The sequence below is a fragment of the Aythya ferina genome (genome assembly GCF_964211825.1).
Source record: "Aythya ferina genome assembly, chromosome: 3".
Lineage (NCBI taxonomy): Eukaryota > Metazoa > Chordata > Aves > Anseriformes > Anatidae > Aythya > Aythya ferina.
Window position 1 is genome coordinate 4,658,999 of NC_140298.1, and position 285,323 is coordinate 4,944,321.

A 285,323-nucleotide genomic window follows, 5' to 3' on the forward strand; every position below is an offset into this window, starting at 1 on the left:
ATCAAAAAAGAACCAACTAAGATGTAAAGTTGAGTCTAACAAATATCTTGAAGGGGCATTAGATAGGGAAACACTGAATTAAGGTTAGAGGTAGTAAAGAATTTACTGACTTCTTAGAAAAGGGGGGACTGAGAGAGGGGAATTAAAGAGAATCTTAGTAGGTAGGGTGTTGATTAATGAACACCTAGATTGTTGTACTGAACTAGTAGATGTTGCTTAATGTCTTTGCTAACTACTGCGCAAATTAACTGAAACAAGAAGTCTTGGGGCCCCTCGCAAAGGATGGTTCCTGACAAAAACGTTCCTGTCTCAAGAACCATCTGAGGCCAACCCTGTGGTTTGGAGAAGAGCCAAGGAGCAGCTGAGTCTGCACAAAGGCAGGGGGTGATGAAAGAGTCATCAACCTTCATCCCCACGATCCCCAGCGACCACCACCAAGAGACACTGCTCAAACACAGATGGGAGGAGCTTATGGAAATGACTTCTGGCAACTAATTTTAATATGAAGCGGGGATAGGTCATGCGTATGTATAGGTGCATTTGGGAAGCTTCATACACACGTAACTCTCTACTGCATATAACCAAGGTGAGTTGCCGTGTTGGGACGTGCATGACTTTGGTGGGACTGCCCCCCGTGCTGCCCAGCGCTCAGTAAGTATACCTACTGTACGATCTCACTGACTGTGGAGTCCATTTTCCACACCTCTGAGGGAGCCCCTTTGAGTGTGTGGGCCCAGGCTGGCAGCAGGGGACAGGCTGGGCTCTGAAGGCATAGGGTGCTGCCTCAGGCACCCCTGGCTGGCCCCTATCCTGCCCTAAGACCTCTGGGGGATGAAGGGAGTTTCCCACGTATCTGCGCGTCCGGCTCTCTGCGGCATCTCTGTGCCCCACAGCCTGCTTCAGGCACAGCTGCCTGGCACAGAGGAGAGAGAAGGCTTTAACCGAGCAAGGAGCACTCTTCTGCTGTATGTGGGGAATGGATGGGGTGATTTTAGGGCACAGACTGGGTTCGCAGGTGTAATGTAGGCTCAGCAGCTGTGGTTGTGCATCTCACTGTCACCAAAAGGAGTGCAGGAATGAACTTAGCACATTTCGTGTTTAAAAAACAGCCTGGTATGAGTTCTGTTGTACAAACAAATGCGCTGTATTACAACTTGTGTTCAGTGAAAGTACTTGGTATCTGCGTACCTGTTTCAAAGCCTTATCTGGAGAGATAGTAGTTCTAGAGCTTTTACAAAAAGGACTGATTTCTGAGGGGAGGATAACATTACAAAGTATTTATCCCAGGAACAAGCATTGCAGTTCTTACCACCTAGTCTAAGGTAAAGCTTTTCTTTTGCTGATAGTCCTGGGACACCAATGTACTGTCAGTGAAACTGTTTGTAGAAGATGTGCATTCAGTTTGTAGGGCACCAAATTCTCTTGGTAGAATCTAAAGGAAACTTCCTACATAGCACTCTGAGGTATTGTTCACCAGAGCTATGGCCAGTTGGAAGGCAGGGAAAGTTTACGCTTAAGTTCATTTGCACCGTTTTTTTAAAGTGATCTGTACTTTCCTCTGTGTGTTCAGCTTGAGACTTCACAAGGAAATCTATCCTCTTAGAAATGCTGACTTTTGCCCACAAAAAGTCTTCTAAAGTCATCCTCATTTTTTTTTTTCCTGAACTGAAAAAACTAATTTTGTAGTTGTCTTGAGAAACTGTGCTGGTACCTTTTGCTTTTCGCTTTTTTTTTTTTTTTTTTCTTTTTTTTTTTTTTTTTTTCTGTGCTTATTTTTTCTCCAAAGTGGAACCACAGTAGAGATTTGGGAGTACTAGGTTTTTTTGGGAAAGGTGTATGTTGTTTTTAGCAGTTTTGGAGACTAACTACCCCAGAGTATTAAATGGGGTATATAGGTGTTAATTTTTGCTTAGTGTTTTGATTAGTGTTGTTTGCTAATAATAAATTAGCTTAATGAAAATAAGCCCTTTGATTCCTCACTGAGTTATTAAAATAGGAGTTACAATATTGAATTGGAAAATGAAGAGACACAGAAGGGTGTGTGCCCCTTTGTCAACATGTGTGTGTTCTGTATCAATTATGGGTTCAAGTGGTCTGCCCTAATAGTCTGAGCTCCTAGCATGTGAAATATAAGCCTCTCAGTTACTGTTTGTTTTTGTCTACAGGCTCTAAGAAGCTTGTGGTTGAACCTTCTAGGATAAGTTCTCCATGGCTTTATAACAAACAAACAAAAAAAACAAAACAACAACAAGAAAAAACACTAGCAGAACATAAAAGAGTATAGAAAGAAATACTGGGCCATAGAATGCTGAGGATAATAACAGAGAGAGAAGGTGGCTTCCTGTGGGACCACTTGTCCACAAAATGTCTGTCTTGTAGAGTAATTCATGCAGACATAAAATGAAGAATTCAATAACATTAAATTCATTACTTCAAGTTGTATAAATCTTTAATTTTTTCCTACTTTATTATTCTAAAACTCTTGTCCTTGGCAGAAACATTCCAATATTTGTTGAAGTTAATGGATAATTACAGCACTAGCTTCATAAGCCTTTTTTTTTTCTGATTTTTTTTTGTATGTGAATGCTGAAGTGTTATCAGAAAACACTGGTGATTTAAAAAAAAAATCCCTACAATTTACTTAACTTTCCTTGCATTATAGATGACAGCATATATAATGTTTTGAGCGCTTGCTGCCAGAACCTTAACGTTTGCCTTTAAATAAAGCTTCATGCTTCTTTAAAAATCAATTAACTTCTACAAAGGAGTTTAAGGAGCTAGTAGGTTTATGTGGGAGCTAACCTTTTCAACTAAGGGTCCATTAATAGGTTTATATATATTCATGCTGGGAGCTTATTCTGTTATGTTAAATGAACTAAGCTACTAGCTCTGCAATGCCATGTGAGATTATGAAATTGCGAAGTATGTGGAATAGTTCAGAACTGAATTTAAGAATTATACCTTCTCAGTAGGTTATTTGTTCCCCAGTGCACTAGTTTCTTTAGCTGAAGTAGCTTTTGAGATCACAGTCCAAAAAAGGAAGGCATTTCACGTGATGAACACTCAATATTGAGCAATGATGTATTATGTTTCCAATTTGAACAGGCACTTCCTTGCTGGTAGAGAATCACCAAAGAGAAAGCTTGGCAAAACCAAGTCATTAAAACAATGCTTAGCCTAGCAACACCAAGCTCATCTTAGTACCGGAAAACCACCTTCAGTATAGTTGCCTTCCCTAATAGTAATAATGTAAGGCAGAGGGCAGGATCATGCAGAAATCTCAAATGAAGTAAATAAAGATCACTGCTAAATTACTGGTAGTTTGAAGTATGTATCTTAGCAGAAAGGAGCTTGACAATTACGGACTGTGCTGTTCCTGATAAATTACAGAAAGGAAGTGTATGCTGCTTTTTCTGAAGTCTTCTCGTTAGCTTTCCACCTATACTGATTGTATGCGTTCAGCTATTAAAGTGGTGGGCTGTGTGCGAGAACTGTTTTTCCTATCACTTTAACCCATTCCTTCTGTGAGATGTAGCACTAAGGTTGTTCCTGTAGTAATTCCCAGAAGATTTCTAGCAGTAAGAAAACCATCATTACAGCTACTTATATTCTATTCCTAACTATGATTCTCAACAGCCCTACGGGTTCCAAAAGTGCTGTGGGGGTTCTTATTCCTTGGTCTTCATTTTGTGGGTTTGTGTTGTGCTTTTATATATAATTCTGGGAAGGCCAGGTAAACAACACTGATATCCGAATGTGTTTTTCAGGCAGAAGCTGAGGAGATGCAAGACCATATGTTCCCAAATTAGGTCCTGTGTGATGTATTACTGAAGAAATCGCCCTGCCTCCAGGATAGTCACAGGTCAGGTGGAGGGGCAGGAGGAGGTGTGACTGAAAGTTGAGTATTAACTTAGCTTGCCTTAATTCAAGAAGGTGTTCATGGAAGCTTTGTTACCCACAGATAGATGTTGTTTCTGTAGTCAAATTCATAAATTCTGAATTACTCTGCCCTTCATAAATGGAAACTGTAACTCTGAGGCTTTCTTACAAATAATAGTTGTTATCTTAAAGCAATCACAGCAGAGAGCTCCATTTTTACTGCATATGATTAATAAATCGTATCTTTTTATGAGGGGAGGGAAATTTTTGAAGAGCTTAAGAATGTGAATAGTTGGAATATGAACACTCACATTTTTAATCGCAGATAAAAGTAACTGCATCCTGTGACATCTGTCATGATGTTAGCAAGTAGTGCTTTATATCGCCTTGTTTACCTTAGTGTCATGGGTTGACTTGTCTAGTAATTAACAAATCTGTAGTTTTGGCAGCGTGATTTATGAATAAAGATAGCATTGCTACTGGTTGGATTGAATTTGTAAGTAATTCAAAACCAGAATGAATAGATGTAGCAAGTTGCTGATGGGTTAAAAACAGGGTTGTAATTCTAGCACTTAGAATAAACAGTGTGTCTATGTATGTTTTGATGTTCTAGCTAGCCTTGGTGTTCAAAACAAACTGATGTAAGAGCCCAGAAAGTCAGATATTAACTCATTTGGCTTGTGCAGAAGGTTTCCTTTTCTGTTTTCTTTTGTTTGTATTTTTATGCAGGAGAAGAGTTCAAATCCTTGAGATTAGTTTGTTAAACTGACTGTTCGCTATTTCTATTTAAATTAGTTATTTCAGATGGAAGGTTAAACGCAGATTTTCACGCTTGCATCTGTAACATCCCAGAATGAAATGTGTTCTTTAAAAATCCTAACAGTAAACCAGGCCTTACTCTGGCAAGTTAGTAAACTGTATCTTGTGCTTGAGCAGGGGGGTAGTTCCTAGCTATCCTGTAGTAGGAAGCAGTGATCACTGGCTCTTCTTATTTCAGATAACTCTTAAATTCTTTGGTGGAAAAGGCCCTCGTATCTTTATGCAGGCTGTGGCTGTTACAAACAAGCTGTAGTATGAGAAGACAGAGTACTCGTCTCCTTTCTTCTGTAAGAAGCTTGGTAAAGGATGGTTCAGAAACAGAGTGCAGTCATACAAAAAGCAGCTCTTTTAACAGGATAAATGGATCTCAACTTCTTTCTAATACAATAACGACCACTGGTATGTGTAAGCTTATGCCCGGTGTTTTGTTGCCGCTGTTCCCTGCCTGTTGTCTTCTTTGTTATATGTTCAGTCTGGAATTTAGGCCTTGCTGAAATGAATAGGAAAACTTGGTTGGGTTTCAGGTCAGCAATGTGCCCTGGTAGTGATAAAAGCTAACTGTACAGGGCTGTATCAACAGGAGTGTAGCCAGTAGATGAAGTGAAGTGATTATTCCTTTCAGCTTGGCACTCACTAGGCTGCATCTGGAGCACAATGCCTGGTTTTTGGTCCTTCAGTACAAGAAACATGTTGAAAGCTCCATGGGAGCTCTTCAGAGGCCAGGCAATAAGAAGGGGGAGAGGCTGAGGGAGCTGGGCTGCTTCTTTCTGGAAAAGAGATGGCTGAGGGGACACCCAGGCAGCCCCCCAGTGCCCAGAATAATTTTACAGGAAAGGGCAAGCCAAGTTCTTTGAGATGCATGGCTGGAGAACAAGAGGCAACAAGCATAAATGCAAGTGGGAGGTTCCTACTGGAGACAAGGGGACTACTCTGCACTGTAAAAATAAGCATAACAAAGCTGCGAGCTGCTTGGTCTGAATTCAGCATTTGTTGTGGCTCGAGCAGGAGGTTGGATTCGTGAGCAGAGATGTCCTAAGGTCCCTTCCAGTTTGAGTGATTTGAGAGAACTTTAAGTTCCCCATTGGTGTATATAACTTTCACTGATGTTGTATGTGAAAACGTTGCTTATTTCTGGTCTTCGAACATAGTTTAACTCCTGATATGGTCGGATGATTTTCTTCAATCGACATCACTAATTTTGATTTTAATAAATGCTGTCAGAAATCTTTTGTGGCCTCTGAAAGAAATAGATGTTGAAATGATTAGTTATCTTGTACCCCACTAGCACATATTATATGATGGAACTGCGTTGGAGGAGTGTTTACAGGTTTAATATATTTATCTTTCCCAAAGTATCAAATCTCTGCTACTTGATCTTAAACCTGGGTGCTGTGAGTTGATTTTTCAGGTGTTTGTGAATGTCTGCCAGTACCACTGATACTAACCCCTGGGCAGAGGAAGAAATGCATAATACAGTGAGAGTGAAGTTGGGAAGTGGGAGTATTTAGTTTTAGTTTTCCTTTGCCAAAGGAAAACTGAAGTGAATGTAAATTAGTCCTGTGTAATACCTTACACCCACGTCTGTAGAGACGTGAAGGATCTGCTTTCCTACCTTTTATGAGGAGTTCTTAACTTCCCATGAAAACCAGCAGCAAACATGGTGTAGGTTGGAATGGTGTAGGCAGAATTCAGTGAATAGTTTAGTCTATTTGTTCTTCATCAGGGCCCCACAATTTGTGGCAGCAAGAATATTTTGAACGTTTTCCTAATCCCTGCACACGCTGTTCATAGGTGAAGGGATGGGCCACTGCTCTGATTTTGTCACGAAATAAAGATGATGTGGATTAGCAAGAAGTGCTTACTAGTTTTCACCTACAAGCTGGAAAGCTGTGTAGCATTCTTCCTTCCTGTTATCTCAAATGCAAGTGTTTTTGTTTGTTTGTTTTAGTTTCAGGTTTTTTAACTTCTGATAGTATTGGGGTTTCGGAACACTCTTCCCATAAATTTTCTCTATCAGTTTAGTAGTTTGTCATTAGCACTTTTAGAGTTTTAGCAGAAGAGCTTCTCAAACAATGCTTACTTTTGGTCTCTCGAGGTTTGTCAAGAGCAGGACTACTTTCTAATGTAGTGTACTAGCATTAGGTGGCGTGTACCTCAGAAAGGTGATGTTCTAAAAGCAGATAATGTCATGCAAGTAGGAGAAAAACCATCACCCTGTAAAGAGATCATGACACTAACTCGATGAAGGATTAATAAGCAGAGCAGGGAGGGGAGAAAGAGACAGCTAAGGGAAGTAAGGGAAAGGAAAAGAGAAAGCAGGTGTTGTGTAATGGTGAAGTGAAGGGAATGAGGCATTCAGAGGAAATTGCCAGCTATAAATTTCCAAGGATGTCTGGGGAATGCACAACAAGCAATCTGTTAATGTCACCAGTGTCACTGTAAACAGCTTCAGCCTCTACCTCATTCTTCAGTAAAGGTCCTTTCCCAAACCTATTCAGGGGCTGGGATTTCTGCTGAGTTCTTGCTTGACCTCGCAATGTCTTTTGTGAAGACTTTCTTCTGAAAGCAGGGAAAGATGTTGGGTGGCCTCGTAGTTCACACTTTCTCATGCAGCTGTCATCTTAGTTCTATGATTTTCTGATGTAACGGGACCAGAAAATATGATGGGCTAATTATTGAATGTAGGGAACTTGGTCTGGCCTTACAAGCTTACTTTATCATTCTAGAAATGGCAGAACTAATCCCCACCTAAGCATTCCTCTTCTCATTGAGCATCTGCTGTTGTTTTTAATTGTTTTGTGGTGTTTTTGGTTTTTTTTTTTTTTTTTTTTTTTCTTACTGGGAGAGATTCTAATGTACGTAACTTACTCTTCAATTACTTTTGGCTCTTTACCTTCCCAGTCCAAATTTGGCCAAACTGATTTTGCACTTTAATTTATTCTTGTGTGGAAGAAAACAACTCATCTGCCTTGAACATCCTGACGTGCAGAAAACGGACTCCACAACCGGTAAGATTGTACAGCTGGGCAGCACGGGGGGCAGTCCCACCAAAGTCATGCGCACCCCAACGCAGCAACTCACCTGGGTTATATGCAGTGAAGAGTTACGTGTGCATGAAGTTTCCCAATGCGCCTATACATATGCATGACCTATCCCCACTTCATATTAAAATTAGTTTCAAGAAGTCATTTCCATAAGCTGCATTTGCCCAGTTTCTCCTGGTGGTGGTTGCCAGGGGTCGTGGGGGTGAAGGCTGATAACTCTCCTCCATCACCACTGGTTGACTTCCTGCCTTTGTGCAGACTCAGCTGCTCCTTGGCTCTTGTCCAAACCACAGGGTCGGACTCAGCCAGTTCTTGAGACAGGTTCCCCGTTTTTGTCAGGAACTATCCTTTGTGAGAGGCCCCAAGACTTGTTTCAGTTAATTTGCTCAGTAGTAAGCAAAGACATTAAGCAACATCTATTTTTAATACAACAATCTAGGTATTCGTTAATCAGCATCCTATCTACTAAGATTCTCTTAACTCCCTCTCTCGATCCCAGATCAATGATTTTAGAGGAGTTGTAAAAAGAATATTAACAGTGTTTACAGATGATCTTAAGTTAGAAGGTTTTATAAGCTGTAATAAGAAATAACATAATCCAAAAATCTTGGAAACAGGGAATTGAACGTAACTGAGTAGAGAGGAAAAATACAAACTGATATGTCCTTGGAAAAAAGTGAGAAGTTCAATACAAGGGAAAACTTGGAAGACAGTAATAGCTAAGGGAGGAAATGGGGAGCAGATTAGATGTCTTTGTTCAGTGACTGGGTGAAGAAAAGCACAATATAACTATGGCATATCTGTGGGGATTGTTTTGAACGGTAGCAGGGGAGTGGCCTTCTAAATATAATTTTCATGAGACCACTCATGGAATGTTGTAGGTAGGCTTGAGTATATCATTATCAGTATGTTGCAAACAGATGGACACAATTTCAGAAAATATATGTTAATTACTTCTTTCTTAGGAAGAAGAGAACAGAGGAATGAAATCAGTAAAGTGGCTGAGAGAAAAACAGGTGGGAACATACCAATAAATTTCCTAAGATAAACACTATTGATGAAGGTTTTAAGATAAGCACGTAATTTAAATAACTGTAACTAAAGGTTATTAGTCATTGAATTTTTTTCACAGTACTCATGAAAAATAGGTTTTGAGATAGAGCCAAATAACACTGGGATGTATATTACAAGGGAGAAATTCTGCCTCTACAATCTTTTCAAGCTGTAATGTTTGCGGTGTTTTTGCTGATAGTGGAATTCCTTTTCGAGCTACATCTGGCTTGCCAAGTTCACGTGAAAAGCATTGATGCCCAGAGGTAGGAAGACAAAAGGAAAGAACAAGAAACTTGTCCCCCTCAACAACCTGGCTATCCTTCTGTTAGGACACTTTCCTAGTTTTTACGTTGAACAGCCTGTGAAATTAAAATGTGTCCCAAGTGATGAACACAGGACTTAAATTCCAAAATATGTATCTTTAGCTTGTTCATTGTGGAAATCTGTCAACTAATTACATATCTTGGTGGACAAGAGGGGGTAAGAAAGGAGTAGAAACTAGGTCACTTCTTAGTGTTTTCTTGGAGATACGATATTTAAAAAAAAAATAGGAAACTACTTCCCTAAACTAGAAAGCTCTAAGTCGGTACTGAAGAAAACTATAATATTCTTCCCAAATTTTTTGAAGACAAAGGTGCAGCTTCCTGAATCTGTCAGCTGTAAATGATAAATGTGTGATTAATGTGTAAGTGATTCTGATCCAATTCATTTAAATGTTTTATTTTTTTCAGATTTTCATATGGAACTCTGATTTAGAGACTTTCTTGTGTGCTTTACTGTATTTTCACTGATCTCTCTTTTTCAGACTATAATAAATTAATATTTAGCCTTTGGCAATCTATGTTTTTAAAACACTTTCTTCATTCATACCTGTGACTAAACTTAATCTTTGATCCTGCTCCTCTGTGGCTTCCCTTTTCTCCTCTAAAGGGAAAAGTAAGACTAAAATCAGGAGTATTCCTGTCCATAGAAAACTTTTTCCCTTGTGAGAATCCTCTGGACAGGTTTAGTGGAAGAAAACATCCCTGCAAGCTCTAAGTGTCTATGAACAATTAAGCTATTTATTATGTAGGCAGGATAGAACCAGAAACTAGTCATCCCAGAATTAAAAGGAAAGAGTAAAATCATCCAACCTCAAAGCAAAAGGGAGCATTGTGGGTCTGAGACTTGACAATTTCCTGATCTACTTGAGTAGTAAGTAGAGGGTTTCAGTGGTAGACGAGACTCCTCTACTGTCTGTGGCAATATCTAAACACTACATAGATATCTACAAGAAAGCAAAGATGCAAACTTCCAGAAACTTTGGAAAACAAAAGCTTGTCATTGGCTTTGGATTATCTGTGGGCAAGACAAGTTCAAGTTCATTCAAAGAACGAATTAGCAAGAAGCAGACGCTGTGTGAACCTTGTGCTGTGCGTGGTTAACAATGCTGTAACAAGACACAATCCTTCTGTGACACAGGTTACCATGCTTCTAAGGGTGATGTCAATGGCACCTGCAATGTCAGAAGTTTATTTCCCTGCTCCCTGTAAGAAGACATTGTGTCAAAGTAACTGCAATCACTTCTCAATGCGATGTGTGTGAAGAAGGTGCTAGGAGGTACTGACAGTGAACTTGTACGTGGTTATGGCAGTCCTCTTAAGTTCATCTTGCCTTATGGTAGTGCGGGAAAGATGGCTGGGAATTACATTTCAATAATTCGGGAAATGCATGTCTTAAGATATGTCTGCACAGAGAAAATTGGTAATTAGAAGCATGTGTTCCCCTGTAAGTGTTCCAGTGAGCTGTCTGGATCGGGATGAAAGCCTAGATTAACACAGTGTGACTGTTGTACAGATGCAAACCTGGTGTGCCTTTAACCATTTCAACTAGGCTTGTAATGAGGTTAAAAACTTGTGAACTCATAGGATCTTTAGTTTGATTCTTTTTTACTTATAAAGTGAAATACGTACTAGCAGTAGTGTGATTTTTAACTAGGTGTCACCTAACAGCAGTTAGCCGTAAACCTAGAGCTCTGATGTTCCACATCTTAGATTGAAAAGGATTTGGGATTCTGAATCTTAGTTTCAAGTTGCATGTCAGAATACAACTTAAATAAATAAGTAAAGGTTTGTAGGACAGTGTGCGTGAAGTACATATACCCTTTTTGCCTGTAACTTTTTTCCATTTTTGCTTTGTTTAAAATTGTTAACCTGAAGATTAGAGGAAATAGGGAGGTAGAAAATCATTTCTCATAGTTATTCAGCCAAATAAGTTTGTGGTTGTAGCAGAATAATAAAGAACTTTACTGTTTTTTTTTTTGTTTGTTTGTTTGTTTTTTTTTAAGTGGGTTTTATGAGTTTGATAAAATACTCCATAAAGTCTATGGTTATAAAACAGAGATGCTACCTCCTCTTACAGCAGATGTGCATCCCAATTTAACAATTTCGCTCATGAAAATAACTAGCTTGTAATGTTAACATTTTTTAAATATGTTAGATCCTTAAGCCTAAATGGGAGAAGGGCATCCTGCCCATGATGTTCAAAAGGTCACTCAAGTATGATCAATAATCTATTAGCAGGAATCTGTTCTATTTAACATTTAACACTAACAAGTTTTTTTATCCTTTCCAACTGTGAAATAATACAGAGAAGTAGTCCAGAAGGTTGAATTGTGGAGGAGGTCAACATAGAACCAGAAATAGTCTATAATAAAGATATTTAGCAGAAAACGCACCTTAAGCAACCTTTTATTACAAAAATTTAAAATGTCATGTTAGCCTGCCTGTCTCTCCTGTCTAGTTCAGAGGCACAGCGATGAGCACTCCTTCATTAAACAGCTTAGCATCATGGCCCTGTATACAAAATCAATTTTTTTTTTACAAATATTTATCACACCTGATTTAACGGAGTGGTATGAAATACACACTGCCCATAGGACTAGAGAATGATTCCTAATCATTCACTACTCATTCATGGGAGAATTCCCAAGCATAAGTATTTTTTCCATTCTAACTGAGAGTGACTAGGATAACATAAAGCTCTAACAAGTCTCTATCAGCTAGCTTAAGTGGTATCTACAAGTTTTTAGTGTTTGGGGTGATCATTTCAGCATCTTTTGGAATAGTTGTTCAAGGCCAAACCCTATTTTTACTCTTTTACTTGCTTCCTTTTGCATGGGAAGAAGTATAGGAAAAGGAAAGCTCCTTATATATATATTGGTGGTTGGCATGCTCTAAAATATAGCTTTAGCTTTTCTAGACTGAGAAATCAACTTTGAAAGCAAACCAACAATAGAGGAATTTATGATTATTTTTTTTCAAAAGCCACACATTGTCCTATCTTATTCAGAGCAGGATTTTTCTAACAACCAAATTCTATGAGAGTCTGTTTTTCAAAGTTATGTAATAAAAATAATTGTCAAAACTATTATGATAGTCTAGACTACACACAAAAAAGAGAACTCAAGGGAAATCATGGAGATTTTCCCATGGAAATAGAGAATGAAAAGACCAAAATGTTTCATCTATTGTAAATAAGTATTATCTACAACCTTTCAGAATAGTTTAGTTGCTTCTTGAAAGAAAATGGGTAGTGTAAATTGTTCTGGAAGAAACCATGCTATTGTTAGCCCTGCTCTGGTGGGTTAGTGATAAGAGCTTGGGAAAGCTCTGTGATTTCCTAAGTAGACTATTAGCAAAGCTTCCCTCCTCTGTAAGACACATGCCAGTCATATCAAATAGTTAGTCTGTCAGAAAAAAAAAACAAACTAAAACATCTAGTTTAGCTGGAATAAATGGTGGTTTCTCACTTGGAAAATTTTGTTCTGTTCAGAATTTCAGAAAAACAAAGATCTCTTGGGCTGAGACATGGTATGCCTGTACTGGGGGGTCAGGCAATAGCCTTACAAAAGGGGTGAGAGGAAGGCTTTCCTTAATCTTCCCAGCCTGACACTACGTTTTCCTCCGTTGATAGCATGTGGAAAATAGTTCATGTAAAAGGGAAAGGTGGTGGAATCAGGTGAGAGATTTCTGCATTACAGCAGTAATATGAGCAAAAGACCATTGCAGATGCAAACTGGGTCTCAAGGGCAATAGGATTTTGTCCGTATGTGCTAGTATTTGGGTCACAAGCTCTGAAAGTGGAGAACACAACCCATGGAGTTTGGGAATGGAAGCTGTGAAATGTTACGGTAGCAGGGTCATCCCTTGTGACTTCTGGTAATTAGATAAATTTTGCTGATTAACGAGGCCATGGTTTCATGTACGCTTTAAGCTAGCACTGAAAACTAACCTGACAAAGTGATTTGTTTTAACCTGGATATGCATCGCTGTGGCTGTAATATCACTTTTGCTGGGAGGGACAGGTATGTAGCTAGGAGTAGGTGGGAAGGGGAATGACGGAACAGTGTTTCAGCACCATTGCATGTTGGTAATGATTTAAACAGTATATAAAAGTAGCTTGAGAATACAAAAAAAAAATAAAAATAAAGGGGGGGCGGGAGTGACAATGAAATGTGTCTTCTTGGAGTGGGAAAAAAGCTTCCCAACTCTTTCCTAACTTTCCCAGACCACTATTTGCATCTTCTGCTGTACCTGCCTTTTTGGGTTAGGTGAGGATGCTTCCAGGCTGATAGCCATCTGATCAGGTAGTGATGCTTGCTCTCATCCTGAACTACTGGCATGTCTGAAATGTAATGCAAAATAAGTCCCCTTAAAAGTACACAACTAAAAAATTAACACAAAGTATTTTTAAACACAGAGGGAGGCTTTCAATGAAAGATAAAGTTCAGAAGTCAAAATTCAAACTCTTTGACTTCAAGGGAAGTTGTATGGTTTTTGTACAGTGTAGTCTGATACGTTTTAGTTTGGGCAACAGTTAACTGAAACTCTTTAAGTGAAAATGGTTAGCAACCTGGATTAATGGCATAAAGATTAAACTAGAAAAAAAAAAAAAAAAAAAAAAAAGAGTAAACACTGCTTTTTCCATGTAAGTTATGTAATTGATGCAAATAAGACCACTCTTTGCGTAGTCCACAAGAGGTTACTTGGAGAGCTGTGATATCACTGTGGAAAATCAGTAGGAAGTAGTACCAGTGGCAGGAGTGGTAAACATATCTCAAGGGAATTGTTTCCAGAAAAAGTAAGGTAAGGGTTCCAGAAAATCTGCTTTCTAGTAGCTGGATGGGGCAGGGTTGGTGGCAGTGGCAGATTCTGGGAGCAGCCCAGTGCTCCTCAGAAATATGATTGTGTCAGAAACGATGCAAATGTAAGGTGATAAGGCAGGCTGGAGGTCAACTCCCAAAGTCCACTGAAGACAAGCACAGCAAGGGCATGGCTGAGCACAGACCTGCCTACACAGCTTGGAAAAAGGATTGGAGGTTTCCACCAGCGATTAAACGTGCCAGTGGACTGTGTGTGTGGGTGAGGTCTCAGATGAGGCTGCTCAGGCTAATTAGAGTGCAAATAGATCTTAATCTTTCTAGGTACATTTTATTAGAGAAATCCCTTTTTGTATAGAGGAAAAAAAATACTTTCCTCTTGGATTAAGCTTTAGCCACTTTCATTTTCATCCCAGCAGAACTCCCTGTTACCAAAAGATCAAACAGTGCCAAATGCTGTTCTCGTTAAGAACACCTGAACAGCATATTCTTTGTATAAAGTTTATCCCTGCTTTTAATTGAGGTTAATTGTAGCTTTGCAGTAGCTACCCACAAGAGGGAAAAAAGTTTCCATGTCTGAGCTATAATTTGTATTTATAATTTTTATTATGATTGAAGGTATCACCAGTTTTAGTTCAAGGCACAAGTACACACACACACCAGCCAAAAACAAGTATTATTCCTCAAGTTTACTAAATAGGCCAAAAAATAATGTAGAAGTCTCACAACATCGATCCAGAGGGAGAGTTGAGGAGTCTGCGGACTTTGCCTTGCTCTTGTTTGCAGAAGAAATATTTTTGACCTGAAACGGAAGTCAAACGTTAGCTACAAAATGCTGTCACAACATGAAACTGAATGCTTTCTAGGGCTGCCAAATTAGCATATGTCAGAAGATGATAAGGCTCCAAAGAAGCAGGTTTTATTCTGTTTCTTCCTTTTTTTTGTTTGAGATGCAGATGGGGGAAAACATCTGGAGATTGTAGCCAACATTTGTCAATTGAGTTATTTAATTTTGTATTTGTTCTTTGTTTCCAGACAGATTTTCTGTAGTGAATGTTGCTAAAACACTTAAGTATGACATTTTTTCTCCTTCTTTGACAAGAGAAAAACCCTCTTCTCCTTCTTTGACAAGAGAAAAAGTTAAATGATTCTTTGAAGAGTAGTCCCTAATCCAGGGAAGTTAACTTCAGCCACTGTAAAAGCTGTCTTCTCTTGCTTCAGAAGATAAAACTGAGGAGCTTGGAAAGTCTTGGGAACTTGCTGCTAACCAATCTGCAAACCCCATATGCCTCCTATTTCTGTCACAGTGTTGGGACAAGGAACCTCTAAAGTCTTCTCAAGGAACCATACCTATCATCACGTTAACTAGCTTTGTTTTTAAGTATTTGCTTTGTAACGCAGTTCATATTTCCTTTGTTAATATAAATGCTCTTACTGAAGTTTTGGGAGTACGTTGGTTGTGTTCTACTAAAAGAAAGCTTTCCACCAAACGTTAATGTGTAGAATTCTTGTAGTCTGGAGTGGCCTTTTCAGCCGGGGTTATAAGGAAATAGCCAGTAACAAGGTTATTTTACTGTTCAGCTGGGATAAATCAGTCTGCTGCAGCATCTTGTATCTAAAACATGTGACTCTAATTGTCATTATTCTTTTTGTCAGCCAGCAGTTTGTGGTTTCCATCTCAGCAATACTCATTGTCAAAGAGCAATTTCACTTGTTGATCCTCCTTCTGTCTCCTGCTGAGGTAGCCGTTTTGGCCTGTTTCTGATCCAGCATTTTCCTTCTTCTCTAGAGACTGCAGGATTTGAACTTTGAACAAAGCTTTTTTCCTGCTTCCCCGTGTCCTTTAAAAATAAAGACAAGACCTCTTTGCTAGCTTATGGAGGTTTACCTTAAAGCCTACTTTTAGGCTCCTACAGAGAATAATTAGCTTCTTTCATGTCTGGCTGCATGTTCACAACTCTTCTGTTGCATTGGATCTAGGAAGCAAGTAGTGCAAAATTGGATTTATTCACCAGAAAACAAATGATCAAAACCAAAACTCTCCTTTGGGTCTACCCGTTGAACTGACTCATGGCATGATTTACTGAGAGGTAGGAGGGACAAGCACTACCTCGGGCTCTGCTAGCCTGAAGTTGTACTAGATTAGAGGGAAAAACAAGACACTCATACTATTAGCATTATAGTTTAGGAGTTCTTGGCTCAGTGCAAAAAAATACTCTTGCTTGTATATTCCAGCCAATTACTCATCTGCTTCTTTCTTTTTCTTAATTATTTGATAAATTACTTGCTATTAAAGTAATTAAACCATGAATCTTCACATTATTTATAATTTTTCTCATGTTAAGTTGTAATTTGCCCAACAGATATGAGGATAATTTACCCTATGATTGCACAGCGTTTAATGTACTCCTGCAGCAAATAACTGCTCTAAGCGGTGTGCCCTGTAAAGTGACATGATGTCACAATATTTCTTTGAAAATATAAAATTAAGTATTATTAAGTCCTATAATTATGTAGCTATAGGTTATCTTTGCAGCTTAAAAAATGGAGTCTGGTTCTTCTTGCTCTAGTATTCCAAGAATTTTATCAAAATTGTATGGGAATGAGCTTTGTGTTCTACAGAATGGGAAAGATGCATTTCCCCTGCCCTGTATTTCAATGTGAATCACTTCCTTGGTTCTTTTTTCTTTCCAAGAACTAAAGTTTTCCAACACATGTTTATAAAAGTGAAGCAAACAACAGCTATGTTTCAGGAGCTGTGTTCTTTTTGAAACACAAACACTCTGCTTTACCGTGTTTTTCTCGTTTAGAAAGATCCACTGCAGAGCCTGATAGCCCAAGACTGTCATGAATGATTTATGTGGAAGTATGCTTGCAAGTATGCCTGCATATGAACTGATTCAGTTCCAAATATTTAGGTATTTTTGGCATTTTAAACTTTCTGATTGTCTTATACAGTGGAAGAAAAGTCTGTTTCTCTTGGCTCTGAAATGGTGTGGATTGCAAAGTTGCTATTGTATGACTGGCTAGAAGTTCACTTAGAATTTTTGCTTTAGGCATATATTTGGAGCTCTTGATTTTTACCTGTCAAACTCTTATTTTTTTTTTTTAAGGTTCAATTATTGTCTGTTTCTTTTAAACCTTTTCCTAGCTCTAAAATAAATAGCTAGTTTTTCCCCCAGTTGTCAGTTACACCTGATCTGTGTTGCTTCTACCCTATCCTGCTGAAGTTTTTTGTTTTCTAAGGCACAAGACATTTTGTCAACTGAGGTAGGTTTTTCCCGGAGTTTGTCATTATAGGAAATCCGTTAGTCACTTTTCAGTCAGTTACCCAGGGAAGTTAAGTTTCACCAGCTGATGTATCTTTTGCACAGCTATCACATAGTCTGTTCGTGTTAGATATTTTTTTTTCAGTGTTGTATAAGCTCTTCATATTTAAGAGTATTATCAGTTGTTATGAATATGCAACAAACTTAAAACGCAAATGTACTTGCTAACTATTTTTATTGCATGGTTATTTACTTGGCATCTGCATAGTAGAATACTTGTATTATTTTAAGTGTTTTTTTAGGACTAGCTGCTAATTCATGTAAGTGCGTCTTGTCATTTAAAGGTTATAGTTTCTTAGTGTCCCTATACATCCCTGTTTATTCTAAAAACAGCGAATCCTGTTTTGAAGGTAATAGGTGATTCTTTGACATTACAATAAATATTGTGATGAATATAGTGAAATAAATGGTTTGTGCCATCTACTGGTCTGAATAGGATCTGCATTTCAGTTCAGACTGGATTGTTGCTGAAGCATACAGCGTGAAAAAGTAGGAAACTCACCATAAATAGTGTAGTTGTCTCTTCTGTGTTAAGTGCAACAAACGTTAAAGATGAGCTAACTGAAAGTGCAGGCGCTAACCCTTCTCACACCCCTGATCTCTCAGCCTAGAACTTTATCCTAATTTTGATAGAGCCTGGAAGCATTTGCAGGTAGGGCAGTCCTTTTTCAAGAGAAATTTAACTGTCTGAATTGGTGGCATAGAGTCCTGTGAATATCAACATGTTCTGTCTAAACATGTTAGATGGACTTGTACTTTCTATAATAATTCATAATTACACTATATCCCATTGTCACCTTTACTTATAAAACAGTATTAAAAAATAAATAAAATGCTTCCTTATGGATTTTCCCTGTATTTCAATGTTAAGCCTGGAGTAATAAAGCAGCCAGTATGGGGTCAACTTCAGTATAGCAGTTACGTAAGACCTTTTAGCTGAACCATCTTTGTATCCTGCAGCCTAATAATAGGCTATTGTGTTTTCTGTGATTTCTATAAAGCTCAGATTCCATGTTCAATTCTTAATCAATTCAGTATTAATGTTATCACTCATATATTTGACACATTTTGTATACATTCAGATTATCCTGCAATGAGCTTTTTCTCTTACTGTTGCTTGTTACTTAGTTATCTAAGGGCATAAACAGTGGATCCACAAATGCTACAGTGTCCCTCTAGTTATGGATGTTCTTTAAAAAAGGAGTAAAACCAAGAAAATATTAATGAAAAACACTTATGCGTTCTGAGGAGATTGTATACTTCCGTATTGTGTTCAGGGGTCCAAATGCTTCACTTGGTTACATAATCAAGAACTCATTTTCAGCTGAAATGTAGCCTGTGGGATGGACAACTGGCCTAGAAACAAGGAGGCTTTGGGTCTGCTTCTAATAAATCATTCCTCCTCACATTGCTTCAGTTTTCTCTGTCTGTAAGATACCTATTGGCCTCCTATGAAATCCTGAGATCTGTTAATGAAAACTACTGTATAAAGAGCTAATATATTTTAAATTGGTTTTGATGCATATTGTAACTGGTTATCTAAGTCTATGAAATATAAATTTTAGGGAGGTTCAGTATATTCAAATCCTTTAAGTTTTGGTTAATTTGGAATTATCTAAATGTGTAGGTATATATGTATTAAATTGTATGTTTGTGCAAGTTTCCTGATGCAACCACAGGTATAAAAATTGAATTACAATTTAATGAACTAATATACTGTATTAAACGTTAAATATTTAAGAAAAAGTAGTATTAATTCCAGAAAGATAGAATTTTATATAAGCACAAAAAATGCATTAAATGTGATGATACGAAGATATTATTAAAACTTGCAGCTTTTCAGATTGTCTTTCTTGTATTTGCAGGTAGATGCCTCAAATAGTTGCCTTTTCTTCTTCATGACTGATTACTATACCTGGGAAAATAAATTGTAGTAAGTGCACAGTTAACATGAATATCCATGGGGGGGGGAAAAGGTTAATTATTGCACTGATCGTAAGAGCTATAACACAGCAATAGCTCATACAGATGGAATACATAGTGGTCCATCAGTCTTGTTTGAAGCCAGTTGAATTCCAACGTTCTGTTCCTGCATGGAAATTTTTAAATTTTATTTATATATTCTTCCTTCAAACTGCAGGAATTCACTGGGGGGTGGTGGGGTCACTACTACAGCTGGAGGAAAATAGATGAAATTGCGTCATTCAGCCTGAGAGAGAGAAGGGAAGCTCTGCAGCTGCTTTCCCCTCATGGTCTTATTCCAGTTGCAAGCACTTGTATTTTCACATGCATGTTCACTGGAGGGTCCCGAACACGGGAAAGAGAATGGGATTGAATAAGTAGGACAGGCTGATGAGGTGCAGGGCATGGCCAGACAAGCACACCAACCAGCAGACTATGTACATGCAACCAGCACTCTTTAATCCTCCTGCCCCTCAATTTTCCCATGCTTCTTCCTCTCCAAATCACCTAGCCCCCTCTCTTTTACTTCCTACAGTTCCTCCCATAAACATCCCATAATAAATCCCGTGTTCCCCTGCATTCCACAATGCCTCCCGCATCCCTAGGCAGTAACCCTCCTGAGTCTGGAAGGTGATCTGTAGAGCTGGGGTGTGATGGGTTTCACACCTAGGCCACTAGTGCTGATGGCTCTGCTGGGACAGCCCTGGGAGGGGCCTGAACCAGGTGGTTTTCAGCTGTAACTCCTGTTCACTGCCTGCCCTTGTGTACCTGAGCCTCCCTGGATATGTGGAGATAGGCCTTTGAGGGGCTGATGGCTGTGTGATGGGCCTGGGAGTAGCCCAACAAGACATTGGTTGGATTGGTCCTGTTTTTCTGTGCTTCTTTGGGTGTGCTTCTACCACCTAAAATCTCCTTTTAGGAGATTGCTGTGATAACTGAATATAGCTGATTTATTTCCTATAATGATTATCTGGTCTTTCTCTAGGTAGTACAAATAAATATCAGTTAGATGGGCTCTCACATCTCATTCTTCCAGCATCTAAACTGGAAAAAGTTTCTAATTCCTACCTTCCTCCTTACTGTTGCTTTTAATGACTTTAATAATATTACTTTATTTTATGTGTAAGATATTATGAATTTGGTTTCGATTCACTACAATGGGAAGTATTAAGACACGTTTTGGGCAGGAACCTAATTCTATACAACTTTGTACTAGTGGAATAAAAAAAAGTTAGTCTGTGCAATGTTTGAAACTGCTTCTTAGTTTTGAAGCTAACTCTTATATTTACTCTACTAAGTGTGATTTGTCCGTCATCTCCTGAAATTCAGGAGAAAACTACAAACTTCCAAATTCTGGATCATCTATACAAATATTTTCTTATAGACACTACTGCATCACAGGTATTGAAAAATAGTGTGTTTTTAACAATAGATCTATAACAGTGTTGCTGGCTTGAGTTCCAAATGGTGCGCAATGCAATCCAGTTCTCTAGACTTACAAATACATTCACGCTACACTTGCATGTGTTCACTGGAAGAAAAGAGCCTTAACGGCGACCAGTATTTACCACCCACCTAGTTTACAATTAATTCATTTCAAATATGGAATGCTTTTTCACTAATCAATGATTCTTCTTAAATTAGAAGTGCATTTTCTCTGCATTTGTCTGGTTGTCATTGTTGTAATTGGTGAGACGCCCACACAGCTTACATGTGCTGTGTGTATATATTTGTAAGGTTCTCTAATGTGGTGTAGACCAGGTTTCCTTTTCAGGGAGACGCCTTTGTTCCTCACTTAATGGTTGTGTCAATGCAAAGCACAGCCCTCTTGCATATGCCCCCCAGCCTAGGTGCATTGGTGGCTTTTCTAGTATTAGAGAAGTTGTTAAATCATCCTTTAGGAATTCCAGGCATGAAGACAGTTTATCTTTTGCTGGGTATGTTTCTCTGATCCATCCGCCTGGGTGGGCATATCTTTGAAGCTTTGACTGATTTTTTACTTTGAGTTCTCTAATTTCTACACCCTTTCCCACATCCCACCCACACAAAGAAAAAAATATATATATAATTTTGAGAGAACAAAGTGTTTCTCACAAGGAATGAAACGGAGCCGCAGTGTAGCCTGCTGACTATGCCACTGCTAGCTTCTTTTCAGTAGTGCCTGGAGTCCTTCCAGTCCAGGGGCACTGCCTGAACGCTAAATAGTTGCACAGGTAGGCTGTTTCTAGTAGGTCCATCTATTTTTATGTCTTTGTGTGTTTTTTTTTTCTTTGTTTTTTAATGTTTACTTTTGTAAACTTCTGTTTGCAGCCCTCGTTTTTTGATGGTATCTTCTATTTTGCTGTTTCACTGGCATTTTTATTTTTTAAGCAAAATGTTAAAAGCGATACCTGTTTCTAGACAGGCTGCCATTGTGGCAGGTTCCCATCAATTCCAAGAGCAGGTTCCCAAGGACCATCACTGCTGTAAATACATCTGCAGAAAAATTCATGACATATAGCAGTCTTTCTCCTTGCTGAGACAAGAAAAGGTGCACCAACCAATTCCTGACCTAGGTTTGTCAGCACGCAGCTTAGTTTATTTCGTACTGGGGGGACAGCATGAAGGAGACTAGCATGATGGAGACCAGCAGAAAGCTATGAAGAGCTGAGTACAATGGATCTTAATACCTTCTATCATTCAGTCATGAGGTTAAGACAAGTTAAGTAACCTTTGGAAGAAGATAGGAGAGTATTAGTGATAATCTAAGAATCACAGAAATTAATATAAACGAGGAAAAACATGCTAAAGGCATGGAATCAGCTGTGAGTACTAGAGGCAAGCCTTCCTGTCCCACCAAAGTGAAATTTCATTAAGTATTTTTTGTCTTCTTCCATGTTGACTGTACAGCCCCACTTTTAGTATCAGTGCAGAAAGGTGATCCCAAGCTCCTCCATGAGCCTTGAATGGCTTCTGCTGCTGCTCATACAGCCAAGTCTTCCATGTACCTGATGTGGCATCCCCCTTCCCCTCCCAGGACAGCAGGGAGCAGGCAGCTGGCTTTTAAAGCCCAGCAAAGTTTGAGTCAGGCTTCACTCTGCTCCTGTGATTTATAGTCTTGAGCTGGAAGCTAAAGAAGCCTAGCACAGGGTCCGACACTTTGAGAGAGGCTCGTTACGGTAACAAGGTGAGAGAAAGCGGTAGAGGATGACAGAAGTGTCCAAAGCAGCCATCTGTTTCTCTTGCACTGGACTTGAGAGCCAAGCACGGGGCAGGGCATGGATGCTGGAGGCAGCTGTGTGGTTCCTGTAGCTCTGCCCCTCTTCGGCTACTCCTCAGTGGTGGGGCTGGCAGCATGGGCTCAGGCTCCTGGCCTGGGGGGCTGACAGGAGGTGATGGGAGCTGGGTTTTCCACGTAAGAGCAGGTTTGGTGGTAGGTCGGACAGAAGAGAGAAATATGTGCATCCTTCGTTACAAATCTGTCACCAAAAATTTGTGCGTGGCAGTTACTTAAATCCTCACAGCTGCCGCTGCTTCTCTTTTTATTTATTTATTTTTATTTTTTTCAGACGTTTTTACTTCTTGCAGTAGAGGGCTCTGCATTTAGGGCCATAATTCACAAAATCGGCACAGGTCCACGTGTGCTGATTAGGTAAGGGATTTGACTGAAAAGAGCCGTGTTCAGCGTGCTTTGTGGTCATGACAAAACAGCTGGCAGAGAGCCTGATTCTCCTTGCTTTATGATACCTGCAAGGCAAACTCCACTGGAAACAAAATCAGCCTCATCTCTTTGTAGCAGGGACAGCGTAGCATATCGCCTCGCTTCCGGATTGCATCTGCCGTTTGAATTCTTTCCCTTACTTTTTGTCTCCCCGACTCTCCTCCTCCTCGTCCCCCCAGCTTTAACCTTGCCCAGGGAGCGCGGAGGGCTGCTGGAATGCACATAAACACGGCACAAAGGCAGGGGCCGTGCTGCCGAAAGGTCAGGCCAGCCTGGCGGCACACAATGAGGTGCAGTGGAAATTTACAGCCTGTAGCTGGGTTGAGGAGCACTTCTCCTGCAAGAAATGCCCCGCTCATTCAGAAATGTGATACTTGCTGGAGAGATTCGGTGTAGAAAAGCCTGTGAGTCCTAGCTGTTGCTCTGGAAAGTGTTGTTGCAAAGGCCCTGCTCAATATTGAGGAGAGTTTGGGGTCATCTGTGACACACTTATGATAAGGGAAATGTGTTTTAATCACTCTAATCTAAACTTGCTCCGTACAGTGTCAGATTCTGCAATGCTGTTTTACCAGGACTTGTTCCATGTAAATTACCATGGTCTTAAGCATGACAGCTCTGCAGAAAAATGATAGCAAGTGTGACTCAGAGAAAAACGATCTGCAGCAATTGGAAGGGGCTTCACTCGGAATTGAGTTCAGGAGCTGTTGTCTGTTACCGTGTTGTATCAGAGCGTGCACACAGTTACGCAATGATATCTGCTTGAAGCTAGTCAGGTTTCAGAGGGATGTGGAGCAGTAACCAGTGGTAAATGCTGAAGTGATTTTTTCATTCATTACAAGCAGTAAATGCTAAAGTGATTTTTTCATTCATTCCCAAGAAAGAGCTGTCTATCAAATAAATTAATTTGCTAAGCATAATATGGAATTTATTTGTCTTTCCCCTTCCACTAGCTGCTTTTAGTAGGGACGCTCTCTAAGCTTTGGCATTTATTTTTACATGGCATTCTCGTTACTATCAAAAGATCTGGGTGAAGGGTCATGACAACAGTCCAGCTATTTAGCACAGTTTTTCTGTAAACAGACCAGTGAATTGTTTGGCCAGCATGAGGTAATAATTCCCCACTGCATTTTGAACGAGTGTGCTACACATACAAACAGGTTTCATTAACTAGTGTGAACCTCCAAGATGGAAAGGAAGTATAGGAGGAACAACCTCGTGATGTTCATGTTACAATTACAGCTGGAGCTGGGGGGTCATGCAGCATCTTTTGGGTCTGGCTTTTTGGAAAGGATAAATTTCTCCTTCTCATAAAGTGAACGTTGTTGCTCATGTTTCAACAGTGCTTGAAGACTGAGCTCTCATTCTGGCAGGTGCTGCCTAGAGTGAAGTGCCCGCGATGGAGATACTATGAAAGTAAATGCCATCATTTTCCTTGCAACAAAAAGCCTGTAGTTTGAATTTACAAGGCATGGTGTCCTTATTGTTCCCATTTCCAGGAGGTGAGGAATGAAAGGTCAGATATATCAAATGACTTAATCAGCATCATGAGGGATTCTGGTAGGATCAGGCTCTGGCCTTTTTTCTTTTCAACTGCAAGACCCTCCCGTTCCCTGACAGTCTTCCTTAGCTGGGGTTAGTCACCCACAGCCATGTCCCATGGCTTGGGGACAAAACTGCTGCGTGGTGTAGGCATCTCGCACTGCGTATATATGTACCGAACTCACCTCTAGCTCAAGTTCCACACAAAATTAACCTGGGAGATAATTTCCATTCCTGATAGCATAGGATGAGCATTACCTTTTTGTTTTTATTCATTACCTTTTTATTCTTTACTCAGTAGTAAAGAAGATTTACGTTTTTTCTATCCTTTCTTTTCGTGTAATCTAGCTCCCTTAGAAACACTTCCAAACTGTTCATGACATGCAGCCTTTATCACAGTCAATACCACAGCCATTCCAGTATGTTAAATTCCTTACTGCTAAATATGACTTCCTCTTTGCATACCTTGTAATGATCAATACAATTCTTTATTAAATATAAAAGATTAAGTGACCCCCCTAATCAGTTCTGCCAGCTACGAATCTGTCAGTTTATAAAGGCAGTGGAAAGATGAAGTGGTCGGGATCTTAGGGATCTTTGGAACCTCGTGAGACCTGAACCAGGAGTAATCTATTCTGTGGTGTAGCTGAAGGTGGTTTGTTTCTTCTCCTTAGGTACACCCAGTGTTACAGACATACTTTATGGTGTGGTTGAATACGTGCATCTGTGTGTAGAAAGTCTTTTATCAGAAAAGATAAGAGATGGAACAATTCAAAGTTTCAGTGAGGCCATATCAGTTCAGGCTAATTTAAAATAAAGGGCAACCAGTGTGGTTATAAGTATGTGGAAACAGTATCGCTAACTGGTGACTGAATCCTGGTGTTCTGATCCAGTGCAGACAATACAAAATAGCAGCAGTGTAGATCATCACCATAGATGTAAATTACTGTACTGGTCAGAACACACTGGTAGCAGACTTTAAAATTAAACCGTGTAAGATCTGGGAATGTACTCCACAAATGTCTTGCAAACTACTAGGAGATAGTATTTATCACCTTGCTAATGTTTTGTACACCACTGCTTTGTGTGAGGTGGTGTTAACACTGAGTCTAGGTAGATACCACTTGAGTTGTGAATGACAACCTTTTGTAATAACTGCAGCATTTCAAACATTACTTCCATGCTTTTATACAATGCTTCTAATCCACAGTTTACACAAAGACAGCTTTTTAGGCAGGCTAATTCAGGCTGATTGAAACGTGCACCCACTTTTCTGTGGTAAAGGGAGTGAGAGAGCTTCTAGACTGATGATCTAGCTGGGTCATCAGCCCAGCTCCAAACCTCTACACTAATCATAGTGTGTTACCCATGAGATTCTTAGCTTTAGGCCTTCATTATGATCTGTTTCATAAAATACTGTAGTGATAAGGTCCGTAGGTGACCAAATGGAAGACAAGACTGGAAAGTAGCTCGCATACTTTGTTTCTGACCATTTAGACAGACTGACAGTTTTTCTTCAGCCCTGTTCCCATATCAATGAAACAGATAAAATTAGTATTTTGAACTGAATCTCTACTCCTAAACTGGATTTGGCTTCGGTAAGTTTCTTGTCAGTCTTTCCAGTGAAGACTGAAATAAATAAGACATCTGATGCTTGGTTGTGAAGTCTCGGTACATGCAGGGAAGTATGCTTTCTGAGAAACCCCTGGGGCGAAAATATTCCAGGCACAAACAGAACCACAGAATCACAGAATTTCTAGGTTGGAAGAGACCTCAAGATCATCGAGTCCAACCTCGACCTAACACTAACAGTCCCCACTAAACCGTATCCCTGAGCTCTACATCTAAACGTCTTTTAAAGACCTCCAGGGATGGTGACTCCACCACTTCCCTGGGCAGCCTGTTCCAATGCCTCACAACCCTTTCAGTGAAGAAGTTCTTCCTAACATCCAACCTAAACCTCCCCTGGCGCAACTTAAGCCCATTCCCCCTCGTCCTGTCACCAGGCACGTGGGAGAACAGACCAACCCCCACCTCGCTACAGCCTCCTTTGAGGTACCTATAAAGAGCAATAAGGTCGCCCCTGAGCCTCCTCTTCTCCAGGCTGAACAAGCCCAGCTCCCTCAGCTGCTCCTCGTAGGACTTGGCATATAACCCCTCAAAGTTTCCTTGCTGTATGGGGAACCTGATCAAACAGAGCAGCCAGTTACGTCACGTGGAAGGATCATTTTTTATTCAGCAACCAGATGGCTAAAATGCAAAGAGAAGAAAATCTCTTCCCTTTCTATCCTTCTCTTTTGTGGGCCTCAGATACAAATTACCATTCAGTTTGAAAGCCTGGTTCTCAGTTCAGGCAACACTTTGTAACATCATCACAAAATTTTCTGTAGTATTGGCTGACTGCAGAAAGACATGTCAGCCTTGCAGAGTGTGACACTCTAAAGGTGATACTGCAACATGCTCCTTAGATGAATTCATGGCTCTATTAAGACAGGTAACCAGGAGGATGCCTGGCTATTTAGAATTACCTCGAGCAAATTCTGAAGGTGTTTGAAGGCAGTCGGTTTCCATTTCTTGAGGGTTTTGTTCAAGCTTTAAGGCAGAGTAAAAAATAAATAGCATGCAAATGGACATTACCTTTCCAGTTCTGAACAGCCCCTTTGCATGCTGCTAGAGATGATTTATGTGACCTCTGTCACAACTGTGTTTCAACGGAGTTTGTTCCCAGTATTAGCCCAGGCTGCTTTCAGAGTAACTTGGATACTATCTGTGTACAGGAGGTTGTTTAGTGTGAGCCTGGCAGAGCGGTAGCGACATGCAGGGGATGGTTTGTTTAGCTTGCCTTGAGATTGCAGAAGGTCGCCTCTAGCAGTAACGTTCCCTATTGCAGTTCACAACACGATGTTTTGACTACGCATTTAACTTAAAATCCATTCCTGGCCAATGAGTGGACACAGGAAAAGAACAACATATGAGTACTGATTAGGAGGACTATGTGACCTACTTAGGAGAGGTGGCAGTGATCTAACACCAGTTCTCAGCTGGAGACTGTAAAAATTGTTTTGAATTTGTCTGCATATTCAACCACTGCTCTGCGAAGAAATCTTGCTTAGGTTTGTAGATTTGTCTCAGTAAAAATAACTGCATGCATGTGCATGGAAGACTTCAAGTCTTTTAAATTCCTTATCCCCTCCAAAAAAAAAAAAACACCTTTCACTACTCTTTACTGTATCAGGAGTTGTTAATGTTATGTTTAAATTTCTGAGTACAAAATGAATACCGTACCTCCAGTTGTTTTAAAACACACTAACTCCTTTTTGTTCGTATATGTGTACTTGGAGTCAGGAAGTTTGAAGACCAATGCAGATTGCTTCCTGTGTCCTAACATTTTGGGTTTAGCTTCTTACCTACCATATGCTTCTGTAGTTCTTTGGGGAATTCTTCACAGTCGTCACAGCAATGTAAAAGACCCTGAGGTTCAAAGATGTTTCGTAGTGTTTGTACTTCCTGTAGAAATACAGAATATTAATGTGCTGTGCTGCTAGCATACTGGTGTTACATGCTGTTTCCTGGTCTTACTCTGATGTCTCAGTGTCTTCTGTGATGTTCTAAATGCCCCCAAGCTTAGCAGAGCAGTGACTGCAGGGCAGCGAAGGGAAAAGAGCAAGATAGTCAAATTCTACAGTGATAAACCAACTACAAAAGCTTTATGGAAGAGAGAGTATCTAAAAGTAGCTTGATTAAATCTACATCGAACTAAGGCTGGGTCTGTGAAATAGCGAGCCTGGGTTTCCTTTAGGTTAGTGTCTCCTTTTTATCTACCAGTGCCAGTTGAAGCTTTTCTTTTAATTGTATTTATGATACCCACACGTCATGGAATTTGATGGTATAATGTGACATCTTCTACTAGACTCTAAAATAGTTGAATCCAAGTACTAGCACACAAGGCTCATATGTGATTTTTCGTTTGTTTTGTTAGAGACACCATAAACTAAATTCTCCTTCAAATTCTGAAGGACACCAAACAGCAATCTGTGGGCTTTCACTGCCCCTGTCTGTCATTCTGGGCTCTCAAGTGTTTTTAGGCACTAACATGATATCATTTGAGAAAGTGGTTTAATAATCAGGGGTCCTAGTCCCTGCATTTTGAGAGTGCTCTGATCCACCCATGCCATTTTCTTTTGAGATTACTCATGCTTTTGGCAGGGCTTAGCTTGCCTTTCTCCTGAGCTGGCCATAATGCAGGTGCAAGTTAACATTGTCAAGTATTAACTTGGTCTTGTTTTTTCTGTGAAAAGCCAAAGAAAGCCCTAATCTGACTTCACATCTGTGTCTTTATCTAGAACATTTTTCAGCATGAGTTGCAGATTAAAGGCACAAGTTATGAATTGTGGTGTCTTTATACCCTCATTGACAATGTATCCCATCAGTCTCAAGAAAAAACTGTTCTCACACTGGGGAATTCAGCTGTTGAAGATACATTCACGTGTAGTGAGATCCAAGTAAAATTAAATCCGAAGTGGCAATAGCCCAGGATGAAACTTGATGCTAATTGTACATAAATAGTAGAAGGGCTGTCATATGACAGTCTATAATCAATAAAACATGCCTGTTGTGACTAATGTGCTTGTCAGATGTCTTCACTGGGACAGAGTGTTGGCACTGTTGTTTACCTTGCTGTCTCCAGTTCTGCTGGGGATTTAAGCTTTGCTATGTATTTATTCCTCATGTAGAGTTTATTTCTTTTTTCTTTTTTTTTCCACCAAAACAAAGAACTGGACAGAGCAAATGAATGAAACGCTGTTATGCAGATGCTACATGCTGTATCTGTAGTTTTTGATACAATTATATGCAGAAGTGTAGTCTTTGAACAAAATTCATATTTTTCCATAAAAGGAAATTTAGGATCACTTGTTTCATAATAATTTGTGGTCATTGGAACACTTTGAAAAACTGAGGTCAGCCTTAGTGGATGGAATTCATGCTTTTTTCTTTGAACAATGTTACATGTCCAGAATTGTTCCAAGGGACAAATGTTTAGTAGACTTTTTTCAGTGAAGAATGGTTTGTTGCTTTCTGTGCTCACATCACAAATACTATCTTATGTGTTTATTTTGATTTTTTGTATATCCTAACTTCTAACTGCGGCTTGTAGTGCTAATGTTACAGTTATTTCTGCTACTGAATAGGTCGTTATTTTATTAAACAAACAAAAGAACCCCCATTCCTCTCCCCCCCCCCAAAAAAAAAAAAAAAAATCCCAAATCTACATAATCTACATTAAGATTGGGATGGGAAGGGTGGGGATTTGTGCTGACTCCAGAGAAAATGGTAAAACAAGGGTTAAAAGGAAAGATATGTTAATGGTTACAGAATTTCATGTGTGATTTCATTTAAACGAACAGAAGTAACTAACCCAAAGATGAAGTGCTAAAAAGACGGGGAACAGAGCTGGAGCATAAAATGTTCTGATAAATATACTTGGTGTTTGTGGGTATATAAGTGGGGGAGTATGAGTAAATAAAGCCAGTGTAGTCAGATTTTTTTAATAAATACCATATTCCCTTTCATAAGATCTCATACAGAATTTTGTTACACAAGTTACCTACAACCAAAATCTGAATTTCCAAATGTAAATTAAACAGTTAAACTGGTACATTATTGAAGAGGATTCAGCTCCAACTTGAATCCTTCTTTTGGTGATTTCAAAACTTCATTGCAGTTCATTACAACTTTTGTTATCAAATTCCCAGCATGGAAGAGGTCTCTTCAGTTGTCTGTTGCTATTTATTCACTGACTCGTTTTGTACACAATGTTGTTTGTTGCTTACAGGTAGTCAGGAAAGCACTTGCTTAATAGCCTGTACAAAATCAGCCAGTCACCTTGCTCTGGTATCCTCTAACTTGTTAACCAAAGATGCGTGACTTGCCTCACAGTCTTGGGGTAACTAATGTAGGAGCTAGCACAATGTTCTCTCAGAATCTACTGTATTTTTACTTCTTTTTCCCTGTTCTTGTTTTCCTCTATTTCCTGAGTGCCAGGTGAGGCTCTTTTGAAGCACAGTTCCTGAAACCTCTCATAGCTGCAGTGGTCCTTAAGCACTTCCTTGAAGGGCACAAATAAGGCTTGAAGAGTACTCTGATTTGGGCCAGGCAAGAATATACCTGTAACTGGAGAATTATATCTGTGAATTATCCAGGTAAATGTCTGGTTATCGAATAAAAGCTTCTGTTATCATTTATACCAGCATTTATAATTTTCCACCTGAGTTTTTTTTTTTTTTTTAAGACTATATTTACACTACCTTTTATTGGATCCAGCTTCCACTTGAAATCATGAAGAGCCAAAAGCAAGAAAATCTCTTAGATGTGGGTAATGCTGCATTCCCTTTCCTGGTGGAGCATCTCAAATGTCAAAACCCCACTTCAGGCTTCATTCATGACTGCTTTTTCTTGCAAACAACGAATCCCTGAGCTGTATTTCCTCATTTCCCTTCTCTTAATAGTCCATTTTCTTTTCTCACCTTCTCATGTTACTGTCCTGTCATTCTTGCTTGCGATATTTATATAGTTCTCAGCTGTAAATGGATTTCTTCTGGACCTTGAATGGTCTGGGAATTGCATTACACTTCAAGGTGACTTTCCCTCTAGTTACAGCTGTGATCTATCTGCTGGCAGACGGTGAAATCCAAGCTCTAGCCTGTTATTGTCATCTCATGCATTTCTTTCCCTTCAATAAGGAAAAGAATATCCTTGAAATAAATTGTTATTCTTGGCGTAAAATTGCCTGATGGCTTCTGATGAAGTCACCATTGTGATCCACCTGCTCCATCCAAACGGATGAAGGAAGCATCAGCATTTTACCGTGGAACTGGTGATGCTCAGCTTTTAAAAAACTTCAGCTGGGCTTGTCATGGATCTCACCTGGGCTCCTGCAATCAAAAGTCATAATAGAATTCTAAAAGTGGAACACAAGTTAAATTAAACATAATTTGCCTTTAAAACTTCCCTTTCCATAAGACAATCCAATCAGAACGAGACAATGTTTTGTTACCCACATAAGAGAGATCTATGCCGGGTTCTTGCCTCATGATATTTTGACTCATTTTTGTGTGGTGTTCGTACATAAATGTGAATGCAGCTTGATGTGGTTGTTTGGACAGCTATTTGGTCTTCTCTTTCAGCATTACTAATACTTCACTAGCAAGAAATCTCCTTATAAAGGCTCAGAGGTTCTATTTATTTTGGATAAACATGTAACATTTCACATAGTCTCCCAAAGTGCAGATTTTTTTTTTTTCTTTAACCGTCATGAGTTGTGAAGGAGTTATGATAAGGCTCTCCAGGTCAGTCTCGATTCATTGCATAAACTTACCTGGGGCAAACAGAGTTTTGGGAATCTGACTGGTACATTGCGGATATTAATGGAAAGAAAAGTAGGTGTGAAGATGCTCCTTTTGATGCTCTGAAATGATCTGTTAGTATTGGCACCGGGTTAGGAATGGGAAGTGGACGGGAATACAGAGTCCTGAGGATCTCTCCTGGGTTCAAAAAACATTTAGAGAAGTACCTTTTCTGCATCAGTAAGGAGGAAGAGTAGCATCATACTGCTGGGCATGAGCCGCAGATGCACACATGGCTGGAGCTATAGTAGCATGAATGCTCTCGGAGCATGCAAGATGCGTGGCCTTCGTTTTACCTCTTGCAGCACGCTACCTTTCACCGCATATGTTCTCTTGGGTAAAGCAGACCTCGTTTCCTTTCTTGCTTATTCCCTGGAAAACTGGAGCACATGCTCCACTAGGTAATTTCAAAGTAGGTTAGGGGGTTTGCTTGGTACTTAGACACTAAAATAATGCTGAGACCTAGGAGGTAAAGAAGTGGGTTTTGAGGCCATTGTGTGATTCTATGTATTTCTTGTGAAATGGATGTGCCTAGTATGATCAGCCACTCAGGTCTTCTTGCTTGAGTAAGATACCTGGTATAAGCTGGGGATCTGTAGACCACTGAGAAAACAGGTGAGATCTGAGAAAACTACTGTGATCTGCAGTAGCGCTGTGGTGCTTATGCCACGCAGCTTTAAATGTTGTTGCTCGTTCCTGTTGTCCTGTAGTTCATCTATTTCGCCATTTCTCTGTTGCTTTACTCAGACTGCGGCATACTTCTGACACAATTGACTGCATCTCAGCCAGGATAAGAAATAAGTATTTTCAGATGTTACCAACTAACCCATTCATTCATACAAATGCTGCAGATCGTGGTTCATATTCATACAAACCCTAAGTCACAGTCCTTCACAAATCCCTCTGCTGGTAATAGGGACAATTCTGCTAGCTATTACCCTGTCAACTCTTTTGCAAGCTGTGGGGGAACAAGTGCAGACATTTTTTTGGACTTGGAAATGGGCTGTTGTGAAGAGAACTAAACATCTACAGGAGCGATAATGGTACCAGGAAAGAAGGTGCAGTTGGGGTAGGGACATAACTGCAGAGTTTTCACTTATGTCAGAGGCCACATCAGTCTCTTGAAAATGTCTGCTTTTTGTAGGTTTAATTTATTGGTTTTGAGCCTTCTCTGGCAACTGGATTATTATAGAAGTAGGAAAGGTGCCATTATTTTTGTCAAAACAGATGCTGTCTGTTGCTAGCTCTTTGTTTATAGTCAAGCCTATGGTGAAAGAACAAGTGACTGTGTGTGCACGTCAACTCTAAATCCTATCTTAGTTCTTTTCAAATAGCAGGCAAAAGGAAACAAGAGAATGAAGTTAGTGGAGGGGGAAAAAAAATGACAGCATTAGGTGTCGGTTGTACATTTATGCAACTACATTGGCTGCTTAGTGGTTTACCTTTTCTTTGATTTTGAATGGTGGACTGCAAACCTGAAGAGAAGTTCACTTTTGCATTGAGAGCTGGAGCACAGAGCACATGTTTGCGTAGTTTACAGTTCATGTTATGAAATATGTTTATAGGTTCATTCCAGGGCTTTTCACTAGTAGTAGATTTTGCATGGCTGGAGGGTTTTTTTGAGGTAGCAGAAATGTCACTTCTGAGCTGACTGAAAGCACACAGTACTGAATGTTTTTTTCCCAGACAGCCGGGGACAAATCAAAACAAAAGCATAAGTAGTCACAGCCAGTGTTTTATACTCGTGATCATTATATAAAGGGCATTGCTCTGGAGAGTATACTGAGACACAGTGCATTGTTCTCATATCAGCACCTTTTACTGTGACCAGAATTGGATTTGTATTTTTTTTAAAGATTTCCCATTCTTAACAAATTCTCGTTAAAGTAATTTCTTCACACAGGAAGTTGCACTGGTGTCGCAGAGGCTGCACACAGAAGTAAGGACATTTGTTTGACCAGTCACTCAGAGCTTGGGGCCTCATGTCACGAGGTATCAAGTTCCTCACTGAGGAGCTCAGCATCCTTCTTTCTTCACCAAGGCAATGACCTTGCGGGACTGGAGGCTGGAGAAGGATTGCTCTGCTTCATGAAAAGCAAGCTCTCTTGCCTGGGTCCTGCTTAATGCTCCCGCGGAGCTGCTGTGGCACCTGAGAAGCCTGCAGAGCAGTTTGCACAGCTGCAGAGGTCCCAGAGGGGAGCTGAGGCCTGGCCTGAGCAGCCTGTGTGCGTGTTGCAAGGCAGGGCCATGCTCTCTACAGGTGGCATGCTCACCCGTGCAGCCTTGCAAGGAGGCTCCTTCCCCTGTCCTTCTTTTCTGGCTGACATATTTGCAGGAAAGCAACTGTTTTGTGATAAATACTAATGAGCTTTTATGTAATGTCTTTGCATAAGAGTATATTGCTTAGCATATGAAACAATACTGCAATTTAAAATTGGGGGCGTGTATTGAAGTCGTATGTGGTAACTGTGGGATCTTGGAATGGCTCGTCATGCCCAAAGAGCACAGAGGGACATGCCTGTGCTGTATTTCTGAGCCTAAATCTTTAAATGCCCGTTGTATGTAACTTTGCAGAGTGTGCATCACTAAGAAAACTCTTTTCTCTCCCATTTTACCTTGTAGAAGTCCCATTAGAAGTGTTGGTGGCACTCAGTGGTCATATTTTGACATGTATTTAGGCACAGAAAATCGAAGAAAGATACCTCTGACAGTTTTCAGAAGTGCTTAACATTATTTAGAACATGATGTTTTCCCACATCCAAGCCTTCTCTTTGCTATGCCACATAAAACAACCCCTGCTGAGAGAAAGAGCAGATGGAGATTGAAGTGCTCTGTACCAGTGACTCGTGTTTGTGTAGATGGTTAGCTGAATTGCATAAAGTTGATAAAACTTGTTCTCTGTTTCAGCTCTGCAGTTTACAGTTTTCTTCCACCGGTCTCTACAATCATGAGAAGGAAGTGTGCAAAGTTTTTGAGTACTACTCTCTAGTTCTACTTGTTTCAGCAGGAATGACAAGAAAACTGCTATTTAGATTCTGAAGGGGCTCTCAACTTCATTTAAACTGCCATACAGGAGTACTCCCCGCGTTTACTTAGTTGCACTTTGAGTGTCAAAATATATATTATCTGCAGAAAAAACTGAATTTGTCAGTGATAAATATGAACCTGAGGTCTTGCACTGTTATGGTTAGAATTAAGGGGGGTAAATTAATTCAATGTACGGAAGGATGAAGGATATCTGAAAATGAGCCAATGTGAATGTGGGCTTCTAGGAAGGAAATCGCCTCATGAGGGGGAACTTTGGGGAACGATTGAAAACAGATTGGACAGAGCTGAGGCTTGTTGGGTTTTGGAAGGAGCTAGATTAGCTGAACTGCCTTAGATAGGCATCTAAGCAAATGTGCAGTATTTAATTATTAGTCTGGGTGGAGACATGGGGACTCCAAGTGCATAATAATGCAAGTACAGCTTTGGATCACACAGAAGCTTTATTAACTATGATCACAGCAAGAGAACATTTGGACAGCATCCCCGCCTCTGCTCCTCTCTTCTCTGCCAAGTGGTTGCAGAGCCCCAACCTATCTACTGTTTCAAGAAAACAAAAGAAAGAGGTGAGGAAAAACAAAGATTTCAGCTTCTAAAAACAAAGATCAAAGGCTTATTCTGTAAGTGTTCTGTTTGGTACAAACAAACAAACAAAAACCCTGAGTTAGCTGTTAATTGAATTTATCTTGTTCCTTCCCCATGGCTTGCAGCCAGAGTAGGAGACAGGAATTGCTGTATTGAGAGATCCTTTTATATCCTTTTATATATTAAGAGAGTCCTTTTATATCAACAGTACTTAAAAGGACACGTCTGTACAAAACTATCGATAACTTGTAATTCATTTTCAGCTTTCCAACTATTTTCTAAGTCAAAACTAGAATAAATTGGGCAGAACTGAAAACACCCCAGTTTGAAAGATGAGGCCTTTCACGAGCTGAGAACTGCCTGTAAACGGCCTGCTTAGCGCTCCCATTAATTTGGGGTTGTGATTTCACGCTCACTGGTTGTGCTACTGATTCATGTGCTGTGGTGCAGTAACCTGGACCGTCCCTTGGACTGATTCCCCGGGAGGAAAACCAGCAGAAAAACGTCACAAGCCAGAACTTTGAAGAATTCCAAGCAGCAGCTTTAAGCGATCGCTCAGCAATTAGCCCACTGGTGATGTTTTGTTACCCGTAAAACATCCTCAGCAACTATTTGCTCAAACACAAAGGTAGGCTCCGGTTCTGCAAGCTGTTTCTCGTCAATAAACCCTTGCAGGATGGAGGCCTCTTGCAACAGATGTTTGTACAGACTGACAGTCTGTCCATCTGAAATAATTTAAAGGATCTGGGCTTTAAGGCTTAATTGTATTAGTATGGTATAGTAAATCTTTTGTGCAAGGCTGTCACCTTCAGTGGACTGCTGGGGTGCAACTCGATCTGAATGACTACAAAGGCTTAAGGTAACAGCTGCTGTAAAATTGGGCGATGTCTCAGGGAGCGGTGTTTTCAATCTGCTAACCTGACTTGTAAATGAACGCTTCTCCTAAAACTCACACTGAGCAAGTAGCTAAAGATTCCCCTGGAATTCCCAGGGAAGCTCCTTACGTTTCCTACGTGATTCAGAGGTATGAATTCCACTGAGAGTCACCTCTGAGCTTTCAGAAATCTTCTCTTAAATGTTTGTACTATTTCAGAGTGATTTTTAGTGAGTCTATGAGAGCCTCACTAAAGAACTGCTAGTCTTGATTCTTGGCTAAACACTCTCTGTAATAAAGATAAACACAAGCAGCAGCTCAGAGATAGCTGGTAACAGTTCCTCTTCATTGCATTGCAGTGTAAATCTAACTTCCTTGGTGTCAATGCAGTGAAACTTCGACATTATTCTGGTGATGACTTTCAGCTGAAACGCCAGTTGTTTCTAAAATTGTAGGCACTAAATAAAGTAACCTTATCCTAATCTGATCCTGTCGGCTTTTCTATACCACATTCTGTGGTTATTGCTGGGGAGCAGTAGAGATAAGCATCTCCCTAAGTTATGTTTTCTTCCTGCTTGAAAACTCTACGTCGAATATTGTGCTTTTTATTTTAATGTTAAAAAAGAGTAACCTACCTAGTTGTTGGAACTTCAGATGGTCAGCAAACAAACATTTTGCTGTTGACTGAACAGCAACTGCTGTTGCTGTGCCTTTGCAGAGCAGCAGCCGTGTTAATGATGGCTCAGCACATCTTGCAAACTAACACTTAACTTTCACCTTCTTTGCTGGGAGGAGAAATGCCAGTAATTGCGGTTTGTTGAACCTGCGTGGAAAATTACATTCGGTGCAGCCATTTGGAAAAGATGCGTTTCCCCTGCAAAACAGAACAGATTAAGCAGTTGTAAGTATCCTGGAGGAAAGTATTGCTCTGGAATGATCCGTCTCAGCTCAGAAGAAAGGGTTCAGTTCAAACTCTTTTCCAAGGTTTCACTTGCATGTATTTTTTATTTTTTTCCTTTTCCCCAGGTGTCATTGCAATAACACTTTTTTTTTTTTTTCTTTGAGCTCTTTGCTGAGATTTGTTAGAAATGCACAAATCCATCAATTTCAGTTTTGCCATGGCATTGCTCACATCTACAGCTATCTGGAATTTGGGTTTGCAGAAATTGGTGCAAACTACTGCTAGGTAAACTTGCGGGGTTAAATCTCTGAGCTTGGATTTGAGTCCTGGACTTAAAAGAATCGTGGCCCTCCATGCCTGTCTTTGGAATAAATCTGCATTTTCCAGCTTTCTCAAAAGCCAAGGATATCTAGGATCATTTGGATAAGAGGTGTGAAAGTCACAAATTAGTCATACACTGAAAATGTCACGCAGCAATCATTTAAGAGATTCAGTGTACAGCACTTTGAATATTTACTTTTAGTGGGTCTGAACTTTTAGCAAAAATATTTTTCCTTTTATACTAATTTACGTATTTAAAATAGCAAGAAAAATGAAAACCCTGGTAAGAGACTAACACAATACATGCAACATCCTGTTAAAATAACAATTTCAGCAGTGAGTCCAGTGTTAGACACAAATAGAGACATCTTGTTTTGTAGGAAGTATATTTTTCCAAATAATCCTATGTTATCCTTCCAGTCCCTAAACCGGGCCTATGGGAAAGCTGGGGAGGGGCTCTTTGTCAGGGAGCGTAGTGATACGACAAGGAGTAATGGCATTAAATGAAAAGAAGGTAAATTTGGATTAGATACAAGGAAGGCATTCTTTATTCAGAGGGTGGTGAGGCATGGGAGCAGGCTGCCCAGAGAAGCTGTGGCTGCCCCATCTCTGGGGATGTTCAGGGCCAGGCTGGATGGGGTTTTGGTAACCTGGGCTGCTGGGAGGGGGCTCTGCCCATGGCAGGGGGGTGGAATTAGATGGGCTTTGAGGTCCCTTCCAACCCAAACGGTTCTGTGATTCTCTGTTTCTATCTGGAGTGCATTAATTCTGTTTCAGATGTACTGCATCATTACCTGATGTTCATAGGCTTTGAAATTAAATTTAAAAAACAAACCAATCCCCCCTGTAACTCACTATTTTTTTTTGTTGGTCTCATGAAGGCATGTGCCAGTGAGCTACAGACGTGATCATATTCTCTAGGAAGAGAAAAAAGCAGAAAGAAATGGTCAATTAGTTGTTGTAGATCTGTAAGTGTTCTGCCCAGGTAAAGAAGTGAGGATTAAACCTCAGGAGTAGCCAACGTGCCTTCAATAGTTACGTGAAAAGGTCACATCGAAGTGGCTCATGCATAACCAGTATCAGTTCTCCTGGCTTAACGTTCCCTGTCAGCCACAAAGAGGGGGCACACGTGCTGGAAGGAGGTAATTGCTACAGATCAGAACCTCACGTGAAATCAAAAAGCCATAAAAATGCTTTATTGCTGCTTGGCACGAGTTCTGATAATACAAAGTTCTTTTTTTATTATTATTGTATAAGGCAGGCATCTTCTGCAGACTAAACAAAAGTCCTACAAGACAATAGCTCCAGCCTGTGAGCATGGCGCGTTTAACTGCTGTGCACAGCCAGAGCTGGCAGGTGAAAAGTAAAGACAGGATTGCTTGTCCAAATAGGAAGACTTAGATTTCTTCTACTTCTTTCCTGTTTAGTGTAATCTTTTTGTATTTTAGCTGCAGTAGGACGGCTGATATTTTGCCACATGTTAGAGCTGTCTAGCCATTCTTATTTTATGTCTACTAACACATTTTTTTTTCTCTTGCTTTCCCATTGGTAGGAATAAAAAAAAAGACAATTCCCTGGCAGGATCCCAGTGTGCACAAGACTGATCATCAGGCAAGTTTGAAAAAATAATACTCTTGAAATGTCTCACATGAAACTTACACAAGTAGCAACATTTTTTGACTTGCTATGTGTAGAGACAACCCTATGATGACACTGTTGAGACAGATGTGTGCACTTGGGCAGAGATCCATAATTTTTTTTGGATTTCTGGCTTGAAATAACAAACAGGTTATCTCTAGGGAGGAATACAGGGCACTTTCTTACATTTGTGTTTTTCCTATTGCCAGTCATCAAGAACTATGCAGTATATTTAGATCAACTGCCACTGTTTTGCAGAGTTACTAATTTTTCAGTGCTCTGCACATTTTATGCCCTATTTTGAGATCCTGTTATTCCTGTTTGAAGTCAATAGGTGCTCTTAGTGCACAAAAAATGCAGTCTTGAATGTTATGCAACTAAATTAAGCTTCCACCTGCCCAGTCCTCCTGGAAACAGCAACACTTGGTGATAGGAAGAGGCCTCGTTATTAAGAGGTAGTTAATTTTACTTTGATGCTTTTCAGTGCATTTGCTCATATATTATGATCATGCAAATGACTAAGTCACTTAAAAAAAAATAAAATACTAACAGTTTTGATACGATATTGTAGCTCATAATTGATAAAATAGTAAAAGAAAAGTTATTTATCAAGGCGATGTTTCCTTTGTGAAATTTTAGGACTATGCACAGAAAGTTTTTATATACAGAGCAAATGTCAACATGCAAGCATAGGTATACACATAAGATATTACTTTCTATATTGGTGCACTAAGGGCAAATTCTGCTGGCTGATGTAGTGCAGGAACTCAGAATGCTCTTGGGTTCTGTTTGCAAAAACTCAAGCACAATATTGTTGACTTTTGTCTTTGCTTTAGACTAAGAAAAAAGAAAATCTGCATTGTAATGTTGTTGTTGGGTTATGCTAGTGCAATCAAATACATTTGAAAGCGTATTCCTTGTTATCTGCCTGAGTATTTACCATGTGCTGTGCATAAACAGATATTTTAAGTCAGTGTGGCCTCGTTCTAAAATAATTCAGGTTGACAGATGCTGTCATGCTTTCAATGTGGACAAAGATCATTGAGATTTTGAAGCTTTAGGTTACCAAATACTGAAACAACTACTAGTTTTTTTTTAAGTGAATTTTAAAAATACACCAACCTGGTTTTGCAATCATATATTTCAGTGCAAGATTTTCTCCCAACCAAACAGTTCAAATACAAGACCAATAAGAAAAATCTCTCAAAAAGAATTATAAAAGAAAATCATTGTTCCTAGAAATGTAAATGTCAACTGCACTCAATTCTTCCACTTGAATTTCTGCCAAACTCATTCAAATGTTTGGCATTTCCTTTCTCTCTTCTGTATGTTTTCTGATTTGGTCAATTGTGGAGTTTCCTGTTTTGTTTTTGTTTGGCTGAAGCAACTAAATCAACCCACAATCAAGGTCATTGTAGAAAACCAAACTTTCAGTAAAATTTGAACACTTTGAACATGACCTCCCCATGTCTGTTCTCTGTTCTCTGACCTACTATTTGTCCTTGTGGTGTTTTAGTCTTTTCCAAAGTCTGCATTTTCCCCTCATCCTCGTGTCTTGTTTCTTCTCCTTTCCCATCAGCTCCTGTGGTGGTCTTTTTTTTTCTTCTTCTTTTTTTCTTTTCTTCTGATTTTGCTTTTTACCCGTTTTTCTTCTTTAAAAAGGCTTTTCCTCTTTAAAGAGGGTTTTCCCCGCTGCTTTTCTCCTTTCAGCTGATTTTTCCTGCTTTGTCTCATTCCATCTCTATTCCCTTTTGCCACCCTCTGCCCCTGCACGCCCCTGGCTGTGGCCAGAAGTGCAGGGTGGTCAGGTCTCCAAGTGCCTGTAGCTGGGCATGCCTGGGGAGGGCTTTTGCAAGGACTCCGACACTGCCCCTGTACTTCTCCCTCTGACTGCATTTCCTGGGTGTAAGGAGGAGTCCTGAAGTGTCCCAGGGACAACCTGCTCTGGTGAGGTGAAGGGGGAAAAGCTGTGAGGAATAAGGGGGCAATAACTGATGGGGAGGGAGGCTTCCATGTTACTGAATGCATTCCCCTTTCCTACAACAACAGCAGCCTCAGCTCTTTATCTTTTCTTGGGGGCTGCAGGGTGGGTTATCAGTGGGGTCCCAGCCCCGTTTCCTGCCTGCAATGCAGCCATCCTTGCCCTGCCAGTGGCTGCAAAACCCCATGGCTGACAGCAACTGGGGCATCTTGTCCACACAGAGAGAGCCCTGTTTCTGCTTGCAGGGAGCAATGCCTGTTCCAGTGCAGGATGTATATATTTTTTTAAAGCTAACCTTATCTGAGTAGATTTGTCTTGGCAAAAGACAGACCCGGTTCCTCCAATGTGCTTCTGATCCTTGGTAAGTAACCATTCAGAGAAATTCTAGTAAAAACATGTGATTTTCATTCTCCAGCTATCATTGATGTGACTGTAACAGGAATTGCTGGGTGAGAAAAATAGAAATTAGTTTAGAATTGCTTCAGTTTTTGCAGTTTGCATCTTCACAGATTGATTTTAGATTAAAAAAACAGTTTTTTATAGCCAGTGAGTTTTCCTGACGTTTTTCCATAACTATTGGCTTTGTTGCCATCTCTGCCATTTCACCAAACCACAATTTACCAAGTCTGTAGTGAGGCAGTTGTGTTTATTCTAGGAGTTTACGCAGATCTTTGCTCCCTTCATACTACTCTGGAGGAATAACAGGACAAATCGACCCGTCACATAGTGCCACTGCATAAGCGTAGAGACCCCTGGATGTGAGGATGCTGTGAGTTCAGACTGTAGCTGCGCTGCACAAATCCTTATGTGAATTTAATTTTGAATATAGGACAGATGAGACAAAATTTTCACTTGAAACTTGAAGAAAATATATTTTTTTTCTATTTAATACTGAAATTTAAAACCCATTTGGTTGTCCACCTGTCAGCTGAGACTTGTTTCAAGGGTGAGAAATATAGCTCCATCTTAAAAGTAGCTGCTTATTAAACAGTAAGTCTCTTCCTTAATAAGGCTGTAGAGTATCTGAATAGATGTATGAGGGAAGGAATAAAATAATTTAAATAGGTACAGCTCATAAGAAGAAAAGCTGGTAATCGCAAACCACCTCTTCTGGGATTGTATTAAAAAAGAATGAAGAACCTAGGAGGGGAGGCAGGGACTGTAAAAAAAAATCACAACTTTAAGCAATGTTGTGCAAATTTGGAAGAGGAAAGATGCAGCAAATTACTCAGGAAAAGACAGGACATTTAAAATGTGGAAGACCTGCCCTTTAGTTGCTAGTTTGGATCAAATAGTTTGTCCTGGCTAGAGGAAGCACACCTCTGGCCTGGTGCTTCATTTTGCTCCATCCAATAAACGTTACTTACCCAGTTACTGAGATCCATGACCTTGAGAGAGCTCAGAAACAGAGCAAAGAAACAGGCAGGATTCATAATCAGCCTGTCTTCCATTTCAATTCCTTGAACTCCCACTGAGCAGTTCCCATAGCGGTATTATGTACAGCTGTTTGCTCCTGGATGTTGGCATTCCCGGGTCTATATGATCCAGTTTTTGCCTGTGAAGTCTGCACAGAGACAAGAAGTATTTTTTTCCATGCACTGATACAGGTTCACACCTCTGCTTAAGCAAAAGTTAGTCTTGTTTGCCTTTATGTTGTTGCTTCTGATTGCTATGAGATTGGGCAGACCTGGCCGTCTGTGCCAGTGCGACGGTCAGTGGGAAAACCTCAGCACACTGACGAGTGTCTTCAGTACTATAATTTGGGACACTTCCAAAAGCAAAAGGAAAAAAATAAAAAGTACCAATCTGTTTTGTTTCCTGCCTTCCTCCGGCTTGGGATGTGCACAAGTAATACTGAGAAAAAAATATATATATTTTTTATTTTTATCACCTTAGCCCTCCTGGGTTCAGTTGTTGCTCTTAGCAAAATCAGTACCAAAACGTGCCTGAGAGTAAAGGATGTGACCGATTTCTTTTTCAGAAAGCCTGTTTGAAAATGCTCCGCTTTCCTCACTCTTGTGTGTAGTGATGCTGTGTATCTGCTGAAAAGCTCTGGTGGTTTTTGTTGTTTTGTTTTGTATTTTCAGTACTGTTTGGCTGGCAGCCGCTTTCCCTGGCTGTGCTAGGAAGACTGATACACTTGCATGGATAAGTGGTCTTTCACTGGTTTTACATTATCTTACAGATGCAGATGGGAAATTAAAAAAAAAAAAAAAGCTGATGATGTTTATGGTTACTTGCCTGTTTAGCTCATAACCGAAAGTTTAGTAATAATGCTAATAAATCCAGTCTCCACGCAAAGGGCTAGATTTATTGTCCATACTCTTCTGGGTGCTCATACTTTCCTGTAACTGCTGCTGGCACCAAGCTCTCCACACAGCTCCTCCACATACCTTGTGCTGCCCTGGGAAGGCTGTGATAACCTTTAGCCACCATCAGCCACCAGGAGCGAGATTTATTGGAAAAGCTGAGAAAAGGCTGGGAGTCTGGGGCCTGGCCTCTATTTGCTTTCTCTATGAAGTTAATTTGGATGCTTCTTGTAGATTTATTTGAGACTGGTGATCTCGCTGCACAACATTTCCACGGGTGATCTCTCCATACAGTGGAAAGATTACTGGCCTTTGAGCAAATATGCAAACACACAGTGAAGAGGAAGCGGTCACAGGGTCTGCTTGTTTGGGTGGATCAGTCACTGCTGCTGTAGAGAGGATTGCCAATATAACTACCTGTGTGCATCACCCCTTTTATAAACAGATTTTAAAATTGCCTTCCATTATGTGCTCTGAAATCCGCTGCTTTTCCCCATTACTGCAATAAAAATTGCTTATGGTAAGTGCTGAAAAGTGTATCATTAGTTCTGTTCCTCCTCCATGGGAATTATTTGGCTTTTACTCTTATCAGTGGGATATAAGAACACTGTATTAGAATAATAATGGCCTATTTATTCATCTCTAAAATGTAGTCCTCCTTTCTGTTTGGTTTATTTAGAGAGGTTATTTAGAAAATAAGCAGAGGTTCTAAGGAGAAAATATTTGGTAGCAATATAGTTTAAATGGGTGTTTGTCTACCATGGGTAAAGCAACAGTTGGGAGGGGAAAAGCCTTGTAATGTTTTGGGGTCATTACTAACTGTTTGTCAGGCTTTACTCAGAGAAGGATCTGAATTTGGTGGAAATGAGACCAATGACAGTGTCCTGATTTTCGTATGCTTGCAGTAATTCTGTATCATCTGGGTGAGGTGTTTATAACATTCTCGACTTTTTGCCTCTAGAGCTGTTGAGGAGCATTTACATCAGTTGCTTTCTTTGGAGCTACAAGGTACGCCTGCTCTGAGGGCACGTGCAAGTTCCGAGTCCATCGGCTTCACAACAAGGATGTGACCAGCACAGCTGTGTGCGCTGTCTTCTGCCTGACACACCTCCCTTTTCTCACACAGATGTGCTGCTGGCTGCTGGCACAGTGTCCCAAGGAAGTGTTTCCTTGATACACTGTGACATTTATTCCAGAAAGCTGGGTGGAGATGTGGGAACGCAGGCCTTGAGATGTCCGTCTTTGGAGATTTGTTTTTCTCATAAGGATCAGCTGGCTTTGCACTCTGTCATTTATATATTTTTTAAAAACTTGGCAAGGATAATGTGAACATTGATGCTTGTTGTAGCTTGCAATATATATCTTGTCACGAGCAGACTTGCAGCAGAATAGATAATGGTGTTGGTCTGGACCCTGGACCCTGCCTAGCAAGGAAATTTCCTCCCTGCTCACCCACTTTGGCTCCCGGTTTCTGCCTCGTAGCTTGGTGCCTTTGAATCTGGCAGTAGGTGCACTGTGTTGAAGTGCCACGAATAACAGATGTTGCTCTGGCTTAGGCTGTGTGAATGTTGGCATTTTGTTTCTGAATAGCATAATAAATAAGGTGTTTGCTGCTTAACTGAGTGCTTGGATAGATAGGCTGGGGGGGGTGTGTGCAGGCACAGGGACAGCCCCTGCAGCAGCACGTGGCAGCAGATCAGACCTCTCTTTGCCATTATTGTGGGTGGGGGTCCCCACAGCAGACTGAAACCTGGGGCGTTCACCTGGCACCAACATCCCACAGAAGCCACAGCCCACGTTGAGATTCTCACAGGACTGATCCAAAGCCTCGGGATCCTGTCCTGTGGCCTCAACATGTTTTGCACCAGGTTGCTACTGAGAGCAGGTTTGGGGAATCTGCCGTCTGCACTGTTCTCCCTCCCCAAACAGCAGAGGCAATTTGACAGCACACCCTTTGGTTTTGTCTGGCGATATCCCTTGCACAAACTTCCTTTGTCCGTGGTGCTTGGCAGGCAGTATGATTTATCCTAGTTTAATGTGAGGTATTAAGCCTTTTGTGCAAATCTGACTGCGCCCTTTTGGACAGGACCGCTGTTTTGTAAGAAGAAAGGTGACAAAGTAGAGATCATCGTATATGTTGCTGCCCGTCCTGCTGTGTTCTAACCAAACGCCATCTGCTGAAAGGCCGGATCCCTTTGGAGGGACATCATTCTCCAGTTGTCAACTGAAGCACTTTCTGAAAAAAGTGTTTTGTTTTACAGCGGAGAGTTGCATTTGGATGGTCTTTAAAGAATTTGAAATGGTTGGACTAAAGCTGTGCAGTAAGCACGTTAGAATAGGGGAGTAAAACACTATTTCTGAAAATCCAGCAATAAGGCTGCCAATTAGCTTTGTGGACATACATAGGTGCTTTACATCCAGAATTTCAGGGGGTTCCCCTCATTTTGAGCACCTAAATTTGCATGGCTAATCTCTTTTTCATACATGCCACTTCTGATTAAGTGTCCAGAGCAAGTAACAGCAATAGATGGTGGAAAACAAGCAAAAGAGACAAAAAAGCTGGATTAAAAAATGCACACACACCCCAAAACAAACAAGCAACAACAAAAAGAACAAGCTGCTTTTGCAAGCGTTGGCACTAATTGCTTGGAAATAGTAGAAGGATATTGTGTTGGATTGATAGAGGCATCAATTATTTGTAAACAACCGTAAGCAGTTGGTGCTGAGGAATCAGAGTATTTGTCTTTTTCTGCTATTTTTAAACACAGCAGAGGCATCTCTGTCTAGCCAGAGAAATAATGCAAAACTTCCACTAGATGTACTAGAGGGGGAAAATATCATAGGAACCCCTGAGTACTGCTTGGATGCTAAAGGTTAGCAGGTTATTTCGATACCGTGTATTAAATTCATCTTATGTATTTGTTATGGGGGTGGAAGTAACAGCGGGGGGGGCTCCTGAAACTGGCCTCTGGGAGGTTCTTGGGCTCAGCTCTGCCTGTTGGCTGTCCTACAGCTCCAGAAATGCTACTTGTCCAAGCTTTTTGTTTTGCCACAAAACGATCAATCAGGTTCAGTGCCCAAGTGAGCTGCGAAGCAGGCTGGGAACTTCAGGAGAAGGGTTTTGCTGGCCAGAGATTACCTGCAGGTTACAGTGGGTCTGTTTTTATCGGAAGGCTGCAAACCCCCTCTGCGCTCCCGTGCCTCCAAACGGACCCCCAGCCTCAGCGGGGACATCTGTGAGCGTGAGGGCCGGGTAGAAGTGGAGTCCTTGGGAACAAGATGTCACTTACCATTATCACAGCTGGGGTCAGCAAAGTCAAATAAGGAAATGAAAGAGAGAGAAACGCCTGATACTTCAGGCATGCTGGCTGCTAACACTAAGCAGAGCAGCTCTGCAAAAGTGTTCGGGAATTGGCCTTGCTGGATTTCAGACCAGACACTGAAAACGTGAGTGTTTAGTGCCTGAAGTAGGATGTTTTTGGAGAAAGATGAAACCCCTGTGCCTGCTGAGGACACTAAATAAGCGTTTTGCTATGATGACTGTAACCGGGCTAAGTTTGAATGCATGCCTGCTGGCTCCAAACTTCTGGGCTAGCTGTTGGCTGCGTGTACTCCTATTTTACCTTCTGCAGTCCAGAAATGACAACTTTGGATTTTTGCCTTTGTGCCACCATTAGTAAACAAAGACATCCAAAACGCCTCATATCCTGGATAGTAGTTCAACAGAGCATTTAAGCAAAAGGAATTAAAAAATCTTTTGAGTTTGTATCATTAAAATAATAAATCAACAGTCTAAAACCATTTTTGTTCATTTTGTTTAGCTTGAAAGATGAAACAAAGAACTTCCTAGTACTTACAGTTCAGGGAAAAAGGTCTAGGAAGACAGATTACATTCTAGAAAACTGTGGAAATAATTACATAACTAGGTTGTTTGTAAAAATTGTTTACAAACAGGCGGTTCCAAAGCTTGCTTCTAAATTGGTAGCTTGCAGCATTATTATACGTGATAGTAAAATAAATGGAGCTGAGTTGGATTTAGATTTGGTGCTTTTTAATAGATGAGATGCCTGTTGCTAAAATGTTGAAGCAGGAAGGTTTTTTGAGGTCTTGAAAAATAAAGCTGCAAGGGAGAAGTTATAAGGAAAATCTGTTAGCAGCTTATACTTGCTGTGCCACTGACACTTGGAAAAAAAATATTTATTTGTGTCTGATGTTTTTATAGCAATTATTTTCTGAAGTACTATTCTGTTCTCTGAAAAGGAGGATGTCAGGTGAGCAGTACGGCCAGCACGAAGGGAACTGGAGGGTGGCAGAAGGACTTGGTTACATCTCGCTGCAGCAGAGACAGCGGTGAGGCTTGGGGACTTAGCAGTCAGGAGAGCATCAGCTGGAGGAGGGGAGGTTTACGTTGGCTTGTTGAGCTGAGGCTTTGCAGCGCTGGACATAACACATTGCAGGGGTATCTGATCAAAGAGAGCTGATGTGCCAGAAATCCTGTCGGGACTGACCCAGATAGGGTTCCCAGTTTGTGCAGCTGCCGCTCGTGGAGCTCGCATACCCGTCAAGCGGGTGGCACTTGGATATGAAATAGGTCTTTGTGTTAAGGAGGAGGTTGTATCCCCAGCTTGTGTCAAAAGCTCGTGGCTGTCTCTGTGCAGAAGAAACCTGTTCCCCAATGCTTCCGCTGCTGAACAAGAAAATCAAACAGATGTGTAAAACTCACTGTAAAACAGATAAATCTTTATACTGATTGATTCAAAATGGGTTTGGCAGGATCAACCAGCTACTACGTTAATGGGTGGAATTCAAGAATATGAATCAGTCTTGTATTGGAAAAGGGAAGCTGCTGTCCAAATAAAACTCTCGTGAAAGAAAGAAAAAAAAAAAAAAAAAAAGAGATTAAGCAATAACAAACTTCTCATCCAGAAAAGTTATTCCATGAGATTTTTAGGTTATAAACACCAACAGCTAATTTCTGGGACCCTCACACAATCAAAGGGTGTGTGTGCATGTAAGGCTACGTGTCTGATCCCAACTCCAAATTTATAGCAAATGAAATTGAGATGCATCTTCTGTGAGCGTATTTCCATTACTGAACCTCTGCTGTTCTTAAATTCTCTGCCTCCAACAGGGAATTCTGTGAGAGCAAGACGTGGGTGACAGTGGGAAGTGTGGAGAAATGTGTAAGTAAAAGAAGAGCAGGGGCAGTTTCCAGGCCCCCTTCAGAAAGTTTAATCTTGTCGGGTATACTTTGACCTTTTGAAACAAAAACATTTTCTAGTACTCATAGGGTGAAAGGGATTTTGGTTGCCATATCATGAAAGCACTGGGGTGATGTTACAAACTTTGGATGCCATTGAAAATTGGTGATAGTTTCCCTTTGGTAAATCCATCAGGGGAAATAGCCCCTCGTGCACTATGTCGTACTGAGTGGCTTGTGGCTTTGCTCCTAGCAAGCTCTCTCTCTTCAGGCAGGGACTAAAACAGTAGTTTTGGCCTCGCAGCACTTGCCTCAGCGAAGCAATTAAGGCCCTGACTCCTAGATCTGGAAGAAATCAAGATCCTGAATACTGCCTTGAGGCTGGGCCAACTTGTCTGCGATGCAAATCGAGGTTGCTCATCTGACAGGAGAGTGGTGGATTTGGGAGTGAAAATACTGGCTGGCTTACTAAAATGGCTGAACATCCCTCAGAAATGACACTTACAGCTACTAGTTTGGCCAAACTTATTTACAGTAGGCTGTTTGCTATAGAAGCACCATGAAAAATCTCTCTAAGCACTTTGCAAGTAAATTTTATCTTTGTTGTACCATCAGAAAATGCTGTGTAAGAGAATACTTGCACCTGCTGTATCTCCCATAATTATCCTGAACTCAGCACTGGATTTTGTGTGCCTATTTTTAAAAACCAACTTGCTAAATAGATGTAGAGAATGTTCCCTTTGGAAGAGCGAGTGAACAGCAGTGCAGCGTTAGGGAGGCACTGTGAACTTGGCCTGCCTTATATCAGCTGAGTGAAATGATGAAGATAAGAGAACAGAATAAATGAGTATTTTTTATGTGCAGATACTGGCTTGCAAATCTGGCAATGCCAGAGAAAAAAAAAAAAACAAACACTTTCATGTATTACAAGGCACCTGAGGGATAGTTGGAAACTTTTTTATAAGGAATATAGCTTGTCTGGCCTTTATGACAGAATAGTTAACCGAGGGAAAATAGCATTGGCTTGCAAGCATTGGAAAATGAATGTCTTTGCAAAAATAGACAGCAAAACACCAGTATTCTGCATCTTGATTGCCAGGTTTGGGATGTGTTTAACGAAGCTGGCAGCCGTGTGTGAAAAAAGAGCCAAGTGGTTGGTTACAGCTTTGGAGAAGGCAGAGAAAACAGAGAGAAGGAAGATACACAGAGCTGCCGTTTGAATGCACTGTGCTTAGGCTGAGTTTGCAAACCTTTGGGCCACGTCCTGCACTTTGTTGGGGTTATGCTCAGCAGAGTTACGCTCCGAGAGTAACGGGAGGGCTGTGAGAAGTTCCCTGGCCGTTCCTTGCCTGCTTCGTTAGTCCGACAGCCAGCTGGGGATTGCATCAGTCCATGGTTCAATTTAGTACAGGTTTTGTACGGCCGGCAGTGAGAGCAGCTGCTGGCTGCCAAAGTAGGAAGCCGTCAGTAGTAGTGAGGGCTGTGCTGGCTACCTGCAGGAAGATGCTTCACGTTGCAGGCAAATGCCCGCTGCAAACCCCTCCGACAGCTGCTTTGCAGTAGCTGTACGGTTCAACACAAAACCTGCAAGCTGTCTGGGCAACAGGATGAGTGTGTTTGGGCAATGAGGCGGGGCAAAAAGCTAACTTAGTGCTTTTAAAAATACATTTCCAGTACGGGAGGGCTTATCTACACTCAAACTTGTATGGTTTAATTAAATCAACTGTTTAAATCCGTTAATATCTGAGTGCATTTGGTTTGTGCTGCTTTGTAAGTTTAGCATTTCCCTGTAAACTACAGAGCTTATTGAACTTAACTGGAGAATTTGCCATATGTACTTGGTTTAAGAGTCCAAATTGTGAAGCAAGCAACCAGAGATTCATGTTCTTCTTTGCAGTATGTGTAAGTCTTCCGTTTTGGGAAGATGTATTGTGCAGACAGTTCATCTGGGATTGTTCACGACTGTGTGTAGAGAGAGGTTCAGTCTGAAACTGTGCAAGTGGTGGGAAGGCTTATTCTCTGTCTCGCTCGTTGATTTTTTATTTATTTATTTTTTTTAAGCACACTTGGCCTTTGAGAACCAGGCAAAGACATTAGGCTGAAATTCCCAGGAAGAAGGAATTGCTTATGGATGTTTGACTTTATGTAGTTTGTGCACTTATAAGGCAAAGCAATCTACATGTCAGCAATTTCTCCTCCAACATGAGACCGGCTGCAACACTGCAGATATCTGCTGCTGGGTGGCAAAATGTTGATGATAGCGGAACAGGACACACACACGTATAAAAAAAATCTAATTATATTTATTAAGCAAAAATTAAGGACCAGCTCCATAAACTGAACTTTTTTAAAAGTGAGTGAAGCAATAACAAATCTGAATATATTATGCAAAACTCCTCCAAAAGGATATTAACTTAAAAACAAACAACAACAAAATTAACAGGAAAGAAATGTAGATTAATGCTAAGATTTAGGAGTGTGAGTCCCTGGAAGAGAAATGTTTAGACAGAACAAGAAACTTTTAGCTGCAATGAGTACTATTGCTTCCTTAAGAACAAATAAAGTGAAAAAGAATTTAAGACAGCCCTCATTGTTCATAGATCTTCACAAAGGAGGCATTTGTATGTGTAATGCACGTTTTGGCTGTTTGTCCTAACACATTCAGGTACCCAGTGTTAATTAGCAAAGGTAGGTGGTATTTGGTACTTCAGAGTGGCAGCTGCACCGCAGGATATGCTGCACCCAACACTTGTGCAGCAGGGGAGGTGAAGTGTCCAAGCAGGAGTAGTAGAAAATGACAGCATCTAGGTACACAAGTGACAAGAGCAGAGACATTTTACACAGGTGTCAGTGTGCAGATGAAGAACATATCTTCCACTTACCTAGATGAATGAGCCAATTTGGCTGAAGTCTATTATTTGCCTTTGCTTGTTATGTTTAATGAGCATTTCAGGAGGGAAATAGGAAAGTAGCTGTGACAAATCTCTCTTTTTTTTCCCAAAATGATCTAGGGCAAGTTCCAGACCTGGGTTAGTCTGCCACCACCACCAAAACAAGTATCCCTCTTCTTGTGGTTAAAGAAAATCATGAACAAAGCTACGTCACCGGAGGTGTGAGCATGAAGTGAAGAAGGCGCCTTTCACTGCTTGCACAAGGGGCTCCACGGTTCTCTTCCACACAAGGTAACTCTGTACCCAGGCAGTGTCGGTACACGCAGGACTTGGAGCAGACCTCGGCCTAGATCCTGGAATGCAGAAAACAGCTGTTTTGCCTATAAATAAACCAAGAGGCTCTTCTCATATGAGGCTTTTTTTTTTTTTTTTTTTTTTTTTTTAACAGATATGCGGTAGAAATGAAGTGTCTCTTTAACTGCTGGTGTTTGAAGTCGGAGTATGTGGTAGTAGCAGGATTGACATTCTAATCGGTGAAAGTCACACTGCGATCAGGTTTCAGCCTTATCGCCTTGGTATCGTGTTTCAGTGAAGCCACTTGTACTGCAAGAGTTAAAGCTGTCAGCCTTTCTGTTTCCAATCTCCAGAGTGTCAGAGTTTATATTGTGGGCAGAGGACAGAACTCCACTGGATTTAGTCAAAAACATCTCCATGCACCAGTGATTGTTTTGTTTGTTTGTTTAAATCACGTACTAAATTATGCAAAATATTTTAAGCATTTGACAAAGATTTTTACTTGGGAGATGTGGAATCAAGCCTGCTTGATCTCCTGTACTCCTTTTTTTTTTTTTTTTTTTTTCCTTTTTTTTTTTTTTTTTCCCAGCAGCAGTAAGAATGACACTGGCCTTGGCAGTGGGCTGAGACCCCGGTGACAGCTTCTCAAAGTGGCCTCCAGCTGGCTCAGCTGCTTCTGGTCAGCCCTGGGCCACTCTCACATACTGGCCCTAGGTAACTGTGGCAGAGGTGGTGACAATTAAGTGATGGGAACGTGTTACACACTGGGCCACTGCGGCACTAAATGGGGAAAACTTGTTGGGTATCTGACCAGCCCCCAAAAGTTCTAATACCTGTTTAATGGGCACTAATTGAGTATTTTTATTAGTCCCCAAGTAAAGGGGTTCCACTTGCCACTGTGCTCAATTCCAGTCACCCATTACGTAGCAGCCCACATTTGGCTGTAGCCACGCTAGTGGAAAACTAGCAGTTTTTCCTCATGATAGAACAGAAGCTTTCAGTTGCAAGGATGATTTTCCTTTACAAAGTCTAGCTTTGTACCAGCCCTGCTGAACCTGAGCAAGCTGGGACAAGAGCAGAAACAGACTTACTGTCAGTGTTCGATCTGCCCGGGATGAGAACAGCCCAAGCCTCCCTTTCCCCAGCAGCGCGGAGCAGTTTCCACAGCGCTGGGCTTGCAGCGACTGCTGTTGGAGAAAGATGGGCAGCAGCCAGATCCCAGCAGAAGGATCTTCCTTAAACGCTTCTGGTTGCTTTTTAAGGGGCTGGCTAGGGGCCACCGTTTGAGTTTGTCATCTCTGATTGCTTGGGCTGGAGGGAGGGCAGAAGCTTTTAACCCTGATAGTTTCTGACTGTCCCTTTTCCTGAGCGGCAGCTGGAGCAATTGGAGATTAAGGAGAGAGCAGCTTCTTTTAAAGGAACCTGTTACCCAGTTTTGGAGGTGAACCATAGCTCCTTTCTTGAACGGAGCTCTGTTACCTGTTTAGTATTTCTCTCTCTGCCACCAGCCTGAAGTGTCAATGCCCCATCTTCTGAACAGGACTGCCAGTCCCAAAAATAAAAGGGAAAACCAGTGAATTATGTTCAGCAGGCCTTGGCATCCTTGTATTTGCTTTGTGGTTTATGAGATTTGGCATTCGCTTGGAGAAAATTTTGGGACTGCAATCCAGCTCTTCCTTCTCAGGAAGAAAGAAAAGGAAGAAAGAAAAAATCTGAAGCCCAAATTGGTAGCCTCTCCCAGTTAGGTAACTGGAGAAGCTGGGAACTTGAGTCCCCAGCTGATGGCTTTTTTTTTTTTTTTTTTTTTTTTTTCCTCCTTCTCTCTCTAAATTAAAACCAAACAAAACTATCCAAAACCCAGTAATGTAACCTTAGTGGCTGTTCAGCTAACAAAGCTTGGCAGTGACAGTCATGCAGCAGGCGCTGTAGGAAGCAGCCCCTCCTGTTGCCTCTGTGGCTGGAGCCAGCAGGCAAGTCCGAGTCCCATGCCATACAGGCAGCCTTAGCTAGGTTTTAGGTTTGAATTTTAATACCTTGAAAAGGTTTCTTGCAGCTTTTTTCTCGGTTTAGTCAATCAAGTAGTTTTCAGAAAGCATATTACATGCTAGCAGCCCTATTTTTAGGGGTATGATTTCTATTTGTTAATGAAATATTTAGTCCATTATTTCTCTAACAAAAGAGCACGCACACACCCCCACTCTCTGATATGCTCTCTCTGTCAGAAACCTGAACAAAAGTACTCTTCTAATTGCAGCTCTTCTGCATTGGCTAAAAGGGTTGTTCAAATAGTAATCTCCTTCCAAGAGGGAGAGAACAAAATGGGCCAAATTTCTCACAGCCCATTTTGCCTTGGGGGGGGAACTGCTCAGTGTCCTACAGCTGGGTCCAGCCAGACCTCTCTCTGGGACAAGTTCCCTGAGCAGACCCTCTGCTGAGGCCAGCAGCTGCTGCCTTTCTTGTTTGTTATTGAGAGGATATTAAATGTTCTCCTGCTGGTCCCTGAGCAGAATGTATGCGTAGCCAAACAGTAACTGAGGATGGTAGCTGAGGGGGTGAAAGGATGCTCTATTAATAAGGGTAATAGGCATCTGCAGGCCTCTGGGGAAACTTGCCAAAACCTTTTTCTAGTAACCGCAGGGATTATCTGGAAATCAATAATAAGGGCGGTAACCAGGGGAAGGAAAAATACATCTTCAAGGGACGTCAAATTCTGTAAGTGCTCTATGAGAGCAATCACGGTGGGATTTAGTGTAATTGTAAAGCAAATCAGATTGAGGAAAATTGTTTTCCAAGGGACCCTTTGCTGGCAACAAGGACCATATGTTCCTTCTTATCTCTACAGAAATATCCTACTTTTTAGTGTATTAACCTATGTGAGTAGTTGTCACAGTCTTGATTTTTAGCATCAACACATTTCTTATGAAATGTGAATTTTCTTATGAAAAAGAACAAGTGACTCTAAATGAGTACACTATATCGATCTTTGTGGTTTTAACTGTATTTCACCTATACTAGTCTGTAGTGTGTTTCGTTTCATTAATCTGTGGCATACAGGAACATTGGGATAAATTTCCTGAAGTCAGTGGAACTCTATCCTTTAATGCCAGAAGTGATTTTGGCTCATCATCTGTTGCTCCGTGTTCTTCCTAGCAGATGGTCTGTAGTAATGATGTAATTTCTGCTCATGACACTTCAAAACGCTAGGTTGGTTTGTTTGTTTAACACTTTATCCTTCCAGAAAAGCGTTAATTGCTATTAATACTGAAATCTTATTTTGTCTGCGGTGCTGTTCAAATTGGGAATATCAGCTGTTGAACAGAGTTGTTTAACTGTGTAATTTAACACTGTCTGTGAAAAAGAAATCAACACTTCTGAAGTACTGCTCAGATCCTATTTCATTTCTAGGGGCAGGATTTTTACCGACTTTTTGTTGTGTCTAGGAACACTGGCCTTGAGGCTCCCATGTGCTTAGATACAAAGCATAAAAAATATAGAAAATCTTTCTACATCCCAATAGCTAGTGACCTAAAAGGCATATAGGTGGCCTTGTAAATGTCTGCTTCCATAGAGCCAGTGGGAGCGTTGGCCCCATAGATGCTTTGTAAAAAGAAGCTGGACTTGTTGTTTTGAGAGTGTGGTAGGTGTCTGCATACTGTTAAAAATCTGCCAGTTAATCTCACTTGTAAGGGACAGAGAGTACTGGTAAGCTTTTTCTTTTGTTTTACTCATGACCTTGTTCTTAAACCGTTGTGTGATATAGGGCAACTCAAGATCAGGTCTAAAAAAAATAAGCAATTGGAAGTTTGAATACAAGCTGCCATCTTCTAGCTCTGGAGACTTCCCAGACTCGTGCCATTAGCACTCGCTCCTTCCTTTTTCCTCCCTATCTAAGTAGATCTAATCAAAGACAAATGTCTGGTTAGCAGAGAACTGGTCTGTTACACATCCATCTTGCATTTTATCTCATTTTTCCTTTTTTTTTACCCTTTGTATCTTTGTTTTAAAAAAAGTATATATTTTTAAACCGTATGTCTTTAGGGCTAGGTTAACAAATCCATAATTGTCTGAACCATGTTTCCATTCACTTCTTAAATACAGACGTGTTATTTGCAGCTCTTATTGCATGATACTATCCACAAATTATTTTCAGTGTTTACTCCTGGATTTGTCAATTCAAAGGGCAGTTCTTCCTAGAAATTTGGGATGGAGAATGCTTAGTACTTCTCATTTAAAACCATTAGGATCTTTACATTTTGCTCCTCCGTGGGAAGTGGTGAATACTTTGCGGGTATTCTTAGTCTCCTGAAACAGTCTGGCCTTTGTCCCCTTGCCACCATTTTTAATGTAGAAGGTCATGTGTGATTTCAAGGTCATGTCTTAATTTTGAAACTTGTTTATCTTATCTTTATTTTCATTGTTTATCTTTGATCTCTACCTTTCCTTATTATGCCCTGGTTTCCATTCTAATTTCCCTGAGTTGGCTTATTAAAAGCATGGTGAACTTGTTTCTATCTTCTTGTTAGTGTGCTTTGAAAGATCTAATTCAACTTTATTATTGAAAAGTCTTTTATTATTGCACTTCATTATCACTTTAAAAAGTAAGTGGTAAGTGTATCTTTTTGTCTCCTGAATACCTAATATTTATTGTTTTCAACATGGCAATTTGTTCAGTTAGGTCTGGAGTCTTTCCTATACTTTTATTCTCTTCCTGATGATACAAGCTTGAGATGGTTAGAAGCTTACATTCAAGGAAATTCCAAGCCTGCTACTTCTGATTGGAGAAATTCTGTCTTGTAAACATTAGGTGCTTTATTTCCTTCTTGACTGTAGAACTGTAAGTGATGTATCCTGCATTTTGTCTGTTCAGACTCCTGTAACTTCACGTTTAAACACCAACACTGCACATGGGTCTTTGAAGCCAGACAACTGGACAGAAATTTACTAATGCAGTTTTACAAGCATAGAAGTGTACCTAGAAGAGTTTGGTATAAGATGCTACTGGTCTAAAGAACTTTTTTTTTTTTTTAAATATATATCTTAAAAGAAGCCTTAAAAATGCGTATTTGTCTACTGAGAACCATACTACAATAAGGAGACCTCCAGATATGTTTTGAATATGAATTTTGGCATTTACCTAATATCAGAAATTTTAATAAAATGCTAAGGAGTTGGTTAAGAGGTACTGTTCCTAATCCCTTTTATTTATTTATTTATTTATTTTTATACTGGAATTAGTTATACTGCAGAGTGTATTTATATGTTTTTTCCTTTCTGAATTAGAAGAAATGAAACGGTGTTTGGAATAATAGATAAGTCTTTATAAAAATACATTATGCTTTGCCTGTAAGGCTTATTTGTAATAAGAATGTAGCCATTTCTGCCTTAATTGCTTACATCAAAAACTCTTGGGAACCATTTTTATACTAATGCACTTCCCACCATGGCTTCAGGCGTAGTGGTCATGAGGTACTTCTGCTATGTAAATACAATTAATCATGATAATTTTGTCATACGCAAACCTTTCCCATGCAGCAATGATAATTTGGGTTAAGATTCCAGAAACATCAGTTCATTTGGCACCTTTTCTGGATACGAGGGAACAGGAGCCCACTCCTGCTCAGGGAGCTGGCAGGAGCAGTGCCACAGAAATACAAGACCTTTTGAGCTATCTTATTTAAGGAGGCAGAACTTGGATGACGAACCGCTGAAGGCTGTGCAAAACACTTGCTTTCCTCTGCAGAAGTGCTCCCTTCCTTGTGCTACCTAGTACTATTCCTACGGTACTTAATAGAAAAGTAAGATATTTTCTCCACTTCAAGATTTTCAGCTCAAAAACAGTTTCCTTGTGTGCTAACCCTAACATTTCTGTTCTGAGCATTACTGCTGTCATTTTTTTTTTTTTTAATTTTCTTTATAAATGTGGGTGACCCTATAAGACAAACCATTGGAAGGGATGTGAAAAGAGTGTAATTGACATGTAATTTTATTCTGCATTCCTGAAGCAATGTTGAACAGTCTTTGTCAGAATCAAAACTTATTTTATTTTTTTATTTTTTCAGCTCTTCAAGAAACTGCTTGTTGCCGCTTCTTTCAAGTATGAAGTTATGTCTGTAAAGTGAGATGGATCAGAACATCAAACTTTGAAGACATCCCCAGTGCAATATAGTGTTTAGCAGGTATAATACAGATTATTTTTTCATATTCCTGGCAATGTTTTTTGCAGTAGATTGTGAAAACCCACATACATGTGGTAGTAGGTGAACTCACCTGGAAAAGCCACTTAACTTCTATAGAATCTTTTTTTTTTTTAATTTTCTTGCAGAGGAGTAGGTTTAAATGAAGACTTCTCCCAACCTTCTCTGACTCTTACTGTTTTTATGTCTAATATCACAGAGAAGTGAATTGGGTATGCATTTCTTGTGCTTATAAATATATAGGTAGTATGCAAGCATATGATGTAATTTCCTTCTGGGTCTGCAAAACAAAAGCTTTAGAGCCTCTGCAGTTGATAGAAAGCTGATGGAGCTTTCACATGATGCCATGTATTTCCTTGTATTATGTGTGGACAGCTGCAAAGATGGCAAAAATCAAAGCCATTCTTAGCCTGTTCCATGGGAAGTTACAAGTAGAACCAATGTTCACTCCCAGGGGTAATAATTACTCAGAAATCCTCTACTCTAGAGGAGTCTGATATTTATGATACCTCTACTATCTCTGTGTTGACATAAAAATGGATAGAACCACCAGCAAGGTATAACAGTGTGCTGGTAGGACTCATAGCATCCTTCTTTTTTTTTTTTCTATAGCTTTGCCACATAGGTTTGCCATTTAAAGCTTTGGAGAGGAGAGAAAGGTTATTATAATCACAGTGTAGAACTGGTCATATTGTGCTGTCCTTCCCCTGAATGTTACCAGAAACGCAGCGAGACTGAGGATGGAAACTGGAAGTAACATCAGGTATTCCTGTTAGTTAAAATCCTTCAATGATGATTCACCATGTGTTGCAAAGCACTGATGCAACACTATTGTATTACTCTTTTGATTCTGATAACCCCATAACAGCATGCATGGAAATAATAGTAGTCCAGTGTTTATTTAGGTTAAATGCATCATGGTTCTGTGGCAGATGTGAAGCTTTCTGGACAAAACTTGCTGTCTAATGTGTAATACTTTTATAGTGTCACTTGGTCTTTATAGCGTGACCAGTCCTAGAGAGGTTGCTTTCTTGAGTCTGTTTTAATTTGTAATGAAAGTTAATTACAAAGGAAGTATTTCACTGACTTCACCAATAGCAAGTCACCTCTGCAGAAAGTATACATTAAGGGAACATGAGATGTGAATTGGATTTTATTATTATTACTCCAATGAAAATCTTTATTGATCTTCTGCTATTTGTTTTAACTGAAGCAAACTATGCGCTTTCTGATCATAAGAATTCCGGAAAACAAAAACAAAAACAAACAAACAAACTTGAAAATCCAAATGCAAGAAAGGTAAAACCAGAATTTTCGCTATTAGACTAATTGTAATCAAACTGTGGTTGGCAAATACTCTGTCGTTCTGAATAATAACAAGCAGAGATGGGCACTGATGTTCTTCTTGCGCTACATTTGAGGAATGTAATTCTGTTCATTTCAAATGCTATTGCTGACTTCCGCTGGTACAAGCTGAGATTCATACATGTAGAAGCTTTATAAGACTAAGGTAAGGTGAGGATGTTAGTCATCAGAAACAATGCTGTATAAAAATTCAACTTCTTAATTTTGTTTGTGCTATATTTTTTATTTTGCTTCTGTGGGCCTTTTTCAACTGTTGTAAAAATCCTACTGTTTCCCTCATAATCTCTTCAAAAATAAGAGTTGTTTCTCCTTTTTGCTTTTATACCAGTCATGTGTTGATGTAGAAAGGCGCTGATTTTTCTGGAAACGTGAAAAATTGGTGAGAGAAGAGAAGGGAGAATGAAGGAGGGAGGCCTGTACTTTGAACTCTGTTTTCTCTTTCTCTTTTCTCTTACAAACCAGTTTCAGGAGACCTTTGGCCCCATTCTCTAATGTTTTGGGCATTAGATAGGCATTTGCGCTTATGTGGCTGTAAGTAATGTCCAAAACATTTGGGTTACCTAGAGGGGAGTTCACCCCTCTTGTGGGCTTTTTTTTTTTTTTCTTCACCCCCCCCCCCCCCCCCCCCCCCCCCCAGTTGAACTATAGCGTAGTATCTCAGGAATTGAGAAAGGATGCTTACACTGCTACAATTACAATGCAGAGATCATGTCAAGGGCATGATGAAATGAGTACAGTTGCACCCGCACCCATTCCTGGGAAGCACAGTTCTTCTTGGCTGAACAGATATTAGCGGAAGGTAAGGAAGGTTGGAGAGAAGTTTTCAAACACATGTAGGTGATTGCAGACTACAAGCCTTCTACTTGCCCCTGTTACCCTGTCTACTTTTGTTCCGGATCAAACCACAGATTTGGTGTATAGATTTGTGAACACCATGCAGTTTCCATTTCTGTTTCCCTATCTGTAAAAGGAAAAATATTGTTATTGTGTACACGCTTCTTTAGAGGAACAGCTTTACTACCTAGGCGAATACCTGTATAAGTCACTGCTTATAAGTTTTAATTTTTTTCGTTGCATCAAACTGGAGCTACAAAGGTAGTTAAACACATTCAGCTATTATTTAACTCTGCAGCTTTGTTTCTTTAGATATACCACAATTGATTTGAATGATTCATTTCTGAGAAAGCAATACAATTACAAATGGGTCCCACGGCTGCAGACTTCCTTTCCTCCTATTCACTTCTGCCTCAGTCCCCTCACAGGAGCTGCAAATAAAACTGTAAAGACCATGTGTCAATCTTAGATGTTTCCAGAAATATACAGGGGCAGAAATTCCACCTGCCTTGAATGGGGAAGCCACAGGAGAAAATATCAGGACTCGCCCAATCCATTGCTGCAGTGGATAGAGGTAAAGTAGTGACCGATCACTCTCTGTTTCTCAGGTCTCACTCGAGCAGTTTGAATGTGCCTTTCAATTGTACTAGCAAGAATAAATTGAAAACCAAATCCAATTAGAGTTGCCCACTTCAAAGATCCCCTTCTAAAGACCTGCACCTGAAATGCTCCAGGATTCAGACTGTCCCAAGTGCAAAAAGGAAAGGAGGATCCAGAACAAGTATGACACATTAATTTTGCAGTCCACAAGAGACGGGGAGGCCTTGGAGAAAAGGATAGTGGAACTGGAAGCTGAAATGAAAGACCACAAAGAACATAAGCTACCTCTTGGACGAGAGAATGGAGAGGTCTGCTTTCTTAAGGTGAGTCTTCTGCCTTTCAGCTGTAGGGGATTGTGCCTTTTCTTTTTAATTTCCTTCGTTCTTTGTCAGTGTACATTGAAATGTATTTCATGACAGTGAATTCTACACAGAAATGGCTGTACTCTGCTGCTTAAGGAGTAGTTCACCCCTTCTATATAGAAACATTCCTTCTATATGGAATCATATCTGGCTGTGGTCTATGACAGCTGCAGCTTTTCTAATTGTTTTTGAGACAAAGTGAAGAGAAAGGAACCTGTGGTATTGATATATAGGGATAATATCTGCTGGGTATTATTGTTTTTTAATGGGTGCTCATAGAATTAAACAGCTGTTTGTCAGTGTTTTCACTTCTTGATGGACCTTAGTGATAAGAAAAGACTCATTGTTTGTTGTTTGTGTTTGGTCTGCTGGGCAAACTGGTTACCTGGAGTAATACCACCAAGTTTTTCGTATGTTCTATGAGAAAACCATCTTAAGAAAATATGTTTCAAGGAATATGTGAAGTGCAAAGTAGATGTTCCTTCAAGGAACGATTGTGGGCTTTTACACTGTTAGGAAAATATTTTATCCATTAAGCCAAGCCAGTCTTGCTGCCTGTCTAGGGCCTGCCTTGTTTTGAACTTCTCAGGAAAGGAGAAGAATAAATAGATAAGGTAAAGGTCAAGCAGTTTTGTTTTGCACTGCTTTCCTCTGTTTTCACCTTCTCGTCCCTGAGCCTTCTGTGAGAGGTGGGACCTGCTTATTCTTTGCTGTCACATCTATCAGCAGATTGCCACCTGCTGGATACCCTCCACAGCATCTTTGCTCCATCATGCTTGGAGGCTTTACCAGTATTTCCATTAGCAGGTGCAGTGTACTGGGAGAGGTGAAAATGCTCAGTGCAACAATCAGTTTGTGTGTGTTTCAAGGGTTTTACTTTGAACTAGCTCCCACTGGTGGCCGGGATGCATCTTTCAATTGATTTGATCCTAAAGAAATCCAATTTGCATGTTTCAAGACTGCTTGGTGATGTGAAGCACAGCACAGGACACGGGGACAGGAAGATTTGTAAGATACTTCTCCACACCCAAACTGAGATGCTGATGTAGAAGTACCATTTAATTATTTTTTTTTCATGTTTTTAAAAGTTTTTCTGCCTCTTTCATATGCTTCAAAAACTTGCAGGTCAATTTAGTTCTCCTGAAGGATGGCTGGTGGCCGTTGTTCAGTGGGTGGCCTGCAGGTGTTCAGCAGGCTGGCGTCACAGCCTGTGCTGCCAGCGCTTTCCAGGCCTGTCTTGTGAAGGCTCCACGAGCTCTGAGGGCAGCCTTCCAGCCCAGGGAGGCTGCTAACCCAGCCTGTGAAGCACGATGCAAACAGTTTAGCGTGTGCATGCTTTGTGCCTTCTTGCCTCACTGCCTGTCTCGGGCAGAAGCTGGATTTCTGGGAGATGATTAATATCACTCTCTTTCTCCCCCTCCAGATGCCCTAGTTAGTACTGCTGCATTTCCTGCAACATCTTTCTGCCCAGTAATCTCATTCAGTACTGGGCATGTAGATGAGTATTTTTGTACTTCATGAATGGAGAAGCTAGAAAGCCACTGTCCTACAATCCAGCAGTGGGTCAGAAAGAAGTCTGAATGTATATATATTTTTTTTCTGCGTAGTAGACTCTGTGAATAGTCCCTCCACTCATTCCTTTAGGCTTTGTGTGCCAGGCCCTATTACTATACAGGAAATTCAGAACACTTACACATCTCTTCTTTTCCACATAGCTATTAGATGCATTCTTGAGAAGGAAAGAACAATAGAAAAGGAGAACGTTTAAAATCCTAAAACACCCTTAATGTCTGGCAGTTAGACAATATTAATTATACATGTACCTGTGTATTTAGAAACTCAATAAAAGTCTCTTTTGTTTCTAAATGAGCCAGAACAGCTTGTTTTGTAAAAGCCATTTTCTATCTATAGACAGGTATCAGTTCCCTTATTGATGGGACCGATTGCTTCCTGTGCTAATGCATCTACTATCCTGCACCTCCTCGTAAGGTGGCTCTGACATAACTCAGGCACCTCTTTGGTACAGCGGATTAAGAAAACTGTTTTGTTCACAGTGCTGTCAGTGTAGAGCAACTGCACGTGGGCACTTTGAAACAAAGTTGGTTTCATCACCCTAAGAGTCCCCTGATACCGGTTCATTTCAATAGCACACCGCTCTGTTCTGTTTTTTTTTTGTGGGCCAAATATGTTGCGAGAATGAAGGCAGTCTGTCTTGGATGTTCACCGGTGTTATTTTTGCCTCCAACCACAAATTTCATTTGTTCAGAAGCTGATGAGCTTTGTGTCTTTGCGGTGACCCACACACGAGGATGAAGGCAACGCCCTTCTCGTCTACGAAGCATTTGCCAGAACTGATAATGCCTCTAAACAGCCAGCAGGAATTCAAGTGCAGATCAACTCCAGTCTTCATGTTGCTGCTGTTCCTGAAGAGAATGGTTTGATTGATTGGGCTGTCAGTCTTGTTTTTTTCTTTTTTAGATACAGACTTACAATTTTATATTTTAAAGGAATCTTGAGGTTTGAAGATACTCTTAAGGCTTCGCAGCAGGAAGATGCAGCATCGTAGTGTTAAGATACAGGAAATGAGTATACCTCATGGTCAGAGTATTCCCCTACAGCCCTGGGGAATAGGGAAGTTGGGAAGGAATCCTAATGGAGAGACAGCAAGACTTTGTACAGAAGGACAGTCTCCAGTGGCCTGCAGTTGAGAGATGTAGAGAACCGTGGACACGACTGTCCTGCGTATCGGGAGAAAGACAGGTCTCTTTTGTATGCTGCACAGCTGGAAAAGGGGAATCACGCAGCCTTATGGCATGATGCATACTGCGTTTGCCAACTTCTTTCTTCAGAATGTAATTAGACTTGGGCGAGGAATAGGGAGACAAAAGACAGGATTTCATTAATATTAATGGACTTGCTATAGGAGAGTTCTTCTCGTTGACAAGATAATGCACAGCTTTAGCATAGCCTATTTCTTCAGCTGGCAAGGATTCCGGAATCCTCCTTGTGGAAAATGTCCAGCTATAATGTTGTTTTTCAGTGTTCAAAATGACTCCAGAGGGAGATGTGGGTGAAATCCTGCTCCCTGTTTTAGTCAGTGGTAAAGCACCCACTTCCCTTACTGCCTAGGCCTTCCATCCTAATTTTCCCAGTATGTGCTCAGCCTTAAGAGGACATTTAAGCTTTAGTTCAGAGTGAACATGGAGCTCGTTAAGTCTTTTCTCCCTACCAAGGTCAGCTCATTAATCAAAATGGAGAACTCGAGCCTGTCTGGAAGGAGCTCAGGATGGAAAGGAGATGCGAGCCCAGAGGACCAACATGAAGCACAGCAAGCTGTTTCTTCAGATGGAGGAGTTAAAAAGTCAAAGCTCAAAAGGACAAAAAACAAAGGGGAAAAGGAAAAAAAAAAAAACTGATTCTGGATAATGAGAAGGTGCTTATCAGAGGAAATGTGGTTGTGTTGATGCATGCATGCCAGTGTACAGCAGTTTTCTTCCCACTTCTTATGCTTGCTCTAAAGCAATTTAACTTTGAAATATATACAGGAAAGGTGGCTTTTTGCTTGTTTTCTGTGTTGGGGAAGATGAAAAAGGATGAAGGGACAGATGTGGCACCCTTGAAGTTGTTGGGGGACAGAGTTTTCCTTAATGTCCATTGACATTGGATAGAGAGAGACAGCTTCTGAGTTTTATGCAATGGAAAATAACTGATGTGATCTTGTGGAGTTCCCTTTATGAAAGAAGCAAACAAATTCTGTATGAACTTTGTATCTGTTACAGCATTAAAAGAAATACCGTGGTGTTGGTAATGAAGATGTATTATTCTTCCTGGCAAAACACTGGAGGAAGTGGTTAAGACATCCTAACACTTCACTGCTCTCCGGGGCTGTGAGTGTGCAGGTCACAGCACTGCTCTGTGATTAGAGGGAGTGGGACCATTTTTTTTCCTCTAGCAAGTGAAATCCTGAGAACTGAATCCTTGCAGTTCATGTAAAGTCAAAGGTAGGCTTCTTGCTGGGAATAAGATAGCTTGAAAATGAGCAGCTGAGTGCTTTTCTGCCACATTATCCCTCTTTCATCGGGCTGGGATCAGGGCCTCATCAGCAGTTATTCACTGAACCGTTGCGCCGTGGAGGACTTGGAGAGCTGAGATGTTCCAACCAAGTGACCTTCACTTTCATCATCTCCAGTGCTGCAGGTGTTGTCAGAACTTTGCTCTAAGAAAGCATATTCCCCCAATTAATCTCTTATTAAGTCCCTTGAAATCTGTGGTGTTGTCCCTGGCATGCAGTGAAAACAGAGCACAAGCTGCTGTAGTACATTTGTCCTCAGGTTTCCTGAGTCGAAGTGCAATGAGATATGGCCTAAAATGAACCATTGTTTTAACAATGACATAGTTATTTCCTTTGCAAAGAGTCCTATTTTTAATTATTTTTTCCTTAATCTTTCTATTTTATTCTCCCAATGTTTACAGTATATAGTACAATCCCTCTTGTTAGAATTGTTCTTTGTGTGGCTGGGAGGTAAGCAGGCATGTCTGCAGCAAAATGTCTGGGATACTGAGTCCAAAAGTGCTACAGGAAGTTCTAAAACAAAACAAAACAAACCTGAAAGACTCCATCATAGTTCCAATATAGAAAACGACTGTATCCTTTGGAACATAGCCTGTGTTTCTATTCTGATAGGATGTTTTTTAAAAGAGGATACCTTCTTTTTGAAAATTGTATATGCTCCAGCAATGGGGGGATCTTGATTTTGATTACTGAAAGACACGAAAGAAAATCTGTCACCGGCAATGCTTTTTTTTTTTTTTTTTTTTTTTTTTTTGTGACTGGTTGACTGGTTTTCAGTTTCAGCCAGCTCTGCTCTCCTGTAAAGCCAGTGGACCCAAACAGACCTGTGTGACTACACCGAATCCTCCAGTCTTCAGGGAGGCTGCCTTCCATGCATACCTTGAGGTGGTACTGCTGCTGAAAGAGGTTCTCTTGGTCTTTTTTGCCTTTATTCTCATTTCTCCCTTGCACTGGCACAAGCAGAGTCTGGTGAGGGAACAAAGCAGGAAACTAAACAGTGAAAATTTGCAGAAATTTGAACAAGAGAAACTGTTTTAAGGAGTGGGAGAAAAATAGAAAATCTTCTCCCTCACATGCTTTTTGGGTGGCAGGGGCATATATATATATATAAATATATATATATATATATAAAACATATAAGTATATAAATATATTTATATACAAAGTAAGAAAAATGTTTGGGATGTGCTCGTGTATTATGGCTGAGGAAAAAATACTTCTTTTTGCTTGAAGCAAACTCTTCATTCAACTGTTCTGTGAAACCAGAGTTTGGTTAAAAAAAACGTTTGCACAAGTAGTTTAGCAAGCATGTCATGCTGCCTCAGCCCTTTGTTCTCATTTATGGAAAGTGAATCGTGCATACTTACATGTTTGTGGACACAAACAACAAATAATTTATCAAGTTATGATCATTTCTGTTGTTTTACAGGATGCTTGCTTGATGGAAATAGCAGACCTGAGGGTCTGTGCTGAATGGGTAATGTATGAAAATGACTCTCGAGGTGGTGAGTTAAGTTGGAATACAACAAAAAATGAAAAGGAAGTTCATTTGTTTTTCTGAGAATCCCATGAAGCACAGAAGTTCACAGAAGAACTGTGTACTTCAGCATCTTTGTGCTGTTGTTTATGTATAGTGTTTTATTGAGGTTTTGAGAAAAGTATTAGTTCTTTTTTTTCCTCTTGAAGTTATCGCATCATGGAAACTACTTGGTAGCTGCAAGGTGATTTACAAATTTTGCTGTGCAGTTTCTTTATATTGTTTTGAGCTCCCTTTTGAGAAACCATAAGGAATCTCATCTGCAGGCTAATTGCCATGAGGACAGCCTTTGCTAATTTATCCTAATAATTGCCCCTTCCAGAACTACTTCTGCCTGAGGGATTCAAAGATTTTTGCCAGTATTTTAGGAGTCTTCTGTGTCAATACACAGGTCTTGCATGAGAACAGTGCAGAAGGTCCTCTGGAAGACTGCATGCTGGAAGGCCCCCAGTGTACCTGGGCAACCCACTTGGATTTCCTGCCCCTTCAGCTGGCTGCCAGCAATAGCAGGGGATGGAAGGTCCTTTAGGATGTGGCAACTCTCCTGGAGAGAGGACTTATGCAGGGATTTGTTTCTTAGAAGCATGTTCCAGAGTGAATTTTCTTTTAACTTGGTATTAAATCAAGTGTATTTGACAGGTAAACAATGGCACTGAGCTCAGTCATGTGCCATTTTAGCATCTTGTTGGCTGGGCATTAGGATGAGGAGGTTAGATGATAGGCTTTGGTGTTATACAGTCTGCTTGGTGTCTGAAAAAGAGCTAGCCGTTGAACAAAATTGAGCAACTTTTTCTATTTAAAGAGAATGTACTGCCTCACCAATGCTAAAGGTGTTCATAGCTATGGGTATTTTCCAGCTAATGCCATTTGGAAATAACCATGTCTCAAGCCAGTGCAGAATGGCATTACTGTGTATTATCCCTGTGTTTTGTGAGTAACTTCAGAAACATAACAAGCTTAGAGGATGCTGTTTTCTCTAATGAGTTAATATATTAACATGTCTGGTTTGGTAGGTAAGAATGGAAAATGGTTTGCTTCTGGAGAAGGTGGAGGAACTACAGAAAGTCCTTGACAAAGAATCTCCCTCACACAGCTGGGCCTCAGCTTTTGGTGGAAATACGGGGATGTTAGCAATGTCCCAGTGCAGCCTAATGGATATTGGGTCAGGTATGTAAAATGTACACGTGTTTTGCATACCTGTGTTCAGAAACATGTGAAGACACTGAATAGGTTCATTCTTCCCCAGACTTCAAATGTGGTTTTTGGCTTCTGAAAGGAACAGTGCAACTTGGTTTCTTGTTTTGAAGCGTTCATTGTTTTGTGCGTGCAGTTAGTGAGGAATGGGTGTCAGTAATAACTCTAGCTGTTTTCATCAATTCGAAAAGTCCAGATACCCTCCTCAGAAGCCTCTCAACCCCAGGAGTGAAGTTGCGTGGCTGGTTTGAAGCTGAAGGCTATTTCTGTGCAGCACTGAGCTGCCTTTCAGTAGGAAGGAGGCTGTGTGAACAGGGGAGCTTGTGTGCTATGAAGGAGCATGTTCTCAGGGGAAGCAACAAGCTGGAGCAGGCAAACGGGTACCCAGACAGCTACCCAGGGAGACTGAAACTCAGCCTCAGCTTGCTAGGACTGAATGAAATTAGCATTAACAGAATATGAGGAGAAGGAAGGTTTCAGCCAGGAATCAACTATGAATCTGGTCAACAAGGGAAATGGGAAATTCTCACCGAAAAAATGGAAGGGACAGTTTTACAGGAAGTAATAGTTCGTGCTAACCTTCAAAGTGGGTAACTCTACAAACTTCTGCATAATTGCTTAAATGATTAATTGCTAAATATCTCAGCTCTCTTATATTTACATGTTTCTGATCCAACTGCCTCAGGAACTCTCACAGTTTTGAATTATCAACTTTATGAACCAACTGATAGGCATTTCTTAATAATTTTAGGATTTCTTGAAGGCAGATATACCCTTTCTAGACTTTCAGGCAATAGAGTAAGTAAAGATGTTCTGACACTTCAACTTTTATTCTCATCTAGAGTGAGCATAGTAGAGTTTGTATTAAAAGTTTATGTTAGGAATTTGAGACCACAGGTTCCAGAATTTGAAAATGTGCTCTCTGTTCCTTCTGGAGCTGATTAATAAGCACATTTTTTAATTCTAGCTTTAAAGAAACAGGCTTTTGCTGTCTGAAGGATTTTCTGAAAAAAAAAAAATGATTTATTGCAGTGTATTTCCTGTCATGAGTAAATATTACTTTTCTACTGAAGCTTTATGATGGATTGCTAGGCTGCACACAGGTATGTAAAGTGCGTGTACATTTTAAATATTATTGTTGCTTACCACAAGCTCTGGAAAAGCATAATGTAGTAAAGGATGTTTATGGACTTTACAATTTTTAAGTTTTGGTTTTACTAAACCAGAAAATCAGATCAACTTGTTGATTGTTGGCTTGTCCTCTGCTACTATATTGCTGTAAATGCCTTCGGAATAAAAATGAATGAACTAATTAAACTGAGGCCAAGCAATAATTTGTGAATGTCTTTGTCCTTTTAGGTATTGCTTATTGCTTTACCAGCTGTGATGATGCCCTCAGAAGTTCCAGTGCCTTCAGGTGTAAAGGTGTTACTGGACTGAGCTCCACAGAGAAGAACTTAATCAGCAAGGAAGAGATGCAGCAAGAGCTGTAAGGACTGATTTTTGTTTGTTAGCTTTTACTACTTAATACAAAAGGAAATTGTGTTTATATCCATTCTAGAAATCGTACAGTGGCATGAAACATACACTAAAAGCATAGCAAGTTATCAGAAGCCCTTCACGAGAACCATGTATGTCTGTGAGTGTGGAGGGATGTGTTTGAAAACAGAGTAGTGAGCTGAATAATGTGATAATGGCAGGGGTTGTAACAGCTCAGTATGCTGGAAACCAGAATTTCCTACCTGTGTTGCAGTAGGGTTACTTACTGTTAATCAGTAACCTGCTTACTCTTACTAACCTTCTTATTACTAACCTGCCTAGTAACTATTGTTAGTAATCGGCTTGTTAGTAAAGCCTAACTATTAGTAGCAAGTTTGGAGCTGTGCAAAGGCAAATACATTTGGTTTTAGTCTTGTTGGCAACTGGCTTCCATGGTACCTTATCTGTTCACGCAATTAAACACAGTCTTGTTGCCAGTCTTAATTGTCAGAAAAGAAAACTGTTTCTTGCCTGTGGACATCTGTCCTCCCTGTACTGCAGCCACTTAAGCATGTGGGGGATTTTCCTGTGTCTAATCCTTGGATGCAGCACTGTGAGACACTGATTATCATAACTGGCTACTGCTAAAAGCGAGAAGTCCTGTTTGTTCGTCCCATCCTTTAGCCTCAACCACTCCTTTTGGCTGGGCTAATTTAATGACTTAATTTGAGTCGGAAGGGTCTGCAAAACAAGGAGGAAAAGATGGGAAGAAAGCTGCCCTTTCTGGGAGTTCAGCTGCCCATGAAAGGATTAACGTTGTGGGTAAACATGATGCACTTCCTCTGAAGTATGCGGTGATGCCCTGTAAGACTGGATTGGGGATTTATTTCTGAGTTTGTGCACACTTAGCATGCTGGAAGCCTCTTAATGCTGTTACTCTGTAATACAAAACTAATATCTAAAGCAGTCCATCAGGTCCCACAACTTTCTTTGTATCTGCACAGTTCACCTCACACAATCCCTGATTTTTATGCTTCTACATTTGACCGATGGTCTTTTTAGTATGCAAGTAGGGAGGGGAATTTTTCTGATACTATTGTAAGCCTTAGTTTTAAACTGGCATTTCTGAAATACCTTGAATTCCTGTTGAAGAAAGAAGCAATTTTGAGTTTTGCTGGCATATGCAAGAGCATTTTTTTTTTTTTTTTTTTTCCTCCTCCCGCCAAGTAATTAGCAAAATACATGTATTATACAACCAGGGATATAAAACTGAAATTCCACTGAACAGACCTCAAGCCATTTCCAATTCTATCTGCATGTTTTAAGTTAGTAAGCGTGCATCTGCCATCTCTTGTAATCATGGACTAGTCGGTCTTTCTGGACAAACGTATTTGGCATACAAACCTTGTTTGACAGAAATTTATGGGCAAATCTATAGACATACTTTCAGAAATAGTTCTTAATGCATGGTTTAATTTTTTGGAGTACCTGTATCTGCTATACTGAGGCAAACATTTTGCTTTCTGCCATTCTGAAAGTGTGAGGACTCTAAATGAGACAGTTAAATCATTTCAAATTAGTGATGACTTTAAAAGTTTTCTTCAAAAACAATTTTTTTTTTGTTAATCTGTTTTTCAGCAGCTGTAACCTTGTGTGTAATTCCAATATTTAATTCAGGAAGGTAATGATGCAATCATTTTTCCTTAAAGGAAAAGAGAACGTAACCTCCTGCTTGATGTTTTGGTAATCATGAATTCCAGAAGATGGTTTCTAGAGGGAGTGATACCATATATACAAAGAAAGCTAGAGAAATGCAGGGGAGATTTGGAAGTCAGAAACTGAAAGACAAACACCATCCTGAAAAGAGGGGCTGTTGTCTGTTGAAAGCACAAAGTGTTGTCTAATAGTCTACAGTGGCATCTTTTCTTGCTCCCATACCCTTGTTGGATTCCAGCTGGGTGTTGTGCTTCCTGTGGCAGATGTGAGCAGATGCAATGGGGGGAAGCTTAGTATGGAATTACCAAAAAAGGCTCCACCTTGTATTCAGCATTGTGAGAATTACTTTGAAACCCAGAAGGGATGTCTTCGCAGACTTGCTTGTACTGTTCTTCCAACCCTGTTGGAAATATTTTGCCTGACACATCCTTAGATTTTTAGATTTCCTTTTTATGATAAGAATTTGTGGTCAATTACCCGTTGCCCAAAAGTCATCTGGGTCTTTCTCCTTATAGCTTTAGGTGACAAATTCCCAAATTACAGAAGTTATTCATGCACTTTGAAATACTTAGTTAAGAATACAGTCTACAAAGTTATCCTCTTCTTCCCATGTGATATTTTTAATCCTTTTTAAATACACCTTCCTCATTTTCTTTGCAAATTTTTGAATATGTTTCTACTTCTGTGTTTTGGACATTAATTAAAATACTAAAGTCAGAATATTCAATAATCTGTGAGAAACTTCTGCTCATCTCTCTCCTGATAGTTTCTCTGAAAGCATAACTCATAATCTGTCCTTTAGTGAGCTTCTTACCTTAAAATGTTTCTATTATATCATCCTTAGTGATTCAAATGAATTATTTTTCTCCATGTTAATTGCATTAAATAGATTTGAGTTCTGACAGAAAGCAGTACATATTTTATTCTGCTTTCCTATTGTGCTATACTACATCCTGGTAATTTACCAAAACCTCTCATCTGGATTTGAATTTTTGTGCTGAGGTTACTGTATTTTTTTTTTCATTAAATATAGACATCTTCATTTAAACATCATTATCCTTTTAGCTTTTTCTTGTCTCATCTACATTTTAAATCATCCACCTGACTGTGCTGGGGAGGGAAGACTTAGTTTTTAGGCCTGCCTACTGTTCATCTCATGACAGTATGGTATCCACACCTCTTTTTATTGTTTAGTCATATATCTGAAACTTTTGTTGCTGTACTTGCTTCATGAGATTTAATTCATCCTGACCAGTCTGTCCACATTTTGTTCTTTCATGTGACTTTTCATTGCTATTTCATTCCTTTTTAAATCCTTATTGGAGTACTTATCCCCATATATTTTCTTAGAGTATTATTTATCCATACAGTATTTTTTTCTTGCTTGTAATGCTACTACTGAATGTTTTTTTTATTTAGATTTCACATTGCTTTCCTTTTCAACATCTGTGCTTCTCAAAGTGGTTGCCCTAATGTCTCAGAGTTTAATATTCTTTTTCCAAATTAAAGAATCCTATGTATGTTATTGTCAAATGAAAACCCCATCTTTTCTTTGATCATTCTTGTCGAATTCTTCCAGTCCTATAACAAATAAATCAATCCCTTTTAAGATGGGAGGGCTAGGACTGCTCACAGTATTCATGCTGGAATTTATTTTTTCCAGTATATGGTATCGTATAATCTAGGAATTTTTTTTTTTACCCTCACATGCATTTATTTGCAATTGCTAAAAATGAATGATATCTACTCTTCTGTCATTCCACTTCATAAGATCACTCGGCATGTTCTTTGCAGTCAGGTGAATTTAATCATAGCATTGAATACTCTGTGGCCTCAGCACTACAGATCACGTCTGAGTATGTTGAACAATTTGAATCTCATTGAATGTCCGCTGATAAGTGCATTTACACTGTTAAAATTGACCTTTTCTTCCCTGATGGCTTAAGTGATTACTAATTCATGAGGACCTTTCTTCTTGTACAGTAAGGCTGGCTTACTTGGGATCTTTTAATGGCACATTGTCAATTAGTTAAACCATATCAACTGGATTTCCTTAGTCCATGTCGTTTAGCTTGGCTCTTTTGGACATGCCGGAAAAGTTGAGGCATAACCTCCAAAAGCTGTGCTTAACTCTTCCTTGTTATATCACAGTTATCCATGTGTTCATTAAATCTGTTCTTCTGAAGATTGTTTTTGCTACCTCCTAGTTCAAATGAGGTTTTCAGTGACATTTCTTATGCTCTGTCTTACTGGCTCAACAATTATACATTTATGTTCTTCTAGAACACTCATTTGAGTGTTCACTAGTGTTCACTCTAGTGAACACTCAAGTGAGTGTTCTAGAAGAACATGAATGTATTATTTGTTAATGTGTTAAGATTTTATAAACTGATTTGAAAATTCTTCAAATAATCTCTATATGAGAAAACTCTCTGAAGCTTGTCTGCTTTCTTTCAAAACAAACAAAAACTTGTTTCCAAAAGAGATGCATATCAGTAATATGTGGCTATAAATTCAATAACATATTGTACAACTTTTCAGAATTATTGTATAATAACTACCGCAAGCTAACCAACCTTGAGTTTATATTGTGGCGTTGTCAAGTATAACTTCATTGTAAACTAATATTTTAATTGTGAAACAATGATTAATATTTTAATATAAGATAAATATGCAATGGAAGTTTTATTTAAATAAAACAAATAAGTTTAGAATTCATATTAGTTAGGCCACACTTCAAAATAAATTAAAAAAAAAAGAGAAAAGATAAAAATCCAAACACTAGGACACAGTTTCTCAAAGTATGGAGGAAGAAATAATAGATTTAGTTAGTGCTTTTACATGCAGTTTGGAAGGAAACCTGAGGAAAACAAACAACACTCCCCTTCCCCAACCTAAAACAAACAAAAAAAGCCAAACCCATATCCCTAGTCATTACAGATGCTTTTGCAAACTCGTTAGTTTTAAGAAATATAATATTTACTATTCAATGAACGTGTTTTGAGTGCTTCTGCAAAGTCATAGTATACTGTTCTCTACTAAGCAGAGAAAGCTTGTTTGAAATCCTTATTTGTGGTTTGTTACATAAATGTTTTCTTCTACTTTCTTTCCTAACACTGCATTTGACAGGTTAGCAGGAAAGCTAGTAACAGTAGGAGAAGCCACTAGCGATATAAATAGAGGGGAAAAACAAACAAACAAAAAACAAAACAAAACTAAACTAAAAAAACACCAACTTGCATGTTGTGTTGTGTAGTAGCTGAAGTCCTGAGTAACAAGTGTGTGAAGAAAGGTACTAAAGCACTTCCTTAGCAGACTTCCATGCAACTACAGTTGGTGAGATGTAAGGTTCTCTTTTTAAAGTATGCTTACTCTCTCAATAAAGAAACTTAATGTCGGCATTTGTTATTATGGTAATGAACTATTTTACATGATCACAGGAAGAGCTCTTTAAAACAAAACGGAGGGGAAAGAACACAATTTTCTATCCTGGTTAGGTAGTAATACAAGATCTGGTAGCATAACGTGTTTTTTTTCTCAAGATATTCTACTGACTTTTCTTCTACCTCACTTGTCTACAAATGTTAAAAAGCTCTGTAAGAGTTTAAATGACTCCTCTCAGTGTATTTTGGTGCATCTTTTTTTCTTCTCTATAGGAACAGCCTTCAGCAACTGCGATGCTCTTTGTATATTAGCTGAACAAAACACTGAAGTTGATCTAACAGCTTGTTTCCTCCAAAAGGAGTCACTTCTTTTCTGGCCCTGGCACTCCTCTGACCCATCACTGAGCCAATTCAGCTCACTTAAGTGGGGAGAGAACAAGCTCCCTGGGAGCAGGAGGGAGGAACTGCACAGATGAATTTGGCCATTTTGTCTAACTGCAGTTGTCTTCCTTACAGCTGCTCTGCTGAAAACAATGAGAGGTCTTGCACAACAAACCCTTGCCAGTTCGTTGCCATCCTAGAAGATATTGCAGGAACAGAGCCCAAAAGGACTGTGATGTTTGAGCCTGGGAGGCATTGATAATAGCAAATTACTGCTCCAAAATCTCAGCTGGCTTTGCCAGTACACGGAAAAGCTGAACGTGCTAAGACCTCAGTAGTTAACAACACAGCATGCAAGACATTATTTTTAACCACTGTTTGGTGTTAATTTTATGAACCAAACTGCACTAATGTCACAGAGGTCTAAAATAAAGAAGATGAATGAAAGTAATTTTCTTGGTGGAAAGGAATAACTTGATCTTTCTCACTGGAAAATCAACAAGGTTTCTGTGCTAAAAAGACTGCAAAGCTAAGAGCTTTAAATTCACAAAATTTCATATCAGTAGCAAAAAGACAAATTTTTCTTTAGTGTCTATTTCACCGCCAGCAATGAAATAGGTTCCTGAGCACCAGCCTGTCCTGTCTGCCTGCCCTTCAGTCAGCTTCACCATCACTGGCTTTCTCTTCCGAATCATCACTTTCGTATTCCTCATCCTCATACCCAAAGGCACCCTCAGCTTCAGGGTCGGACTGACCCTCTTGTGGCTCAGGGGACCGGTCGGACTGAGAGCTAGGTCTTGACTGATTCTCCTCCTCATCTTCCTCCTCCTCCAGGGAATGGTCACGTGGAAGGCCTGCCTTTGCTTCCCCATCCTCCTCTTCACAGTGTTGGTCAGAGCCGGGGCTGGCCTCCCCTGTGTGGCAAGGCTGCTGAACGTGAGGGCTGGCTCTGGTCTCCTCCTCGTCCTCTGCCTCACTGGATTTACTGTCTTTTGTGGAAGCTCTGACACCTTCTCTCCTCTCTTCCTCCTCCTCGCAGGACTGCTCAGCCTGAGGGCTGATGTCAACTGCTTCTGCTGAAAGGAAGGATTCTCTTTCTTTCACTTTATCCTTGTTGGCTCTGAAAAGACAATTTGTATGTTATTTTTATTTTCAGGTAATGTGTTTTAAAGTAGCTTTTAAAGGATTACGCCCTTCAGGTAATCTAGGACAAATCCTGGTAGACTTGGCTGGGGTGTAATCGGTGAAGGAAAAGGGAAGGGGGGATACTAGAGTCTGCTTTTATGCTAGAAAGTAACAGTATTGCTTACATATATATTAATTTTTCCATTTATTTTTCATTTTTTCCATATCTAATTAGATATTATGTCATAATATCGAATGCATATTGAGAAGTATTTTTATAAGGCTTACTTTAAAAAAACAGTAAAAGTAATGCAGTATGAAATGACTTCTCAGCAACCTGCCAGAATTTTTGGTAAAAGGAACCAACCAAAAATGTTTCTTATTCTTCATTTTTCTTTGAAATGCCTTGTGTGTAGCATAACCAGTGCTCTCCTTGGATTTACGAAATGATAGTTAATTCAGGAAAAACAGTAAAATGTACAGTAATGCTACCATTAGTATTACTAACTACATCCAGTAAAATATTTACCTGGGAGATACTGCAAATAATTTTCTCAACATTGAAAATGACTTTCTAATTTCTAGATATGTAGTGGCAAAAAAAAAGAAAAAGCCTTCAGTAATCTCTACCTTTCTTTGACATCAAGACCAAAATCTTCAGCATTGGAGCATCCTAGCAATTTAGTTGTTTGTCCTTTCTTTGAAACAAACTCTGGACATACCCCCAGAGCTCTCAGTGTATTAGAATAATGCTTTTCTGCAGCTATTCTGGCATTTTTCTGTAGGAAAAACACAATGGTTAAGTATTATCTAAATGCATTAAATGGCCTGTCTTCAGATACTTTTGTTTATTAATACTCAGTTTCCTTATTTGCATCCGGCAAGTTGAATTATTAACTGCAGGGGAGAATGGCAAAACCACATGAAAATTTTATACCAGGTTTTCCTCCTTTTTCCTTTACTAGTTTAAATGCAGATTGCTCCCTGCACCCACTGGGTAATGAAAAGCTCTATATTCTGTATGCTGTTACTGAGGGAGGAGGAAGAAGGTGCAGATAGGAAAAATCAGAAGTAGTTTTCCTAGGGCTTCTCTCTTCCCTCTTCTCCTTCTGTCTTCCCTCTGGGGGAGCTGCTGCTCAAAAAGATGGTATTGCTTTACCCTCTTGCAGTGCTCTCTGATGAATGGCCTAGATCTGTATCTCTGCCTCTGAAATGGAGGGGGTGAACTCTAGACCTCCAGGTAACACCTGAGTGAGGAGGACTTGTCCAATCTGCATTAATGTTCCTGCCCCTGCAGTGGTGCCAGACCAAGGAGCACACACAGAAGGGACGAGGGAACTGGTGAGGTACAACTTGGTATCTCTCTGTTTGTCACACAGTCAGGGACTACACTACCACCACGTGGTTGTAAGGAAATGGAGAAATTAACATACTGCATCTCAGCTTCACAGTAGACATGAAGAATGCTTGAGTTCTCTTAGCACTTTTCCCAACTTAAACCTCTCATGTTTTTGCTGTATGCTCTTGTTTTATTTACAGCTGTGTTATAATTGAATCAGATGACATGTTTAGAACAGCCACCTCTCCTCCCTGTGCAAGCCTGCCGTGAACACTTACAGAAAAATATTTATACAGAGGTGGAGCAATGGAGATTAGAATGGACAAATACTGGCCTAAAAAATAGTGTTCAAATACCTTCTAAAAATGCTTGACTGACTACAAGTGCTATACACAGTAATTGAAGATGATATTGAAAAGAACAGAGAAGCAAGACAACCTGAGTGACTCTTTCCAAAAGCAATGGCCTTTGGTTTACTCTTTCTTCCATTTCTTGTAACTCTTGCAAATATTCTTGCATTCTCTGCTTCTCGTAATTCCTAAGGGAAATACAACAAATGATTATTGTCTATAATAGAAGAAGTAATTTCCTACAGCAGACGGAAGTTGAATTGCTTATGACAAACTTAATGTTGTCCTACTTAAAAATATATAAAAGATAAGTTTTTTTATGATGGAAGAATCTTTTGCTATTTTACCAACCCCTCTTCTCACAAGAAGGGTGGCTGTGTTCTGGATCATAGTACCCTTTTTTCCCAGCTGCTTTGTCAAGGTCTCAGTGTGGTGGGATGACAGAACCGTTGCTTCGTCAGCTGAAATGATAGCTCAGGTCATAGCAAGTCCTTGCTAATCCAGCTAGCATGGGCTGTAATCCCGTGTGTGTGACAAAGACCCTGATGATGCACTGTTGATTCACATCCCTTAAGGCTTTAACAGTGGCCCCATAAAATTTGGAGCTAGTTCTTGCAGATCTAGTTCATTGCCTCAGTTCTAACACGGATTATTTTGTCAGGCAGTGTGGGAACACATGGAGCCAGCTCAGGGTTGTACCTGAGCTCCCAAGTTCTTTGCAACCTGGAGTGCTGGCAAACGAAGCAGAGGACGTGTCAGGGGCTGTAGCATGAAGCACTACAGGACTCACTAATTAGCTTAAGCATAGCTGAAGGGGGGCTGCACAGGCCCTGGAAATAACATGGCTGTGTTCACGTGGTGCTGCACCTCAGTTCCTAAATCTTACTGGTTTGACGTTCATCTGCACTGGGCCAGCTCTAGCGTTACCAAGTCAGGCACTGAAGGGCGGGTATGAGAGCTCGGGGACATCTCTCTTCCCCGCCTCCTCTTCCCCTACCACTCTCTGAATATGGCTGTGCATTAAGGCAAGTTATTTACCATTTTAAGGGAGTGAACTTCATTGTTTCTACGTGCTTGCTCTCTCAGAAGGCTTTCTACAAACCCAATTATCTGTTAGAAGAGCACTTACATTAATGTACCTTATCACCCAGCCCATGTTGCAATAAGCATTATCAAGTTAAGCACTTGTACCACCCTTAATGCATCAGCACTAGGGAAGGAGTCTTGCTTTGTAATAGCATCATTTTATGTGCAGAGAAGAATTAAGCGTGAGTTTTTTCACTCTACTCCTAAAATCTGATTAAGCTAAATACTGTAATGTGAAGTCTGCTGTTGAATGAACTTAAATCAAATCCGTAAATACACCCACTGTCTTTCCTAATTCTCCACCTTGCTGCTGTAATTCAGGTTGCTTTCTGCTTCTGTCCCAGAGTCAGCAGATCATCTGCCCAGGCACGACTGCATTATAAAGGTCCTGTTATTAACAGTACCTGCTGGTCATGTCCAGAAAGCATTGGGCTTGAACTCTGACTGACACAATAATTAGAAGGGACTGTCCCTTTTGTTCTGCATCTCTACTGATGCATCTCTGCTGTCCAGGACGCTACCTAAGCCCCACTTCTCCTAGACCATTGCTGTTTCTTCTCCGTGCTTTGGCTTCATCTGTCTTTGGACTACGTGGCAGCTTCCTGCTTTGCTGTTGATACAAGTGCTAAACTCAAGTCATACTACTATTTTGCTTTTCTTTCTGAAGTGGGGAACTATTAGGACAAAGAAATGAATTGTGCAGCCATATCAACATCTATCAACCCAGCACTCTCAATTACGCTACACCTTTTCCTTACCATTTTTTAAACTTAACTTTCATTGCTACTTGGTACGTCAATTTAGAAAAGACTGGACTCTCCCGTTAGCTGGTCTGTAACACTATGAAGTAGAAGGTATAGACTGAGATATTAGAATGGGCAGCAGTCTTCCCAGTTGCAATACTAAATTTGGCCACATTTGTTTTTAACTAGCTGCTGGTACAGTGTATAATTTATCAAATGAGTAATTACATACACTTAAACTCTGCTATTTTTTACATTGTATGCTTAACATACAATGTAAATTCAGAGGTTCAGGATTCAGGGGAATGAAACAAAATACCTGAATGTTTCTAATTTGGATTTAGACATCTGAGCTAGGCTCTGATGTGGGTCATTGGCCTCAGCCCGAGTTGTAACAATTTTCTGCAATTTTTTCGTTCTTTGTTTCTGCTTTGTCCTGTTTCTTTTTTGTTGTTCTTCCAGCTTTCTCTTTTCCTCAAGTGAATTCCTGGGTGGAAAAATAAACTAAGACTGAATTCATTTGGAAGCAAGAGCAAGACTTCAAAGGAAGTTTTGGTAAAGGAAATTCAAAGGAAAAAAAAGAGTGAAAACAGGGTTGGTGTAAAAGGGTACGTGATACATGCCATTGTAAGGGATTCAGGTGTAACTTGGGAAACTGCAGTCATTTGTCCCTTTCCTGTGGGCATGTTCAGAAATATGCACTACTGGTTTTGGAAAAATCAAATACTAATGAAGTCCTGTATGCAATATTTTAGTGTAAGGACTTAATTATAGTATAAAACTTAATATATTTAAGTCTCATATTCACTGTATGGAAGAATTAATGAAAGAAGTACAAAAGAAGTCTACTCTAAGTATTTATAAAATGCAGAACATCACTAAAGTGGTCACCTGATGGCTTGTAGCCTTCGTTGTGTGGATTGAGTGATTTTTGGTGATTTAGATTCTCCAAATCCCGAGAGAGGTGAATTTGCACCTCTCATTTGAGGTTTACGTCTTGGAGAGGCGTATGGCCAGCGCGTTTCCTTCAACCTTTCTTCATCCTCTTGAATGTCCCTCAAAATCTTCCCCTTGTTTGAAGGAATGTGTGGAGTACGAAGATCAAATGGTTCACAGACTGTAAGGTGTTTCACCTGTTTTTTTTGCAGGAGCCGTTTCTGAAATTTCTGGTGGAGTCGTTCAAAATCTGGAACATCTGGTTTGATCTTGGGTTTATGTTCTGTCTCCTTTGGTTCCATGCACTTGTGTTTCTTCTTTTTATTGGTGTTCTTTAAAGCCAGCCTGCTGGTGGGTAGGGATGAATTACGCAGCAACTCCTCAGCTCTCATTCTAATCCTAATTTCTCTGTAGAGCTCTTCCTCCTGTAACTTGTCATTAACAGCTGGACTATAAACACATTTAGGAATTGGTTTTGCTTTGAATGGTTTTGGTTTCTTTTCAGGTGTGGAAAGGTCTCTTAATTGCATTTTCCTAATTTCATTCCTTTGCTTCTCTCTTTCAATGAATTTAAATGGCTTCTGAGAAGCCAAGAGCTTGAGTTTGCTTCTCTCTTTCACAGACTTCCTGCGCTCTTCATTTCTTTGTATGATTTCATGGTAGAGCGGAAGGAAGACTGCAGCGGGCACTGGGTTAGCTCGGAATTTTTTCTGACACTCTGCTTCTTCCTCCAGCTGCTTCTTCAATAAGTTATTTTCCATTTCAATCTGGGACTTTGATTTGACATTCTGTTCTTTTTTTCTAGCTTCTCGAATGGTCATCTGGAAAGGCTTGGGCACAGTCACTTTTGGTGACCATGCCTTCTGCTTCTTCCGCGTCGTTCTGAAGACCGGCGAGTTTGGTAAGCTGTGTTTGGTTCGGGCAATGTAGTCTTCCACAGAGAACCCATCCCACATTTTTTCAATCCGTTGCTTAGCAAATGATGATGATCCAGTTTCACTACCATTTTCTTCAAATACTAATCCTTTGTCAGACCCACCAGATACACCTGAGCCTAAGGAATCGCTTAAGTCAGAGTCGGAGAAGGATTTGTGCAAATTTAGGGGCTGATATGAGCTCTTCTCCCAAGTTGGCCTTAAAAAAGGGAAGAAAAAGAAAAAGAAAAAAAAAGCTGTTTTGAGTCCAGTCCAATATTAATGCAAAGCCAGAGACTTCCATTTTCAATATCATCATTAGGAAAAAATGAACAGTGCTGGTGAGAAGAGGAGAGAGGAAAGAGAAAAGGGAACATTGGACACTGACAACAGATCATAGTTTTAAAGAAGTTCAGATCACGAACAAGTCAGCATAAGGAAAGGCAATGGGCTTTACTAAACACATTGCCGAGTCCCTGCTATGTACACGTTGTAGATCTCAAGGTGAATAAGCCTTTTAATGATTAAAATTAACTTAATTAACTTTTCTGTAATTATCTGCTTATAGGAAAGGGGGAGAGTAACATTTTCCAGCTGCAGCAAAAAACTGCTGTATTTACTGGTGTCTGCAAAGCACTTGAGAACCTTCAGGTAAGAGGTACCCCAAAACTTACCTGCAACACCCATTAGAAGCAGCATCTTTCCTGGCCACAGGCTGTACTCCTTTTAAATAGAGTTTATTCCGATACATACTTTCTAACTTTGCCATGGTCTCCACATGGGCATTCTTCAACTCTTCTAGCTTCAAGTAATATTCTTGATTGGAAGTGCACATTTTGGAAAAGTCTATCCAGTTGTCACTGTCTCCATGTAGAGGGAGGGTCTGCTCTCTGTCAGTATTTGAAGCCACATCAGGAGCGTCCTAGAAGAGATTTGTAAATTTTTCTGATTCTTAGGATAAAGAGCAACAATGTGTTTAACATTGCTTTATTTGTCTAATGCATGAAGCACTAACACCACATAGATACCTGGATAAGGATTTTCACGTGAGTCACATGGAATAATCTTATTGTATAATAATTTATATCCTGAGGCTACTGAAGTCTGTCTCCGTAATCAATATGTTTGTATCAGGAAATGAGATCAAGGATTTATCAGAAGAAAAAAAGCTGGGCCATTTTGTTAAAAAAAAAAAAAAAAAAGTGTAATCCTTCCTTGCTCAGTACACAGCTCTAAAAAAAGCCTTAAACCACAAACCGCCCTTCTGTGTCTTCCAGCATTCTGAAGTCAAGTCACTGGGTGCTGTAGGAATGCTGCTTTAGCCATTTCTGTAACGTGCTGTGCCGTGAGCGGGCTCTGCACAACTTTCAGTTCAAACAGCACTGGGCAGCCCGCCCTTGTGTGGAGGTAAGCATGCTGCATGTTGGCTAACCCTTGGGAGAGCTTGCCCAAGTTTAATAACCAGTGCTGTTAAACCCAGGTTAGGCTGCATTAAAAAGGCTTCCTTTGCATTACGTTAAGCGCTGCTTAAAGAAGCTACAGGACCAGTTCCTTCACCTAAAAATAGCACAACAAACAGCATAACACCCTTCCACACTTTTATTTTTTATTTTTTCCTTTTCTTTGCATCATCTCCCATCCCCCAAGCCCCAAACCCTTCCCCCGGCTTTCGGCACTGCCCTTCCTCCACCCCTCTCAGCCAGCAGCTCCCCCCGGCCGCCCTTCCCCGCTCCCCGGGCCCGTGCCGGCGGTACCTGGGCGGCCGGGGCCCGGCTGCTGGCGCCGGGAGGGGAGCGGGGCCCGGGGGCCGCAGGCACGGCTGCCATGGCTCCGGCGCTGGGGCCGGTCCCGGCTCGCTCAGGGCCCGCCTCGCTGCGGGGGGAGCCGGGATTAGCGAGCGCAGGCGGGGCCCCACGCCTCTGCCTCGCTACTGCCAGAAATCTCAGTCCTTCACAGCGTGAAGACACCCGTGAAAAAACGACGCCGCTGGACACAGCGCCTTGGAGTCTTGTCCGCAATTGGAAGCTGGAAGCGATGGGCAAGCCCTCACCAGAGCTGGCACCCACACTGGCAAAGGCAGTTTGAGACGTGTTTGCTGTAAGTAACCCCGTTATGAAGTGTGATTTGTACGTTTAACCAGGCAATAAATAACGTGCACAGAATGCTACTGTCCCCATTGATTGTCCCTTTATATATATATATCCTGATTTATATATATATAGATTCTGGTTGTCATACTTAGCTTTAAATCATAGCATAGTATTTCAGTAGCCAGTCAAAAGAGCAGTGGAAACTTAAAAGCTACAGCTCTTGAGGAAGAAGTGTAAGTTAAGTCAGGAAGTAAGTTCTTTAACCAAGGAGGAACGTGGCTATTCTAGCAATAGTGAGAATTAAAGGGTTAACTCACAGCTCAGACCTGAGTAAAATAATTTTTAAAATATTCAAAATTATAAACATTCAAAACTGTGAAATGTATTTGACACAAACTAACTCTTATTTGTATGAAACCTGGGGAATCCAGGGCTTTCCTGGTAGCTGAGGTAGGTTACAGCTCTCCCTACTGAACTGGCTCACCTACGTGCACTGTGCTTGCTCCTGTGCTAATGCACAAGTATTGCAGTACTGCCTTTCTCAACAAGGGCAGTTATTTCCTTTAGATACTAACAGATGGTAATGTTTATTCTATGAATTCCTCCATAGAGCATTATTTGCATCAGTATAAAAATGTATAGTTGGTAATTTGACTTCTTCCTGAGTTTGTGTATATACACATGTACATTACTTGAGCTGTCCTGTTTCATTCCCAGGCTTTTCCTAAACAGAAAGGGGAGTTGAACACCATGACAGAAAAAAAAAAAAAAAAACAGAACAATTAAGACCTAAATATTACAATAGAGTGCTGCACTGGGTAACCAAAACCAATTTTAAATAAAATTTCATGGAAAGACGGTGTAGGGTAGTATCAGAAACCAAAGCAGGCTCCAGAAGACAAAGCATGGCAAGGAAGGTGATAGTATTCTTACAGCTACAATTCAAACCTTGAACCAAATCTAATGAAAGGTAAGTACCACTCCACTGTGGATAACTCAAGGAAAAGCAATTCTAAACTACTGTGGTAATACAGTGTAAGTTGGGGAAGTTCAATGGCATGTTCAGAACATATTTTTACAAGAGCTAAATAGTTTGGAAAGCAACATTAAAAATGTTACCTTATTTTCATCAGAACTACACAGTACAGACTCGGGTAGACTACTGCAGGTTTATTGATAAACAACATTTCCTTGTTGAAACCAGAAACTTTATTAAATTAATGTGACAAAAGTACGTAAGCCTTTGTGGACTTCTTAAGACAATTCACACAGGCGCTTTTGGTGAGGAAACCACATTTCAGACTACACGGAAGGAACACGGTCCCAACTTCCATTATGCAGTTTACCGAGTGTTCACCTGCAAAGAGTTCACAAGAACATAAATAAGATAGGTAACAAATATATTATTTTTTTATTCACTATAACATCTCACTATATATATTACATGGCCAAATGGCATAAGCATCATGTAGAAAATTGAAAATTGTATAGAATTATTTTAAATCAATTTAGGTTACAGTGACTATCCTAGTGCTTATGAAAAAGATTAAGCAGAAAGTGAAGCAAACACTACTCACCACATCATCAATCTTTAGAATACTGCGCACAGTTTCTGTGGCAAGAGTCAGTGCACTGACAGACACTAGCAGTGGTTGGACTACCAGCTCCTCCAGGATGTTGGAAATGCCACCCTACAAGAACAAGCACTTTTTACTTAGGGCAAGTGAGCCTACAACTAGAAAGTTGTAGCAAGTTTTAACAGAATCCTGGAAACAACATCCCACTTCAAATTAGACCACTCAAGGGCTTGCACGCTACAGTTCCCAACAGGAATGATTATTGTAGAGGCATTCTGTGGCTACCTGACGTATCCACTCAAAAGTAGACTCACAAAGCAAGCTATACTCTCTTTCAACACTAATTCTGGGAGAATCCAGTTATAATACGCAAGCTTGTCCTCTCTTCATTTTAGTCCCAGTGTTAAGCATTTTTCTTTTAAAATGCAAGATTTTTCTTTTTTTTCTTTTCTCTTTTTTACCTCTGGAATTCTATCCACAATTCCTTATTACCTTTCTGACATTAATGCCAGCTGTTTTCTCTCCTTGAGCATGTCTGTTTCTCAGCTCTGTCACCGTTGAGATAGGATTGAGGCCCGCGTTTTCAGCCAGCGTGGATGGTATGACCTCCAGCGCGTCTCCATACGCACGGACACAATACGAGTCCATACCTCTCAAAGTGCGAGCGTACTCGTTCAAGCGCAGCGCCAGCTCTATCTCTGGTGCTCCACCACCTGCAATTAAAGCTCTGAGGAGAGAAATTAAAATCAAACCTCATGTTACATAAGTCCATAAATAATTAGCTCTCCGTATTACTGTACTAGATTACTCTGACCAAATGGGGATATTACCTTTTCTTAACTAAGCACCTAATGACGCACAGGGCATCATGAATCGAACGCTCAGCTTCTTCTAGAACAAGTTTGTTGGATCCACGTACCACAATGGTTACAGTTTTTCCAGGGTTCGTGCAGCCTGTGATCTGAAACAAAGACACGTTACAGCATTAAAAAGAGTACTGGACAAAATTAAAAAAAAATGGTATTTTCATCTTTTTTAACACTGCTGAGATCTGCTGAACAAAACCACAACCTTCCCAGGCTAGAGGCTCATCAGGGATTACAAGTAGGTGCTTTAAGGCTTCTTAGTGCTGAAGTTATTACATTCAAGTTAGTAGTTATTATTAAAAGAATTGGCAAATGTTAAAAAGCTATTAACATGTTGTCGCTCACCCACCTTTATTAGTTTCCCAGAACCGTTCAAGTTGACTTCCTCTGCCAGCTCAGCAGACCCCAGCATGTCAGGAGTAAACTGGTCGATGTGAGCAACAGGCTTAGTTCCGATCGTCTGAAAATAACCACCACCAACAGTAAGAATACATCCAGAATCTGACCTGCAGAGTCAGCAAGCATACTGTGTAACATACTTCTGGTGTATTACAGTAAAATGCAGCTGGGACTACCCCCTAGAAAAGTAAGGGGCGGATGTAAAGTGTGACTACTCAACAGAACAGGAATATCTTTCAGGGAAACACCTTCTCAGCTCTTACATCACATTCAGAGTGTGAAATGTGTGTCTTATAAGAAACTGGCATTAGCTAGGTACTCAGGTTTTGGTGTTATCTTTAAACACAACTGTTACCGTCATAGACATTTATATAACTCACTTTACCTTACATATAAACTCAATGTCTTCTCTTTCTATGTCTTTAACCACCATGATCTTCATTTTGTTCAGAAAATGTAGGGCTAGGTCACTAAGAGCATCCCTAAAAACAAGAGGGAAGAAGTCAGTCCAGGCCTGTCTTAATAACTGGGTCGCACTAGCCAGCTGCATGCTTCTTTGCAGCAATGCTGAAGTTCTTCAGACTACCAAGGGAGGATGTTACTAAATCCAAAACACGGACAACGCTACTGCTGCCACCAGTGTGTCTGTCACCGGCACAGCCCATCTGACACTGCTCAGTGCAACTATTAATGTTTAGCTTTCATTTTCCAGATATTCCAAACAATTCCAGCTGTTCCCCAAATGAACAGAGTAAGCTGTAAATGGCTACTGACATACCTCAGAATAGATTTCTGAATCAGCAACACATTGCATCCAGCCTTCTTAATTTGTTTAACTAAGTTGAGAATGTAAGCTCTCTCTTCACGCAGTACTCTGTCCATTTGAGCATAATCCGAAACAACAATTTGGTTGTCCATCTGTTAAGAAAACCAAGCATCACCAACTGCTGACTTGATAAAGAATGCAGAACATCTTGATGTTTGCTTAAATTATCAGCCTGGGATTCAAAGCAAGCAAGCAATTTCAGTAAAATATAAAATCATCGCAGAACGGGTTGGGTTGGAAGGGACCTCAGAGTTCATCTAATTCTAACCCATTCCCCCCAACCCAGGCTGCCCCCAGATATTTCTTCCTAAATATATTATTAGAAATTGTTTAAATAACAAAATATTGGACTTTTAAATCGTTTTTCTTTTATACCAATCCTAAGTTCTTTATATGAGTTCTGAGTAATAAGCATTACCCAGCAGACCTTCACTACAGCCACGGAATAGAGCTGACAACAACACAATATCTTTAAAAATTATTTTGTCATTAAATTTGCATCTTCAAAGAACTGCAGCAAGAGGTTTCACTCCAGTTACATTTAACTTACATCTGTCTTTGGAGCAGACAGGCAGAACTGAATTAGGCCAATTTTGGCTTTCTCCACTCTAGTCACCCCTGTATTCGCCACCTTCTGCGTCAGGACCAGTCCTTCAACCAGCTCACAATCATCAATTGTTCCTCTGGAAACAAAAAAAAACAATCCATGAGTAGCACTTAGGGGAGCAAGTTTCATAAAGACATAACCCTCTAATCACAAACTGCTTCTTACCCCAACTTCTTGACAATTTTAATATCTCTGAGGTCCACACTGCTAGCTGTAGATGGGTCGATCACCTTCATCACCGCATCCACACTCATGGGAGAAAGTAAACTAGAATACTGACACACAACCTGCGGGATTTAACAACAGACAATAAAGAAGCGTGAGATTTAACACTGATAAGTGGTGGCTAGGAACTTCTAGATAATATTGCCATTGCCTACTAGTTTGACTTTTCGTAACGCGTCATCTTCTTCAGAGTGACTTCATTCACAGGAAAGAACAGCTATGCTGGTGGGAAAAACCTATTTTTAGGGACTTCAGAAAAAACTTGAATTTTTGTCTTCAACTCTTAAAATAAGCCTTTTGAGAACGTCCCAGATCAGTTTGCCAGAATGGAAACTAATGCATTTGTAGAGACCCTACAGTGCAAAGGAGTATTCTGGGGAAGAGAATCAAGTGCATTGTTGTTTTGGAGCTATTGGCCCTCTAGAACCAGTAAGGAGCTGACACCCAGCCATCACAGGAATGAAGTTCTTGCAAACAACTCATCTCCAGTTTTTGATGCTGTTTTAGGAACCTCTGCCTCACAACTAAGAACTGCCTACATGAAGCTGGCAAAAGCTCTCAGTATCCCACCTGTTTTTTCTGTTACCATTTTTCAGTTTAAGCCTGCATATGTCTCTTAGACATAGTAATATTAGCTGCTGAGTATTTCAGACCGAAATGCAGTTTAAGTGTGTCCATTCAATCTTGATCAGCCACAGCTTTTTGAGAAGTCAGTCTAACGGAGGGTAGCTCCTGTCTCAAAACCAAGTAGATTCACGAGGGAATCCTTAATAAGCGAACAGCAGCGCACTGGGAAGAGCCGAATGGCTCAGCTTGCCTGGAGGTACGAAGGTTGAGAATCAGCCATACCTTTGAGTTCAGCGAAGTAGTGGCGCTATTTAGCAAGGTTTCTCTGTCACTCAGTTCAACGGGCTGTGCCATGTTGGTCAACACTTCGATACCTTTTTCCAAAGCTTTCTGGAATGACTCAGAAATGATGGTGGGGTGAATTCCTGTGAATTGTATAAAAGGTGATTATATTTGGTCCTACTTTCATACCAATGGTCTATTTTTTTCCCCACCTCCCATTACAATTTGGGGTTAATTTAGAGACACTAACATCAGAATAAATATAAACTATTTTAGCAAAATATGTTCCTCGTAAGTAGGTAGCTTCCCCTTACTACTGTCTATTGTTAAAGCTGAGGAAAAAAGCTGTTATGTTCCTAAGGATTTGTCCTCATGGGCAAGTACAGCACATTTCCCTGCAATGTTTGACAGAGCAAAGACTTTTCTCAAAATATTGTTTTCCCTTGGCATTCTCAAAGCCCAGTTTTGTGATGGCAAGTGCTACATTTGCTGAGTAGGAAAAAAGAGAGTAGAATCACTAGCTTCAAGTTTTATTATCCCTTCTTAGGTAGTTCTCTGTCCATGAGAGAAGTACAAGTATAATCTAGGTGAGCTTTGACAAGGCAGTATCTATCACGTCAGTTAGGCACTGTTTCCTGTGTCAGTGGTAATGTATTCAGCTCAAAAGACTAAACAACGAGAATTTTAATCATTGGTGGGACTCGAGTGAAACCTCAAGTTACCTTTCACGTTTAAGCTGCTAACAGCAGCTTTCAGCTTCACGATAAACATGCAGCCAAACATGGGACTTAACTAGTTCATAACTAAGGTTTTTGTATTAAATACACATGCTCACCTTTCTGAAGGAGTCTGGAACAGGCATCCAGAAGAGCTCCAGCAATGACAACAACAGACGTAGTGCCATCACCAGCTTCAATATCTTGTGCTTTTGACAGCTCTACCAGCTACACAGTGAATTACAACAAAAGCTTGTATGTAATGGTGCTTAATCAAAAACTCTGACAGTTACCAAAAAAGAGATATCCAAGAACGCAGTGCTGCTGAAGCTACCCACAGTATCACATCTCACACTAAGTGCATCTTTTCTGATTTGCAAGTGACTTCTCATACCGTTATATGGCTGGATGAGCAACCATTAAAAACAAACCGACAAAAACAAACCACAGAAGTCAAGGAACTTTTCTCCCAAGCATAAAACAGGTCACTCCCACGTAACAGGTCAACCTTTCCCCTTACTTTAGAAGGGTCCCGGGTAGCTCATTTCCATCTTTAGCCACAGTCAAATCGAGGAGATCTAATACTTCAAAAGACCAAGCTACTGCATCATAGGGTCACAATGTAATTCATTCTCTTCTCTGACTCTCTTCTGTCCTACTGGTTTGGGATGTCACCAGCTTTTCTTTCGCAGATTAAAAAAGATGTGGGCTAGACTATTTTATAGCTTAAAAAGTAGTGGAAAAGGATTACGCATGAGAAATCTGAGATAAGCAATAAAGACCTGAAATTCTACAGCACACCTTACCATCACAATAGGTTGTCCTGAGGCATCCCACGCAAAATCTCTTGCCCTATCACTGCTGCGTAACGCTCCTCAAATCCATATGAAACACTACTACGTTCATTTCTCCCGGAGACAAAGCTCTAGCAGGTATCACTGAGTGATGGAGAACCGCTTACCATTTTGGCAGCAGGGTGCAAAACCTGCATTTGTTTCAGGATAGTAGCACCGTCATTAGTGATCGTCACGTCTCCTTTAGCATCCTGGATCTGAAGGGGAAACAGCACTGATTAGCGACCAGAATTTGTTATTGTGGTGCCTGATGTAAGACAGCTTTCCTGACAGCATCATTTCTCAGACTGGGATGTGCGTTTCGTTGACACTTCCTCTAAATTAATAGAATTTGGTCACAAAACTAGGAGTACTTTTGAAGCTTGGAACAGAAGCTCAAGACAGAGGGACGGGTGCTCTACCAGCCACGCTGCCGCGCAGCACCTTCAGCAATGTCAGCATGCACAGAACTCGGGCGCGTTACCATTTTATCCATCCCCTTTGGTCCGAGGCTCGTCCTGATGGCATCCGCGACGGCTGCAGAGAGAGGAGACAGGGACAGGGACAGGTCTGCAGCCGCCCCGGGCCGCCCCAGCCGCCCCCCAGCCCCCCGCGGAGCACCCCGCGGCCCCCTCACCCTTGCCGGCGGCGATGTTGCTGCTGCGGATCTGGGCGGGTTTGTCGCGGTCCTGGTACGCGCCCTTGGCCCGGCTCCCGCCGCCGCCCGGGCCGTGGCCGTGGGCCTTGAGCCCCGCGTTCTCCGGCATGGCGGCTGGGCACGGAGCGACCGCCCCGCCGCGGGTGGGCAACCGGGGGCTCGGGGGGACGCGGGGGGGAGCGGGCGGGCACGGATGGGGCGCGGATGGCGGCGGATGAGGGCGGATGGCGGCGGATGGAGCCCGATGGCCGCGAAGCTTCCAGAAGGCGCCGCCGCCACCCTCAGGAGGCGCCCGGGTCCTCGCAGCCGGCGCCCCGCGTGACGTCACCGAGCGGCTGCCCCTCGCGCCGCCTGCTGCCCGCAAGCGGCGCTCGCCGCGGAGCAGGCGGGCGGCGCGGACACCTGCAGGCGGGCAGCGCCGCTTCGAGAAGGAGCCGTGCGGGGGCCTCGCGGCGAGCCGAGCTTTCCCGCCCAGCGCGGGCTACGCTAATGGCGTAGCGGGGCCCGCCCTGCCTGGGCGGCCGCCTCCCGCCTGGCGTAAGTGCGGCCGGCAGCGGGCGCTGCCGTACGGGGGGCGCGGTCCCGCCCTGAGGCAGCCCCTGAGGGGGACGGAGGGAGCGAGCGGGGCTCGTTTGGGCGCAGAGCCGGTGTTTTTGGGCACGGAGCGGGTTTTATTTTATTTTATTTTATTTTATTTTATTTTATTTTATTTTATTTTATTTTATTTTATTTTATTTTATTTTATTTTATTTTAATTTAATTTTATTTTATTTTATTTTATTTTGGCTACGGTGCTGAGAGGGTCCCGCTGCCGAAACGCCGCGATCGCAGCGGGCGGGCGGGGGACGTGCGAGGGGCAGCGCCCTGAGGGGGAGGTCGCCTCAGGGCACCCACAGCCAGGGGCGCCCCCGCCCGGCTGCGGGTCGAGCAGCTCCACAGCTCACGGTTATTGTAAAAAAAAAAAAAGAGAAAAAAAAATTAAAAAGTATAGCTCCTTGCCTGGGGAGAGCACCCCGGGTTTACCACGTCCACATTCAGCGTACTCTGGGGGCAGAGGTGATGGCACCGCCATGAATTACTGCCAAAAACACAGTGACAGCCTCTCACCTACCAGCCCTGGGTAAGTTATGAAGTGCCACGACTCAACTGTGGTCTGGTAAGAGCAAGCAGCTTCTGCTCGTTTCATGGGTTTCACACCAATGCCTTCCCAGAATCACAGAATCACAGAATTTTCTAGGTTGGAAGAGACCTCAAGGTCATCGAGTCCAACCTCTGACCTAACGCTAACAGCCCCCACTAAACCATATCCCTAAGCTCTACATCTAAACGTCTTTTAAAGACCTCCAGGGATGGTGACTCCACCACTTCCCTGGGCAGCCTGTTCCAATGCCTCACAACCCTTTCAGTGAAGAAGTTCTTCCTAACATCTAACCTAAAACTCCCCTGGCTCAACTTAAGCCCATTCCCCCTTGTCCTGTCACCAGGCACGTGGGAGAACAGGCCAACCCCCACCTCGCTACAACCTCCCTTGAGGTACCCAGCACAAGCTGTTTTGCACAGTGAGTAGATTACAGTCATTCAGAGAAGAAGAAAGGCTCTACCCGCTGCTGATTGCCTGGTTATTATATACATATATATTTTTTTCTCCTGGCCTGAGCTTCGTCCCGCGGGATGCGGCTGGTGGTGTCTCAGTGCTGTTCCCCAGTAGGAGCTCGCAGGAGCCACCAAGTTTTTTACTTCCCTTATGGACCTTTTAAAAGAACACAAAACCCAAAGAGCCATTGTAAGCAGATGAAAATAGCTGCACACCCATTAAAGAGGGTTGCAGAAATGCTTCCTGTGGTAGCACGCTGGGAATTACACAAAGTGCCAGCTTCTCCTTATACGTGCTAGTGGGTAACGTCATCCAGCACTGACATGTGAGGGCTAGGGAGCACAAAACACAGTTGCTGCGCTACTGGAAGGCAGGAAAACCCCCTGTTTCTGGTGGTTATGTTCTGAGACACGAGGGTAAACATTGCTAAGCCAGTGAAGAATTTGCTATAAGGACTCCTATGGATTTAGACCTGTCTTATTGAAGACTGTACTTTAAAGGTAGCTACGTTATCAAAGTAACTCTTTAAAAAGTGTTTATTCTTATTTTTAAGCATGAAAGTGTTGCTTAATGGATCCCAACTGAGTATTGTGATATTCCCCAGTAACATTAGGAAAATCTAGTTTCCAAAATCTACAATATTTTAAAAAATCCTTACTGTTCTTGTAGACCGATTTTCCAGTGTGGGTTTTCTCAGGAATCCCCTTCTTGTTCTTTTCCTTCCCGGTGTCAGCTCGGCAGAGCGCTTCCTGGCCATCAGGCTACAAAAAGAATTGGAGATGAGGACAAAGTGCCAGAAAGTAGCCTGGGACAGGGGCTGGACCTGCCGACAGTTCTCGTCACTTCTGCTTAGTGAACTGAAAACAAATGGGCACCCCAACAGAAAGCAAATCGCTGGGTGAACAATGGCACAAAGGAAACAGGATTTTCTGTGTAGAACCCGCAGCTGCAAGCTCAGGCTGAAGCTTTTCGTTTGGCTGGGCCTTTATCAGGTCTCTGGAGGGGTTCCTCTGCCTCTAGAGAGCACTGAGCTGAACAAGGGCAATTTCTGGAATCACCTGCTGGAATATTGGGCTAAATGCTACTGCTTCTATGGAGAATCCCACAATTTCTTTAAAGTCCGGTAATGCCAGTGACAAGGTGTTGTGTATCCTCCTGCTATTATCATGAAAACTGTTAGAAAAAGTCTTTTAAAAGCTTCTTTGAGCGTTGGCAGGTGCACACAGTCATCTAGCCAGCTTCAGTGAGCCTTGGTCTGCGAGGTGCGGGCTGAAGTTCTGTGGTGGAGCCCGTATCTGCCTGTGGGGTGGCAGCTAAGCGAGATGATTCCACCCTCTCCCTCTAGATGACAGCAGAACCCAGCCTTGCTGTAAGGGGTTGTTTCCTGAGTATATTTCAAAAATAATGGTGTTATTTGTTGGCTTGCTTGACTACTTTTTTAAAAAAATTGATTTTACTCTTGATATACTGCCTGACTTGAGAACAAACTGTATGCTTCGGACAGCTGATAAAAAGGAAAAGTACTGGGAGTTTAAACATGATGTTCTTTCATGAGTATCTGCTCCCACAAACACAAAACGTGTTCTCACATGTGATAAATGTCTCTCTTTCACAGGTAAAGTGCGAACCAGATGCTTCTTGACAAGCAAGATCCTGAACCCTCAGAGCCATCCTCGTTTCTCCCTCCAGGTGAGTGTGTTTTTTGGCTACTGCTGTGCAGGAGAGCATCTGTGCTGCTGCTGCTGCGCTCGCTGAATGAGCGTGGGGTGTTGATCTTGCATCCTTCCACCATGAGGCCGGTAAAGCCAGCAGCATGAAGTGAACACCCTGCCTTCAGCTGCTTTGACTCTGGGCAGTTAGATGAGTGCTCAGAAGCAGGCCCCTCTCCTCTCCATGGCGGAGGTGGATCTGGGTGACGTGCCTTCTGCTGCGCGGGGCTCTGCACCCACCTTGTGCCACCCAGGAGAACACTCCGGGTGACTGCTTCTCTAAACGGCATGTGTTGCACTAAAGATGGTGATGTCCCTCACGGTTCCCTTGTAACCACCAAGGCTTTTGCCTGCATGGTGTCTGATCCTTGAAGAGAACAGTTTTTTTTCTGAATTGAGGCTCTTTCAGGGATCCTCTCCTTTTTCCTGCGAGTTTCTGCTCCCTGGTTGGCTCTGTGAGGCTTGGTGACTGATTTTTGCAATGCTGAGCTAGGAGAGGGAACAGCTCGTGCCTCTGCTGCGACACCCAGGGGATGCACCCACGTGCACTATTGGCTATTTTGGTCTTCCTTTGCTTGGACTGCTAGAAAGAAAGCAAACGTTGCCAAGTGAAGGGAAAAGGTTCTTGGGAATGCATTTTTAAGGAAGAAAAGCCCGCAAAAAATTGTAAAACATATTTAAATGCTCACGGTACTTCCTCTGAATGATCTTTTCACAGAGATAAACAGGACAATTATGTACAAGGATTATACACGGGATATAAGATGGGCTTCAAGAAAACTTTACCCCTATGATTATTGCTCCCTTTTTAGGGTGGAATTGTGAAATCAGTAGGTGCAGCTGCAGTGAAAGGTCTACAAGGGCCAATGTGGTGATTCACTTTCTCTAGAAGTGTATGCTGGTGTCTAGTAGCAGCGACAGGCAGTGCTTTTCCAAGAAATGGGTTCTACCCAAATGCTTACTTTGTGTATGTTGTCAGTTGTTTAAACTAAAATTGCTGGTTTGAATAATTGCCATTTTGCCTGTTCCTGGGCTGCAGCGGTTACTTAAAAGACACGGGTTCTGGCGTGGGTTGGTGGGGACATTTTGCAGACTTTTTTTGGCTGGACGTGGAGTCTGCTTTACCTGCCCCTGCAAGGTGCTGCTTCTTCGGCCTCACGGCAGCCGTGACTCACGTGGGGGACACAGCAGTTCTTGACACATACGTGTGAGGCCTTGGGTACTCGCCTCTTCTCCTTGCAGTCCACATTTCTGCACAGCTCGTTATCATAGTGCTTCTTTTCGGTAGCCTAACTGCTTTAGGGCTGCTCAGTTGCATGCTGCCTCTGCAACAGGGCTCCCCTAAGCGATATGTTTGCAAGGGGGGTTATTTAAACATGTTGTGTGTTGTTAGAGCTCTTCAGGTGTCGAGCAAATCTTTGATGCTGAAAGAAATGGAGCTCTAGGTACCACCTGTGAAGCAGCACAGAGACTGGCAGCAGGTGGAGAGCCCTGCTAAAAGAGCACGAGAGAATACGGAGTGCCTGTGTCCCTGCTGTGGGACTGCTCTGCCAGGGGTGCAGCCAAAGGTCAGTCTGCTCAATCAGAGTTGGCAGCTCTTGCCTTCTCGGGGCTGTGAAATGGGGAGAAGGTGAGAAGGTATCCTGCAAAATGTCTGGGCTGCTCTGAGGGGTAACCAGGCGTTTGGGAGAGCCACAGGATGTGCTCACGCTGCTGTGCTTGGGTGAGGACAACGGGTAGGGCTTTTCTGAAGTCGGGGTGTGATTCGCTCTCTGTGGGGCTTCAAAAGGGGTGTGCAATCAGCGCACACAGCTCGGGGGAGCAGCTGTGAGAAGTGACTTGGGCTCGGTTACGACCACACGAGGAACTTGTGAGCGCTCCCACGTCTCAGTGCAAGGCACGTGGGGGGCAGCAGCGCCAGCACTCCTGCCTGCGGCGGCTCCCCAGTGTGCCAGGCCGTCCTTGGAGGGGCTGGTGCTGCCGTGGCAGCCTCTGCCACGTCCTTCACCCCACTGACGGGATGGATCAGATGCACTGTTAGGCTTTTGGGTGGCTGTGGGGTCCCCTTGTCACTGAGTGCAGTCAAATCCTGTTACCTGGGGATCTTCTGGTGAGCTTCGTGGAAAGCATGATTACACTTTGTAACGTAATAAAGGCTAGCTAAGGCACCAAAATCTGACTCTAAATGCATCCTGTTGCTTTGGGCTAACAGCTAAACGGGAACAATCTGTGTTACTTCCAGCTGCAGTGTCTTTTTCCTCTTCCCCTCTAGAGTGAATCTTCAAGAGTTTACATGTAGCTATTCACAGATCTCTTATTTTGCTGCACTTTGTTTCTGTTTCTGGTAATACCAAAGACCCCAGTCAAGGTCTTCTCGAGCTCTGTTTTACAAACAAGGGTGTATGTGATCCCTGCCCCACTTTGGAGTAATGTGAGTCGAAGGTTCTTGCTTACTTGGGATGAAAGTAAAGTATCATCTGCTCCTCTTTACGTGACCTCCCAGACAGTAGGGGGAAAAAAACACCTGAAATAAATACGAGAAACTACATCCAAAGAAAGAAAGTTATGAACTACCAGAGTAGGCAAATAGAAGAGATTTGCAACGTGAGAGCCGATACCATCCTGCTTCCTTCATCTGCACGTCACTTCTGCTGGAAGCTGAGCCACGGGGCCCAGCCAGCCTCAGGAGCTGAGGACAGGCACAGCAGGGAGATGGAGGAAAGATGCAGGGAGCATCTTTCCAAATGCTGTCCTTTCCTGCACTGGTGCAGGGAAAGGATCCGTTCGCACAAAAGGGTTGCAGGCCCTTAAAGGTGAGGATGCCACCGCCCGCTTCTTACGGCACATCCAGAATGAAAACTCTGGTGACATCAGATACAAAACGTATCCCAATAAAGATCCCTCAACTACATGCCTAAAGGCGCCAGAACAGCAGAATGTTTGAATTTGCTCCTTGAGCTAAGCAACATAGATAGTAAACACAGCTCAGAGATCTAGATCTTTAACAAAGAACCAGTCTGTAGCTTTTATTTCCATTAATACAAGGAGCATTAAAAAACTATGGACAGAACAGAGACTTTTTTGCACCGTACAGCAGCCTTCATTCTCTGAGATCGGGGGATTCTACATATTGCATCTACACAGCAGCACAAAACAGACAGAAACCTACAGGGCTCTGAACACTGACTGTTAGAAATATGTGATCAGGACAAACACCTTGTCTGACAAAAACAGTTCTTGGATTTATTTATTTATTTTTTTTTAAAGGAAAAGATCTCAATGCTGCTGAATTCTCAGCATCTGTTGCCATCTTGTAGTGGAGGTTAGTACCTGTAAGTACACCTGAAAAACAGCTGCATGAATATCTGCTGTTGCTAGTGGGTGGGATTTCATTTTTCAAGTCTCAGCAACACGCGCCTAAAATGGTTTGGTTACTTGGCTCTTTGCCTCTGCATGAGGTAAATCGTCGGCCTGCTAAATGTGCAGATGGAACCGAGCAATAAGCTCATGTTGAAAATCAGTTGTGAAGCAGCTGCTGATGTGCTCCCCCTGCTTCAGGGGCACTGCAGCATTGCAAACTCCTCACCGCCTGCTCGCTGCCTGGGCTCGGGGTTGTGGCAGCTCTCTGGAGCCTCAGTTGCGGAAGACAGCGTGTAAAGGCAGAACAAAAGGATTGTCCTGCCTTAATCATCCTGCGGCGTCTTGTTCTTCCCCTTTGCAATTAATTTTTGTGCTTCTTTCCCTGATCCACATTAGAGCTGAGCAGCTGCAGGCAGCAGAGCTGTTTGCTGGAGCAGGATGCGCACAGCACCTTGCTGCCGAGCCCGAGGAGATCTTTCTCACGTTCCTTCCAGGAATGTTCTCTTCTTGACTAATACCTATGTACTTACGTTAGGAGAAATGGTAAATTCAACTTCACCGATGTGAATAAAAGCAGTATCTGTCTTGCTTGGTGAGATGCCTTACAGATTCTTGCTTTGCTTGGGCTGTACCCGCGGCAGCTGGCAAGGCAACGTCTCACTGCGTGCAGTGTGTGCTGGTGTAGGTGATTATAGAAGTAACTTCAGGGGTAGTGTCCAGGTTCGCTGCTGCCTAGCACATGAACAAGAACCCAAAGGCTCTTTTGTTTTCCTAACTTTTGGTTTTGTTCCTCCTTTGGAAGCACAGGGGCTATGCAGTTTGGTTTTGCTGAAGTAACCCTAGCTTTGCTGAAGGACATTTTGAGGATCTCAGGAAAATGTACCAGAGTGATAGAGACAGTGAACTGGGGTGGACAGCAATCACCTTGAGCTAACTCGTGGTTTGTAGTTTTAAGGGGTAATCAAACGCTGGGTTCTTGTAAGAGACCAAGTGTGTGCCGTACTGCTCGCTGCGAGGCTTCTTGTGTGCCTTGCACAGACAAACTGACAAAACGATTGTGGAAAGGAGAAAGAGTCCGCTTGCCGCAGACAGAGCGGCAAAGACAGACTTGTAGCTGGGCTTCGTTTGAAATCTGGTGCAGGAGTTTCCGGCAAGTCCCTGGCTTGTCACCTGGCTCGCCCCCGCTTTGTTCGAAGCAGTCACGCAGATGTGGTACGTGGTGTACGGCCGCAGGTTGTACAGGGTGTACTGCCTCGCTGTGGCATAAATATTGTCCAGGACGAGCCGTCTCTCCTCGTTGCCTTGGTCGTGAAGCATCAGCTGGTAGGTACGAACAACGGAGTTTGGGGCGCACCAGTGGACCTGTGCAGAGCTGTCTGTGACTTCAGACACCTCTCTGAGCCTCGGCGGGTCCGGGATTTCATCCTCCCTCGACATGCCGGGGCACAAACATCGGGACACGCTCTGAAGTTCGCTGCAGGGTCTCTGAAGGTGCCTGCAAGGATTGTAGTCGCACGAGGTGTACACCTGTGGCACGGGGGGTTCTGTTGTCTGCTCCTCGTACTCGTAGTCGTCCACGTAGTGTATCAGCGACCTGGTGGATGCTGACGCCGAGTGAGCGCCGGATCGCGTGGAGTTCAGCCGGCGCAGCTCTGGCTGCGGGGTTCTTTCCACAGCAAAGGAGTGAACGAAATGGTCAGCGGCCTCTGGGTGCCCCCTTGCTGGAGTGGAGTAATCGCTGGTGGGCTGGCTGAACGGGCCTTGCTGGGGAGATGCCTCCTGAGTTGTTCTGAGCTCCCTCTGAGGCTGCTCTGTCTGAGCGTGAGTCACGGCGCTGCGCTGCGGGGCCCGGCTGTGCAGCTCTCTGAGAAAACCGGGGGAGGTGGTTGCTGGAGCGAGGGAGGGGGCTTGGCTCGCGGCTTCGGAAACTGCCTCGTCCTCCCGGGAGGAACTGCTGGCTTTTATGAGCAGCAGCTCGGCTGGGTTGGCTGCGGCTGTGCTCGGCGCATTCCTGTGAGTTAGGGAGCCTGGGTGAGTGTCTTCGGTTGGCAGGGCAGAGCCTGTCGTTGCTGCGGCCGTGCTGCTGTAGCTGGCAAAGCTGAAAGCTTCGTCTCCCGGGGAGGGTGTGTTTGAATGGGGCAGCGTGACGTTTCTCTCAGACTGGCATTCATCGGAGAGCTCTTGCAGTGACAAAGAAGTGGAAGGTCTGTCCCAGTTTCCTTGGGACACGTTGCAAAAAGTGTCCAAAGCCCTGCAGAGGGGACAGGTTAGAACAGAGAAATTCAGCGAGAACATTACAGGTCCCTGTCAGCCTTTTGGATGGGCGTTGGCAACCCGCTGTCCAAAAGCACTCTTCCCATTAAAGAAGACATGAAACTTAGAGCGAGGCCAGGTTGTACTGACAATAGTCCTGTGCTTGGCAGACAGACTTCCACAGCATTGTGAGCGCAGCTGCCTGGCTTTGGGCAGACTTTAATGCTTTGGTAAGACGGGACTGCCTGGAGAGTTGTAACGGGGCCCCCAAGACCCTTCAGGCCAGCTGGCTCAGGTGGCGGGAGCTGTGCTAACACGGGGCGTGCTTTCAAGTGACGGGGCTCAGTTTCTTTCTTTGCTCAGCCACTGCAGCTCTTTGTGAAGAACGCAAATGCTAAGGCTGTCCTGATGAGAGGCGAGCTGATTTTTAACAACCTACCTCCCTGCTCTTGGCACTGCGGGTGACAGAACTTCTTGGTGGCCCTTCCCGAGGAAGGGAGATCCTACATAGGCAAAGTCACTGCAGCTTACTGCAGCCAGGAGGGTGGAAACAACCAGGACAAATGGTGCTGTTTGCCAGGGGCCTTGTGCTCTGCCCATGCTGATTGAGGCTCTGGGAATACGAGGGCGAGCAGGAAATAATAAGCGAAACTGCTTGCAAAGTCCTCTGGTCCTGCTCCCAGGGCTGGCCCACCAAGGCCACCTAGCCAGCTTATTTCTATGTTGTTAGTACAGAAAATATGGACAAAAAGAGCAAATAAACTATTCTCACCCTGGAGTAGAATCCACAGCTAATACCACTTTACTTTCCTACATATGGCCATCACATCTGTCTGCTTTCGAGTATAATTCAGCCATGGTTGTTACCCCCAAAGAAGACTTTATTTTGCATTTTTACCTCTAGAGGAAGGGAAGAACACACAAGGAGTCTGAAAAATTTGGATGATGGTGAGTGTTTGGTCCCCAAATAACTTGCAGATTTGAGTTGTGTCTGAAGAGCATTACTTTACCTCCTTCAACTCCCTCACCTTTGCAGCACAACTTTCTCGGGCTTGGAGAGCAGCCAGGAGAGCCTGCAGTCACACGGCAGGGGATTTCCATGCAAGTTGATGACGATGCCGTCTGATGAAGTGATGTTCCAGGGATTAAAGGAACTCAGGTTACAGCTACAAGATGACAAACACAGTCATTAGCAAGTGCTGAGCCACCTTCCAGGAACTGGAGCCTGCTTAGTACCCCGGTGTGCGCGGCACACAGAGCAACGTCCCCAGCTCCCTCGGGGACGTTGCTGCCCTTGCTGGCAGCACCACCAGCACCTTTTTGCACGTGGAGCTCCGGCTGCCACCTGCCCAGCTCTGGCTTGCACGAGGCAGCCGCTGCCTGCCAGCATCTAACAGGAGCTCTGCGAGCAGCCAGGGGCTCCAGAGGTGGGTCACACCTTTGGAGGTGGCAGCTGGAAAGGAAGGACGGTCGCTGCCATCACGCAGTCAGCTGCGCTTTTATGTGCTGTCATTTCTCTGCCTTCTTTCTCAGTCTGCTTGTAATGATGTGACTCTGTGCCAGCCACCCTCCTGTCAGCTACCTCTCATACCACGTGCACTCACATCTCCTGCGTCAGGTGCTGACCGTAGGAAGCATTGTTAGCCTGGCGGAGCTGCAGGAAAAAAGGGTGGTAGCGTGACCCCTGCAGCCTGAGTGCTCAGAGGATGCTCTCTTTCGCCTGTGACTTTAACTGTTGTTCCTCTGGTTTTTGAGTTTGGGTCATGATTTTTGGTGCTGGTATGTCTATGGGTGCTGTAAAGTGCTGTGTAAATTCAGGGTGGCACTCTAGTGAGGTATTTTTTTATTTTTTGGTTAAACCGGTTTCTTTATTTTCCTGAAACTGGTTCCTAGAACACAGCCACTGCTCTGGTGTTTGCTTTCTGATATGCTAATCTGGGCTGATAAAGAAAGTTTTCTAAAGTGCTCTCCAAATCCTTTTCTTTGTTGACTGTTCTGCCTGCAGTTTACTTACCTCCATAGAGGTAGATAAACGTTTTTTTTAATAAAAAACCAACAACAAACAACTTACTTCTGAAATGAGAGACGGCTCAGACGAGGCGTGCTTTCGAACATCTCTGTCCTTACGAAACCCAGCGAGTGGGAGTCATCACAGTTGAGCTCCCTGAGATGAGGCATGGACCTGAGGTCGGTATCGAGGCTTCGTAGTCGGGACATCTTTGTCAGGTGAAGCTCTCTGAGGCTGGGCAGGTCTTTGGTCCACTCTGGTTGAACTGAAGCAGAAAAGAGATTTTTACCTTTTGCAGGAACAGAGCACTGCTGTGGATTTCTGCCGAGGGGAAAAAAAAAAAAAAAAAAAGTAGACTGAGCTGTGTGAGGTGAAACCTCAAGCCTGGGGAATTCCTAAACTGCTGGTCACTGGAATCAGGGCACATCCACGTGGGAAAACCCCTCTGTGCTGCCTCCACACCTTGCGGATAGGCCAGGAAGGCAGTGGACCAGCGTGCAGGAGAACCGGGGGCAGGTGTTGGCTCTGCTCCAGCTGGGCAAGGCGCTCAGCGTCTCTCCCTCAGCACCTCAGCTACGGGGTGAAGCCGACAGAGGAGGCAAACAGAAAAACCGGGTGTCAGTCGCCCAGGGCAGGGCTGGGCTCGCTGTGTGGCAGCTCCCTGGCTGGCTGCCGACACAAAACGCCTCTCTGCGCTACTTCAGCACAGAGATACAAGCGGAGTACGTGTGGGGCCAGACACTGAGCGATGTCAGCAGTGTGTCTGGAAAGGGAAGGGACTCCCCTGTGCTCCCCAAAGCTCACCCCAGGGCTGGCAGCAGCAGAGCCCTGTTGGTGCTCTGCCCGTCCTCAGGGAGGCCGCTGTGCGTGAGGGCTTCTCCCCGGCAGCTACGTGACCGGCTGGAGAGCGCCTGGCACGCTCACACCAGAGCGGATGAGGCCAAGGCCCCGTGTTTACAGTGAGGGATTTGCCGACTTACTTTTCTCCAGAAAGGTCCCGCTCAGATCAAGCACGTTGATGGTGTTCCCAGTCCTGTTCGCAGCCTCGCTGGGAGATGTGCTGATGGCAAAAGCAGACTCCCCGATTCCCCTGCGGTCGTCCTGCCCGAGCAGGGTTGTGGAGAGGTTCAGGAACTGCAGCTGAGGGTAACAGGAGAAAGCCAGCGGCTGGATTTCCACCAGTGGGTTTCCAGCCAGGGACAGCCACCTCAAGCTGGGCAGGAAGGAAGCGTGGCACGATGGCACAGACGACAGCTTGTTAAAGCTTAAGTCCAGGAAAAGGAGGCTGCCGAGGGCCTCGGGTCCCCACCTGACCGCCCGGAGAAGGTTCTGCCTCAGCAAGAGGACATGCAGCCGCGGCAGGCCTGCTAGCTCCGTGCCATTCACCTCTTCTAGGAGGTTGTTGCTGAGATCTAGGGTCTCCAGGGCCTCTGGTAGGCAGGCAGGGAAGGTCGTCAGGGTGCTGCTGGTCAGCTGCAGGGTGATCCAGGTCCTGTTCTTCCGATCCTCGCAGGACAAGCTGGTGAAGTTGACGTTCTCCCAAGAGTCTTCCTGAGCCAGCTGGAAAAAGGTGGTGACATCCCTGGATGCCACGGGCTCCGCTCTGCTCGCCGGGCCTGCCGCCGTGCTCCTTGCCAGCAGGGAGAGGGTGAGCAGCAGGGACAGCATCCTTCTGCCACGTGCCTTGCAGTTAGCTGCGAGATCTGTCCGGGTTGTGTTTCAGGGAGGGGAAGACAAAACATCAGCATCAAGAGCTAAATTAACGTTCCCCCAGGTGGCTACAAGCTGTTGGAAAGTGAAACATTTATAACCGCTTTCCTGGTGCACCCAGACAGTGCAAGTGGTAATTAATTTCTCTAATTAAGCCTACGCAAACTCGAGCCCTTTGGGACAGCAGTACCGTGTGATCTGCATCTAAGTTTGCCTGCAATCTTCCATGCGGTCTGACACGATGAACAAGCGAAGTCAGTAGGGAGCTAATAAAAGAAATAGTTGGTGGTTTTCTAGGATAATTCAAATTCTGGTAAATGTGGAGGATCAAGAGCAGTAGCTCAGGACCAGTCTGGCCTGGGGCGTGCTGCTCCGCTGGGCAAATACCAGTCGGTAGGGCACGAGCTGCAGGAGAGAGGGATATTGCTGCCTTACGGGGCTTTGCTTTCCCACCTGCTTGTGTATCTCTGGCTCTGCTTGCTCAGAAGAGGTGTCCGGGGGCAGGTAGCAGGCAATAGGGCCGGGGTGACCATGGCACGGGATCGTTCTCTGTGAGGGTGTTGGTGCCAAGCAAGCGTATGGACCTGGGGCAGGGGGGGCCTGCCAGGCACTCAGCTAAAGGATGCAGGAGCCCAGGCTGGGCTGGGCTGTGCTGGGTGTGCAGGTGACAGTGCCTTTCCTCCTGAGGAGCAGCTCTCTGTCCCTTAGCAAGGGTAGAAAAAGCAACAGCCCAGGGCAGTTCTGGCACGCCCAGCTCCACCCCAGTTGGTTGGGGTGGGCATCGCAGCCCCCCGAGCACTTGTCCCCATCCTTTCCGAGGTGGGCAACAAGTGGCATTTTTGACAGGGAAACATCTGTGAAAAATTCATGAAGTCCATGGGACTCGTAAGCACCAAATGAGCCTACGTGGGTCTGAGAATTTTAAAAGCTCAGGAGAAAACTGAGGACCCGTAAAAAGAATTAAAAAAAAAAAAAGTCCTAAATGACTTGCCCAAGGCCACACAGGTAGGTCTGTGTAAGGAAGGAATTAACACAGCCCTAAACTAGCCCCTGACTTGCTGGGCTGCCTGTCATGCTTGCAGGCATTGCGATGATTATTTCTCATCTAAAAACCTACCACTGTGCGGGGTGGCTGAAGCCCCCTCTGGTATGAAACATGGCAGGCTCCTTCCTGGCCATGAAAGCTGCTTGGCAGTCCCTGGGTGGTGCCAGGAGCTGCCAGGCCATCGCCTATTGCTCCCATCTCAGCTCTGAAGTAGGGACCGGTACATTTTGGTCACTCATGCACTTTTTGGCATCGGGAGCCGTGCAGGAGCTGAGCTGGGTTCCCCGCTCCATGGCACATGGCAGCCCGAGGATGGGAGCGGTGGCGCTGCTGGATCCCGGTCCTACATTCGCGCTTAGTCCCCAAGTTAAACCGCAGCCGCTCGCACCTACCTGCCCGGCAGTCCTGCTGCCTCGTGCCTCCCCTCTGCGCAGCACCGGGTGCCTGGCCCCGGTTTTATACACTCGGGTGACTCAGCCGAGGAGCGTAAAATGTCTCTGCTCTCTTCCCGGCTTCCCCTGCTCACGGCTCTGCCCACAAGCGCAGGCGAGGTTCGTTCCAGGCTCGCTCCCCCGCAAGCAGCTTCCCCCTGCCTGGAGAGGGGGTGGCTCCGCTCAGCTTTCCCCGCTCCTCGGCCCGGCAGGAGGAGGGCGGGAGGGCTCCGTTTCCCAACTCCGCTCCCCGGGCAGGGCTGCTCCGGCCGTCTGCCGCCAGCAGCGCGTGGAGGGAGCGGATCCGCGTCTCCCATCCCAACTCACACATCTCCCACTGGCTGGCGGAGAGGGGCCGGGAGGGGAGAGGAGTCACTGCCTGTGTTTTGCTGGCAGACGAAGATGCTGTAGAGCTAAGGCTCTGCCCGCCGACGTGGGCTTTGGTACCTCTAGGTGCCAATAAAAGGCTTAAAGTATTTACGTTGCTCTGCGAGACGTTCCCCCAGCACAAACGCCTTTGACACGACGGGCCCTCTGGGGAGGCTGTCTGCTCTGGGACGTGCCCAAAGCAAAGCTCTCACCTGCTGCTCCTGCAGGGAGCTTTTAGCCGAGGGAGCAGGCCTGAGGCATCATGTACCGAGTGGGATGGCCCCAGAGGCTGCTCTGTGTCCTGCTGCTCGGGGCTTCTCTTCTCAGCTCTGCCCCTGCCCTGCTGCACCGCTGCAGGCAGTTCCCTCCCGCTCCCTCGCTCGTCCTTTGGTGTGAGTAAGACTGACGATGAAAAACCAAGGGACCTGCTCTGAGCCGGGTCTCTCAGCATTGCCACGATTCAAATAATTAGGGCAGGAACTCAAAGGGAATGAACTAGCAGAGGTTGTACCAAAGGAAAGGCAGAAGTGTGGTTGCCCAGTTGCTGCTACAAGCCAATTAACCATCAGGATTTCAGGGAGAGCAACAGTTGGTGCTTTCTGTTAGGAGGACAAAACAGATCGTGGCACAGAAGGCAAAACAGACCCGTGAGTTTTGGTGCTAAAGTGCAGATAAGGGCCTTGCTTTCACAAAAACCTTGACTCTGCATGTACGCAGGCCTTATCTTCCGACCGTGTCATTCATTATCTGCATGGGGAGAGGGCCTTGAGGAACACCAGAACATCCCCAGAGCGCGATACGGGCTTTCGGCTGGGCTCTGGAGCCCCTGCGCTTCCCTCGGAGGCTGGCTGCGATGTACACGCTGTTCCGTGCGGGATGGCTCTCGGGCAGGACGAGCAGTTTCCTAACCGGGGGGCTAAGCCCCCAGATTAACCCGGGGGGAGCCGCTGGCAGGCCTGTGCTCTGGGGAGCACGCAGGCTGGGCGCCTGCAGAGCAGCAGGTAGCTTCACAGAGCCGCCGGGTTCAAAGGGCAAACGGCAGCAGGTTAAAAAATTCTGAAGAATTTGCTGCAGGGGTGAGTGGAAGCAAAGTCCGGCCTCAGCCAGAGCAGTGGAAACCCTGCCTTCCCTTTGCCTTCGCAGGCAAATACTTGCCCTGCCAAATTCTGCTTGGCTTTTAGTGCCTTCAACCTTACGATTTCATTTTGGGGACTGTGACGAGCGGCCTGGTGAGACTGGAAACTGCAAGCGAGCCGTTCGTGGCAGTGAAAGTGGAAGCGAGGTGGAGTCACTGCCCAGGGGAGCCTGATTCTGAGCGATACCGAGAAGCTCTCGCATGGCGCACAGCACCACATTCGTCTGGTTTTTGGATGCCCAATTTTTGGGGCAGGCTTTATGTTTTCGCAGCTCTTAGCCTAGCTGCAAAGTGGTAATTTGGAGCCTTGCTGCCGTGGCGCAGCTGGGAGAGCTGCCCAGGTGCTGGCGGAGGTTTCCCCGGGCAGGCAGCAGCTCTCTCACCAGCTTCCCTGAAATCCTCCCGCAGCAGCAGGCAGGGACTTCCCCGCTGTGTCACTTGAGCCTGTTCTCACGGCGCCGCTTCCTCAGGTTATTGCTCTCCTTCTTGTGCTTTCCTGGGAGTTTCAGTGGCGACCCGAGGGAATGTTCATTAAAGGCAGGCGTTCTTGTCAGCCTTTCTTCACTCGGATGATGGATGCGGCACGAAGAGCTAAAGCAGACGCCCCCTCCCCAGGGCTGGCCGTGCCGCACAGCCCCCCCCTGCCTGCAGGAATGCGGCAGAGGGATGAGCCCCGCATTCCTTCGTGACACCGAGATAGGGAGAGAGCAAGGCGAGGATGGTACCAGGCTGTAAAGTTTAAGAGATGAGTGTTTCGCCGTGGCTGTGATCCAGGCGATGGCTAATTATGAAAAAATCCTGAAAAATCTGGAGAATGGCTCTTAAAGCCAACAGAAAAAAAAAAGGAAATACTTCACAGGTCACTTCACCGAGCAAGCACGAGCAAGATGCTTTCCTGCAGAGAGCAGGGGGAGAGGATTATTTACCCTGAGGTTTCAGGCGTGTGTGCTGTCCGCTGCAGTAACGCCGTCTGAAGGCAGCAGCGAATCCCCAGGGAACGTGTGTGTGTGAGCAGGCAGCGGCCGCTGACATCGGGAGCGTTTTACCCCGACCTGCTGTTGGTTTAATTAAACACGACATACAGAATGCAGTCACAGCTGAGCCAAGGTATTCGTTTCCTAAAGGTTTTTGGTTTAATCTGTATAACATTCCTGTCCTCTGCGTTGCAAAATGCCTCTTTCTTCAGCAGTGCCTTCCGTTCCAGGGCGGACACTCTTTCTGTCAAGCACCTCTCACGCATCTGGCCCTGTGCTGATAGTGACTCGGTTCCTACAGCCCACTGAGGCCACGGTCTTTCAACCTGGGCATAATCCGGTGGTACAACGCAGCAGAAGGCAAGTTTAACCAGGTTACTGCGTGAGTAGGGGAGTGCGGGGTGCCCTGGGGCGTGACATCCCCCTCCGGCTCCCCTGTGGGCTGCTGCAGGAGCTAGGGGCACTGCAGGGGGGTGAAAACACTCCTCTCCTAAGCACTCCTCACCGCTCATCGACAAGCCTTGCGAGAGACAGACTGCTGATGTTCTAAAAAGCCAGAGGCAGCACAGGGGCAAGGGAGCACATCCCTAAAACGAAGGTGGCACATGGTGGGGCTTACGGGCAGCCCTGCGTGAGCTGGCAGAGCTCCCCCCTGCAGCAGGAAGCGCTGTGCGAGAGGCAGTGACACACCGCAGGGGGATGGAGGGAGGGGCGGCACCGCCATCGGAAAGATCTGGTGGTTTTGGGAATCTCAGCCAAGACAGCCCTGACTGCAACGGGCGTGTTCGCTCAGCGCTACCAGCAGCTGCACGCCGTGTGAAGGAGGACTGCATTTCAGTTCCCCGGGCTCTGCGTTCCCATGGTCAGATCATTCAGACAGCAGGTCGCAAGTCGAGCTCCTCCACGTGACAGCTGTGACAAGCTCTGCACCGAGGGTGGCGAGCACGGCGCTGTGCTCCTGGTGAACGATTGAAGGGAGCCTCTTGCTGCTGAACAAGGGGCTCGGGCAGGCTTTAAACATTGCGAGTGTTCAGACTTGGCCTGTTACCTGGCTTGTGCCCAGCCTGCCGCTTCTCAGCTGGAGTAAAGCTTGGTGGTCCCTCAGCCCCTGTGTAGAAGGTGCTGAGGAGAGGGACGTACAGCGGGCTGGGAAGTAGGCAGCGTCTGCTCACTGTCCTGCAAAATACAAAGCCGTGCTTTGTCTAAAACTGAACGGGATGAGTGACAGCTGTCCAGTCCTGGGGACATTCAGGAATTACACTGATTTCTGCAACATCTCGTAGTGATAAGACAACACCTGCCCACTGTATGTCTTTAGATATGTGAACCGGTTTGGGGTTTGTCCAGCAGTTTAATGAATCCTCCTGACTTTGTTCTCTCCTGTGCTTTACTGGTCACAACGCTTTGTAGGGCAGAACCAAAGTTCTCCCGGCGCAGCGCATGTGTGCTGCTCCCTCCAGCAGGCAGAGCTGGTTGCTGCAGATCTGGGTCCTCAGGCGGTGCTCCTCAGTAATCTCTTGTGTTCTGCCTTACGGCCAGGAGAAAGGTCATTTCTACGGGTGTTTCATCTCCTAACTCAACTTCTGAACAAGTTTAGTTCAGAGTTAGATGTTACAGCAAAACAGTAACAAGGACAGAAGACAGAAGGAAGGCCTACGCTCTGAGGCCTTTTTAACAAGCAAATAAATCAAAATAGTACCTAAAGCATTTTTTCAACCTGGAAATTTACACAGTTCCTCAAAAAGTTAACCTTCTGAATCCAGTTTTATCAAGATTAATGCTTTGTTCTAGCCACCTGTGGCTTCTGTGGAACTATTTACATGGGCGAAAGTAGGCACGGTGTGACATTTTTGAACAATTGTGTAATCACTCCTTGGGCTGTGATAGCTCAGTGTGCAGGACTGCAGAGCACTGATGGAATGCTTTTTGTTCACAGCACAAGTGGTAGACAAGCAATAGAGCTTTGAAAACGTATTTACTTAGTGTTTGTTCTGTTACACACCGGCCTTTTTAAGGGTGGGAGTTGCACAGCTGTAACACAGCAGAAAATTTGCTTACAATATCCTCAAGTAATTTGTTCTGTTTGAACGGATTGTTGCAGCTGTAAGTACTGGATTCAGAAGTGCCCAGTGCCTAGACACCTTTCGTTGGAAAACTTCTAGCTGTACTGAAGGAAAACAAACTCAATTTCTAGTGTTGGTGATGGAGTTGCCACACCCCATCCAGCGATCTTGGCTTCAGCATTCAACAAAGAAACTGCAAAGAATCAAATCATTACAACACGGATTGACACATACAGGGGATTTATTTGTCAGTAATTAAAAAAGACATTATACAATAACTATGGTGTAAGAGATTATTGTATAATCCCTTGTTCTCTTAATCTGTGCCAGCTGAAGGGGAAGAGTTTGCCTCATTCCTGACCTCCAGTTAGCTTATGGAACAGTTCCTCATCCAGTGTTTCATTGTGGTCTTTGGAGCGGGTTGACAGGAAGATGTAGCCCCCGATGTACTCGTGGATGCTTTTGCAGTCTGCGCTCAGGCATGTGAAGGCGATAGACACGTTCTGATCAAATTCAATTGCAACCTAAAGAAAATACATGCGGCAAGATCAGGAATGGAGATAAACTGCAGCATTTCTCTACCTGAGTTTGGGAGACTGAGTAAATGTGAGAGCACAGCTGGATCACAATTACTTTCTCTGCAAACCAAGCATTGTAAAAAATTCAGTGTCTGCTGTATGTTGAGGGTCTTTGGCTGCTCGTTTCTTAATTTTCTACTCCAGCAGGGCCCTCTTGTGGTCAAAGGCCAGTTTAGACAGGCAACAAAACTGATTTTTACTGTGTTTTTTTTTTTTTTTTTTTTTTTTTTTTTCCTAGTGGTGCACTGAGAACACTCAGAAGAGCAGCAATGGCAGCCCTGACTCTTTGCACTGAGCCAGTTATGTCACTGCAGTTTAGAGGATGATGCATGAGCTAGGCTATACAGAGAGAGTACAATGAGATTTCTCTGGACAGAGCGGTAACATAATGGGGTGGAATTTACCTTTGACTCTTTATATTTCATCCCACCAAAATCAAGGGCAACTTACAAAGAATAAGCTGCAGATCTTCTAGTTTTCTGAACTTTGACTACAAAACCCATTAAGAAAAAAGTTAGATTATTTTAGTATTTCACAACACTTTCAAAATCTTCTCACTGTGATGTTTAAAAAGATGTCCTGAAAGCATCCTCCCATGTCTTAAATGTCTGAATGCAGAGAGCTGTTCCTGTGTTACCTGGCGTATTTCCCAGTTCACATTCCACTGCTTCATGTTGGAGAACCTCCATGTTGTGATAGGGTCTCCTGTGGCTATATCTATTCTTATCAGCCTATTGTAGGACACCCCAAGCACATCATCCTTCTTGCTTCCTTTAAACCTGAAAAAAAACCCACAACCAAACAACCCGTGAGCAGACTTAGTTTGCAATTATTTCTGTCTAAAGAAAAACTTCATTAACCTTCCTGCCAAAGTGCAAAAAATGTGGGAAAGTTTACAGCAGCCTGGGACTGAGGAGAGCTTGGGCCCTGCTTCAGGACAGTATTTGTTACAAAGCAAAGATGTAGGCTGGTGAATCATGGCATAAGATATAAGATGGCTGACGTCTTTCCAATTTATTGTTTTCTGTTAAATACTGTTCTGCAAAAGGCATGAATTTGATTCTTTTTTTACAGGCAAAGCGTCAACAACATTTTTCCTTGCTTCACTTCAATAATGCTGCAACATGTTCTTGCATTTATCTCCACTTAAATGATACAAGCATATCAAAATATTTAATATTTTTTTATTATGTACCACCATTAACTTATCAAAACAACTCAGTGTTAGCAAAATATGCATTTCTGAGTAGAAATCATATTGCAAAACATTTCAACATTTCAACTTTCTTCTAACTAGAGATGAAAAATAAATTCAAAATGATCCGAACTTTTTGCAGACAAATTTCTGAGCTGGAAAAAGCTGGGAAAAGATGACTCAGGTAAAGAAACTACCTTCATCTGCACTCATAAAAGTTGGAAAAAATCTCCTCTGAATGCTGTTTGCATTTTCTATTATTTTGATTCTGTTTTTGAGCCTTCTGGCCTTAGATTAAGCTGGCCCTGAGGGAGACAGCGTGACCTGGACCACAACTGGTGCCTTATTTAATAACCTCCTGAGATACTGCCCATTAGTTTGTAGAAATTCACCGCAGGGGATTTTGCCCATTCTATAAAATGCAGTTTATTTTACTTTTTAGACAGAACTAGTGCTGACAGATGGGGCAAACCTCTTCACATTAGTAAATTAAATACCAACAGGGCATGTTTCTGGGCACTGAACCCCAGTACCTGGTTCAACTGCTAGAAGAGTCCCAGGTGGAGTCCTGGCTGCAACCCAACCAAGCAGCACGCTCCCAAATAACTCCCGGGGATGGCTCAGGAGCTGGAACACAGAGCTTAGGTCTGCGTTCACTACCAGCTAACGCTGTTCTGGTAGTTTGCATGGCACTGCCAGCTTTGGGGACAGCAGAGAGTTTAATGGTACGGATGTGGGCTGTTCTGTGCCAGCTGGACTCTGTGCCAGAGTATTTTTTCAACTTAGTTTATACTGCAGGTGATTCCTGAGTAGCACTGAAAGAGGTGGAAAGAACAAATGAAGGAGGGTGCCTCCAAGCGTGGCTGTGTAAACACTTCTCATTTGTTTGGTGTTTTGTCAAGAAAAAGGATGCGGGCCAGGTACCCTTGCAGAGCCATGCCATATTCAAGGCAAGCACCCAGGGAAAGTGCAGTGAGCACAGAAGGACCTTTCTTGTTCTGACCACTTCCAGATTAACCTAAAAGAGGGATCGTGTTCACTCTTTTCTTAATGAAATGCCAAAGCCACCACGCTCAGCAGGAAGCATGCTATCATACTCTGATGAGGAAGAGTGGGAGTGAATGAACATATTGCAAACCTGAGAACACCAGTAAGATTTGCATTTTCTTTTGCATATTAGCGAGTTCATGTCAAGAAGGGTTTAATCCTGCTGATAGATTATTTCAGCCAAAGCCCAACAGATCTGTATGAAAGCAGACACAGTGGAGCCTCGCTCCAGGAATGGAGCTGCTGAGTGCTACTGCTACAGAAAAAGCAGCAGCATGGAAGTTACTACAATTAAAAAAGGTCTGTAGGGAAAAAAGTACTAAGAGAATGTTTCCAGAACAGGGAATCAAAGAACTTCCTGAAAATCACTGACCGCGAACACGTTCGGGCAGCTTGACATTGCCGTAGCAGTGCGATTACCTTACAATGTAGTAGGACAAGCCAAACTCGGGGAGGGACTGCCATGCCTGAATAAAACGCAGCTTGGCCTCCACTAGGGACATCTGGGACACATTCTGGTGAGCTTCCAGAATACGAGCAGCCAACTGGGAAACACAGGAAGAGAGAAAGATTGCAGTTGACTGGAGAACAAAAACATCCTTGCTCTCACTAAATCAAACCGCGTTCGGTGTGATGCCGTGTTCAGATACTGCATCGCAGAGAGAGAGCACCTGGGGACGGATCCTGAGCTACGAGGGCAGAACAGCACAGGAAGGCCTCGCTGTTTGTGGTTGTGCTGCACTGGGTCAAGCTCCAGCACGCCATAAAATGATCTTGTCCCTGCTTGCTGCCCACAGGCCCATTCTGTATCAGGAGCTTGCTGGGAAATGGGGATTTTCTGTCCATTTCCACTCCCCTCAGCCATGTCTCCAGAATTATCGGGGCAAGGTCTTCCCTTGACACCTTGATTCAACTGCTGTGGTACTGCCAAGCCAGACTGCTGCGCCTAGCTAGTGTTACAGCGAGATCTGGCCCTTGGCTCACTGTTGGAGAAGGGGAAGGTCTGAATTGCACACTCATTGTAAAAATGCTCCGAATCCAGCTACCCTGCAGCAACAGGCTGCTCTCATTCAGAACCTGCCCCACCCCAGGCCAGAATTCTTTTAGACAGTTTGTTCTCGGTTCCTCCTTTGGCAAAGCGGGCCTGACCGTGCTTGCTTCGGGCAGACTCCATCGGCTGCAGCTGAGCTGAGCATCAGAACAATCCTGCTGGAGTGCTGAACACGCTGCACACACCGGGGAAATGGGCTCCCGCTGCCCTCCAGGTGGGCAGGTCATGCTCACAACTGAAGTGCTGTGAGGGAGGGAACGAGCTCAGCAAATCCTCAGGGCTCCTTGCTGAGGTACCTACCACTTGCTACTCGTTCAGGCATCCCAGAAGCGCGCTGGGTGCCATGCACAGGCTGGATACCAATGTTTTTACGGTAACAAAAGTCCCCTTCCCTAGATAGCTGCTCTAGCTATGGAGTCATTTATCCAGTCCTGAAAGCAGGCTGTGGAATCTGCAGCAAACCCCTCTGAATCGGTGGCTCTGACGAGGAGATGGGATATTGGGGGAGATGCTGAGAGGCAGGTACCCTACTGCTTTGCCCTGCAGACTGTATCCTGAGGACAGCTGGGCTGAACTCTTGAATCGAAAGGACAAAGTATTAGGTAGAGAGGAAGGAGGGGCACCCAGGCCAGGAGGACAGGAAAACGTTGTTTAAGATGTGGGCAGAACCTTCCCTTCCTTTAAAACCTTCCTTGCTCACTCTGAAGAGACTTTGAGGGGCAGCACCATCAGGAAGAGACCACGAGTGACTTAGGAGGCAGTGTGGATGTAGGGGTACTTGGGAGAAGTGCTGAGAGACCTGTCCCTGTCTTCAGTTTAATTAAAGGCCTCTTGCTAAATATTCAAGGGACAAATGAGTATTGTGAGGTGATTCTAGTGTATGGCCAGGAATCCCTCCATAGTTTCCAAATGCTGCTTGGATCCTGTCTCCTCCCTAAGCAATCATCTGCCTGGTCTTCGGAACCACCCATCCCCATCCACAAAGCCACGCTCAGGATACCTGCTTGGACTTGTATTTTTTTGTGTAACGTAATGAGACGAAGCATTCTGGTTTCATATCTACATTTTCCGGATCAGAGACAGCCTGGGGTGACATAGTCCAGTTCTTCATCTTTAGAAATGAAAGGATCTTGTGGACCTCAGGACGGTAAGAGCTATCAGCCATTGTTTTGCCTTTTGAGGCCAAAACACAAGCAGCCATCCACCGAGCATACTGATTCTCCTGCAACAAATACAACTGTTGGATATTTGTGGACAAACCATATATGAAGACTGCTGCTGCTCACCCATCTTTCACTGCGCAATAAAACCACGCTGGAGTTACTCTGCTTAATTTCTGTGGATGTGTAGTTACAATATCATTACTGTTCTTCCCTGGCCGGGCTAGTTCCATCTACAGAATCTGCCTGCAGACCAGTTAGGTTTTAATGTTTGAAAGCCATTTATCTGGAAAATGGTGTTATTCCTCTAAAAACATGCTTTCTTATAACATGCCAAAGAATGCACCATGTAAAGCTGAGTTTGGTGTGTCTGCAGCTACCGCTGACATCAGCTGCTATGTGCTATCACTGCTGCAGGTAATAGAAAAAAAAATCAGTGTTTTATCCATTTGAGTATTTCAGGAAAACGGTCTGATGCATGAAGTTACTAGTTCACAGAAATAAATCCAGTATTTTGGAATAAATTTGATGGAAATTTTGTCGCATGACTACTTTCCACCTGACAAAGTGTTTTACACAATTTGGATTGATACATTTCAACACAAACAAAATAAATTGAAATTGAAAACAAATGGAAGACCCTTATTGCACTGCTCTCATCTGAATGAAAAGTTCTAATTAAGAAAAAGGAAGAGAAAAAATCCCGAAGAAAAAATCCCAATCTTCTGAAACCACCGAGAAAAGTTACTGCAATTTCTTTTGACATTAGTGATAGTATGTTCTTTTGTTCTTTACAGCAGCTATGCTTGGAAACTGATCATAAAGATAGAATTAATACTCTTTTGTCCCCTAAACCATTAAATATTTGTTAGACCCCCCCTTTGCATCATTCTTAAGTTCTACTAAACATATAGATCATAAATTCTCTGGAGCATCCTTATTTTTCTATACAAATTCTGGAGCAGGACAATGATTCTTCTAGACAATCTGCTAATAAATGAGAAATAGATTTTCCCTTGTCTCATTACTCACATTTTCACATCTTAAATACAGTTCATTCATGCCATCAGCAACAGGAATTAGCAATTTGATTCCAAACTTCTTCGCTGCAACATTTACATCTGGTACAACTTCACATCCTAAACCACAGAGAATCAGAAAGAAATGGATGTATTTAGTTAGGATGTCGCTCACTTTAAGTACTGATTAATACCGAAAAGGAGTATGTAATGGTTGTTTTATTTTGAGATCAAGGGCCAAGACTTGGAAAAGTCAGGCCTAATGAAAGCATTTTGTTCTAGTTCACCGCCTGGACTGGCTTGGCAGGGTGATGAGCGCTCTGACCTCAGAGTGTTATTCAGTATGGAAGAGAAAAGATGCAATGCTCTCAAAACCTCAGCCTGATCTTAGGAAATGTTCAACACTTAAAACGGAGGATGAGATAGACAGGCACGCTTTGGAAATTTTACCCTAAATGACTTGAAAGCCTGGACTTTATTCTCAGAAGCAACTTAGTACTGAAAATGGGACAGAGGTAACGTCTACAACAGAGCAGGCCAGTTCAGGGACCCCAGGGAACTCTGAGGACCTGGCATTTTGTGTTGATGGTGCTACGTTAGGCCTGCTGGATTCAGCTGGAGTCAGGAAGCCTACAGTTCCCCTTGGTGTCAAGGAACACCGAGGCCATGGGCTCCTCGGTGAGGTTCCAGTCACCCTGGCTAGTTTTACCATGCATTTATCTGACCTACTGAGGATGTGCAGATTGGTATGCAGAGCCATTTGTTCACAGGGGTCAATCTTCTTTCTATTTCAAGGGTTTCTTCTAGGATGAATCCTGGGCATCACTGGTTCCCTGATGCTGAACATATGATGTCCCTGCAGAAGCAGATGTAGATGGAGGCTATATATAATGCTGGCGTCTGCCCTGTTTCTCCTCCAGAAGCACCTAAAGCTGGTTGCAGCTGTGGAAATCCCCATGCATGAAACAAACAAGGCCTAGAGAAGGTCTTGGAGGTGACCCTGCACAGCAGTATCTAGGTACAGCCTACAGCATTCTTGCCCATTGCATCGTCCATAATCCTCTGCCACCAATGTGCGTTTACCGAGGCCAGAGGTGAGCACTGCCACTTAGCAGAGAGTAAAAACATTTGGCAGGAGAAGGATCCCACAGAGATCACATTCTCCCTGACTCGTCTTCAAGTGAACTCTGGGGTACACGCCATTTTACAAGCTGGGTCCAGATAACCTTGATTTGGGCTAAGCTATTGAATCCTTTCTGTTTAGGCTGCTTCTGCAGATGCAGTCTGCCTGCTTAGGAGTATCAGTAACTGAAAAAGTAGTTTCAGGACTAAATACTACTGTGCTTGCCTTCTTGTGCCTCGCTGGGATTTCTTGATCTATTCAATTCATGAGTGCAACAGAGAAAGGAAAGAAAGGAAAAAATTCCTACCTTTTAGGTTTAGTTTCTCAATCGGTTCTCTGTGTGAGGATTCTGTGTTTTTAAAGTAAGATACAGAAGTATCTTTAAAAACAAACCAGTATGGCTTGATAGATTTGATTGACAGCTTCCTGGGCCTGAAAGAAAAAAAGCAATCACGTTTGTTGTCACTGAAATGCCCAAAGTGCTATGTCACACAAAAATGCAACAAAGACTCACAAAGATTCAGTGTATTTCAGGAGAGAAAACCAGAAGCGTTAGCACTGATTTAGTAGAGAAATACTTCACAACTACCTATGAAGATTGTCGGTAGAGTTAAAAAAAGAATTCTACTGTCTACGTAGTACTTCCCTTTAAATCTAAGGTGATGATACAAAGATTACACAGCTAGCTGAAACACAGTGCTTTACTACCCACTCCTGCCTTCTCCAGAGCCTTTCTAGAAATCCTAGTTTAGTCCTTTCCAGAAAATTATGGTTTTTATGTTTAAATTCCAAAAATAACATTGATTTTCAAAACTGCTAACTATTTTAGCTTTCAATTTTCCAATACAGGCAAAAAAAAAAAACTTCAAGAATAAGACTATTAGATTTTCTTGGACTAGAAAATATTTTCATATCCAAAAAAAATTAATAAAAACTTCTTTGAAAGCTTCTAATCATTATTTTTGGAAATAATATTGTAGTTCTTCACAGTATTATCACCCACCTGAAAGCAGTATTTACTAGTGTGCTATGTGGTGCACACTGAATATTTTTGAATAAAAGCTCACTGTATAAATAGAGCCAGCAGAGCTCTGCATTTAGGTTTCTAATGAGGCCAATAATTTTAGTAAGAAAATGCCGTTCATTTAAAGAAACGATGTACAACTTACCAAATTTCTACAATGTGTTAGATTTAGTAAGTGATTTACCATGTCTCTAGGAAATGTTTAATGGTGAAAAATAACTGCTGAATGCTTTTAAAGCAAGCTGCTCAGCTACTGGGGAAAAATAAACAAGCCACTGTTAGAGGCAAGTAACTGGTGGACCTTAAAAGGCTTAAATTCTCTTTCATCATAAGCCACCTTAGTAATTTGCATGTCAAACACAAGTTTTTAATAAGAAATTAATAATTCTTAACCGTTAACCACAGTTAACAATTTTCCTGTGCAATTTTAAGTTTGCTGACTATACGTATGACTTGTTAACAGAGTGAATCTAATAAATATTAATGCAATAGATACCTTTTATCCTTCTAAAACCCTGAGACTGCTTTGCGGTGAAAAACACTGTAGACTTGAGATGTGTGCAGTCGTTTAAATAACCCTTATATCAGGATACTATAATGGGATCATGGAACTATACTTTCCACAGTTAACGTATTTAGGTATCACTGAGCTGGTTTACTATACTTTTAGTTCAATTTGAAACTTATTTTGATATTAGAAAAAACAGACTCCACATTTAGTGAGAAAGGGACAACTGGTTTGAAAAAATACCCAAGGTTGCTTTCAGAAATCCTTCATGGGGGGAGCTGAAACGTTTTTTTTTTTTGTTTTTCATTGGCAAAAATGAATCGCAGTAACATATGACTGCAAACAAAATGGTAGACTCTCTTACTTAGAAACGATGACCGACAAGCACTAGGAAATCACAGAAATATAAAGAGCCTGGACCTTTAGCAAGCACAGATAAGGCTGCCCTACCACCTCAGAAGCTAGAAAGATGTGCTGAGAATCTGGCTCAGAAGCAGTAAGAGAAAGACTTGAAGAGGATGATATTAGGCTAGTTAGATCTGTCTGGTGTATTTACAACCTCAGGATTTACTGTTATGTTAGAGTGCAAAACTTAAGGGATCTCTTTTATGGTAAGCTTTTTGTTTTGTATGTTTTATTATTAGCTTTAGTAACTCACCTAACTAGCCTGAGATAATCAGCAAGTTTCGGGATGTCTGTGATGTCCTCCTATCAGGAACAATCAGGAATAATTTTAGTACAATACACTTTGTAATTCTCTGTTAACTCTGGTAAGAAATCAGGTAGGCTCATCACAGTACATTAGACACAGCAAAAGTGCTTGTGGGATGCAAAAGGACGTACCAAAACGTTACTTGTCTTTCCCCCTTCCAGTGCCACTTCCAGATTAGAAAGCGCAGCTTCTATTTCATCTACTTCTGATTCACCAGGGAAATTTTGCGTCTCTGATGATGATGATAACTTGCTTATGTGGTACTAAAATAAATCAAGAATCAGATTTGAATGGTCAAACGTACTTGAAATATGAGTCAAATGCCAATTGGCAACGTGTAATGACAATATATGATAACAGGCTATTTGTCGTCTGGGTCTTGGCAGAGTTCTGCAACGTGGCACCTCTTAGAGGGAAACAGGTGAGCCAGGGAGGATTTGCAGTGCAGTTACCTACAGGAGTTTCCTATTTCAGTTGCCAGGATTTATGTTCCTTCACTCTAATCATCCTGTTCTGTGCTCCGTGAGGCTGACTCTGCTAACGTTAACATCCTAGGGCTGTGACCCTTAAGTGCCATCTGTACTAGGTGGAAACTTGGCAGCAAGGTCTCTGGTGTTTGTGGTGGCAGGCTGTGACTTTTTGGCAGCTCCATTTACATTTAAATGGAAGGGATTTATTAATAATAAACATCTGTGCCTTACTACCCACAGTCAGGGACTAGGCCACAGCAAATCACATTAAATGTATACGTACTCCATAGTGTAGCTATCTTCACATTGCTATACAGTTGTGTGGTTTGTTTTGCCTGTTGTGAGCATATGTAGGTACGTATTAGACTTTCAGGAAGAACACGTGAAAGGGTGGTAGCTGGTATGAGAAGCAACACTTCGTAGTAAACGCCCTCAGAACAGACTGGTATCCAAGTGATATCCCATGTACTACATCCTGGCACTGTTAGTAAATGGTTCTGTAAAGTGTATAATTATTCACTTTGAATAACGGCATGCTGCTATTGAATTTTAGTTGGATGTTCTTATTGTTTCTCACTCCAATAGCAGATCCCCAGCCCCCGGAGAGCTATTGGCCTGGGCTCTGTTGAAGTCCTGTCCTAGCTTGTGCCTGCCTCTCGAGAAAACAGGTTTTGCAGCTTGGATCAAGCTCAAGTACATGCCTGTAGTGCAGCAAAGATCAGCATTTCTTCCTCCGTGCAGTCAACTTCTTCCAACAGGATGGCCCAGCGGGCTTGCTCATATATTTGGTTTATCCGCACTGCATCATACTGTAGCAAAAAAGCACAGCACTGGTCAGTAACGAGACAGATTGAACAGGATACAGGTTCATGATCAGCTGCAACTGATCGAGCATCGGGCTGAAGCCATAAAGGTTGTTTCCTTCCTTCCCCCACTTCTGTCCTGCTGTCCGTTCCTGTCCCTCTCTTGTACTAGCTCACATGATGGTACGTAGGCTCAGAGTGACTTGCTGATCCAACAGAAAATTAAGCAGGACTCCGTGGCTGAAGCAGAAGGGAAGATTAAGACATCCCTTTTTGTGGTAATAGGTTTTGGATTGGCTTAAACCAAATGTGAAACCACACTGAGAGTGAAATTAACGTGACACAGCTGACATGAATGTAGCATTCAATGGTTTGCTACTGTCAGAAGACAAATTCTTTTTGCTCTTGGCTTCTTTGGTTCCAGCTCTAGTCTTTCACTGGCTTGACATGTGTCAGATCCTGTTGTAAAATGCATTAACTTTCCATTTTTTGCGTATGGATTGGGTTTCATTCTGGTTAATAAGCTGAAGTGACTCATAGATGATCAAGCTTCAGAGCTGGCAGAAGGTGGCGGATGGGAGCGTGACCTCTCTCTTTCAAAGGCTACTTAAATAGCTCACTGCTATCTTGGGTTATTTCATGGCTAGGGCAAAGAATGGAAATGTCTGGGCTGCAGAACTGCAGGCTCCTATTTGATCTTTAGTGGGGAAGGCATTTCACCCATAACATGCCACTTGAACTAGAAAATACCCTTCTGTTTATGTGAGATGCCTGAAATGAAACAGATTTAGAGCAAATAACAATGTGAAGGCCAAATCCATCTGACATTTAAATTCTTGTTGATTTATACTGGTCAATGGTCATGCTATAAATTTCTCTAAACGTACCACCCAGGCCTTAAAAACGCAGGCTTAACAAAACCACAGTGACTGACTTGTAGTGAAAATAAAGGCCAATAAGAGGCAACTTGAGAAAATGCAGTCTTGTTTTCAAATAGGACTCAAACACTTTTGTTGAGTGCTTCTGAGTGCTTGAGCCCAGAAAAGCTGAATATTCAGTGAATGGCAGTGAAATGTAACTACCGCTTTTAAGTCGATTTTCAAAAATAGGGCTTATACCTTTACATCACTTAGGATAGTGTTGATTTACTTTTCCCCTTAGTTTGTCATGTTAAACGTGAAGCAGAAAGTGAACTACCCCCTCTGGGTACTGTTTCTGGTGCTCTTCAGATCTCATCTTTATACTTAAGATCTTATCTCAGGTAAGGAATGGTGATTCAACATCCAGAGGGGAAAAGTGCAGTCTTAGCTATGGGGAAGAATTAGAATTTGATCTCTGAAGGGCCTGTAACAAATCCTCACTAAAATTCTGTATCCTTATGCTACAGATCCTTGACATGAAAGCAGGCAGACAATGAGCAACTATAAAAACGAAGCTCTTACTTTTGGGTTCAAATCAAAGAAAGTGTAATATTTAAAGCGTAGAAGAAGCTGATCATCCTCCAGAATGCCTTGTTCCATAAGTGATCGGGATGAATCTAGCCAGCTGCAGAAAAAAAACACCCACAAAATCATTTGTACAGGAAAAACTATCACATCTGCAGTGCTCTAATGTAATTGTGAAACAGAAATGGGGATGAACAGCTCTAATTCCTGCAAGTCTGGGAAAAATCCACATAATTGGAGAAAGAGGAACATTCACATGGATTTCCAACTTTTACTGTACAAACACAATACCTAAAATCTTTCAGTTCTTGTTCTCCAGCGCTATTCAGAACATCAGGAATAGAAGACAGAAACTGAGCAGTAAATAGCTACAGGGTGACCTGTGCTAGCAAGATTCTTTCTAATTGCTCTCCAGAAATAGGATGTTAATTTAACTTCCCATGTATCATTAGAGCTCTTGCTTTTCACTTCAGTGTTTGTTGTTTTATAATTCCAGCTACTTTTGTCTTTTGGTGAAATTCAGTGACAATGTTAAAGTTATTGTTAAATGCTCCATAGACCTGAAAGATGGCAGTCTGTATTTCAGTCCTAGAGACGATCCTCTTAAAAGCCTTCATCACTTCAAACCCCCAGCGTTCTGTATTCTTCTATAGTGTTCAATAAGTTGCACTTGTTTGTGCATAATTCAGTTTGCTATCCAAACTGTCCTTTAGCTTTGCCCACAATGCCACTCACTTCACTGGATCTGTCTTCATCTAACAACAGAATTTAGTCCAGAGCCTGCACAATTACATCATTCATCACTTCAAAACAAAATTGTCTAACCAAGACTGCTGAAAAAAGGAAAAAACATCAAAAAGAGTCTAAGTATTTCCAAAAAACACCCACCTAGATCAAAGCATGGTTTTAAGTATCAATATATCCATTTATCACAGTTTTGTTTTCAAGTTCTGGTCTGCACTTAAAAGCTGGATGAATGCCACCCCTGTTCAGCCAGCTTACGAAGAACTCCGAGAGGCTTCTTACCCTGCATTGAGTCTGGCTTTGTCAGCTAACGTCCGAGGCTGGTACATCTCTGCTAGTGTTTCTGGAGAGCAGATGGGATGACTGAAGGCGAGGATGTTGCAGTTCTGCTCAGTCAAGGGACTGTCGCTGAACCAAGTGATTGTAGAAGAAGCTGGCGTCCCACTGACGGGATCATAGGTGGGCGTCATGGTTTTACTATACAAACCTGGACTTGCTGCAAGTTAAAACAGTAAAGTCTTATTCCACAGAATAAGACTTCAGACTTACAGGTAGTTTACCACTTTCCATTTATGTTTTCAAAAAGCTGCAGCACATCCTTTGTGCAGGACCACAGCTGATCACCTGTTTTCTGGTATGGCCTTTCACACAACAATGGAAAGGAAAACATTTAAAAAACAAGAGAAAAATATTGATGTATTGGGGATTTCAGTAACTTCTTGAAGCTACTAATTTCAACTCAGCAGTGTCTCTGACCATCATCCTACATTAAACTGTTCTTGTTTTTAATTGCATAATGAAGAATTTCTTCCTCTTTTTGACTTCTAGTTTGAAGAATAAAGTCATTCTAGTTTTTACCTGATAATCCAGAACTCACTGGAGAGTTGCACAAGTTTAAAATATCTTCTGTAACTGGTTCTTTGTTGTTCTTGTCTTTTTTCTTCTTCTTTCTAATTGCATCTTCTGACTGCTTCAGCAAAGAGAGTTCTTCTGACCGTCTGATATCTACAATGGCAATTTGGGAAGTAAAGTAAGATGAAACATTTGAAACTTACAAGATTACACCCAAAAAAAACCATGATTTGTAACAGCATTTGGGGAAGCTCCATGTTGCAGTCTGAACCTTATTTTTAGGAATCCAAAAGGAGTACCCACGGAAAATCCGGTCATTTGATGACAAGGCCAAAGACTTTGGGCTCTGGAAGTGAGTTTTGCCATGATTTAAGCCTCTTTTGTAGCAAACATCATTGTATTTTAGGATGGGAAAAATTCTTCCTAAGGGCTATGCAATCACCTTTGAGTGTAATAATCTCAATGAAATGTCTGACTTATTCATAAGCAAGAATGGAAATGGAACCACTGTATTTGAAGTTCATGCCTTTTATTTTTCAGTTAAGAATTTTGTGTTTCCCCTAAAAGATTCTGTCTTGGCGGTACGCTGTTCACTACTGCACTACTGGTTCAGACACGTATTGTCAATTGCAAATCAGAAAAATCTGCAAAATATTTGTATCTTGGAGCAAGCAAAGACATTTCTGATGCTGTTCACTCCTGAGAAAAGTTACAGGGTCCTTGTACTAACACAGTCTGAAAGTACAACTATTTAATTCAACCTAATGTCAGTTGAACAATTATGGCATTATTTTTATCAGAGCTATTAAATGTAATCAAGACATACTATCCTTTCCACAACCCACTGCTAAAGGATGAAATTGAAAGCTACATTGTGGTCAGTGTATCTTGAAATTCCTTCTGAAGATGAATGTGTTGATGGGCTAAGCTTTGAAGATCTAAAGGAAAATGAGTATCAGGTGTGCCCTAAAATCAAAAGACTCTGAAGATGCCTTGCAGACTCAACTTATTCCTATTGATCACGGGCACACAGGTCTGGCATGCTGCAAAACCTCATTTCTGCTTTGGTGCTCCATCCTGGCAAAGAGCTGCAACACATCCACAGGCTTTTATAAGGTAGCTGGGTATGCCCTGACCCAAAGAGGTTTATGACAGTTCTGAACACTCAAAACATGCTCCCTCTAAAGTAAATACATGTTTACTTTAGAATACATATTCACGTATTTACATGAATACATATTCAACCAAGTTGAATATCATCTCACTGACATTGGTGCAGATAGGTGATAAATCAGTTGGCATCAGTAAGATTGCCCATGCTGAAAGCTGCTGTAGGAGATTGATAAGCTCGAGCTTTTACTCAGTGGCATAAAATAAGCTGGACTCAGTCCAGACATCTCTACAAAACCATCAAAAGGGCTTTGATTATCCAGTCTCCCTGCGGCTCATGGGAAGCATTACTGATAATTCTTCATCAGACTTATCACAATGACGGAGAAACACTGACATGCACTGGATACTAAAAACAACAGCAAAAAAAGTCTTTGTCTTTTCATCCCAGGTCAACCCGATCAAATTTTTCCTTGAGCTAAAAGGGGAGTAAGGACTTCACATCAAAACAAAGTCACCTAATAAAATGCTCCAATGTAGCTGCCAGAGGGGATTTAGCTTTACTTACTGAGGATTTTGCAGATGTCACTGACAGCTTTGAACACCACAGAAGAAAAGCTGACTTTCAGTCTCACGGTCTTCATGTTTGGCAAGCGAAGCCGCAGCATTTTGTGCTGAGTAGTAAAGAGCAGCTTAGCGTCTGCCTGCACCCCACATTTATCAAGAGTCCAGTGGGTTTTCAGAAGCCAGCATTTTTTTTGCTCCCACCAAAGAGCATAGTCTGACCAATCTTGTGTCATTTCTAGGAAAAAAAAAAAAAAAAGGCTATTAATACATTACATAGCAAATATGCTAAAAAATCAGCTTTGGAAACAGCACTCTGCACATAGAATTTATTTACATTAAAGTAGCGACTACAGTTCCTCAGATCTAGACCCCATCTGCTGAACACTTGTGGCAGTTGCTGGGATTTAACTGTGCTAACCCAGACGATGATTGTCACATTGCCTTTATCTTGCAGGTATCCACAGGGACAGCACATCTCCCAAGTCCTTGAAGTCTCAGTGACACACAGCCAAGGGCTGTTCCAGGAAAGACATGGTAATTCAGCTCTTCTCTGTGGCTGCACCGTTAGACTGAGAAGGATGGCAACATACTTTAAATAATCAATGAAGAGAATTATTAAGTTGGGAGTAAGCCCTGTAACAATCAGGAAAGGGTTAACAAGCTCTAACAAATAAGATGACCTTCTCTATCACACAAGATGCAGAAACTTGCAACAGCGGTAGAAGCTTGTAAGGGAGGTAGAATGAATAAGATGCAATATGGTACAGGTAATCCTTTAATGGTCTGTGCAGACAGGCAGGCTGGTGCGACTGACCAGGGACTGACAAGAGTTGCCTACAGAAGCTTCTCAGAAAAACAGACAGGCTGCAAAGAGATGACTGTCTTGTTTCACTGATTTCGACTTGCCTGTGTTTTGATGAAGTAAAAATGGGAATTCTGTACTTTGAAAACTTGCAGATAGAGAAGCGTTTGCGAGTCAAGAACAGATGGAAGACTTTGTTCATGTGCTACACAAATAACTTTGGAAGGAAGAGAGCAGTGTCTTTTGTCTGATGACTCTTGAGCACTAAGTATCCTGACCTGAAAGGTATAAAACCTTGGCTAGATCAGCTTGAAGAGTACACACATAAGGAAGGATATGAAACATTGCTGCTTACAGTTCTGTGGGGAATTCCAAAATTGAATGACTTCCAGATACCAATGGTGTGTATTGTCGGCTAAAGTTTGTGTGATCTTGGTCAAGTCATTTCGGTCTTCTGAGCCATTTCTTGTTCCTCCTCACCAGCTCCCCCAGGCAGAGCGTTCCTCCCTGTGTCTGTAGCACAGTAGAGCCCTGTCCTGTTTTGGAATTTCTTGGGAAAATTGTCTCTCAAGAGAAGTGTTGGTGCAAATCACTTATTTAAAGATTTGCTTTAACTATTATTTAAAATAGAAAGCTTTTTGCACTAATTGAGTACACGAGCTTCTTCTAGTTACAAAAATGCTGTGAAAAGTTAGCATCATGACACAGTGAAACTCAGGCTACCTTTGCTTTGCTGGCTGAATCATGTGTTTAAGTAAATGGAGAAGTCAATAGAAATGTATCTTGCTTTTTAGATTTTCTTCATCACAGATATCCTACCTGCTCTAACGCTGGGAAGGGGATCCCTTAATAAAATCACTATCTCCAACTAGAGTTTTTCCATTACAAACGATTGTTGTGTACAAATGTCCTTCCATTGAATAGGAGACTTCTGAAAAAAATATCTTGTGTCTCCCTTTTGTTTCTGTCAAACTCCGTGTTTCAAAACAAAAAATTTCATCTGGCAGTAAGAGCTCTGAAATTCTTGAGTTGCTGAGTTTAAATTTCTTAAGACTTTTGCTGAGGGGTTTTCTTATAGTTCAGTTTTTCTTTTCTTGTTTGTAAAAAGTCAAGCCATGTGAAAAAGACTAAAGTTTCAAGGAGGTTCTTTTTTGACGGATAGTTTTTTGTTGCCATAGATCTCGTATTTCTAGAGCAGTGTGTAGAAACTCAAAGCTTGTGGCACTCCCATTTGATGACTCTAGTCTAGCAAACGTGTTCATTTCTGTGTGAACTTGGTGATCGAAGACTTCTAGGTATAGATTTCCAGAAAAAAAAAAAAAAAAAGAATAGCACTTGAAGAATGCATTGCATATGGGACCCTGTGACATTGGTGTAATGATCAAATGCCATACTGCCTTGTCTGTATCTAGCATTCTGCAGTGTCAGAGTACAGATGATTATTTTGGGAGGAAGCTCCATTTGGTGGCTTTGAGTTAAAGAAACTTTGATTCCCTGGTTGCCTGTAGGGCTGATGTACTCTGACTGTACACATGGCATTTAACTTTTCATCTCCTTACAATTTTGACTCAGCCAGTCTCTGCTCTGAGCGGCTGTTCCCTACTGGATCTATGAAATGGATAATGTAGCTCAGATTTTGGGTCGGGTGCTACTGTAGCACAGTAAACTATCTTTCTAAACACACTTGTAACAACTGATCCTTTCTCTGTGATGGCTACAGATGGATAAATCAAGTATCAGCTACTGGTATTGCCCTCAAACTAGCCACCTAGAAAGTCTATCTGGAATGGGAGCTGAACAGTTACTGTATTTGTCTAACTGAAAGAAAAAAAAACACCAAAGTTTTGTTTGCATTATGATAGTATAGGGGCTCTAATCACAAACCGGGGTTCTGTCCACATGAAAAGCAATCCTAAGCCTGCAGCACCTACGTGCTGGGTGTACTGTTTCTAAGACCTAAGTGAGGCAGTGCCATTTCTAAATGTGCTGAAGCCTTTTTGTAGAGGGAAAGCTGCATGTATGATTTTAATAACACTGTGTAGATGAAACAGGTCTTTACTCACTGATCTGCTCTACTAATTTCAGCATCACTCCTCCAATGTGAAGGTCGCCTGTGACCTGTAGCGTAAATTCTTTTTGCTCCTCTTCATTCTGGTGATCAACTGACACCAAGAGCTCCCAGGAGTTAGACCCATATGCACCCAAGGAAGTCATTTTCCAAAGATCTGTGTAAGCTCTGCAAAAACAAACACAAACAAAAGGGATATACATATGCTTTTACTCTATACTTTGAAGCCAATGCATGTTGTTTTCTCTCCAGTCTCAAAGCACATCCATGCTGCCAAGACTTCACAACAGCCTTGGCAGGACTTCTGATGTGTTATCTTGTTACCTCTGAACTAGACTCTGTTCTTGTGATGACTGTTACAAGACAGGCATGCAGGATTTTTTTTTATTTTTATTTTTTTTTAAATTCTGGATGTATTTTTTTCCCTAACTCAAGCATCTCCTGTTGGGTAGAGAAAGCCCAGTTTCACCCAGGTTTCCCCACTGTGCAATGCTCATCAGTCAGTCAGGACACCGTAACGCCTGCAGCTGTGGGTGGGATCTGTTTTTGCAATCTATCCAGCGAACAGAAGAATTTCCTTGACTTGTACGCTTATAATTGTAATTTTCACTGTAAATGGAAGTTTATACTTGCAGCAAAAGGCAGATGAGTTCTGCTAGCTTGATCCCATGAGACCAAAACCAGAGCAGTTTTACTTCTTTGGGTAGACACGAAGGGGGAGACAAGTAACTGCAATGTGTCTCTGCCAGCAACATCGAGGCACGTAACGGCAGTTCCAGCTGACTGTCTGCTTGCCCAGGGATGTAAGCACCTATCCCGTCTCGGCACACATCACCTGAGATCCCACCAGGCTCCTGCCAGGACAGGTAAACAGCAATTGTGCCAAGCCAAACTGGAGAGGATGCTCCAAGTAGAAGCTCTGGTTCTGATCAGTAGAGTTCTGCAAATTAGTGAAGCAGGAGGTAGGCATCTCTGTAGGTATACAGTGACTGATGCTGCAGGAAGGATTTGGGATATTTGAGCAGTGAAAGAAGGCACCAGATCAGCACTCAGTGTCTGGTCAAAACAAACCCTAAGAAACTCACCTTTGCAGTGCAAGCTTAGGCAATGAAGCGGGTGACTTCCACTTACTACAGACTTTCAACAGCATCTGAGAACCCAAGTCACAGACACCCTGGTCTTTGGTACAGTACAGACTGCTCGAACATGAAAAATAACTACGTTATATCCCCTCTAACATTCTTTGTAAATGACTCAATGTTGACAGACGTTTGCAGGTCTTTTAAAAAAGTAGTAAGTTATGTCAAAACAAAAAGCCAAGGACCATTCCCATAGGTGAGGAATGACAGAAGAGGTGATGACCCTTTCGAGGACTGACCACAGAGCAGCCTAGATTAGGTTATGTGAACATAAAATGAAACTAGGGGTTAAGGACCTCATGCCCAGAAACAGGGTTTTCTAGTTTTCAGTCCACCTATGCACCAAATTTAATGTAATTATGAAACTTTACGTTACCGATTAGATAACAGAAGAGGGATTTGGGCCAAAAGATACTACTTGAGAGCAAAGCCCAGTTCAATGTTCAGAGGTTCCCTTCCAGAGGCTCAACAGCCAGCCTGTTACAGCTTAATCTTCCCCAAACTTTCAAATGTTATTAGTGCTTCTTAACTTCCTACAGCTTAAGAATTTCAATAGGAAGGCTTCTGGTATTTTGTTAAATTACAGATCATTCAGTATTTTTATTGTGGAGTAAGCCATAAAGTCATCTAACCATTTCAGTCAAGTTCTTTGAAAAGCTGTTCTCAGAATGCTGCAGACTTGGTTCCTTGAACTCCTTTGGATCAGGGCCACGTCTGTTGTCAACCCTATCGGTACAAAATTGGGTATCAAAGGAATAATACAGGTACGGTGGTAATGACAGTCTGCTAATAAGGAAAAATGATTCCAAACCTAAAGGCAATGAAAGTGTGTGCGTGTGTGTTAAAGATTCGGCTGAGGCAAAAAAAAAAAAGAAGAGCAACAGAAATGAAACAATCTGTCCAGCTCAAAACCATCCCTTTAGGGGGAAAATCACCTTACCACTGAGTTTTGCTCTAGGAGTGCTGGTAATCTGAATGTCTAAAATCGTGACAACTTACAATAGAGCTCCAACAAAAACAACAGAGGGCTCCAAAAGGCCAATTTACACCGAGGAACAAACGTGGCTCCTATGTTCTTGCATGTGCCAGCCTACACCTTCTCACCAAATAGTTGCTCAACTAACAAGGGCTGGTACTTATCCAAAAAGTCTGTTTTTTCTTGGTAGATAAAGACATTGTGTTGTACACTGGAAGAAACTACGGCTGTACTGCCTCAGGGATGGAGCTGGGATTTTGAATTTGTGCTGCTGTGCACCACGTGGATTTACTGTGGTGTGCTTTAGACCAAGGGGTCGTGGAGGGCAAGGGCTGTGCCTCTTGAAGGCTCAGTGCCCAGGAGGCAGAGCTGCTGAGCCGGTACAAGGGCAGCACAACTTGTAGAGGTCAGTTGTTATTACTCTTTATGCACAGCAAAACAAAAACCCTGGCTTTAAGAAAGTCAGAATGCCACCAGTCACTCCTAAGCATCAATAACCGCATAAAAAAATTAAAAAATCTATAGCTGGCTAAGCATGGAAACATGTGCATGCGATTTCACTTTGAGAGCACGTGTATGAAATCTAGCAAAATGATCCCCGTATCTGCGCTTCACCACAAGTCAGTATCATTATTTAGTATCTCCTCTGTCCTCGTGTCAGCAAAACCACCTGGGTACATTTTTTCTCTTCTTCTTCGGTTTCCCTCGTGGATACAATTCCGCGTACAAATGCCTGTGCTGACACGGGTGAAAGCGAGCAGCCCAAGGCGTGGGCGAAGCTCTCTTCAACACCGCTGGCTTGCAGGGCTTGGAAAGCCACGGGCCTGGCACCGCCACTTGTGGCCCTTGGGCATTCCCCAAAACTGCTCCCGGCCCCGCTTCCTCTTCAGACCCAGGGCTTTCAGCCTGCTGCTCAAACACCACCAGCAGCCAGCCTCTCGGAGGGCACCGCACAAACACCGCCTCGGCTTGAAGAAGAGGCAGCAAGGACAAGGAACTGCAGTGCATTAAAAGCAAAAACCACCAAGCTGCCGGGGCACGCCGCACGCCTCCAGACCCTCCGGCCAAGCGTGGAGCTGCGGGGCTGGCACCGGGACATCCCTGAGGTGCCTCTGCTCGGGGGATCTGCAGGGCAGCTCTGCCCAAACCGCAGCCCTTACAGCCCCCGGGGTCACACTGAGCATGGGAACAGAGGAGGGAGTCAGGGGGTGAGGGGGTGAGGGCAGGAAAGGGCTCGCCGCGGGGGCAGCGGGGAGAAACCGCCGGGGATGGCGGCGCCTCGGGGCGGTTGTGGGGCAGGCGGCATTGCGGCTGCTGCCAGGGGAGGAGAAGGAATAAATCGGCACCAGGCCGGGCCCGGGCCTGTGAGGAAGTGCCGGGAGGGATAAGGACAGCAGCCTGCTGCTGGCCCCGCGTGTGTCTGCCCCTGCCCGTGCCCGTGTCCCTGCCCCAGCCCCAGCCCCTCACTCACTCACTCACCTCTCGCTCCGAGCCGGGCCGTCCCTGGCCTCCCGCCCGGTTCCTGCGCCCTTCGCCTGCACCTGGCAGCTCGGGAAGGGAGGAGGAGGAGGAGAAAGGGAAACAGGAGGAGGAACAGAGCAATGCCCGGCCCTGCCCCGCACCGCACCGCACCCCCGGGGGCTGCGCTGCTGAGGGAGCGGCCCCGCTCCGCCCCTCGGCCGCAGCAGGCAGCACAGGGCTCCCTGCGCCTCGCTGCTTTGCCCTTCCCTTCCCTTCCTTTCCTTCCCTTTCTTCCCTTTGCTCCGCTCCTGCCGCCGGGAGGGTGAGGAGGAGCCGGGGAGCGCCGCCCTGCCCTGCCCTGCCCTGCCCTGCGCTGCCCTCCTGGCTGAGGAGCCTGGGGGGCGCGGGGCCGGGTGCTGCCTGTGGGGTGAGGGCTGATGGTGTGCTGAGAGCACCAGGGAAACCCACCCAAACGCCCACCCCAGCCCCTCGCACCTCAGCCAGCGAAGTACAAGCGATAGGCACACAGCTGCGGCCATAACCAGGCTCCGCCGACTGGTTTTGGTCACTGAGCTTTGGGTGCTCAGCTTGCGAACGCACCCCAAGGGCTTGCTCTTGAGTGGGGCCACTGCGGGCCGAGGGCTGGACACATCAGGAGCAGTCTGGGGACAGCACAAAATGTCCCTGCTGGTAGAGGGGGCTGCACCCTGAGGAGAGGCCGCCACGGGGAAGGTGGTAGGTAGCCCCCAGAACAAAGAGTGGAAAGCCACGTCGGAAATACTTCCATATCTCCCACTAGGAAGCAAAAGCCGGTGTGCATAACCACGATGTTAAGGTTAAAGATTAACGCCAGGTAGCTTTGTAGTGGTTATGACTCTGGAGTGAGTGAGTGTTTGAAAACGTAGCAACGCGGATATAGGCCGCTCTGCAGTGACTCGGGCTGAAAGCTTTCCTCCTGCTTGAAGCCTCCTTTCCTCCTCCTTGTTAGGGAGCTCTGCCGAATTTTCATTTAACTGGAATACCCAAACTCCAGGGCTGTCGAGCCACGTCAGGCATAGCAGCGTTGTTGCTTTTAGGATGAACTTGTTGAGGGATTTGAGACTGGTGGTTAACATAGTAAAAAGAAGTTTGGTTCTGAGGGTGAGGTGCCAGAGAATAGAGAGGCATATTTGTGGTTTAGGGATGTGTTACAATGCACAGAGTAAAAGTGCATTAGATTGACTGGAAGTGGGCAAGTGCTTCTCCGAAAGGCAAATTCTCACAAAAATCCTTTCTTGCCTTAAGCATTGTGACCTGTTTGGTAGGCATCGTGACCACGTAAAACACAGTACGTGAAAAAAACGACAGGAGAGAGAAACAGAGAAAATCAAGGGAAGTGTTTTTTCAAATTAGACTCACAGTCCTAGAGGCTGGAGAGGTAGAAATGATGCATTTTGAAACTCTCTGGAGCAAACAGTTTCTCTCACTAGAACAAAGCAGATGTGAAGCGGCAGAACCACAGATAAGATCACAGCCTGTTTGCTCCCTTTATTGCTGTCATGGAGTAAGCCACTGACCTGCTTTGGCTGTACCTGTTTCCTCAGGTTGTTTGCACGTGCGTTGTCAAGACTGTGTAAGCCTCAGACAGTCTTTGACTCAAAGACTTGAGAGCACACGGCTTTCCAAGCCCTGTCACCTGGAGGCACTGTCAGGCCTTTAATTGCCCTGACCAGCCTCACCTGGACCATCCCAGCCCCTGCACATGGACCTAGTAAGCTCCAGGTGAGTTTAGGTTAGTGTCTTCAGCCCTTGCATGAGTGATTTTGCAGCTGCCCTAGTTGGTTGGGGTGCTGGAGGGGTTGTTCCTCTCACCTGGCTTGCGGAGTCCTGCTTTTGCTGTTCCTTGGCAGTGGCTTCACTTGAAGGTTGGCTAGCTTTTAGCTCTTTGTAGGGAGGTTTGACAAGCCACCGATTTGTGTTTTAAGTGTAGAAACAGGTATAGATGAGTAAATAACTTTTCATGGAATAGGTCTTTGGGAAACATGAAGCTCAGAACTGAGACACTTTTAATAGTTAATGGTTAGAAAAGTAGTCAGAGAAACCTGGAAGGTTGTCCCTGGGCCAGAATATTCTTATAAATGCTCTTCCTGGCTACGTAAGCTTGCATTGTCTTACCTTTGTCTAAGATACAAAGCTAGGAAGATTGTCTTTGTGTTTCATGTTGCCTAAGCATAGACACGATGCAGAGGTCTAGGGAAACTTGTAATCAGCTGGGTCTGGTGCTGCTCAACTTGGAAAAAGTCATATTTGGTGTTTAAAAAAGGTTAAGTTTCTCTTTTCTGGTAAAACTTCAGGCCCTTATTAAATAGAGGAGGAAAAAAAAGGTGATAATAGATCTAAACAGTGGTAGCTGCTAAGCCAGAAGCATCTACATATGCTGACTTTTTTTTTTCCCCCATGTTGGTCTGTCTTGACCTCTTCTAAGTGTCCTCTTTTTTATTTTTCAGTTCCTTGTGAATGACTGACTGAAGGGAAGAGAACATAGAGGTTGATGTCAGCCTTGTTCTGCTCTGCAGGGGGCTATGGATGGAGCATGTTCTTCCTGGACTGCTCTAGGACTGCTGGAGAAAACTGTAACCAATCCACCCAATCCCTTTGAGAGGGAAGTGCATTCCTGGGAAGCTGGAGGAGTTGGATGAAGAAGAGATCGGGAAAAAAGCCGGAAGACAACGGAGTTTGGGTAAGTTCTCTTTGAGTCTAGCATAAATTTTTCTAGGATATATGTGTTAGGAGACAAGTGGATTTCAGTCAGCGTTGAACAATATCCCAATCACAAGAGGTAGCAATGTTTCTTTTCTGAAGAGTGGCAAAGTTCGGGTATGTTTTGAAGTCAGAGTGCTCATTTTCAGCTGTCTCAGAGGAGGCTGAGGAAATTGGATTTGGAGAACTGCGATTTGTCCTTTCAGACAGTGAGTGGGGAAAACTAATCGAGCAACAACTGTTCTCTGCCAGGGTTTGTATAGAAGATGACAGCAAGCCTCCATTTGCACCCCTTTAATCAGTTTACGTGCTAAAAGCCCATGCTAGTCAAAAACGGGGCTTACCAGAGATGGTACCGTGTGACTAACTGGCTTGAGTTAGTCTGCTAAGACTTAGCTTGATCAGCTCAGAGTTTAATTCATTTTCCTGTAGGGTCTACTAAATGGCTATAGCAGAGTTTCTTAGTCGACAAGTGTGTATTTTGAGAGCATGGGAAGATAATGTGACAAAAACAGAAAAATGAATGTTACAATTTTTAGAAATGTATTTCATCTAGTATACTTTTTAGAGCTCCTCTTTAATTTATTAAAATTATCAACAAGCAGGTGTGTAAGATCTGTTCTATTGTATTATTTCTTGTGTTCATGTTCCCTTTATCAAGCACAAGGTGTAGACAAACCATCTTCTCTTCTTGGTAGGCCTCTATGTATCCGTTATGATCTGACTTTATTTACGGGAAGAAAATTTGCTCAGTATTAAACTTCAATTACTGTTGGGGTCATTTCAGTTCATGGATGAGTCTGTTATCCAAGTTCCCGTTCCTTTCCTGTCTGCCTTCCTTACGTTCTATTCACATCCGCCATTTAAGTGCCTAAAGATATCAATGAATCAGATTGCAGAGATAAGTGAACCAGCGCGTTGCGTGATGCTTCCAAAGAGACTTTGGAAATGTGGCTCGGTTCTTTGTGTGGCTCTTCCTGGGAATCTCCATATAAAGATTATATGTCGTGGCAGCATTCGTGTGTGGCTAATGCAGGATCTTTTTCCAGACAGTGAATGTTGGTAGTAATCTGTGATTAGTTTCATTAATGAAACCTTGGTGCAATGGAAGGTAACGAAGAGCAGAGCTTCTGTTAGCAGAAAGAAGGTCAGTTTTTTACTGTGACTCTGTAGGGTCAGCTAAGCTATGTTAGCTGTTCTGCTGACGTTTGTATGTTAGTGCAAGCCACACAGTGCTGTAAACGTGCGATCACAGCTAATGCTGCAGCTTCTGCTATTGGTAGGAATGTGAGCAGGCAGTAAGTGAACAAATTGCAGGACAGCGATACATAAATAGCAGGAGAGTGGCATACAGCTGGGGGGTGGGGGAAGCATCTCTCTCTCCCATTGACGTGCTCAGCACGTGCTTTGGTCAAGCACAGACTAATCTGCAGTGCTGCCACAGATCTGACACTTCCTTCCCCTTAAAAGGGCTTTCCCACTAGGGTGTGTCAGGCTGAGTCAAAAGTGGATCCGGAGGGGGCTTGGGTGGAGGAGATGACCAGTGCATTGCAAGTGTGGGTTTTCCCTAGTTCCTCGTAGACGTTTGCTGACTTCACTGTCTCATGACTTGAGAAAAGCTGCCCTGAGTTTGGCAGTAGACGAACCCTGAGGGTAGCCTTTGAGGTGCCAGTCGCATGAAGACTCTTGTAAAGTATTACAGATGGCCCTGTAGGTATCTGGCAACTTAGATTTTACCAAAGCCTTGAAGGTAAGGAGCTATTATCACTGTTGCTGAAATTCTTGGCTCGGGTTCCAGGTGAACACTGGTAAAGCTGAGGAGACAACATTTGTCCTGTCACCAGTCCTATAGCTCATCACTGGATTGCTGTTTCATGTAACAGCATCAAAAACCAAAGTGGGGGAATTGAGGACGTGTCCCCTCCTCCTCTGGAGAATGTGTTACGTTCTAACGTGATTTCTGAAGTCAGCCTTTCAGACTTACTAGGCAGGCAGTTGGCTCTTGTTGAGCTGAATAACAGCGAAGTATTTTTCATTTGCTCTAGGGAAAGAAGTAACGTAGGTATCTGTTATTTTCCCACCACCTTCTCCTTACTGAGAAGAAAAATCAGTGTAAACCCCGGAATGGGCACTAGGCAGGAACGACAGAGTTGTTGAGGAAAAGCTGGTCTTTACCACAGTGGATCTGTAGGCCTCCATGTTTAGAGGCTGCTGTAATAAATGGCCAAAGTGAGAGGTGGTAATGCTTTACCTGTTGGTATGCCTTGACTATATCCCAGCTGATTAAATTGGTAGTCATGGTCTAAACACCTGAAATGCTGGGAAACTTCAGCTCTGAACCCAAGTCCTATAAGCAGTACTTGGGTTAAAGGGAAAAATAATGAAATGCTTATCTTACTCTTTGTTTAGGAGAGCTTATGCTTCTGTTGCAGATCTGGGTAGGGATCTGGTGGTGCGTCTGGGTTTCCCGAGGTGCAGACAGCAGTGATCCATAATGAATCGAGCTTGCACGGAGTGAACCTGCCCTCTGGGTGCAGGTGTTTCTGGAGGATTTTGAAAGTTGACCCCCTCTCTCTGGCTGTCTCATGCTTGAAAAGCAGACTGTGATGAAACACTGGCATGTCTAGCACAACGCCTGAGTCATTTACCAGTGTTGCCAGAACCCCCTTGACTATGAGGAACAGCGAGGGGTGAGTGGGAGCAGTGTTGTCACACGCAACAGGCTAAGGGCAATAAATAGCCATAACAATGTACGTTTCCCCAGGCAGCTGATTTAATGACTCAGAGCTCCATCAGACTGCTTTTAGCTGGAGCAGTGAAGCTCTGCAAAGCTTTACTTGCAAGTAAAACTTTTTTTTTTTTTTTTTTTAAATGACTGAGGATGAACTAATCTGTTAAGCCTTCCATTCAGCCTTTCGCCTTGCTTTAGCCCAGTGATTGCAACAGAGCAAAAGCCCTGGTTTGCACTGTCTTGCCTTTTCCTCCCTTTCCCCTGCCCCCAGATGATTAGTGCCTGGTTTTCAAATCTGTTAGGTGCTGTCAGACTGCCAGAAATTCATGGTGTTACCTTTGTTGTGCTCCTGTGAAGCCAGGGCTGCGAAGAGGTGGTGCCAAGTAAATGCAGGCTGATTTTCAAACTTCTGCCTTTAAATAAAGACTTGTCTCCTCCACTCTTAGAGCCTGAAGACCTGCTGTGGAGATGTGAAAGTTAGGAGTTGCAAGGTATTATGCCTGGGCTATAAAATACAGCCTTATATAAGACATTGGCTAGTGGATTTAGTCTGCGTTCATGTTCTGTTGCATTTCTTGTAGATCCCATGTCAGATTTTAACATGTTTCCTTTGAAAAAGGAAGTAGCAGTTCTTTCTTGGCAGATAGGAAATATGAGGGCTTGAGCGGCTACAAGCCTGTGCTGTTACACACCACTCAGAGGATGGAACCAAGGCTAAAATCCTGATATCAAGTCTGGAGCTTCAGCTGTAAGGCCATGCTCTCTAGCATATCATACTTCTTGTATTTAAAACTAATATTGATGTCCTTTTTTTTTGTAATGGCCTCCCAGTAATATGACTCTTTCTTTGCAGTAATAAGTGGCTGCGTCCTACAGAGCCGTGTGGGGTCGGTTACATGTATTGATTTGCTGTCTGTTGCTTACCAAACAACTAAATGCTTTCCATTTGTAAATTTTGGTAATAATATTCCTCAATGTTGAAAATTATTCTGAGACCTTGGGTGAGCAAAACTAGACAGTATAATATTTGTGGTGTGCTGGGCTGTGTCTAGTGCTGATGTACTCTGTCGTGTCTGGTGGGCATTTCTTGCAGTTCTGCTCTTAACCATAGGAGCAGGTGAAGAAACGGTCCCAGAGGCAAACACAGGATTTGTTACTAGTCCTACCAAAGTTGGAATGTGAAGGAATGGGTTCAAAATAATTTGTTTGATTGTGTAGTCTTATTGTAACTGTTTTCTTTAGGATACTATTTCTCAGTTGGAGAGACATTCTGAGATATTATCTGAAGCTGGATTGGGGCTATTTGGATGAAAACTGTAAAGATAATTAGACTTACCTTTGTTTGACCCTTTATTTTAAGATTGTTTTTATTAATACTACCCTAAGTCATCCTTCATCCTTTTTAGACACTTAAAATATTACAGCAGTACTTACAAGATCTGAATGAAATTGAACTTTATATGTCTGTGCAGCCTGACTAAAGACAGTCTTTTGCCCCAAGGAAAAAACAGGGGGATGTAGAAGTTGTCCTCGTTCTGTTTGCACAAAAAGAGGAATGACTGGAGTTTGTGGAGCAGCTCAGTTGTAAATCAGGGTTTTGAGCAGGGTTGTGCAGGTGTCCCAGGGTGGAGCTGAGGAAGGTCCCCCAGAGCCCCCAGCTCTGGGTCAGGTTGGTGCGAGCCGAGCACTGCTGTCTTCTTGGGCAGCAGAGGCTGGCAGAGGGCTGATGCTGGTGGTGGGCTCTGTGCCAGCTTCCAAGGAACAACTTCTCTGCGAGCCCCTCCTGCTCATTTCCTGGCCAGGGCACGGGAGAGAGCAACGCTGCAATGACTCTGCCCCTGAGGGGGGCATGGAGCTGTGCCCTGCTGGCTGGATGAAGCCCACAGACCTACTGCACGGGAAAATCTCAGGCAAAGAGATCTTCCCTGCACTGTACAACTTTGCATGGAACAGGATTTGATGGTGTTTTTGTGAGAGCATGGGATGGCAAGGAGAAATTGTGCAATTCTCCTCCCTGTGTAACTCCTGACGAAGGCACTGTGAATATTGCTAGACTTGCTTCTCCCATCTAAGTGTGTAACTCTCTGTCAATACTTGACCCAGCTCTTTAAAAATAGAAGGTTTAACCAAGACTTCCCTTTCTCTATTCATGCGGCTACATCAGGGTCTGGATTTGAAAATCTGAAAAGACAATTCAAGTGCATTCCAAACCAAGGAGCAAATAATGTATTGCTCATTTAAAAACTAATTGAAAAAACTCATCTGGGGCACGGCTCTCTGAAAACTGGCAAAGTTTTCCGACCTTGAAGTACTGCTTCAAAGATGATTGCTTTTTAAAGAAATATTTAAAGATGACTAAAAAGGGTTGTCATAAGAGCGGGGTTACTTGCATCTCTTCTGTTTTCTGGCCCTAACCCAAAGTAGAACTTCTTGCCTGTGCTTGCACTTGGGGGTTGGACCAGTTATTATTTGTAGCCCATGTGACAGAAGAAACTTTGAGAGATCAAGTGAGTGTTGGATTCTCAAATTTCCAAACTGTGAGTTAAGAACTGCATTCTTAAAACTCAGCCCTTGCTTGGTTTCACCTTGCAGTTGGAGCCGAGTACTCACAGAAGAGGAACTCTGTGAGGGCGACCATTAGCGTTACGCACACATACGCAACATGTATGTACACAGTCAGTCTCATTTAATCGTTCACTCCAGCCTGGGTTCAGCTTTTCTTATTACCTGTAACTGAATCACATCCTGTCTCACCCATGCAGGTCATTCTTAGTACCTGAGGAAATACAAATATTGTACGATATGGTCAACAAATACGAAGGGAGGTCCAAACGTCCCAGCTGAGTTGCTGGAAATAATCAGCCTTGCCTGGCCTCAGCAGCCCGGCTAACACAGGCATCAAACAGCCCTGACTCCAGTTATGCTGCTGCTAACTGGGGGTTGGTCAGAGCGCTACATTCATGCTCCTGAGGTTTTTTTATTCCTCTGGTTGTTGATGACAGTCAGCTGCAAGATGTCACTGCCCTGCAGGAAGTATTGAACTATTTTTCCCTTCTTTCTTGGGGAAACCCAGGAAGGTTTTTTCCACTGGCAGGAACTCAGTTGTAAATTAATTTTTCTTCTAAATGCAAGTCTTACCGCGTTGCAGTATATGGCTCGGATCATTCTTGTGGTGTGTGTATTTTAAATATAGGCGGGGCTCCTCGGAAGAGGGATCGACCTATCTGCAATAGAGTCATTAAGGTTGGAAAAGGCCTTCAAGATCATCTGGAATAGCATTCTGTGCTCGGCCTCGTAAGGAGAAGATGTGACTGAACCAAGTGACTGCTGATTGAGGTGCAGTGTCGTATGTGTGCCCTGCCTAGGGAACTGAGGTTTGTAGGAAGGGGAACAAAGGAAAACCAAACTCCAGCTGTGGTTACCATCAGAGGTTAGTATGAGAATTGAACTAACTTGTTGCTGGAACAGCTAGGTTTCTGTGTCCTCATGGCCATACATACATGCGTGCACTCTGATAAAACAGTAATAAAAAATTATATATTACACAAAGCAGAAACTGCTTCATAAGCACTTGATTTGGTGGAAGGATAACTTTCTGTCTAAAGAATTTAAATGAAATTTTCTTGGCAAATTCGCTGACCAGGGCTGAATATGCTTATGCTGGCCTTCCCTACGGAGGATGGGATGACTGAGGATGTGTAGGTACCAGTTTTCTATTCTAATGCAATTTTTTAGGAGTTAGTCAGCATGAACTTTAATAAACATCAAAATGATGATGTTTATTAAGAAATGCATTCAAAAATGCAAAAAGATGCATGGGAATTGTCGTGACACTGCCCTTGATTGTATGTATGTATTTTTTCTAAAAAAATGTTTCCAAAGCAACTCAACAGTGAAAACAACAAAAAATTAAGAAGCCTTAAAAACTCATGCTCTTCTGTCGTATGAGAAACTTCGGAAGCAGCCAAAAGTACCGCCTGCCTTGCTGGGCTGTGACCAGCAGGTGCCACTGCAGCCTTGTTAACAGGGGACGCAGGACTCGGGAATGGGACTGCAGCATAGGAAGGGGATGTCTGGTGGCCTTCTTACTCATGGTAGCTGATGACATGTGCCGTACCACCTGCTGCTAAAGGAGAATGGGACGGACACGGGGTGAAACAGCTTTAAGTACACATCTACATGATTAATTTTTAGGGCGGATGACATGCTTCCTGTTTAGGATTCTGTGGAAAGTTTGCTTTTCCTGTCTGGGTTTTTGCTTGCACTTGCCTTATGGTAGGAGTGAGATCCGTGCTGGTATGTCTGCTTTCCCCTGCCAGAGGAGTGCAAAGGATGACGTTTCTTTCCACTTAACTAGAGCTTTGGGCTCAGCAAGCACTGAAGGTTTCTGCTTGGCATCACATTCAGGGTTTGGTCAACACTAACTATTGCTTGTTAGTGAAATAACGTGAGCCATCTTGTGGAGGAAATGAACACCATGTTAGGGGAAAAGAAAGCTTATATGTGTATATAACACCTCCACTTGACTGTAAACTGTGTGGAGCCTTATGATACTTTTTGACCTCTTAAACCAAAAAGTCGAACTTGCTGCTCATACAAAACCTACCCCCAGAAGAGGCCTTAAATTGCTAGGAGAAAACTGCAGTGAGGGTATTTGGGATAAAAAAAAAAAAAAAAAAAATCAGTGCAGCTGTATGATACAGATGGCAGGAGAACTTCTGGGCAGAAAATCATGGATGCAGGAAGGATGTGGTGCTGTCAGCTCTATGTCATTCATGCTTTTGTGTGGTGTTTATTAAGGGCAAAAGGAGCTGGTGGTTGTGCCAGTCTCTGTTTGGGCTATTACAAGCTTGCAGATGCTGTTCCAGAACAATTCCATTGCTTTAGATGGAAAATGCCTCCCTCCCGTCACCCACCTAATCATCCATACCAGGAGGTGTGTGCATGGTTTTTGTGGCTGCTCCTGGAGGAGCTCTGCTCCGAGTGCCTGTAACTGTTGTGCAGGAAGACCTCAAGAAGGACACCAGCACTAGATTCGCTTTTCCTTGCCAGAGCTTCTGTTAACACAAGCTGCTAAGGGTAAGATAAGGGTATTTTGGATCACTTTTCCAAGTACTTCAACAGATGCTTACCTTAAGGATATGAATGGTCCTGTTGAGGGTGTTCCTCCGTGCTTTAGCCTGATATGAGCTCTTTGCTGGACTGTCAGAGATCAAGCTGTGAGTTACTTTTACATACTGGAGAGGTGGACTGTTTTTATTTTATTTTATTTTTTTTTGGCTAAAGGATACTGCAGCTCAAGCAGCGCAGATCCCTCGCGATTTGATAGAGATGAGCTAATCCAAATAAACGTATTCACTTGTGGAGTGATTGGGAAGACCCCCCATTATCAAGCCCTGAAGATCTTAAGTCATGAGCTGCATCCTTCCAAAAATTAACTCATGCCCAATGTGCTGGCTTTAATGTAAGTGGGCAGAACTAGTTTTTGCTTGTTACTTTTTTATTTGACGTTCTGAGCCCTCGTGATGCATTCAAGTCATGTTGTCAGTCTTACTGTGCAACTGAAAGGATGGGAGATATACCTAGCTGAAGTGAAAGGTGAGATCCCTGAGTAATTGCATGAATAAAAAGAAAAATAATCTCAAAACCAGAAAATATCTGAAGAACTGGCTCAGAAGTTGTGGTAGCCTTTCAAGGATTTGATTAAACTGGATTGGAGTTAGGATCTTCTTTCCTTTAAAAGAAAGCACATGAGTGCATGGAACAAAGGAAGAAAGAAAGCAGTTTAAATGAAGCTTTTTTTTCTCCTTATAGATGGATCTTGAAAAATCCTTTGTCTGTACGTGGGTTCTTCTAAACTGATTACACTAATGTGGTTGTTTCTGTAATTTAATTATCTCTGCTCTCAATGAGAACAAGTTAATTAAAAGTTGTCTTTTGTTAGTTGAAATATATTAGTCTTTCCTACATGGAACTTCATGGCTTTTGTTTGCTCCTCTTGTAGGTTGTTTTTGTTCAGTGCAGCTGTGCTTTCTGTTGCATAACAACTTAATATAGCTGGCTTTATAGCCCTTCGTTTTTATAGGCCGGACTAAATTACCTCCGGGGATTTGCAAATGTAGGTCAGTAGTGTAAAAGCACAAGTCCCACTCCTCTATTAGTTTGCTCCTAAACGGCCAGTCGGCTCTGCTCGCAGCCTCTTCGGCAGGTTGTGTTGCAGGCTCTTTGATGTTGGGAGGCTAAAAGTGTGTGCGGGGAGATCGCTGGGCTTTCCAACATGGTCCCAGTAGCTTGGGGTTGGAAAGCATATTTTGTTTGTAACCAGAAAGGTTTTTATTTTCGAAAGCTCTTGGGAGATGAGCTTAACTTTGGGCTACGGTAACGTTAGGACTGAACAGGGCTGGGCATAGTTTGTATTTAGGTTGGCGACAGCCAATCCGTCAGAGCTGCATGACTCGAGAGCTGACACACTTCCTTCTGGGTATGAATGCTGCAGCGTGTTGGTAGGAGGTACGGGCTGACTCATTAAAAACAAAGCACCGTATTTTTCCTGTTCATTAAAGACCACTTGGCTCCCTTAGCAAGAGCACGGCTTTGCCTGGCTGTTCTGACTAACCCCTGCCTCCAGTAAGCTCCTGTTCCGCACGGTCCCCTCCCCGGCAGTCCAGTTTCATCATCTGCTCTTTGCATTTCTGCTGAAGTGCTGTGGCTTTGTGACGTTGGGATAGAATAGCCAGTCCTTTTTATTACTGGGGAGATAGATCCATGTGCTTCTACAGCTGGAAACTAGAAGGCTAAATCTCCAGATAATGCAAACTGGATCATCTCGTTTGATCCTCAATGTACTACAGAGGCCGGGAATCTTGAGTTTTTCCATTTTCCTAAAAAAGGTCCTTGGGGTGAAATCCACCTGCCCGAAACCTGCAGGTTTCTTGTCCGTTTCAGAAGCAAGCAGGAGCTTCCCTTTTCTTGCAGCGGGGCTTTGAGCTTTGCAGATTGATGAGGACCAGTTCGATCCTGTGGCAGCAGTACATACGTAGGTTTCCTTGCACATCTGTTGCGCTGTGACATCCTCGTAGTGTCCCAGGGAACGGCAGGCGGTATCCTGCCATGAGAAAAGAGCAAAATGTTTGGGTCATACTCAGCAGGTGAGCTGCATAGCAAGGCTGCCAGGACTCGAGGATGCTTTGTGTATTCCAGCTTTGTGCTGGAATACAATTTACATTCATCTGCTTCACGGTTAGCTAGAGCTGGTGGTGGTCAGTTTGCTTTACTGAGCTGCTCGCCCTCCTGCCTGACCTCTGCAGACCAACGGGGCTCCCCTCATTTTAGGGCTGGCAGGTTCTGCCTGGATAAGGATGGAAGAAGAAAATGCAGAAATGAAAACCAGGCAGTCATGCTCCTGGGTGTCTGGAGAGCTTTCTGGGTCTGTCTGCTGTAACAGTATAGGTGTGGGTTCCTGGTGGCTCGTGGAGATGCCTGCCCTCTCCACTACGATTCATCTGTTGAAGCTTTTTCACAAGAATTTCTTACTCAGTGCATGTTGTACCTTGCCAGCTCTGTCGCAAGTTTGATCTGGAATTGTTTTGGGAATACTCAAGTATGTGAGAAATGTCTGCTCTTTAAGCAGGAGTAGAGGCTCAATTTCTGGATCAATATTTCATAGTCTTCACAAGTATCTTACTTTGATAATATATATTATTTTTAAGTTACTTTCCCGAGAGCCCTAGTTCTGACACCTCAGCTTATTGAGTTGACGGCCTGTCTTGCTTGCAGGTGGGACTACATGTAGGGCAACTTGGGCAGGTTTCCAGCCCAGAGATAAACTTCTACTTTAAAGCTATTTTTCCAACTTTAATTTCAAAAACTTAGCTGCAAAGGACGTACCTACGTGGAAAAAAGTACACCATGGAGCGTTAGCTATCTTAATCACCCCCTAAAATTTTTCTGGAAATCACGGCAACTGGCTTTACAGTGCTTGAAGTCTTCTAGCATATTGGAATGATTCTTAGCATTTTTTGAGATGCTATTCAGTAGCCATCCAGTATATAAACGTTTAACCAGAGGTTTTTAAAAGCTCAGTTATGTTTCTACGATGAGAGGTTAGCAGTTAATAAATTCTTGACAGCAACAGGAGTCTTGTCTTAACCTACTTACTAATTCAATACCTGGAAAACTCCTCAAATGTCTCAGAATCAGTATTGCTTTTAAGTGGATACTTACAATAATATTTGTAGCTCGCATACTGATACCATGCTGTGCTTGTTCTGACCTCCCTTTAAGGACCTGATCCAAAACCAATTTTGAAACGAGCAGAAAGTCTTCCATTGATGTTGTGCTTCAGAACAGATCCTAGAAGAAACTGCAGAGGAAGCGATAACATAGTGGTGGGTCATGTGTCTTGTGTCTGTAGTACGGGCGAGCTGATGTCATGTTTATTAGAAGCCAAGATCAGAGTTCACAGGCTCAGGAAATGTCTGCAGAGTTTAGGAATGGTTTGTAACTTCTATCCCAATGACAGGTTTATTTGGCACTTTTTGATAAGTGGCCTGTTTGAAATTTCCTCTCCGAGTAAGCAATTTGTAATTCCCACTTGAAAGGGCTACTGTGGGGGATGGTGATGGGGCCATATTTGAAAACCATTTATGGTTACTAACATCCTGGCATCTGTCATCCAGGAGTTCTGTGCCTTTATTGTTTTGATCTGTCCAAAATGACTTCTTTATATAGAAACAGGAAAACTCTTTGTGTCCTCAGAGAAGATAAAAATATTTACGCTCCCTTAAAGCGTATAAATAGAATTGGTGACTAAGCTAAAGGATCATTAGAAATAGTTCTGCTTTTATTCGCTATGAAACTTGCTCCCTTTATGTCGATCACTTTGTCTCATACGACTTTACAGCATGGCTTTCTCGGGTCCTTGCCAAAATACCATCGTTGTGACACTTGAAATCTGCCAATTCTGAAGCATTGCGCTGATTCACAGTCCTCTTATCCCGAGCCCAGCTTCTGCTTTCTTAAGCAACAAAGTAGTCATTTTGCAGGTGTTGGAGGTTTCTCCCGCTGACTCCTTCCATTGGCTGCTGAAGAAAGTTGGAAAAACCCTTGTAGTAGTCATGGTGTAGCTGCAGTAGTCTACGGATATCAAGGAAAAAAGTTTATTGGGGCGGTAATGGCTTTTTCTTGGGCTAGGCTGTGTAGCTGGAAAGAAAGAGCAAACAAACACAGAATCTCTAGGGATGTGACAAAGCGAATCTGAGCCCAAAAGTTTTTTCAGCCTTTCTAAATGTGTCGGATAAATTCTTCTGCCTTCCTGGATTTCAACAGAATTGTCAAGCTCAGGGAATGGGAAAAACGTGTCATTATGTGCTGTTAGGAGTATGGGTAGATCCTAAAACTAACTGGACCAAAAAACAATGCTTGTTTTTTTCTGATGGTAATTGGGATACAAGAGCTTTGTTTCATATATGATTGGTGTGACTGCCCTTTGAGGCGCAGAAGGAGTACAAGGGACAACAACCAGCTGCCTGCCAAGAATGGAAATGGAGATTTTCCCTCCGGCTGCTCTTTTTCCTGTTTCCAGAAGCAATCAGGTACGGTAGACATGAACTTAGCTACACTGGTTTTTATTTTGAGAATTGAGTAGGTTTTTAGGGAAGTGTTACCGAAACATAGGTTCTTTAGAATCAGCACTTAAGGACATCGTGGCACCAAACACATCAGCTGTCAACTCCCTTGTTTTTAGAGAGGACTGATAGGAGGTACGTTGTTACTGGAGTTCCAGGGAGCACCCAGGTCAGGTAGGGGCCCGTGTGCCTCTTTTGGAACCTGAATACCCTGAGAATTGAGTCTTTTAGTATGTGTAACACTTCTCAGTAAATCCTGGATTCCCCTGTCGTTTGTGTGCTCTTGAAAGAATTACTTCAGCTCCTTTTAGTGGTGGCATCTAGTTGGACAAACATCTTCACTCTTCTGATGCTTCTAAAATCCAAACAGATGGAGGAGACCTGATTTGCCTGAAGACACACAGAAGACTAGCGGGCAGGCTGAGAAGAGAATCTGGATCCCATTTCCAAGTTGCTGCCCTGTTCGCTGGGGCATAAAGCCATATAGGCTGAATCTTTAATCATACTCAGACTTATTTTCTGTCACTGGAAGTTTGTGTCAAGCAAACCCTGACCTCTGTCCTCATCTGAGGTAAAGCAAGACTATCCAAATAGCACTTTATTATAGTGTTGGTTTTTCTTCTATTTTTGGCTTCCTGTTCAAATAATTTAGTGATTTATTCATGATCATGTCCCCAAAAGCACGGGGAAAGGAACTGCAGTTGAACATGACAAAGGGAGTCTGGCTGCTGCCAGCAGAGGACACTATTGTTCAAGAAGTTTCTGCAGAAAATGCTCTCTCTTGCTTTGCCTTTTAAAACCCCAGGAACAGAAGTGGAGAAAAGTGGGAGTTACCTCTCGATGGCAGCAGCGGGCTAGCGCTGTCACAGAAGGTTTAGGGAAAAAAAAAACCTCTTCAGCCATTCACTGATGCCTGATATGGAGGTGGGGGCTAGGGCACTGTTAGAATCAGCCTTTTAATGTGAAGGAATCTTTGTTGGGCCAGTCGCAGAAATGGGAGTCCTGGCAGACACAGAGCAGCTTGAAGTCGTGTCCACAACTGTGTGGGTGCTGCGAGGTGCTGGTGAGGCTGGAAGACAGCCCGTGGTCCCGTGTAGTTAGCTGTAATCTGAACTGAGAGCGGATGTCCGGTCAAGTGTCTCCTCTAGGAGGTGGCTCCTGTAATTCTGGAGGCTCTTAAGGTGTGTAAACATCATCCTTCCCCAGAGCGAGCAAACCAACCAACCCCAGAAGCCCCACGCCCCCTCTGAGGGTACCAATAGAGATTAAGCCAAGATATACATTTCTTGTTCACTTCATTTCTTACAGTACTTGCTAAATGACAGTGACATGAAAAATAATGCTTTAAAAATCTCCAGTGCTCACTAGAGTAGAGCAGTCATTTAATTCCCTCCTAAGTTGCAGAGTTAAGATGGGAGAAGGTCTTGAGCTGACTTCAGTTCCAGTGTTTGACTTCTGAGGCTGTGATGGGCCGACAGGGAGGGCTCAACTTCTGATAGTGACCCAGGGAATGTGCCCTGTGTCCTGCTTCTCCTTCAGCACTTCTAATGCCTACCACCCTCCGTTATTTAGTTTCTAGTGGGTACGTGAATGGAAGAGCCCTGCTGGCACTGCCAAACCCAACCCGTGGCCTCCTATCCCAAGTGTGCAAGCAGAGCAATGCTGTTCTCTTCTCCAGTGCGCCTGGGGAGTCAGTCTGCCTCCGTGCTGCTGCAAAGGGCTGCAGCAGGGCTGGGATGTGCTCAGCAGGCCTTGTGCTATCAGCCTCAGTTGCACCATGTTGGTATTAGCTGAGGATGTGGCTTTGGGTTTTGATTCCAGTTGTTGGTTAAGTCAGGAAGCCTAAGTGTCTCGGCTGTGCTGCCACTTCTTTTTTCCATTTGCATGGAATCAGCTTTTAAATGAGAAATGTAGCTGACTAAATGTTGCTTTTCTGATGTCCTGGTTTAGTTCTCTCTTGGGATTTCTTGGCCTGATGCCTCCTGAATGCTGCCAAAGCCAGTTGTTAAATTGATTTGATTTTTAAAATTGGCCTCTGAGAAATGTGTGAATTCCTTGGGGGAGATTGTTCCCCCCAGCCCTGCTAAGCACAGAGGCAGGCATAGACTGGTAGCACTGATTTCAGTGGCACTGTGACTGTTTGGAGCAGGGCTTCACCCCAGAAGTACATCTGGACCCAGTATTGGAGATAAGCCTTCATGCAGAGAAATATGATGGTGAACTGAAAAAATCTGAATCTACTTTGTGGGAAAGGAAATAACAGGTTTATAAGGAAAGATGTGGTGAGCTTCATGCTTTGTGACTTCCCTTTCTGCTTCTTCCTCCCTCCCAGAAGTTCAAAAGGTCTGCAAAACCTCAAGTGCCACAAAGTACCATCTCATCCTAAGCTTCAAATCTCAGCGCTGTATGCAGTACTGGTGTGAGGAGGAAGCACTGCCCCCTTTGCCGAACGCCCCCTTTCCAACAGAAGCACCAAAATCGTAGTTTATGTTGGGAAATGTGAAAGCCCCGTGAGTCTCAGCATCCCCTGAAGTAATTCCTTCCACTGCTAGGTGCAGCCCGCTCCCTATTTATTCAGAAGCACCGTACTGGCCGTGGGAGAGGGGGCACGCTACGAGGTGCGGCCTCCTCAGCTAAACCTCGGAGCCGGGCAGGCAGGCAGGAGCGACGTGTTCCCTCACGCTGCGTTGCCTCAGGTTTGCTTTTAACTCCTCCACAAACCTGGAGATGCTCAGGGAAGAAAGAGGGCACCCCAGACTACTTAAACTTACAAAAAACCAACAAGCTGCTCTTGTGCTGGCTGTAGGGTGGGAGCCGCTACATTTGGGGCTCCTTTTTTCCTCACAAGTAGCGGGGCTGATCTGTGGGCTCTCTCAGGGGCGGTGCCCAGCTCAAGTCAGGGGGTCTCAGTCCCTGAAATGGATGTTGTAGTTCAGTGACGGAGAAGAATCGGAAGTCCCGGGACGGATTCACTTAGTGCACTTTATTCTGTCACAGGGACCGGGTTGTGGCCAGCCTTGCGTGATGAAGAAGAAGGGAGGATGCGAGAAGTTCTTGAAATCCCAGTGTCCTCGGGCTGTCCTGCCTGAGTGGTCTAGGAGGTGGCCGAGGGCACAGGCTGACTCTTTCTTCCAACACTGTTAGGAAGTGGCAAATTTCAAGAAATCTCTCTTCTGTATTTGTTGATGGTGTTGGTTTCTCCCTGTTCACTAGCAGGGGACAGGAGGTGTTGTGATAGAGCCTCAGAGCCTGGCCTGTAGGTGGCTGCTGACAGAGCAAATATCAACTGTGCTGTATTTTGGATGCCTAAAACCAGCTGACTGTGTAGGGATATTGGAGGAGGCAAGAAAAATGTGTGCCCCTTTCATATGCCTAGAGCCGAGTCTGTCTCCTGAGCTCAAAATCCACTTCTTTGGTCTTAACTGATTTTTATTTGGGGTATGGGGTAAACCAGCCAAAAAGAAGCTTAAAAAAAACCCCTTCTCAGTGTTTTGGGATTCTTTCTCAGACATTTGCTTAAATTATTTAGACCTCTTGAAGCTGAGTCCTTGGCGGATGGCAGAACTTAAAGTAGGGCCTAACCAAAAGTGATTTGTTTTCAAAAGTGAGGGACAACAAGTGGCTCCCATCAGCTCAGTGAAAATTATGACGGGCCCAGCACTGTTGACAATCAGTCTCTGGTTTTGCCTGTAGTTCATCAAGATCCTTTAATTTCATGCTCGTCTTTAATCCTGTCAGGAATGCTATGCGATGATCAAACAGAAGTTGAGAAAGTGTCATATTTGCATGTTAAGCTTCAGCTTTTCAGATGACATTCTGTCTCTGAATTATGTACAGGTGATTTTTCATACGTTTGTGGCCATTGTGCATCAGAGGATTCAGCTTTGGAGCTGCTTAACAGCTCATGCAGCCAAATAATTCCTGCCTCTTCATGTGCCAGTGCTGTCAGAGTGCAAAAGTGAGATAGACAAAGTCATCTTTGTCTAACTTCAGGAGTCTTCAATTGAAAATCAGCCCCTTTGTGTGAACTGCTTGGGAATTCCCTTTAGGAAATGACTTGAAGTAGCTTCATCTCCAGTATTGCTAAACTTCAGTCTTCTGCGGGCACCCTCTTCTGATGTGATTCTTTTCTCCTTTTTTTATACAGTGAGGTCTCGAAGAACAAGAGCAAATATAGAACAACGGAATTATTTGGGTACTAGTGTATGTGTGCAGTTAGAAATATATGTCTGTATATAATGTGAATGTGTCTGTGTGTGTCAGTTTTCAGAAGATTATTGGAAGCAGCTGTGGGTGGAAGAGAAACAAAGCCGTGGATTTGTGAGCCAAACAATTAACATAGGAGTGGAATACTGTAGTTACATCAGTCTTTCTTTAAAAAGCCAGAATTTCTCCCTTATTCCCAAATGTATATTATTAATTCTCTTGGCATGTAACATAGCAAAATGACTGCGTTTATGAACTTGACTACTTCTTTTAACAAGTTCCAATAACTGCTTCCTAAACCTTGTGTTTTTATATCAATTACATACAGTAAGCATTGAAATCAACCAAAGAGAACTGCTGAGGCCAAGAAGGGTTATTTATGTTAAATGAGGATTGCCAACTGCCAAAAGTAAAATGTGGATATAATTTTATAACACCATTTTATAATTAAAGTCATAAGTGAGGTTTCCTGCTATTGTTTAAAAATGTGTCACGATAAATTTAAATCAAGGATAAAGGCACAGAATGGGCTACTAAAGAACATATCAATACAACAAAGATGGTACAGCGAACATGTCTGTTGCAAAAGGAAAACATGTGCTAACAATTTCAGTGAAATAATTATATTTATTGCATATAGATTCTGCTTTAGGAACTATAACCACTTAGAAACTGTTTTCATTCATGTCAGATTGAGGTTAATTTGTTGTTACTGTATGTCTATAGATAGATTTTACTGTCAGAGAAATTTAATATGTTGGTTTAATGATAAGCCTTCTAGCAAGACCAGATTTTTTTTTTTTTTTTTTTTTTTTTTAAGGCCAAGAAATTCAGAAAAAGTTAATAATTTTGGCTAATATTTGTGTCCACGGCATAGTGGAGTTAATATTGTATCAATAAAGAAAATAGAACTTTGGCAGCTAAGTACCCACTGGCCAGGTTCAGGAAAATATTTGAGCACATGCTTAACAGTTTCAGTGGGATGTTGATTTTAATAGGAGTTAAGCATATACCTAAGGACTTTTATAGGGATTCTTTTTTCAGTCACAGTCTAAATTCGAAGAAGAAATAACTTCAAGTTGAATTGAACAGGAATAATAATACCCCTTTGTTTCAATTTGCTAGTTGCATATATAACTTTGCTACTGCACCGTCGCAGCCATTTACCTATTAGATTTTAGGATTGACCCATTACAGCCTATTGGTGTTTGATAATGCCACCCTTTTCCCAGAAAGAAGTGGTTTAATTCTCCTGCATTCGTAAGAGTTAATTGCTAGAACATTCCTGACTTTGGTAAGTCATGTTCGTGGAATAGGTAAGTAATTTCCAATGTATCATTTCATACATCGCTTTGCTAATATAACCCATGTGTTTCATATCAGCACTGAAAGGACATTAATCAGTACACACCACTTCTGCCAGACATATTCTGTGCAGAGTCCCTGGTTACATCTCAAATGTCAATATGTGGAAAAAGATGAATAATAAAATGCAATAGATATCATTTGTTACATATGCCATTTGCAAGTTTCTTGTAAAATAGATCCCATGGAAAGAACTGAAAGTAATACAATATTGAAGTTGCAGTTAGGCACTCGGAGGTAAGAAATGCCCCAGTCAGACGTGCAGACAATTCTGCTGCCTTGTGCACAGGCATTGTTATCATAGAGAAACTATAGGACCACAGGTTATTCTTCCAGTGGTGCTGTTTTTTTTCCAAACTAGAAAAGAGCATGGAAGCTGCACAATGCAGGAACTGCTGGTATCTCTAAGAATTCTACCTCACGGCTAGAAAACTTTGGACAAAATATATGCATTTTTGAGTTATTCGTGACTCTTGAAAGCAGAGATGCTGGAATGGAAGCAAATATACAGCCATAGCATTAGAGGTCACTTTAACCAGTGGCAAAATACATGCTGAAAAATGTTCTTGATAGGAACACAAATTCATTTAATTCATTTGAAGCAGAATTCCTTATCTGACTTACATGAAGTCAGTGGGAGTCTTCCATTGACTTCAGAGCTCTGAGCTGCTTAGGATGAGCATCTTGATTCTTGTTCCGTGCTTCTGTGAGGATCCAAACACAGCAGGCTTCTGCTATATTGGGGCTAGTTAGTGGGCTTTCTGGATGTAGAGAAGCAGACTCAGTGGCAGTGGGATGCTGCTGCCTTTGGTGGAGTTGAGGCTGAGCTCTTCTCCTTTCATGTGGCTTTTCCCAGGTGAGGTAAAAACATGTTAAAAAGGTGCCTGTTATATTGCAAATGTTCGGTCCTGAATAAAGTCAGGAGTTTTTGGAAAAAAAAAAAAAAGAAAAAAAAAGAAAAAGTTACAAGGTGAGCTTGTTAGCAGCCAACAAATGCACGCACTACTGAAATGTGCATAGCCTGTTTTACTTTAGAACAAAATGAGATCACAGTGGAAATACCGCATAGGGCAACCAGAATTATACTTAGTAGGTCTTCAGTGGTGATGTATTTGATTCAGAGGGGTAATGTTTGGGGTTATTTTTAGCATCAGAAATCAGAACCTATTTTCCTTTGCATTCTCAATGCATGTTAGGATATTTGCAAAAACCATTTCCAGTTTATTCCCAGCTCCTGCAATGACTTCTGTGCAATTTGTTTAATCTTTTCTGAAGCAGAAATTCTGGAGAATATCTGCAGGTCAGAGATCAAATCTCCTTGAAATCCTGTTGAGAATTCTAGTTCCTTTGACAATTGCAGATAAACATTCTCAGTTATTACTAATATGCCTTTTATTTTAGAATCACAGACGTGTATGTCTGGAAGAAACCTCAGTCATCTGATTCTTTCCCTGTCCCTTGAGGAACAGGGAAGAAGTGGAGCAAGAAGGGGATCATGAGGCAGGGAGGAAATGAAATGGGATGGCAGGGGCAAGAGGAACAAGAAGAGGTGCTGGAGCAGAGGGGAGGTGGGGGGGCGGGGGGGCTGGAAGGTAATCAAATAGATAATTAGCCTAAAGCATTCTATCAGGAGTTCTGGAAGTCTCCTGTGACAGGTGATTTCACAGTTTTCATGTAACTTGTTTAAATTCTTAAAATCTTTTTGACCTCTCAATTGAACTCCTCTTGTTTTTAAAATTAAGCCCCTTATTCTCACCATGTCCATGGGTGAGGACGTGAAAAAAATAAATCACTGACCTCACCCTCACCCATATTTGGTGTCCTGCAAGATGCCGCTCATTCTTCTTTTCCCTCTCCCTACTCTCTAAATCTTCTGATTTTGCTAAAATTTGCTTTTATTCCTGTTGACTCACTGTTTTGTGAGAGTGTCTAGCAGGTTTCTTCTCTGCTCTCCTGTATTCCGTAAGTGTCTTCAGGGAGCACTATACAGATGATCAGGGACGGCTCATTCATTTGGATTCTTAAATGCTCTGAAGTTATCATGTGTGGCTGATCTGGATATATCTAACTATTCCAAATATTTTTTTTTAACATGCTTTTTTCCATAGCCTGGGCTGTGTGCTTACTCTGTTAAGTTCAGCTTTAAGTATCTGATCTCAATTAACTTCCCTTAAAAACTGGAGCAGGAAAGGCCATGTTTAAGCCTTCTAGATGTTATCGATAATCAGGAAAAGCATCACAGATGCCCTCTCCTATTAAGCAGTTTACTATCAATAGCCTGAGAAGGCAAACATGAAAATGTCTTGGACTATTTAGAGAAAAAGACTCCGCTACCGTTGGGGGAGGTTATGCTGCCAGAATGCTCAAATATTTGTGGATTACTCAATGTGAGTGCAGATGACTGAGCTGAAATCACAGCCTTGTGCATTTAACAGCAGCAGGAAGCATTTTGTTGTGCTACTTCCCTGGGTGCTCTCTAATGACAAAAAAATTGCACACTTCTGTCTGGTGAAATTCAGTCAGAATCCTTGGTAGCTGGACAAAAATCAGGCTCGACGTAGCTGCTTAGCATGGTTTGCATTACGTACTAGCTGCAGATATTGCCTTGAGGAGAGGATACACACGGAATGTTTTGTCGTAATTGACTCCAGTCCGTTTCGCCAAGAGGTTTCTAATCTTTGTCCTCAAAGTTAATACGTTAAAAGGAGCAGAAGGTTTCTCTCTTTCATTTATCTTTTATATAGGTGCTTGTTTGTCAAAATTGTTCTATAACGAAATACGGATTAGATTGTTTGAGCTGAAGTAAAAGGGGAGCTTAAGATCAGTCCAGACTTGGCTAGTGAGGGGGAGCTGGGCTTTGGTGGAGCTGCTGTCCCTAGAACCAGAGGAGCTGAGCTGGTGTCAGAAGAACAAATAAAGTTGCTGTTCAGAGCTGCAGCAAACTCTCATTTGCACGCCAGGCAGTTGCACACCAGATCTTCAGCAGATCTGCCAAAAAGACCTCTCCAAGCTCTGTTATGGAAGTATCTGCATGCAAATTCCTCTGTTCAATTAGAAACAAAAATAATTGTTCTTTCATTGCTGGGATGTAGCTGACACGTATTCTGGTTTTCAAAATGAACGTAAAGCTAATAGCATTCTGCTCGTACGTCCCTTCCTTGCTGTATGGAGCACAGGGATAAACTAAAAGCTGGTTTCAAACTGGTCGAACCTCCAATGTCAGTCAAAGCAGACGTGATGACCAGTGGCCAGCAGTATGTTTTTTGATAGCTTTGGTGAGAATAATTTTGATTTTACAGTGTCTCTGCAAGGTCGGAGGTCTTAGTTGCTTTGAAAATGAGAAGGTTGAGCATGGAGTAACTAAGTTATGTAAGAACATTGTGATACAGCAAAACACTGATCCCCAATTTCAGTGGCTGAATTACCTCTTGTCACTTTGAATCCTAAAAAAGGTGAGCTTAAAAGCTGCTTCAGGAGCATGCCAAAAATGCATGGCAACTTGGAGGCCCTCCTTCCATCTAGACATCCTATTCTTTGTATCTAAGACAGTTGCATCATTGTTAATATTGATAAATCAGCAATCTACAATAAAAACAACAACAAAAACCACATTAGTTCTTGTTAGAGGAGGTCAAGTATTGCTCTGAACGGTACCTGTCTCTTGCTGTCTGAGTGCTGCTTGAGGCTCTGGCTTACAAGATGGAGAATAACTTCTGGTCTCCCCCGGCCTGCTGTATATTCTAATATGGTTGTCGTAGCTTTCAGCAGCAGCTTGTACAACTCTCCCATGGGTCTTGTGCATCGTGAGATCGGTGGCAAAATTGTTAGGTGATGCGAAGCCGGAATTAAGAAAAGCATTCTCAAAAAGCTCTTATGAAACTTGCCTGGTTTCACGGTTCATTAGAAAATTTAGACTCCTGCTATGCATGCTGAAAGACTTGCTTAAGTCAGTGATGTCTTTTGAGTGAACCTCATCAGGCAAAATTGGTGGTTCCACTAAGAACCCAGAAGAGCATTACCAGTTGCAAACAGCTTTTGCTCTGAGATTTCTTTGATTCGTTTGGACCTGACACAGTAGAGCTGTGGAGCAACTTGAAACAAAACCCTTAAATGATCTACAAAGCAAAACCACAGAGTTTTGTGGAGTTATCATTAGAGCTGTGTTGAAAGCTAGATCTCTTTTTTGAAATGAGAGGGGAAATATGAAACTAAGGTCTGTAAAATTGCCTTACTATGATTGCAGTAGCAAGAAGCTTAAACCCTGGTCGTGTCACCAACTGCTAAGGCTCATCAGAGATCTCAGACAAGCCATCATTACCGCAGCAATAGGTACAACATCCCCCATCAAAGCCCTGTCTGCTGAGCTGGGCCCTATGTGAAGAAATACATGGTTCGTTAGTCCTGGTCTCAGAAAGTTGAATAGGCATGGGGGAGATTTGCAAAACAGCTTGAGGGAGCCTTGTCACCCAAATTTTACTGAAATTCATCAGTAATTGCTCTGAAAATCTTAACCACAGGAGTCTGGTATCATCCAGTAGGTAAAAATGAAAGAGTGGACTGAGAAAGTGGGGGATCAAAGTCTAGTTTTGATACAAATGGACAGCCGTGGGCACTTGATTTAGACCTCACCTTCCAAGCTGTGCTTGTGGTACTCTGAACTCTAATGAAAACAGAGCATTAAGCACAGCCTTCTGAAGACTTTCTGTAGATGCTAACACTGGTGCATCTGTACTATTTTGATACAGATTTGGGGGTAGAAGAGTGGGGACAGAAATCAATGGTACCTCTTGAGAGCTGTCATCAAACCAGAGATACCTGCATATAAAAGACTATGGAAATGTGAGGCAACCGAATTACAAGAATTACAAGATCCGTAGTAATGCATTTTCAAATGGCTTTACGTCTGGTTTTAGCTTATATATTTTTTTTTAACTTCAGAAGAAAATTAAACTTTGAAAATTAATTGAGAATTGATGGAGAAAACCCATCTTCCAGCTTGCTGCAACCCAGTGGACACATTTGGAAAGCTGTTTAACTCAGGAAGAGATACTTACTCACAAGGTCATGGCAGCTTCCTTCAGTTTATTTCCTTTTCTTCTCAGAATCGTCTTGTCACACCTTTCCTCAAGCACATGAAACCAAGAAGATCATCTTTTTGAAGCTTCCTACCATCTTGTACCTCTGTAAGGGAAACGAGGAAAGGGGTAACTACACCACTTAGGATCCCATCTAGAATCCCCTTTTGTATCCCACAGGATTTAATCCACTGGTCAAACGCTTTCATCTGGCCAGTTTCTCCCTTGAATTATTACCCACCACATCAAGGAACATCTTTGCTCAGCATATCTTGTTCTAGTCTCAGAGGAGATGGTTTCCACCATTGTTGGGCATTGCAGAAGCACAACTTCTAAATATAAAGCCCCTTCTGCCAGCACTAGAGCAAGGGCAGCACAGCTTTAAAATCCGTATTAAATGAACCTAATTTCCTCTGAGATGTTAACGTGCTGCACTGATTTCAAGTTAATCAAAACAGATGCTTTCTGAACTGCATCAAACAGGATGTAGAAAATTTGGCTATTTAATGCAGATTCAAAAGCAAATTCCTTATAACCACCACGGAAACCATGGCTGTTTGCTAAGTACTGCGAATTGATGCCGTGCTTTTTAAGTGCCACTTGCTGACTTAACACACGCTGTTGCCTACATACTGCAGACTCACTGAAAGCTTGGTTGTACAGAGGCAGTAAAGATAGTTGGCCAAGCCTTGTTCTTGGGGAAATAATTAATGTACCCTGCCAATTTTTAAATAGATGCAGAATCAAATTTAGTTCCTGCGTGGCAGCAAGATGCTTTTACGTATATTAAGTCTTCTATTCTGGAACCTTTGCTATGAGATTAACACACGTTGCACAAAAGAAATGACATCAATGGAATTAAAGTGAGGTGTTCATGACAGTATTTGATGTTTCCTTTAACTGCAAACACTTTGTATTTGATCAGACCCATTTCTGACCTTTAAATTCAATACTACTTAAAACTGAGCCATAGTTGTCTCATTCCTTCTGATAGGGACGCAGAGGTGAAAGCAACTTTGTAGTCCAGGATAATGTTTGTGTGAGTACCCACCACTGAAATAGGTGAACGCATCCAGTTCATGCATTGACACTTTAGTTAGGGACAGCTCAACGTGAATCCCATCTTTTTAAAGTTTATCCTGTAAGTACAAAGGGATCAGGTAGAGAACAGTCTGAAGTAGAGAAACAGTCATGTTAATTTGGCAAATATAACATCTGGTGTGCAGTTTAGCATTTATGCTGATCTTAATTATAGTTTAATCGTTCTGACAGCTAATTGAGTTGGCACTTCCAGAAAGAACTGGGGAAAACTGAAGAGTTGCAGGAGTTCTGGCTTCAGGAACGGCCCTTTTCTCTTTTGATAGCAAGAATTACATTTTGCCACTGTGCAGATGATAGTTAATGATGGGACCTTCATTTGAGCCAAGGGAGAACTTTTTGTTTCCCAAATTCTTTTTTTTTTTTTTTTATTTTTTTTTTATGAAATGAATCCTTCCCCTTCTCCCTTTCCCCCCTCCATGAATTGATATTTTCGTGGGTTGACTGAAAAAAGACAAACAAGAAAGTAAAAATAATCAGCTTAAGTCAAGCAAAACATTTTCTTTAAACTGTTTCAAAATGTTTATGTAATTTCTTAATGTGAGTTTACATTTAAAACACAAATTCTTTAAGAAAAAGTTAACTATAAACTCTCCTTTTGAATACTGAAACTCCTTCTTCTTAACTTTTTTTTGGAAGTAAAAGTTAAGTCTCTTCTTTTAGTGTTGCTGTCTTACTGAACCAATAATGTGCAAGGAAAACATGAACGCCCTTTAGACATGTTTTCCTTGTCAGGAATTTCCTATCACAGGTGCTGGAAAATCACAGAATGGTTGGGGGGGGATTGGGAGGAGGGATCTTGAGATCCCCTACTCCAACCCCCCTGCACAAACAGGGCCACCTAGTGCAGGTTGCCAAAGGTAGTGTCCAGTTGTTTGGAATATTCCCATGGATGGAGACTCCACAACCTCTCTGCACAACCTATTCCAGTGTTTGACTGCTCTCATGGGTTAAAAAATAAATTCTGATGGTCAGATGAAGTTCCCTGTGTTTCGGTTTGTGCCCGTTGCCTCTTGTCCTGTCGCTGGGCACTGGTGGGAAGAGCCTGGCTCCCTCTTCTTCGTTGTCCCCATCAGGTATTTATCGGAGCTGATGAGATCCTCCTGAGATACCAACACTTGAGGCTAAGCAGAGTGACGTATTTGGTGTTTGTTATAAAGGTGCACATGGAATTGCTTTAGTTAAATAACTGGAGAACACTTCCTATTAGCTACACAACGAAATCCTTTAATCTGCGTAGAAGGACTCTTGTATTTGGCACAAGAGGGGGAATCAGGTCAGTTTTTGCAAGGTACGGGTATAATGAAACTAGCAAGAGTCTGTGAAGTGGCGATTTAAATCCCTTCCCGTGGAGTTGACCCTTCTCTGGTGAGCAGCGTGCTGTGGCAGGTGGGGGCTTTCCAGACATCTTGGGGCCGTGCCCCTTGTGGTGTTTTGTGCTCCAGGTGGCTGAGCACTCTTTAACTCGTTACCCTGAGACTGCAGAGAACTCGCTGTCTCTGAGCTTTGTAGGTCAGAAGCTTCTACAAGACCCTGGGTCCTGCCTTCTCCCAGGATCTTAGGAGCTCAGGCCCTGCTGCTGTCAGATCCTCCACATCCTGAGAAGAATTGAGGTGACTGAAGTCTGCTGAGATCTGTTGCATGGAACGCTCTTAGTCTGAGCTCTGTTAAGGCCTGGTCTGGGATGGGGCGTGATGGTCAGACCGCCGTACTCACCCAACACGGAGGTGTGATGGAGTCCGCTTCTGCACTTGCAAGTGCTCGAGTCACAGAGCAGTTCAGGTTGGAAGGGATCTCTTGGAGGTTATCAGTCCAACCTTTAACCTTTGTAGAGGAAGGAAAAATCCCTTCTTTAAACCTTCAGTGATAACCACTTGCAGTTGTCTAGCTATATGTGTCTTTGGGCACCTGTATTAAATGCTTTGTGCACACGCTTGCTGTATCAGTTCCACAGTGGTGACTTAAGGACCACGTTGATGGATTCCAAAACAGACCAGACACATCCAGGCACTGTAGGTATTCAGTTCTATAATCCAGACTGAATTTATGAATACATGGATGTGTTTTCTTTTCATATGTTATACTGAGTGGCAAATTCTAACTATAGCTATTCGATGCTTTCTGCTAGCTGGGAGAGAAAAGCAGCCTTCCCCTTACGTTTTCGCATGTTTTGCTTTCTGGTCTGTAATTTCTAATCCCAGAGCATCTGTTTGCTTTATAGAATCACCTGTATTTTGTGAATTTACATGTAGGAAAATTGATGTGTGTTCAAGGAACAGTCTGTATATTTGACTGGGCAGCTCAAAATAAACACCAAAGGGTTTTTCTTTTAGGTTGGTCATTTCTTTTTAAATTTTGTACAAAGGGCTGGGAAGCTGTGGACCTAGTGGCAATTTGTACAGTAACGACTGACCCGCAGACCAGTGGTCAGCAAATTGTCTTCTGTCTTTTGCAGCAGCAGAATGCAAGGGCTTCTAATTACATTAGAAGGTTAAATGTTGATAAAAAGTAATAATAAAACCCACAATTATTTCAAAAATAAATGAACCGTGCTTTCATGCAATGTACAATTTGTCTTTGGAACTGACTGCTGCTGGTCTGTGGTGAAACCAAGGAGGTGTAAGGGTCTGAATCAGCTTTAGAATTTGTGTGCGTAACAGAAATGTTCAGCTTAATTATAGCAAAAATGACCAGCGCTTTGTGAAGGGCTGGCATTTTCATGCTGCAAAGACAGGGTTAGCTCTTACATTGTCCTGTGGCAGTGCTCCTGCACCTTCCTGTCAGGGATCTGGTGCGGGTTGCTATCAGGTCAGGGGGTGACTGCTTCAGCTTGAGTCTGCTCCAGGGTGGCACTTTTTATTTTTTTTATAATATTTTTATTTCTTAATTCAGAAAGTAAAATCCAGAGTGAAGCAGTAGGTGGCACTACAGACTCTGTTTTTAGGTAACTTTCCACAGTACTTCCTTGCCAGTTCACCCTGAACAAGTGTATGCGTTTCCAAAACCAACAAGGCTGTTTCCAAGTTTTCTTGAAATATATGCGCGGCCGGTTAGTCATTCATGATCACTTCTTTGCAAACACCGCGGCTGTTTCACATGAGCAGCACGTCAGAAATGGGAGTTTTGCAGGAATTCCCACTGTCGCAGAAAGGAGTCCCTGAAACCGTTTTTCCTGGCCGCGGGGCGGTGGGCTCACCTCCATCAGTGACACAGCTGCAGCAGTTTCCCCGTTCCCTCCTCTTGAAGCTCTTGCTGTGTTTACAGGCTGCGGCCAGCGTTTGTCCAGATGAACATGGGCAGAGCCTCGCTGGAAGGCTGCTTTTATGGCCGGAGGGGCCATGTGTCAGCTCAGGTTGCCTTGTCCCTTCTGCATAGCCAACCTCTTGTGCATGAGGAGAGCACAGGTGGGAAGAAGGGCTCTTGTGAATCTGTATCCCCTGACTCAGCAGCTTTTACCTATGTTACATGTGAGACCAGAATTTGGCAGCCGAAACTCACATACCTTTGCTGTCATTTTAACCGTTATTTCGATTTTCTTTTGCTAGAATTGCAGGATTTTATCATACAGCAGGTACCTAAAACAGGACCGGTGTGATGGAGCTGTATATCATCGAGGGGAAAAACGTCCCCAGGTTCTTTGAGGTGAATGCTGTGGAAGATAGGAAGACACAGCAGGATGTTGTTCTTGCAATTGTACAAATTGAGATCTTGTTGCCTGTCTGGCTCAATTGGACTGGCCTGATCTCAGTTAGAAGCAATGAAAAGCTCTCGTACCAACGAAGATGACAGTTTTCCATGTGTCATAGAAACAAATTGTTAGCCAAAAAGTGAAAATTTTGCACTAAGAAATAGTTTAGCTTTCATATAAGACTGTAGTGAATGAATAATATATTCTGATTTTTTTTTTTTTTTGAGGAAAATAAGATGTTGGATTATGAAACACTGGAGCATGCAAGGGCGTGTAAGCAAGCATATTTGTGTACGGAGTGCCCCTGACCCCGATAACTAATTTCCACAGGTTTTCCTTCGGTATTCAAAAAAAAGTGAACGTCTCCCTTTAAAAAACAAAACAAAACAAAAAAAACAAACAAAAAAGTCTGTGCTCCCATTTGAATAAGAAAAGGCCTTTAATAACGTTTGGGAGTAACTATCCTCTTCCCCAGAGGCTTGTGAAGATAGCTGCTTCCATTTGAGGAAGCTAAACAACTTTAAGTCCCAGGCAACCTGAGTATGTCTGGTCATCGGTGCCTTCTTTACCACTACAAGCCCACAAGCAAGAGGTTGGTGCTGTTAGCCTGGTCTCACTGCTGCGGGGCTGAAGCAGACAGAGGTGACCAAAGTTGTAAGAAAGGCTGTGGCAGATGTTAAACTGGAGCCAAAATGGTCGCATGTTTTTGCTCTGACTACACTGATGCCCTTGTTCTGGTCCATCTGACTGGAATTTTTTGAAAACTTGATGTCCAAACACGTTGTGATTTGGATCCACTGCTACTGAGAAGCGTCTGCTGGAGTCTTCCATGCGACAGGCATGTAGTAAATAAATCTACCTCTGAACTTTGTCCTTGCATCCTTTCTCCCTGCTCCAACCTGTCCCATCTGCCTATCACATCTTGACTCTTGCACCCTGGTTCAGGAAACGTACAGTACATCTGTTATTCAGAGACGTACATAAGCACCTGCTTTTGGCAGGTGATTAGAAGCAGCTGGTAATAAAGGAATCAGCGGGACACGTGCGTATGTTTAAAGCTTCAGCACCTGAAGCTAGTGGCCAGGTATGCTTTCCATATGCCTGGGATAGCTGCTTCCTTTCTGTTCAGTGTGCTAGCGTAACAGGGCCGGGAGCTACTTGATACCTGAAGTGAAGCCACAATATAAATAACAATGCTGCTGATTATTATTTTAGCTGACTATACTGCTGCAAATATCATTGCTGGTTTTAATTTGATTTCCCTGCCAACCTTTGTTCTTGAAGACAGGAACTGTTTTTCTTTGCTGTCCAAGAACCCATGGCGTGAAGGAAGAACAATAAATAAAGATGGGAGCAGCACAGATAAGCTACACCACAAGAAACAGAGTAATGTTCGTGATTTTTTTTCCTGCTGAAAAAGTGAGCGTTTGATTGTTTCTATTTGTTTAGACCCTGTATTGACACATCAGTTTAAGAATGCCTAAATCAATTAGAAAACAAATCAATGTCAAAAGGTTGTATCATGAATTTCAGTTTGGATTACACACCATCATGCCAGTGATCCTGATAAAATAGGAGGTAACGAGGGTTGTTTAATCTCAGGCAAACGCAGGCTCTCCAGAACACGTCGTACTGCTGCGTTAGTATCTCCTGGTAGTGAGTTGAGATGTCGGTGCAAAATCAGCCACATACTTAAGAAGCAAGAGACAAAAGTCAGTTACCCCCGAGCGTGCTTTGGAAGGGAACATGAATTCCTGCAACTGGGTTTTGCACGTGTGGGTTAAAGCATCTCTGTAAAGGCCAGTGCATCATGCAGTGTGTATACCGTCCCCTCCAGCGTGCTTTCCCTTGTAGAATGTAATGTAAATACAGCTGCCATCGCAGGGCACTATTGCCTGGCTGATCCTGATCTTCGGTACTGTAAAATTACAGTTATCCAACAGGAGGGTAACGGTCTCTGCTTCAGTGCCTGTGTGCACTCTGCTTAGCAAAAAAAAAAAAAAAAAAAAAAAAGAGGGGGGGAAGAGTTTGGGTGGTCTTAAGCCTATATTCATATAATTCTAAAGACCAAGAGTCAGAATAGCTAGGAGGCCCTGGGAATCTTTTTAATCTACAGCTGTGCTGTCACAAAGGCGTTTCCTTCCTTGAGCTTACAACTTAAGGGACTTAGAATAGAGGTTTCAGGAACTTCTTGAAATTGTTATTTATTTCTTGACTTTTGTCATGAAAATGCTTGTTTAGCAAGGACAACTGGTGCTCTAAAACCACCGCACAAAGATGCCGGGCTGATTGTTGCCGTGCCTAAAGGTAGCAGATGATACAGGCTGGGAGCATCTTTGATTCATTGCACTGAATTTTGAGGAAGTATGGAAAAGAAGGTGCAGTGTGATAGTATTGGGGCAGGGCAGGTTCTGAACATACATGCTAATTAGTTTACTTTCTCAATTATCAGCTTGGCTAAGGTTAGAGTCTGGGGTCAGTTAAGCCAGGAAAAAAATCCTTTCTAATGCTTTCCCTTAAAAATACACCCTCCCTCCATCCTTCCCTCCCTCCCTCCATGGAAGCTCTTTCTTATCTCTAAAGGCCAAGCCAAAACTAAAGACTTCTCTTTGGAAGGTTTATATGAAAATAAATTTGTATTCAGATTCAGATTTCAGATAGAGAATCTACCTAGTCAAGAGTTAGAGTTCAGCATGTGTATCAGTGCTGTGGGGAAAAAACTTTGTAGGAGATTATCCCCAGACCACTGAAACCTAGGAAATTAGAGGAGTTCTGGGGGAAAACAAATGATAACAACAGCAACAGTTTGACATGGCAGTATGAGGAGCTGCAGAACCTAGTTAATAACTCTGCATACAAGGTGACCCTTTATTATGATTTTTTGAGGTTGGGCACCTGCAGTTCTAAGCAAAGTGCGTGGAAACTGCAGATTTTCTCCTGAAAATCACGCTCACGATGTCCTGTTTATTTGCCTGCAGCCACTGTTCCTTCCACAGGAGAGGTTTTAGCACAGTAGCTAAGTAGGGAAAACCTGGGGTTATGATGAGGTTATCTCCTTGCCTCTTTGGGTTCACCTCTGTTTCGAGGTTAAGAGAGTTAAAGGTGGCCACTCTGTGGGGAAGGTATTTCATCATGCCCCAGGGTAATTCCCAAGAGGTTTTTGTGACTCGTGACCCAGGACACGGATACATGGCCCAGCATTCAGTGTCTGCGACCACGTACCTGGATTTTGAAGCAGGGACCTAAATATCAGAACTCATGTTCGCAACCAAATCTTCATAGTGCCCAGCACTCGGTAATTTTTAGGGAAATGACTTTGAGGCAGTGTTCAAAAGTCTCCTTCATCCTCTGTGCTGGGCTCTTCTGAGAATCTGTGCATCCACAGAAGCAGAGCTAAGCACAGCAGAGCGAGCGGTTTCACAATCCTGTCTTTATTTGCCATGCAATGAGCAAGGAATTTTCTTTTCATTACTACATCATTCATGACCTGGTGCGGTGGCTCCAAGAATCACATAACCTTATCCTGCACTCACGTTAGCATGAATAGTTTAAATCAACATTTCTGCTGGGGAAAAGCGTTGTTTGGGAAGCGGGGAGCATCCAGTAGGCGTGTCTGTCGGTATGTTTTTCCTGCTGAGTCTCTCCATGGACTCCAATACCTGTCTAAACAGAGCTCCCTAACACTAGCCCGGCTGTTCCTTTGGGGTGGGCACCGAGGTCAGGTCACTACGCCCCAAGGTACAGTACCCACCTTATGTTGTGCACACAGATTGCTTCAGCAGGAGAGCTCGTGGCTGCATGTGCAGTGGTACCACTTTAACTAAAGGTGAGATTTAATTCAAAATAGATTAAGGGCTTAATTAAAGTAAGAGCAAAGTTTCTAAACTTGGGAGAAACTGGGCCTTAGTCTCTGTCTCCAACATGGAGGCACTTACTGCCTTGCTGGCTGCCCTGTAGGACACTGAGACGTTACAAGGAGCGAGGCTTTGAGAGAAGAAAATGTTCATGGTGCTGCAGGACCTGAGAAAAGTGATTTTTGAGCAAAGAAATGGGATTTGCAAATACAGTCTCCTGGAGACCTCAGAGTACAGAAGGCATTCTATTTTGGGATATCGAGATGATAAAGATGCTCAGGGTGTCTGGTGAAGTGCTGTCAGTGCATGACACTGGCAACTACTGTCTCTGAGATGACAACGATAAAGATAACTCTTTTGGGTAAATCTGTCTTGGAATTTGACTGGTAAAGCTTTGTCACTCCGTTCTCATCAGACAGTAATATCGGTAGTGGTAAAACTTGATTTGTAAATATCAACCTTTGTCTGCTAGCAACACGATAAGGAAAATGGATCATTTTGATCATTCTAAATGCAATTTGTTCAGTTCTTTTCAAGCATATAATCCTGATACAAAGCAAGGATTTTTGTTAGGGCATTTTTCAATTCAAATGGAACAAAAGCACAGACCACTTGGAGGTTGAATTATCACTTGCAGCTGCACTGATAAAAGAGCAAACACTAAATGCCTCTACAGTTCTGAATGCTTCAGAAGCAATGAAGTTTCTCTAAAGCAGCTGCTTTCTTCACTGTTATCTGTTTTCTCATTGAAAGCAGTATCTCCCTCCTTCCTAGGGCATTCCTACATCTGTCTTATGCACGTAACACGGGCAAGTATCAACAATGGGGAGAAGATCCGTTTAGTAGCCTGCTATCTGTTGTGAGAGAGATGTCATGCTATTATCGTTGGGCTGTAGCTTCTGGCCCAAGTGTATTCAAAACAAATCAAATTATCAGTCATGATTTGTTATATTGTCTGGGGTTATGAACTTTCAGTATCTTCATTCTGGGTAGTAAATAGAGAGTAAATCTGTTCATAATAGATATGTTTAGCTTACGGAAGAAGAGGCCATTTGCATGGGGAAAATAGGAAACTTCCCTGCTTGGACTGTGTACGGTACCTCCAACTGCTGCTGTGTTTCTGGAAACCAGCTTGTGTCTTGTTATGAAATCTGTCAGTTTTTATGTAGTATCCATGAATTTCTTGCCGTGGCCACCGACAGAGATAATGAACTAAAAAAGCACGTGTGAACTCAGCCTCCTGGAGTTTCTGTAGAGGAGACCTCGACGGTCAGTGAATCAGAAGAGCAAGGACTCCTCAGCAATCTCAGACGCTGCTTTCCTAAAAGAAGCCCTAGGGTAGCTTCTGTTCCCCTCTCGTTCATTTTCACCTCGCTGCTGACAGTCGCTATCTGCGGCCTGGAGGTAAGCCAACACCAGGGCCACTTTGTGAGTCAAGTGTCAGGACATGGCACGGAGCGATAGTGCCTGAAATCTTCCTGAGCCCTTAGAGATAACAAAGCCAGGTGCTCTTGAGAGCCGAAGTTCAATTCCCATCACCTTCCGTCAGGCCTGGAATCTCAAAAGGGCAAGCGGTGAGGCAGCTGTGTTGACAAGTCAGAGGACGGGCTTGCTCTGAACATTGACTTTCTGAGGAGTGGGAGAAGGTTGGCTGTATACACACACTTGCTAGATACTATTCTTACATATGTAACTGGTTTGAAGAGTCCACTTCTGCCCTATCTGGGCACTGGAAGCGATAGGCATTACAGATAGCGAGGACCTGGAGCCCAGGGTCCCTGCTGATGGAAATCAGCACGGAGCCGGGCAGAGGCGGGCTGACTGGCAGCCCAGGCTGTGGCGTGTGCTTTAGGGGACAAGCACAACACCGTGGAGGGGGTTAATAAACATTTAGACCTCTCATTAGCACCAGTCCACACTCACTCCCGTTACTACCAAGGCCCTTGTCGAAACAAAGCTGCGTCCATCATGTCTCCACATATGTTGTATTTTATCAGCTATCGACAAAAGGTTTATGTTGAAATTGCCAATATTATTTTTACGGATAGGCAAAACAAATAGTCACCCATCTAGTTTATTTGCTGAGAAATCAGGCTCAGTTCGACTGAAGCTGTTTGCAGTCAACCTTGTCAAACTTGGCAAACAATTGCAGCCAAACTTTCCCACCCTGGAAAAAATGACTGAAGTGAAAGCTGTCATTTCAGCATTTTCTATGTGAAATGTTTAGGCTTTGTTTTGAAACGGGGTTCCAGGCTCAAATTCAATTAAATGAAAAATAATAATAATACAAAAATCTGAATTTAAAGAAGTGTCCCCAAATGGGGGGGGGAGGGAAGCCTCTTGCCAGTTCTGAATGTAATGAAACACTTCTTTCAGTCTGAAATGCGTTTTCTCCCGAAGTTACCTTACTGAGACATCTTTATTTTACGGCCCTAAAGAATTAGAATGAATAACCAGGAGAAATATTTCCTCAATCCTTCCCTGATCCAGGCTCTGCTAGATTATGCGCATGTGCTGATGCTAACGGCTGAGCTTTTTGGGGGGGGGGCTTACTTTGCACTGAGGAAGCGGTGTTATCTCCTCCTAGCTATCTCCGTGTCACCAGCTCAGTGCTGTAAATCACTATCAGGGCTCCAACCAGTTGTAACGGCAGTGCAAGGACAGCGATGTGGTGGTGCATTTTCTTGATATCCCGGTTGTTTATATTTTGCATGAGGGAGTGAGGGTGTCCACAGCAGTTTTATCAGATAATGCCATGAAGGAGGATAAATGAGGGGAAATGGAAGAAAGAAACATTTACAGTCCATCACCACAACAGAAATTTGCTTCGGTGAAAATGAAACCCAAGAGACACATATAAAAATAACTTAGGACATGTTTAGTTAAAATAAGACTAAATCTCAGCATTTTGGCCAAGCTAAGTGGAAGGTTCAGATACTGACTGTACATCTGCAGCCAGAAATATTTTGGACATGGACCTGTTAAATGATCAAATGCGTGTTATGTGTGGAACCTTGTTTAAATCTGAATGTTAATACCACTCAGAAGATTTACAGATACTGTTTGATTCTTAATACCTCTTCTAAAGATATATCTCTACAGTCCAAGTGTGTTTATTGCTCCATAATAAACAGTGTCGACAGGAAACTCATGCAGAGTAAACATCATCCTTATGTTATGTTTTACTTCTGCGTTTTCATAAGAGGTCAATGTCCTGTTACAGCTTTCTTCTCCAAATTCTTAGTAGTTCAGTTTAGATGTTTCTTCAATGATATGTGTTATCAAAGAGTAGAAGGAGCTTAATCTGTTAATACACTTTTTAGGCCTGTGAAATATTTGACTGGTAAATAATTCTGTAGGAAGACTTTATACAAACAGGCATCTCTTTTATTTTCTTCAAACTTAAAGTGGCTAGCAGTAATTTAGTTTCACTGACACCAATGATTCTTGTACAAACTGCTTTTTTATGATGTTAATCACGATGCTAATTAAGCTAGGTAAGGCAAATTTGAGTGTTGTCAGTATATCTTGTTCACATTTCCTGTTAAAAACATTTCCGAGACAAAACATAACCTTCTTAGGAGATTAGAAACAACACGGTTTGCATTTTCATTAAAAACAGAAGTGTTTATATTGTGGAATTTTGATATTTTCATTCTGCCTTTTTATATTTTCTCCTGTATTGCTGCTGAATGCAATTGAAAAAGATTCAGAAGACAAAAAGTCTAGGAAACTTGTAAAGGGTAAGGAAAAGCTGAAAACGAAAATTAAAAGGTGTATGCAGTGATGGTCGTGATGTTTTTTTTTTTTTTTCTTCAGAGATTTTATTTCAAAAAAAAATAAGAATGAACAAAAAGTAATACTCTTATATTTTGTTAACATTTAATTTTTAAGGAAATGTTGGTTTGTAGATATTTTCAACATCAAATAATTCCACTATGGGATGAAAATTGCCGCAAAATCCCCCGATGGCAAAATGCCACTCAATCTAGAATTTCTGTATCCCATAGATGTCCCAACATCTTCTACTCAGGACTGGAAATACCAAAGTTTGACTAGGGAAGAGTGTCTTAAATTTTTTTTTCCTTTTTGTTAACCAAAATTGTTTTCTTTTCCATTTTTAATTGCAGCATTATAGATTTTGTAGGTTCCTTGAATTCTTGAAACCAAACAAAACTCATTTCTACCTTGTGTCCTGCCGGAATTCTTTGAACCTTAATGAACGATGATATAAGTTGTGGGGACCACTTTATAAGACCAACAGGCTTTCTGTATTAAGTTTGTTTTTCTTGCATCTATGAGCTTTGAGAAACAGAAGATTCCCTACTTTTTTTTTTTTTTCATAGAAGAAGAGAGAGATGAACGTGTATCAAAACAACCGTTGTCTTTACCAACTCCTATCTTTGCAGCTTTACAGAATTCAAGTTAGTGTAGACTGTCTTGGACATCAGTAGAGCCAGTTACAAGACTGTTTAAAGAAGGAAAAACAAATGAAGTAGAGCTCCGAACTTTGGCTTATAAAATCCCAATGTGAATTTACATCAGAAGAGGGTCTTGCCCTGCTTATTCTTCGATGTTTAAATTATAACACGCTTGTCTCTTAGCCTTAAAAGCTATGTCTGCGTTGAGGGGTGCAGCACAGTATGAGTGCATCTGTAAAGAGAAATGGTGCTGAAGAGCAGACGTCCACACTGCGTGTGGCTCCAGGGTTTCACTGCAGATGTCGTTTGGGCCCATGGACTCACCATCTTTGATAGCTGGAGTGCATCTTCTGGGTTTGGTTTGTGAGAAAGAATTAAGCTCTTGTGCCACGAGTTGGCTTTGCGAGTGAACCAACTTACTCTACAGGGCCTTTAATTTTTTCTCTCAGTCCAGTGGCTGATGTGATGGGTTGATGCTGCGTGAATTCTCTGGTTCCTGCATACCTCTGAAGCCGCAGAACTGCCCTTTCTGTATGAACTCAATAGTCGGAGTCCACTTCTTATGTTTTTTTTTGCCAGCAGGGAGTAATTGTGTTGGTAGTGGCCCGTAGCAAGGTGTTTGGGTGCTGTTGAATGTAAAGCATGCAGGCAGCAGTCTCTTTGAGGGTGTTGTGACCTGGGGTGGTGCTGCAGTTTGAGAACCAGCACAAAAAAAAACTTTGTGCAGATATTAAAATCTCATGCTAAGTGCCATTTGTGATTCTTTAAGTTAAAACAGCTGTAGGAACTCCAGAGTCAGTGATGTGAGTGAACACAAGTGCTCTTCTCCAAAGTGCCTGGGAGCTCGTGCTGCCTCTAGCATGGCCTCACCACATGAGTTTTTAAAGAGTCAGATTGTGCTTAGGGGAATGTGATAAATACTTCTCTAGACATGAGCCAGCAAGTGGTGAATTCTCGCAGCTTCATTCATGACACTGCAGTAACGTTGCAGTCGAGACCTTTTGCCTGTATGGTTTTTAGTAATGCACTTTTTTCCCCCTGTATTTGAAGATGGGTTGTGTATGAATTTTTGTTCGTGTCCTTATTTGCTCACTTGCCAATAAATACAGCACTAAGTCATCACCACTCGTAGCATTTACTCCGACATTTAGCATTTATGCTAACCTGGTGCAGCAGAGCTGTAATCTGGGGCCTTGCAAGTCTGTTCCCAAGTGAAGAGATCATCGTTTTTATTCTGCAACGCTGCGTCTTTCCAGTTCCATTTCTGCCCTGTGAGAAGCTCTGAGGGGACGTGCCTTTGCCTGACCCTGCTTTTCTAGAGATCATTCGAGGCAGCATTACCAGGAGCCTGGTTCCTCTTCTTTCCAGTAACAGAACAGCAGTTTGTGGGGGCCTTCACTGGGAAGCACTCTTTCTTCTTGGCATCTGCTGGGCGTTCCCCAAGCATCTTTTAGCTTGGTGCTGTCAGTGAGTGAGTGTTCAGCAGAAGTGGCCTTTCCTTTGAAGAAATACAGAATTCCTTCATCTGGATTATGGATATGAAATGAGGATATTAAGTGCTGAACATGGCATTTGCTTACCCCAATAGATTGCTTCCAGCAGGGCACTGTGGCGTAGAGCATCAGTGCAACATCTGTTGTGGCATCACATTGAAGGAGAGCCTTTGAGACGGGTCTTTAAGGGATTTACAAAAGAAAAATTACCGTGTTTTTAAATATACTCTTTGGCCAGTATCTCCTCTACCTAGTTTATTGTAGGTTTCAGTGTATAAGTGCATAGTTTTTGATTTGCTTCAATAATTACTTGCCGGTCGCCTCTAACATACGTGCTGTTGTTTTGCAGTTGAGAGGCCAAATTTCGTTACCTTTCACTGGTGTGTATTTTTTCCCCACGTGAAATGCTAAAAACATTTCTACAAAAGGGGGCCTGGGAACACTTAAAGGCACTTATTATTCAGATCTATTTTTAACCAACTAATACTCTCTTAAAAGAAGGGGGAAAAAAAAAAAGAGCTCTACTTAACTCTTTCAAACTGTCCACCTTGAAAGACAATGATTTTTTTTTTTAACATCAACTATTAAATTTGTTCTGACAGAAGCTGTGACAGCTCCCTGGGTGGGTGCAGTTCCCCACATTGTCATTTTTCAGGTAATATGGTTTCTGTGTGAGAGGTTACTGTTAACATTTTCAGTGTTTCGCAAGGGATTTGAGATCTGGCATCTCTCTCTCATTCTGGTCAGTGAGTTTATCAATGGGAATGTCTTCTGAAAGGGTACAATAAATTGAAGATGTCCTCGTTGGGAATCTGGGGATTATTTTGCAAAGTGGCGCAGCTGAAAACCTTTGTCCTTCTGTGTGAAGCCCAGAGCCTTGTGCTGGAGCTCCGAGTGCTGAGGTCAGTCCTGGCCTTATTAAAGTCAGTGGCAACGTTCCCGTTGACTTCAGCGGAGCCAGAATTTCACCCTTTATTTTTATAATTCCTTAAGGGGATTTTTGGGGAGGGGAGGCGAGGCAGGAAAGTACGGCTTTAATGCTTGTGAAAGGAGCCTGGAGTCGTGCGCAGGGCTCAGCGGCTGAAGGAAGTCTGGCCTGCTTGAAATGGTGCCTGGGGTTGGGCATGGCTTTGGCTGCTCACACCGAGAGGGCTCCGTGCAGAAAATGGTCAGAGGGAAAACAAGACAAGTGAGTGTGTGCATCCAGTGGGGAAGGGATGTTCAGAACACAAGGCTTTTGCTGTAGGCGCTAGGAACAAAATCAGGGCCATCAAACACGAACTCACAGAAAACGCAGTGCTCTAAAAAGGGAGAGAAACTCGGAGTGGATGTGACATGGGATGTAACTGCTCAAAAAAGTGATCTCAAAATTGCAAGAAAAATGTAAAACCGAGCACAGACAAAACTACAGTACAGAGCTGTGGGGAGAGCTTGCAGCTCGGTGCTGCTTGGAGGTGTGGAGATGATGCTGTGGAGCCAGTCCGCTTGATACCTAGAAATACTTGGGCTGAAATTCTCCGGGCACGGAGCTGTATGTGAATCCTTGTGTGACTTCTTGTCCTTGCCAGGCAGCGCAACATGCCAGTCTCAGTATGAAGCCCGTTTCTTCGCTGCAATTCAAGACTGGACGACGCAAACATATAAAGGGGATTAATGAACGCAGCTCATTACCGGCTCTTGATTGAGACCACACATGATGATAATCAATCACTTTGGAGTGCTAATGGCTTTGGGTGAGTGACCCCTAACCCAGGCTTTGATGGCCATCTTGTCAGGGACACTGAGCAGAGCGCTCTGGACAGCGTCCACTGCTCTGTAAAGCAGTCCAAGAAACCCTGGCCAGATGCACGCGTTGACTGGCGAAATGACGTGCTCCGCCGTACAAATTGCCCCCACGCTGAGCTTTTCCTTCCCGCGGCGATACAAGACCAGCTCGGGGTGTGCCAAGGAGATTCGGATGAGGAGGTCCTGTGAGGAAAGAGATAGGAATTGCGTAAAGGAAGGAGTGTGAAGGTAAAAGCTCAGCTGAATTCCCCTCGGCAGCGGGGCCTGGCAGAGGTGTGGGTGAGTTGCTTCAGATGGCAGTTCCCTGGTGTCACACTGGGGAAGGGTGGCAGAGGCCACAGCTGGGTGCTGGAGGCACCTTTCCCTGGGGCAGCTCAGCCACGGGCAGGGGAGCTGGCTGGCTGCTTGGCAGTGTCCGGTCTGTCTGTGACCCGCTGGGCCACGCTGTCTCTATCTTTTGTAGATTTTGAGGAGCACGGCACATGTTGCCATGTTGTGTGACAGCGTGCATCCTACTTGCCAAGGAAAATTCATTTTTTAATTACATCGAGACTGCTAATGAAGAAGCTTCCCGAAAATACCCGTTCCCTCCAGATTCGATAGATCCTAATGACTGATCTCAGTCGGCTGTAATCCAAAATGAGCCGATGGACTAGTTTGGGGTGTCCCAGACAATAAAATGAGATTATCTAGTAAGGCTATTTAGATGACACCTCATCTTAAGCAGAACAGTGCTGGACTCGGAGAGATAGAAAAAATAACTGGAGAAGAGCTTGCAATGGCAACGTGTGGTGGGCCCTCACACCCAGGGCAGCTCCTCAGCTGCAGTTCCCTGTTTGCTGCCGCACATCCACCCTGACTTCTGTGCTGGTCAGCTCGGTGGGAGCTGAGGGCGAGCCAGATTTCCCCTCCTCCCTCCACCTTGGCCCCAAAATATAGAGCCTTTTGTTTGGACGAAAAATTACAAATTCAAGTGGTTCGTTTTGAATAGTGAGGTAAATTAAAAGCAGCTGGACCTCGAATGGCTGAAGCGAGTCAGGTTCCTAGCGTATTTGTATTCATGGCTAAAAGTAGGTTTTTTGGAGAGTCCTCTGAAGGCAGCTCGGTCCCGCTGTGGCAGGAGGGTGTTCAGAGCAGTAGCCGGTGTGTTGTAGCAGTTGCCTGCTTCCTGCTGAGACCTTGCTGTCGCTTAGGTGTATCGCTTACCTCCGAGTAGTTGTCCATTTGTCTCTATTTGCTGCTTTGTCACAGGTAATAAGAATCACAAGGAATCGGAGCCCAGGCTGGGTTAGTCCCACGGCTGGTGTGTCAGCACAGCACAAACCTCACCCCGAGATTTTGGAGTCTGTCGGTGTGACTGCAGGTAAACCTGCTTCCGACACGCTTCAAGGCTAAAAATGGGCTTACCTTTTGAATTATACTAACCTGCAGCATCAAATACAACTCTGCTCACCTCGGATCGTTTTCAGATGATGCCTGATTCACACTGACACCACGCTTCAGGGAGGGATTTCCCCTCCTGCACAAGGCGATCCCTGCAGAAAGGAAGGTTTGCTGGCAGCTGCTCTGGGCTCTGAGAGCAGCACGGGCGGTGAGGAGTGGCTGGGTTTGGAGAGCTGACAGCAGCAGGCCCCGAGTCTAGTTCTCACAGCAGGTCATTCGTCTCTTTACTTAAAGCACTGATGTTACTGGCGCCGTGTCACAAAAATACAGAAATTCAGACTAGGAAGACCACAAAACGTGCATCTGTTCCCTGGTTCTGCTCTTCTCATGAACCAGCACCTTGTCTACCCTCCCCAGCTCTCTCCCAGCTCTAGACGTACCTCCAGATCCCAAATCCAGGTGCCCTGTCACTGTCAGGGGCTGGATCTGTTGGCTTACAGCTTGAGGGCTCGTGCTGTTGGGGTTCATTATGCTCAGTACTGACGATGGACACTGGTCTGGAAGGATTTAGGAGCTACTTGGATATCCTTGCTTGCATGAAATAGTTCTGGGGGCTGGAGGCTGTGGTTGTAAAGCAGAGAGAAGAAAAAGGGAGACTGATGGAAGTATTGCTCTGGCTTTGTATTGGCAGGTCACCCCTCCCAATCCCTTTGGTCTCTCTTGTAATATTTTGACAATTTGGATCAGTTTTAGCCCATTAAGAACTGTCCTAGAGGAGACGCTGAGGCTGTGTGTTGAAGGCGGGCGGTATCGTGATATCACGTTTGGGGCAGAGCAGGATCTGGTGGATCTGCGTGTAATTAGGGCAGTGCAGAAAGGACTATTCCCAAAACAACCAAATCACTTGTATCTCGTGGATTTTGTGCCTTTGATAGTGCTTTGGCTATCTTTTATTAGGGGTTTCCTTCAGCATTCGGACTGGCCGTTCAGTTTTGACAAGCGGCCAGGCGTTGTCGGTTGTCTCGGAAAGGTCACTGCAAGTCGGTCTGGCTAGCTGGAAACCTCATGACTCTGGGTCTTCTCAGGAGATTTCTTCCTCTTCAGGTTTTCACTTGGCTGGCTGGAAATGTTAACAGCTGCCTGTGTTTCACCACTTCTGGACCTAGACCAGGCATGGAAACAGAGGTGTGTGTGCCGAAGATGGCTGTAAATGCACCGTGGGATCTGCAGAGCAAATCCGAGTCAGAAAAGGATCGCGCTGCCAATTTTATCACATGGCGTTAGGCGCTTCACTGGGAGCTGCAAGTGCAAAAGATGCCTGGGTGTGAGGAAACTTCAGCATCTAGTAAGGAAGAAAAAGTGGGACAGGGTGTTCATAGTCCTTTTGTTAAGGAGAAAATTAAAATAAGCGCATGAAGGAAGGAAAAAAACACCCATCAGATGTGCATGAGAGCCTTGTGCTAAAATAAAAGCACTTGGCAAGACACTTCAAAGCAAATTAAGTGTAGAATCAACCGCTTGTTGTTACTGTGTAAAAAGATCACTGTTCCTTCTGTGCATTAGTGTCTTTATCAATTAGGTATTGCAAACTAATCAATAATATTCAAGAAAAATAGAAGGTCAAAATAGAAGCTGAAACTAGAGCTTAATTTTTAGAGCTTAAAAGAAAAGCAAGTAGAGCTTAATGCAGTAGAGCTGTGTTTTTTTTTTTTTCTTTTTTCTTCTGTTTGATAAAAAAAAAAAAAAGGAAAAACTTGAAACACCAATGAAATTTTCAGCAACATCTTGTTTTATACCTGCAATGAGAATTGGAGATTAGGCAGGGCTTCACTGCACACCCCTCTTAAAATGGCATCACAAAGATAAATGTGTAAAACTTCGTAGGATCTTTTGCTGCTTGTGTTTTCTGTGAAGCCTACATTTTATACTTGCAGGTTACATTGAAAAGGGCATGATGGAATCAGGCAAGAATTTCTTTGTGAATGATGAAACCTGAAAAATAATCCCAATTCCTGACTTGGGTTCAAATTTTCCTTGCAGAAACGAAGTTTTTCAGGAAAACTGCAGATTTCGATAAGGTAATGGTTTCACAAGTACATGTCCCTTTAACCAAATTGTTCCTCTAACTGCAACAACAAAAATCCCACAAAAAAATCACCTAAATCAAGCAGATCTTGAAATCCTAACATTTCAGGGGGAGGGGTGTAGTGTTTCAAAATTGTCTTTTTAAAATGCTTCATAATCAAAATGAAATAATCCCTTAAGATCAAGTTAATGTTTAGTTTGGACCCAACCTAACTAATTATGGTTTTCTGCTTTGCTGGAATTTTTGAAAGATATTTGGAATGAATTAACCCAAAACGATGCTCTCCAATTTTTTAGAAACTGCTGGAAAGTCAAAATCAGTTGTTTACACAGTTCAGCTTCTGAATATGATCCTGCTCTTACTCAAGACAATATAAATCCTTTCTCTGACGTAGGCTGATTGATGTCTTCTGTGCAGTTTCTGCCACGACAGACGATATTTAGTGGAAGTGGAACAACACCTTCCTTGTTGCCAGCAATAGGCAGAGCCGTGGAATGGGATGCCAGCTCTTCCAGCTTATTGGGAATGCCCTTGCTTTATTTCATTGGGTTAATTAATCTTAGATCCATGGTTCTGATGTGTTTTCTGACGCTCTCAAATCTTTCTTATTGCAGAAGATGAGGGTTCGTGATGCTCAGAGTAGGTACACGTATGTCCTTGTGCTCTCCCTGTGCAGATGTTCCTTGTTTGGGTCCCAGCTGCTGTTGACTTAAGTGTGAAGTTTGCTGCTGGGGTCAGCAGGGTAAGGAGTGGTTTGCAGATAGCTTTAGCCATCCTTGCAGAGAATGCTTTGGTTGCTGCTCAAGCACTTATCAGCCTTATGGGGTACCAAATTCTTAAAACCCTTTTGCCTGAATGCAAGTATCTGCCGTGGCGCATGGAGGGGTCTGCTGAGGCTTTCTGGAGGCACCGAGTTACCGTAGGGAGCAATTGCAGATACTTGCAATTTCTGTCTTATTTGCCTTGCCAATAAATGTCATTAAGACTTCTTTATGAAACAAGTTTAATTAATTCACTTGAATTTAATGGCCACGTTGCAATAGGCTGTCACCCATTTACAGCAGTACTTTCTGAATGTGCGCAGCCCTTTTTCAAGATGAGAGCTGGCTTTGCTAGATCAAGTTGTCATTACGTTTAACTAGGTCTTTAATTATAACCAGATGGATGAATTATTTTAATCGCTGCTATATATCTTAACAGTAGTTTGTACATTGACACAAAGTTGAGAACATCAAACAGAAATTAAATGCTAGAGCAGGAAAGCTGCCAACCTCTAAGGGAAGCAGTTGATCAGAACCTGTCATCTTAAAAGGCTCAAAGAACGCAAAACAAACATTCAGGATTAGTATACTAAATATGGTTTATCAGCCTCACTCTCTTCTCTGATAATTCATCTATATCATTTATTTTAATACTTTGCTGTGCATATCTGGCTCTGTAATTAGAGAGCTTCAGGTATTTACCTCTTCCTGCCTTTGAAATAGGTTGCTTTGAGGCTCTTCAGAGAGAGAGATACAATTATTACAGGGCTATTTGATGCACAGTACAAAAGAATTTTCTTATAAAATTGTCCTTTTGTGTGTAACAATTGACAAGAGTTAATAGTGGCACCCACAGTGATTTTGGCTTTTCTCATCAGCCTTACGGAAACCAAGGAAAGGGCTTCCAGGCTGAGATGGTACTGATCTTGAGAATAAGACTATGGATAAAAGCAGGCTCGACGCAAACATTTCACTGCCTACTAGCATTTTATTTAAAGAAAGAGGGAAGGGAAAGAACCATTGGGGTGGTCATAAAGGTTTTTGCATCCCGCATACCATGAAAAACCTGTGCTGGGTCCTGTACTGAGAGCACGCAGTGTTGGAGAAGACACTGGGATGTTTAAGCTTCCGTATCATGTCTGCAGGGATAATCCCTCATCGGGTGGGAAAAGGCATACATGTAGATGCTTTTCCCTTGGTAGGGAATAGGGATCCTTTTCCCTATTTTGGGGGAAAATAGGGAAGTCTTGTTTCGGAGACTTCCCGAAGGGGGTTCAGGAAGTCTCTGGACCATCGGCTGTTGAGTAAAGCCTCCGAAGGGAGTAGGATTGATCTGACACCAAGGGATTTTGCTAGAAACACCCAGGGTGATTTTGTCTGTTTGATGTCTGATTAGACAGCAATTACTTTCTAATTATGGTGTTGATTTGAATTAGATTATTGTGCTCTTGATCAAATGCAAGTGCTGTGATAAAACCTCCGCATTGGTTTGTTTTCTTGCCAAATAACAGTGATGTATTAAGTAGGATTATATTATCTCTTGAGAATGTTTTACACTTATCAGTAGTGGTCCAACTCTAACCTTTGTTTAAAACAGTGAACACCTATCTGTAGAAATCAGTTATGCTATAATATTTCAGAGTTTCTCTCTTGATTGTGAATAATTTCTGACTCTGCTAAGTAGAAGTAGTAATTTATTCCTTTATGTAAAGCAATATTTTGTGTTAACAAAACAAAGATTACAAACAAACCCTTGACCTCAATGTGCTTTTCACTCAGTTAGAAATCTTTCCTGCCAGAGCCAAAGTGATTCTTTCTGCAAGAATGCTTTAGACTTACTTTCAAACCCAGCTTTTTTTTCCAAGAAGCTTTTTTCCTCTAGAACTGTAGGTAGTTGAGAGAATGTTAACAGGGCGCTGGATGAATCTGGAAGTCAGTTCCAGAGGGCATTTCAGTGACCAAAATACCTTTCAGATCTGTCGGCCAGACTCTGTGCCTAACACCCCTGACAGGATAAGCATATGAGGTGATTGGGTGATAGAAGTTTTGCAGGTGGGAATCATAAGCATATCTAAGACAGGCAAAATACTCTTTTTGTTTTCCTTTCTTGTTGTTTCCCAACTTTTTCAAGCTTAAATACAGTTTTTCTTTTCCATAAACTTTACTCTTATTTGTTGTTCATGAAAGTAAGATTTCAAGTCTCAAATAACAATTGCTTCAAAAAAAATGTTTTTCCCTTTTCTAAAAGCAAATGTTGGAAAATGGAAAGCAAACAATGCACATTTAGTGGGTTTAAATAACTGCAATTGCCTGTAGCTCAACAGATGACTTCTTAAAGTCTGCTGATCTGTAGAAACAGAGTATGTAGACATCTTTTTGACTTGTTAAAATTAAGTCTGTAAACTGGGAAAAAATAGGTTTATACAATATCTCATGCTCTGCAGATCATACTGTGTTTTTTTTTTGCAAGTTCTGTAAATTTGAGCTGTTGAAGACTTCGATCTAAATTTTAGACTTCCTAAATGACCTCCCGAGGAATCTGCCACTACTGGAAATGGAAATAAACTGGAATAAAATCAATAACTGTCAGCATTGGAGGTGAGTGGGTTCCAAATTTGGGATCTGCGCTAATGGTGATGGCAGTGGTGGTTAAATGGGCATCCAGCAGGTGCCAGGAGTGATGCTCTGTTGTGCAAATCACAATGCAAAACAGCAGCAGAGTTTACCAGGAGAGAAGTGCAGCACGTGCAGGCAGAAGAGGCCGGGCAGCTGCAGGGTGAGAGGAGGGCTGGAACACCCAAGCAGAATGACCAGCATGAACCTAGCAAGTGTCATGTCAGTTATCTGAAAATTCATCTCTCTAATGGGTGGTTTAAAAAAGCCCAGAGCTCAGCATGCAGGGACTTGCATCTTTGACAAGTAACTCCTGAAAGCTGAGAGCAGCTTGCCAACTGAACACTTGCCTTTCCAAAGAGGGTTGTAAATGCCTTCTCTCGTTCAGTTGTCCTTCTTCTGTCCTTGTGGTTTGTCCACACTTGAAGACGGTGCCTGTTCTGCTTTCCTTGCTTAATGCTCAAACACTGAACGGCAGAGAGCTAGTGGAGGTCTGAACAGGAGAGGAGAGCTTAACATACTTTTACCTGCTGCCTCCCAGAAGCCAGCAGGGAGAAATGAGCTGAAATTGGCATCTCCATTCAGGGCGTTTCAGTGTTTGCTTTGCCATTTACCGTCATGGGACCATAGACTGTTGTAGGTTGGAAGATGCCTCCGTGTGTCATCGGCTCTGCCCTCGTGCCGAACAGAGGGCTGATTTCAGCTGGGTCTTTTTCCTTCTGGGTCAGAGTGAAGAATCAAAGTTTATGCACCTTTAAATCTGCTGGCTTATATCTATAAAAGGAAGGGAATAAAAAGTGCAAGAAAAAAACCTTTGATCCAGGAATGATGAAATATTCCTGATCAAAGTCGAATATTGTTGACATTTCTAAATGGGAACGCTTCATTAGTATCTGTTTGACAATAAAATACATCTGCTTGTGACACCAGGGCCTCTTGTGGAGGTTGTAGTTCTAGTTGCTGATGCTTTGTATTTTCTTGAGTGCCATGCTTCGTGAATTACACTTCTGATGATGTTCCTTCTTTGCCTCAAGTCTTCCAACCATTTTCTAAAATCAAGTATGTGTTCTTGCTAGTCTCTGGCCCTACTTTAGTTTTTGATCTGTCTCAGCTTTTCTAAAATCCCACAGGAGCTTCATGGTCTGCTTCCCACACACGTGCAGCAGGTGTGTAGTGACATTTCCAGGCAATCAAGGAGTTGCCCTTTGCCTAAAGATGTGATTATTGCTTTGGATGACTTCTCTGCCTTTGGGCAGAGAATTTTTGCAAGCTGTTCTACATCTTACGTTGGATAATTGTGGTATGTGGAAAGAGGGTTGAGGAGTTAGATGTTTGTCTTTCATAAGAAGGTGGATGCTCAGTGCATCCTTAAGGACGTTCGTCAACAGGAGATCCTGGTCTCGACAGCTTCTTCTGGGGAGAAGTATGGGAATGGACAAGGTGCAGAGATTTCCACATTGGACTCAAAAGCTCATATTGGCTGTGATGGTATTGATATTATTGGTAAATAAAAGCAGCTTTGAGATTCTCTGTTTTCTCAAGGATTTACGCTTGCTGTGCTGGAGTGCTTGCTGGAATCACCTGGCAAGAGAGCCCCGGCCTCGTGCTCCTGTGTGTGGTGCTCAGTGCCCAGTGGTGCCCCAAGGGGCAGGCTCTGTGTCAGCTCACCTTTGGGCAGGGTGTGAATTTGCACCTCCAGGCCTCAGTGTGCCTGCTGAACAGCGATGGCTTCCTCATGCCTTCTGTCCTCTTTTTCCTTTAGCCCTTCCTGGAGCTGGCCAGATTTGCACACTCACAGGCTGCACTGGGGCAGCGGGACAAAGGAGCTCCTCCTGCGAGCTGGGCCAAAAAAAGAAAGTCAAATAAAACCTCCATTCATGGGATGAAGGACGATGAAAGGCGGAGAGGAAAGATGACACGAAGCTGACAGCTGTGGCACACGTCTCCTCTCTTAGCCAGGAAAGCTGACAAGTAGATTGCTCAGGACAGGCACTTACAGGTTACCCTGTCAGCTACTTGAATGCCTTGTCTTTTATCTGCCACTTTCATAGCAAAGAACAGAGCGCGCTTGTGCCCATCTGATGAGCCGGTTCGTGCTGGCACATCATCAGCTTTAGCAATGCATGACCGCTGCACGGTCCAAAAGCTGCAGTTGGGTTACTGAAATCTTTCCCTTCTTGATCCACGCATGCATAAAGACACGTACCTGCCCCAGCAGCTGGATGCCCCTGAACAGCCCCATTCACCAAGCCAAATGCTCTCTCTTCAGAACTGATCGCTTTTTTTGTCTTCTACAGCCCCCCTCCTTTTGTCTGGCTTTGTGTGGGGTAGCTGCGATGCACCGAGCTGATTCAGGCTGTGTGACTGCAGTTCTTTTGCCTTGTTTCTCTCTCCTCTTGCTCTGGTGGAGCTGAGGCTGGGCTCGGTGTGTCTGAAGAGCAGGAGTGTGTGCGGAGCTTCAGGCAGGCGATGGGGCCGTGGTGCTGTGCTCTCAAGCAAAGCAAACCTGCCAGCTGTGTGGTTCAGCCCACGATGGTTGCACAGGAGACCGTGAGGGTTGTGGCTTCTTCCTCCCAGCGTTTGTTCAGAGCTTCCTGTAAAAGAAAGAATCCAGTCGTGTCTAACCTCAGAACGAGGGGGAAAGAAGTGAAACTTCCTCTTGCCTATTACGTGGTGCCACAGCCTTGTGGGGGAAAAAGTGTGTGATCTTGTTGTAAAATGCATCCTAGTGCAAAGTGACATTGCAGCTGAACAGAACCTGCCCAACCAACCTGAATTTCAGCATTGCCTGACTTCAGTTGTTCGACGTTGCCATCTCAAATGCTGGCTTAAGATGGGCTATTTGTTGGAGGTGACATAGATACCTGAAAATTTTACTTCAAACTGTGGGAAATGTCTTGTTTTGTAGCTCAGCCATATTCAAATTTCCTTGGAAAGAACATTGCTTCTTTTGCACAATTTCAATTTACTTCTGACTGTGAGCGTGACAGAATTCTTTGCCCTGGCAGCAGAGATGCTTCATTCTCTATGCTTATTAACAGAAATGACTCTAATTAACAGCTCTCTCCCACTTCAGCCTGAGATCAGTATAAAACATAGAAATGATGTCCTGCTCCAAACAAGGACATGGAAGGTAGCATCAGAACAGGGTTGCCTGCTGTTACCTTAAAAATTCAAGGCTTACTGCGTTTCCTGATAATGTCAGCAGTCAAGGTAACCACTGCTTGTAATGAGAACAAGAAGAGTTGTGAGGCTCTGCTCAAGAAACAACTTAATCGTGTATTATTTTGGGTAGGGTCAGGATTCAGTGATGCATGCGCCCGAAGAGTTTTGCTGGAGTGGAACCTGGCAAGGTAGGTGCCGACTCCAGCCCTAGGTACGTCGGAGTGCTGTCTGGGACTTGCCTGTAGACCAGGATTTTTAGTTCTGTGAACAGAACCAACACAGATCCCTGCCGACTCTCAGAACGCTCTTAGATGTTAGTAAAAATAAATGCTGAGTAGTGAATCTTTCAACAAATGTAGTAATTTCTTTAACACATCATCCCCTCCCCCTTTCCTGCCCCAGAACTGTGGAGTCAGTGATTGTGGGAGACTAAACATGCTGCGTGGTACAAGAGTTTAAAGATAAATTAGTAAACAATTAGGATACACTTTGAAGAGGAGAAGAGTTGAGTATGATTATGCTAGAGATACATTTGTGGGCCATAGGCCATCCGAAGCATTGCCAGTAATTAAAGACGTGTTCTCTACTGCTTCTGTAGCGCTTTTAATTAGCTCGTATAAATGTATACATCTGCGGTATCATCAGGCAATTTTCTTGAGCATACAGGTCTGTGTTGTTATAGATCGTTTGAGGTGATTGCATGCAATGTTTTTTGTGGTTGCTCGTTAAATGAACTTAACTGCCTACATGAGCTATTTCTCAATTGCTATAAATCATTGCCACGCCAGGCCGGGGAGCTGTGCTGCTGCTTCCCACCGGGGCAAAGCTGCCTTCAGAGGGGTTTTCTGCATGTTGTGACCGGTCATTGTTGGTCAGTGGAGTGTGGTTGGGCTGGCAGACCGTGCCCACAGCACCTGAGAATGGGAGGAGAAGGCGTTTGTGTTCCTCAGGGCTGCTTTTGGGCGCTGATCACGCTGGTGAGGAACAACATTCATTTACTCACGGAAACTTTGGAGAGCAAACTAGCTGGCCTGCGTCTCAGGAAACCTTGGTTTTTAACTCCATCCCTTTTACTGCCCTCCACCAGGAACCCGTTTGCAGTCCAGGAAAAGTTATTTCTGTTCGAAGGGCTATAATCGGACAGGGGTGCTGAGGAATAGTCACGGCAAAGCGGTGGTTTGTGCTGCTCGAGGAGAGCAGCATGTGGACACGACAGGGAAGACGTGAAGTTGGGTTGGAAAGCCAGTGGCTCCTGCTGGCAGGGCTGCACTTGGAGCAGCCTGGCTTTCCAGGGGGAGGTCTGCGGGGTGGACACAACCTGCAGGAAAGGAAAAGGAGGGGAAAGCAAGACCTGTTTATTAAAGAATTTAGCAGGAAAAACATGGTGCAACTCTGCCAAGGGCCAAGAATGTAGATGACCTTGGCTGCGGTAAGAATATATTGTTCACTTTTAACAGAGAACAGAAACAAGGAGCTGTGCTTACTCCGGTGTCAGAAAAAAAAATATTTCTGTTCAGTGTTGGAGAAATGTCCAGAAATAGTTCACCTTAGTGAAAATATTACTTCTGGAATGCTACCAAGGTCAGCAAGACCCTGACTTATCAATCCTGTTAATGTTCACATAAATTCAAGCTGTCAAACACTAGCTTGTCCAACCAAGATATTATAAGAGACTTTCATCTACGTTTCCTTTTTCTGTATTTCTTTCCTTTTATGCACGCTTCCATCCTTTTCCCATTGCAATTTAGAGGTTCAGCCTGCCTGTGGCAAGGCAGGAATTCAAGGCTTTGGATTTTCTAGGCATTAAATGAGGCAGAAAAGCTAGATTTTGAAATGTCTTAAAATAATATGCTATTCCCAGAATGTTCTCCCGGTGTAGCCACGTATACGAGCAGGATATCAATGTCTTAACAATGAGCTGTTGGCCATGGTTACTGCTTACGTGAGTGAGTGTAATAGGTGCGGGCTGAGCATATGGGATGTAATTCCCTGCCGGATTTTGGTTCTGCAAGGTGCTGAACTGTTTGCCCTTGAAGTAGCAGAGCAAGCTAATGGTTGTTTAACACGAGGTACACAACGTGCACGACCCATGCAGATAAAGGAAACCCGTGCTATGTTGGAAGAAATTGAACCTGGCAAGGATATGGTCGAGATGGTCCTTGGGGTTTCGCAGTGTACCCATTTGTATCTGTGTGAAGCCCATCCCCAGCCACTAACGTGTTACCCTTGGGTCACCGCTTGGGCCTGACAGACATCCCCATGGCCACCAAGGGGAAGAAGGGGCAATGCTTTTTCCAGCTCTGTGGCGCAGGTTTACGTTTTTAGACCTTGCCCTTGGTCTCAGTGCCAGCCCCACTGCAGCAGGAGTCTTCTTGCAGCTGCCTGTCTGCAAGGGGACTGAACAGGCAGCCTGCGGCCAGGGAGAAACTGCCCCAGGTAAAAGCTCCCTCCTCAAGTACAGTGCACAAATCTAGCACAGACTGTTCTATATTTAAAAGTTCAAAAAATGATTCTTCATTTATGGAAGACACAGTAAATGACTTGTCCTTTTCCTTCTTCGTTTCTCTCCCTCCCTGTTTCGTACTGCTCTAAAACAATAGCTACGCATATCTGAAAGGCTGATAAGAAATGAGAAGCCCGGGGGTACTGGTGACATTTCACAGGATGAAGTTAAGAGATAGCTGACCTAATGTGACAAGTGTCTTTTTTCAAGTCTTTGCTAATAGCAGTAACCACTTAGACTCCTTAGGTGTGTGTCAAATGCCATGGGCAGTCAACTGAATCATGTCAAAAGGCTGCCTCTCGTGACTAAATAGTCTCATATCAGCACAAAGCCCTGTAAATCCACCAGGTGGACTTTAATCATTTTGCTTTCAATGGGTTTTGGTTAGCAAGAAGTGACTAAGAGCTAATATTTCACCCGCTGCGGCTGTGAGTTGTTCAGGAGTGCTCTGCGCTGCTGCCTGGCCTGTCCCTTCAGGTGTACGGCCTCCTCTGCTTCCCTGCCACCTGCGCCTTGAGGACCAGAGCTGATAACAAAGCTCGGGAAATTTGCTGTTGATTTCACCGGGCTTCAGTCGTTCTTGACCAGCGCTGCTTCCCGAAGCACTTGGTAGCTGCGCTCCTGGTGGGAGGATCTGGGGCTGGAGGTAGATCTTGAGATCTGCTTGAGGTAGATCAGCAGACTGTGCCTGGGTACGATGGTGAAGCATTGTATTGTCATTCTTTTATTTTCTGTGCTTGGATTCAGTTAATCCCAGACCAGGCCTCCGTTTTTCCTGGTGCTTTAGAAGGAGAGGGTAGTCTATTTGTATAGCAAGAAGTGTGCCAGACAGGTCTGGTTCTAGGAGCAGAAAGAAACTAGCATAAAAAATGGGACTGGAAAGTGAAGTTTCAGATTGCAATGCAGAGTCCTGCTTAAAAATGAGTATAACAAAATGATAGCGAAGTTGGAAATATCTTTAAAAAAAATCAGCAGTGGAAACATTCATATGTCTCGGTTATTAATATAACTCTGCCGTAGAAAATCATTTCTTTAGCCCTTTCCCTCTTTCTCTGCATTTCCACTCCTTTACGTACTGCCCTCCAGTCCTTGCCACTTTCCCTAGAAGAAAGATGATGCTGGCTCTTTCTGACAATGTCTAGAGCATGAGTATGCAGAGCTGGTGTGGGATACTTCTTTTTGCAGAAGAGGGTAAATCATAAGAACTGGCAAGAAAAATCCGTGCATGTTCCTCTATTTGAACACTGCTGTACCTACTTGTGGCCCGGAGGCTTTATGAAGCAGTGACACTCACTCCCCATCTCTGTTTCTCCTTGAGTTTGTGTTTATTCCTCACCTGGCCCGCAGGCTGCCCACGGCTGTGAGTGGATGCTTCCTTCTGCAGCTGCACTGCAGTAAAGTCACTGCTCACAGCCTGTCCCAGCTTCTGGTTCCTGCCTCTCTGCTGGAGCTTCCGATCCAACCACGGAGGAAGAAGACAGCGGCTTGTGAGTGCAATACCTAAGCTGCTTCAACCCACGTGAGTCCATTAGTTTGTCCTTACTAACATGGCTCATCTGGAATGGAGTAGGTTAAGAAGTGTTCGTGTGAGCAACACCACAGTGGAAGCTGCAACCTTTAGGAGAGGTGGTGGTGGACCCTGAAGAGGAAGACACCATCCCCATCTTCTGCTGTTTGCCAAACCCACGTCCCTTTTCACTCATGGGCTGCTCAGTCAAAGTCAAGTGTTTCTGTAGTCACTGGAGCAGAAGAGAGCTTGAAGGGAGGGATTTGAAAGCTGATAGTAGAATGGATTTGTCTTGTTTACACGGAGTCCCTTGCATGCTTGAGAAACACTGTGCAAGGAAGCATGAAGGTGCTCCTGCAGAGCACCAGTAAATAGGCATGAAGGAGTTGGAAACTGGCTCTAAGGCCGTGATATATGATAATGCAGGTAAGAATAGGTGGAGAAGATCCTAAAAATGAAGATAAACGGTCTGTCTGATGTAGTGTAAGAGGAGGAACCAAGAGCTTGTCCGCAATGACCATTTTCGTATTACTTTCTGTTCTTAGCTGGACTGCCTGGGATTTCAGGTGCTCTTGTTGGTCAATGCAGGCTTTTTAATGCCCATCTCTTTTTTTGAAGTCTACTCTTTTTTTTTTTTTTGTTCTGAAGCTCATTGTTAAAAAAAAGCTTAGCAACTACAAGGACAGGAAAAAAAATAAATAAAACACAAACAAACCTGCCTGTGACAAATTGGAAATCCCCAGAGACTTGTAAGCCAGCATGACAGATTGACTTAATGGAGCAGTATATTTCTGATACAGCAAGGAGCCCCCCGATCCTCTGATTAGACTGATATATAGATTTTGTAGAGATTAGCAAAATCTGAGATGCATTAAAAAAAATCCAGTGTGACAAAACAGTTTTGACAGCATAAATGAAACCTAAAGCAATGTAAAATGTAATTACTGCAGCTCTCCCTGTGACCCAGCAGTATGTGCTGCCTTGCTCTGGCCTCAGGAGAGCTGGGCTTATTTTCCACCTATTTATTTTTCTGCATGTTTGGCAGGGGTATCTTTAGTTTATTCATTTGCTCTGCTTAAGGACCCCTTTCTGGTTCCTCTGTATTCCAGTGTGGGTTTTGGTGGAAAGATTAAAAAATCAAGAAGAGATTGGGTAGTCAGAGGAGGGTACGGGAGGTTCAGAGACACACCAGGATCAATCCCTCGCTGCCGCTCCGTGCGCTGTGGTGGTAGGGCTCTGTGATTACTTGATTTAGCTTACAGAGCTCCAGAAGAAGTGCTGGGTTTTATTTCCATCAGCGGGGAGGAGAGGGGCCATCAGTGCTACTAGGAATTTGTTGTGCCGGGCTCTGGAGGTGTAAGTAGTAACAAATGAGTTCTGCTTGGACAGCTTGAAGTGACCAAAGGGCGAAAAGACTCGCAGGTCCCGGGGTCAGGCAGGACCCTGGGAGCACACCCGGCCTGCCAGCCCTTCCTCCTGCCCCATCACCCGGGAAGCTCAGCTTTATGTTTCCCCGAGGACCTGTGCCCGCGGGGCATGGGGCAGGGCTCGCACCTACTTTGCTGCTTCCTCCCCTTTCTGCCTCCTGGGGCCTGCCGAGGAAGGGCTGCCGGCAGTGCCAGCAGATGAAGCGTGCGGTCTGTGCCTTCTGGCCAGGAGGGGCTTTCTCTTCTCCTGTTCTCCTGGAAGCCAGCGTGTGACTGTGGTGTGAGCGGAGGCGGCGAGTCCTAGCTCAGGGATGACACGGGGATAGCAAACAACTTCTGAGATAGCTGCTTTATATCAGATAGCGACCAGGTCGTGAACTGGCAACCGCTAGGGATGAGGTTTTGATTCTCGGGCCACCTCGTCGTCCTAGGCGTTGTCACAGCAGAAGATGCTAACTCCGTCAGCCAGCAGCCAGCTCCAGATGGGAAATCCTATCTTTTAGAAACGACCCCGGGGTCAGTTATTTGGTGTTTTGGGGAGTGATCGTAGATGTAACCGTTATCGGGCTCTTGGACGGCGTCTATCTTAGGTATTTGTGTGGCTTCCATTACCACGGGATCCAAGCAGCCCTGCAGTGTCAGCGTGCTTATCCTTCCCGCGAGGAGGCCAAGTGCTGGCAGGCAGATGCTGGCTCGTGGGGGCCGTTCGTGGGGTCTGCCGGTCCTCTTCTATTTGCCGGTAAGTCTTAAGAAAACCTCGAACTGCTTCCACCCCCTCGTCACAACTTTTAATTCAAGCTGCTGTTCTGCCAGGCTTGGTAGCGGCAGATCACACACTCAGGCCTCGAGGACCACAGCCTGGCACAGGTACAGGAGGGGCCCCTCTCTTTGGGGTTGTACAAAAGGGTTTCCATGACCCACAGCAACCTCATCTGACTTTGGTTTGGCTCTGTTTTGGGCAGGGGGCTGCAGGAGAGCAGCGGGAGCAGATGCTTCTATCTGCCCTAAATCGTTGTACGGGTCTGTGTAATGAAAACAGAGATCATCAGGCAGGGAGGGCGAGAGGCAGAGTTCTCATGAAGCTGCTAAACAGGGCTCTCAAGTCCAGGGGCTGTTCCTCAGCTCGTCATGATCCTTCCAGTGCAGGTGGCAGCGTTGCACAGGGCGGTGTTGCTGCTCAATGCATAGCACAACAGGTTTCTGGTACCGACATCATCACATCATTTCTGTGAGTACTTGTACTGTAACGGGATTATAACATCTGCTGTAAAATAGGTGCAGTATCATGAATTTAATGGTGAGCCCCCCAAAATAACCAGAGCTCCCAATGATTGCCAACACGAGCTGCGTTTTGTGTAGCTTTATGTTTGCGTTGTCAGTACAGCCAGAATGGGTTTATAGCCCTGGAATTCAATGCATTGCAGATTTGCTAATCTCTCTAAAAACTGTACATCAGTTTAATCAAAGGATTAAGGCTTCTTTGGTAAATCAAAAATATACTGCTCAATTAAGTCAATCTTTCACATCAGCTTATAAGCCTTTGGAGACTTTTAACTTGTGAAAGGGGATTTTTCAAGTAGGATTTACACTCTTACAGCACTGTAGGAAAACAGACAGCAACACAAAGTAAATAGACTTTACAGTTAAGTAATGTCCATGGAGAGCAGGATGCATTTTTCAGCCAAAGTGTGGAACTTTGGTGATGCCGATGCTATAGGTGAGGTGCTCCGAATTCACAGCAACCCAGGAACCTTTCCTTGCATTTTCTACAGCATAGGTTCAGCCCGGTGAGGTTTGAGATGAAATTAGCCCCAAACCTGATATAATCCTAAGGAAATTTTCATTATTTCTAATAGGTTGTTATATCTGAAACTTTCTGAATCACTGGTCACGGTGTTAAGAGGAGAAGCCCCATCCCGTAAGAGCCAAACTTCTGCACCTCCCTCTGAAGCAGGGGTTATGGACTGCTCCTCGAGACTGGCCAAAGCCTGAAGTTCTTGCCCAAAACGACTGAAGTTGGGGACATCTGTGGTCTGTGTGCCAGTGGCTGCTGTTCTGCTCCCTAATCGAAGTCTTCTTCCAAGCAGCGTTGCCACCATTCCCCAAGCCGTTGGTATCCATCAGTGTTGTTTTGATGTGGCTGTGCTGCGGAACAGATAATGCCTTTTAGAAACAGAAAAGCTTCTGTAAACCGCCTTCGAGCTGTTATTTATTTCACACATGTCTGGGAAGGAGAACAAAGAGCTAAGTCCAGTGCAGAGCAGCCCACATAAGAGTCATTTATTCGTGTTTTGTGCCAAAGTAGCGCTGTGTTAGATGGGATGAGGTGGCAATATGCAAGTCAGTGCACACAAACATAGTGTTGCTAAGTCTGACCGTAATGCCTTAGGAAAATTAATTTGCTGTACAGCCCCCGTGTAAAAATTATTATAGTTGTTGCAATAGCAAACGCAGTTGTTAAGGCAGAGGTCTAATCCCCACTCTAATAACTTTTGCTAATAACTTTCTCAAGCTTTTTGCTCTGAAATTTTCCGTGCTTCTCGTTAGCCCTAAGGTGATTTTTTTGGAAAGTCTGAGAGGATTTTGAATTACGAGAGCACGAATAAGGAACATTTTCCTCCTTGTGTTTTAATCAAACTTTTTGCGTTCTGAAAGGTCTCTGAAGAGAAACTCCAAATTTGTTTTGTAGCCCTGAGGAAGGAAAGGAAGAAGCGCAATTTCTGCGGGACGTCCTGGTTCATGGAGCTGTGAAAGTTGTGGCGACTGTGTGTGGTCGTGGAAACTTTAAGGTTGACCTTCTGAGAAGTGTCTAATGATTGAGACCCATCTCAAAAGCAACTTCGACGTTTAGGAGATTAAATGTCAAAGAACCTTGTAGGGTAGAGGCACCTGTGCGCCTGCCACTCTTGAGAGTGAAAGGCTGTTTTGGTAGAGCTAAGCAAGGAGCGTTTCTTTTTTCATGGAGCATGGGCTCCTTTTGACCTTTCTGCCTTGCCCCAGGTTGGATCAGGAGCCCGGTAACTCGCTGCAGCTGAGCACCAACACGCTAAGCCCTACAGAAGAGCACGCTGTAGTGCCGGGGGTGTGTGGTGAGGCATCCCCGCCCTGCAAGGGTGGGAGGTCTCCACGGCAATTCTGTGAGGCTCTGTGTGCTTCGGGTGCTGTAGGCTTGGTTTGAAGTCTTCTCTGGTCCTGACAGAAAAATGAGCCATGCCGATCAAATGTAAACCTCTGAGCCAGTTTTGAAGCGTTAATCTTAAATGTGGTGGGTAAGTAAAACAGACAAACAACCTCTTAGAAGCAAACCTCTGTATGGGAAAGTGCTGTGATCTACGTTGTCTTTTAGTCTTTATGAACACCATTAAACACGGTTTGTTTTTCATTTCGATGATACCTTTAGCTGAGCTCCACTTGAGTTTGTCTGTGAACGCCCTTAGATGCCAGCAGCACCAGAAATGCAGCGAGTGCTGCTGCGGTGGCTGGCAGTGAGGCTGAAAAGCCGTGGCTGTGCTGCAGGAACAAACCTGCGACGACGTGGATCTACAGCCTGCACCTTCTCCTGCCTTTCACTGCCCAGTTCTAGGTTTGTCTAAGGGCTTTTCCACTAGAGGTCTGTTGGGGAACGTTCTCTGAGGGGCTGAATTTCCACTGGTGTCCAGAGGAACTTGGTGACAAAATGCAAGAAGCCCTGGTCTGTGAATGATGCCCAGGTGAAGGCTGCTAGAATTAAAGAAGCTGCATTTACTGGTAGCTGTGTTGAAGCTGCTTTAGGTATTGATTCCTAAAGCAGTGAACTTTTACAGTGAATGAAAGAAGTCACTGAGATTGCACGCTTCTTAGAAATTCTTCTGCGCTTTAAATAAGTGCTAGAACGATATGAAAGCTAAGGGATATAAAGTTCAGAGCAAGGAGAGCCCAGAAATATGTGTTTTATATCACCAACTCAACCACATACAGGGGGTGAGACTAGAAGGCATTTTCCAGTTCAGTTTTCCTTGTTAAATGTAATATGTTACTGTCTGTTATTTAATCTATGCATTACAATATACAGGATGTATAATGTGGCTGAGCTAATATTATGGCTGGAAAGTTGATTTTTGGAAGTTTTTGCACTTCGAGACTTTTTTTTTTTTTTCAGCTGGATTTAATGTCAACTTTTGAATTTTCATTTATATCATGCAGAAGCACTGCAACTGAGTGGTTTGAATGCATGCTGCAGTGCCCACCCTGGGACCAGCAGGAACTAATTCTCTTCTTGAGCCCCCCCCAACTGCTGCTGCTCCTGGCAGAATTGCCTGAATGAGCCTTTGGCTGTATTCAGTTCTTTTGTTTCCTCCCTTATTTGCAGGGTGGCTAGGGTCAGCTTCACTCCGCTTGCTGGAAGCAGGTTAAACGTGATGCCTTTGCTGATGCTGCTTACCCTGGTCCGGAGCTGGTCTCTGAAAGCGGTTCGGTGACACCTGGATGAGGGGACATTTCTCGTCATTTTTGGTGGGTTTTGGTCAAGCCCTTCCTTCAATTCAGCTTGGGGGAGCTGCAAAAATGATCAGAAAGAGGATTTTTGGAAGGGACTCCCACATTAACCGACTAACTTCTTGTCTGTGGTATGAGGAAAAATTCTTGTCTGAAAAGTGACAATAACAATGATTTTCAAAGAGCTCATTAAAAGTGTATAAATATCAGCCACTGAGAGAGACACAACCCACAGCCAACATGGACCTGTTTGTAAAGCAGTGGCTATCAGGCTTCCATCTCAGCAGATCCGTTCCTTTGACATTTCAGTACATTACACCTTCCTTTCCTTGCATTTCGAGAACTCTGTATGTCATGCACATTTTGGCTTTGAAATCCTTTTTTTTTTTTTTTTTAATTTATCAATATTATTTCTTTCTCTTAAGACAGTTTCCTCCGAGACCTGAGAATCTGGTATGCTTCATAGCTGCCATGTGCTAAGCAGCTAAATTGCATTACCAACGGGGGGAATAATTATCAGCCGCAGATTATGGCATTATTAACGCCTTAAGACTGGTAACTCTTAGCAGTTCACAAGACCATCAAATGTTTTCTTTTTCATACAGCCACGGATTTTTCAGCGAGCACTGGAGATAACGTGACAGCCCAATAGAGCTTGATGTATGTGTCTGGAGAGGGGGGAAGGAAAAAAAAAAAGTTGAGATCCTCCAGTCAAACCAATGTCTTTAATGGCTTCCCTAGATTAAAATAATCCCTATGGGAAATCCACTATGACAACAGTTCTTACACAGATTTTCCAGTCACTGCTTCTGTGCCACAAGCATTCTTTGAAACTGTTTATGTTAGTGAAAGGCCACATTCTCAGACACTTAAAAAAAAAAAAAAAAAAAAGTGTTTTAACTCCATTAAGAATAGTTTGAAGTTCTCACTTTCTTCCTTGGGCATTAGTGTGCCTATTAGTTCTGTATCTTCTGAATGTTTGACAACGTGAAGAAATGTAGAGGTCAGCTCTAAGGCTCGTACTGAAGGCCAGCTCAGTGCTTGCACTTAAGTACAGTATTTATAACGAGGGTGATCGCAGGCATCGGCCCGACAGGGTACTGAGGAATTCGACTGCGTGACAGAAGGCGAAGCAATAATAATGCTGAGACTAGCGCTGATTTAAAATCAAAATGAGATAAAAGATTTGCAGTCTGGAAACCAGACGCTGTCTTACTCCTGTTTAGATGCAACTGCAATACGAATTAGCGCCGAGCAGGCTCTGTTCAAACAGGACTGAAGGCCAGACTCACATCTGGGGAAACTTTTTAAAGAGCCTAAATTAATCCAGCAGTTTTATTGAAAGAAAAAAGATGTCGTTTTGGACAATGACAGGAATTTAATGGGAAAACTCGAGACTACTGGGGAAATGAGAGACAGAGCAGAAGGCTGGGGTAGTTTGGTGGGTGTCCGCTGGCACCCAGGATCATGCAATTGTAGCATCATTGCTCTTACCCCCCTTGCACCTTGCCTTCAGGTTGTGTGATCAGGCAAAAAGCCTGGAAACGGGAAGGACGTGACAGTATTATTTGCCTCTCTGCCACTAAAATAGGACTGGAGCACACTGCCATGGCCACAGCGACTGCCAAACCAAGCGGTACCGTTAGATTTGTCCTGCTCTCTCCCAGCCACGGGGACTCGCAGCTGTTTGCCATTTAAACACAGTTTATCTTGTCCCAGTTTCAGTGGATTGTTGCAGCCATCAGGCTCAACCATTTGCGTTCAGGGCCCGTGTTTCTGTGCAGGAAATAGCTCTGAAGTGCTCTGCAGCCTTTCTGTAGCGTGCCTTGTTATTGCAGCACCCTCCTCTGGCTCTTCTACCTATCTCGCCTCTCAGAAGGATGAAGCGTTAGGTATGTTATGTGAAACACATCGATTTGTTCCCACTGAGAGTGAACAGAAACCCGGTACCCCAGGCACTGTGGAAATGTTGGCTTTGTATTGACGCTGAGCTGTAATTGAACAGCTTGTTAGCAGTAATAATGATTCGTGGGGAATCATTCCTGCCTTCGGATCAGCCTGTCAAATTCATCAGCAAGGATGATAAAAAGGATGGTGCTGCAGCTGGAGCTTGGGGAATTTGACTCATCGCTTTACCATTACTCTGTGTTTAGAGCTGCTCTTGCATCTTGATGCTGCTGTAGGTGCGGTGCCACCCCGGCCAAAGAGCAGCATATTTTTATGCCTTTGCAGACCAACTTTGCAGGGAGAGGTCGGTGACATTCCCGAAAAGTCATCTGCTTTGGCTCAACACTTCTGCCAGTCCAGAGCGAGGTGGGCATGTGCTGGCCATGTGTGGTTGTCACCCTTTCCTCTCTTGCCAACCCCAATTATCTGTCTCAAGGGGAGCTGCCAAGGAAGATCGAGCTCGCTTGCTAGGCACGGCTCTCTCATTCTCCTGGGGAGCTTCACGTGGCAGCACGAGCTTTGCTTTGGGAAGGCAAGGTCAAAGTCAGCGAAGCAGCGGCCGCTCGGCGTGCCCCTCAGGGTGGGTGCTGGGTGCGGTGACCTCTCCGCTCTGACCGCAGCCCGGGCTGAAGTTCAGCTCTGCTGATACCATCTCGGGTGTGTTTACGTGGTCGGCTATAAAAACAATGTTGCTCCAGCAAGTTTTCACAGTTCCATTTGTTTTAAGAGCTAGAAGGAAAAAAAAAATTAAAAAAAATCAACATTTCAGGAATTCTTTTCCTCACCGACAGATCAGCTTGAATGCAGCGAGCAGTCCCACAGCCTCATGGCAAGCTTTTCAGCTGCCTTTCCTGTTTCCCACACACCGCAGGCAGCAACCTTTGCCCAGGGCAAGGTGACCGTTGATTAACGGGGAAGACCTGAGCCCTGCCTGGAGTGGGAAGGATGCTGCAGCAAAGAGGATGTTTGTTCCACTTGCAGCCCAAGGAAGAGGAATTTCTGGAATGATCTGGGTAAAAAAAAAAAAAAAAAAAAAAAAAAGTAATGTTTCTTTTGGCAGCCTCGCTCGGATAGTCCTTGAGCTGTTGTTTGGTGGTTTTATTTACACCGAGGAAATCCAAGCAAATAAGGCTGCCCTGGGCTATCAGGATGGCTTAAGTTTCTGACATTTTTCCTGCGAAGCAAAAGTTTGGATATTTGCCACTCGGTCATTTCATAGCACCGCGCGTGGAAAGCATTTGGTTCTGCTCTGCGGCTGCGGTCAGGTTGTTTCCTCAGGTCTCCAGTTACCGCTTTTCCAGGAAGGGTCAGTGCAGTCCCCGCTCGGAGCAAGCGGGTCCTGGGCTGGCAGGGAGAGGCCAGCAGAGAGGGGGATGAAAAAGCAGGAGCTGGCTCGGCATCTCCTCCTGGCTGGCGGCAGCAGGCCGGGACCTTCCTGCCCCGATGCCAGCCCCGTGAGATGAAATTTCTGTGCTGGTTTGGCACTTCTCACCGGTGGATTCCCCTGGTTTTCTGAGCATCACTTTTAGAGCAGTAGCCCGTTTCTAAAGCAATAGCCCTTTGGTTGTAATGGGGTAGATAATAAAGTTTTGCACCTTGTCTGTGTCTGCGTGCATGAGATTGCCGGACATTTTTGGCCTGTGCCAGCCAGCACTCTTGAATGAATCCTGGGCATGGTTTGGGACTTTAAAGCCTCGTGCCACTACTGGCAGGGACGTGCTGCTTGGCCTCGGTGCCCTGCAGTGCTTCTGGCCTTGCTGAATTTACTGATACAGCTGTAGCCTTTGAGAACTGCTGATGAAAAACATCACACAATAGCAAAGTATATATATATATTTGTTTGTTAATAATTGGTATTTCAGTGGCAGTTGGTGCTTTTCTCTTTTGAAATAGTTTTCTTGACCTCACAACAGGTTTGAGTTTCTCTAAATATGAAGGGGAATGATGTGAAATACCTAGTAAATTGAACCAAGGCGAAGAAGTAAGCCACAAATCCAAAATACAGTCCTGCCTGCGATTGGATTTCTTTATCTCATTTTTCCCCCAAGATTTTGCAAAGTTAACTAAGGTCACCTGCCAGTTGCTGGTAGATTTTAGCAGGCAGGCAGTTCAGAGTCAGGGATCTTGGAGCAGTAGCGCTCTGCAAGGTGCTGCTAGCAATTATCCCTGGTTCCATTCTGATTTCTCTATGTGACCTGAAACACCCCCAACTGTATCGGAAAAAACATCGGATGCTTGAAAAAAACCTTGCCCGTTAAATGAAACGCCTCTGCGTTTGCATTTTCTTGGTCTAATTTTTACAAATAACTGACCCTTCCAAACTGCTGCTAGTGCTTACAGTGCTGTTATGATCATTTAATCCTTGCCACCTTTCATTTGTAAGATCATATAGCAATGGCAAAGGCGCATACTACGTGGTACCAGCAGTTGGGCTCACCCTCTGTTGCTCGGCCGAGATGCACAACTCCTGTCATGCTGTTCCTCCAGCACCTTGGTATCATCATCTCCCCATCCAGTTAATGCCTGGCGGTTTGCTGACTCGTTCCCAATTTATGGATCCCGGAGCACATTTCTTGAAGAATACAGCAGGGTTGTGAATGGTTGTCAGGAATACTGCAGGGTTTTCTTCTCTGTAAAACACATTGCATCCAGGAGGACGGCAGGGACTAAGGAAGAATTAGCTTCGGCTGACTGGGATGAAGCTGGAATAAGTGTGGGAAGAGCAGAGCGCTTTGCAGAGATCTTCCTTCCTCTGAAACCCAGGGGATGGCAGCTGAAATCTGCAGCTTGTTTTCTCTCCTACCATTAGGTACAAAGAATGGTGGAAAGAGAAAGATTTCTATCAATATTATAGGAACATTTAGTTGTTTATAATAAAAAATGTGTTCTCTGTCTATGTATCATGCTCACCCTACCCTCATTCCTGCCATGACTTCAGTGCCAGTATCTGAAGGACGTAATGGCAAAAAGTCTTCCAGTTGTCTTCACGTTGTGCCTGGGCTTGGACGATTTTCACAACTTTCTAACTTTTCAAGCTTTTTTTTTTTCTTTTTTTTTTCTTTTTCTTTTCTTCCCTGCTCTTTAAAAATTAAATATCCCAGCCTGTTTGGGCTATGGCAGGTTAAGCTGGTTGCCCCAAGCAAGTCCTCCCAGTCTGCCCTTCACTGTCCAGCCCTGTGCACGGTGCTCTTCTTTCCTGGCTCCTGGGGCAGCTGGAGGTTTTTTGTTTTAATTTCTCGAATGCAGCTGATCAGAATTGCTGTCCATAACCCTTTGCGTGCTGGAGATGGGATGTTACTGTGGGCTGACCAGGGAAAGAGCAATCAGAAAAGAAACCAGCCTAGTAGCTAGCTTCCACGGAGGGAGAAAATGTAACTTTTATCTTGTTTTATTTTGCAATCTGTTGACATTCATTGGTAGCATATATGGAGAGATTGTAGTTCCAGGAACGGTCTCCAACTTTATTTATAAGGGAAATAGCAACAGAGTTGCTCATATTGCCCATAAACAGGCTTCCAGGGCCTTGGACTGATGTCTGTTTGTTCCCTGAACACCATGGCTAAAACAAAAATGAAAGTCTCAGGTGGCAGCCAGCTGATGGCTTAGTCTCACTGGCTGTGTGGGGATGGGGACAGCATGAGAGGGCACAGAGCAGTGCTCTGGGCCTGTGCCTGCTATTTATTCCCTGTGATCATCCCAAAGCAATGCCCCTACCTGAGCCGTGCTTCTCCATGCCTCCATTTCCCTGTGTGCAAAAAGTTAGCCATGATCCCGACTCTTTTTTTTTAGAGACTCTTTTTTTTTTTTTTTTTTTTTGGAAATAGTTTTGACCCCTGCTGCTGAAAAGAGCCAGACACTTCTTCGTGATTGACCCAGGTGCCTGGGATGAAAGCAGGCTGCCTCCGAGGACCAGGCTGCCTTCTTCGGGGCGCGGAGAGCTGGTGTTGCTGGAGGTGCGTGACTGTCTGACGTGTTTACATCCTGGACTGCTGAAGTAATATCTGTAGGCCATCACTTTGGCTTGAAAATTGATTTTATTAGGTGAAAATGAACTGAAGAAATGAACTGCAAGCCCCATTGCTGCGCTTACTAAGTGCGTTATCCAGCCTTATGTGCCCGGACGTAATGAATACACAGAGACCACCTACTTTGAACACTCCTCTGATTTTTCCAGTTTCTTTAAAGTCTAATAATATTGGCGATGCAGGATGAAAGCAATTGTGAAAAGTGAAAAAGTCCTTGTTTGCCTATCCTGTCATCTGGGGTCTGTTTCACTGAAGCTGAAAATGAAGGTAACTTGCCTTAATGCAGCAGGACAGCTTTTAGTCTAATTGAACCATGCATCGGCAAGAACCCAGTATTGAGCCTTCAGTCTCGGGTTAATCCCTTTTATTGGCTTGGGTGCAGGTTATCATCCCTTCTTATCAAACAAGGACCCCTTTCTTCTCGCTCAGGATCAGGACTAAAAGCCAGTTGAGAAAGAGCTGACAAATTCAAAGCGGTAAGCCTCCCCCCGCTCCGAAACTGCCCCGCGCACCCACGAGGCACTCTGCGGCACACACACGCTTCAGCTGCAAGGCTCGGGCGTGTTTTTGTTGCTGGGAAGCTCCCTCCCTCTCTTCCTCCCCTTTCAGCCGTGATTTTTGTAGCAGCAGCTTCAAAGTGCACGGACGTGGTTCAATTGTTTTGCCCAGCGTTCGCCGATCAGCATGGCAGATTAAATTTATGGGCAGTTGACCAGCGCTTAGTGTTTGAACACCTGCTTCAACCTCCTCGTCTGGCACAGCTCTGTGAGCAGAGGTATGTCAAAGTCACCGATAGCGAGAGCATGGTGCAACTTGGTAATGTTTTCAGAGGAAAATAAAGGTGGCTTTTGGGGGAAAACCAATAAACAGTCCTTTTGTGTGAGGCAGCTGGTCAAGCTCCAGCATTGCAATTGTCCTTTCCGACCTTAAACTCCAGAAATCTACTTAAATCACCCTGACCAAAAATCCCCTGTGTTTGCTAGGGAACAGTTTTACCATGATTATAGGTCACATCACAGAGAAATGAATAAAAGGATATACTCTGCGTATTTTCAACGCAGGCAAAGATTTTTAAATGAATTAACATGAAATCTTCCACAAAGGCTATTCTGTATGTACCTCTAATTTATTCTGTGCTACTTTTTGAGTGTCACTTATTCCAACAGTGTATTCTTTAAATACAGTAGAACTACCAAAAAATCCCCCTTTTTCCTTCATCCTCAGTGCCTGCCTTGCCCTTTTGAAACAGCTTCTACAATGAGAGCAATATCTTAACAGGTTTTATAACAAGGAGGAGAAGAGGAGGAAAAATCAGCCTTATTAAAGGTCAGAGCAGCCTAATAGGAGATACAATAAATGAAGATCTTTAGGAAGGCCTGAGACCGTCATGCTTCCGCAGCAGGGTTCGTCCCCCTTTCCTCTGGGACATCTGGTCTGTGACTCCCCGAAACGGGATACTGAGCGAGGTGAGCCCTGGCTCTGATCCGGTTCGGTGCTTCAGTTCCCCCTTGCACCCTCCAAGCTCCAGCAGTCAGCAGCAATTTGAGGTGTGTGAGAAGCGTGTGACCCAGCAAAATTTTGATGCCTCTGAAAGAATCCGCTCCTTTGTCTGCTTCTGGGAGGTTTGGCCAAATTCTCCCCCTCGTCGCTTGCATCCCCTTCATCACTCTTTCCCTGCAGGCGCTCTAAAAGAAAAGCTTGCAATATCTTAAAAAACTTCCTTTCCCTCCATATTGTTCTTTGGCGAAAGCATGGTGAAGCTGGGATCTTTTTTTTTGTTGTTTTTGTTTTTTTGTTGTTGTTTTTTTTTTTTTCATACAAAACAGCACAATGCCTGCTGGCCTGGGTATCCGAAATATGGTTTTATTGTTGTGGAAAGGCCTTAATGAGGAAGAAAAAAACCCTATTTAATAAAGTGCATCAAGTGCCCTTGGGAAAAATTAGCACACAATGACTTCTTGTGCTGCCAATTGAAACAACAGATTGGTGTAGTGATAGGCTTTACAGGAAATATTAAAAAAGCACAGATGGCTCAAGTTTACATGTTTACAGTGGAGTTGGAACAGCAGCTAAAACCTTCCAGTGTAGTATAATTTACTAGAAGGTCATAGACCTAGTGGTTAAGAATGAACCTGAAGACTATTGTAAACACACTATTAGGGTTTGTAGAGGTCTAATCCCAGCATTTTTCATTCTTTTCTGCAATATTAGAAGCAACTGGCTGCAGTGTTAGTGAAAAGAGATACTTCAAGCATGGAAAAATGTGACATTCCACTGGCACTTGTGGGGCTGAGCTGTTGCAGGAGCTGGAAGAGGGTTATGCAATTGCTACTGTTACTATGTAATTAGAAGCTCCTTGGCACTAGTCGGCGATTCAGCTCACAATGTGATTAAAAAAAAAAACAACAAAAAAAAAAACGTACTGAAAATGTAGCTAGAAACCAGCTGCTTCAGCAATTCCGGGAGGATGGGCTGTGCCCTTAGGAGCCGTGGTTCGCAGCTCTCGAGGACGGCTGGCCAGAGGAGGAGAGACCCCTGGGCTCCGGGGCAAGTCCTCGCTCTGCCAGAGCTTCCTATAAGGCCCAGGCCAAGCTGGTGAGGATCTTCCCCTATTTAGGTGCCTAGATGAAATGCTAGAGCCCTTTCTTTATTTTAAAGTTTGCTGCATCTGCAGTGGGATCTAGTAGAAATGCGGCCACAGCAGGTAGCAGGGCTCTCGGCAGGGATGCCTTGAGCATCCCAGGCATATTTTTCATCATCTGTTGCCTCTTTTGCTCGTTCTCTTTGTTCAGACTGTCAGCAGTTCAGGACAGGGATTGTAACATCCACAATCCAGGCAGGAAATGGGTTTTAGGAAGGCCTGTTACAGTTTGTAGTGTAACAGGTAAAATAAACAGTAAAATAAATAGCGAAAAGGTAATAAAATAGGGTCACCAAATGCATGGGTGAGCCCTTGCTAGCAGAGGACCAACTGCCTTTGATGACAGGTGTCCTTCAAGCATTTGATTGACACGGTTTGTTCCCTACAGAGATCAGCAACCTGGGATAATCAAGCATCTCCTTTCCTCAATGACAATTTAATGTGGAACCACGTTCTGCCTCCCCTGCTGTTTGAGCTATTTGGTTTAGGTAAAACAATAGCTAGCCTGTGGAAATAGGACGAGCAGCTAGTCTGGCCTAGACACCGAATGTAAATCGGAATTGTAGAAAGCTCTAAACAAACACACAACAAAATCTAGCTCGTATTTCCCTTCTCAACCAGTTTTCAAAGCCCTATGCAAAGCAGTTCTGCATTGTTATCGCCTTCCGCCAGATGGACAGACTGAGATACAAAGAGATGAAGTGATTTGCTAGAAGAGTGAGAAAGTTCAGACTCAAAAACAGGTTTCTTGATTTCCCAGTCAAATGTTCTGTCCTTTGGACCACAACCACTGGGTTGCAATCAGCAGAGTGCTTATCTGGCATATTTAAATGTCACCAATTTGAAAAAAGACATAATTCTATTTGCTGTCAGCCCAGGAGCAGCTGTTTTTTTTTTTTTTTTTTTCCCTTGCACATGTACATGCAAATTTGAACAGGGTTATTTTCATTTAACAAGCTCCTGTAATATCACTGCAATCACTTGATAGTTAAGTCATGTTAAATTAAAACTGGCTGCTGCTGCCATGTCATCAAATCAACAATACAATAGGTACATTATTAACTGAATATTTACTTTGCAGGCAATTATCTTCCTCATCATAAAGTTGACTTCACTTGGGAATGTTAAAACAGGTGAGTTGAAGCTGGAGTTCTCAGCTAATCTGGTGCTGATCTAGATGGCAATATCTCCCTGTGAATTTTACCAAATGAAACCTGCATGACTCACCGTACAAAAATCCCAACCAATAACATGAGCTCATTAAACACAAATCAATTACCATAGCGACTGAAACCACAACATGTCAGGGAGTACTTCAAAAACCAGGAAATTTGGGTGAAAGTGCCCACCATGTGCAGCTTTTCAGGCAGAGCTCCTTATTGGAGGTAGTAAAGGGCTAGAGCAGATGGTGAGGGTTGTTCCAGGACAGGTGAGTGTGGCAAGCCTCTGACAAACTAACATTTTATTTACTAGGCAATCTCTTCCCTCACCTTGTAGCAGAAATCTTTTCAGGAGTCAGAAGCCTGGTTGCGAATCTTGCAATTGAACATCTGGTGGTATTTTACATCTCTCATTTCTCTGCTGGAGATGGTGCATACCTGATATATACCACATCAGAGTCTGAAAACACTTGTGTCTGTGTGCAAGAGAGAGAAGTGGAGTATAACACATGGTTGCCCTTTCCTGGGTCAGAAGGAGAAAGGAGTCCAGTTGCCTCAAGCTAAGGTCAAGAACCAAGCACTGATCGTTAGTTCTCTTCATTCAGCAAGTCTGTGCTGATGCTGAACACAAAAGTGAGACCATAGGGTTGAGCTCAGCGCCGCTTTGGCCTCGTGCAGCCTTTCTGTGCCTGCTCTCAGCTTGTTCTGGGAATTCTGCCAACCAAAATTCCCCGCTCACTGTGTGAGTAGCTTTTCAAACATCTCAGCCTAATCTGGGGGTGTACTATGCCACCATTTCAATTAACAATCTTCTATGAATCCGAAGTTCAGGAGGCATTTCAAGTTGAGTATCTCGCAGTTGAACAGGTTTTCTCTGTGGATGCCCGTGTCCCAGTTGTGAGAATTGCAGGGCGTGCACTGGAGAATGTCCCAGACTGGAGCTCTGAACATCTTCTGGGTCCTAGGGTCAGCATCATCACCCTGGCAAATTTGGTGACTTTGCTTTGCACATCAATTGAATGCTACAGAGCATCAGGAGCTTCAGCTAATCTGCATGGGATTTATTTGGTTTATACTTGTGGGTGTATGCAAGAGGAGAGAGAAACAGGCTGAAGATCTGTGATTCTCCTACTCACTTCTGACCTGGGAAGAGGAAGCTTTAATACCAAATTCACATTGTGATGTCCCACGTGAGGCAGCGTGCCTCACCGGGGTCTGGTTGTGTCTCAGGGACATGCCTCCCAAGTAGTTTGGGCTCACTTAACAATGATTAGTGTTCACAGCATGTTGTAGGGCTGAGAACTTCCCCACTGGTGAAAGCAGTCCTAATGACCATGAGGGAAGGAACAGGGAGAAAATTTCTGTTCTCTACTGCAGCAAATGACGTTTTCTACTAATTGCAGTGGGATCCAGACTGGCTCATGCTGTGGCTCTACTGCTTCATCCACTGAAGTTACACGTGCAGTGCACACATGCATATAGAAATGTATACACGCACAGTTATGCAAGTTCAAAATCCTCTTTTGCCAGTTAGCAGTAGCTTTGGTTTCTAAAAAGAAGTGTGCTGTATGGGACCCCAACAGTCTCTAGGTACGTGTGTTTGTATGGGCCGGGGCTCCACGTGATGCGAGTCAGTGCTAGCTGTTAAATTCAGGGATGAATGGGAGCTGAGGGGCACTGCTGCTATTCATAGCACAAGCCCTTCTGTGTTTTAGGTTTTCATAAGAACCTAAAATAAATTACAGTAAAAAAAACAACGTTAAAGCTGTTCAGCTAAGGGACTTCTTAGGCAGCAAATACCAGTGTTAAAAGTGCTTTAATTTCTGAGAAGAAAGCGTAACAGGAATCGCTGATCTAGAACTGAGCTTGACAACTTCAAATGAGTATGTTGTTAAATTATAATGTTAGCTGGAGGCAGATGTAGCAAACCACCAAAGCAAGGAGTGGATTTGCCTTGTGAAATGGTCCCTTCTTCAAGAATGAATGATTTTTGGGGGAAGGGGGGGGGGATATTCTCAAACCAGACATGAGTTAGTGGATTTTGTGTAGAAAAACTGGCCTGCATTAAACAAAAGCTCAGGACCAAATGATCTAAACCATCTCTTCTAGATCTTAAGTGTGTGTAAATATATTCCTATATTTACATAAACCCTGGCACAACGACTTCTTGAACTCAGCTGTGTCTTTGTGGTGCAATAATTATTAAGTGAAAGTTTTTCTCCATGCATAAGAATGCAAAAAATCTCTTCATATTAGCTGTAGGTATGAATTCAAAATGAGGCCGATAACCTGCTTTAAACTACTGGTGAACAATCTCTTTCAGGAATAAAACTTACCTTAATTCAACCTAGCCTAATTTTCAAAGTGAAAGAATTAAAATCTGTCTGAGGTCACAAACTCAGGAGGAGTCTGTTTTCACAGGGTTTTAGCAGAGCTGAACAACCTGTGGTAATTCAAATTAATCCCCCGAGTGTCCCCGTGTAGACAAGCCCGTGGTTCTGATGCTCCTCTTGTGCGTTTCACAGTCTCTACACCGAAGCTAATATTTTCCTCATCTCTTTTGGGTGATGCTAAAACTCTGTCCTTTATCTCGTAGATGACTGTTATGGTAAATGCAGAATGCGTTAAATTGGATGCCTCACAGTTTGGATGAAATTTGTTACTTCAGGGCTTAACATTTCATCTTGGCTTATGATTCGGAGGATGAACGCTGATAGGATGTTGTCTTCATTCTCCAGGAATGCCAAAGAGGTAAAAACGGTGTCTTATTGAACAGAGTTTAGACCACACACAAGTTGTTGGTCTTGCTGTATATATTTTATATATCTGTATATATTTTATATATCTGTATATATTTAGAGAAAGATGAAATTGCAGGAAGAGTACTGACCAAATAAGTAAGGCTTTTCTACTGCGGCTTAAAGTTCAAATTCTCTTTCTGTCATATAATTCGCGTGTGAAGTAAAAGATGATAATCTTGCCCCAAACCTGTTAAAAGTAAGGAGAAATTGTCAGCCACAATCGTTTTGGACAGAGATCGTCTCTCACAGTGTGCCTGCACAATATGTACAAAAATGAGAGTATATAAAGAGAGGCTCACACCGTTTGTGGCTCTTAGTACTTGAGACTTCTGAGAATCTGTCTAAAAATCTGGAAGAATAATTGCATTGTGTCAGGAAGGGAGAAGACTTTTGGTTTCCCTTCTATTCAGCTGAGCCAAAGGCCTCACGGGGGGGGACAGAATTGTCCCCGTGGCCATCGGTGGCTGCCGCTGGTGGGCTCGGACACCTCCAACCTTCCGCGTGGTTTCTCAAGGAGTTACGTGCCTTCAGCTTTCAGGTGCTGTTCTTACACTCACGTTTCATGTGTAGACGTTGAAATGTCACCTTGAATGCTAGATCATCAGAAAATGTCATCTGTTTTTCTGCCCCTGGTTTGGACTGCGATATATTACCTCACTAGATTAAATTTCAGTGCTTTCTTTAGAAGAAGTCATGTTAACTTGCCTCAAGGGACTGGAAAATTCAAGAATAAAAATCTGCCAAGACTGTTTAATGCAAAGACACCATCTGTGGCTCAGGAAATTCACAAATCACAAATCCACAGATGTTGGGAGAGTATTCTGGCTAGATATCACCGTATGTGTGCTCTGACTATTTTGCTGTTCTCTAGGTGCCTGTTAGTGGCAGGGGCCAGAGTCAGGGGTTAGATGGGCTCCTGCTTGGGCTTGCGACACTGTTCTTATGCTGAAATCAGCTGCAGCAGACTCGAATTTGAGCGGACATTCCTGGTACCCTGTGTGCCTGTAAGTGCTTGTATATAGATGGTGGTGATGGTGTTGCAGTCGTCATTTTTACTTTTATGATCTCCCCCTACAGTCCCCGCCGAGGTCTGTACCAGGTGCTGTACAAGTCTCTGCAACAACGGGCTTTTAGCCAAAGGGTGGTGTTTTCAACCTCATTTGAAGATCTGAGAAGTGCTTGCGCCACTAAATCCCTGAGACCTGCATAAATCGATCCCAAGACTCAAGGCAGATGTAGAGCAGGTAAAAGAAATGGGGACCGAAGTGAAAGGATTTGTCCACTGTCACAGAGCAGTTCTTGGCACAGCTAGGCATGGAATTCAAGTTCCTTTAGCCTTAACGTGCTGTCCTGTGCACTGTGCAGTTAGTTCCTCCCCTCACATCTACCTCTTCACAAAAACGTTACTGTAAAACAAAAACATTTTAAAGCTTTGATTCAAATATTTCCCCTCTGCGAACACCAGTTGATGAATCAGAACAGTAAGCTGTCATTTCCAACCCTAAATCCTACATGTTCTGGCAGTTCCTCTGTGAAAGACAATAGCTTAGGACATGTAGTTGCAGTGATTTCCGTTCTTGACCACTTTTCATCTCTTTGGTGATCAGAGATGCTCTCTTTAACCCTAGCTGAGCCTCTGAATATTCCCTCTTCTTTATAGCAGCGCTCACTGCTTTCTCATGCTTCTTTGAAGGCATGATTGAGTTAAATCACCTATAAATCCTACTCAACACAGTATCTGTTTCAAGGTAGTGAAATATACATTTCACAGCATCATTCTGAATCATTAGCTGGTGCTGGGAGAGAGGAAGTATTTCAATCAAAGCTTACAAGCATTTTGTCTTACATTAGCTTTTTGACAAGACCCCAAGGGGCTGACTTTTGTCTTGCTAGTGTCAGATGCATCACACGGTACTCAGAAGTTAGGATGAAAAATTCTCTCCTAGGATTGATCAGAAATCACAGATGCAATGGGATAGCTGGAATTGGAGACGTTGAGCACAGGTAAGTAGCGGCCAGCTGTATCGCTCTAGGGAAGACGATCCTAGTCCAAGTACATTGACCATATATAGTAGAAATAGACTGGGGTTCTATTAATAATTTGTGACTGGCTCTCGGCTGTATTATGATGGAAAGTGTATTTTGTAAAAGCATGTTACCTGTATTACTACTATTACTTTACAAATAATTTAAAGCTATTTAATAGTCTGCTTTGAGCATCTGAATAACAATAGGGAATGTGTTTTCCTGGGTGATTCTGCTATGAAGGCAGTAACTCCTCTTTGAAATCAAGCATATTTAAAACAGAATGATAATTTGTAAAGATATAATCAGAGGCTTTGCCAACAAATCCTCGTTGCTAGATGTAGGGTTTTTCAGGTCAAGACCTTTTTTCCTGTACAGTGCTGAGCCCTCTGGTGGTGTTCAGCAAACAACAAATGCAGTGTGGACCCTGTAGGACTCAGCCAAATTCACCTCGGGTGTAATGGCCTATGCAGGATGCACCGGGGTTGAACTGACCCCCTAAGAGAGAAGTGAAGAACTAGCTGCCTCCTGTAGCTGACAGCACCTGGCTGTGCTATTGCTACTCAGAGAGTAGCTTGGGTGTAGGAGAGCGTGGTGAGGGACAGAAGACAGACCTGTTGTTCACCTTCTCCTAATATTGGTCCTTGTTTGGTATTTTTGTTTTTTTTTAATGTATTTTTGGAAAGCTTCACAGCTGTCACGCGGGTGTCATGTAGTTGGTCCAGCATTGCTTCTTACCCCTGAGAATTGGATCTGCTGCCATCGCTTCCCTGTGTCTCAGCGTGAGCAAAGCCACCCTTCTTCCTGTCAGATACAGCGAAACAATCCTTACCTGGTCCTGGCTGGGGACACTTTCCTGCCTCTCTTTCTTTCTTATGGCACACGGCTGCTTTCAGATGACTGCAGTGGATCAGCACGTACAAGTACCGGTGTGTCAGCGTACAGCGGAGTCTCTGCATGCTGCTGCTCATAGCCTTGTTTGTTTGTGATGGAGATAAGTGAAGGCTGAAAACGGGGAAACAATAGGCAGGGGAATGCTGATGAGAGATGATAAAGAGTTACATTAACACTTCTTGCACACAGCTTTATGTTGAGTTTGCAAATTTGGAAACTTGACTGCTGGTAATATTGGATACTTCTGTCAAACGAGGGCAGGGCGATTTATCTTAACAGGCCTGCCTTGTGTAATCGCCTCCAGGAAAGGAAAGGCAGTAATCTGTGCTACCTACAGTAGTGCAGAGCAGCAGCCAGCGCGGTGGGGTCTGGGCCCTGCACGGGCTTTCTGCAGCGCCTAGAGCTTCCCCATTTATTTATTAGCAACTGTCAGTAAAATCTCTGTCTTCTCCGTGCCATGCCTGAATGTAGTTATTAAGAACTGGGATTATGTGCCAGGCAAGCTGTTGATGTAAGACACCTCTGTGCACCTGTCCACTTAGGAGGCTGATCTTATATCGGTCTTAACTTCAGGAAGTGGCTGTTCCTAATAATTTATTGAGTGCTGACAGCCTGTTCTTTTCTGTCCAGAATACCTCCTCCCTGTGAAGGCTGCATACTGAGTAAGGCAGACAGTGCCCTATAAATCACGATCAAATGCAGCCATGCTGCAGTGATTCAATATGTGATTCATTTAAGATTGGAGGGGAGGAGGAGAGATGGGAAAAGATGGGATAAAAGCACTTTCCTGAAGAATGCTAAGTGGAGATCACAGATTATTTTCAATTAGATTTGCTGGCATGCAGCTTTTGCAAGCAGGCAGGAACTGGTAGTCATGTGAACCGTCTGCTTTATTCACGGGAGCAGTGCTTAGATGTCCTTCTCGAGAGCTACTTAAAAAGCAGTTCTATTTATCTGCAAAGGAAAAAAACATTATAACGTTGCTCTGCTTTTCAGCCCTTAGGTTATGTCTATTTTCACCAAGGTCTTGCTAAGCATTTGTTCTTGAATCAAAAGGCATTTTCGATTGATGAGAGCAATTAAACAATTTGGAGGTGGCTGCCTGTGTTAGGTCTGGCTCGAAGGATTTTGGTGTCTCTCAGAAATTCTATACTGAGAGGTTTCTGATGTGTGTCAAAGAACTCAATTTAAACTCCGGTTGTGGGGCAGGGTGTGTGTGTGTGTGTGTAATGACACAGGGGAGGAAGTCTGTCTTTCAGCCGCGCTGTCTGAAGAGGTGTTCAGAAGACTCCGCAGCTTTTGTCAGCCTCGCTTTCTTGTGCGAATGACTTCAGAGTTCAAAGAGCCTGCTGCACAGACCTACCTCTGAGATAGCGGTCCCCCTCGGGGGCAGCAGCCAGCAGCCTTTGTGGATGATGACTGACTGCCTCTCCTGGCTGGCGTGGCAGGAGTCAGTGGGACAGCTGGGAAAGTACCTGCGAGGCAGAAGGAAGGCAAGGTTTGTGGTTTGAACCCAAGGCGTGTCCTGGGAAGACTTGAACCCTGTCGTGCCCAGCTCTGGACAGACATGGAAGCAAGGTACAAAATGAGCAAAGAGCAGGGCCCTCCGGTGTGGCAAGCTGTTTGCCCAGAGGGCAGAGGGTTTCCTAGGGGGTCTCTGTTGCACTCTGTGCTGGCATAGGCACTGGAGGTAAAGTTTTAAAGCATCTGCATGCCTTGGGAGGCTGTAGGTGACTGATGTGATAGCTAAAACCAGGCAGCTGAAGCTCCACACACATCTCGCTTTTCCATGGGCTGCAGACAATCCCGTCCTGTCAGCTGTGCCTACGAGAGCATTGCAGATGTGCTGAATGTCTGGGCTGGTGGGAGACAGGGCCCAGTTAGCTCCTGCCTGGGCAGCCTCGTGGCCCTGAAACCAGCAGGGCGTGAGGAAGTGCAGTGCTGCAGCCCCGGGGCTGTGGCCCAGCTCCCTTTCTAGACCTCGAGTCGAGGAGATCCAAGCTGCTTTCGGCCTGCGGGGGTGCCTTGCAGGTGGTCTCCTCAGGGTGCCCATATGGACAAATGCCGCTTCCCCACGAGCTCTGTGCAGGTGCAGCCGTGCTTCTCCTTGGGTCACGACAACCTGTGAAGTGGATCTTTCTACCACCGCGCTTCAGGAACCTTCCCGGAGGTCCTGGGTTGCTTTTGGATGAGACCAGGCCACGAGAAGTGCAGATGACAAGCCCCAAATGCTGACAGGCAATCTGTTCATCGGTTGGGTTTAAGGCCGGGATAGATCTTAACAGTGTTCTCCACAGACCCTCTTGTATTGCTCCACAGCATTTGCTAACGTAATGGGAGCCTCAGGCTGGTCTTACAGGCGGCTCACAGGTGCAGTGTGTGGACCCTGATGCCTAGGGTACTTTTCAAAATGTGATCTATTCCCAGATGTATTCCAAACCAACATAAATCGTATTTTGTGGTGGTTTCTCAGCTCACCAAACTGCAGCGGCATCACTTGGGCTTGCAGAGGTATAAACAGGGTGAGGTGAAGCTCAGCTGGTATCAGGGAGGTGGCCAGGTGGGATTTGGGGGATCCAGGACACCACCTGACAGGGGAGATGTCAGCATGCCAGCCCCGTGCCGTGACCCCAGCTCGGGCTGGCAGGTTCATCTCTCCTCAAGAGGGCAGCAAGGCTTTAGGGAGGGCACCTGGACCGTGAACCTGCAGCCCCTGAAGAGAACTGGGGTTATTTTAGCAAGAGGCTTTCACAAACAGATGGATGTCCAGCAGATGCCACAGGTTCATGTCAGGATCATCTCTGGCGTCTAGGTAGCTCACATTAATCTATCTTTATACCATTTTTAAACCAAGCTTCACTGCAGCAATAACTGGAGTTTGTGCAAAATGTGTTGGCTGCCTGTACAGCTGGGTGGACAGGAGTCCCTAATACAAAGGCGTCCCAAGATTTTCAGCAAGGGAGAAGTCTCCTTTAAATTCAGGGCACCAAGAGCGACGTAGAAATGGGTAGTTTTCATCTGTGAGTCACCAGCACATGTCAGCTTGGGTTCCTCTCCCATTTCCAAAAGCTTCCTGGTACTGAATCCTACCAGCTCGTCGCATGCTGCTGCACCCCAGCGAAAGGTGAGGCGCTGCTCGTATTGTTCACCCAGACACACAACACGGCGTGCATCGACATATCCCAAACGGCGAGCGGCAGCCGAGTGAATTCCCAGCGCTCAATATACTTGTCAATGCACATTTATTCGCACCAGGCTTGGAACTTAGGGTTTAATTAGGATTTATTAGAGGGTACATGATACTCTGAACAGAAAATACGATCTAAACTGATGAGGGTTTTGTTTAAACACACACTCGCACACACACGTTTGAATGTCAGGCTCTCATTCAAGTTCTTGTCCTCCAATATTGTTATCTTTTCTACTGAATCAGAGAAAAGAATGGGTTGGTTTTCTTTTCCTTAGTCAAAGTGTATTTTAAACAAAATAATTGGAGTGCTGCTAGTTTTGTGCCTCAAGGCGATGACTGTCAGAAAAACAGTCTCAAGATATCTTTTCTTTTTTTTTTTTTTGGTCTTTTTGAAGAACATGCTGGGCAGTGAGACAGATGGAGCAGCCCATCCATAACTGTGAGCACGGGGCAGCCGGTGCTGCGGGGTGCTGCTGGTGTTGGTACCACCCAGATGCCTGGGTAAGTCAGAGGTAGCCCTGGACACCCTTGTGCAGTGAGGTCCCTGCGTGGACACGAGGTGGGGCATGTTTGGAAACACGTCGTGCTTTTGGCCTTTTGCACAGCCATTCCTTACCCGTGGTGTGGTTGTGCCAGCTCAAGCCAGCCCCTTCCCATGTGTGCTCTGCATGTGGGAACAGGAGGGGAGATGGCTGGGGGTGGGAGAAGGGGTGGATCAGTGACAGAGGCTACTGCGACACGTCCTGATCAAGAGAAATACTTCACCTGGGCAAGGAGAGGAAAAGAGGGAGCTGGCTATATCTCTGCTAATAAATTAAACAATGTGCAGGAATGTTCCTGGGCCGGGAGCGTGACTGCCCGCCCTGGTGAACTGTTCGAACAGTCCCTGGCGAGGCTTTGGCATGTGCCAACCAGCGCTGCCCCGGGTAGTTTTCGAGTACGGTTTGGCAGCAGGCGAGTTCCTGGGACCATCCTCAGTCGGCTGGTTGCATGCAGCCTCCCTGTTTTGAAGGCGAAGGGTGTTTACTGGCGGAGGCTCAGCCCGCTCCGTGCCAGCTGGCCTCCGTGCCCAGGAATGTTCCCAGGCACACTTAATTTACTTGTAGAGATGTTAACAGTTAGCATCTCTCCCCGCATCTCACATCGCCGTGCTAGACTAGGACTGTGCTGCTTGTCCACAAGCTTTTTTTCAGTGGTGCCTCCTGCCATGCAGGGCGTTGGGTCTCGTGCTGCATGTGCGTGAAACCCCATCAAGGTGTCTTCTTCCCTGGGAAGTCCAACACCGGCCACAGCTCCGTTCGAGATAGGGCTCCAAATAACACTGCTTTCGGGACTGACCTCCCCCCTGTTGGTGGTTCCTTTCAGTTCATCATCCGTCTAGCTTGCCCTGCCACTTTTTCTTATTTACTTCTCATTAAAGTTGCATTCGCTTTGGCATTGTTGCTTTCTAAAGGAGGAATCCCAACTCAAACGTGGAAAACTCTCACTGATTCTACAGGCAGAGGATTTTGCTGCAATTTCCTACGTCTATGAACGCTCTGTATTACCGGTTGTTTTATTTTAGATGTATGTCTTGTATTCTTATTACTTATTTTCTTCCCGTATTTCTCAGACTTTTTAAGTCCCATTGCATTATTCTCTTATTTCTTTGCTCTTTACAGTTCTTTTCCTCCACGCATCTCCAATCCATTTCATTACGTAAGAAGCCTTTGGCATATTCATGATATAGTTACTGAAAATGTATTTTCAGTCATTCTTTAGGTCAACACTGATCACAGAAAACAACAGGTCAATTGGGAAAACATAATTTTCGCATGGCAATATCTGCTTTTGAACTGGTACAGTGAACAATATGCTAGGGTGCCTAGAAGTGTATGATTTCTTCATTAATGATCTGGAAGAGAATAGAATATATTTTGGGATTGGCACACGCTTTATATTCACAGACCAAAAAGATTAGTTCATGCTTCAGTGATATTCCAGCAGATTTATGAGAGCTGTTACTTATAGCTGAGATAGTCACCAGATTTTATGATGAGAGCAGTGGTGTGTATTCTTTATTAGGTGTCCATACCCCGTCTTTGTTGGAGATTTCTGTCTCTAAGCCAAGACAAGCAAGGTATTTTGGTTCATTATAGTTTAATTGTTGTTTTGAGAGTTTTGTTGTTTATTTTTGAAACCTGTATAATGATGTCACGGGTGGATAATGCTGGGGGTAGCCACTTCCCAAAAATGCTGAGAGAGAAGACTTATGCTAAAGGTTATTAGCTTTGTTCTGTATTTTTAGCTAAGAATTCCAGCAGTTGCTCTTTGAGAAAGTACTGATTTCTGTCATGTCGTCCCTGCAAATAAATCTGGCTTTAATACTTAATCTTACTATTTCATCACATGTGTTTATACTCAGTCACTCAAATGCTTTCCGTGGCTCTCTTCTCACTTTCAGTGCAAACAGGCATATTTCAAGAAATCTGCATTGTTTTACCTGGGGGGTTCTCCGAGATTGTACTGACTGGTGTGTTTCCTTGTAAAAGATTATATTCATTGAAGCTTTTGGCTCTTACTATGAGAGAAAAGAAAAACAGTTTATAGACTTCTCTGAGGGGCATGAAAGAGCTGAAGCCAGTGAACTATTTTTTATTAAAAAATAAGCAGCTGTGTGGCATGGTGGCAGCCTCCTTGGACACGGAGCTACCACCTTCTCCTTCCGTAGTCCAAAACTGTCAGGACAGGCATATGTCCATATCCTCCCTCTTGATTTATTCTGCCTAGTTAGAGAATAATCATAAAGCCTGTTATTTGCAGAAGAACAGCTCAGATTGATGTAGGTGACTGGCACATAAGTAACTGATCTGGAGTGATTTTGCAGTAAATAAAGCAGCAAGTAGCCCCCCTGTGTGTCTTCAGTACTATTACTATATTCGTGACAGACCGTGTGTTTGAAGGTAAAGCTGCCTCCTGTTTTTTTCACTGGGAGTTGAACATCTGAAATGCTTTTGGTATTAAAAACTCAGAAAAACAGTTTCACTTGGATAGACAGTAGTTCAGACCAGATGCGTTACCCTTGTTTTAAATTCTGGTGTTGCATATTCCAGCTAGCACGCCATATATCCACTGTGATCCAGTCTCCTAATAGGCTTTGATGGATACATCTCCTCAGTAAAGACAGAAACAGTTGAAAAGCATGGTGTAATGCACGTCTCCCACATCTTCTTAAGAGGTACACTTTATTCTCTTCTGGACCACCAGCTCCACAGCCAAATTAGCCACTGCTAAGAAGAAAAGGCCCATGGCCTGAAGGAAAGTTTTATGGCTTAATGAAACAGTTAGAAAACAAATATTAAGTTCTTAATGAAATAAACGAAAATGAAAAGCACGCAGTAGTCAGTACTTTATGATCCATGAATTCCTTTCTCTTGCCCTGCAGAAAGCACATGTTCTGCAGTAGCTGAGGCGATTCTACTGAAACTACTGGCAAATCTTTTATTCAGCGTAGTGGTGCAGGATCAGGAATTTGGGAAGGAAGCTAGGAACAGAAATGGATGGGACCTGCTGAGACAGAAATCCAGCCTGCTGCTATCATGGGTTCTGCATCATAAAATCACTTCCATAAACTTTTCAAACCGCCATCGCTGATTGTCAGAGTTCTTTGTCCTCACAGCTCCCCTTGGCAGGCTGTTCTGGTGACTCACCTTCTTCTAATCTTTTTGCCCAAATTAATTCATGGCTGTAGATGCCGCTTTGTTCTTGAGCCAATATTCTTCTTTAGTTTGCATGGATCTCCTTTCTGCTGTGCATCCCTCTGACACACATGGTGAGAGCAGCTATGCTCCCCCTGCTTTTGCTTTGGAAGCCATAACAGCCAAAGTTTTCTGGTCTTCAGCCACGGGACAGCACTGTGATTGTACAAGCTCCTTTGTCCTGTCCCTCGTAACATATACTCTACATGTTACAAAGAACAGCAAACAACTAAGGGAATGACAATGTTAGTGCCACTTTGGATACCACCCCCAACAAACTCTGGTGCTGCCAGCAAGTGAGAAATGAACAACGGTGTCCCACCAATATCAAAGCAAACCCATCGGCTGCAGAGTTCTCTAAATGACTTTTGTGTCCAGCTCTAGTATTTTTGGGCAGACCCTGCCATACAGACATCGGGAACTACATTGCTGCTGCACGTGGCTGGGTCACACCGCTGACATAGGGCATAGGGATATGATCTGAGTGGGAACTGTGGGTGGTGGCAACATTTCCATGGTCTCTGTAATTCAATGTCTTCAGTTTTTCATCACTAATCTCACCTTTCTCAGTGTTTTCAAGATAATTATGATTCCTTTATCCATTGAGTTTGTAAAGTCTTCGAGGCACAATTTGCCACTTTCTGTGGGCAAATTCATCACTGAACACAGAAGAATCATGACAGCCAAAGGTTTTTAGACAGAACTGTAACGTGAGTAATTGTCATTAGATGAGCACTTTCAAAGGAGTCCTGTACAAATGATTTCATGGTTTTGCTAGCTAAGTGCCTCTGTACCCAGGTAGGCTCAAATCAAAGTCTTTCGACCTCAGTATGTTTGAGCGAAGCCTTTATTGATGGAAATTTTCATGGAACACATTTTCTCATGGAAATTTAATTTTCTACATTCAAAGCTGTATTTCTTGCAGATGAAGTGAGTGTGCTTGTTCATTGTGAAGATAACAATACAGCCAATGAATTGCATATGCCTGAGTAAGCTCTAAACACACCAACCTAACATGGAATATAAATCTAAATGTCTTGCACATGCTATGCAAATTCAGGAGTCTTCAATAGGGCCCTGTTTCACCAAGGAGCTGATTCCAGAAAAGTCTGAAAAAGCAGTGGAATAACTTTAACATTATTAACCCACATAAAGACTCCTGAATATAGTACAAAATCACTCATGTTGATATTGGCTCCCCCCCGGAAAGAAAAAGAGATCAAAGTTTTTTTTTCCCCTGAAAATATTAGCCTTGAGTTTGTTTTCAGATCTTTAATGTAAAATTGCATTTACTTTCTATGTTTTCAAGACTGAGGCATTATTGTTACTCCAGTTCAGTAGGCCTTTTATAATCAGTTCATATACTCGCATTTATTTAGCGACTTCTGAATGGCAGATGATTTTCCCTACAGAAATGGAGGGTCTTTTTAAACCTGGAAATATCTTCAAGAATTGCACCTTTACGACTATTCATGGACTTGTTTATAAGGTTAGAACCCCATAAAATATTTAGAAGTTGTTTAATTGGTAAGCTAACGCTGAGTTGAAATAAATCACTGAATCTTGATGATTTGTCCATTTTCTCTTCTAGCATATTGTACTTTTTATTGCATTGTAATATCGGGTTATTCAAATAAACAAGAAGAGGAATACTCATTTCAACAAGAGCAGAACTAGAATTGTTATTTGAAAAAAAGAATATCACAATCTTTCAGTGTTACAGTTTCAAAATGGTGCTTGAGTATTCCTGTCAAAGCAGAGAGAATTATACTGTGTCTTAACAGGGTATGTGTTTTAATATCTGCAGGAAAAACAAACAAAAAACAGCCCACAAAGTAACCTCCTGTATCTTCTCTTGAGTTTGTGCTTTGTATCTTTGTTCACCAGGGACCACACTGACTGGGCCTTAGTGCAGCTTTGAGAGATGCATTGCAGCGGACTAATTCACTGCAACTCAGTGCATTTACACTCCCTAGGCAGGCCTTTACATGATGCAAAGGGATGTGAAAAAACCTTTTCAATTTCATTTTTTCTAGCTATACATGTTAACTCCTTTACCTACCAGGACTGGGTGGGAATACCTTTATCTTAAATTGTTGGTGCTGCATCCTGGGTGCATCCTGCTGCCCCTCCTGAGAGCAAACAGCTCGGTCCAAACTTTGGCTCTTTGTTCCTGCCTAAATGAACCAAAACAGCTAACGTGGAGGCAATGACAAGAGCCAGGATGGCTTCTTTCTTTCTTTTAAAATTAAGACCATCTCCTGCAACCATCATGTTAGAAGGGAGGTCTTGGCCTGATCAAGGAATGTGGCACAAAATGAGTTCCTTACACCAGGACATTAATTGCTGTTGAGAATATTTACGAACGGGCTTCTTTGATGAAGTGATTTGTTGGTCCTAAGTAACTGCTTTATCTCATCAAGTCCACAGCACAGGAAATCTAATGAGAAGGTTTGGTCCCAGCAAAGTATGCTTGGGTTGAAGAAAAGAATTGCACTTTGGAAAAAAGAAGTAAGGGAATGCTAAATTAGTAATGGCTTTTGCAGATTGTTTGCAGTTTGATCTTTTTATGCTGTAAAATGATTTTAGTATTTAATTTCTGGAGCTTAATTTGGGCTTTTACTTGGATTATTTTTTTTTTAATAATTTCTTCTGCTTGTTGCTTACAACAAAAGAATAATGTTACAATAGATGGTTTGCATTTGTCTGCCAAAAGCCACATCCGCTGGTGGAGGGTTTTCTGAACGAGTGTTTAAGTGACATTAAGACTGACCACCTTCCTTGAATCTCCAAGAAAATATGCCTTACCTTTCCTAGGCCTTCTGCCCAGGAAGACCATTATGTTTGTATTACCTTGACTTCTTTACAGGCCTGTTCGCATGCTCAAGAGTTGGATAAATGCTCATCTGCTTGGCTGGACTGGAGTCGTACAGCTGTGTCTGCGCTGCTGCAGCTCATGTAAGCGTACCCAAACTCCTTTACATGAAATCTCTTGGGTAGGGACACAGGAACTTTGAGCACAGCACGGATCTGCTAACGTGCGCTGACCTCCACGCTGCATTAGCCATATTTGATGTCCAGCCTGCTAGTTAATGATACGGCAGCAAAAGCTGCGGTCACAGCTTGCAGGTGTTTCCAGTGAGCTCAAAGCAAACGAGGGTACTGGCCAAACCCTCTGGTGTACCCTGTTGCGGGGGGAACAGACCTTACTGGGTCCACAGCAGCAGAGTTACACCTTTGAGGTGGTGCTGGTGAGTGTCACCATGCAGTTGCCTCCTCTCTCACAGGCATCCCTGAATTTCTGCATCCTTGCACTCATTAGATTAGATACCTACACTACAGAAGGGAAGCTGATGGCCAGAGAAATTAAATGATTTGCACTGGGTCAGGACTGGTGGAGCTGCAGACTGAATCCAAGTCTCTTGAAACCATGCCAGTACCTCAACCACAAGGCCACTGTTCTTCATGGCATCTTTTCCTTTGACTCTAGCAGCTTTTGCAGCTGGCTGGCTTTGTACAGAAGATCCAAAGCTCACTGAAGTCGGTGGTAGTCCACTTACCGATTTCTAGTGGACTTTGGATCCAGCCCCATTAGGTGCTTTTTTTCCTATACACTAGGAAGCTCAGTCTTTTAATGCTCCTTTAACACGTCCCCGTCATGTAGTAGGGAAGCTGCTTGAGATTTGGGTGGTTTATTTTACCTCATAAGGACCCACAGCAGCTGTTTGAAAACAGTGATAGAAAACAAGGTTATTGCTCCCATCTCCTCACTGGAAATTTCTGCTCCCTCTGAGCACAGCTATATAAACAGCTGATTTGGCATTTAGCACAAGGGAAGGAATGGAAATGCCTGGCAGGGTGGTGGGAATGAGTTACTGGAGGTGGTGGGGAAGGGACAGCAGCTCCGAGCAGCGCTGGTGCTGGTGGAAGAAGTTGTGCTGGATGCTGAACCCATCGGGTGGATGGCTGCAGCCGATCTGAGGGTATGGGAACTAGCAGATGTGGGTGGGCAGGAATCTCTTCATGCACTAATAAAATGCTGTATTTAGTGTGATCGCTGTTAGTATTTTACAGCTGCATGCGAAGATTTCCTTCAGTTCCCCAGGGTTGCTACTGACTGCCATGTCCCCAAACTCAAAATACGGTGGGTGGGAATTCACTGCTTTTTTGTAATGTTCCCATATTTTCCCTTGTGGGCTCGTGCCCTTTCTTCTCAACAGACTTGTCTCTCTGCTCATGAAGGATTCGATCCTCTTCTTTATGCAATCAGTGCTTAAGCTGCCATTGGCTTCTGGGGTGTGGTTTCGTGAGGTTTTCTTTGTGATGGAGGGAAAAGGCTGAGCAGAGCTAAACGCAAAGCTGACGTGCAGCAAAGCCTACTAAAACTTTAGCCGTTTTTCTGTTGATTTGTTTTGGTCTTTTCATCTTACCCAAAGACCACTAAAACTGTCTTTTAGATGAGGCCATCTACTGCAATCACAATAGTGCTATTATCTTGATTTAAATTAGATTTAAACTAATATACATGGCCTAGAAAGGTTCTCCTAGCAGGTCCTCTGCTTGTTTGCTGATGCTGCTGAGGACCCCAGACTTTGGGTTCTTCCCAGTTTTCATTGGAGTCTTATGTAATTGCTTAAGTCCCTCTGTGGGCACGAGATCTCTGTATAACCAGTGGAAAAAATAGTTACTTCCAGAAAACAATTCAGAACTTAGGTGGGATGAAAGTACCTGCAGTCTTCATGGCCCTGTAGTCATTTTCACTGAGAATAGGGGTAGTTCAGTGCAGGTAAACTCCTAATTTAAGCAGTTTGGTGAAGTGCCTTGAAGTTAGGTGAGATGGATTTGTGGGCTGATGACTAGTGATTTCTCATGGACCTCACTAAACTTTCATGGAGCTGCTTAAATACAGATATATTGTTTAATAAGGAAAAGAGAAACCTGTGGGAAAACAAAGAATATCAATAATCGCAAGTACTTACATCTGGCAATAAAGTTTTTGGAAAAAAAAATCAGTACAGCAGCTTGTTGCCTTTGAAACTTAATGCTATTAAAATGTTCAGCATGAAGTTTCTATTTTTAAAATAGCAGTTGAAAGAAATGCCCAAGATTAATAAGAAACTAAATTGAAACCATGTTGGCTTGTAGGTAACACAGACGAACACCAAGTTAATGGGGAAGCATTCTTGGGGAGAGCTATGCGTGCTCTCCGGTTTGTGCCACTGCTTGTTTGTTTTTTATTTTGTCTTTCTTAGAAAGCAGAAGGGGGTAGAAACACCAGCCTGTTAAATGTTTTATTTCCTTTTTTAGTCTGTTGTTCAGTCCAGTTTATTAAGCTTTCTGAAACAGCAGACTCTGACAAGTTAAGACCTTGTCTACCACCCCAGTACACAGGGAGCTGCTAACACAAACCATTCTCCGGCAGAACTGGACAACAGGCCTGCCCGTGGAAAACTTCGTGTAGCAATTATGTGAGGTCTGATGGAAGGGAGATTGGAGCATCGTGCTATTTACCTGTGAGGCAGAAGCCTGGTGTCCAAGAGAGCAGGAGATCTCCGTCTCTCTTTGTCTCCACCAGAGGAGCTGCAGCTTGGAGTAGGCACCTCACTTTTGTCTGGCCAAAAAGCAGGAGGAAGGGTGTGCCTCTAAGCAAGAGTTTACACAAGCAATTGCAGATCGAAGTTTTTTTCCAAGATAACCACAGCTTTGCAGTTATCTTAATATTATATCTTCATATATCTTAATAATATCTTAATTATTTAATAATATCTTAATTATCTTAATAACTGTAATTACTAGCCTAGAGGACTGGACGCTACTAGTAGTATCTAGTAATATCTAGGACTTGATATTGGATGAAAAACCTGAGCTTGAGCAGGGAAGTAGGGTGTTGGAAGGTTGGTCCCTGGAGCCCAGCTTTGGTTTCATTGGCACTGTGACCACTTACACCATGTAAAGATCTGGCCCACTGACTGCCGTGGGGTTAGGATGATTCATGCCAGCTGCAAGAGCTGTCCCATATGGTTTTTATTTTCTCCCAGATTATTATTATTATCTTTTTTTTTTTTTTTTTAAAAAAAAGTCCAAAGGGAACTGACTGTGTGGTAATAATAGAGAAATGAGCACTGGAGGACCCTGTTAGCAGCCTGGAGAATGTGCAGATAGTTGTTGCTTCATGAATTGTTAGCAGAAGCAGTGAACGTTACCAGCAGGCACCGAGTGGAGCTCTGTATGGAATAACCTGCAGTGAATAAACTGCACAAAGCGTCCAATGTATATTTACATAAGGGAGACGTCTGTAAAATATTGAAGTAATACATGTATTTATGTATATTTATATGTGCATTATTTCCTTATACTGATACTTGAATGCGGGCTTTGTATTTCATTGTATTTCATTCAAAATGTATCTTTATGGGGTTGAATTAATGTGGTATTAGTTCCCGATCAACAGCATACTGAAGGTAGCAGGGTGCTTTCCATTAGCTGTGGTTGGTATTAGTGAAGTGCTCCAAGATGCTCAGCATTCATGAAATCAGTTAGGGATGGCTCCTGCCTTGCACTGTTGCCAGTGGCACCAGGATGTAAGGCATGGACAGGGAGGAGCAGACCTGCCCATGCAATGAGGTGACAAACACGAAAAGCAAAAACTTATTGAAACAGAAGGACAGGATAATGCCAGGACAATTTCTGCTGCCCCAAAGTTTGAGGCAGCTCTCAGGCAACTCTAGCAATGGTCCTAGCCTCCTTCCATGGCAAAATGACCTCTACATGTGCTTCACAAAACTAGGTTCCTGGCTTACTGCTCTCAGGATGTTTGATTTTCAGCTGAACGCTGTGTGTGTCCTCCTAAGCTTTAGGTCTTATGTTTGTGCTCACAGTTTGTGTTTTATGAATCTTATTGTTTAGATGATTGGGACTGATGATGGGGGTAGAGCCAGTGGTGAAAGAACATCGGGGAGGGCCATGGATATCTGAGGAAGGATCTGCTTGTTTTTAACAATGAAATGTGAAAAGCTCTCCAGCTAACTGTTATGATAGCTCTGCTTTTGTGTAAAAGCAAGTTATGTAACTTAAAAAGCTTCAATGAATTAAGCTCTGCAAAATGTCCAGATGAATGACAGGAACACAGGTACAAACTGCCTGATGGTAGCATGTTGGAGGAAGTAACCCCTGTTTTTTCTCACTGGCTTGATGTCTCATTTTCACAGATGCTGAGAGCTACTTACTCGAGCACTTTAGAGTCCCACGGTGGGCATTTAGGTGTTACATGCTGTTGGTAGTATTGGTTGAACTTTGGTGAAGTAACATTTGAAGTTTCAAAACCAGCTTGCGTACCCCATCGGCATGTCAGGTGGCAGTTTGGCACCCACTGTGCAGTAGATATTCCGAGAAGTTTTACTTTGGAAGCATCAAAGCATTTTGATTCTGAAACTTGAAAATATTACATTTGGTAGTACTGATTTTATAGTATGGTATAGTACAGTATAGTATAATAGTAATACTGAGAAAGGTATAACAGTATACACACATGGTACTTATTAACATTTTTTTCATGTAATATATGTATAAGTTGAAACAATGAAATACAGTGATGCGGTGAGAATAAAATATATGAGTCAAGATTAACTCAGAAAGGCAAAACATTTAGCTGAAGTCAGTTTTTGTAAAACAATTTGGTATCGAAAAAAGGGTGTTTATTATGTAAAACTACTGCATAAAGCTGCTTCTAGCTTTCAACCGAGTTTCATTATTATAAGTGAAACCAGTGATGCCCAACAATTTCCATTGTAGTAGCCTCTAATGTTGTTAAACTTTTACCATGCATGCTGAAATCATATGTCCTGAGGTCTGCTTCAGGCTGAATTTCTTTGGAAATGATCAGCAGAAATGGTTCAGCAATTTTTGAGACTGAACACAAGGCGGAATACATTATTTGACTTGCATAAAATATGTTACATCTGTTTCAGAGTAGAATCTTTATTATTTTTTTTTAAAAAAAAGACTTGAAATCGGGGTGATGCTGGGATGGTCCTTTTGGCCTCCCTTCTGAGCATCTGCCCTGGTTTGGCCAAGGTGCCAGCCTGCAGAGTGGCTCAGGTGACACGCTCTCTGGGTTACAGCTCAGCAGCTAAGCCCTGTCGGCTCAAGGAGGGCCTGGTGGAAGCAGGGACTTGGATCTGCTAGTGCCTTCCTTGGGGAGGAAGAGCTGGCTGGAGTCCTGGCGAGTGCCACATCTCAAGAACCAGTTCTGGGGCAGGCAGGCGATAGATAGCACCCGAACTGCTCAGTTTGCTGGAAGCCTTCTGCAGTGCCATCAGCAAAGGGAGAGAAAAGCATCACTTGAAAGGCTGTGTGTCCACCTCGGGAACGGCAGACACAATTGTTTTCTCCTTTAGTCCCTGTTCTGCCTCAGAGCACTGGGAGGAGAGGACGAGAAGCTGCTGACAGACAGCATCCAAATACCAGAACTCTGACAGAGGCAGGAAAGCCCCAGTGCGTGTTTGGGGAAAAGCTATTGCTTTTCATAAACATCACTATTTTGTTAAATTCAACGTGAACCATCACCTCTCTCTCCTCTCATATACATCATTGGCCCATCTATTGTGTTATTTTTTAATCATTTTTACTGTTAAATACGTAGGCAAAGTTCAGATGCAGGTACCCTACGTTCTTGACTGTTCTCATTAGTTAATCAGTCCTTTGTGCTAATGAAAATTCAGCTGGCCTGTAGCAAAGCAACTTTGCTATGTGGGACATCTGCCATTCCTTCTGTTCTGCCTTAAACCTCAAATCTAAGTTTTAACACAGGCTCGCAGACTTGGTGAAACGATGGTGTCCTCGTTGCCAAAGAGGAGCCAGCGGTGCCAGAGATCTAATCAGGTGGTGACACCAGGGACTAGCAGAGATGTTTATGAACATGGAAAAGGTAGTTCTCGTGGCTCTCTGAGCCAAATGGCCGGCCAGAAGTAAGGTTTCAATTAGAAGTAAAGCTAAAATGTGCTTGTGTTAATGACAGATCCGTCAGCTGAGGTGCAGGTACTCTAGTGAGAATGTGTGTAATGGGATTATGTGCACGCCGCTAATTCATTTGACATAGCTGCTTACTTGAGTTTGGTAATTAAGACAGATGATCTCTATTGGCTTCATTGAAATGAAATTCCTGCTAAAAATTTAGAATTGTAGCATTTTCTGGACTACCAGATACCAGGGGAAATCCTGAGCATTAAACCGAGGGTCTGTATTGAAAGGGTCAGCGGCATGTAACAGAGTTGGCAATAATGCAAAATGGGGCGATTTGCAAAGTCAGAGCCCATGCCTGGGAACGCAGTTTATTTGAAAATCTTCAGAACCCAGAATTTGTGGTTAATTTCTCCAGGATCTTCAGAATGTGTGGTAAATTCCTCCCATTTTTGTCTGAAGACACAGCTGCTCCCTGTGCCGGCTGCTGGTGCCCAGGCGTCAGCCACAGGGGCCGCTGTGAGGAGAGGCCGGGGCTACCCCATGCCAGGTGTGGCTGGCTCCAGGCAGTTCCAGTCAGTTCCGGCAGGTTCTAGAAGGTTCTGTCTGGTTCCAGCCGGTTCCAGCCAGTTCCAGCCAGCTCTGGCCTGCTCTGGCAGCCGCAGCGGGCTGTGCCGCCTCACGCATGTGTGGGCAGTGTTTGTCCTCAGTGGAAAATGAGCACGGTAAGTGCTAGCAAAAAGACCAGGCTTGAAGGGCAGCAGTTTCTGTGCATGTCAGGGTGTCTGTGTTTCCACCACGTCCCTGAAAAGCTCCAAATGAAGAAAAATTGCCACACGGCAGTGGCAGGGTGGTGCAAGGTGCAGCTGCCAGACACTTTGCGGGAGCCCTGGTGCTGTGCGCCCATGAACTCCTTTCTGTAATTCTGCCTCCTGAAGGAAGGATGAGCTTAAATCTTGTTTATTTTGAGTTGTGCTCACAGCTCGAAATGCCTTGGGGCTAACTTTCTTTCTTTGGGTCGCGTATTGTGCCAGTGGCCTCTCACTTCTGCACTGGCTCTGGATGCGGAGTGGAATGTAACCTGGTTGTCCAGGGCTGACTGCTAATCACAGCTTTAATTTTATTGTGTTTAGGAGGAGACAGATATCCAGCCTTTTCTTACCCCTAACTACGGATCTGAAGAAAGGCATGAGGGCAGATAAGGGGTGTTGACAGAGCGCATGGCCCCGATGGCAAATTGCCCGTCAGGTGAGTAAAACCTGCTATTGATGAGCCATGAAACGATGACTATTGCTCCAACAACATATGTAGATGGATACAGGCATATACCTACATACACATACAGTCATTACACACAGATAAACATCTTTGTTTCCGTGTGTTGTTCACAGAATCAATTAAAAATATTAGAAAGGAGAAGAAAAGGTAAGTTTCATATTACACATGTACAAAATTCCTTATGTAATACATGCTTCATTTCTTCTGGGGACTTCTTGAAGAAGTTACTAATATATAAGCGGTGAAACTTAAAAGAAACCAACTGGAACCTGAATAGTTTCTTGTAATTTCTACAATCTTATGACAAGCAAAAAAATTGCACTTTAAGGCAACAGAAATGAGCTATTATTATACTGTAAGAATGTAAAAGCAAGGCTGTTCTCTTAGCTCTAAATATTGAAAAAAATATTTTAATTTTGAAAAGGGTAGGCTGTAGTTTTGTTACAAATTGCAGCCCCCTTGCTTTAGAAGTGAAACAGCCAATTTATATCAGTTGAAGGTCTGTGCATTATTTGTCTTTTATTCAGAATTCTTGGATCACACTACATTAGAAATTGCTGCGGTAGATTTTACCATAAATATTCAGGTTCTGTGGTGCATTATTCCTTGAGTAATTCCATTGATTTCAGGACTTGAGGCCAGATTCCTCTGGAAAGAGAAACAGCTGATCAGTCCTGAAACATGAATATTACCATGGCCTGCTTTGCAGTGTGGTGATGAACTTAACTGGTGTAGCATCAGCTCTGCTCCTTGTTCTGTGCACTGCTTGACAGTCATGTTGGGCCCTGTACAGCACCTCTTGAAATTGATAGGAACCTTTCCGCTGAGTTCATCAGGTATTGGGTAGTTAGGGATCTTGAACTAGATCAAATAGCAGCTATTAATGTAGCCTGGCCTTCTTCCAGCTTTAGTTATTGCCTGTGGTGCTTATGCAATCTGTTTGGTATATAATTTTCTCACATTTCATAAAAGAAAGAGAATGACTCAGAAGCATGCTATGCCACTTGGTGTTTTTGTTTGTGTATTGCCACTTACCTCTATTCAGCGAAGATAAATCCAGCAGCCATCTAGCTACTCACCCCTTCTGTAAGTGTTGATGTTTCTGAACACTGGTGTTACGTTTATATGATTAACCAAAATGATTACAGAAGTTCAAAGCCATGTTCATGTTCTCTTTAAGTACTCATTTTTCAAAATTGGGATAGATGCTTGTTACTGTTGAAAGAAAAAACACAAAACATTTGGCCATGCCTCAAAAATATGCTGTAAGTCTTGACGGAAAGATCCTGTCTTGGTGCTGAGGATGCTTCAGAAATGGAGCTGATTGAAATAGTTCCAACTCTAAGACAGTGTCAGTCCTTTTAATTTAGATTTCAGGCAGAGTTGAAGAGCAGGGACACAGTCAGTGAGGAGCCTACCATTGTTACAGGCGCATGAATTTAGCATTGGAGAAGGGTTTGTTTTTGGCGCTACGGACTGAAGAAAGCCAGAAGATCGCTATCCAGAGTTTGGCAGCTCTCATCACACTGCAAGTTTTCTCTCAGCTCCATTTCCACCAGCAGTTTGTCCTGCTCTCTGCTTTTTTTACTCTTAGTTGAATGAAACAGGTGTTTCACAGAGAGCCTGAGTGCTTACAGCTCTAATCTCTCTCTCCCAACTGGATCTTTTGTACTGTCTGGTGGATTAATAGGGGGTGAGGTGCTTAAAAAAAATAAACAGCGAGTGCAAACAGTGGGAAGGAGGGGGGAAGGAGTGAAGCCGCATGTGGCTGATTGAGTGAGATGATGTCATTTATTTAGCAGAAGAGATACAGTAGTCAGGAGATGCTGTAAGAGGAAGGGTTCCTTTGAAGGAAATAGCGCAGTATACCACTGAAAGCTGGTACACCACCAACGGTGAGGCAAACCGCAGCCTATCTGTTAGTGGGCAATGGAAAAAGTTCATTGGTTTTGAAGCCTCAGAGCTCAGGTGCAGTGAAAGAGAATAGGGGCTCATTGTTAAGGCAGGGATCAGCACTCCCTTTTGTTCGTTCCCCTGCCCCCCTCCTCCTTTGGCACTACTATAATAATATCTTGTCACTCCTAAGACATGCTGGCATAGATCACGTTCACTGATGGATGTTCAGTCAATGAATGCACTAAAATGGTTTGTTTCTGTTGATATATGTCTTTGTAGGCTCCTCTAAAGGGAATGTAAATAAATGAACCCTTCACCAGTGATTTCTTTCACTGTAGTCCAGTTTAACCCCTGAGTGCCTCCCTGCTAGGATGGAGGCAAATGTTTTACTGTCTTATATTGCTACTCCTTTTGCATCTTTACTGAGTTTCACTTACACAGTTTGCTGTTGGAATACACAGGCAACTTTCTACCTGCAAATGCAAATCACTTTTAAAAATCAGTATTCATTAAAATGAGGTAGAGAATTTAAGATGGGCAGCCAAGAAAGGTTTGAGCCGAATGTCTGGTGAGACCACTGAAAAGATTTCTCATGAGCTCACTGGGAACCGTGGGGGTGAAGACAAACTTTTGAGATTCACTCCTTTTAATCTGTGTGTGAGACCTGGCTTGTATGGGTTTGTGAACTGAAGAACTGGAATGGTTTTTTTCTGTGGTCAGTTCTCATTAGCATACCACTACAGTGGTACTTGTCCTTAGGACACTGGAACTCAAAAACATTTTCGGAAAATATCTGGAACAAATCTGTCCTTAGTGATTAACCGTAAATAGCTTTTGTGGAGAAAACAGGCATAATTATTCTCAAGAGAATTACTTCCTCTCAAATGTATGGAAGTGAGAATTTTGAGAGGTCTGTTCTGGACTATAAAGTGCTCATACTTTACCTACAGAAACACAAAACGCCATATTCTGTAATTGTGCATTCAAAGAACCATTTAATAACCACAGTGGCCAAAACCCATTTTCTTAAAGTCTCTTTACTCTACCCTTAAATTAAGGGGGCTTGATTTTCAGAGAAATCTGTATGCCAGCAGAAATGTGCTTCTGGTGAAGATGGAAGATGGTGAAGATGGAAGGTAACAGGGCTCATGCTGTCAGTGTAACTTCAATTGTCATATGGAAAAATTGCAAAACTGATTACAGTTTCCCTTCTGTTTCCATAATCAGACAAATCTATTGTGGAATAGGGTATGTATGTACAGCAGACGTTAAGAATGGTGGAGCGTCACACGCTCATGCAGAAATGCTCAGAAGTGCTCATGCAGAGTGTTACAGGGTATAATTCGTGTAACCTTGTAACTAGTTCATATGTTGGGACAACGTACAGTCCTTGTATGGTGTATAGGGAACAAAGGCAATTAAAAACAGCCTTCTCCCACTTCATCCTCTTGTATGTAGGAGATGCAAATGCCATATTATTTTGCCCGGAGACAAACATTGACAGAGATCATCCCTTACTAAAATGATACTGCTAAATCTCATCTGCTCTGTAGTTCTAAATGCAAATATACTCACTGAAGGAGAAAACCTTTTAAAGATGCTGTTCAGCACCATTTTTAGCCTACATGCTTGCTGCCCTGATAACAACGTGCTATTTAGAAGCTGTGTTCTGGAACAGGGAACTGTGTACCACCGCCGCCTTCTCCTGTATATTTATTGTAGTGTAACCTAGGGAATTTATTGAATGCTTGGCTATGAGGACACTGGAACATCCAGTATCTCCATATCATTTCTTTGTTATTTATGGTCGCAGTGTAGTAACATGCAGTGCCAGATGTGAGTAAGAAGAAGGAGGGGTGCAAAAGAGAACTTCAAATGACTGTGATGAATAGTTGAAAGTGAACAGAGGGGCTTTTAAACCTCCTTTAAAGAAAGCCTAATGCTCTGCTTCCCTAAGCAGCAGGCTGCTGATGATGGAAAAGTCACAGACATACCTGCAGAGATTTGGGAAGCTCTTGTTTCAGTAGGTCTTTATGGAAGCTAAAATTTTTTTTCTGTGTTCCTGACAACTTGGTTGGTGCATCTAAGTTGGGTTTCTTTGTGTTTTGCTATCGGGACAACATACAACAACTTGGACAGCGCTGAATTCCAAACTATTTAATCTTTGTACCACATTGTGAGCAGTTAGTTACCCACAGCAAGTCCAGGCTCTGCTTTTCTCTGGTGTTGTATCATCCAGTGTCCAAATGGGTATATTGTGACTATCTGAAGTCACACAGAGCGAAGAATTTTGCTGGGAAAACAATTATTTGTCATCAAGACCTTTGACAACAAGACCAAGTTGCAATTTCACGTGGTTGTAATCTTCTTGTCAATGCATCTTCGAGGTGTGAAACATAAAGGACTTGATTTCCTTGGTTTATGCTGATTGCCTTCATACAAAAATGCACTCAAAGAGCCTTAGCTCTGAAGTTAACACAGTTTGCGTGGGGCTGAGCTAATTGGCATAGCAGGCCATGCCTCCTCGCACAGACATTTAGGAAATGGTAAAGCAAATAAAGCCCAGTGGTGCCAAAATCAGAGCGATAGCTGATGAAGCCCTGATGGGGAGAACAGCTAAATAGTGTGAATGGAATGTCAGTAAGCACAGAAGTTAAAAATATACATCTCAAACCTTGAGGACACTCTGGGGACTAAGAAGCTATATTGATACTAGACTTCAAAAGATCCAAATAAACAGCAGGTTTTTCTCAATGCACAGAACTACATACTTGTGATGTCAGTGAGATGTTATTTCTGTGCTGCAAATCTCAAGACAGATACCTAAAAAAAGCAGTCCAGACACACTGCTTCTTATTTCATTTACAATTGTTTTTATTTTGTTTTCATTTATCTTAGAAACTTCTAGTGACTCCTAAATTTCCTTACTTGTAGCTAATGCTTGTTTAGGGGAGAGTGCGTGGCCTGTGTGGTTCTGAGCAGCATTTCAGAGTACTGCAGTTCAGCTTGTGTCTGTGCTGGGTGACCTTGGACAAATAAATCAGGAATAATGACATTGATCTGCTTTCTGAGATGCTTTGAGATACACAGATGAAAAATGCCAGAGGAGAGAAAGGTGTAAATCTAAAGCCAGGCTTTTCCTGGATGCTTCCCAGTATTAGGAGGACCAGTGGCTTCCCAGTTTCAAACCCGGTATAGACTGTGGCTCTCTCTTTCTTCTTCTTCTTTTTTTTTTTTTTTTTTTTCTAAACAAATGATGGTAGATATGATGGTTCAGTGGCAACTGCTGGAAATATCTACAGTTCTGGTATCTCCCGCTGTGTTACCTTGTGAAGCAACCGGGAGTTGCTTTTGCAGATACACTTTAACTCAGTTTGAGCTGTCTAAGGAAAACAGAAAAAAGAGTAAGGTAGAAAATGTTGATATCAGCACCCTGGTTGCTCTATTGGAGAAGCTCATATAAAAGCAAAGGCAAGACAAATAGAGACCAACTAAGGAAATAAGGTGTACCAATTTTAAACAGAAGAGAGAAGCTCTGGAATAATTCACTGTGGTGCAAAATCCTTGAATCATACCTGTAGGCTGGATTAACTGTTGACTGTATTCTATGAACAGATCAGATTGGTGAACGGTGATGGTACTCTCAGAGGTGAAGAACGAAGCAGAGCTGTAGAGGAAACTGAAGAGCCAGTTGTTGTTACAACACGGTGTATTTATGATGAATGCCAATCTCAATCTGGGGGCCAAATCAAATGGTTTTATGAGTTTGAGAGAGCTGCAGCTAGCTGCTGCAGGAAGAACAGCCTCACTCATGGCAGCACAGCTTGTGCAGGTAGACGTGAATGGAAATAGCAGCATCAGAATATTGGAGGCCTGCACATCCTTGTGTAGAGGCTTCCTTATCTCTGAGAACATGAAACTCCTGTTTTCCACACGTTGTTTTGCCCAGGCTAGGCTTTGCAGCAAAAACACAGAAAGTGTAAGAAAAGACGTAAGAACAGGGTTTTAAAAGATATATGAGAAAGCAGCACCTAGATTCACCAGGTAAAATCAGGGCCTGCTGTCCCTACTGCTGAGCAGTAGCAGGCATCCTGCTGTGCCAACACTTAAACACCGAGGGAGCAGCGTTTTGCTCATGGATGGCTCTGGCCACGTAAGTTGTTACAGTGTGAAAGGGAAGAGCTGTGTTGGAAGGAGACCATTTCTGTGCATTTCTTCTCGTTCTGTTTTAGAGAATGCTGTCATCCTCGTGAAGAAAAATACCCTCCATAACCTGTTTTGTATTTTTAATACATCCAGACTATTTGTAGGAGAATGAAGCTCAGGTCGCCGAGCTTTTCTTTATGTATCCCACCTTGCAAATGCCCTTGGTTCATCTTGTAACTTCTGCGCTTCAGTAGTGCCAGAGGGCTCTGTAGCACGAGGTGAGTTTCAGCTGCTTGTAGAGCTGGATTTGAGCTCTGTTACTGAGAACTCATCGCAGGGCAGCGTGCTACAAAGTGGGACACTTGAAAGCTACGAGCTGGGGAGAGGGAAAGTGCTGCATGAGCAAGAAGTGAGATTATAAACTAGAATTCAATTCGGTGTGTTTGGGGCCACATAAATAGATTAGGGGGTTGCAAAAGAAAACCCTCAAGGATTCAGAATTGCAGCCAAAGAGGAGGGGAAACGTAACATGTTCGTACCCTGTGATTTATGCACCAAATAAGTTTGAATTCGTCACTGATGTGAAGTGGGTTTGGAAGGATTAATAAGCCTTACCCAGCACTTATTGTGTGATGATCGGCTATAAATCTTCTCTGAGCGAAATAGGAAGTAGTCAAATCCCTTCTCTCTGGAGACGGGACGTATTTGTGCCATTGTTCAAGGGGAGCCCAGTTTGAATTCTGCTTTATTTCATAGGGTGAGGCTACCGATTGCTCACAGCAACTTGGCCATTTCCCATTTGCTCAGAGGGCACGTGCTGCCTGATGGGCCTGGTAAGGGAGCACTGGGTGAGAGCATGAACTCCTGTTTGCCTGGCCTGTAAATTAGGTTCCCTTCTAGGAATGTGTCTATTTGCCTGCAGAGTGAACAGAAGAAGCGTGAAAGTGCAGTAGGTTGCAAGCTCTTTGTTGTTGCTTTTCTTGCTCCGTGTCAGTCCTGAATGACTTTTAAGCTCATTTGGCCTGCTTGTTGTGGTTGTTTGAAGTGGAAAACTTCACATTAAGGACTAAAAATCCCGTTCTAGTTGATGCTTTGCCCATCTGGCTGTGCGCCAGAAACAGTGTGACTTCTGATTTCTTCTGAGCATGTGTCAGCTGGTGACCCACCACACCTTCTCTTGTGTGGGCTGCATAAACCGATGCGGACTGGAGCTTCAAAGAGTGCCTTTCCTCCCCGTAGGACTCTACCTCACACTTATTTCCAATAAACTGCCATCCTCTCGATTTTCCACAAGCACTAGTGTAATTGAGCGGTAACCTCAGCGTATGAAAATCTGTGTGGCAGATGAAAAAAATATCATGAGGCTCGAGGCAGCTGGAGTGCAGTCATGAAGCACATGGGGCTCAGCTCCCTCATGCGTATTTAGAATTTAAAAGGAAATCTCTTCAGCTGTATGATGGAGGTAAAATTCTTATTGCAGCAGCAAAGAGGGAGCGTGGACTGTTTGATGAAACAAATTGTTTTTCTTCTGAAGAGTATGGAAGAGCAGAGTTACCTGTCCTGGGGCAGAGGTCAGGCTAGGTAGGCAGCTGTGAACCCCCTGGGGTGTTGCTGTCAGGGAGTCAAAGTTGTTGGGGCTTTAGAGGGAGAGGCATGAGAAGATGCACTGTGTATAAGACACAGCGAGTCCTCCGTGTGGCAGAGCAGACTGCTGCTATGTTATGGAAGGTATCTTTTGTGTCTTACTTTCTTTATTATTTAAATGAATCTTTAATGTCTTTCTGTTAAATGTACCTGAACTTACCCAACTGATATTTCCGGCAATGTGGCTGCTGCAAGCTGATTGCACAGCGTGTCGCTGCTCCGCTCAAGGCAGCCTGGTGGCCTGAAGCACAAGGCTGCAATGGACCTACAATCAGCACTTGCTCTCGAGTCCATCCTTACAAATGTCGAAGGCTTCTCTCCCCTGAGGGTACACCACAGAGGTCGTTGTGGTTGCTGAGAAGCAGGATGTGTGGAGTAGAAACAATACCTGCTCTTTTCAGTGTAGCTGAGTGGTCCTGGAGAGCCAGAGTAGTTCCTAAGCCAGGAGTCACATGTGTGTGTCACCACAGCTGCTGACCACAGAAGTGGTTCCAGCTGGCTCTTTCCCATTTTCCAGTGAGGGGGCATTGCCTGTTTGCTTCTAAGTGGACCTTGGAACAAGCTGGAATACCCAAATGAAAATCAAGTGAGAATTGCCTTGGATTAAATCTAACTTTTGCGAGTCAATCAAGTCTGTATGAAAGTGCTTGCAAAGCTGATGGGTAGAGCTTCTCAGGATTAGGCTCCTGGTAGTACTCTTGTGAATAATGACCATGGAGCCAGGCCCATAAAAGGCATTAAGATACTCTTCCTAAGTACACTTACCCCGTGCACAGCTATGGAATGTGATTTTGAAATGCCTCAAATTCACACACAGAAACTGTCACCGTTCCCTGTGACCTTGATCAGGAGCATTTCTTTTACTGCCTGTTATGCTTCCAGATAAGCCGAGCACCACCCATTGACCCAGGCGGGTCATTATCCTCTTCCTCTTTATCAGGAATCCTTCAGCCAATTAATCACGCACTGCTCTGCAATCTTGAGGCTCAATTATGCCTGGACAAGTGTTGCTCAGCTGTTCCTCCTGCTGCAGATGTGGCATATCCTGAGATTAGCTCCGATTCACAGAAGGTCACTGATTCGGTATCAGGCGCTAAGAAAAGCTGGGCTGTCTGGGAGGGAAGTGACACCATCTTAGAAGCATTTTATCACAAAGTAAGTGGAGATGTCTGAAAAATCCTGCTTGCCACCACCACATCACAGCAAGTCCTTTTCACTCACTGTTGCCTCTCATCCTGAGACAACTTACTAGTTTTGTCTAGATGGAGATGTCAGCAGACTAATAACCTGTTAGTAGCACACCGATGACAGACGGTAGCTAGTCCTCCTTTGGGGAGAAGATAGCTTGGCTTTGAATTCCTGCGAGAAACCTGGTTTTCCCTCTTCTGCAAAAACCCATTTTATGCACATTAACTGGGCGTGTTTTCTGGCCCAGCTGGTGGAGCACCCACTGAAATTAGGAGCAGGCTGTACCTAGTTCTGGCCGCATGATTCTGCAGTTGTGAGGGTCTTCCTTTGTAACTTTTTTTTCCCTCCAGTTGCACAGAAACACAGGCAAGTATGGAGTTGAGATGCTCGCAGTTCTATAATATGATACTCTGCTTTGAGAAAAAATTGGTCATCCAGTTTCTATAAGAAGACTTTGTTTAAAAAATCTGAATTTCATGTCTTTGGATATTGTACTTACTAGGCTTTTATTTAAAAAAAACACGCACTATTTTGAACCAGATAAGCAGATTCTGAATATATACAACTGTTCACTATAAGAAATGTTTTCTGTACAGAATAGCCACCCTTTATTGCTCTCAGACTCAAAATAGGGTTTATTGGAAACCCCTACAGAATGAAAGCAGTATACGCACTGCAGCTGCAGACGGTGCCACGTCGAGTCAGCAAGCAGCCAGGGTCTGGTTCTGCACCCTGCCCCTGGCCGGGGGCGCTTCACATGCTGGTGTGGACACAGAGCTGCACAGTGAGGTTAAGCAGGGCTTGGGGCTGCGTCCTAGCGCTGTGATTTAGCTGGGGCCGGAGCAGCTGGAAGCACACAGCAGGGCTCTGTGCTCGCTCGAAGGGCTGAGCCTGCTGGTTTGACAGCTGGAATGCTGCTGCCTTGGAACACCCAGCTATTCTGCACCTCGCTTTCTGCAGGCAGAGCTATTGCTGCTAAGCATCAGCATCTAAATTTGCAGTATTGGCTGGAGCTGTTGTGGGTGAGACGTCGCACAGAAGTGTAAGCAAGGTAGCTCTTTTATTTGTAACAAGTTACCACTGACTGGACTGGAGAAAAGCATAGCGTGTTGCCTAAGGCTAACACAACTAATAAATGGCAGGACGAGGAGAAAAACCCAAACTGTGCTGAATTTCAGGGTTGCGGGTAGGAGTAGGCTATACAATTCAGTTGGGTGCAGCTAATTTACCCTGTAGGTACCCAGTAGGAACCAGCTAGAGTTAAGAACAGAGCAGGTATGACAGCTGGCACTCTGGAGATACGACATTGGGCACTCTGAAGAGTGAAAGACATGGTTTTCTCCCATCAAATTGAACGTTTTTGTTCTCACTGCCATCCACCCGCAGTTAGCCATTAAATCATTTGGTAAAGATAATAGAGACTGGGTGAGGAGGTGAGGAGCAGTGTGTGCCTGTTACTGTGACCACCCAGTTCAGCACGAGTTAGTGGATATTAATGCAGCAGCTCTCTCCTGGGCTGCTTTGTGGAAAGGACACCTATCCATAAAAAGGAGAAATGATTGGAAAACTTGAATAATAATTGAATAATAAACTTGAGCCAAGCTTTTACCTCTCTTCATTTTTCTACTAGTATATTCAAGTTTATTGAAAGGCATCTTTGCTATCACTGGAAAGCACAAGAAATTTTTGGCCATGTATTCGGTATTAAAATTTGCCACATTACTTCCCACATTGCGATATTTAGAAATAATTCTAAAAAAAATAAAAAGTTCTTCCTCAGCTTTGGCCCCAAACTTTTCAACCTCTTTGGCTAGGAATTAAAATATGTGGCATAGAATCTGAAAGGGATTATGTAGCGCTGTTTCACCAGTGCTGTACCTCTAGTGCTCTGCCTGGGTCTTGGCAAAATGACGAAAAACTGAGTGAAGTTTATTTCCCCTATGGCCTAATTTTATCAGGGCTGTCTAAAAGCACATCCTTCCGCTTTTGTTATTGCATTGCCACGTGTTGTACAAGGCTTCCTTCTTGCTTGGAAAAAGGAAAAAGGAAATCTTTTCCTTATTTTCAGTTAATTTCACCAGTTATAAAATACAGCTTGAGCATCATGGTTTATTTTTGAAGCTAAGTAATTTTGCTTTCCCATGTCTCAAATGAAAGCTTAACATCACCAGGCTCCTTTTACAGGTGGGGATGCAGAGGCCCAGAAGTACAGCAAGTTGCCCAGGATCGCCCCATAGCTCAGCAGTAGACTCAGGAGTAAACCCCATGTTTCTCTGCTTAGTCCAAGCAGTGTTGCTTTCTTTGGGGTCACATAAAATTGAGTTGAATTATAAGATATACTGCGGATGGGTTTGTGGATGAACAGGTTTTTAGTAACTGTGGTACTGGCCAGGGAAAATAGTTGTGTTGAGATGCTAATTAACTATCAGGTGCGACTGTATGTGATTTAGCAGAGGGACTCCATGAGATTAGGAAAAGACAGACCTGCATCAGGATATCCGACAAGTAATCTTGAACTGCAGTAAGGTGCAAATATTTCAGCCAAACAGATAAACGGAACTGAAAGCCTGACCTTACAATGAGTTACGGTGGTAAAACAATTCAGTGTTTGGTCTGTAGTGGTGGAGATGGGATGGGGCCCTAAGCACTGCGAGCTATGGCCAGCTAACAGTGCTGTGAATGTGTCTGTCAATGTAAAGAATAGTGAGTCCTGTAAATATCTGTGCTGTGGTCTTCCTCTAAATCTTCTAGTTTCTCAATGCTGTTTCTCTTCCCTTTTCTTCATAAAAAATTCGGGACTCTGTCAGTGATGGTTGTGGTACCTTTCCCAAGGTCCTTGGTTCTGGCTGGATGTGGACAAGGTTTCACAGGACTTTGGATTAAGGTCCCGCAAGCAAATGCCAGCATGTGTGTAAGCACTGCTGTGTGCCTCTCTCCTCTAATTTATTACCTTACAGCGACTGAATGCAGAGGAAATTAGAGATTCAGATTTGTACCTTCTCCCCCCAAAAAAAGAAAAAAGGAAAAAAAAAAAGAAAAAGAAAGGGGGAAGGATCCCACCAAAATTGCTTTGTGATTCACTATGGGGTCGTGACCCCATCCCGCTGAGACCGCTGTTCGAAAGTAGTAACTCGGTAGCTGGAGTTTTTTAAAGTGGTTGTTGATTGGCTTAGCTGTAAGAAAATCACATTTCCCTGAAACTCTTAGGGATACTTTAAATGGGTGGATTATCCAGCTGCCTGATTAGAAGTTTGGGTTATGTAAACACTGCGTGTTTAGATTTAGGCTTTTCAGTTGAAGTCCAGGCAGCTGTTTGCACTTAACTCCATCAAGAAGCCCAGTTAATCAAAGAGCAGGAAGGATTTTTTACCTCCTTAAACCTGTGTCATTATTTCTGCTGTCCAAACTCTTTGGAGTTAGGCTTGCTGCAGCGTAGAACAAGGTATTTGGGGTGTTCTGCTGAGGAAACAGGAAAAATGGATGGGGTTTTGGTTAGCAGGATGTTGTGCCTTGTGGATTTTTCCCCCTTTGCCATGACGTAGTCACTTCTCCACTCAAACCTGCATCAAGCCTCGAAATTGCAGCCAGTTTGTACCTTTCAAGCTGTGTCGTGGTGGTGATCTGTGTTGTTATACGGTCTTGCTTGATAACTTCCCTGCATATTAATACTGAAGGATCAGCTTGCTTTTGCAACATAACAGACCCTGAAATTAAATCCCTTTCTGATGGAGCGGGCGGGGAGCAGGCAGAGACCTGTGTGGGACTGGGCTGTGTGCGGCACCTTTCCACTGCTCAGGCCTCGATGTCCATGTCTGTAGCTGTGGAACAGCAGCTGTCAGGGACATTTTTCGTGGCCTTGGTGCTTTTACACCACAAGGATCCTACGGCCTGCACCTTCTCATTATTTTTATTTTATTTTTGAATAGCTCCAGGAAGTCCACTTGGGGCACTCATAGCCCAAAGCTGTTTGCGTGCCAGGACATGAGGTACGTGTTACACTGCCTCATGGTGCTTGCTCAGGGAGAGAAACATCAGCAGAGGACAAGGTGGGAGAAGGAGGGGATGTGCTGGGGAGCAGGGAGCTGCCAGCCTGCGGGGACACAGGGGACAGCAGTGTGTCCCTGCATGCACTGGGCATGTTCGTGCTGCAGCTCAGAGCTGTTTGGGCCAAGGAAGAAGAGACAGGGAGAGTTCCAGTTACAATCCTTACATCACAGGCTATGTCCCCTTCCTATCATCTTATATTTGCCTCGAGTTTTTGCTAGGCAAAAAATAATTAAATAGGTTGCTGTATAAGTCCAGCTTGAATTTTTGAGTCTTATTTGGAGAGCTTATTAGAACAGGAGAGTGAGGCAGATCCACCTCAAAGCTGATTCGCTCATGTCGCTTTCATGCACATGTCCCAGTTCCAAACATAAGGACCTATGGACCTTCTTTACACTGGATTTCTTTTAGGGACCTCTTGGCTGTGTGAATAGATAGGACAGCAGGGTAACTAGCCTAACACTTCAGGTTCCAAGCAAACTAAAGAGTCTTTGTGTAGCAAAGAGACAGAGTCATTCTCCAGAAAAAAAAAAAGAAAAAGAAAAAAGGAAACTTCTAAAAAATGTGGTTTATTTTCTGTGTTCTGTTCTAACCACTACACATTTTGAAATTTCAGAAAAAAAATAAAAAGAAAAAGAAAGAAACTCTTTGTGAAACAGCTTCTCTCAGCAAGTGTTTCTTTACATCCCACTTCTGGCTGCAATTATAATTTTGCTTTTTAATTACAAGTCACTGATATTGATTGTTGATTTCTATTTTCAACATTTTTTTTCTAACTAGGGATACCCAGAGGCAAACAAGAAGGACTTCAATGTTTGGCTCTGATACATGTGTACTTGTCATTAGCTAAAAATAATTTATGCTTCCCGGTATTTATGCTTACAGCTGGACTCCGTGCTACCCAAGCAATATATAATGCAGTTCAAATTTGTAAAGTTTAAGCTTTTACAAGCAAAATACTTTATTATTTTTTTTTTCTAAAATAAAACAGATGAGGCATATTGTCTTATTCAGATCCTTAAAACTGCCAGCTCTTAGATAGTTCCAGTTGTGACAGCATCGTTGGTGAACTCTCAAGGTTCTGTTAGCACAGAAGTGATGCTGCTTGCACCGTGCTGGCCTGAACCACAGCGAGCCCTGCTGCGAGCTCTCACAGCCAGAGAGGAAGCACCCAGAGAACTGTGCCCGACCAGGGTAGGCATTTCCCTGTCAGTTGACTGGATGATAAATCCAAGGCCTGAATTCCAGCCCGAGCTGCTGATCAGTGTCATGCTGCAATTACAGAAAATATTTTTGAGATTTTTTTTTTTTGCTAAATACTGATTTAATTTATCAAACCAACCTTAAGTTACATTTTATAATGTACATGCCTTTGCCTGTAATTATAGCTAATACTTATGATCTTGTTAACAAGGGAAATGCGTGTCGAATTACCGTGTGGAAACCCTAACTGACACGGGGATCATTCTGTCTGGTGCACTGCATGGCGCCTGGGGACAAATATACTCCTGGAAGAATTAGAATAAAACTACACAAATAATAAGCATGTGGGGATAAAATAGAAAAGGACTCTGGTGAAAAGTTGTCATGTATGTGCTGACATGTAACAGCGTTATCTAATACTGAGATATTGATCAATATTTGCAGACAACTTAAACTGATGTGATGGTCCTGACAGGCAAGTCAGACAATGAAGCCATCTTTAATATGTCCTTTCCTTGTGGTCTCATTGCTCTGGCAACACTTCCCGTGTGCTGATCTCTAAGGTTTCAGTTGGCTGCCAGGTTGTGGCAAAGACTGCACGGCATATGTACAGAAGCGATAGTGAGGTTTTGTTGTTATTGCTCCTATTGTTTATTTTCAGGGAACCGGACATCTGGATGGGATGAAATATTGCCACAACCTTTTTGCATGTTGTCCCTGTTCTTTTCTACTTGCCTCTCTTGTTTTGCAAGCTTTGCCCATGAAACGGAGCAGGCAGTGTTTCAGGTAGCTCCTCCTAGGCAATGCAGTGCTATTTATGACACGTGGAGGGCTCTGGTGGCCCTTGTGCAAAGAACAAGGTAGTACGTGGGGCTTGGTTTTCTTACAGCATGCCAGGCCAGAATAGCATCATAAGGCACCGGGCTCCTGGGAGCTGCTTCCACCTTCTACCTGTGATTAACCCAGCAGGCCACTTTATGTCACTATTGCTCCACGTTCAAATGTGGCTGGAGCAGCATTCAGTGAGCAGCAGAGCAGGATGCACTTTCCAGTTTCTTCGGTACTTCAGAAATCCACCCTTGCAGGGTCGGGCTCTCAGGGTTGGCCTCGGTTGGCTCATTTCAGTGGGGATGTCCCCCTCGGCCATGCTGCATCCAGATGACTGGTTTCCAAATACCTGGGCACTCGGGCTCCCCGGGGAGTTATTTCCTTTCAGGTTGTGCTCCTCCGTGACTTCAGCTGAAAGTAGACGGGCTGAGGCATGACCTCATCTACTTTTTCTCTTTGCCCTCCAACTTTTGGGACAGCTGGTTACATACTGAGGTGGAAACTGGGCTTAGCAGCCACCCAGTCAGGAGTGGTAGCAAGCCAGTCCTCCCTCCCTGCATGAAGGCTGTGGCCAATAAGTAAATGTCATGCTTGCCAAGATAAGGGTAATAAAATCTCATGCCTGAGGGCATAAGACAATCATTGCAGAAGTCAAGCTGGAATTCCTCCCCAAACATGCTCCAGCATTGCGCGATTGCCTCAGCCAGCAGTTCTCATGAGTTTTCCATCATGTAGCTTCTCTTTACAAGGAAGGTCCCCTCAGACAATCTCTTCCCCACTGCTGCCTGTTGGATCTTCCTTGTAGCTGTTCCAGTGCTTACTTGTCCAAAAAAGTAAGGTGGGCAGAGTTGGGGTGGGGGGCAGGCAGAACCTCACCCCGGTGCCAGTTGTGCTGTTGCTGCTTGCTGCTGTCTGTTTCCCACTGACGTACGTGCTGGTGTTTTTTCCTTCCCTTTGGGGACATGTCTGCATTGAAGCGGTTTCTGCAAAACCCCTGCTGCTGCTGTAGTGTTGGCACAGCTGCAAGGGTGGAAGTGTGAGTTTAAACCAGCTGCACGTGTCTTCACCTCCATATGTTCTAGATTCTGCTTTATATCCAGGCTTGGTGGAAAAGAAACGTGTGCCAGAGAGCATGTCTAGAGGTTTAAATCATCAGCTGATACAAACGGGCATCATTCCATCGACCTCAGTGGAATGACACTGGCCTTTGCCAGCTCAGGAGTCTCCGTGGTGAGGAAAACTGAAGAAAAGCAACTGTGAGGAGTATTCATTCACTTGATTTAGCCCGTGAAGTAATGGGAAACTTTCCTTAGCGCTTGGTCCGGAAAAGGGCTCGAGCATCCGCAGCCTCAGGCTAGGAGTTGGGCTCCCCCCCGCCGTGCCCCCACATCCAGAGCTCTTGGTGCTGAGCCTGGCCTTCCTCAAATACCTCCCCGTGGGCCTTGGGAGGCAGGAAACTGCTTCTGGAAGTAGGTGCTTCAGTGGCCTTGTGCTGAAAGGAAGGGACGTGAAATGGGGCTGCCTTTCAGCCAGCACTCCAGGGACTGGTGCTCACTGTCTTGACCAGCACCAGGGTATCGGGGCAGTATCCTCCTGTGCCCACAACCCCTCCAGGAATCAGCGTGTGGGAGAGCTCGGCAGCCACCTCCAGGTCTACCTGTGGGGGAGGCCATCTGATGGGGCTGGACCCGGCGGGGCCATCCACGAGCCCCAGACCCGTGCCCCTGCTCACTGTAGGCTCGCACACGCCTGGGCTGGCCCTGTGAAGAGTGGGGCACTTTGAGGCCTGGTGGATGCTGCGTCTGCAACGTGAATCAGATTCATCAGAGGGTTACTTAGCAGAGCCGGTAAAAGAGAATCTGTAATTATGATTCAGTGGGAAAATATACAGCGGTCAATAACCCACAGAACTCCGACGTCTATTTATGTGGAGCAGCAATGAAGTGTCAGTGGCCGGAGCTGTAATACCGTAGGTCTGTGTGTATTGGGTTTGCCCAGTGCTCTTTGTTCAGTAATCTGAGCGTGCAGCAGCTGTGAGCTCTGGGTTTTCCTTCTAAGATGGGAGAGGTGCCACAGTACCCATCCACACGACAGTCAGCAGTAGGAATGGCAATTGCTGGAGTCGAGTGGAGGTTCGCAACCCAGAAAAGGGGTTCTTTTGAATTTTTTTGCATTTTAGTAGCCAACTCACCTGTCACATCCATTGGCTTTGATTCATTTTCAGGATAAGTATTTGTGTCACTGGTAAAATTGGTTAGCATCACTAGGCTGAAATAAATAGGATAATGCAAAGGTTCTGCTTTGCCCCCTGAACAGTTTGGATGGCTTCTGCTCTGCAGACCAGCCCCTCCTGCTGCAAGGTGCACCGTTGCTGCCTGGCAGCCTAGGAGCAAGTGGGGACAACTGTGGGCACCCGGGTCCCACCTTCTGGGACACATGGCAGAGCCAGGCCTGGAGGAGAGATTGGGGTCATGAGACAACTAAAGCAGAACTCTTCAGCCAATGTTTTCAAACAGAAAAAGCTGTAGTTTTGGCCAGAACAGTGAAAAAAAAATGAGTTGTGTCATCTTTGCTTCTGAGGGATGTTCAAGATAGCTGGAAAGATTACTTTCAAGTTTGTTTTTTTTTTTTTTTTTGTTACATTTCAGATATTTAGCCCTTGTATTCTCCAACTTTGAAACACAGGCAGGAAATATACTCTATATATGTTTATATACATTTGTTTATAAATATACATGTATATTTACACACTTATGTAAAGAGCTCTTGATAAAGTCACTGAAGGGAAAAATAACACGAATCCTTAACAGATTCCCTTTATCAGAAATACTGTCTGTCCTTGTCAATAAAGATAAAGCAAATCCAAAAGACTTTAAACTTCCTTTTCCTCTTAATGGTTACATTATCTGCATTTCAGCACTCCTACAGTCATTAGTCTCTTGGTCTAGAACACCCTAACTTTAATGTTGGGAAAAAAATAGTACACAATTTTAAAAGAACGTGAAGCAAATATGAAACAAGTAAGAGCATTCTTGCTATTATTTGCAGATAATCTCTTAGATTTTCAACAAAATAAAAGCCTTCTAATGAATCCAGTTCTTCTTAATCTGCAGCAAATAAGTTCTCCTAGTTTTTTTTTCCTTCTACAGTGATCGTTTGTTCCCTGTGATGCTGAATCTTACTGGTAGGTCACACCCAGCCTTGTTGCAAATTGAGGGTTTTTACCTCTTGGATGACATAAGGCACAACTTTCAGTGTCTGTGAATCTAGGAGGAGTTTGAAGTGACCGAAATTATATATACCTACATGACGTTTTGCCCCCGCAAACCATTAAAGGAGAAAAGCCAGCGAGAGACAGTAACGCAGTGTATGAAGGCTTATTTGCCATTCAGAGTGGTGATCACTGCAGAAAATACACTAATTACCTGGTTACTTTATTAAGGGCTAGGAAGGTAACCTCTGTTTACTTTTTTTTTTTTTTTTTTCAGTTTGTCAGGTTGTTGAGTCCATCTCTAGCTATTCCAAAATCAGGCTCCAGCAGCAGAGCAGACTGGGAAACCTACAGTGCCACTGCGGAGCGCCTGCTGCTCCCGCTTATAAATAGCTGCATCTGTGCAGCAGTAATTACAAGCTGTAACGGAATGGGCCACGTTGCAGAAGGAGTTTGGCCAGGCTAGTGTGGCCCAGCACTTTCTTAGAGGCATCACCTGTTTCAGTGAAATGGCAAGTTGAAGTACCTTACCTGTCAGGGGGAACACAGCCAATCATGCCTCGTATGTTTCAAACCTAAGAAACAAACTAGAATGGGGGAACTGAGGTGACCAGGTAGTTTTCTTATCCTGTTGTCCTACCTGCCTAGTCCTTCCAGTCTATTCTTTTCAGCTGCAGGAAAAAGAAATATGGCTCTTTTTTTAATCGTTGTTTTTCATTCAATCTACCACTATTGGTAAAACCACGGCAGCTGGTTCTCTGAGTCACTGATGCAGTGTTAGGCGTTCATCTCCTTTTGCCAATGTATACAGTGCCATATATTTACTCTAGGGAAGCCTACTAATAATAAATAATTCCATACCATCATTTTTCCTATGGCAAAACTAAGAAGATAATCAGCTGTTAGCAGAGGAGGTGTGGAGAGGGAAGTGTCCTGGTGTGCTCAGAATATAAAGACGTACGTGTTAGTGCAGGGGAAATATGTGCTGTTTGCATTGCTTGCTACTTTGCGTTTTCAGCGCCAGAGCTTGGCCTTAGCTGCTTGCCTTTCTGACAGCCAATTTCTGACCTTTCATTCTCTGTGTTCACTCCTTGTTTGTGCAAGAACCTTGGTCTCCTTTCTTGTCCAAAAGTTTTAAGCAAATACTGTTGTTATGATTACCTCTGCAGGATTGGCTTCTAGGAACCAAGAAAAATCTCACATCACCACTGTGTACAATTACATCATCTCAACATCACGGCTGCCAACTCTTACTGTTTGCTGGAGAGTCATTATTTTTGCTTTAAAGAGATGGAGTGACCTCATGAGCTTCTGAAGAAACCCCACACTGACTGCTTGCCGTACCAACATAATAAAACAGTCACATGGGACTTGGGTTGATTAATACTTCAACACAGAAGCACCTGTGCTCTTTGCAAGAGATCAGGTCCTCTCTGTTAGACCAGATCCTAAACCCGAGCTCCTTTTCTGCATCCTTTTAAAAGTAGTGAACTGAGCATGGAAAAGAGTAGCTGATGTTCACAACTAATCAGGAATGTGTTGGGATTTAAAAATAGTCTGGCATCAGTTCCAGCTTCATATTAAAGCTGAAACAAATCTAAGTGTAATTGAAAACAAGAACGTGCTTAGAAGTTGTGAACCTGATTCTTATTTACACTGCACACCCTTTGCACCTCTCCAGCACTGTGAGAGGTCTTGGAGCACGGCTTGGTTATTTTTACACTCTTATGAAGGGGCTGTTTATTGAGTTGGAGCTTAGAAATATTTATAAGAGTGCAGGATTTGCCTTTTAGAGCAGTGGAAAGCCAGCACTCTGTGACTCTCAGGCACTGAGCTTTAACTTATTTGGGGTATCCAGTTGGACAGCTGAGGGGAAAATAGGGACAGGGCAATGGGTGGGTCAGAGGTTCAGTAAGGAGATGTGAAGTACCTCATCTGTGGGTCGTTTGTGGCAATTGAGCACGCTGTTACTGGCTGTGAGCATATGCAGCCTTTGAAGTCTAGGTGAAAGCAAATGGTCTCTGGGCTGTCTCATTGGCCAGATGACCTCATCCCAACTGGCAGTGTTTGACAGATACACCCTTGTTTGACACTGTAGCTCTCACCGAGCCACCTAACGATGCTACGAGAGAATGAAGTGTCTTCGTGTCCTTATGGGAGAAGGTCTGCAGGTCAAGGTGTTGAGCATCCTGTGTGGGACACTGCATGGAAAAGCTTTCATTGCTGTCGCCTTTTCTGTCATCCTTCTGAAGGCAAGCAGAGATGCTCAGGCTCCTGGATGACTCAGAGGTGCCTGTTGTAAGCTCTAAGTTGGCTTAACCTTTGCTAAAGGAATGGTAGAAAATGGAGAAGCAAAATGAGAAAGTGAAGGAGTGCTCTGGGAGGAACAGTCATCGTAAAACTAGCAGGATAATAAGGGCTTGATTGTGTAGCTCCAGGAGGGCCCAGCCAAACTGCAGTGCAGCGGGAAGAACCTGAGCTGGTGGCAGTTGTTCCTCAGGGTGTTGACATCCTGTGTAAGGGTGGTGCTTTCTGTGCTGCACTGAGCATCGTGCATTTTCTTCTCCCAGCTGTCCGAGTCTTGCTCTGTGACCAGGAACTGTGATTCTGGGATGTTGCAGGTTCCCTGCTGGTCAGCTGGCTCAAATGACTTGGACACGAGCAATTCTTCAGCAGAGAGATGGAATACAGCAGGAATGCAGCTGTCTGCTTTTTCATGTTTTATCAGTTCTCATGGTCCTTCTCAGTACGTGAACTCCAGAAGTTACTGGAGAATTTCACCATCCAATTTTAAGTGGCTGTAGAGGAAACCTGGAAAACACAAGACTTTTTGAAGTTCACTCAGAAGGAAATAAAAAGATACAAAATCAACATCTTAAAAAGTCCTGAGCAGTACTTGGGGAACGTGGGAGAGGAAAGAAGATGGAGATATGTAGATTATTGCCAACATAAAGTACTCACCACTGTTATGCAACATCTGACACAACAGATCCTCTGTCAAGTATGTTTTCAGGGAACTTTTGCTGCATCAAGGTTTGAGTCCATGCTGTACAGAGAAGGTCAAATGCAAGAATAAGCTCATACCCTGTAGCTAAGCCAAAAATATTTTCAACTTCTCCCCATCCCCAAAAGAGCCAAACCACTAGCAAATCACAGCTTCAAAAATATTTGACTACAGTAATATTTTTATGAATCGACATTCAAAATAGACCTGAAGAAATAGGCCTTAAAAAAAAAAAAAAAAGAAATTCTGCTGCACTGAGTTTCATGTCACTGGTGGATGTTGTATTAGGTTTTGATATGAAATGTGTTTTTCTGAATTGGAATTTGCCTTAAATTGCTCATGAACAATGAACTCTTTCAAGAAAAATAACTGCTTGCTTATCACAAGAATTAATGCTGTGGTTTTCGTAATTGAGTTTCCACAGCTTATCAAATCCTTTCGTTCCTCTTAGTTGGAGAGGAACTGAGAAATATCTATCAGTTAATTCTCTTCAATTTCATGTTCTAAAATCAGGTAATATTCCACATTTTGCCTTGCTAAATGTGGCTACAGGCCCACTATTCATTCTTTCTCTCCTTTGTAGTATCTGTAGCTGAAGGAAACTCACTCATTTTTTTCATTCATTTTACAGCTGCTTTGACTAAGGAATCGTATTAACACCAGCATAAATCCCAATGTTCTTTTGCAGCTCATTTTGTTCTGCAGGATCCCAGCGTGGGTATTGCGCAACTGTGTCAGCGTCTGAAGTACTGCCACCTGTGGGTGACTCTGAGTCGCGATTCTTTGTGGCAGGGTAAGGGGAAAAGGAAGATTTATACTGCTGGTTTGATTCCAATTCAGTAATATATATGTCTGATTTTCGCTGTTTTGAAGCTTATCCGTGCTTATTTAGGAATGTCACATCAGTTATATGTATGACAGTGGCATTCCAACACTTTGACCTTGGGGTTGATGGTGTAGTAGTGTTAGTAAGCTTAGTTCAAGCTATAGATAGAAAAATAATACAGCAAACTTGACAAGTGAATGTTACAATCAATGTCCTTGACGTCTGGCATCCCTTGAAGGTCAGCGCTTTAGGGCCTTTTCGTATCAAAGAGGTACATTAGAGGTGTTCCCAGCAGTGTCTTGCAGGAGCACTAGCTAATTTCTGCAACTGTGGCAATGTAGGAAGATAAATGGTACCCGAAGATTTGATCCAAACCCAGTGAGAATCAACAGGACTTTTTTCCTCAGTGAGCTTTGGCAGTCTCCAAAGCACTGATTTCCAACCAACCCAGTTAAGCCAGCCCTAGAGCTTGATCACACGAGCCATTTGGTTGCACAAGGAATCTGGGAGTGCAGCCTAGGAAACAGAGCACTTCATAGTGCAGGGAAAAAGGGTTATACTGGGATCCTTGTGTTGCAGATGAAGAAGCAGAAGCACAGAAAAGTGAAGTCATTTGATCAGGGTCCTCCCACAAGCCTGAGAATAGGATGTACTTGGCCCCTTCTATACAATATCACACCTATGAAGTTACTAGCAGCATTCTCGCACAGCCAGGTGTGAATTGCATCGCAGGGCTTCTTGGCCCTTACCTCCTGGCCAGCCTGCACAGCTGCCCTTTCAGCACTCTTGGCAGTGAACACACAGCCTGGTGAACGGTCTGGGTTGGCTGCTGGATGAAGTGTGGGTGGACTTCAAAGGCTCTGACTATCAGGATTCAGCAAAGAGGTGAGCAAGGGATGAATGTGAAATGGAAAGACCTTTGATAGATGGGCAACATCTGCAGATATGACTCGAGGAACAGCAGTAATCACGTTGAATATTGCTTTTTAAGGCAAGTAGCTCTATTCCTGCAGTCACAGTTGGAAGTTAGAGGAACATGAAAATCTAATACAGCATTGCTGATCAAGTGATGAGAAGTTACCTAATTTGGAAGGCTGTCAGTATTTAAAACCCATTAATCCTTGAAAGTATCAATAACTACAAAAAAAAAAAGTCACAACGTGAAGACTAGGTGAGCTGCAGTTTGCAATTCAGATAATCACTTAGGCATGTGCACAGAGCTAGGCTGAAAAGTTTAAATGTTATTGGCTTCAGTAACAGCAAGCATACACCCAAAGTTGTGTTTTCCAGGAGACTAGTTGTTTCTTGCACTGGTGCTAACAGCTGTAGCTTAACAGCAGCATATTGTAACTCCCGTGTCATACCTTGTTCGTTATTTCTGGGACACAGATAAATACAGGTACGTGATCAGAGTTAGTATGTATAGTTCCATATAATAATACACTCCTTGTGCTTCCACTCATGCAAAAAAACTTGGTTTACCCTTAATACAGTTGTAATATGTGCCTGAATGCAATGTCATTTGTAAAGCTGAAAGCAGATACCTACAACAGGTATTACAAATGAAAAATTGGGCTTCCTAATTTGTATAAAAGGGAAACCTGTTAAAAGAGTACAGAGGATAATGCTTGGATTATTTTTCAAACAATAAACAACGTGCATAATCCTATTATGAGCAGTATACACCTCACAGCCCATCTGGCAGACAGTAAACGTTGTGATTCCGTGGGCTCGAAATGCTGGGCATTGTGCTGCCAAAAAGAAAAGCTCTGCACATGTGGCGGTGGGTGAAAAAACAGCCATGGCACATCTGTCCCCAAAATATCCGGTATGTTTGCTGGCTTTCTGCTTTCTGCAAGGCAAAATGTACTTAGTGACTATTAAGCAGACTTAAATGAGCGTTCAGCCTTGAGTGCCTGCCGCTGAGGTGGCATGGATTGTGCCACGCTGAACTGGCACAAGGGCTGTGTTCCTGTGCACAGCCAGGTACTTTATATGGCTGTGGGTCAGGTTAATAAATTTGCTCTGGCTAGAGCCATCTTCCAAGGCTCTTCTCCTTAGAGTCTTAAGCCTAGTAAGTCAGTCTAAGTCTTTCCTGCTGTTGTCTTTATCAGTGGTCACTTGAATTTTGGGCCAAACTGCATGCTAGTCTTCACTGTTAGCCTCTGTATTCTCATATGCATTATTTTTTGTTCTTTCTTTGCGAGAGAAATGAATCGTCTTTGCTGTTTTATTATCCTTCATCATGTTGCCATCACCAAAGGGAAATCCACTGCCACAAGGCAGCTGGGAATAACACCTGGTCAGTAAGATAACTTGGTTTAAACTGTCCGTGACAACTGGTTTCCCCCTCTTCCAACCCTTCCCACCTGGTTAGCTCCTGGGTACTCCACAGAAAGGGCCGGAGCCTCTGTGAAGTTCAGCACTAGTTCACATCAGCTGAAGATGTGCCATAAGGTAACTGTCCACACCTGCAGCTGGCCTCCCAAAACGTCTGTATCGTTTTACAGGCAGGCTTTCCCACTAATTTCTCTGGATGCTAGAAACGGAAGGTGTGACCGTTTTCAGGATCCATTACAGGATGGGGTGTTTCATGCAGTCCCTCCTGACACATATGAGTATCAGGCTTCATTACTGTTATTTTCAACCTCCTATTACTTATGCCACCAGGTGTCAAGTTCCAACACTAGTGTGAACAGAGAGGAAGTATCTGCAAACATGTTACGTCCACACCTTGAAGAGTTAGAAAACCTTGGGCTTAGCTGAAGAGTTCGTGAAAGTAGCAGGCAAACTGAGTGTTGTCGTGTTGATGGTTTTCTTTTTCCCATGTCTTGACTCATTCAGCTCCTGGGGCTGTGTGACAACCCACAGAACAGACAGTGCCAAAAAGAAACACATTTCTCCACGCAGCTGCCTTTATGTTATGATGAGCATTGCCTGTGACGGCATCATTGCAGTAAGATCACGTTACTTGGTTTTACCAATTCCATGCTTGTTCTCAGAGTGAAAAAAAGGGACTTAAACCCCCTGTCTTTTCCTCCCTTCTGATTTCTTTCTCTTGAAATATTTATGAGTGCTGCAGCCCTACAATAGCCGAGCCTTTATGATTTCGGCACCATAAGATTGCTTTGGGACAGAGAATTACCACTCTGTTTTGTAGCTGGAGTGCTGAGACAGAGTAAGGTTGTCCATGACCTCATCAGGATTACACAGGTTCCCTGAGACAGAACCAAAACACATTTGCATCTCCTGAGTCCTGTTTCACTCATTGACTCAGATCTCCTGAGACGCTCTTCTTCTTCTACCGATTCAGACAGCACTAGAAGGGCTTCCTGTAGCAAACAAAAGCTAATGAATCTCAGTAGCCGGCTAATGAGTCTTAGGAACTGTACGTGGGTATGCATTTGCTTGAGGTGAGAGAAGAGTTCTCCAAGACGCTGAAACTGGCATGCTGATGAAAACAAGCAGAGATCTTTTATAACTAGGAAATTATTTAAAGCTCTGCTTTAGTGGAGGAGTTTCAAAGGATTTTCATGAAAGGGTAGGAAGCATTATTTCCTGCTTCTGTAATTTTGTTGTTCTTTATAGTTGATTAGAAGTTGAAGAGAGATCTGAGAAGCTCGTTGGAGCTTCCTTTTTGCAGAGATCCACCGTTGATTGTTTGCTTGTAGGACATCCATTTGCAGCTGCGTTATCAGTGAAGTTGCTGTAGGAAAGCTGATACGCTGTTGTCAGATTTAACTTTCTAAAAAAATCAAGTGTCACTTTGCAAGCTCTGAAATGCTCAAATTCGCTTTTATCGTGGCACCTTTGATCTACAGCCTGTGGCTTCACTGCACAGTCAGGTTGGGCTTTTAGTAGGCTGTTGTATTTTATCCTTTCTCTGTCCCATGCAAAGTCGTGCAGTGAGGTTAGCGCTTCTCTCAACAGGAACAGATCTTACTGGGAGCGAGAGCTGAGAGCATGGGCTTTGATTTTGTTGCACTTAGGGTGGAAGGTTAAGTCATTCCAGCCTGGCTTGTCCTTCAGTGCCTTTTTACAGCTCCCAACTTGTGTCTAAAAGGGGAGGCAAATTCCCCTGTGATTCCCTGGGTGAGAGCTGTGGGAGCACAGGGAGCCATGGGGTGCGCTCCCTGAAGACTCAGCAGGTGCTGGGGGATGTAGGATCATTAGGATACCCTTGCTTTGTAGAGTGGCTCACATAGGCTTGCCTAACTCAGGTCCTGCTCACCAGCAGACAATATCCTAAGCTCCCATCTTCACCAGAAGCTTAGGTGTGCATTCCTGGAAATACCAAGCTCTCTCTCTCTCATGTTTGAGGAATAAATCCTTCTCACTTCAGCAAGTCAACGGTTGGGAAAAATCTTCTGGAGGTATTTAAAAATATTTGAAAAATAGGAGAATTTTTACTTTTTAAGATTGGTGCGTAGGTGGTACCTCTGGTTGCATGCCCAAGCATTAAAAGCCATAAACGGCGACCAGGCACAGCCCTGTATTAAACATTAACTGCTATATAGCCCTATATTAAATATAGCCCTGTATTAAATGCTGAGCAGCTGACAGTGTCCCACGGATAGCATTGTATCCAAAGGATGTTTGTTCTGCCCCTAGACCATGAAAACACACCTCCCATTTTCCTCAGTATTTGAACTGTTCAGTACAAAAACCTGCAAAGAGCTGCTTTCTCCTGTTTGCAGGCAAATCCATTTTTCTTCCTGTGAAGAGACAGAATGAGAATGGCAAACACTGCCTCACAGGAGCTCATACGCAAATGTTTTGCCATTTGATTTAGGGTGAGTTTCATGTACAGGGAGCAGCTAAATACACAGCTCCTGTTTAGTCAGAAAAGGTAGCAGCCTTTAAGAATTAAGGGAAGTAGCATCAAAAGAAGTAGCCTTGTGACTGGAGAAGAACAAATTCTCTTTCTAAATTATTTCTCTAATTAAAATCTGCTACTTTTTGTGATTCGAATCTACTGAAGGAATGGCTCTCACTGACATTTTTCTTTGCACGAGTGAGGATTGCCTGATCGTGTCCGAGTGTCCTGGCTTTGCAAATCAAATATGCAAAAGCAATCCTTTTGCATTGCATCTTCTAGAGAGCTGAAACATCAGGTTGTCTAGTCCCAGCTCAAAATGGGAGTCTTGCAGGAGCTGTTAGATGGATGTCCTTGCTCTGCCAGTGGCAACTCACCTTATTTTGGGTTTTCTCCTGCGATATTCCCCAAGTGTCATAGTTTGCGACAATTTCCATGACAGGAGAAATCCTGGGGGCTAGAACCATGCCTTTCAGCCTGCCACCCATGGGTCCCAGGGAAGGATTTCAAGCTGAGTAAGCTACAAAACTCCACCACGAGAACACCTCCGTTCTCCACGTAGTACTGGCAGACGTTCCAGCAGGCGCAGTGTCTTGCTGCAGCAGCCACTCTCTGTGCCTGTAAGCTCTTCAGGGCAGGGACTATCTTTTGCTGTGTGCTTCTGCAGTGCTCTGCTCTTGCCTGGTTCCTGTAGGGCCTACCACAGTAGGGATCACATCAGGTGTAACAGATGGGAATGATTTTCAGTGAGGGTGCACAAACAAGCAGAAGGCTCCAGGTGGCTTCTTCACATAGGTGTGTGTTCACCAGTACCAACAGCAGGAGAAATTAAGCCACTGAGAGTGCAGGAGCTTGGAGAGATGTTGGTAACTGCAGGCAGCACACCTTTAGGCTAACAGGCTGCGGTAGTTTCTTTTCAGTCTAAAAGGGATCTTGAAGCCTGAAACAAACTTGCAGTCGTTGGGAATATTCTGGGAGTAGGTGAGTGGTGGTGCTGTTGGCGTTAGCTAATTGTAGCCGTTTTAGGATGGTGCCTGTTATCAGGATCTCTGATAATACTCAGGCAGCATTCCTGGTGACAGCTTGCAGGGTTTGGATCACCGCTTTCTTCTCAGAAGGTGATTCTTCCACGGGACAGAAGATTTTGAAATATGTCACCTCAGCACTCTGGTGTTTAAATGCCAAGAGCTTGGGAACTGGTGTGTTTGACTGCTCTACTTGGAATGGCAGCAGGTTCTTCAGCAAGAGGTGCTGTAAAGGCTGAGTGCGCTGAGTGCTGTGTTTTGTCATAGTCTGAGAGTTAGCTGCAGCTGACAGAAAAACAGAAAAGTACAGGTAGTAGATAACTAAGGCAGGAGGTAACTTCCAATGGCAGGGACTTGGGTTGGAAGCAGTGCCGTTGGCAGGTACATGTTGTACCTTACAGATGGTTTCAGCCCTGCCTGATGTTTCCCTGGCATTAGCTTCAAACTCCAACAGTGTCGTTGTGGTGGGGGATCTGATCTGCATGAACAACGTTTAAAAAAGCGCTTCTTCTGTTTTCTGAAGTGACTTAGAGATGTAGGTATTTCAGCCTGATTGGCAAGATGTAGAGTCCTATGCAAAGCAGAGCAGGCATTTTTTGAGAGGTGTTTTTCCAAAAGAATGAGGTGTTTACTTGAAATGAAAAGCTTTTGCAATAATGAGTCAGCTTTGATGTATCATTTTATGTATTTTTTTTTGTCAAAAAAATAAAACTGAGTTAAATTAGCTATACACACAACAATTAACTTGGCAAGGACTGGGAAAGGGATGGGATGGCACTTGTGCCTCCATTTTCATTTGCTTTTAGGACTGGTTTAAAGTTTGAGTGTGGCTGGAGCATCTTGCTTAAAGTGGATCAAGCAAATTAATGCAGGACAGAGGGAAGTATTCTTAACCTAGTTCTTCTGGCCAGGCACTGCCCAAGCATCTTTGCTCATGTGGCAGAATGAGGATTGAAGTCGCCTTGTGAGCCCCAGTCTCATCACTGCTGCATGGTTCCAGCACACACGACTGAAGCCCCGAGCCCCCTCCGTGCCATTCCTGCTCATGGTGTGGGATGGTCCACTTTGCTTTTTTGTTGGACAGAGGAATCGGTTGGGTTTGGATGTTTTACGTGGCTCATTAGTGGTGAAATGGGAGGGATTGTATCTGCAGAACAATGCTGACAGCTTTGTGCCCAGAAAAAGCTGGTGACCTTTTGCTTCCCTTTTGGCATGTATGCACTTGTAAGAAATTCAGTTTGAAATAAAATGTATCTCACTGCTAAGTATTTCAGTTATTTAGTAAACATTTTTCCACATGTGCCTAAAGGCAAGCCTGAACAATACAGTGCAAAACAGTGGCTTCTTTGTTTCTTATTAAAACATATTAAGCCTAGCTTTATTCCCAACTTGACCACTTTTCCATTTTACTCGATTTAGATGACCTTCAGAAGGAATCATGCCACATTATGCAGTGTTTTCTGGTTCTCTGCTTGGAGTGGCTGTACAGAAAGTGTTCTTCATTGGAGAAGAATCAGGATTTTCCGTGCTGTAGCCACATGGCGTGTCAGAGGAGAGCAGGCATCTTCTGCCAGAGGTCAGCAAGGGAAACTGGGCTGGCCTGTGCTTTGTTATCGATGTTTTTGGAGCCTGAAATTCAGGTTGCCTCAAAAACAAGAGTTTTGGGGTGTCCCCCAAAACAAGACATGCAAGTTTCAGTAATTTACGTTCAGTCTGATAATTTATCTCACGGGGCTTTTCTCATCTCAATCATCAAAGTGCTTTTTGTACTTAAAAAGAGAAACCCTCTTTCCAATGCCATTCCTGGGAACTGAAATTCATAAATGCTCCGAGTCAAAGGTTTTAGGGTATACTTGGATTTCCTACCCCACTTGCAGCACCTTCATATTCCACTAGCCATAAATTATTTCTTCTCCCTGATCCTACAGAGATTATCATGTTGTCACGCTTAGCTTTATGCTGCAAAGATCCTCCACATATAGCAGTTGCTTTTTCTGTCAAAGGTGGTCCTACTAGTACAAATTAAGTTGAACTTTAGATTTTTTATTTTTTTAAAGTTGCATATAGTTTTGAATTCTGCTTCTTCTGTTCTAGATCTGGAGGAAAAGCCTGTGAGCTCTTCTGAAAGCTTGTTTGCTTTTTCAAATGATGCTAGTTAGTCTAATGAAGGAAATTCGTTCCACCTACAAACCTCATGGATGAGGGATGAGGTAGTACACTTAGTGGTTATGTGTCGGTCCTGAATCTCATTTTGCTGTGATTTTTCTTTGATGGTAGGCTACGTGAACATGGCATAGGGAAGAATGAGGCACAAAAGTAAAAAAAAAAAAAAAAAAAAAAAACACAACAAAACACATTATATTTTAGGAGAAGGAAGAAGGCACTTGTCTGGCTGGAGTTTTGTATTTGTAGGCTTATGGACACATGTTGAAAATCTTACCTACTCTTAGCCCTTGCAGTGGTAAAAGGATTGTGTCCACAGAGCTGGACATGGGTCTGCGTGCTGCTGGCCAGATGTACATGTTGAAGGGTGCCTTTATCAAATCACTTGGCTGCTCGTCACATGGCTGTTACTGATTCATGCGTAGCATAAACACCAAGTAAGGAAAAGAACTGCAGCTATAGTGATAAACAAACAAACAAAAAGAATAACAAGAAAATATAAGGTGAAAGACCAGAATATTTCTGTTTGGAAAAGCTGCCATAGTACCTGGCTTTAAACTTTAAACCTGGCTTCTATTTGGACTGATCCTCTGTGGTCTCCTCCCTTAAAGATGATAGATATATGACATTTGAAAAGTAATTCACTTAAGGAGTTTGGCTTAGATGAACACCAAAGAATAAAGTCCAGCTCCCATAGCATATTGCAAAGGCATGCAGAAATGTCTTTGTGCATGGTTGGAATACTTCAATATTTTGAACAATCAGTTTCTTCAGGGGGAAAAGGATCTTTTTCATGCAGAATGGGCACTTTTCAGAAGAATTGTGTTACAAAAAAAAAAGCCATTCTTCATCAGAACATCTGTGATTCATTTTCAGACCACTGTTTGTAATGATAGCTAATTTGATTCATATTTTCCTCCTTCTCTTCACAAGTTGTATGTGAAAGGATGGTGATTTTCACATACGGCTTTACATTTCATCCATGCTTGTCAAGCAGCCTTTGCCTATAGATCATTAACTGCCAGTTTGTTGCAGAGACTCAAGATCCAAAATTTAATTGGTGTTGAGTTGCTGTGACATGGTATAGAGGGTGGGATTTCAAAGTAATTGCTTGATGATCTACCTTTACTGCTGCTGAGCTCAGAGGGGATACGTGGGAAGGAAGATGCTGCTGCCTTGGAAAGCCAGCTTCAGTTTCTGCCAGCAAAATTGGAAATGATTGGAGCTGTTCAAAGAGGTAACAGCACAACATTATAGGGCCTGGTTTTCAAAAGAGCTCAACACCACGCTCACTTCAGAAAAGCAGTGATGAATTCTGCCCTTCCCAAAGAGCAGGGTGGTGAAGAGTGAGTGGGCGTACTTGGCAGTTTTGTAAATCTGGGCATTTCATTGGTACCTCAGCCAGGAAACTGAGTGCATGTGAGAATGTGTCCTCAAGTGTGGATGGTGAACTGTTTCAAAATCGGTCTTTTTGGTGCTTTTTGCTATCTATTTGCAAGACTAGATTTTCAAAAAGCATGTCTGGGACTCAGAAGCTCAAATTTAATTGAAAATTGATAGAGTGATAATGCGCTGAGGAATATTTTAAGGAAGTGCACTTTGGAGATGTAAATATCCGTAAACATCTGGCCTTACGGTACCTCTGAAATTTGTGCCGTACGTGTCTTGGGGGAGAGCAAGTGCCACGGACTTCTGGTGGAGGACATGGAGACAGCTGTAGGAAAGTTTACACGGCTGCCAGAGTCCTTCAGTTACCATGGGCGCAGCCAGACACAACTGAAGAGAAGAACAGGACTGTCCAATCCTGCCATGTATTGCCGAAGCGAGGAAGGGGTCTGTCTCTGGAAATGAATTCTCTCTCATCGTGCCATTAATCTTCTCCTGGAAGTAAGGCTTCCTCGTTTATAACAGAACAAACGACAAGAAAACCTGAAGAGATCTGATGCCTTACTCCCCATCACATCCTTCAAGTGTCAAGTCTGGGCTTTGAAAAACAGCTTCCCACCTTTGGGGGAACGTTGATCTCTAGGCTATGGAATCATTCTGGGCTTCTTCTCAGCCCCACTGAATCTCCCAATGTCTTGCACAAAGCAAAGCAACTTCAGCAGGAGGAGCTGCCAAGCTGGGTTATGGGGGCTTCAGCAACCACAGGATGAGATGAAGTCGGTGCGTGTTTGTTGTGTGGCTCGCAGACCCAGTGGGCAGTCACTGGATTTCTGAGTCAGCCTGGGATTTGGGCACAGGGCTGGAACTGAGCTGCTCACTCCTGCCAAGACACAGCCCGTGCCTTCCCACTAGGTAGGCACACGCTCGGGGACTTTCCAAAGAAATGAGGTGGTGGCAAAGTCAGGATCTGGGAATGCCAGTCTGACTGGTAGAATTAACTTGGGTTTCAGAAGGGGGTTTTTGCTCTTAACTTCTTCTTGAAAATGGGACTTTGACTCCTGAGTCAGTAAAAAACTTTAAAAAACATTACCTTCAGTCCTTTAGAAAATCCCAGCCTTGATCCTTACCACCATCCAGTTTCATTAGTGCAACGTGAAGAAACTAGCCTGGGATCTTTTCTGGGGTTATTGCTTACTCAGAACATCTGAGTATCTAGTCCTCACTGTATATGAACTCTTTTTTTTTTTTTTCTTGTCTCCAAACCATCCAAACCATCTGGGGCAAACATGGTTTAATTCTGTGCAGACCTTTGGAGTTGGGCTTTCCTTTTTTTCTTTTCTTCTCTTTTTTTTTTTTTTTTTTTAACCATCAGACCTGAGGCATTTGGCTCACAGCCCAGGGTGACGAAAGAGAAATAAAGAGAGAGCAAGAGTCTGTCTGAAGTGGGAAAACCAGAGGGAGAGATGAGCAGAGAGGTGAAGGACAGAAAGCTGGCTACTGTGGAGGTGGAGGAGCAGCAGCTGTATGAGAACAGAGGGTGTGATGGCAAAGCCTGAAGGTCCTATTCCATCCTGAGGCTTGGTGGAGGAGAAGGGGAGAGCAAACTGCAGCAGGCCACAGGTGCTGCTGAGGTCTGACATGTTACTGGAAAGAAATAATCGAACGGTGTGCTGAAAGCTCTTCTTGTATTGCTACGAGGACAGCATGGGTCAGGCTGAAAGAAGGAGGCATAAATTAGTGAAGGAGGCATAGGAAAAGAAAGGAAAAATAAGCCAATCTAGAAAAATGAGACGTGCTGCTAGGGTGAATGAGGAAAGGTAAAATGGCAGCGAGAGAGGAGAAAGTCACAGCATTTTCCAAGTTCAAGTGGAAAATTATTTCCTTAATTTTACAACCTTTCTTACATAGGAAAAAAAAAAAAGAAAGAACATTTTCAGAGAGACCTGATGAAATCACTGATTTTTGTGAGCAAGCCCTTTCCTTGCACAGGGAGTTATAAGAAAGGGATTTGATGTATCTATTTTTCAATTTGGCAGTTGTATTTTAGTTTTTTTTGTAGGCGAATTCCAGGGCTGTTGTGGTCTAGAAAGGGAATAGATTGTGGGGTAGTTAGGGATGAGAAGAAAAGGAAAAGTCTTTCCTATAGCCTTTATGACCTGAATGTGATGAGAAAGATTAGGGTTGATGGATATTTCCATAGCACAAAACAGGGGTGTGTTCTTAATTTGGATTGGCTAACCTGAGCTAGATAATTCAGATTAAATCAGATAAACCAAAGCAATCTGAGAGCCCTCACTGTTAGTTAAACCCGAATTGGCCAGCCCCAATTAAAAGCATGTATCTGTAGACTTGCCCTGTGCGAGGGAGCCATACCTCTGTTCACACTGGCTCTGGGAAGCATCTCTAAACATGCCATTTCCACAACTATTCCTGCCAGAAAATTAATTTGTTAAAATATTTGTTGAAAGCAAATATGGAAAGGGGGCTGGCACACAGCTGAAGCAAACTAATGTTAAGAATTCAAATGAATATTAAATCTCTCTTGCAATGGTACATTCCTGTCTCTAATTATGACTCGGGGTGAGTGGATGACTGCGAAGTCGCTCCTGGAAGGTGTACGTAGAGCAATCAGCGTGATAACAGCCTTGCAGATCGAAGTGGGTGGATGACTCGAGCAGTATGGTAATGACACATGGAGCCTTTACTGGCTTAGAGACAAATTCCTATCTAGCTCAGATCAATAGTGGGGTGAGCATTATTGCTGGCGGAGAAGCTCTGTAGCGCGGGGACATCCGGGGGCTGTGCTGTGTCAGGAGATGCTCTCCACAGCCCTGCCAGCTCCAGGAGCACCTCCTGCGGTAGGGCTGTGGTGCTTCCCAGCAGATGGGCCCTGGTGCTGTGTCCCCAGGCTTCTGCCCAGCACTCATGGCCAGCTGCAAGTTGCAATTTGTCAGGAAAATCGCTCCCACCATCTTTCTTCTACTCTTCGTTTTTTGCCTGTTGCTCATTTGATACTCACGGTCTTTCATTTTCTCATGGGTGTTTCTGGTTTGTCTTCTTTGTGCTCTTATTTTTGCTTCAGCCACTTTTCCCTCCTTGCTTCTCTCCTCTCCCCACTCCTTTCCTTTCCTTCCTCGTTATTTTATGCCAGTAGATGGTGGTATTCAGTAAGGTCTTTGAGTGCCAACATAGCTGCTTTTGTCACTAGCTGGCAGTCCAGGTCAGCACTAGGCAGAGCTGGCAGCGCGTGCCCGAGTTTGTGGCTGGATGCCTGCCACAGGGGCGATCTACATCAACAAGGTGTACAAGGTCTGTTAGAGTTGTTCTTACTTTCTTTCTTGCAAGATGTGTGAAAGGGCTGTCAGGTTGACAAAGAGCCCTAAAGATCACCATTATCCGTTGTGATGTACATGTATGTGATCTGGGAGAACCTCGTGCTCACATTGCCGTGGGGTTGCTCAAGCAGATGGCAGAAGCTGAATTTGGTTCTGTAGCCTGCTTCCGGGCAAAAAAATAGGGCTGGAAATGAGGGAACCTATTTCTGAACAAGATTTATCACCGAGGGGACAGTAGGTCTCAGGTCTGGTTTTCCAGCACATGGTAATTGGAATATAAAACCTCAGACCCCTTTAAACGATCTTGTCTCAGGCAGCGAAGAATTGAAACCCGCGGTGCTTCAGCAAGCGAGTTCTCAGCGAGCCTCACCCCTACTTAAGGGCAGGGTTTGCAGCAGGAGGTTGGCTGAGGGATTTCCTCCTATCATGGGGAGTGTAACGGGACCACGCGTGCCTTACACCGTGTGTGATGTGCTCAGTGAAGAGGCTTAGCCCAATGCCATGGCGCTGCTCTGGGTACAGGTGCAGGAAGCCTTCTCTTCCACATCTTCATTTTGTGTGCTTTATTAATTCTTGTGACATCTGTTTTCCTCTTTGGAAATGATTATTGTATCGGCACCTTGATGCTTAATAGACCCAACAGGAAGGCTCTACGGAAGTTGTAAGAACAGCATTAAAGATCAAAACAGACATTTTCGAATTTGGCAGTCGGAGTCATACACAAAATTCCTTCTGAAAGAGGATGGGAACTGGGCTCTCTGCAGGCTGTGGTGCAGGCATGCTGTCCAGGTGCTGGCAGAGTCCTTGTTCTGCTCCACGCTGCCTCCTGAAGAACCTAACCAGCATTAGTCAAAGCTTTTTAAAAAAGAGATCTTTGGGTGTGAAGCTCTCTTTGCCTTGCGTCTCTTTGTAGTTCTTGCATTTTCTGCCTATCACTTTGCAGTTTCTTCCATCCCCAGCCCCTTCTGAGCCTTCTCAGTAGGGAATAGCATTTACTCCATCTCCGAGTTTGGAATTTGGACTCCTTTCCTACAGAGAGCTCGACTCCAGCAGCAGATCTGAAATTAATTAGTTTTTTATTGAGATCGTTGTTACTCAGGTAAGAGTAGCCAGAAAATATGAACTAAACTGTTGAGGTATGATGCTTTGATAAGCTTCTGGCTGGAAAATTACTGATTCAATTAGGTGGAAAAAGCTGAGAGAAATCTGAAATGGTGTGTGGTTCGGGGTGTCTGTTTTAAGAGATTTTGCAGGTCTCTGGTCGTCAAGGAGTTCTAAGTATTCACTTCCTATAACAAGTTGTTTTAAATATTTTACCCGAGAAACAAATACTTTTCTGAGCTGTAGCAAAAATCACTTAGAAACTTGAAACATAAGCCTTAGAGAGGCCTCGTGTCTCACTGCAAGAGTTGCTGTGTTTTCAGTGTTCCAGCCTGTCACTGAAAATTTGCTTATCTCTTCTTAGTATCATACCTGAGCAAGGTATCTTGTCCCAGGAAGTATTTTTTTTCTCCTTCCAGTTGCAGCACACTATTGTTCCTTGTTCTAGCAAGGAGTGTTTCATAGCCAATGTGTCTCCTTCCCATTCTTTCTCCCCTTTGTCATTCCCTGGGGCTTTACCAGCCCAGTTGATAAGCCTTCATCAGCATACTGCAGATTACCTCATCCTAAGATAAGAGCTCAATACACAATTACAATTCTATTTCTAAATAACAGTGGGCCAGGCTGTAATGCCTTTACTCTTCCTAAATAGCGCCCACAGTTCACTACTGGAGTGGCTCGGAATCAAAATGCCATTCCATGTGGGTAAGAATATCTGGGTTGAGCCCTACAGTCAAGTCTGATGGATTTTAATGTAGTATTACTTTTTCAGTACTTCTCGTCTTTAATTTTCATCTAGTTTTCATGGATTTATTCCAAATGTTGCTGGCCCATTTCTAAAATCCTTTGATTATCTGTAAAAAGCATGTTCTCCAGGATGAGCGATACCTGCATCTCCTAAATGTTAGCAACGCTACTGACACTGCTTTGTGTCTGCATGCATTAGCAACAGGACTGGTTTAGAGATGTCTTTTCCATATGGAAAAAAAAAAAAAAAAAGTACACTTTAAAAATCCCTTCCTCCTATATTTTTGATGTATCCAACTTTTTTTTTTTTCTTTTTTCTTTTTTTTTTTTTTGTGGGAGGGGGTTTCAAAAAGTTACAAAAGCAAGAAGTAGTGTAAAAGAGAATTTCAACATCTGAAATAATGTTTTGTTTTTTAATCAAAGACACTCTCTGATCCACAATCACCATGTTTAGTTTAGGATTTTCAGTGAAACTGAGATTTCAGTGAAAGCTCCAAAATTTTGTCAACAGTTGAATTGAGTTAGCAGAAGAAGCCAACATCCTTCAACAGATGAACCTTGCCCACTTCTAATCAGCAACGCTGGAAAAACTAGTGGGTCTTGCAGAAGTCCCCTTCAATCAATGGAAAGACATAATCAGCTCTGGACTTGCTCCTGTTTATGGAACTGTGGCCAACCTGGCCGCTGCTCTATCAGATGATCCCACTGAGAACAAACCTCCCTCCATGTGGGGTTGAAATTGCTGGTGGTGCTTTATAGCGCTGATGGAGGTGAGCCAGTGTTTGTCACAGTAATCTCCGCAGACATAAGGTTGATTTCCAAAAAAATGCCTCAGGACAACTGAGAAACATTTCAGAAATGATGAATCCAGTTCTTCTTTGGAAGAGAGAGCTGTAGCACCAGTAGGAAACATTTCTAATTTATGTGCCCACTGAAATGCCACTCAGCACCCTGCTGGAAACAGTGGACCCTGTTGTGGAAGCACGTGCCAGGTACTGTTCCTCTCCCTTGTTCCCTGTGCTGGGTTAAGAGAGAGCGCTCCAGAACAAGGGGCTGTCTGTATGAATAATATGTCATGGGCAGGTTCCTAAAAAGCTGTTAATTTTAGGATTCCTGGCTAATTGCCAGGTAGACAGATGATTGACTTTATAATAAGGACAGCTCACTTCAGCCACTGGAAATGTCAACTAGCATTGCTAACCCAAAGCATTAAGAAGTCATGAGTCAAGCCTCTCAAATCATACCACTGGTTAAAAATGATGAGATTTTGTAAATAATGCCTTCTGGGGTTTTATTTGACTAGTGATTATTCAGGTTCGTGTTTCTGTATTTCATTTACTGCAGCTGTGGGAATTAGAGTCCTACTGTTCTGTTTTTTTTCTAATAGCAGCATCTCCTAGATCGTCACACCCATGTCTGCACTTACAGGCTCTCCGTATAATGTAAATAGCATTGGCACAGAGACTTCTGCCTTCTGGCCCCTCAAATTTTATTCCAAAACTTGAGCATAACTTGCCCTGGAAGCTTTAAAGACAAGCATCTGGAGTAATTTGGAAGATACTTGGTTTAGACATTACCAGGTTATGGGGCTGGCAATTTCTTATCGTTTTAAATTAGTTCACATGGGATGAGCTAGAGATCACAATCTAGGAAATTATATAATCTGATGAAGGTTATGTGGTCCAGTGTAAGTACCAGCAATGTTAAGTGTGCCAGTAAAGCCTGCCATGCTTTTTAAAATTGTGCGTCAGATACCAGCACGTCACACTCCCAGCGAAGGCAATGAAGGGCACAAATTGCATCCAACATCTTTGGTAGATAATTTGCTGCATATCTACAAATATAGATGTTAGATGAGTAACTGAGCAAGCCGTGCTCAGAAGATACTGGGTATGTTATGGTATTCTCTCTCAGAGCCCGTTTCTATAGAACTTTTCTTTCTTCTCAGCGCACACTCACCAGAAGTTTTGCCTGCCTGAGGAGTGTGGAAAGGATCCCTTGATGGGCTCGGAGGTTTTCCTGTGGGTGAGCACATCTGTGGGTGAGCGCAGCCTGCAGTGAATGCGTTATGAATCACACACATGGTTCAGTTCAAGGGGCTGACTGTTTCCAAAAGGATGTCTGAGTAGGCCTCATCTTGTGTAATATTCCAAGCTCATCAAATATAGGTTTTGGTGAGCGCTGGGAGACGAATAGCAAGTGAAGGACACCTGTAGGAGAATGTCCTGTGAGATAATAGGCACTCCGGTGTCCCTTCTGAAAGGGATTCCTTGTTTTCTTTGACATTTATACAAAAGGGATTCCCTTTTCGGAAAGTTTCATTGCTTGCTAGTTAGGAAAGGCTGAGCCGTGCGGGGATGAGGCTGCCCTGCAGTCCCAGCTCTCCCTGCTGTGCACCTCTGCACAAGGTGAGGAGTCTGCATAAACCACATGAAATTGCAAGCTCTTTTTCCAATTTGGGGAAGGCAAGGGAGAAAGTACTTCACTCCTCTGAATTTGCTGGTGAAAGGGCAGTTTATGAAGAGTCCCAGACTTGCTCTGGGAACTTTTCTGGTAACCAGAAATATCCAGGTGGTGTCTCTTGTGTTCCAGGACTCTCCAGGTGTGTGCAAAGTGTAAAGCAGGTGACTACTGATGCTGAAGAGAGATTCACGCCAGCTTCTGTCCTTTCATCTGAAGCTGGTAAGGAAGCTCCTTTGAAAGGTTTTTTACTAGAAGAAAGAAAGAGTCTCTCTCAAGCATCAAGGCCACCACAAGGAAAGGAAATGGCTCACAAATGCAAGACATCTCACATCTCCATCTCTTTCATCCCCTACCAGAAGCTCTACTGTACTTCGGTGCCTGAAGTATTCCTGAATGCAGCATGTGCTATCTTGCATTGGGCTTCCCTAGATACTCTAACGTGAGGGGGGCTTCAAGCACTTTTGACTGAACTAAAGAGAAAGGTTAGATGGTGGATTTCCTACCCCAGCCCCCTGGTACTTGTGTGTAAAGCCCTCTGTTTTGCTACCAGGGCTGAAAATGGCAGCAGATGGAAATTTGGGGTCAAAAGTTTTCTATGGGGGGATAAAGTAGGAATGCTTTCTCTCAGTGTAACCCTCTGTGAAAATTCAAACCCCATCAAAATGCATTGCTTTTCTGAAGACAAAACATAAGGTTATTTCATAGGTCTGGCTTATTGGAGGGTCCTTTTGCCTTTTGTCAAAACAAAACTATCAGTAGGGCATGACTGAACTTAAAAACAAAGGAAATGCTTTTGTTTCTTTAAACCTTTTGGTAGAAGATATATTTCTCACTTTCCTTCTAGTTGGGACCAGAATCTCATCTCCACTTCTCAGGTGTTACCTGTATCTAATCTGAGCAGGCACAGGGAGATACTGGTGCTGTCACATTGGCAGATGTGGAGCAAACTCCGTGCAAGTCACTGGTGGGGGAAGGGAGAGTAAGACTTAATTTTAAGCTGTTTGGGAGAGGCACTGTCATTATGTTCAGTATGCATTAAATGCAAACACAGAACAGGTTCGGGTCTGTGGCTGGTGCTCTTAGGTGTGACAGCAGTACAAATGAAATAATAATATCGAGTAATCTCAGCTGGTCATTAACCCTGCAGTAAATGCCTGGTGCAGTTGCGAGGTAGGAACTCTCAGGGACCTCAGCTAAAATTGGCACCTTATTGTGCTAAGCACACACAGACACCTAATTAAAGGCAGTCCCTTTCAGTGAAGTGTTTTTTGGTGTAGATGGGCAAGACTGATAAAGGATGGTACGAAAGGATAATTATTCCTGTTTCGAAGATGGGGAGCTGAGGAACTCTGGACACACAGGGACTTTGCCTTGGCTTTTTAGTGCTGTCCTGGAGGCACGCCATGGGTTTGCTGGCTCTTACGCCGTTCTCCTGTATTTCAGCCACAAGACCATCCTTCCTCTGCAGAAAGGTGCACTGAGTTTCTCCTTGCTTAAATAGAAACCTTGATTTACATTTTCCTTGTTCCTCTTCTTAAAAAAAAGCTCCCTGACCATTTTGCTTTCTCTCATCCTCTCAGAGTGTTAGTCATCATTTAAAATACACACAATGATTAAAATGAGTCTGATCATGTTCAGGTACAATATTTCAGGGAGGCTACTTGGTATGACTCGCATGAGGACATGAAATGCCAGAAGGACCAGTGCAATCAACAGCAAACTGCTGTGCCAAAGAGAGTGGGTGGGGTCATGTGCCATATACAAGGGATTCATAAATGTTTACTATAATTTGCTGCCTGGTTATATTTGACCTCTGTGGGTTGGCACATGGACTGATTTATTGCATCCATGCTATCTTAATTACTAAGGACACAGCTGAGAGCTTTTTAAAATTAAAAGTGGCTTATTTTCCTCAATTACTTAAGTGTAGAGGCTTGAGCACATATGCAGTTGTATTTTTCTATCAGGAGAGCCTACAGTTCGTATAGCTGGTTACACCTGTTTGTGGTTCTCCCAGACTTTGGACGTCACTATGCGAAGATGCAGGCACTCAACCCTGGCTCATGGATATGCTTACCGAGACTTAGCAAACTTTTCTTCCCCCCACACTGGTCCTACTTCAAAACTTTGCTCTTTGGGTCTCAGCTGGACCTGGGAGGCAGAGCAAGGAGGGTCTGAAAGGTTGTTCTGAGTGTTTATCTAGCCTAGCTGGATGCAGGTATTACTGGAGACCTCATGAGAAGGATTATTCCAACATTTTCACCCTGGCTTCGTGAACTAAGGGATACAAACAAGTTTTAAATAAGTATCCAAACTTGTGCTTGCTTAGCCAGACTCAGACACTGAAGCTTTTGATGCAGCCCTGCTAACACGTACATTGTTGGACGAACTTGAATGTGTGACACTAAGCAGTTATGTAGCAGGTCAACAGGAATTCACAAGTGCTTGGATTTAGTTTTTTTCATAGTTCTCATTTTGAAAATGTGTCTGAATAATCAGGTACAGCTTTAGCAAGGTTAGTTTTCTGCCAGCTACAGCCCTGTCTTGACTTTTGCAAATTTAGGCAGAGATGATGAGAAGCAGTTTGCAAGTTGAAGTTCCCTGTCTGGGACTTGAGACTTCTTCAAAGGGTCTAGCTTTCAGAGGCTCTGTTAGCGTATTTCCATAGCAAGCCCCTATAAACGGAAGAGTCTGAATTACTCTTACCTTTCTCTTACTTATTATTGCAGTTCTGTGTACAGGTAAGGTACGTGGCTGAATTCATGGATTCTGCATAGTTGCAGAATCAAGCCCTTATGGGCCTTATTCTTACTTTGCATTAGTTATGCTCATACATAACGTGGCTGCAGCTGCTGGCATTTTTCTTGACGTCAGATAGCAGCATGGTGCAGTGCACTCGTTTTCAGCATCTAGTCCCAGGACCTGAGCATCTTGTAAAGAATCTGAGGAAAGTAAAGCTTAGGAAAGCAAACTCATCAGAAGGCATAAAGTCACTCTAGAGAGGTTCACATCCCTTCTGTAAGTGAAAGCAAATTGTAAAATCTAAACTGGATGAGAAAAGTGGTGATTCAGTTTCTGGGAATATTCATGGTAGCTCATCTCATCCTCGTTCCATGTTCGCTATGGACAACTTCATGCAAAAGTGCGTTTCTCTCTCTTTAACAGATCCTTTCTGGAAAAGCAGCTAAAACAAATTCAAGCTGTTCCAGTCTTAAGCCCATCTTCTCTTCCAAGGCCTGGGGAAGAAAAGGGGAGATCGGAACATCACAGTGCTTGTGAGCTGCTAACAAAACTCAGGCTGCTCTGGAACAAAACAAGCAGACTGCAGACAAGGGGTGTTTCCTTCCTGCACAGCTTCAGTGTGCTCCTGGCAGCGCAGCACGGAGAGAGGAACGGTCCCCTGGTCACTGGCTGTGCCCCTGCGCTGCAACTGGGAGGTACGATTGCAGCACAGATAATCAAATAGCATCTAGCTTTAATCTTCACAGGGTTTAGGGCAGGCTGGGCAAGCCTGCCCAGGATGTGGCATACATATGCAAGAGCTGGTGCCTGAACACTGTGTCTCCACTGCTTAAGGTATCCAAACGAGCTAGAGTGAAGGTGGTCAATGTGTTGCTCTCACGCCTTTGGCTGCAAGGCGGACAAAGTCCTGGTTGCAAATTAAGGTGTTGTAAGTTAACTTGAGCAATAGGAATCCTCCATCCAGAATTACCACAGGGGTGCTCCCTGTTCTGCACAAACCCCAGGCCCCACTGCTCTTGCTGCTGTGCAGGCAGGCAGCAAAACCGGCGCTGGTTCCTGAAGGACTTGCAGGCTGAATGGGCAGGATGTCTCTGTACTGGCAGAGATGGGTCTGAAAACGGAATGGCTTCTTAAGGGTCACACCAGAAGGCCAAAATGATCTGGAAACTTAAAGCAAATCATTTTTCCTAGATCGCTCTCTGACAGCTAGCATCTGTGTATAGAGCTGTATTACAGAAGGGTGCTAAACATGGAAAGACCTGATCACGGAAAAGAGAAGAACGGGGGAAGGGCAAAAAACATCTGAAACTTGAGACAAGAGAGGAGAGACAACCCAAGTGTTGAGATGTACATATGGATGATCTGTACACAGGTATGCCTGGAAGAGGGAAGTGCATCTCTAGTTGTACAATACCAAAGGAAGAAGGGAAGCATAAGATACATGAAGCTTTCAAACAGGCCCCTGTAACAAGTCAGAACTAACCCCTGGAGCAAGATTGGAGGGAAATCAGCAGCACAGAAACCCAGAGCCAGTTAGTAAAGAGTCATGTAATTAAGCCATGAGTCCAATGGCAGCAGAGTCCTGCATGAAATCATGACTCTACTGAAATCAGTGGCAAAACTCCCAGTGATGTCAGTGGAGCAGCTCCCAGTGTCTGTAGCAATCTCTACTGGCTCTTCTCATGAGATTGTACGTGGGGTTGGACATGGTACTGCAGTCTGCATAAAAAACAAAGGCTAGTAATAGGTTCATATGTGCACAAAGGGGGCATTTGGTCAGATACACCTTTGATAAGGTGTGTTTCTTCTGAAAGAAGCTTGCTTTCTACGAGAAATGCCATTGTCATATCAAAAAGGGAAGCTCCTGAAAAGCAGCAAGTCTTCAGCTGAAGTAGATGACCTTTCTGGAAAAGATCTATCTCAAGAACCTGACCCGTGGAGAAGAAGCATGGCTTCATTTCCCGTGGGACACCAAAGACACCATTTTGAATCACAATATTAAGGGACGGGCTGGAATACTGCAGTGATGTTTTACCTCGTCAATTTTTTCAGCACAAAACCCTGTTCTGTTTTGTGAGCGGTGCAGAAGCCGACCTCGGAGGCCTGTTTGGACAAAACCCTGTTTGTCCAGCTGCTGCACAGGAAAAATCAGCTTCTTCCCAGGATAAGCCAGCATCTCGCAGCCTCTCAGAAGGTGCATTGTCACCTCTCCAAGGGTAACAGCACCACAGGCTGAGGCGCTGGATGCAGGAATTGGACCCGGGACCGCCTGTTGTAGTCAGTAGAGGGGGACAGAGAGCCACAGTAGGAGAGGAGCCCATGCTGCGCTGCGCAGCTTTGTTAGCAGATGGGTAAGAAATTGAGAATCGCAGTGACGGTGGGTCTTTGGCAGAGCGCCTGCATTCTGCTCTGTGTTTTTACAGCGACCGAAGCACTGGAGTGTTGGTTTGTGAGCAGAGCCCCTGTATGCTTTGGTCTTACAGATGGAGGATAATAGTTCAACAAAGGAGCATTGTTAGATACATCTAACTTAAAATAAAGGCTGGTTTTGCAAAGCAAATTCAGAGCCACGGCAAGCAACACTTTTCATTTTATCTGCTGTTAAAAGGAAGATGCTTAAGGGCCTGTCTCCAAAGGGAAAATATGTGCTCACTTAATTACATCTTTTCTGGCAAAGGAACAGTGCGTTATTATTATTTATTATTATTATTATTATTGTTAGACATATTAGAAAGAGCTATGTACTGTAATGTCCTTCATTGCGACCACATTGATTAGCACTAACTGAGAATCTAGTATAATATTAACACATGGCACATAGGACTCGTTTGGCTTGTCCTGTTTGTTATTTAATTACACGTGTATAAAGTAAGAGGCACAGCACCTGTAGAGATTCCCAGCACCTCCTGTTAAGCTGGGGCAGGAGCTGCAGTGTATGAGAGCAGTAACCAAATCCTGCAAGCATGTTTACATTTTGAACTTACCAAATCTTCCCAAGTGGAATGCAGGGTCCGATTTCAGCCAAGGAACTGTTAGCAGTGAGTGAGAGTTAATGGATCAATCTGCTGTCTCTTGTCAGTGCTTTTACTGTTGACTTCTGGAATGTGTTTGATGAAAAGAAAGCAACTTCTTGAGACAGAAGATACAGATGTAGCATGTTAAGGTTGGGACCTACATGAACAATAAAGCAATGTTATCAGTGTTTGGCTTCCCCAGTGCTGCTTGCCAGAACTGACAATAGAGCAGCAGCGAAGCATTTCTTTTTTTAACTACCATAACTGCACGTTAACCATTTGCTCTGATTCTTTCTGGCGAGGCAGTCAGATGCTGTGCTGGCATTGTTAGTGCAGGATGCCAGGTATTTAAACGACAGCATGCTGCACAGCCCCCTGCTGCCTTTCTGTGGCCAGTGGGAGCTGCTTTCTGAAAAGCTGCATTAAAATGGCTTTTGCAGGGCTGTTTGGCTGCACCAAGCCTGCTCGCCGCCGGTGCTTTGTGTGCTGCCCACCTGGGCACCGGGTGAATGTGGCTGGCTGTATTAATTCCTCCCGCAGTGTAGCTCTGAGGTGTGGGGGCTACACCTACCCAGCACAACGCCGTGCTGTGGGAAGATACCCTGGCCTTCTGTGAGTGTGCTGGGGCCGGGAATCCAGTGGTGAGAGCTCTCCCCGATCACATTATATTTCACGTGTGGCTGAGGAGGAGACCAACAGCAGGAGCTCGCCCTTCTGTAGGAGCCAGGTTGTTCAGAGCTGGCTCTGCTGTGCCTGCCCGGTCCTACGGAGACCCTCACGCTGTGTAGACAACCTCAGAGGCTCAAACCCAGAGCCATAGAGGTACTTAGGCTTTTAACTCTCACTGAAATGAACAGGAGTTAAAAGCCTAAATACCTTTGGGGATTTGGGCCTAAGTGGCTTACAGAAAGCCTGTGGCACAGCAGAGTCTCAGATATTTTGACTCGGAGGTTAGTGCGTCCGATCTGAAATCATTCTTCCCCTCTACATCTGGTAGCAGTTTGCATTCACATTTCCCAGCCAGGGCCATCAAAAATATGCCCATGCTTAGGACAGGAGGTGAAGAATAATTTAGGTAATTGAAACTACAGCAGGAATGTGGTTCTGTCAGAGGGCTGCAGCCTGACCTGGAATTTAACCAGACAAGTAGGGCTCAGGGAAACTGCGAGCCAGCCCTCGCCTTTCAGGTGCACTGGAAGCAGTTAGTTTCTCTGGTAGAAGTGGGATAAATAGTTGAGCTTATGTGTCTGCTGAAAAGGAAGCCATATTGCTGCGAATGAAAGCAGGAGACTTGCCAAACACTTGCCTTGTTATCCACATGACTGTTTATCAGTTATAACTAGAGCTGAGCCAATAATTCTTAATGGGTAATTCATATGATGAATATCTCCCCCTTACACTCTGCTTGAATGGTCTATGAACCAGCCATTACTTTCAAATATTTATTTACTAGTCACAATTATTTGTTTAATACTGTGAATAATTCATGGTTTGTGGAATGTTTTCAGGCAGTTCTCTGAAAGTAGCCAATATTCAGGCTATTTTGATTGGGCAGAGAAGTAAATGTCGCCTTTTTCTGATTACGCCAGTGTTAACTGAGGATAACTTGAAGTCAAAAGGCTGGATCCGTCACTGATGTAATTTGGCATAGTTCCTTTTTTTTTTTTTTTTTTTCCCAATTGATTTCAAATGACCAGTGTTAATTCACACCAACTTACTAGATCGTCTTGAAAAGAAGAATTGTATGAGGGAAGAATGACTCCCATGCCATATTGTCCCAGGACTGGCTAAATGTACTGTTTTTTTACAGTCACACTTTCTTCATGCAAATTGTAATATGCATAAATTCAAATTTTAGTTTCTAAAGCATCATTCAATGTTAATATCTCGGTTGCCTTATTCGTGAGTAGTTTTGCATTAAATTACATGCAAGTGACAATTTTTGCAGAAACAGACTTGAGTTCAGTTTTTATTTTATTTTCTGGCAGGGGGGAAATTGCTTTGAGGACAAATCCACGGCTTGTGCTGAGGTTAACCCAGAAAACAGCCTTGTTCAGCATGTAGGACTTTTCAGATCCAGTGTTTCTCTTACCATTACAAAATCTTGCCTTATATAAGTCTCGCTGACGTCACTGGAGCTTTGCCACTTGTATTTGCCTTATCAGATTTCCAATCCTTAAAGCTATTTTAGAAGACATTTTAAACTCCATTCTCTGTGGTACCCTGCTAATGATGGGAGAAGTCGAGCAAGGATCTGTTGGGTTGTGTCTCTGGTTCTCACCGCTTGTCCATGGTCTCCAAGGGTTGTACGTCAAGAGGATTTCACTGGAATACCCCAGGCCTTGTCTGTATCCTGTATCAGTCCCTCTCTGCCCCACTTCCCTTTATTACAATAGCAAATTATATGTACTGATTACTCCAAGAGAACCAGGGAGGGGCTAAAGGCTTGGTCCCAGGAAGATTTCCAGGTTGTTTCCATTTCTGGATCTCCAGACAACATGTCAGGCTTGCACTCACAACATTGCTGCAGATTTCTTAGTTGGATCTTTAAATATCTCTGTTCCTCTGTAGTGTTTTTTGTCTAACTATACAGCAAAATATTAAGCACTACCACTTCGATTGCCACCATCGTGTGGCTGTGGGCTTGGCTGTAGGATCCTTGTGTTCGCAACACACTGATTATGACAGTGCTTTATGGGGAAGTCTTGTGCTTTTCTTTCTTCTCTTTTGTCCTTGATTTTTGGCACTTGTGGTCTGCTTATGATACAGCTCCTAGAAGTACAAAAACATAAAGAAAAAACATTTCAGAGAGATCTGTTGCCTTTCTTTGCTAAAGAAGCACAACCTATTTGAATGGTAAAGAAGCTGCTCAGACTAAATGTCCAGGTGCACGTCATTGCTCACTACACGTAATTTACTAGTGAGTGGATCCAGACAAACAAACTGAGGATCCAGCATGCCCTCTGGCTGCCTATAAAAATGAGAACAGATAATGAAGTGGTGTGAATCAGGGCCTTTCTGTAGCAGCGAGGCATGAAAAAACTGGAATACGACAGCTTTTGCTGCTAGGTACCAAATATTATCTCAACAGTTCTGCACCCAACCAGGGGGGCAAATCAGTTGTTAGATTATCGGGCTTGGCTGTTGAATATTTTTTGGTGCCTCAGGTTTCACGTGGCAGGATATCACCGAAAGTTTCCATTGTGAAATTTGTATATGTTTGTTTTTTTTTGGCTGTGCAAAGGTAAGTGTGGTTCTCAGAAAGATACAGCTACTGACCTCTCCTTAAGTACCAGCGAATGCAGGGGGCTGATGGATATTGCCCTGCTGTTGGTCTCTAATGTCGAGTGAACATTACTGAACGCCCTTCCGACAAACAGTGGTGTCTTTGTGCTGCAGGCTGCAGCTCGCTAGGAACACACCTGGTTACACCAAGCTCTCTTCAAGCAGAGCCCTGCACTGTGTCAAAGGAAAATGTTTTATTGTAAGGGTAGGGAAGAGCAGAGGCATAGGAGAGGGGTCAAAGAAGAACAGAACCAATTGACCTGCTACAACAGAGTGTCTTTGGGAATTTTTAGCAGAAAGCCTCTTTGTGATGGTGCAACTTCCAATCAGAGAGAACTGCTGAGCCCCAAAGGCCTGACACCTTTCTGTACGAGGCCCATCCAGCCACCATTTCAAAGGCTCTACTCTCCTTCAGCCATGTACTCTCATTACAACCATATCCTGGACTGTGATGCAGGGCTTGGTCTTGCAAACACTTGGTTTCCCATCTGTATTTATATTTGTATGACTCCTACTTCCTGAAGCACAGCCCCCAGAGACTCCGGCGTAGGAAATTGTCCCTATTGACAGAGGGAGTGACGGAGACGAGGAGCGCACACCCCGTGCCGGGGAGCTGGCTGCCCATGCGTGGGGACACTTGTGTTGGGCCAGCACAGACCCACCTCAGGGCTGTTACGCTGGACTATTTCAGCAGTGTTAAATAGCCCAGGCTTGGCATTGCACCGACTTGCTGGTACTGCTGTGGCTCTTGCCCTGTCGCTATCTCAGATGTTTGCTATGGAGTCTGAGCTGTCGGTGGTCAGCAGCACACATATCCCCGGTCACTTGGCCATGCCCAGCAGGGAAAGGGGCACAGCATCAGCATTAGCCTGTTATTTGAGCTCAACAGAGTGCTTCTGCAGCAGGTCTCCTAGTGATCCCCAACTGACCTGCACATCTGTGTTTCAGTGCTGTCGTGGAGGGTGTGAACTGGGTTCCTGTGGTGTGGCACAAAGCCGGTGGATGCTCGCTGGGACTTCACTGGCATGGGGCAACCTGTGCCAGCTTCTGCTGCTGCTAGACTGCAGCTTGTCTGAAGTAAAACCTGCACAGAATGGTAATGCACAGAGTGTGGCTGTCGAGTCTTCGATGCCAGTTTGTTTCTTCAGATGTTTCTGCACATCTGTTCCTGCTGTGCTGCAGCACTTGCTGATACAAATGCGTAGATGTCATCAGAGATGCCCCAGGTCCCACCTCAGTACATTGACCTTTCCTTCCCTCCCCTGGGACATGCCATTCGGGCCATTTTCAATATATTTTAAAAATTTTGGGAAATCAGGTTTACTTCAGTATGGCAGCCCGTATGCTTACAGTGATTTCTACGTGTAGATACCTAGCTGGGTCAGGTCTGGAAGCACAACTCCTAGACCTCTTGTCCCAGTGCAAAGCTTCAAGGTGCGTAAGGGGCAAAGGGTGAATTTTTTTCTTTCTTTCTCCCCTTGCTGTACGGTATCTGATCCCATCTCGTGATAGTCCCCTTCCCCTTACTTGCACTTACATAATTACTAAACATCGCTCTTTCGTGCTGCTTCTGGAGATTGACACTGTTGAAGCATGCAGTTTAGCTCTCCTATTGACCCTCTGGGGGAAAGATAGGAAGAAACACTGAAATTAAACGTAGGTGGGGTAGCAGTGATAATTAGGTTGGATCATAACTTCCACTGATCTAATTAATGCCACCTAGGTTGTGGCTTGTGCAACTGCCTTGATTTATTGGTTATACCCACAGTAGGCAAGAAGTTCTTAGAATGACGTTTCTGCAGAAGGCCCGTGGCTCTGATACACAGTGTGATAGAAGTCCTGTTTGATGAACATCACGTGGTGTTATTACAGTGCACATAACAGTTTGCAAGATGCCTGTTCTGCAGTGCCCTTTAGAGGCACTGTAAGTTGGCCAAGCAGGATTAATGATGTAGTCTGTACAGCCCAATGAATTTGTTTCTAGCCAAAATCCTTTCGTGCCGCTCTTAAAATTACGCTTTCCTACTGAATCTACTACAAGGAGCTCTAGGTGTTCCCAGCATTAAGTGACGGCAAAAGATGACTCTCTCACCTAAGTTCCAGTTTATGTATTTGTTTTATTACTCAGGATAGGTCTGGATTTTACAGCTGAGTATGTCAGGAATTTAGTTACAAGTTGAAACCGCTTTATAATGCGTGGCTATAAAGATCAAAGGTTGCAAAACCAACATTGGAGAGCCAGGTCCTGTTCTTCCAAGGCTCATCAATCACGACTTAGTTCTGGCCCATCTCACATAATTTTCCACCATGTGCTGTCATTTGGACAAATGTTTACCCATAGCAGTAGACCAGAGACTCCCACAACTCTTATGCTAAGTATTGCCATCAGGTCCTGACAGCACTCCTCTTTTCCTATTTACCTTGTATCTCTTTTACCTCCTCAGGTTTTTTTTGTTTTTCTTTACTTCACAGTTGATAATTTCTGGTATGTGGCTTCTGCTAGTGGTACACTGGGAGTTCCCCTCTGTGCCAGGTGGACAAAGATCAAGATCGATATAAGACGAAGATAAAGATTTTTCTTGGTTTCCCTTGGGTATCTGCTGAAGACCTTTACATCTGTACTTGCTGCAGTTTGGCAACCCCCTGCTGGCTCCCAAAGCAGAAATAAGTCAGGTGAAACCAAAATAAAGGCTTTCTCCCGAGTCTGACCATACGCTGCTATCAGACAGGTCACTGAAGGAAGAGTCAAGGTGAACCAGACTGCTGTCAGTTTGCTGCACGGCACTAGGCAAGTTACTTTGGTTTTGTTTTCCCATCTTTCTCTCTCTCAGTTGAGCCCCTCAGGTAAGGGGCAGCCTTTTGAATGATGGGCACCTGCGAGCCACAGCCATAGGAGGCTTCTCGATGCTGCTGTAGTAGGAAAAATGGTTGTTGTGCAAGGCATTGTCCCAGCTTTGCCTGGGAAGACTGGAACACACGTTGTGAATCTTCTTGTGAAAGGTTCCTTGGTGGAGATGTAGGAGCAACTGGTGGGCACTGGGATCACCTGCAGTTCTGGTTTATTAGGGCTTTCAAAATGAATTTTACCCCTGAAGTATTCAGTCTGTCAAAAATGAAAAAAAAAGATCTGTTTGGCCTCAGAGGAAATGTTTTGTGCAATCTGAAACAACAAAAACCGTCATTAGTGATGGTGACTGAGTTTGAGAAAGCCAGCATTATAAAATGTGTTAGTTGATCAGTATTTTTAAGGCCCGAATAGTTTTTGAACAAACTTTTTGTGGTACTCCAAGGCGTGGGTTGAGTTCATAGTCAATTATCACGGATGTTACAGGGTTGGAAATGAGAATTAAAGTGAGCAGCTGTTCAAATAACTCATTTGTTTCCTTTTTAAAATGTCTGTTTCTGTAGACCAGCTTCAGTTTTCTTACCCCGTGCTGCCCATTGCTTGTAAAGATTGCTAGAAAGAATAATGGTGAATTTCATTGGCTTGTTATTGTGGCTGTCACTGCCGTGGCTGTCACTGTTGTGGCTGGAGGGTCAGATACATATTTGATGATGGAGATACAGATCTTCAGAAATGATTGGTGAAGCTAGGTTCTTGTTTTTTTTACTGTCTTGTCGGTGGATATCTTGAAGAAGCTCAGCACACAATATTGAGCTTTCTTTTTTTAAGGTGCCTGAGAAAAGAGTTGCAGGCGGAACTGTTTCCTGTTCTGCTTCATGCCTTTGAGGATACAAGAAAGTTGCATCAAAAGGAAAATAGCAAAAAAATAAAACACGGAAGCAAGGCTGTATCATCGTTCTGAAAAAGCATTTTTATGCAAATGCATGTAACAGTTAAAATAAAGCTCGTGTTATGTTGTCTTTGACTTTTGTAACTGTTGGGGTGTGACAGGATTTAAACTTTTCATGGCATGCCAAAAATATTTCTTAACATAAAGTTACTTTGCCTAGCTAATGTAATTATGTCCATTACTCACAAGGATTCCACTTTGTCCCGTACTTTGTCTTATTAATGTATTTGCTGCTAGCGGGAGCTGGGGCCAGTGGCGATACCAGCACTCAGATGTTTCTTGCTGCTGCTCTTCAGCCCTGGAGAGTCTGCCGGAGGTTTCGTGGAGGAGGAGGGCAGGCGGCTGCCTCGCTGCAGGGCTGGGAACGACCAGAGCTCCTGGGCTGGGGTAGAGCCAGGGGTAGAGGCAGGGCTTGAGACAGCAGCTGCTGCAGAGCCGAGGGAGAGCTGATGGGTGAGCTGTGCTGGCTGAAAGCCCTGTGGACCCACGAGATGCGTCCCCAGCTGGGAGCAGCCCCGTGCATGGATAAACCGAGCTGAGACGGGCCAGGCTTGCTGGGCTGCCTTTGGTGGGGAGCAGCTGTGTGCTGGTCTTCAGGGGCCAGGCTGTGGTGGGCCCTGGAGCTGGTGCTGGGGGAAGTGTAGGCCTGGTGGCAGGGGGCTGCTCTGCCCGGGTCTCTGCCTGAGGCTTGGCCGCTCTGGCCGAGGGTCAGGCTGAGGGTCAGGCCGCGCAGCTTCGGGTGGGATTTCTGCAGACACTCGGCCAAGCGCCCTGTAACTTGCCGCAGGGCAGACTGAGGCAGGTCATGAAAACCCAACCTAAGGGGTTACGTAGCAGCTTGGATCAGAAGGCCCCAGAAGTTCTGAGGGAGCTGTTTTTTTCTGTCCCTCTTCTCAAGGTGGAGCCCAGGCATCCAAGATACACATCCCTGCGAGCACGGCACCGTGCGGGTGCTCCTCTCCCAGCCCTCCTGGGCAGGGGCATGGGCAGGAGCGAAGACCTAGAGCCTCAAGCTGATTTAATCTCTACCTGCCTCTGTAACTATGCCTGGCTTCCTCTGACCCAAATTACCTAACTCAGCTGGTATTTCCTTCCTCATATTCCTGCCCTTACATCTACGCATCTCACCTGCTGTAGTTTAACTGGCTGCAGTGGGGGAGTTGGGGAAACTGTGTGCTAACGCTGCGCCCACCTCTGCCCTTCTCCCCGCCTGGCTTAGAGAGACACTGTGTAAATGGAATTTTTAACATCAAAAGTTTCAATTACAGCAGGAAATGTCAGGCCGACAGAGTGCGACTGTTCCAGGTTTCCCATAAGGAATACTCCCACCCCTACTATTTACCCATATGGAAAAAACAACCTCCGACGGTATTTTTTTAAGTTCTCAGGTAAACGGAGCTGAATGGTATCATCACATACACGGCAGGCTTTCTACAGGAGATGAAAAAGTGTAAATCATAGCACAGGGCCCAGAGCCTTTACAGTGCCTTTTTCATGGAAGAAAATCCCGGGATACAGGCTAAGTGGGAAGGGGGCTGTTTGAGAGGCAGCTTAACCTCCAGCAAGTCAGCAGCCCCGGGGAAGGAGGAACAGGCTGGAAACGTTGATCTCAGAGCGGGAGGGCACGTGGAAAGCAGCGTACATGCGGCACGTAGGCACACTGCTGGGAAGGTGGGCTTCAGGAGCAGAGCCCTGCGGGAAGGGCCTCCGCATGCAGCAGGCTCAACTGGGAGGCTTCGGCACCTCCTTCTGAAACAGGCGCCGCGTTAAGCATGGGGCTGTAGAGAATAGGCGTGACTGGGGCTGCAGGTGAGCAATATTAAAGAATACCTGCTTTTTCTTTGATGACTTCTTATTTAAATAGTGTTATGGCTGAGAAACAGGACATGGATCCTGCCCCTGAGAGGTTATCTCACACTCTTGCAGTGGTTCCCAAACATCGGGATCGTGTTCATGAAAACACGGAATAGTTAAGGGCGGAAGGCAGCTCTGGAGATCATCTAGCAGCAGGGCTTCCTGCTCAAAGCAGGTAGCTGAGGGCCTTGTCCCATCATGTTTAGAAGATCTCCAAGGCGGAGACAATCTTTCTGGACCTCTGTCTCGGTGTCTGACCACTTTTCCTGGTGAAAAGGTTTGTCCTTATATTGGAATTCTCCCTCGTCATCTTGGGTGCTCTCTCAATTCATCCAGCAAATGTACTCCAAACACGTCTTGCAGGTCACTAGGCAGTATGAAGCTCAGCTTTAATTGGAAAATATGTGAGACTTTTACCATGGCCTCAGAGACCTCCAGTGGTCCTGCTTCGTAGGGGAGAGCTCCTGCAGTGACGGATGGTACAGGCAGTTAATTCACTCCCACTCCCGCAGGGACTCCATCGTTTGCCTCAAGCAGGAACAGGTCACGCTTTTAATGACAGCGTTCAACCTGTGGAATTGTCTTGGACATACTGGTTCCTGCAATCACAACTAGGGCTTCCAGAAAGCCTGGAGAACTTTAGTGGTCACATTAAATCAGTAAATGTGGCAAGGAATTTGGTATTTAAGTCACCTGCTCTTTTGGATTATTCAGTGTATCCCCAAATCAGGCTGGGTCAGCTCGTTGTCCAGCAGTGTTGTTGTTGTTTTCAGCAGCATTTAAGCTCTCCAGCCTGCTCAGCAAACTGTTTCTGAAAGGGAAGTGTCTGGCTTCATGCTTTGTGTGCGTAGATGGGTGCTTGCTTCCAGGAGGGGAGTATTGAGTGAGGTTGGGTTGTAATGCCATGTGAAACCTTGTCATGTTTCTCTGCAGAACGGCACAAGATCATAGCACAATGCAGCATATTTTGCGGATGTGATGGTACAGTACTTCTGGTTAGGGCAAGTGGGAACACAAGAATTTCATTTAATAGAAAATGGTCAGGTTTCGAAATGTGTTTTTACTCCATAGGAAGATGAAAGCAAGGCGTCTCGAAATGTTTCATGAAATGAAAATGAAAGGGAAGGAGAACTTTTTAAAAATAGCCATTAGCTTGGTGGTTAAGGAAATCACCTGGGCAGAGGGACCTGTGCATCCAGGTCACTGCCCCCTATCAACCACAGCAGGAGTTTTTACCCCCAGCCCTGGTGGTGAAGAGGGCCCCGTCCTCCGCAGGGCTCAGGGACATTTGGGATGTGTTGGGACTCAGGGAGGTGGGGAGGGCACGGAGCTACGCGCCAACAAGGAGAGGCGGCGGTGGGTGCAGCCGTGGGCCTCTCCTGCTCAGCACCTCAGCTCTGCTCTGGCTCACGTGGCCGTGGGAGGACCCTTTAATCAAGCGAGGGAAAAAACAAACAGCCGTGTTCCCCGTGATGTAAATCTGTACAGCTTTAAATTGATGGGAGAAACTTGCAGCTTGTGTAAACAGGCATAGCTCTGTGAAGTCACTGGAGTCACACCAAATGATATCAGCTACGGATATAACCCATTATTTTTAATGCTATCATTCTTCCACACAAGGCAAGGAAATGGGGGCATGTGAGGGAGAAATTTAAACAACAACAACTAAAACAACAAACACGCAACAGCACAAGATTTACACGAGCTCGTCCATCACTTTGCTTGGCCTCTGCATGGAAAACATCTGCATGTTACAAACACTTTCATGTCTAACGTGCAGACTGTGGGCCCTCCTGTCCGCTGAATGGCACATTCACGGGGCATTGCCTCTCTGATGTCAGCTGCCCTCGCTGGGAATAGGCAGGCCGAATGCTGCTCCGAGCAGCTGAACACACACCACCTGCTGATCCCAGTGAGTTCATAGCGCTTGTCTGCAAATATAAAATATTGGAAGGGTCACAGTTATTGTTCCTTTGGAGATATTAAAGTTTAGAAGCTGCCTCTAATGCCTGATGTATAGTAGAGCCTGATCTTTCCATGGAAAGTTGATGGCTCCTACAAGATAAACCTTGTGTGGGTAAAATAAATAGTCTTTCTCCGAGGAGCTAATGCGTGATGTTTGGTTAACCAGTGGTGCCGAATCCAGTGGGAACATACCCATAATTATAGCAGGGAACCACGTCGCTTTCTAAGCTCAGAGATCTGCTGGGCGAAAGGCTGACTGGTAACGCAGGACACCAGCTGAGATGTCTACAAAGGTCCCTTTTGGGGCTTTTTGTCTGCAGGTAAGGACTTGGCTAACCAGTTCTGCTTCCAGCCTTTGTGTTAGAGCAGCTCTGCCTGTGCACACGTGGCGGTCTTCATGTTCTTGTTGCTTGTTGGAGGTGCAGGGACAGGTTCCCGTGCTAGGGGCAATCATAAAAGACGGTTTAGAAGCAGGCCAAATCGGTGGGCGAGGAGCAAGGGACACACACAGGGCCAGCTGTTCAGTAAAACAACTCTGCTTTTAACCCATCACAGCAGCAGCAGCGGCTCAGCATCTGACCACTCACTTGGGATGGGATTCCTCTGGCCCTGTGTGGACATCTACAGCCGATCCAGAGCTAAATGCTCTCCGCAGCTGTTGGGGAGCAATACCAATCTCCTCCCGAGGTAGGTATCTGCCGCAGGCTGGGCGCTGTACTCCCCAGCAGTGCATATCTCCCTCTGTTAACTCAGCTGGGAGGTGAATGTGGCTGAGCTGATGCAGATAGCAGCACTGTTGGTCACTGCTAGGTGAGAACAGCCCCATCCTTTGCTCCAAGGGAGGTGGCGAGCAGGCTGGCTGCTAGGGAAAAAACAGCAGCTCAGTGAGTGAAGGGTCAGGCAGACACATCCGAGCAAGCACAGTAACAGCGAATTGTGCATGTGCAGAACAGATCCTGAAAGACTCAGTTACTTTTTGCCAGCTGCCAAGCTATTGCCAGGTGCAGACATTGGTCCTGGGTTGTATTTAAAGACAGTTGAGTTGGAAAAGGCAAAGGCAGCCTCTTGGCATTGCTGCAGTGGTCACTGTTGGACAGTCCACAAGAAATCCTGTTTGCTGCTCGCTGCCAAGCCCCACCTCCCCAGTGGGACCACAGTTAGCAGTGACATCAGCGGCGATGTGTGCTGAGTGTCACGATGGCAGCAGCTAGCACTATGGACGGGCTCGCCCCAGCGGGAGGACGCTCCCTTTTGATCTGCTCTGCAGATCCATTGCCCCCGATGTGTGGGTCTGCACGCCTCGCTTGTTCCACACGCTGACATCAGTGGAAACTCCGCGTTCAGGCAGGTGCAAAAGATGTGGTTCTTAGATACGTCGCAGCGGTACGGGCTCTGAACTGCTAATCTTGGGAGAAAATGCCCTATCCTGTGCCTACCCCACAGTTTAACTTTGTGTTACCTAGCAGGAGAGGATGATTCTGTGGTGTATCCTCTTCTGAGATCGCTGAATTTTCTGTACAGTGAGACTCACTGCACCAATATGAGTCATTTAAAGAGTTCAATTAGTAATTTATTAAACTAATTAGAAAGATATTAAAGGCCTAATACAATGGCGTGCTACTCAAGTGGTCTGTTGAAGGACGTGTAATGCAAGCTGTCATATCAGATAGGCTAGTAATAAAGCAGACGCTCACTCAAAAGAAAATAGTAACGCTGAGGTTACCATCCTCAGCCATCAACAGGGCAGTGAAGCAGGGCTAGTGCTGTGGGACGGCAGTGAGCAAAGGAGAAGGGGTTTCCTCCCATATTCCGATATAGGAATGGCAATAGCTTGTAGGTTGCAGTTAGGGATGTAAGAAGAGGGCCACTTTCTGTGTAACTCAGGCAATTCTGTGGCACTTGGAAGGCTGCATCTGGGCTGGGGCTGGGTCAGAAGGTCCCAGCACAAGCTGATGTAGCTGGGGGCTGGGCTGGCTTTAAATTCCAGATTTGGGATCCAGGTACACTTCTACCACCACACAAGGGAAGGGGCCCACTGGCAAGCAGATGAGCCCACTGCAAACCCCGCAGCACATGTGGGGAGCCCTCTTTAGCCTGAGCCTGGCGAGGGGCAGCAGAGGTGAGGTACGGGACAGAAGGAGAGGAGTTGCTGCCCCAGCACATTTGGCCAGAGCTGTTCTTCCTCCAGCCCGCCGGACTTAGACGTGGCTGAAGTCTAGTGCACACTTCAGTCCAAACAAGCCTCCAAAAAGGCTCTCAGCTCAGCTCTTCCTCAGCGGTTCCTCTCAAAAATTCTCCTACGGAGATCTGCGCCCAAGCAGCAGCCAGGCTAGCAGCCAGGGCTGCGGACAGCCAGCAGGTAAGTCCCAGCACTGGGCACACTTGAATGGCTTTGAATCCCACTCATTACGCAGCGATGTAGAAATAGCCTTGGCTTATATTTGAAAACTGTTTAGCCCTGACCCACATCCCAGTGAAGTCAATGAAATGTTTGCCAGTGACTTAAATGGGCTCTGGAACAGGCCTGCAATGTTACTCGTGCCTTCAAATACTTCCTTCACCTGTAGGATGAAAGTCCTCCTGGCGAGTCAATGGGCCTCCTTACTGCTTCCTCCCCTCTCACTTTCCATGGGCCCCTAGCATGGGAAACTCAGCCTTATTCATCTTTGTATTTCCATGTCTCTGAATCAGGCAGGTTCTGGGTATGTTCCACATAGAAGCCTGTTATCTTTTCAAGTGGCAAAAAAGAGGGGATTTTTCCATAGTCACATAGTTTTTCCACAGAAATGTATTCATGAGAGTTAAACTTGCCCAAACTATGTTAATGTATGTGGTCGGCTTCTGTGCCAATTTTCATTGTGAATAAGACGCAAAATAAAAGGGCTCTTGTGTCTCCCTTTCCTCCTCCCTGAATCCCTCCCATAATTTTTGAGTTCAGAAGCCCATTTTGTATGCGAATCAGATCGGGAGAGGAAAGGCAGGGGGATTGCTTTCCCTTACGAGCTGTGCCTTTGCTGGAAGCTACTGACAGACACGCGGGAGCTGGGACCGAGGCGAGGAGGCATTCATACAATGGGGCTGCAGCGCAGGGGCGGTGTAAATCAGGGCAACTCCGTTTGCCCCGAGTGAGCCTTGCTGATTTACACCAAAGGAGGACGCGGCCTTAGCTCGTCAGAGGCTCTGTTCGATGCTGCGTTGCTCTCCTAAGACACGCAGGGTCTGCCGAGAGGAGCGGTGTCTCTCGGGATGTCTCTGCGGGTGTTGGGGCTGCAGCCTGACGGCCGCCCTGCGGAGCACGCAGCGTGGCTCACCACGGCGTA

General features: G+C 43.6%; 6 protein-coding genes and 1 long non-coding RNA gene across 15 annotated transcripts; 3 read left to right on the forward strand and 4 right to left on the reverse strand.

Annotated features, from left to right (window-relative positions):
• Window positions 1-550: 550 nt before the first annotated feature.
• Window positions 551-69,510, forward strand: LOC311434195 (uncharacterized protein). 2 transcript variants are annotated; one of them, XM_084514207.1, is made up of 14 exons: window positions 788-1,322; window positions 3,768-3,897; window positions 7,651-7,706; window positions 8,708-8,758; window positions 19,108-19,197; window positions 51,734-51,904; window positions 57,967-58,083; window positions 58,714-58,864; window positions 60,909-61,223; window positions 66,112-66,240; window positions 66,764-66,811; window positions 67,885-68,038; window positions 68,817-68,863; window positions 69,425-69,510. In XM_084514207.1, exons 9-14 carry the CDS (start codon window positions 61,026-61,028, stop codon window positions 69,503-69,505), a joined length of 657 nt encoding a protein of 218 aa, XP_084370333.1. In that variant the 5' UTR covers window positions 788-1,322; window positions 3,768-3,897; window positions 7,651-7,706; window positions 8,708-8,758; window positions 19,108-19,197; window positions 51,734-51,904; window positions 57,967-58,083; window positions 58,714-58,864; window positions 60,909-61,025; the 3' UTR covers window positions 69,506-69,510. The 2 variants fall into 2 exon arrangements, 1 of the variants encoding a protein (XP_084370333.1); XR_014691312.1 differs by lacking the exons at window positions 788-1,322; window positions 3,768-3,897; window positions 51,734-51,904; ... (6 more) ...; window positions 68,817-68,863; window positions 69,425-69,510 and adding exons at window positions 551-586; window positions 22,322-22,697 and having other exon boundaries at window positions 7,600-7,706; window positions 19,130-19,197.
• Window positions 69,511-72,778: 3,268 nt separating this feature from the next.
• On the forward strand, window positions 72,779-74,106 carry LOC311433975. Its single transcript, XR_014691159.1, has 2 exons — window positions 72,779-73,568; window positions 73,607-74,106. It is a non-coding gene; the product is annotated as an uncharacterized lncRNA (long non-coding RNA).
• Window positions 73,914-84,864, reverse strand: FAM161A (FAM161 centrosomal protein A). 4 transcript variants are annotated; one of them, XM_084513696.1, is made up of 7 exons: window positions 84,727-84,864; window positions 82,192-82,439; window positions 80,559-81,737; window positions 79,987-80,154; window positions 77,927-78,026; window positions 76,780-76,928; window positions 73,914-76,144 (listed from the first exon to the last, which is right to left on the reverse strand). In XM_084513696.1, the coding sequence occupies exons 2-7, from the start codon at window positions 82,350-82,352 to the stop codon at window positions 75,679-75,681; spliced, it is 2,223 nt and encodes a 740-aa protein (XP_084369822.1). In that variant the 5' UTR covers window positions 82,353-82,439; window positions 84,727-84,864; the 3' UTR covers window positions 73,914-75,678. The 4 variants fall into 4 exon arrangements, with proteins under 4 accessions (XP_084369822.1, XP_084369821.1, XP_084369823.1 ...); XM_084513695.1 differs by lacking the exon at window positions 84,727-84,864 and adding an exon at window positions 83,272-84,609; XM_084513697.1 differs by lacking the exons at window positions 79,987-80,154; window positions 84,727-84,864 and adding an exon at window positions 83,272-84,609.
• CCT4 (chaperonin containing TCP1 subunit 4) lies at window positions 84,763-91,415 on the reverse strand. Its single transcript, XM_084513702.1, has 14 exons — window positions 91,143-91,415; window positions 90,990-91,042; window positions 90,634-90,723; window positions 89,792-89,900; window positions 88,957-89,099; window positions 88,048-88,169; window positions 87,826-87,958; window positions 87,228-87,367; window positions 86,835-86,931; window positions 86,400-86,510; window positions 86,015-86,145; window positions 85,677-85,911; window positions 85,185-85,298; window positions 84,763-84,964 (listed from the first exon to the last, which is right to left on the reverse strand). The coding sequence occupies exons 1-14, from the start codon at window positions 91,270-91,272 to the stop codon at window positions 84,950-84,952; spliced, it is 1,623 nt and encodes a 540-aa protein (XP_084369828.1). The 5' UTR covers window positions 91,273-91,415; the 3' UTR covers window positions 84,763-84,949.
• On the forward strand, window positions 91,388-206,155 carry LOC311433969 (uncharacterized protein; the record flags this gene model as incomplete). Of its 4 annotated transcripts, XM_084513706.1 has the most annotated exons (7): window positions 91,388-91,700; window positions 94,373-94,446; window positions 134,155-134,387; window positions 199,439-200,414; window positions 200,864-201,105; window positions 203,362-203,413; window positions 206,037-206,155. In XM_084513706.1, 3 exons carry the CDS (start codon window positions 91,388-91,390, stop codon window positions 134,170-134,172), a joined length of 405 nt encoding a protein of 134 aa, XP_084369832.1. In that variant the 3' UTR covers window positions 134,173-134,387; window positions 199,439-200,414; window positions 200,864-201,105; window positions 203,362-203,413; window positions 206,037-206,155. The 4 variants fall into 4 exon arrangements, 2 of the variants coding, with proteins under 2 accessions (XP_084369832.1, XP_084369833.1); XM_084513707.1 differs by lacking the exons at window positions 134,155-134,387; window positions 199,439-200,414; window positions 200,864-201,105; window positions 203,362-203,413; window positions 206,037-206,155 and adding exons at window positions 92,257-92,283; window positions 93,491-94,126; window positions 95,860-96,640; XR_014691125.1 differs by lacking the exons at window positions 91,388-91,700; window positions 94,373-94,446; window positions 199,439-200,414; ... (1 more) ...; window positions 203,362-203,413; window positions 206,037-206,155 and adding exons at window positions 133,432-133,572; window positions 193,543-193,851.
• LRRN4 (leucine rich repeat neuronal 4) lies at window positions 97,465-105,382 on the reverse strand. The gene is made up of 5 exons (XM_084513699.1): window positions 105,235-105,382; window positions 103,068-103,790; window positions 102,151-102,352; window positions 101,108-101,245; window positions 97,465-100,077 (listed from the first exon to the last, which is right to left on the reverse strand). Exons 2-5 carry the CDS (start codon window positions 103,753-103,755, stop codon window positions 98,757-98,759), a joined length of 2,349 nt encoding a protein of 782 aa, XP_084369825.1. The 5' UTR covers window positions 103,756-103,790; window positions 105,235-105,382; the 3' UTR covers window positions 97,465-98,756.
• FERMT1 (FERM domain containing kindlin 1) lies at window positions 110,038-131,841 on the reverse strand. 2 transcript variants are annotated; one of them, XM_084513701.1, is made up of 15 exons: window positions 131,687-131,841; window positions 128,088-128,260; window positions 125,224-125,457; window positions 123,552-123,698; window positions 122,976-123,189; window positions 121,947-122,049; window positions 120,403-120,510; window positions 119,363-119,494; window positions 119,178-119,227; window positions 117,295-117,419; window positions 115,878-115,984; window positions 114,686-114,907; window positions 113,055-113,179; window positions 111,030-111,171; window positions 110,038-110,338 (listed from the first exon to the last, which is right to left on the reverse strand). In XM_084513701.1, exons 2-15 carry the CDS (start codon window positions 128,236-128,238, stop codon window positions 110,165-110,167), a joined length of 2,034 nt encoding a protein of 677 aa, XP_084369827.1. In that variant the 5' UTR covers window positions 128,239-128,260; window positions 131,687-131,841; the 3' UTR covers window positions 110,038-110,164. The 2 variants fall into 2 exon arrangements, with proteins under 2 accessions (XP_084369827.1, XP_084369826.1); XM_084513700.1 differs by lacking the exon at window positions 131,687-131,841 and adding an exon at window positions 129,864-129,952.
• Window positions 206,156-285,323: the final 79,168 nt, after the last annotated feature.

Bases quoted from the DNA above. Each gene is read 5' to 3' on its own strand.
- FERMT1 (XM_084513701.1), bottom strand. From the start codon at position 128,238: ATGACTTCCTTGGGTGCATATGGGTCTAACTCCTGGGAGCTCTTGGTG. The intron at 111,172-113,054 runs GTAATCGCACTG...GTTTTTTTTCAG, and splicing joins TTGTCCTACTACATTGTAAG to GTTTAAAGGAAGCAAGAAGG. The intron at 110,339-111,029 runs GTAACACAGGAA...TATTTTCTTTAG, and splicing joins TGAACTGGGAAATACGCCAG to GTTGCAATTGAATTTGATCA.
- LRRN4 (XM_084513699.1), bottom strand. From the start codon at position 103,755: ATGCTGTCCCTGCTGCTCACCCTCTCCCTGCTGGCAAGGAGCACGGCG. The intron at 102,353-103,067 runs GTAAGTCGGCAA...TTTCTGCTTCAG, and splicing joins CGGGACCTTTCTGGAGAAAA to TTCAACCAGAGTGGACCAAA. The intron at 101,246-102,150 runs GTAAGTTGTTTG...GTCATCTTGTAG, and splicing joins AGCCGTCTCTCATTTCAGAA to CTGTAACCTGAGTTCCTTTA.
- FAM161A (XM_084513695.1), bottom strand. From the start codon at position 83,343: ATGGCAGCCGTGCCTGCGGCCCCCGGGCCCCGCTCCCCTCCCGGCGCC. The intron at 80,155-80,558 runs GTGACCACTTTA...TTTTCCACCCAG, and splicing joins CGAAGGCTACAAGCCATCAG to GAATTCACTTGAGGAAAAGA. The intron at 78,027-79,986 runs GTATTTTGTTTC...TATTTCCCTTAG, and splicing joins TCCAAATTAGAAACATTCAG to GAATTACGAGAAGCAGAGAA.
- LOC311434195 (XM_084514207.1), top strand. From the start codon at position 61,026: ATGCTCCAGGATTCAGACTGTCCCAAGTGCAAAAAGGAAAGGAGGATC. The intron at 66,241-66,763 runs GTTCTCTTGGTC...GTTGTTTTACAG, and splicing joins TGGTACTGCTGCTGAAAGAG to GATGCTTGCTTGATGGAAAT. The intron at 66,812-67,884 runs GTAATGTATGAA...CTGGTTTGGTAG, and splicing joins TGAGGGTCTGTGCTGAATGG to GTAAGAATGGAAAATGGTTT.
- CCT4 (XM_084513702.1), bottom strand. From the start codon at position 91,272: ATGCCGGAGAACGCGGGGCTCAAGGCCCACGGCCACGGCCCGGGCGGC. The intron at 89,901-90,633 runs GTAAGCGGTTCT...TTCACTGTGTAG, and splicing joins TGCACCCTGCTGCCAAAATG to CTGGTAGAGCTGTCAAAAGC. The intron at 85,299-85,676 runs GTAATAAGGAAT...TTGTTCTTGTAG, and splicing joins CTGGCATTAATGTCAGAAAG to GGTGGCATTTCCAACATCCT.